Source organism: Ceratotherium simum, chromosome 13, assembly GCF_057802395.1.
Source record: "Ceratotherium simum simum isolate JZ-2026a chromosome 13, ASM5780239v1, whole genome shotgun sequence".
NCBI lineage: Eukaryota > Metazoa > Chordata > Mammalia > Perissodactyla > Rhinocerotidae > Ceratotherium > Ceratotherium simum.
In genome coordinates this window covers 43,254,450-43,542,807 of record NC_141912.1, presented here as the reverse complement: position 1 = coordinate 43,542,807, position 288,358 = coordinate 43,254,450, and the positions used below count along the sequence as shown (strand labels likewise).

The window sequence follows — 288,358 nt, the reverse complement described above, 5'->3', positions numbered from 1 at the left end:
CCCGCAGTCTTGCTGATCCTAAAGGTGCCCTCGCCCAGGGCAGCGAGGATGCCCTGACACGCTGGCCTTGGATCCCAGAGCTGAATCCCTTCTCCAGCTCCTCACTTGGCATTGAACCTCCCATTTGCTGACCCTGCTACTAAGAGCCAGCGCGTCTTCACAGATATCTCATTTAATCCTCACACCAGCCCCATGGAGTATTCTCATCCCTGTTTACAGTGGAGTAAACAGGCTCAGAAAAACGAAGTTACAACGCTGAAGGTTCTCTAGCAGGCAAGCGGTGCAGCTGGGCGTTCACTTGCAGGAGTGTGTTTACAGGACTGTGTCTCTCCAAAGCTCTTTTCACAAGGCTTTTGGGAGAATTAAATTAAGTATAAATACCCATCTGAGTGCCTGGTACACAACAGATTATTACTCTCCTCCCTTTTCACAGGCACAGGTAGGAGACAAGGTCCCTCTTAAACTGAGATGAGAATATGAGAAGGAAAATGAAGAGAAAGTTGCAGTGCTTACTAGAGAAGATTGCTGATGTTACCAGATCATTACCGATTGTCCATCTGACATATCCAGTTAGAAGACTGTAACCAGAGGCTCAAAAAGGCAGTCAGTGTGTGTGTGTGCTGAAACATCAAGTAGACATCTCCCCCAGTAATACTGACGGGGCACCTAGTCCATTATCGACTAAAAATCCTACGATGATACTTACAATAAGAAATAAAAATCACCTAAATGTTCAATGATAGAGAAATAGCTAAATAAACTAGGGTACATCTATGTGATGAAAAATGATGCAGGCCTTAAAATGTCCTCTCATTCAAAATCATTTATTGGTCTCTGTTTTATGTCAGGAATTGGGGCTGGAGATAATAAGATAAAAAAGAGATATTTCCAAAATTCAAGGAAGGAAATAGGCTCATAAACAGATAGAGTCTTGGAGTGTAACAGATGTTGTGACTGAAGTGTGCGCGCGCGCGCGCGCGTGTGTGTGTGTGTGTGTGTGTGTAGGAGTAGATAGTGGGGTCCCGGGAGAGGGGGATCATTCTTCTAGAGTTGGGGTGGGCATCAAGAAAAGTGCTTTAGAAGATGTTACTTGAACTAAGTCCTGATTATTTCTGAAGACTTTTAATGACAGGGGAAAATGTTTCAGTTATGATATTAATTGAAAAAGGATGAAAAAACGTACATGTAGTATGATCTGATGTTGTTGGAGCTACCACACCAGTTTTGGGTTGCTTAACACTGAATTTAGTTTGTGTAAGAAAGACATAAACTTTTATCTTGTGTAAACTATTGTTATTTTGGTTTTTCTGTTGCTCACTGCCAAAACTAATTCTAACCAAAACATGTACTGTATGTCCCAGGGTCCTAGCAAGAACACAGATGGGTAATTTGAAGAGAACTTAATAGAGGGATTGTTTATAAAAGTGCGGGCAGGGTATAGATAAACCACCAGGGTTGCTATAGCACCCCATGGCTGGTAAAGGTGGGGTGTTAGCACCTGAGGTCTGGAGAGGGGAGGGGAGGGAGCAGTTACAGGAACCCAGAGCCAGAGAGAGCTATGTGGAGAGGGTACCTGATAACAGCTGTGACCTTCAGTCAATGGACATAGTCAGCGTTGATTCCGAAGGACAGAAGCAGGAGGATAAATTCCCTGACTTCGCCATCCTCCCATCTTCTGATCCCTGGCTGGCGCCCTCACTGGCTGAATCCAAGTGGAGGGTGTGGGAGTCCTTCGATGTAGTTCAGCTTCCCAGGGCACTGGGCCAATGAGAGGGTGAGGTGAATCTGGAGGATCACAGGGAAGCTCCTCTTATCTTTGATCCAGATGAAAAACCCACGTCCCCAGCACAGAGGACACACAGTATCTCATCACCTATTACACCATTGGGAGGGGATGTCAATTTGGTCATACTCCCACTGAAACCTAAAATGTTAGCTACCCCCAGTGTTCTTCACATAAGTTAGCAGGGGAAAATGAGAGTTATGGGGCCTAATCTCAGAATCACAGCTGCCTGCTGTCACCCCCAAGGACACATTCTCCTTATCCTTTGCCAGCACTGTGGCTGGACAGGGTTCTTTACCTGGTGGGTCACTCAAACCTTTATTCCTATAGGGTCTGAGTCCTTGGTGGTCTTGACTTTGTTGGGTTGCTGAAGTTTTCCGTTAATTGGGACTGCTGGGCAGAGGATTATTAAGAGGCACGTCAGTGAATCCCCTGGGTTCCAGATCTAGTCCCTATTTCTATTATGAGTGGCAACCTAATTTTCTCTGGTAATTGGGATCAATCAACCTAGACATTACAGAGACCCATTTCTCTGCCTGTTGGTTCAATAGCATGGGAAATCAAAATGGCCAGGGACGACCTCAGCCTCCAAGTCATCAGTACTATGATTGTTCCATTGTGGAAGTGTTGATACTAGGATCACCAACTCCCTCAGTCCAAGGGAACGGGTAGCAAAAATTCTTCCAGTAGGTTATAGACTTCAGGTATAATAGTGAGGAGACTGCTGCTACACCTACCTCTTGGTTATGTATGATTCTGGTTATGGTTTAATTTTTTTTTATTTATTTATTTTTTCCCCCAAAGCCCCAGTAGATAGTTGTATGTCATAGCTGCACATCCTTCTAGTTGCTGTATGTGGGACGCGGCCTCAGCATGGCTGGAGAAGCAGTATGTCGGTGCGCGCGCGGGATCTGAACCCAGGCCGCCAGCAGTGGAGCGCGCGCACTTAACCACTAAGCCACGGGACCGGCCCCTGGTTATGGTTTAAAGATGACACTGCATTCTGTAGACAGCACTTCCACCTTGCAGACATGGTTTCTCAGCTTTGCTCTAACTGAGCCTTTAGCTGGCTATTCCATCCACCATTCTATCTACCATTCTATCAAGCTAGCTGCTTCTGGGTCACAGGGCTTATGGCAAGGCCAGTAAATTCCTTGGATATAAGCTCATTTGTACATATCCTTGGCTATAAATGTGTGCCCTGGTTGGGGATGTTATGTGGAGTGCCATGGTGATGGATAAGAGGTTCTATAAGTCATGAATGATGGTGTTGACAGAAGCACCGTAGGCAGAGAAGGTGAATTCATACCTGGAATATGTGTCTGCTCTCATGAGGATAAAGTACATCATTCCATGCTAGTAGGGCCCAATCAAATAAATCTACAATGAAGTGAGAATGGTGCCTAATTAAGGACTCAGCATTGGGCTGTAAGTAGGATGGACACTCAACACTGGCCATAGCCAGATTAGACTTGGAGAGGGCAAGACTATATTATTGAGCCAAAGCATAGCTTCCAACTCTGTCACCATGGGTTCACTGAGCTAGTCCTGGAGTGCCTGGGGAAAGAGGCTGACCATGGTCCACAGGACTGTTATCTTGTCCACCTGATAACCATTCTTTCCCATGCCTTATTGTGGGTACTTGTAGCTACCTTGCCTTTGGCTGTTAAGCAACACCACCTGGCCTTTACACTGCCAGGATACCGTTATTCTCACTGAGATCAGAGAATCCAGTTCCACTGATCCATCCAGCATCCCTCACTAGCATCTCCAGTCTAGAGAGGACAGCCATCAGAGCAAGTCAAGACTGCTGGTGGCCCTCACCAATGCATTTCTTTGGTAAAGGGAGTGTTTTCCAGACCCCCTTAAAATATGTGGCTAGGAGTGGGTAAGCAAGTTTCACATAATAAATCCAATCCAGCATTCCCATCTCTCTGAGATTTCAGATTCCTTCCTCTACAGTATGCCAGGGAAGTTCTGGCATTTCCAGTTTATTAACTGTAGGCTACCATTAAGTCCAGGCTTTAATTAACCAACCTAGCAGAGTATTAATGCCTCTCTCAGGTGTTTGAGCCAACACATTAAATCCCAAATCCTGGATGAGCATCCATGGCCATGAGTTTGGCCAAACTGAGCCTTACATTCTACCCTCCTGGGTCTATTTCCCTTAGAAACCTCTCCCACACATGCTTCCATGGCTCCTGCCAAGGCAGTTTGGCAAGGCCTGTAACTCTTTCCTTCTGGGCATTCTCCTCTTAGCGTGGGCTTTGTGCTTCTCCACCCAGGCTGTGCTAGGATCTAACTCATGAAGGGCCTGGGGCCAAGGTGGGAAGGGTTCCGAGGCTGATGTCCTAGGACATAGGAGCTCTACAAGAGAAGGTTGCCTCCACGACAAGAGAATTTGGGGGTTCAAAGTTCTCAGCCTCATCCGTGTTTGCCCAAATGTTCCTATCCCATCTCAGGGTCCTATCCCTTCCCCATCAATACCTTTACCTTAGCATAAGAGGCCTACAGGGCTGAGCATTTAATGAGCACTGCAACGTGGTAACCTTTACAATGACATCCCAGGCCACTCCTCAGGCATATCAGCCCTCTCTGACTATAGGAGATGAGGGACTCCTTCCAGGTGCCATCAAGGTGTCCTGATTGCTCACTCACATTTCCCAGCAGACATCGATAACTCCCAGTTCTCCTTTCCCCTCTGCATGTTCCCTGTGGCCATCAGAAGCCAAATGACTCCATGCCGTAGTGAAGAAGAGCCACAGCCATCTCATCTCCCATCTCGCCACCCCAACAATGCAGTACCCTATGCGTCATCCCATGCCACCCCCAATGATAATTTGAGTAATGGTGATACCTTTACATGCAGTGGATTACCTGGGTGCATTGCCCCCTCTGCAAAGAGGCTTCCCCTGTACTCCCTGAGTTTATGATCAATCCAATTCCAGTATCCTGTTTGAGGCTGCTCTTGGAACCCATCCCCATATTGGTGAGTATGGGCAGGAAATAGATGACACACTTATATTGGGTAATTTGAGGAGGATTCAATAAAAGGACTATTTACAGAGGTGTGGCAGGGTGAAGGGAAATCCCGAGGGACAATGCAGTACCTGGGACTATTATCAGGCCTGAAGGAGTGAGGGGAGGGAGCAATGGCAGGGCCCCAAAGCCAGAGAGCTGTGTGGAGGGACCCTGCAGCCAGTGGTGATCCTGTAGGGAGGGAAACTGGAAATCAATACCCTGACCCCCTTCCCCTCCTTTCTTCTGCTGGATGCCCCCGTTGGCCAAACCCACAAGCCAGAGGGTGAGGGAGCCTATTGCTGGTGTCTGTAGATATCAGTGTCCAGGAGGCTGGGTGGGCAAGGGTGGAGAGAGGACCTGGAGGGGCCAACAGAAGAGAGCCAGCAAAACTACCCATCTGACAAGAATATTAATAACTGCCTTTGTGGGCATCATCCACTATCCCATTTGATCTGCTGGACAATCCTGTGAGGCAGGCTCTATCACCGTTCCCGTTCCATGGATAGAAATCTGAAGCACTGATAAGTGAAATAACTCGCTTCAAGTCCCATAGCTCATAAGTGCCAGAAGTGGGATTAGGACCTGGGCTCAGTCTGGCTCCAGAATCAGGCTTGAGCCAGCCCTGCAGGCTGACAAGCTGACCATAAGAGCAGCTCACACACGTGTGCTGATAAGATCAAATACGTTTCAAAACCAGTATGATGTGTGGGCTGCTTATTTCAGTTGGCACATAACATTGTAACTGCACCAGATACGTGCTATATTATTTATGTAATAAATTATATAATCTATGTATATCATAATTATCATAATGTCTTCTGTGACTTTTTCCCTGGGTAGGCTGTGAGCCCCTTAAGGGTGGAGATTTGTATGCCGAGCATTTGCCATTGTGCACAGCTAAGGTGGGCTCTCAGTCAATGCTTGCCTTGAGTTGAATTCGATCTTTTCTCCTTGAGTTTATAACAATAGATTCAGTCAGTCAGTCAGTCAGTCATTTAGTTTACATGTTCTGAGCACCACTAGGTTTCTGAGCTGCTGGTCTAGGCACAGAGGGATATGAATGAGTAGGACTCATGATCTAATCTAAGAGACAACGTGTGGATAGTGAGATGAGCAAGGGACTGTGGGAGCGCAGAAAGAGGATCAGTTAATTCTGATGGCAATGATGGAAGGGATGGGCCCACTGAGGAGAAGCCTTTGAAGGATAAATTGAGTTTCAATAAATGAGGGAGAGGGGAGGGCATTACCTGCTGAGACAGAATTTTAAAAATCATGGATTAAAGATGTCTAATGAGTTATAAATGAGCTTAGAGGTGTTTGGAACCTATCTTTTACACTTAGAGGTTGATACTTGGCCTTGCCACCCTCTGCTGAAATGACCTCTTTGGCTTCCTGGGGTCCTAGCTGATGCAGGGAGGGGCTGTGGACGAGCTTGGACAGGAGACATCTTTGCCCCTGCCTGTGGGCTTATTCACTTTTCCTTCTGCCTCCTTGCCTTCTGCATGCACATCTGTGACAGTGCACAGGCTCAGAATGGCTGCCCACAGGGTGGGGGCCTCTGTGCCTCAAAAGGGGAGGCAGCCTGGGATGGGGAGTCAGGAGGCCCAGGTTGCAACCCTAGCCCTGTTCCTCCCTTTCACGGGCTTGGTTTACTGCTCTGTATATGAGTGTTGGGCTCAACGGTGTTTGAGGTCCCTCCTGACAATCCCTGATTCCTAGGCTCATACTGCCTCTCTTAGGGAGTTGTGCTGAGGATAAAATGAAAGAATGTGAGAGAAGAAAAATGATGACGCTGAGACAACTTCCCACTTCCCAAACACATACATGTCACTCTCCCTAAATCAGAAAATTTGGTCCTTACTGTGCCTAGAAGGACACCCAAGGTTTGTTTTGACCTCATAGGGATGTTTTCATCTTGCCCTTGGCAGGTAGGAAAGAAGGAAATGGCAGAGCAGAACACCAGAGCCCTGAGCTAGGATGTTGGGAGTGGAAGTGGGGCCAGGGCATCTGAGGAAGAAAGTGAACCTGGTGAGTTAGGGGGGAATCCTTAGGGCGAAAATTGCCCTATTACACGAGATTGCCTAGGAAACGGATGCAGGCCACAGAGAAGGATGAACTTCCTTCATTCAGTATTCTGTTAAAAACCCCGACTGGTGTACTGCAGTTCAATTCTGGCGCTAACCATCTTGAGTTAGTGCAGACCCCACAAGTTAGAGGGCATGGTCCCCAACAAGACTGCCCTAACTTCAGTTGCCAGCTGCAAGTTCAGAGGTGTCCCCAGGCTGCAGGTACTTCTGACTGACTGGGTACAAATTTGGGGGGTTTCCATGACTCCCTTCAGGCTCAATAATTCACTAGAACAATGCACAGAACTCAGGAAAGTGCTATTCTTATGATGACAATTTTATTAGAGAGGACACAAATCAGTAAGACCAGCCAAATGAAGAGGCACATAGGGCAATGCAGAGCTTCTGGGCCCTTTCCTCGTGGAATCAGGGCATGTCACCCCCCCAACACATCAATGTGTTTGCCAACTAGGAAGCCCCACTGCGCTTTGTGTCCAGAGTTTTATTGGGGTTTCGTTACTCAGGAATGGTTGATTAAATCATTGGCTGGAGACTGAACTCAATCTCTAGGCTCCCTCCCTGGACCTCACATGGCTCAAAGCCCCAACCGTCTAATCATATGGTCTGTCTTTCTGGTGTGGCCAGCCCCAGTCCTGAAACTACTCAGGGGCCACCATGAGTTACATCGTTGGCATAAACTGTTGGGCTCACCATGAATATCACTCCTAATACTTGGGCAGTTTCAAGGATTTACTGTCTCCCTCCCAGGAACCAGCGACAAAGGCCAGTCAAATTCTTTATGATGTGACATTTAGTGTGGTCAGTTTCCTCCAGATCGGCTTCTCAAGCTCCCTCCCTCCCACTTTTTTTTTTTTTTTGTGAGGAAGATCAGCCCTGAGCTAACATCCGATGCCAATCCTCCTCTTTTCTTGCTGAGGAAGATTGGCCCTGAGCCTAACATCCGTGCCCATCCTCCTCTACTTTATATGGGCACCACCACAGCATGGCTTAACAAGCGGTGCATCGGTGCGCACTTGGGATCCGAACCTGTGAACCCCCGGGACCCCACAGCAGAGCACGCACACTTAACCACTGCACCACCAGGCCGGCCCTGCCTCCAACTTTTTGCTTTGATAAGTTTCAAACCATTTAGATTAACCAGTTCTTGGCAATTTTGCCACCTTTGCTTTCTCTCTCAATCTCTCTCTCTCTCTCTCTCCTGACACATCACCCCTAAATACTTCAGCATGTATCTCCTACGAACAAGGTCAATCTCCCACATAACCAGAGCACAATGACTGCACTCAAGACATTTAACATTGATGTAACACTATCATCTAATATACATGTCACATTCAAATTTTCCCCAGGGGAAAAAGTCCTTTATAGTTGATTTTCCCCTTATCTTGGATCCAATCCAGGATCACAATTTGCATGTTTCGTATCTCCTGTCATCTGACAGAGTTCCTGTCTTTTCTTTTTCTTTCTTTCTTTGTCTTTTATGACACTGACATCTACAAAGTGTCCAGGCCAGTCATTTTGCAGAATGTCTCTCACTTTGGTTTGTCTATTTCCTCAAGATCAGATTCAGAGAGAACATTGTCAGCAGGAATACTACAGAAGAGACGCAGTATTCCTACATCTGTAGTATCCTTCTCAGTGCCTCCCATCAGGAGACACATGATGCCAGTTTGTCCTATTAATAATAATTAAACTTGGATTACTTGATTAAGATCAGGCTAGCTTTTGATAGAAACCTGAGAAATATTGGTACTGATCTTCCAAGCAGTCAGAGGGACTGCAGCACACCTGGCCTGCCTTCATCTCCTTTCATCCCTTTCGGGAACACCAAGAGCAGAGTCTGGATGGCAGGAAATGGGAAGAGTGGCCAGGCCCTGCAGTGGTGTCACTTATTCCCAGTTCTCCTGAGGCCACTGGAGATAGCTCCACAGCCATTATCTGTCTGGTGCTTCGGAGCCTGGGATGGAGATTATGCCGCCCCCCCCAAATGTCCATGCACGTGTCCCTGTACGTGCGCACTTCTGCGTGTGCATGGAAGTAGGTATGTGCGCGGTGCCTATTGTGCAAACGGGTCTTTCTGCTTGCATCAGCGTGTCGGCATGCACGTTCCGGTCGGTGTAAGCCTTCAAGTTTCTTCTAAAGCACATTCCACGTTGGAGGCTCTGGGGTGGGCTAAATTGTGTGTGTGTGTGTGTGTGTGAAGCGCTCCTGCGCGGAGCTGGTCCTGGTTCTCAATGCTCCCCACTTTCTGGGCCGGCGTGGTCTGGTCTGCGACCCCCCTTCATTTCCTCTGACGGTGGTTGCTCCCACGCCACCCGGAAGTGTTTGCCTCGCCGCAGGCCGTCTGGTTTCGCCGGCAGACATGGAGCGGCAGGGCGGTCCGCGCTGCTCCGGCAGCGCTCCCACGCCCGCGGAGTTGGCCCCGGCCTCCGTGACTCTGGCGCAGCTCCTGCAGCTGGTCCAGCAGGGCCGGCAGCTCCCGGGCCTCGAGAGGCGCCACATCGCGGCGACCCGTGGCGAGCCCACGGCGTCCCGGCTCCCGCGGAGGCCCAAGCCCTGGGAGGCCGCGGGCTCGGCCGACGCCCCCGCGCCCCCGCCCTAGACCCGAGGCCCCAGGCCCCGCGGACCCTCGGGTACGGGGAGAGGAGCCGCCTGGAGGGGCCCGGCCCCGGGGAGGCAGCGACCGCTCCTTCCTAAATGACACGCAGTGGGTTCCTGAAGCTCGAGGTCCTTTGAGCCGAGATCTGGAGAGCGTGACGGTGTCCTGTATAAACTCGGACCCTGGATACTGGCCACTCTGTTCTTCATCTTTTGTGCATTCGCCCTGACCTGTCTCAACTGGACTTAAGCCTCCTGGGAGCATCATTGGGGTTGTTTTGTATCCGTATTTCTTAACCATGATCTTCATTAAATTTTTTTTTTTTTTAAATCCTGTTTCAGTCCTTATTTGTAATTGAAACAAATGTCATACTTACTTGACTATCTGCGATGCATAAATATGTTTTCACTTTATTTTTTTTTTATAATTTTATTTATTTATTTTTTCCCCCAAAGCCCCAGTAGATAGTTGTATGTCATAGTTGCATATCCTTCTAGTTGCTGTATGTGGGACGCGGCCTCAGCATGGCCGGAGAAGCGGCGTGTTGGTGCGTGCCCGGGATCCGAACCCGGGCCGCCAGCAGCGGAGCGCGCGCACTCAACCACTAAGCCACGGGGCCGGCCCTTGTTTTCACTTTAAAAATGCTCCTTGGGACACACTAAAGGGGTCTGACCCACTGGGAAGTTTCTTAGCAATGTACGAGAACATCAGTATTTATCTCCTGATTCAGCTTATTCTGGTGGCTATGGAACTGAATACGGGATCCATTTTAGACGGCCATTCTCCAGACAGGCAGTTAGTAACAGGTTTGATGATAAAACTTGGCCCCAGAATGACTTCAAAGATACATTAAATGAACGAAATTTCAAGCATTAAAAAAAAAAATCCCAACAAACACCACAAACCTTAGAACCCTTGGCTCTGGGAACCAGCCGGGTCAGGCAAGGGGCTAGAGGCTTAGAGCAAAGGAAAAGCTCCCACGACCACCTTCTGCAGTCAGTCTCTTGGAAGAGGCCATGTGGCTCACTGCACCTATTCTTGCTTCCTGGAACTAGGTTATTTTCCCTACACCTAGAACTTATCAGGTAGATTGCTGACTGTCATGAACAACCCACATTAGCATACACTAATCTACAGATTACATAATAGGACAAGCTTTTTCTAGAAATAAAAGGGATAGTCCCACAACTTGTTCAGGAAATGGTATATCATGGTACACCAGACAGAAGTGCATAATTTTTATAGCCTGTTATTTATTTACAAACAATTCTAAGTTAAAAACTTATTTTGCTTGGGGCCGGCCCCATGGCTTAGCGGTTGGGTGCACGCCCTCCGCTGCTGGCCGCCTGGGTTCAGATCCGGCTGTACTGAGGTGGCGTCCCACATACAACAGCTGGAAGGATGTGCAACTATGACATGCAGCTATCTACTGGGGCTTTGGGGAGAAAAAGGGAAAAAAAGGAGGAGGATTGGCTATAGATGTTAACTCAGGGCCGGTCTTCCTCAGCAAAAAGAGGATTGGCACAGATGTTAGCTCAGGGCTGCAAAAAGAGGATTGGCACAGATGTTAGCTCAGGGCTGATCTGCCACACACACACACACACACACACACACCAAAACTTTGCTTAATCCTTTTAACCATCTGTGGCAGAAAGGCTAGACTTTATTTGCCCCATTTTACAAGCAAGACTGGAAATATTCCCATATTTAGTATGAGACTGATCTGGGATACAAACCCTGGGCTTCCACACTCACAACTGCTCTTTTCCCATGGCTTTTTCATACATCATTTTGAAGTAATTTGATTTCATAATGCTTTATGGTACGAGAGTTACATCTGTAACATCTATTCCTGGCAGGTTAACTCTTGAGCCAACCAACCTAATTAATTACTCATAACCTGGTACATTTTAAGGCATTATTACACCTCTAACTCAATCTCACAGCTGTTTGAGGGTCCCATGAGCCAAAACTGCAGCAAAGCTGATCTTCAGGGACAATGGTTAATATAAGCATGTTTACAAGTCTTAACCTGGGCCTGGTACACCCTCATCCAACTGCTTAGATGGCAAGTTGAGGCAATTGAATGACAGGAGCAGAAGGCAGGCTCATTTAGGGGTGGACACTGATGATAAACACAGTACAATCAGACCTCCCTTTTTAGGTGCCCAGGAGCCTGGTCTACTACGTCATTACCAGCAGAATAGAGGGCAATAGAGGGCATATTCTAGACTCCAGAAGTCTAGAATATGCAAGGAAAGGGTCTAATTAAATTGCTTGCCTGGGGCCTAAAAGACAAAATAGCGCAAATTTCATCCATGCCAAACCAAGAAAGTGGTTCATTCTTTTCTGATTTGGGTTTTAGGCAGAGGACTGATCATCAGGGAAACCAGAAAATTCCATCCTGAAGCCCAGTGGAAATAAATGGTAGGCATTTCCCCAAGTTACAGCTGGGACAGGGGCTCAGCAATCTACCACTGTGTTCTTAACATCAAACAGCCAATTAGCTCGAAGGACAAAAGCTATTTTGCTAAGCTTTGGTCTTCCACAGGACACGGAACCAGGAGACAAGCAAGGTGAGGGCCTGGCTGACCAATCCTGATAGTGCAGGACTTCCTCACATAAGGACCATGGGTTCCTGCAAAGGGTCTACAAACACCCTCAACTTTCAAGCTTTGAGTTTATTCATGCGTTCCTGGGGAAAGGGTCCTTTCCCTTCTCATACATCCAAGAATAGGTTGAAACCCCAAGCTGCAGAAAAGGACCAAGCCAGCTGCAGGCTAGGATAAGGAAACCACCAGATACACTTCGAGCCAGCGAAGTCCGAGAGCTCGCAAAGCCATCCCTGAAAAGTTAGAACACAGACTCACAGCAGAGACAACTGAGCACTATTTTTGTGCTCTTCTAATCCTATTTTAAGTTCTTTCCAAAACAAGGCCCTAGGAATCTCCAGGTTCAAGTATGCCTCTGGGCTTGGTCCACTGCTGTCTGGTATTTATTCACCAAATAAATAGATAGATAGATCTATTTATAGATAGAAAATGTGACAAAGCAGGACTGCCTCCTCTGTGGCATGAGTCCTTTGCTAACTTCAGAGGTGGCAGCGGTGGCCAACGTGGAAAATACACTGGAATTTTTCCTCGGAACTGGGCTGTGATGAGAAGTGCCTGCTAGGAACATCACTATCTTCTCCTTCCTCTCCAGTTCCTGAAGATATAGCAGAAAATAATCTTCTTTGAAGATACTGGATAATGATTCCAAAAATAAAAACAACCATGCTTCCAACGCATTGTGCTTTCAGATATTCTGAAGAAGAATAACACAACTTCATTAATACAAATTCACTGCAACTTGGCACCTAAGAGTAAAAACAGTAATAAAAAGCAATTTCAAAGAGTTGAAATTCCACAAAAGAGATGGTTTAGATTTTCAAATCCTTTTTGAAATTAGTTTTAATATTATTCTCTCCCCAATTCCAGCTAAATGACCACAATACAGTGGTTTTGTTGTTGTTGTTACTCAACAACCTCTAGCCTGTAATTCTTGGGATATACATTCCCACACCCTAACCAGGCGCTCACTGCTCCAAGCAGGTCTCCATCCACCAGCCTCCTCTCTCCCCCAAATGCCAAGTTTACTCTCCAATACTGGCAAATGCAAAAAGAATTTTTAAGTGGCAAGACATGGTCCATCAAGTCAGCCCAGCCTCACCTGGGTTTAGTTTAGCTGCCGGATGAGCTGATTGATGCGTTCACCTCGATAGCCAGGTGAGCCCACCTCCTTGAGGAAGCCCACTCTATTGTTGGTAGCGTGACGGGCCACTGAGAGGTGGAAAGGGCGCAAGAACGCTGAGATCATCTGGAAATTCTTCCCCGGGAAGGCAATTTCATGAATGAGGTCTTCCAAGCAAATGACACCAAACTTGCCTAAGAAACATAAGGTACAGATTCCTTTATTCAACATTTACCCAGTGTATACTGCAAGGCTCTTATATGCCAGAGCTGGGTACCCTGCCAGGTTCTTGGGACTCCAAGAAGACTATGACCTGGATCTCACATTGAGACCACCAGATCCTTGCTTTCTGCCCCAACTGACCCCTAATATGCAACACTCACCCAGGTGCTCCTCAATCACTGTGTTGTCTGTCAGAGGGATGGTTTTATTCTTGACCCTGGCTTGTCCACGTTTCAAGATGAGTTCCCGGACAGACTTCAGATTTGGAAATCTATGTGAGGCAGAATAAAGGACAGCCTTAGCCAGCCCCTGGCACACTGCATTACAAGGGCCACTCAGTCCTACAGCCTGGCTGAGGAGACATTCTCCCAAGTACCCCTTCTCACCAGGAAGTGCCCTGCAATCACACTGCAGCTGGGATGCTTGGGAATACACAAGTGAAGAAGGGGGTAAACAACCAGAGTGGCCCTGACTATGTAATTAGAAATTAAAACTTATGGATATAAATATTCACCAGGCAAAAACATTTATTTCCCAGGCAAAAATAAAACAAGTCCTGGCTTAGAGTCTAGGACTTTGGCCTTAGGCAACCCTCTACTCAAGAGGATGCAAGAGTTTGAAATTAGGGGCCGACCTGATGGTGTAGCGGTTAAGTGCGTGCGCTCCGCTGTGGTGGCCCGGGGTTCGGATCCCGGGCACACACGGACGCACCGCTTGTCAAGCCTTGTTGTGGCGGCGTCCCATATAAAGTGGAGGAAGATGGGCATGGATGTTAGCCCAGGACCAGTCTTCCTCAGCAAACAGAGGAGGATTGGCAGATGTTAGCTCAGGACTGATCTTCCTCACAAAAATAAAAAGTTTGAAATTAAATGCGAGCCTTGTTGGGGTTTAATGTTTGAAGGAATACTACTCTTATACAAGCACTGCCCCTAGCTCTGCTTCAAGACTCCAAGAATTTCTCTCTCCTTTACCCATCTTACTCAGCCCTAGCCTACCAACAAGCAAGCACTGCCATGGTACTGTTCACGGTACATTATCAGCAGCACTGACACCTCCTGCTGTGCCTGTCCCATGTTCCAAGGCTCTTAAGGCTGGCAGCTGATTTCTGCTGACTGTGGTCACAGCAAAATGTTCCTTTAACACGGCAACACAGGCCTTGGAAAACAGTACCCTGTGCATCCTAATGTTCTCAACATGCTCAAATACAATTTAATGTGAAACCAGACACAAAAAAAACTATACTCACCCCCAGGTCACATAAGGTTCCACTACACGCAGCATTTTTATAGTGTGAGATGTCACTTTGACAAAGACACCACTGAAAATCTTCTTTAGGCGAAGCTTTGCAATGGTATTCTGCACCAGTAAACTCACCCCATTAATCCTGAAACGGAGGAAGTCAGGCTCTATTCAGGTTATGTCAGTCCAGTGAGCACCTGTGAAATGTATGCCACTACTGGCACCCAGAGAGTAGACAGACCGTGCCTCAGAGCTCAGCTGAGTGGGAGGCAGCTATGTAAACAGACCATTTCCACGTGATGTGGAGCAATGCCTGATGCTATGGGAAAAGAGATGGTCCCTGCATTTGTGGTGTGTGCGCCTGTGTGTGGGGTGGGGCTATGTGTGTCAAGCTAAGGAAACTGAACTTGCTTCTGTGGGAGGTTAAAGCTACGGGAGATTTTAAGTAAAGACGACATGATCAGATTTCTTTTTGACAATCACTGAGGAAACCATATAAGATAGATCTGAGGGGCCGGGCCCGTGGCTTAGCGGTTAAGTGCGTGTGCTCCGCTGCTGGCAGCCTGGTTTCGGATCCCGGGCGCGCACTGACGCACTGCTTCTCCGGCCATGCTGAGGCCGTGTCCCACATACAGCAACTAGAAGAATGTGCAGCTATGACATACAACTATCTACTGGGGCTTTGGGGGAAAATAAATAAATAAATAAAATTATATAAAATCATAAGACAGATCTGAGAGTGTGACACCAGATGCAGGGAAACCCAGTTAGAAGCTAATGTGATAGTCCAGGAAAGAGATCACTGGCAGTGGTAGGAGGGCTAATAAAGAGGGTTCATAAATACTTAAAACCTACAGGTTCCTGGTTTGGGTGACTGGCTAGGAGAAACAAGAGGAGGCAGAGTTGTATGTGCAGGTAGGAATGGGTAAGGGAAGTGTCACTAAATGTGGAAAAAGCTTTATGCACTCTCCTCAGCACTGAATATGCTCCATCCCCCCACTAGACCTTGGTTCAGCTCCTAGAAAGATGCCTAGATTCCCTCACATCAGGACTCTTGGCATCTACACCTACAAAGCCTTCCCCCAACACCCTTTCATGTTTGCAGGTCTCAGCTTCAAGTGCCTGCTTTAGAGAGTGTCCTTAACCAGTGCACACACACACCCTCCACTACCAGCCCTCCAACCCCCACTTGGCCCTCACAGCACTTGGCATATTTTCATGTCTATTTGCCTAAAGTAAGTTTCCTTAACCTTCAAGACAAAAAGTATGTTGTGCTCAACTCTGAATGCCCAGCACAACTTGCCTTAGTAGCTTAAGGCCTACTATCTCCTCATCCCCTGGAGACGGGGTCTAAAGCTGAACGAATAGTTTGCCCAGCCTAACGGCATCTCGCAAGTACCCTACCTTTGGATTCGTACGACAAAGGCCAAGGAATGTTCATCTGGCACTTCCAAGGCGTGAGGTTTCACTTCCAGTCGTCTGAGGCGCACCCTGTCACGTTTTTGCCGCCAGGAATCATGTAGGAACCATTCCAGTCGCTTAAATCTGAGCTCTTTTCCTTTCTTCTGCTACAGAGAAGGCAGACCATCACCACCATTTTGTGCCTCTATTTATCTTTACTACCACAACAGTACTTCACGAATCACTATTCACAGAGCTTATTTCCTCCTGTGTTCTGCAAAGGGGAGCAAATGTCCTCTATTCTCAAATAAGGAAAAAATGAGATACCGAAATAAAGGTGGAGTTGAGAAAACTTGGGAACTACTGGGACAAGTCCTTGCTAAACAAACAAACAAAAAATCAGTTTACATGCTGTTAACCAATGTTTACCAACAAGTGTTTATGGAACCTAATTGTGTTAGGCATCATAAAGTACAAATCAAGCATGAGCTTTGTTCCTGCCTCCAAAATACTTTTACAATTTATGTATTTTTTACAAATTACGTATTTTTCTCCAAAACCATTTTGCAAATAGTAAAAATTGTTTGGCACGTTTAAAAAATAGGTATGTGTTCCTCCAGGTACACAGGTATGTCTGGTCTCTCAAATCATTCGATATGTAGCTAGAAGGAACAACTGCCATTTCACTTTTCCCTTCACAAACTTGATTCCAGAATTTTGCCTGCAGAAAGCGTTTGATAAATATTTGCTAAATGAAGGCATGAACCCTATACATGGTATAATGGAATTGATGGAGGAAGGGACTGTCCACACCAAATCCAGTTCAACCCGTGCTGGATAAACTCACCAAATACCACTTCAAATCCCTTCCTCCTGGTTCCCCAGCATTACCTTCCTCTTTTCCAAAAGTGCCTGCTTTGCCTGGGTGGCTTTGAGGGCCTGATAAGCCTTCCTCTTTTTCAGGAGATTTTCCGGAACCAAAGGGATCTTTTTTCTTTGCCTGATACAGAAAATCGAGATCAGCAACAAAGTTTAGGAAATAAATCTTCAACGAATTTCCAAACTATTTCCTGAGCTTCGGGAAACATTACTGACTTCAAATTCCTAAGGACTGAGACCCCTAACATTCACTCGTCCCCAAAGCCTTAAAAAGTCCTCACTCCCTGGGCCTCTGGTTCTCGTATACGTCAATGGAGCTTTTACTGCCACAGCCTTTATAAACACTAGTACCACTAGCAACGACATGATTCTAGCAAAACCCTGTGGGGCTGGGGTGCGTGCAGATCCATCTGCAGGGGGAACACTAAAGTCAGGCTGGGAGAACCCAACTCTGGCACTCTCCAGCCCGCTGCCTAAAAGTCAATCTTCACCCCTCCAGGGAACCGAACTCGACGGCGGCCCCCCCCTCGCCCCCCGCCCCAACCCTCTGGCTCCTCAACCCTCGCCCGACCCTCTGTAATCTGGAGCCTTTTCTATTCTCTTCCTTCAGCTCACAAGTATCTTTATCTTCCGCCACCGAGGAACAAACACCGTGGATGGCACCGGATGCTCAAGACCCCACTCCAAAGAGTCAAAGCCCCAAACTCTTACTCTTCCTCCGCCATCTTCCCGCTGCCGCGGCTCCCGCTCATGCGCAGCCCCACCACGTGGGAAAGAGAGGAACCGCTCTATGTTTACTTGACCATAGAGACGTCTAGTCTAGCTCACGGCTGGCTGACCCCGACAGTCACCGCCCTCTCAACAGCAGGGACCCGCCCAGGTTTTGCTAACCCTGATTCCTCCAAAAGTTGTACAGAGCTTCCTTCGCACTGCTTCCAAGCATTTTAGAGCCTGTGTTACCTTCAAAATCCAGCCCTTTTCATTTAAGCTATATTCTCATAAGGCTGATGCCCGGGCTATAAACAAGGAGACGCTTCCCACAATGCACCTACGACGTCCGGTGTTGGTGGGCGGCGCTCTTCCGGCTTCTGCTCCGCTGCGGCCCTCTGGAAACGGGCGCAGGGGATCTGGGGGTAGGCTTGTCACTTAGTAGCGAGCTGGGGTTGAGGCTTTGTCTCTGAAGTGTGGGTGGAGGTGTTGTGGACCATTTAGGATGGTAAGGAATGCAGCTCCGATTCTGTCTGCCCGGCTCCGTCAGTGGGTCCCTGAGCAAATTATTTAACCCTTCTGTACCTTGGTTTCCTTTACCCATAAAAAGGTGTAATAATGGACCTTACCTAATAGCGTCATGAGGATTATATGAGATAGCCCAGTAAAACGCTTAGCACAGTGTCTGACTGTAAGCAGCCAACACTATGTTAATTATTAGTGATGGACCGAAAACTAGAAATTCCTCCTTGCCATCTCAGAACCTTCCCTCATAGCTCTCACCACCTGGAATAACGCGTCCTTCTCTCCTGGTGTTCATAAAACGATGAAAAACAACTCACGTCCTGTCTTTTCTGGAAGCCTCTAGAGCAGCGCATCTCAAGCATTAAGGTGCATAGGAGTCACCTGAGGATCTTGTTAAAATGCAGATTTTTATTCAGAAGTGGTTGGGGGGGTCGAGGGTTGATACTTTGCGTTTTTAACATGCTTCAAAGTGATGCAGATGCTTCAGGTCTATAGGCTGCACTTTGACTAGCAAGGTTCTAGAGTAGTTTCTTTCCTTTCTCTGAATTCTTCTAGCACATTATTATTATATTTTTAGCATTTCTTCCCCGTGATACTAGGAGGGCGGGGATCATGCCTGCCTTGCTCATCACTGTTCCTAGGGCTCTAGCACAGGTTTCTCAATCTTGGCACTATAGGCATTTGGGGCCAGATAACTCTTTGTTAGGGGTGACTGTCATGTGCATTGTAGGATGTTTAGCAGCATCCCAGGCTTCTACTCGGTACATGCCAGTAGCACCCACACCCCCGTTGTGATAAATAAAAATGTCTCCAGGCATTGCCAAATGTCTAGCACAATACATATATCTATCCTAAGGTCTAGGGCAATGTCATTATTTGACAGTCGGCACTTATAGACTTCACCACAGACTTTCCCCTGTACTATTTTGTTTGTTGTTTTTCTAATTACGTTGGGCGCTCTGAAGGCGGGGAATTTGTGTCATGCTTCTCTGAATCTTTCACAGCACCTGTCACAACAATGGGCACCTGCAGGGGCTCGTTAACTATCTAAGCTTAAGGCGTCATATTGGTATGTGCTGTGTAACTAGTCCAACCAGAAAGTTCCATGCACGGAGCTCACTACCTGGTAAATAAATGTCAAAGGACAACACAATCTTCAGAGTCACAGACTGGCATGAGGCTCATTCTCATCCACTCTTTCAGCAGCACCTCACCATGTGTCTCTGTAAAGAGGCAAAAACAGAAGGGTCGCCCAAGTGTAAAACATCCATTAGATAGTAAACAAGGAACAAAAATAAGTCAACATTTTGTAACTTCCCTTATCTACAGATAAAGGTAGGTTCTGTGGTACTGATGGTATTAAGGAGAGGAGGAATTTCAGCGGTATTAATTTTATTTATTTATCTATTTATTCCCCCAAAGCCCCAGTAGATAGTTGTATGTCATAGCTGCACATCCTTCTAGTTGCTGTATGTGGGATGCGGCCTCAGCATGGCTGGAGAAGCGGTGCGTCGGTGCGCGCCCGGGATCCGAACCCCGGCCGCCAGCAGCGGAGCACGTGCACTCAACTGCCAAGCCACGGGGCCGGCCCTCAGCGGTATTAATACTCCTGGCTGAGAGAGACTTGGAGACCAGGAATCAGGCAAGGTTTTCTAATGCCAGCAGATGGTGCTAGGAGAGTACTTATTCTCAGGGCCAAAGCTATTCCCCCAGACTGACCCGGAGAAAGAGGTCAAGTCCTCTTCAACCCAAAATTGTTCACTAACTGAATCCATTGACCATGTGCCCTAGCACGGAACAAGATAAAGATTTTTTATGTCAAAGTGAGGTTACTGAATGAGAGCGAGGCATGGCCATTTACAGCTTCAAGAATCTTATTCTTTTTTAGCCTGTCCTCAGAGGCTTCTGTTCTCTTTTTTCTTAACCACTTCAGTTGTCCATCATTAGGGAATGGTTAAATAAATTACGGAAGACTACGCAATTATGTACAGTGAGGTAGGTCTTCACGTCCCAGAATCTCAGTGGTGGGTGTTTTTAATTTTTTGGCCTGCTGACATCCATTCCCATTTCTTAACAGAATCCCATTTCTCCTGTGGACTGGCCTCTCCCTCATCGTGCACAGCCTTGGGAGGGCAGGATATCATATCCAAATACTTGGCCTCGTAATACATAAGTTGAAGGTGTCTCTGGAAGATCTTTTCAACTTCTTCCACCTCCCATGGGAGACCCTAAACTTCTCTGGGTTTTGAATCTTTTTGTTTGTTTGTGAGGAAGACCAGCCCTGAGCTAACATCCATGCCTATCCTCCTCTTTTTGCTGAGGAAGACTGGCCCTGAGCTAACATCCATGCCAATCTTCCTCCACTTTATACAGGACGCCACCACAGCATGGCCTGACTAGCGGTGTGTTGGTGCGCGCCCAGGATCTGAACCTGGGCCGCCAGCAGTGGAGCGCCCGCACTGAACTGCTATGCCACGGGGCCAGCCCCCCCTTTTTTTTAATAGCTGTATGTCATAGTTGTACATCCTTCTAGTTGCTCTATGTGGGACGCTGCCTCAGCATGGCTTAATGAGCAGTGAGTAGGTCTGTGCCAAGGATCTGAACTGGCGGACCCTGGGCTGCCGAAGCAGAGTGTGAGAACTTAACTGCTATGCCACCGGGCCAGCCCCCTGAATCTTTTTTAAAGTTTATTTTATTTTATTTGGTGAGGAAGATTGGCCGCTGAACTAACATCCGTTGCCAATCTTCCTCTTTTTGCTGAGGAAGATTGGCCCTGAGCTAACATCTGGGCCCATCTTCCTCTACTTTATATGGGATGCCACCACACCATGGCTTAATGAGCAGCGTGTAGGTCCGTGCCCGGGATGCAAACTCTCGAACCCCAGGCCGCTGAAGCAGGGTGCGCAAACGTAACCACTATGCCACCAGGCCAGCCCCTCTGGGCTTTGAATCTTGAGCAGAGTGATGATAGAAGAAACGTAGGAGGTTTGGGGCAAGACTTTTAAGGATTTCCACCTACTAAGACCTCCTGGAGTTTCCTTGTTCCTGTCCTTCTCAAGCCTGGTGTTTCTTCAATCTTCCCTTCAGTCCTTATCCTTCCTATAAAACTCCTTTATGCTGGTTAACCAGATCTGTTTCTGTTGCTTATAACCAAAGAATCCTGACAATAATACTCCCGGACGTTTGGTTACATGTGAAAAAGCAAAATACTGAATAGGGTGTAAGAGCGGTCCCAGATTATTTTGTTATTGTTTTTGCTTTTTGGCTATAAATGTATTTGTATGTAACAATTCTGGACGGATCTACAAGAAACTTGAAACATTTTTGGGAAATGGGAGTAGGTCCTGGAACAGGAGAAAAATTTACATTTATTTTATGCCCTTTATCATATATGTATTAGTTTAAGAAAAACTAAGGTATTACTCAGGTATTACTCTCCAGGTAATTAGGTTCTTGTGATTTGCCTGTTTTAGAAACCACTTGACTATATGTTTTTAAAGACTCCTTTCAGGGGCTGGCCCTGTGCCCTAGTGGTTAAGGTCGGCGTGCTCTGCTTTGGTGGCCTAGGTTTGCAGGTTTGGATCCTGGGTGCGAACCTATACCACTCGTCAGCCATGCTGTGGCTGCAACCCACATACAAAATGGAGGAAAGATTGGCACAGATGTTAGCTCAGGGCTAATCTTCCTCAAGCAAAAAAGAGGAAAATCGGCAACAGATGTTAGCTCAGGGTGAATCTTCCTCAGCAAAAAAAGAAAATTAAAAAAGACTCCTTTCAGGACTAACATTTTGTGGTTCTCTGCGTTGACTCCAGGATTTCTTTCCTAACATATTCCACAATAAGTTATTTCAGTATTGTCCGCACTTCTGGATTATTTGTAATCCTACTCTTTTTTACTTAAGAGATAATTGAGCAGTGCCTTCCTTCTCAGTAGGGCAAAACCACCACACCCAACACAACCGAGAGGGGCCTCCATCTGTAATCTCCCATCTTCCCCAGACCTCTTTCTTGGATTATGACCTTTCTTCCGGTCAACTTCATTTTGTTTCAAGCTTTCCTTAGAGAGTGATGTGGGGTTACCAGGAAGCAGGTGGGAGAGAGATGAGTGTGAGAGCTGCCAGATAAGCCTGGGGTTGGGGAAGGCAACATGGACAACAGCTTTTGATCCTGATGAAAAACAAGCATAAGGGAGCAAAAGTGGGAAGGAAAAAGGAGAGAACAGGTGAAGGGCAGCAGACTTCTGAGGGTTGAGGATAGACACAGGAAAGCTAGGGTAGGAAAGAGCCAGTGTGCAGTAGGTAAGACCAAAGCACAACGGGAAAACCCAAACCTCTGCTAAATTATTTCAGGGATAATGGAACATTAGCTTATTGTACCTTCCACACTTCTTCAATAACACCTCATTGTACACCCTAAGAAGTGGAGGGCCAGGACAAGTCTTCCTAGTTTATAGGCAAGGGAGCTGAGGCTGAGAGTAACCTGCATGAAGGTGTCTGATTACATGTTAGATGAAGTACTGGGAACTGTTTCCAGATTCTGCTGCCAAAGGCACTGTCTGCCCACCCCATTGCACTGCTTTCTGTGACCTTCACAGAAGTGATTTTTTCCTAAGGATCTTCTTGCCTTCGCAAGTGTTTTCCAAGTACAGGCTCTAGCACATGTCTACAAAGAATATAGATTAGGGTTTCTTATAAAGGCCTTTTACCTGCAGCAATGTAGACACAGGCTATTCATATTACAGAATCCACTTTATGCTACGCATGTGCTCCTATCATTTGTGTGTATACTGAGCCAGATTTCTCCACATATTTAATATTATATTACAAAGTTCCTTTATTTTCATTCCTGCAGAAAGTATCATGCTTTTTTTCTCAAATCTAACTCAGGCAACTGTACTAAGACCCAGGGCATGGAAATATGGATTGCAGCTCTCTACGAAGTGGCAGACTGGAAGAATTTCAGCCGCCGTTTCTTCTCTCCTGAACTCCAGTCAGTTCCCAAATGTAATACAGTTATTTATGTGCTTGTTTCTGCTCCAGCCTGTGAGCTCCCCAAGAGCAGAAGTCATGCCTGAATTATCCAGTAGCTCCAGTGTCTGGCGCAGTGCCTGTTAAACTGCTCAGTGAACATTTGGCGGTTTATGCTCTCCACCCTCAGCTGGATGCCCAGAAGTCTGTCTCGGAGAGCACACACGGGCTGAAGCACAGCCAGGGCCTGGACCCAGAGCCTCACCTCTTGAGGACAGCAGAGCTAGAGCCCTGCCTGAGAGATGCTGTGTCACTGCCCCCAGACGGTGGAGGTTTCTTTCTTTTCCCTTCCCTTTCCCCCCAATAATCCACTGGCCTCTTTCTCCACATCGGGGAGTGCTGGGGCCCTTCTCTTGGAACATGGCCTCCCATACGCAGGGCTGGGGGCTTTAACCATCCTGAGAGAAGATGCCTGGTCTTTCCTCTGGGCCTGCCCCTGGGAACACAGAGACTCTGATCCTAACCAAGCAGCCAGATGATCCTTCCTTCTAACTCTTCGTTCATGGGGCACTCCTATTGCAAATGGCCTGAAGAGGGGCAAGAACGTCATGTTGGACACATATCCTTAGCAAGAAGAAGCTTGACTTCAGGGCAACGCTGCCAAAGACATTAAGGGATCCGTCCACTGACGTGATTATTCTAACTTCTGTTAGTTATATGAGAACTACTTCCTATTTCTATATCCATTACTGCAGAGTCTTGGTTTCCCTGACTGCTACTGCTTTAAGGGCGGGGGATGCAATTAAACCATAAAATAAGGAATTATAAGTATAAATTCTAAACCCCATAGAAAAATTTAAGTAGTCTTATACCCTCACCCCCAGAAGTACATTTCCCCGTAGTTTCTCTAACAAGTTGGGTAGAGTCACACATGTGAGGGCAAGAACTCAGACCAGCCTCTTGGGACTGATTTTACAGATGAGTTACAGAGGTATTTCTCAATACAGTTTGGTCAAATGTGTGAATCCAAAGAGAAACATGTCAATTCTGGAACAAGTCTTATGTAAAATAGTTTTCTTTACCTACCCCTTAGCCTTCCTGTCCTTGAAGAAACAAAATAAATACAATGATTGATGAAAACTTCCTGCCGACTGAGACTCACTTCTCTAACTTTTCAAATGGCCCCATTTTTCCTTTCTTAGTTAAGGACCCATGTGACAAGAACAGGGATGGAGGCCAGAGAGGTCCATGACTAAACTTCCTCACTGCCCAGCTTTGTTTAACTTGTAACTTGTAAATAGAACTCCCACTGAATACTTACTTACCCTTTCCTTCTGGGAAAAGCAGCCATTCCTATTTGCAAAATCAAGACAATCACAGGTGCACATTTTCCCAAATCTTTGGCTGTATTGCAATGGTTGTTTCATTTTGTAATCTCCAACTAAACATTTCCTAACCATGGATTAACAATATAGTTACTGACTGGTTTCTTTTAACAGTATTTATCCAACATAACAAAATAAACTGCAATTTGTTATACTTTTTTTTACAAAACATTTTATAAATATTTTTACAAAATGTATACAAAGCAATTTCAAGTGAGACATACTATACAAATGAAGGTATTTAAGCAAATAAAGCCCACACCACACTGACAGTGAGTGACGCGTCCTCTTTCAGTCAAGTCAGTCTGTAAGGCCTCCCTAATCTAACAAAGTTGACTAAATTCTTCAGAGCTAAAATAGTTCTTTTTCGTAATTGCCAGTTCAAAATTTGCTTTATCTTTAGGCAGTACTTAAGGACACAGAAAATCAAATGCTTAATAACAAATTCACACTTTTCACAACAACAACGGAAAAAAAAAGAAAATGATTTTTGTTACTGAGTACAGGTAGTTCTAAAACTGAACTTGGACTAATGAACCTGAACAACTGAATGTTGGCCATCCGAGGCTGAGCTCTCTTACCCTTCACCCGAGGGAGCTCGGTGTGCGAGTCATGACCCACGTGCACGTAACCTAATCGCAGGAGTAAAATACATTTTGTAATCTTCATTTGTCATTATCTAGAATTGTTCCTCCATAAAAAGTAAACTTACATACAAGGACACAAAAATTTACAAGTTTCATTTTGGTAAATTAGGCTCTCCATCTGCTAGACAAGTGTTAGGGCTTAAAAACCCTTTAAGATGGTGTATAGCAAAGCTGGGACTTGGGTAGCGGGGATGACAGGGAAGAAAGAGAGGTGACAAGTGTACAGGAAGCTTATCTTGTCTCTTAAGAATTCCACTGATTCGCAGTAATTAATGTAACTCATTAGTAGCCTATGTGAAGGCTCCCAGGTATAAAGTTCCACAATGAGAAAAATTTGATCAGGAGGGACCATCTTTAAGTCTTGCTAGGAATTAGGGGAGCATGAACTCTAAGAGAAGAAGAGCCTATGAAATCATGGGGTTCAGGACAGGGTGTTACCCCAGGGCTGCCCAAACAGAAAGTTCCAACTGGCAATACCAACTTATCTTTCTAATATGTTACAATACAGGAAAAAGGGGAAATCTGCAGCTTGGACGTTGGCACAAATAAGGAAAAAATGGTAACCCTAAAATGGCCCATATTTTCCAATTTCTATTGGCCGGGGGATGGGAGTGGGAGAAGGGACTTTGCTCTTATGAAGACTGGCTGTCTCACAGAGTTTCCTTGTGTGGTGGGACAAAGGGGCAGGGAGAGTATAGGTCTTCTGTTGCTGTGTTTTCTAGTAATCAGAAGCCTTCCTGTCCATTGCAGGCCAATCTGGAAAAGAATTGCCCAACATGATGACAATGGGGGTCATCCCCATTCTGGGGACAGCCAGAAGCAGCTCCTGGCAGGGTGTTCGAGTGGAGACCAGTGGGTGCACCTCGAAAACCAGAGAGAGAAACAGACTAAATGAGAGAGTGTGTGCACATAAGAGGGAGCGTGAGTGTGTACACACTGCAACCAAAATGACCTCTGGATCTGAACAGCTCAGACACATGCACACACGCACATGTGAGTGCGTATAAAATACCGTTATGTAGCTTACCCAATGATAGGACATCACTGATGGTTACAGTGACATTGAAAATGAAAGTAACAACAGAAATGGGAAGACCTGGGGCAGGTATACAAGAAAGGAAAACGGGGAAAGCTCCCTGAAAAGAAATATAAATAAATAAAGCAATAAGTCATGTTCACTGATATGAACACGGGCAAAATGCAAACCATGACAGGGCATGTCCTTTGGCTGTCAAGTGGGAATCCCGTGTCCCGATCTTTCCTTTCAGTGGTGGGCTGGCTGGCTACCTTTGGTTTGTCTGTGTTTTGGTAATGATTGCTGCCGGGGGTGACTACTGTTCTCAGACAACAAGAAGCATAAACAAGGCCAAAATCCCCTTAAAGTTTAAACTGAAAAATTACAACATAGTTTTCAAATGAAAGTGCTTTTGATGCTTGGCTATTTGTTGTGGGAAAGGGTGCAAAGAGAGGTTAAATGGAACAAAACCCAGCAACAAACAAAAACATACATCAAAGGTTGACTATATCCAATTATAAAATGCGAAACGCTTGTTTTTTCTCCATAGCAAACATATATATGCTTTTACATATATACATTTTATATTCCTCATGGCTCTATCCCGGCCTCCCCTGTACACTGTGCCACTTAACTGGTTTCCATTTTCCTTTATTTAGCCTGGTGAAATTACCTCAAGTCATGCTGGTGCAACCAAGAACAGAGCATTCCCTAGATGAAATTCAACACAAATAACGCTGGAAAGCATGAGGTTTTGCTCTGGAAGCATCGGAAAAGCTTTTGAACAATGAACAAGGAAGCCCTGTGAATGCCCTGCTCGTGTGCTCCCGGCTGCTCACACGGGGGCTGCAGGGGCCCCAGCAACTGACTGCTCAGAGATGGCTGAGGGGGAGAACCCTGTGGTCTCCCCTCCAACAAATAAACAAAAAAACCCAAAAGCCAAAATTTGGAGATGTGGTGGGATACTCTTTAAAAAGTAGCTTCTATCAGTCCTGTTTGATTTTCTTTAATAAGTCTGTTCTTTTCAAACGACTTATGATTGTCAGAATTTTACCCAGGGCCAAGTGTACTGTGATCTCATTCAGTTACAGTATTTTTTAAAAAAGAAAACAAATAAGCAAACAAAAAGAAATCACTATAAGCACTTTCATAACACTTGAAATGTGTAGGGCCTATCAGACTGCCTTCTAACAAGGACTGATTTTACTAAAGGATCTCCCTGTAACCATGACGAGTATTGCTCTTAAACAAAGAACGGGATTGAGATTAGAAAGAAGAACCTGTGATGAAAGATCAAGCAGGCTGGAGACAGGAGAGTTTCCATTTGCTTTTGCCAGCAAAGAATGTAACTTGTCCAGGGCGGGGTCTCAGGGGCGGGGTGGGGGAAGGACTGCGGCTATTAACACTCTAGGATACTATTTACAGCTGCTTCTAAAATGGAGTCAGTTTCGACAACGCCTTCACTGTGGTCCGGGATGAACTTTTCCAGGCAGTTTTCCTGCGAAGCCATTGGAGAAAAGTTGGGGAAGTCTAACTCAACAGAGCCACTAACCACGGGGTCACTCTGGGGCTGCCGCCCAGCCTTTTTGAGTTCCAAGATGTTCTTAAATGTTGTTTCTAAACTCTTCGTGAGCTGGAGATCTGCCTGGGGCTCGCCTGACCCTTTCATGATGTCTGTGTGTAAAACTTCATTCTTTGGGGAATTCCTCAGACTTCTGTCCTGGAAGGAATTGTTACACGTCATCTCCAAGTGAGAATCTACTAGGATACTTGAGAGTTTGCTCTCGGTACCATGATCCGGTCTGGACAAGGTTTTCCGGTGCCCTTCGGGGCCGGGAGAGCACTCGCTGCCCTTCATGGAGTCTCTCCGGCTGGTCTTCTCCTCTGACGCGCTCCGGTACTGAACCAAGCCCGCTTTGTCAAATTTCAGTGCTCTGCCGAGGCATTCAGTTTTTTTAGAAATGCTTCCTTCTGCGGAGACCACGACGTGATTAGGCACTAGATGGAACTGGTCATGATGCGTTGGCTCTGCCATGCCGGGTTTGGCTCGGTCTCTGCTTTGGGCCTTGGCTGTCAGATGGAGAGAGCTGGTTGTTTTACTGCCATGCGGGTCACTCCTGCCAAACTGCGTCTCATGAGCAGCTTTATCAAGTTTGAAGGAACAACAGAAATCAGCCTGAAAACCCTCTGGAAATGGGAACAAAAAGAACGTTAATGAACGAATGAGAGAGTAAGGACTATACAATAGTCCCTCAGTGGGCCAAGAGCACACCCATCCCACTCCAGCCCCCCACCCACCAAGTCAGTCCTTCACGTCCAGGAAGATGCCGAGGCACAACCTGAGGGGCATCCTGTAAAAGTAACCAAGGCTGTGCGGCCACAGCTTCCAGACGAGAAGCTTAAACCTCTTTGAAAAGGTAGCTGCTTGATGACAAATGGGAAAACCAGATGGGCTAAAAGCTTCCCTTTGTCTTGATCTCTGACTGTTATTTTTAATTAGTTTTTTATTAACGACTGCTTTGAAACAGTCTAAAAACTGAAATTAGATGCTAGCATCACCGTGGTCTTCCTTGGAGCAGGAGGACCTAGAATGAGGCTGTGGGGGGTGGGTGATGGCACTTCAGTCCCTCTAGACACATGTGAGGGGACCTGGCATAACTAGCTGCACTTTGCCAGGAGCACAAAACGAATGGTCAACACACACCCCAAATGATACCTGCTTGGCAGGACAGTGGGGTACAGGGGAACCAGGTCTGTGAGCAAGCACTGAACTGTGCCAGGCTTGAAGGGTCAAGGATGGCGAGAGAAACGTTAGTGAGGATTTAGGGGGCTGAGGGTACAGAGGGAGGAAGGCAGACTGCTGTTATGCAAGGGCAGAAGTGTGAACTCTGGAAGTAATGAAAGTGAAATAGAGCTTTGAGGACATGTATAAAACCACAAACGTGACTTTGTTCACCAAATCCCGAAATGTAAGATCTTGGAGATACAGCCTTGAAACCTAAAACGATGATTCCATCCCACAAACACTGGCAGTGCAGGCACAATACAGAGGAGAATGAAGCATGGCCTTGCCATGCAGCACTTGGCCTGAGGGGGCTGTGACAAAGTAGGAGGGTTTATCCACAAGCCCAGTTCACCAAAAGGCAATAGGAGATTTCAGGTTCTAAGAAAAAGGGACAGAAATATATCCTATATTATTCTCTGCCTTTTTGGAAAGAGTTGAGGATTCTCCTAGGTACATAGCAATTCTTTTGGACCCTCCCTTTAGATTGAGTGTAAGGATCATATATTCTTTTTGGAAATTTCTTGAGCCACATCAAACACAAGGGAGAGCCTTAATATTTAAGTACCAGAAAAGACGTTAGAGGAATGGAAATAAAACCACAGGAAAACAGTAGTCCAACAGGAGGGGAATGGATTGGCTAAATTATCAGATTAATGTATTAAAATTTATTAAATACTATTTTGAAGACTATAGCCACATGATAAAAACTTCAGATGTGTTAAATGGAAGAAAATTAGAATAACAAAATCCTATCTAGTATATGACATATGATTATAACTATATATAAATGACACATGCAAATGGGAACTAGAACTGGAAGAAAACCTGGAGAAATAAAAACATGTCTTTTATAGGATGGTGAAAGCATGGGTAAAATCTACATTCCATGAATTGTTATAATGTTATTTGATTTAAAATTTTTTAGAGGCTAGAAAAAAGTAAAGAGAATCTATTTTTAAAAGGCAGAATGTGGATCAAATCTAACCTGTATGCAATTGGCAGGAAACTGATGGGGTGAGAGAAAAGTACTTAAATGGAGCGTTACAATTAACTAGCTTTCGGGCAGGCACCGTGTTTTACTGATTGCCCCCCCCAACAAGGCCTTGCACATAGTAAGACGCTCAGTAATTTGCTGCGGTCTAACTGCTTCTGGGAAGGCTTCTGGCTTAATTTAGTTCTCAAAAACTAGAGAAAGATTGAGAATTTTAAGTTTAAAATAGGGAAAAAGAATCACTTAACTGAATGTAAAATTCCAGTTTGGATTTTGTGGAATATAGACTTTCTCACAGCATTCATGTACTGCTCTCAACTCTGGGTTTTTTCTCCCCAGAATTCATGTTCTACCTTCAGGTTTCGTACACAAAAGTTGGTTCAGACAGACTCTCCGAAGGCCCTTGGCCCCTGAGCCCTGGCGGTAGCTCTCCTCAACTCTCACTCTGACATTTCTTACCAGGGTCTACAAGTGCCAGACGCTTGTCCCGGGACAGAGAAGCTCTTTCCTCCTGGTTGAACATCCTATCGATCATCACCATCTCGGCAGACGGATTGATCCGCTGAAATGAGAGAGTCCGGTCATTTCAGATGCCTTTTAACAAGTGCCAACATCTCACCACGTCTTTGGAACAAATGAAGCAATCAGAAGTGACAACGTGGGGTCTAGGTTCCAGCCATGTCCCAATTAGTCACATCTGTCCTTGCCACCGAGGATGCATTTTTTTAAATTGTATTTAAAATACAATTTTAAATTGTATGTAAAATTGTATGTAAAAATACAAATAATTGTATGTAAAATTGTATGTAAAAATACATTTTTTAAATTGTATTTTTTTTGGAAAATGTAATTTACACATTGGTATAAAATTCAAAAGATGCTAAAGGGGGGGCCATCCCAGTGGCGTAGTAGTTAAGTTCACACGCTCCACTTCAGCGGCCCAGGGTTTGCAGGTTTGAATCCCGGCTGTGGAGTGACGCACCGCTCATCAAGCCGTGCTGTGGCGGCATCCCATATAAAGTAGAGGAAGATGGGCATGGATGTTAGCTCAGAGCCAATCTTCCACACACATACACACACACACACACACACACACACACACACACACACAAACTAAAGGAGATGTGAAAAGTACGCCTTCTTTCTTCATCTCCCTTGCGCACCACGTCTCCCTCCCACCCAGGGCGTCTCCCTGGAGACACCCTCATGCCTAGCAGTTGAATACACTCTGCCAGAGATGTTCTATGTACACACACAAATTTACATTTTTCTTCCTTTGTGTATTTTTGCTCATAAATCATAGCAACTATATACACTGTTCTGTACCTTTCTTCTTTCCCCCTCTGCTTAATAACATGTGGGAAATCTTTTAAGATGAACTTTTACTTCATATTCTGCTATGTTATAATTGTGTTTTTTATTAAGACTTTCCTTAAAATTATTTTTAGCTGTACAGAATCGAATCTTAAATTCTATTTCTGGGTCTTATTAAACATGAAAATTTATGGCAGATATAAGTTGACCAAATAAGTGGTCCTTTCCTCACAAATGATAAAGTTAGTCTTTTTGATATCTCAGGGTTTTGTTTTAGAAATGGTTGTCAATATAAGAACAACTATTTCAGACTTTGGAGGTACAATTTTAAATAAATATATATAAGTAAACATATATATTTAAGCAAACACACACACTTACATATTTACACTATATTGTATATGTGTATAATATAGTTCAACTAATCTCCCGAGGTACATTTTCAGAGTTGATCTCAAATTGAAAACTTGTAAGAGACCAATTTATAGATGAAAGCCTATATGATTTTAGAACTGCTTCTAAAGTGTCAGAATAGGTTTGGTCTTTCCATCATTTCCTGAGATAACTTACTCCTTTATCTAATTAACTGGTGCTTTAAAACTAATTTTAGTTTCTATTTGGGGGGATGAAAATGTCCTGGAGTTCGTGGTGATGGTCACATAACCTTGTGAATATAATAAAAACCATCAAGATGTACATTTTAAAATTAAGTGTGAATTTTATATGTTAACGGTCTTTCATTTAAAAACAAGACAAAACTAATTTTAACATTTGTCATCACCTAGTCTTTTCAGACACTGCTCTGAACAACCCGTCACTGGAAGTGCCGCCAGTCAGCCCCCATCTCTGGGTGGGGAGAGGCAGGAGACAGCAACAGAGTGTGGATGGGGGTCAGACGGTCCTCGTCTGTATCCTAGCTCTGCTAATTACTCCGCAAACTTACCAGCTGTATGATGGTGGGCCAATTACTTAACCAAAGCCAGAGTTTTCTTATTTGGAACCAGGACAACAGTAGCACTGAGCAAGTGTGGTCGACCACGTAAAGCGCAGCAAATCTGAACTGCTACTGTTATTAGCAGTAACGGTCAAACGTAAGTTTTTCTACAATTTTAAATATTTATGACTTTTAAACTATGTTGGGAAAATGTAATTCCTTGAAGTTTTTCTCTCCAAATCGGTAGCTGTGACCTGTGGAGTTTTAAAAAACAAATATGCTCGGTAGCAGAATTTTACCATGGCATCTTCCAGGAGCAGGCATCTGTACTTGTTAAGCATAGCTTGGGTCCTTTTCAGGAGCTGAGTGGCAACTGTTTCAAATTCACTGTCGACTTTAAAAAGAGAGAGAAAGAGAAAATAGTAAGAGAGTGCAAATCACCCACTAGGTCTTTTATTTCTTAGGACTGAAATGCATTCCTCTTCCATTATTCAAACATGTCTTGTCTGTGGCTATTTCCTCTTCTCAGATTAGCTCTTCCTTGGTTAAACATCATGCTTCTGCACTGCTTTCCCTCACCGTCCACCAGCATGTGATCATGGAAACTCACTTCAATACTAGCTTATTTTAACTTTAATTAGGAAACCAAAAATATAATATCTTCAACATCACTGATAAAAGAAAACCATATAACACAGACCAGCAACAAATATCAATGAACAGAGAATGATCTGCTAGTTTAGATGATCTAAGCCTCCATTTCCCTCCAACAGTATGAAAAACTAAAACAGCTGAAACAATGAAGTCCTCCTGTCTGGGCTGGGCAGACCAGTTTTATAATTTTATTTATTTATTTATTTTCCCCCCAAAGCCCCAGTAGATAGTTGTATGTCATAGTTGCACATCCTTCTAGTTGCTGTATGTGGGACGCTGCCTCAGCATGGCCAGAGAAGCGGTGCGTTGGTGCGTGCCCAGGATCTGAACCCCGGCCGCCAGCAGCGGAGCTCACATACTTCACCGCTGAGCCACGGGGCCGGCCCCCAGACCAGTTTTATGTAAAGACACAACTAGTTCATGAGATCCTGCAGGTCACAGTGCTGTGGCTCTAACCTGTGTTTGTCAGTCTCCAAAGGTCTCACATTTCCTGCTTCACTCTCCTCAGTCTTCACATCCCTGTTTATGTTGGATTTGGACCCTACTCCTTGGACCTCCCAGGGAAGCTCACAGCGGACTGACCGAGACCACTGCTCTCAGATCAGAGACCCCGGCCAGGGGGAGCAAGACTGGGGGCAGCTGAGGGAGGGATTAAAGCAGTGGAAGGGAACAGAGTCAAGGCCCGGGAATGGTGGTGGGAAGGAGAGTAGAACTAAGTGGCACAGTGGGGAGAGACAGCAGGCCCAGGCATCAGAATGGGCTGAGTTCCAGGTTGGGATAAGGGGTCCTTATCCTTAAACTTTTTTGCCAGTTTCTTGACATACAGCAATGCCCTGGACCCACTTTGGAACCTCAAAGAATGCTTTTGGGGGCTGAAGTATCTATCTAACTCATAAAACGGGTAATAACAGCTAAGGGTATGCATTCTGCCTAAATGCAAAGACTATGCCTAAATCTCTGTACAGGTACCTAGCCCAGAGCCATCCCATCTGCAGTCTAAACAATGCTTTGGATTCACTGCCCTCAAATTTGTCCATAAAATACTCTGACATTCGGGTATCCCTTCACAGAATGTTGAGAAGAATAAGTCACAACCCTAAACATAAACTTGGAAATTGAGTAAATTGGGAACAAGGTAGGTCTGGGATGAAAAACGATAACCTGGCTACCATCTGGGGGCTACGTGGCTCTCACTCTTCCGTGGGGCATCCCAAGGAGGGCTTCTCGTGTCACAGTGGTACACTGGGGTTACGGCCTGTTTACCTTTCTTCAAGTCTTCCTCCGTGGGCATGGAGCCCTGGCACACGTGGTAGGAGAGCAGCCTCTGAACCGCATCACTTAGTGACCGGAATTGACTTTTATCAGGCGTCACAGCATGGGCTTGGTCCCTCTGTAACTGCTGGAGAATGCTTTAAAAGAGAAGTTGCCAATGGCAATGTAGAGTCATGTTAAGAAATCTAATCATGATGGTTATTTGCGTGCAAAGACAATAAGACATACACAGGAGTGTTGTTATTTATAGTACAGCAGTTCTATTTTTTCTTGTTTTATACTTTGTATACACCATGGTGGGTTTTGGGTTTGGTCTAACTGTCTCTAAAGGGGACACAAACTATGACCCTGGTCTCAAAAGCATGGTGTTCCCACCAACCATTCACCTACAGGTGCTCACACAGACCTTGGCAATACATGACCACTGGCCAACTAAGCTTATGGTAACATTTCTGTTCTAAACATAAGAGTAAGTCTATCAAACTATGCTTCTCCTTAGAGACCCTCAGGCCAATCAAAGGGTATGTGGTTGCTAAAAAGACAAAGAACTACAGTCATGCGTTGCTTAATGACAGGGATACATTCTGAGAAATGCGTCATTAGGCGATTTCATCATTGTGAGAACATCACAGAGTGTACTTACACAAACCTAGATGGTGTAGCCTACTATACACCTAGGCTATACGGTACTAATCTTACAGGACCACCGTTATATATGTGGTCCGTTGTTAACTGAAACGTCATTATGTGGCACATGACTGTATCCTCCTTAGGGACAAAAGAGCAAACAGTAGGCTCAAACTACATTTGATATATTTATAGGTCATGATGGAAACAAACTATTGGGGAAGATTTTCAAAGTACGTTTTTCAAAATATAAATTATTATAACCTGACTTCTGTTGTATATTTATTGAAGGTAAGGAACCTAGAGAAATGTTCAAAATCAGTCATTTCCACAGGTAACTCACAAAGCTCCTTTAGTTAGCTGTTTTGCAGCGGGCCTCTTTTGTCCTCCCGAATGACTATCCACCTAAAGACAAAACACACCTCTTATTATTCCCTTTTGTAGAAAAATTAAGCAGAATACAGTTACACGTAAAGGTCACTATGTTTCAAATATTTTCAACTCCCTATCAAGAGTATATTCTAAGACCATAGAATTTGTCCTACTAAAAAATGAAAGCAAGTCCATAGACCAGCGTAGCACAGTCGCACTGTGTCAAGATTACAGAAAGTACTATCAGTTCCTTGGAAGGACTCAGCTCGTACCTGAATCCCCCACTCCCTCTATGAATGCAGCATGATATTTTTGAAGAAATATATTTGTGGGTACCAACTCCACGAACACCTGAAAATTCAGTAGATATTACTTAACTCATCTTCTCAGTGGTAAATAAGGGAGCAAACACTTTTGAGCTCCTGTTCCACACAGTCCAAGTGTGTGATCCAGTAGGGCATTTCCCATATCGTGTTGAGGAAACAAATACCCCTTACATCAGACCCAGAGAACTGAACCAGATCCTTCCCTGAGCATTCCAGGCAGGCCCAGACTATAACAAGTTTCATTAAACTATTAATTGGTAAGTCTGATGGAGAAGAAACTAAGGGCTTAGTAAGCTGAAAACAAAAAATGTTTTTCCTTCCTTTTTACACCAGTGGTTGGGTCAAAAGACCACAGGGACTGACTGCTTCACACACTCTTGGTTGTTACTGCAGAAAAAAAGTCTCTCAGTGTAACTAAGAGAAATAGGTCCACTTTTGATATGATAATGAGGGATATCATTCAACAGTAAACTATATTTTTTGAGTGCCTGCTATGTGTTGGCTGCTGGTATATTATTACTTCATGAGGAAATGACAGCGTTGTAATGTGAGAAATAGAATAGACACTTTCATCCTATAAACATTAACATAACGAGGCCCTGCCTGTGGTGAAGGTCTTCTGGGAGCACACTTTTTTTTTTTTGTGAGGAAGATCAGCCCTGAGCTGACATCTGTTGCCAATCCTCCTCTTTTTTTTGTGAGGAGATCAGCCCCCTGCTAACATCTGCCAATCCTCCTCTTTTTATTTTTTTCCTGAGGAAGACTGGCCCTGGGCTAACATCCATGCCCATCTTCCTCCACTTTATATGGGACGCCGCCACAGCATGGCTTGCCAAGCAGTGCGTCAGTGCGCGGCCAGGATCCAAACAGGTGAACCCGGGCTGCCGCAGCAGAGCAAGCGCACTTAACCGCTTGCGCCACTGGGCCGGCCCCCCAATCCTCCTCTTTTTGCGGAGGAAGATTGGCCCTGGGCTAACACCTGTGCCCATCTTCCTCTTTTTTATGTGGGACGCCTGCCACAGCATGGTTTGACGAGTGGTGCGTAGCTCCGTGCCCAGGATCCGAACCTGTGAACCCCAGGCTGCTGAGGCAGAGCGCGCGCACTTAACCACTACGCCATCGGGCCGGCCCATGGAGCACGATTTTGTGCTTCACTTTTGTGGGCATGCAGGGTGACTGGGCTGACTGTGCAGGCGACGCTAGGCAGCAACTACCCAGCAGAAGATGACACGACTATATTTTCTTTCAATTATGCTAAACCTTAAGAAGAAGCTATGCAAATTATCTTCTACCTGCACGGTTGGCTGGCCAGGAGATGATCCAACGACTTTTTCCTGCTGTGGTTGTGAGGTTCCTAAGGACATCGGTATGACTTTGCTTCCAGAATCCTGCCCTATTAGAATTAACACATAAGACCATGTTCAACAGAAACAGTGAATCAGGCCCATCATACAACCCTAGAGTCTAATGTATACAGATGACTGAACATTCTGAAAGATTTCTCTGTCATGGACTCTTGCTGTGAGGAAGGAGAGCAGGAAGTACATTTATCTAGAGGCAGAGCTAAGGATTATCAAAGCCTATTGAGGTAATAAACAGAAATAAATATATAAATACATAAATAAATGGTAATAAATAAAAGCCGTCAATGCTACAGTTTCAAATTATCTAAGGTCTGAGGAACAGGCCTCAAACCAGTAATCTGTCAGTATTACCGAACCCCAAGCTACTCACAACTTAAGGAAAGGGAGCCCCAAATAGGAGTGTTCACATTTTTGTCTTTTCCAGTACTTATTGAGCAGCACAGGTGTTCAAAGTTTTAGAAGAAATGGCAGAATAACCCACAATATTTTTAGTCTCAGGAAGGACTCTAAACATACATCTATAAAGCAACATGAGGATAGTTACAAAGTCATCTGTGCCATATACTAGATTTTGTTGTTTCTAAGCAGCACATTTTTTCCACATAATTTAATGTGTCAAATCATTTAAATTTGGCATTTAAAATGCCAAATCACTTAATTAGAAGTGCTTTTTTCTTTCTTAGTAGTATATAAAATAATGGTACAGATGCAACATGGAAAGGATACAGAAAGAAGGAATGATCAGAGTGGAGGTGAGACTGAGTCAGAAAGATTGCATGCAGAATGAGGGAGGTGGGAAGAGTGTCCTCTGGGTGTTGGGAGGACAGAGATGACCTGAGGGGAGCTTACTACAAAGCCTCCTGACCTGGCAGTGCAGTGCTCAAGAGCCCAGGGATCTGTGCTTGCCTCAGGCCATCTGCAGTCTTGGAAGCAGAAATGGGGGAAGTCTGATTCAAACTTTTTTTCTGAGCCTGTGAAAAATATTACCAAGATGGAAAAATTAATTTCATGACAAACAGCTTTAATAGATTACTTAAAATGCCAACCAAGCCTGTGAATGCCTATCTGGCCTTCAAGTTAGATTACAAAACAAAAGTTTTAAAACATTATTCTCGGGGCCGGCCCCGTGGCTTAGCGGTTGGGTGCGCGCGCTCCGATGCTGGCAGCCAGGGTTCGGATCCCGGGCGCGCACCGATGCACCGCTTCTCCGGCCATGCTGAGGCCGCGTCCCACGTACAGCAACTAGAAGGATGTGCAACTATGACATACAACTATCTACTGGGGCTTCGGGGGAAATAAATAAATAAATAAATAAACACATCCAGGATACATTTAAAAAAAAAAAAAAAAAACATTATTCTCCTATCACGTTGGGAGAACTGCAGCGAGTACCCTTTAACATCCATAGGCACGCCGAATTTTCTTGACGCCATTCAGTAGGGATGCTGAGTTGACACCAGACTGCTTTCTTGCTCCTGGAACTGCCGTGGTCACGGTGCTCAGATGCAAAGCCGAGCCAGGAACTCAGTTTCCATCCCTGGTAATCTTACATCACGCCTGAAAGGCTTATGACCCTGACCATCAGTTCCAGTGCGGGGTCTGCATGGACTCTGAGCACGGGTCAGGGCCCAAGCGCCAATCCCAAATCTATTGTCAACCCTCACTGTTTGCTGTGTAGATGATCTAAAGTACATGTCACCCCTGCCGTCTGGTTTGTCTCTAGTTCACATCATATCAACATCAGTTGGCATGTCATTGGGAGATATAAATTCAACTGAATATTAGTTGAATATTTAGCTGAGCAAAATATTATTAGAAAAATTAATCTGTTTAAATGTTGTGTGCTTCTTTTCTATAAATGAGGAACTGGATGAACTGGATGATGTTTAAGGATTAACAAGTTCCTTTTAGCTCTAAAAAAGATAATCTGTTATCTCTATCACACATTTAAAGTAAGATGATACAAGGCTATTAAATTACTCTCAATTTTTAATCCTGTCATTACTACTTCATAGTTCAGTAAGTTTTCAGAGTTTTTTCTTCAGTTACATATCTTGTATACCATCAGTGGATTTTTTTTTTTTTTTTGCTGAGGAAGATTAGCACTGAGCTAACATCTGTTGCCAACCTTCCTCTTTTTTTGCTTGAGTAAGATTGGCCCTGAGCTAACATCTGTGCCAATGTTCCTCCACTTTATATGTGGGTTGCTGCCACAGCATTGCTGACTAGTGGTATAGGCCCATGTCTGGGATCTGAACCTGTGAACCCCGGCTGCTAAAGCGGAGTGCACCAAACTTAACCACTACACCACGGGGCTGGCCCCTCCATCAGTGGATTTAGAGTTTAGTCTAACCATCCCCATGGAGGACTTAAACTATGAACTTGGCCTAAGTAAAATGTTCCCACCAACCATTCGTGTGGGGTGCTCACACAGACCTTGACAATGCCTGACCACTGGCCAACTAAGCTCATGTTAACACTTCTGCTCTAAACAATGAATTATCTATTCAGTACCCCTTTCTGATATAAAAATGGAGAGGGATTTGACATCATCCAAGAAAGACTGGAAGAGGTTATTACAAAGTTGGAAGTGGTCACCTTGCTCATCCTTCCATTAGCAGGTCAGACATGCTCCACTGTAGACAGACAGGCAATAAATTCTTAGTAAGAAAACCATGAGGGGAAAATCTTCTAGTTTTCATAGCATTTCCTCTAGAACACAACTCCACACTCTCCTACTATAGGGAAGCTCTTCACACGGAGGACACAGTGAGTACAGGCCTTCCTCACAAATATTTCCAGGGGATGAACACTAAGGGCCACTTTCAATAAAAAACAGATAAAGTTGGAAAAAATGTGGTTTAACAGGGCAAAGCTATATACTAGATAGGACTGGAATAACAAGATCAACAGATGAAGAGATGAATCCAAATTAATATGTTCAAATGACCAAAGTCCTTAGGGCAGCGCTGCCAAGACACACATTTTTGGAATTTCAATATGCCTAGTTCACATGAAACAGAAGAATATCATCCTTATTGCTTTAGAGCACACAATTTTTTTAATATAAAAATGGCATTACCGAGGCTAATCTGCCACCTTCTTTATCAGAAATGACCTGGAATGACTCCTAACTATCAAACAGACAAATAAAACAAATCCATGCATACATAAGTAGTAAAACTGTAAAGAAAAACAAGGAAGAGATCACCATAAAAGTCAGGAGAGGGGCTGAGGTTGGGAAGGCACAAGGAGGGGCTGGTTTCTGGGAGTAATGCAATATTCTATTTCTTGAGTGGTTACATGGATGGGTATTTGCTTTATAACTGTTACCTGCACATTTATGTTTTATGCATTTTCCTAAATGTGCTCTATTTCACAGTACAGAAGAGTAAAAGGAAAAAAATACAATAATCTAACGCCAAAGCTTGAAAATTTGCCGTCATTTGGTGGTATGAAGTACTGTCACATCTGAAAACAAGGTCACTATCTGAGGGGGCCACCTCTCGTTTGAGCACGTTTTCTGATAGTTGCAACCCAAAGTGCCTTGACTAAGACCTTCGGTGTCAATGGTACCCCCAGTACTGTGGTAATCACAGAGAAGGCAGCTGAAGGATACCAACCCAGTCTTTACCCTCTCAAAATTTACCATCCAGAAAACACCCAGGCCCACGCAAACACAATCCATCAGTGCACTATAACTATGGTGTCCAGCCTCAACTGGGCCCTCAGGCCTGTCCAGCAATCCTTCCTTTCCCCAGCCAGCTCCTCTGTGCATTTCCCACTGAACGCTGTTTCATTCTCTTCAAACCTGTAAGCCAGGTGAGAACTCATTCAACTTTCTCCCACCAAAGCTACAACCTTACTTGCATCCCCATTCATCTTTCCCCCCTCCTCTTGTTACAATGGAAGAGGCATCCCTCCTTTCTTCTACAAAGAATCCCACCAATGCTCTGGAATTCATGACCTTCTTCCCATCAACTTTGAAAAAAGCTCAAGCCTTTCTCATATCTTAAAAAAATAATTCCCTTGACCCCACATGCCCTGTAGCTAATGCCATGTCAGTTACCCTCATTGTTCTGACCGTTGTCTGCACTCATTACCACACCTTTCACTCTCTCCTTAGTCTACTGCAATCTGGCTTCTGCACCCATCATTCCATGGAAACAAGTCTCACCAAGGTCAACGACTGCCTCCTTGTTGCTAAATTTGTCAGAAACATTCCAATCCTCACCTCCACTGACTTCTCAGTGACTTCACTCTGTGGACCTCTGCTCTCCTGCCTGCAACACTCTTTTCTTAACTTCCAAAATGCTGAACCCTATTGGTTTTACTCCTCCTCTCTGGAACCTTCTGAGTCTCACTCGTGGACTCCTCTTTCTGTGTCCATCCCCTAAATCTTGAGGTACTTTGGGGTTCTCCTCTGGCTGCTTTTTCTTCTCTATTTAAACACTCTCTCTGATCCATTTCATGCACTTCCACCACCTCAATTACAATTTATATGCTGATAAATCCCATTTCAGCCCATATTTCAGTCCTATGCTTTGTTATATATAACTGTTTATCATACAACTTGGTTGTCCTACAGGTACCTCAAACTTGACAACATATTCTAAACTAAACTCATAATTTCCCTTCAAACCACAATTTCTTCCTATGTTCTATCTCAGTGAACCTGGTGTCACTGTTAGGAACCTATATGTCATCCTAATTCCTCCACTATAGCCAATCAATGGAAACTTCTATTTAACCTAATTGTCTCAAATCCACTCAATTCTTACCAGCTCTCCCGCCACTAGGCTGGTGCAGGTCTTCACTAGTTCATGCTTAGATTATGACACTGGTTCCCTAACATGGCGTGCCAGGTCTTGTATGATCTGGTCCTTGCTCATCTTTCCCACCTAAACCTTCCGCACCTCACTGACCTTGTCTTCCTTCCCCGGCAGGACCATGGTCTCTTCTCCCTCCAGGCTTTGCATTTGCTGTTTCCACTGCCCAAACAGTCTTCACTCAGGCCCCTTCTGCCTGGATAACTCTTCCTTCTCCCTTAGTAGGTCTCAGTCAGAAACCACTATCTCGGGGCCGGCCCCGTGGCTTAGCGGTTAAGTGCGCGCTCCACTGCTGGCGGCCGGGGTTTGGATCCCAGGCGCACACCAACGCACTGCTTCTCTGGCCATGCTGAGGCCGCGTCCCACATACAGCCACTAGAAGGATGTGCAACTATGACGTACAACTATCCACTGGGGCTTTGGGGAAAAAAAAGGAGGAGGATTGGCAACAGATGTTAGCTCAGAGCCGGTCTTCCTCAGCAAAAAGAGGAGGATTAGCATGGATGTTAGCTCAGGGCTGATCTTCCTCACAAAAAAAAAAAAAAAGAAAGAAAGAAACCACTACCTCAAGGAAACCTTCCCCAATCATCCCATCTGGGTTAGGGGCTCCCTTTCCGAGCCTGGCGCTCTGGACTACTTCTACCAAGCACTTAAAATACTGCGTGCGTTGTGGCTGTTGGCTCCAGCCCTGGAACAGATTGTTGTGTCCCTGGGACTTGGCCCAGGACTGGCTGTGGTAGGTACTGAAATACTGTTGAATGAATGAATCAATGAAGGAAACATTTAGCACAGTAAGTGATTACGCACCTAGTGGGCAGTACAATAAAAGTGCAGGGAAGAGATCAGCAGAGCCTGAATAAGGCTTCATTCATCTAGGGGCTCTGGTGGGGCCCTGAAGGAGAAGCATTTAGACCTGATAGGAAAGGACGTCAGTAAAGGCCTGAGGCTCACAGTGAATCTGGCCTATTGGGGAACAATGGGGGGTCAGCCTGGATGACCTGGAGGGTTTCTAACTGGAGAACCTTAACTGCCAGGCCAGGGGTTTGGACTTTCTCCTGTGGCAATGGGAAGCTCCCAGGTGATTCAGTTCAGGTCACCAAGCAAATGTTTTAGGAAGATTAATATGGTGGAAATCTGCCTTAAAGAAGAGGCCAAAGGCAGATTAATCACCCAAATAATTGTTCCAGTTGTCTAATTATGATACGTTAGGGTTAGAATGGGCTCTGGAAGTCATCTAGCCCAGTGGTTCTCTATCCTAGTTGCACTTTAGAATCACTTGGGGAGGGCCGGCCCCGTGGCTTAGCGGTTAAGTGCGTGCGCTCCGCTGCTGGCGGCCCGGGTTCGGATCCCAGGCGTGCACTGACACACCGCTTCTCCGGCCATGCTGAGGCTGTGTCCCACATACAGCAACTAGAAGGAGGTGCAGCTATGACACACAACAATCTACTGGGGCTTTGGGGGGAAAATAAATAAATAAAATCTTAAAAAAAAAAAAATCACTTGGGGAGCTTTTGAAAAATGCTGATGCTTAGAGTCCTTTCTCCAGACCATTTAAATCAGAATTTATGGAGGTGAGGCCCAGGCATCTATATTTTTAAAAAGCACCCCTGATGATTCTATGGCACAGCTAGGGTCCCACATTCTAGAGAAGAGACAAGCAGGGCTCAGAGACTTTAAGATATAAACTCAGATCACAGAACCAGGTACCGGCACAGCAGGACCTACAAGTGAGCTCTGCTTCCTAATCCAACTTTTGTTTTTCCCATTATAGTGCAGTCCCTCTTAAAGTCTAGCTCAGGGTATGCATATAGAAAAGGAGAGAAATGGGAAGCAGTATGGCATAGAGAGCTAGCAAGTAAAGTCTGCCTTTACGAGCAATTTGCCAATGCTTTCAACCTCCATCTCCTTGACTGTGAAATGGGAACAATAATGCTACTTGTAGCCCTAAGGTAAGAATTAGAAATAATATGTATAGCCTCGGCACTGTACCTGTTGTTTATAATATGATCATTATTGGAAAGAATGGATATGAGACGTTCAAAGAAGAATTTGTAGGGGGCTGGCCGCATGGCCCAGTGGTTAAGTTTGGCGCACTCCGCTTTGGCAGCCCAGGTTTGGTTCCCGGGCGTGGACCTACACCACTTGTCAGCAGCCATGCTGTGGCAGTGACCAACATACAAAATAGAGGAAGAGTGGCACAGAAGTTAGCTCAGGGTGAATCTTCCTTAGCAAAAAAAAAAAAAAAAAGAAGAAGAAGAAGAAGAAGAAGAAGAATTTGTAGGATTTGGTAACTTATTAAGGTTATAGAAGGAGAATAAAAAATAAGAACACCTAGATTTTGAAGTCTGGGTGTCTGAAAATACAGTGGTTCCACACTAAGGTAGGCAGGCTGAGCCAGAGAGGGAAGGGACTTGGGGCGGGGCAGGGCGGGGTGGAGACCTCTGCTGTGATCACTCCTGAAATCTCGCACCCAAAGCTGGTAGGTGCTGCTCTCGAGGAATTTAAAATCTACTAAATCTTTTAGTGATCTAAGGAGATTTGGACTTAAAATCATTTGTTTCCTTTTGTTTGACAGGCTAAACTCTTGTAAATCACCTCCTTTAATCACTGACTTTTGACTATTAATCCATTTATAAGAGAGTTTAAATCCTGTGAATTACTCTCTGCATTAAGGGATTTAAGTTCACAGGGCTCCTTGGAAAAATGGCTTATTCTAAGTCTGAGGAAAGACACACCAACAATATCTTGTGCCCCAAGATGCTCAAAGGAGATGGGAATATGTCAAAAGTATAGAAGTTGGCATAAACAGGCCTTCACTGACCAAATCTGGGACAATTTAAGCATCAAAAAGAATAATGAGGGCCGGCCCCGGGGCTTAGTGGTTAAGTGCATGCGCTCCACTACTGGTGGCCTGGGTTCAGATCCCAGGCGTGCACTGACACACCGCTTCTCCAGCTATGTTGAGGCCGCGTCCCACATACAGCAACTAGAAGGATGTACAACTATGACATACAACTATCTACTGGGGCTTTGGGGGGAAAAAAAAAGAAAAAACAGGAGGAGGATTGGCAATAGATGTTAGCTCAGAGCCGGTCTTCCTCAGCAAAAAGAGGAGGATTAGCATGGATGTTAGCTCAGGGCTGATCTTCCTCACAAAAAAAAAAAAAAGAATAATGAAAGCAATAGATTGCAACACATTAAATACAAAAAGAACACATGATCTTTTAGAGATATACACTAAAATATAACAGATAAACTTATATGTCTGGATTAGCTTCAAAATAATATTGGGCAGGAGGAGAGTGAGTGGGGTATGGAAGAAACAAGAACAGCCATGAGTTGGGAAGCACTGAAGCTGACTGAGCTCATTATATTAACTCTATCTGCTTTTGTCTGCATGTTTAAAATTCCCCACAATAAAAAGGTGAAGAACAGATTGGTGGTTACCAGAGGGGAAGGGGGGTGGGGGAAGGGCAATAGGGATAAAGAGGGACATTCGCACAGTGATGGATGGAAACTAGACTTTTAGTGGTGAACACGATATAGTGTATACAGAAGTCAAAATATGATGTACATCTGAAATTTATATAATGTTATAAACCAATGTCACCTCAAGAAAAAAAATTTTTTCAAATGAACGCAAAAAAAAACTATGAGTTCATAGTGTTACTCAAAGTGAGGGGGAGAAGAAGAAAAAGCTCTTCTTTACGGAAAAACCCCAGCCAATAACTGTAGATAGGATAATACAATTAGAAAACCATTTTGCAACCACCAACGTAACATTCAGGTGAGGATCATCAATGGAGTCTCAGACCACTGGGTGAGAGGCTGGGAAACAGGACAGCCACCAGCCATGTGGTCCCAAAGCACCATCCTAGAGACCATTCCTTCTCTACAAAGGGAACGGGGTACCTCTGAGTACCTTGAAGAGAAAGCTGGTGGAAGCCTCCGTAACCAAGAGATCATACTCAGAAGCACCAATAATGGGACAAACCGACATTATACGCCTTGCCAAAACCATTTGGCCTGACTCTAATCATGAGGAAACAATCAGACAACTCCACACAGAGGGCCATTCTACAAGACAACTGATCTGGGCTGCTGTAGACTAAAGAGACGTGACAATAAATGATATCAGTGCTCTGACAGGTTTCTAGAGTGAAGCATTGTCATAAAGGACACTATTGGGTCAACTGGAAGAAACTTGGTATAATAATTTCATCAAATTAATAATAAATTTCTTGGGTGTGATAGTGAGATTGTAGTTGTGTTGAAGAAGCTCCTTGTTCTTAGGAGATACCTGCTGAAATCTTTAGGGGTAATGAGTCATTATGTTTGCAACTTATTTTCAGAGAAACAAGTGTGTGTGCACGCGCGCGCGCATCCATATAGAGAGAGACAAAGAGAGAGACACGCAGGTACACAGAGATAAAGCAAATGTTGCAAAACAAACAACTGGTGAATCTAAGTGAATGCATTCATTGTACTCTTTCAACTTTTCTGTGAGTTTGCAAGTTTTCACAAAACAAAAGGTGGGGTGGGGACTTCAGTTCACTTGACAAGAAGCTGGTTACACTGGTTGCCGGCAGGCACCTGGGGGGCTGGGGGACGGGAGGAGGGAAATTTTTCACTGTAGTATACACCTTTCTGTGCCTTTTGAATTTTGAACCAAATAAATATATTATCTATACCAAAAATAAAGTTTATATTTAAAAACTTACTCCTCTCTAATATTAACCCTTTATAGTACCAAAACTTGCTGAATTAAATTTTGCCAAATAGACAAATGCTGAAGGCCCCGATAATGATATTTTTGTTCATTGCAACATTCTATAAAGTAATTTATACAGACATTTTACACAGAAATTATAAAGTGAAAGAATCGCTATAAGTGTTTCTGGATGTCCTGGGGCTTTAACACTACTTTCCAACCCATGCTGCATCCACAGCTGTGTCCTCCTTACTCCAATACACCGGATGCTTTAATTGTTCTGGAAAAGCTACAGCAGGAACACACTTGATAATGCAACCGACCTAGTTCCCAATACTCTTTGGCATTAAAAGTCACAAAAAATTACTTTGGAGCTGCCAGTGTAGGCTTCTTGTTACCTTTGGATAATTGAAACTTTTGGGAGTCAGAGAGAGAGACTTTTTTCCCCATTGAAGTATTATTTAGTATATAGTAAAAAAAAAAGAAAAAAGAAATGACCATACTGTGCAGATTATATATAATGAATTATAACAAACATAAAGCATATCAATACATACTGATATAAAATGATCCTCAAGTTATATGATTAAGTAAAAACGTCTCTGGAGTGTTGTGGAGATAAATACACGTACGTGATACTTGTGCTTTATATGTAGAGGAACCTCTGGGGGAGTAGAAAGAACCTAGAAATAGTGGTGGCTTCTGGGAGGGAAACCTGGGGACTGGCAGGAAGATTTATTTTTCACTCTGAACTATTTTGGAACTGTTTTAAATTTTTACCAATTGCACGTTTTACTTATTTTATTTTATTTATTTATTTTTTGAGGAAGACTAGCCCTGAGCTAACATCTGTTGCCAATCCTCCTCTTTTTTGCTGAGGAAGACTGGCCCTGGGCTAACATCCATGCCCATCTTCCTCTACTTTATATGGGATGCCGCCACAGCATGGCTCCATAAGTGGTGCGTATGTCGGCGCCTGGGATCCGAACCTGCAAACCCCAGGCCACCAAAGTGGAGTGCTTGAACTTAACGGCTATGCCACCGGGCCAGCCCCTTTACTTATTTTTTAAAAATATATAAATATGTTTTGATAAATGCTGTCTAGGTATCATCTCCTCTATGTAGTATAAGTTTTCAAAACCGGTAGAAAATGAGAATAATATGTAATTCTACCACCCAGAGAACTGCTGTTAACTTCCTTCTAATGAAGTTAGATGCACTAATAATGCACTTCCTTCTAATGAAGTTTCTGGGTGTTTTGTAAGCAAGAAGTTTTTCTGTTTTCTAATTCACCATATTGCTTCTCTTCATCATTTTTCTAAAAGTGAAAACAAATTGTTTAGTAAATATTTTACATTTAAATGTGCATTTTAAATATTTCACATTTATATGTGCACTTAAAATTCTTTTGTAAGCCTTTCCCCAAATCTTTAATTATTTTTCAAAAACATTTAAATGGCTACATAGTACTTCATCATATCCAATCATTCTCCTACTATTGGACATTTGGGTTTTTAGAAAACTTTTTTGCAACCAAAGAATAGAAGAGTATCTAGAGTGTGCTATATTTTGAGTAAGAAAGGAGGGGGAATAAGAAAATACATGTAACTGCTCATTTGTGTGAAAACAAACATAGGATAAACAAACTAGAAACTAACGAGATTGGTGACTATAGAGGAGGGGTGAGAACTGGCAGGAAAGGATGGAGGGGTGGGGGCAGGGGAAGGGGTGGGGAGGAGGGAGGCTGCTCCAGGTTCACTTTCTGCACAGCCCTGACTTTGGGGACCATGCTAATGGTTCACATGCTCAAAAGAAATTAAATAGATAAAATCAACAAGGATAGCAAGAAAAAAATCCTTAAATGAAATACAAACAGAAACAAAGAAGCAGAATTATACTTCAAACAAATAGCATAACCACACTGACGGAGGAAAAAAGAACTAACCCAAGAAATGTATTTTGACTATACACCTTTAGGCTAAAGACAGACCCGTAAACCAATTATGAAGTCTAATTACTAGGTTTGTTTTTCACAGAGGTATGGATTAGCAATTCTGAACTTATTTTCTATGTATTCTAGGATTGAGCAAATAAGTAAATATATTGTGGAGTTGGCTTTCTCACTGTTAGAGAAGATAGTACAAATATGGAAAAGATGGAGTCTTGAATAATGAACCCTGTGGTCTTGGATTACGAACTCATGGTTTTTAGTATAGATTGATAGATACATAAATAGTTACACAAGTTGGGTATGTGTGAATAAATATAAGTTCCAGCTGAGACAAGCTCAGTAGCAATGAATATGTAGTGCTCAGATCTTGATTTCTAGATACTGCTCTCCACAAGAAGGAATAAGGCACCTTAAAGAAATGGTTGATTCCAGGGCAGGGGCAGGGAAAGTAAAAGATGAACATGGAACATCTTGTTTTGCCTGAAATTGAAGGAAGTGCTCAAAGCGTGATGGAAACACGACAGAAGGACCAGCAGCCAATTTGGATGGGTGCCCATCGGCCATTAAATTAATTCGAACACCAAAATAAATGATTGTAACAATTTGTAACCCATTGAATAAAATAAGAATCTGAGTCTATACTGATATAAACAAACATATAAGTAAAAGGGGGAGAAGGAAAAGCTCTTCCTTAGAGTAGAATGCCAACAATTAATGTAGAACAAATGCGGAATTAGAAAATCTCTATTTGGTGACCATCGTAGTAATAGCCTATTCAGTAATTGATTTAGTCAGGAATTATCAATGGAAGCTTAAACTAGTGTGTGCAAGTTTGATGAGCAACTGGATATCTACATAGCCTCAAAGTATTTCCCAAAGAAACTTATTAAGATGTATCAGACACTGTCTTAAGCAGACACCATCTTAAGTGTTCAAAGTTAACATCACCAGTAATGAGACAAGTCCACATCGTGAGGACTCATCACTTCTGTGGCAATCCTACCACAAAACGTATGACCTGAATCTAATCATGAGGAAACATCAGAGAAACCCAAATTGAGCGACATTCTACAAAATAACTGGTTTGTACTCTTCACAAATATTGAAGTCATGAAAGACAAAGAAAAATGGAGAAACTGTTCTAGATTTAAAGGCATGAGAACAAAATTAGACAGTGATCCTGGACCATAAAAACAAAACGAAATAATTTTTTTTCTCTTTTGCTGTAAGAGACATTATTGGGAAAATTGACTAAATCTGAATACGGTTGGCAGATTAGGTGATAATATCAGAATAACGCTGATTTCTTGATTTTGATGACTGCACTATGGTTATGTAGGGCTGTATCCCTGTTTTTAGAAAATGAACACTGAAGTCCAAAGTATTTAGGGGTCAAGAGATATCACGCCTGTAATTTACTCTCAAAATTGTGTGTGTGTGTGAGAGAGAGAGACAGAGAGAGAGAAGGAGGGAGAGAGGGAGGTAGGGAGAGAAAGAAGGATAAAACAAAAGTGGTAAAAAGGTAACATTTGGGACACCTTGGTGAAGGGTATGTGAGAATTCTTTATGCTATTCTTGCAACTTTAACTTTTCTATAAGTCTGACATTATTTCAAAACACACAGACATACACAGATCTTTGATACCAAAAGTAATACCTTGAACATCATTGACCATAAATAATCTCTGTTTCCTTAGGATTCTTAGTAGAATTACTAAATCAAAGGTATACAGTTTTTAAAATATTGATGTATATGGTACAGAGAAGTTCTTAAATACTTCTAAATGTGGAGGAGAAAGGCAGTGGAAATGGAGGACTAAGAAGCGTAGACCATGGGGTAAAAGCCAGTATGAAGCTGGAACTATGGAGTGTGCTCAGAATGAGTGAGAACCAAAAGCTGGAGGAGTTCAAGGATCGGCAGATAGGGGTGAGGGTTAAAGCTGATGACATTTGAGATGCCTTTCAGAAACACAATCCTTACACGGTTTTACCCATTGCCCAAGTCATTTACCTGCACCGCGGCATGGTAAGAGCAGGTGCAGGTACTTGGTCAAATGACAGTGCCCTGGATCCCTCCTTCTATATGCCTCCCTCTGGGGCAGGCCAGTCACCCACTGTTGAGTCACACTGAGTCCCTGAGCCTTTCCGGTTGGCACCCAAGAAGCAGCCACGACTTCACCCAGTCCATAGTCACATGACCTAGTGGTTTGCTATATGATGTAATAATCTAAAATAATTTTAGATTGCCCATAATACATTCCATTAATATTGGTTCTTACTGAGTATTTGCTATTTGCCAGGGACTACGCTAAGTGCTTTATGTGGATTGTCTCATTTAATTCTTTTTTTTTTTTTTTTTTATTTATTTTTTCCCCCAAAGCCCCAGCAGATAGTTGTATGTCATAGCTGCACATCCTTCTAGTTGCTGTATGTGGGACGCGGCCTCAGCATGGCCGGAGAAGCGGTGCGTCGGTGCACGCCCGGGATCCGAACCCGGGCCGCCAGCAGCGGAGCGCGTGCACTCAACCGCTAAGCCACCGGGCCGGCCCGTCTCATTTAATTCTGCCAATAACTCCATGGGATGGTAGGATTATTACATCCTTTTCACTGATGAGGAAAATTAAGTCTAGAGAGGTAAGTTAAGGTAAGACTTGTCCATGTCATAAAACTTATATTCACATCCGTAAGTCTGACTCTAGAGTCTCCACTCTAAACCACAATGCTATGCTGGATAAAACATTTAATTAAGAAGAAAAAAGGCAACCAATCATAAGTTGAAAATTTTAAGTTAATAAATTGGGAGCCTAGGATGAAAATTATATTCTATTAAATACACATTCCATTTTTCCATTCTGTAATCATCCAAATATTCATTTGATAAAGGGAACATACCTGACAGAAGAATTGTTGCTGGGTTCCTGCTCCAGGTGTGTTACTGAAGGTGCTGGTAGATTTGGAAGAAGAAACTGGAAGACGATGAGACACACTGACCGGTACTGGAGTCCTGTTTGGCTGGGTCAGCTGATCCCCCGTAAAGTTTGATCCTGATGCCCCCGACTGAACCGCAGACCCCAGACTAGGATGGGCGGTGCTGGTTGAGCTGACGACAGGGAAACGACTAGGTCCTGCCATGCTTGTCACTGAGGGCATGGTGGTGAAGCCAGGTCTTCCTTGGGAGACGCTGCTCTGCCCAGGTGACAGGTGTAATACAGTTGGTGACGCCTGCTGCAAGGGCATCTGTCCACCAACAATCTGAGGAGAGGCATGATTGACTATTACCGGACTTCCAGAGGCGGCAAATGTCTGCCCAGACACTAACTGGACGGCCGTATTCTGGTTGTTTAGCATCTGTCCAGAATACGGTTGGTTGGTCCTGAGCATGTTGGAAGAGTTTCTGTTCAACATGACATGCTCTGAGGCCACCTGGCCAGAAATGAGCTGAGAGGGTTGAGTCGGAAGAAGTTGCCCATTTATGGTCTGGACGTGGTGTACTGAGTTGGAACTGACAGAAAGGCTTGTAGGTATGAGGAACTGACTTTGGGGTGTGTGAGGCTGGCCCATGGGAGAATGAATAACGATACTACCCCCAGCGCTGCTCACTGCCTGTGAGGTGACTGGTTTTCTTGTGTTCTGTTGGTTTACAATGTTCACTGACATGTGCGGACCAACTACTGAGCCCTGGGGTGAGCTTGCGGAGGCAAAAGAGATCCCTTGTTGAACATGGTGCTGCTGTATTCCCAAATTGTTCACATTGTATGTATTTTGCTGACCCATCTGGATAGGCTTTGGCTGGATATTAATTGGGACTTTATTTGAATTTGGTGCAAGACCCCTTTGTATGATGATGTTATGCACAGGTAAAGATGTTTGAAAATTTGTGCTGTTAAATGGAACGGTAACAGGCTGTGCTACTGGACTGGAACTGGAGTTCCCAAACAAGGAGTTGCCATTAGGAGTCTGTCTATGAACCAGAAGCCCTCCACTCACATTGGATGGAGCTTGCTGCCCGCTGCCCTTTAATATGATTTGAGATCCATCTAGGTTATTAATCGTCATCATGGAAGGCTGATTACCAAATGACCCAATTAGTTGTATTTGACCAGAACCACTAATCTGACTGCTATTAGACAAATGCTGGCTGGGAACGCTGATCCCCACATGTTGCATAAAACCATGTTGTACACCCACTGTATTGCTTGCAAACGATGCTCCAACAGGCACGTGAGTCACCCCTATAGGCTGCAGCGCCTGACCTGAGTAATTAGAAACATTAGAAGCCTGAGTAAAGGATGCTGATGAAGAAGGATGAAGCTGAGCTTGTGCAAACTGCTGGCTTGAACCTATATTGGCATCCAAATATGCCTCTTCTGCCAATGTCTGTTCAGTGATATTGGCCTCCTGCAAGGATTTCTGAAGAATGTCAAAAGGTTGGTCCTCACTGAGATCAGGAAGAGGAGAAGACTCAAGTTCATCTTCAAGAAACTGAAGGCTACTTGAAAGGGGCAGTCCATCACTGGGTCCTTCTCCAAGCTGGTTGCTTACAGCTTTGAGGGATGACTTAGGGTCAGCATTCTAAAAAAATAAGCAATATGTTACATGGCATATCCAACCATTGAAAGAGATTCTGCTCACCTTTTTCTTTTTTTTTTTTTCCTGAGGAAGATTCATCCTAAGCTAACATCTGTGCCAATCTTCCTCTATTTTGTATGTGGGACGCCATAGCATGGCTAATGAGTGGTCTAGGTCTGTGCCCGGGATCTGAACCCACGAACCTGGGCTGCCGAAGTGGAGTGCACCATGGGGCCAGCCGGCCTCACCTTATTCTAATATTTTATTTCCTTAGTAATGATATTTAACATTATTTTTGTAAGTATAAGCATTCAGTGTTCTGGTAAATTATTTTATAGAAAAATAGATATATAACAGGAACGTACTGACAACTACCTGGAGTTTAGCTTCATTTTTTGAGATATTGGCACAGATTTTATTTCTCAGGATCGCTCCCAGTCCAAGGCTCGAGTGGGACTCAGCTGAGGGCTGAGGGTGCGTGTGTACCCAGGGGACAGCCATGTCCAGTCCCTCGTTGCACTGGAATTTAAATGAGTTTGGGGAGTTCTGGGTGTTGTTCTACTAGAGGCCCAGAAGGTCTCCCAGATTCAGCCCTGTCCTTCAAGGTTTTTCCTGACTCCCCTAGTTCTAACCCCCCCCACCCCAGGCAAGACCAGTCCAGATAAAAACAAACTTCCCACATAAAATGAGTGAATGGTCACTTGATTTCTTAGAAGTAATCTGCTTACTATGATGCTTTAAAAACTACTTCTTGTCCTACTCAAAAATAAAAGTCCATCAATTTACTTATCAAGTACCCACTTGTGTGTTAGTTTTTGTCCTTAAGGAGTCCTTAAGGAATAGGCATTCCAACTAGAGAAAACAACATGGGCATATAAGGGGAATCGAACACAGTCACTGATAAATAAGATACACTCCACTGGCCAGCAGTTTGTCAGGGGACATGTCAAATTATAAAAGAAAAGATATAGACTCCACAGCCACTGAAAATACGGTGAAAACAATGCGAATGTACTTAATACTATTGAACTGTACATTTAAAATGGTTAAGATGGTAAATTTTATGTTAGATGTATTTTAACACAATTTAAAAATTTATTAAAAGGTGAAGAAAAAAATTAAAAAATAGATCATTCAAGAAGGTATTCCAACTCGCAGAACTGTAGAGATTCTCAGCCCTAGACTAATCAGGTGTCGGGGACTAGATGATGGGAAGAACTGGGCACAAAAGCCAAGACTAGTTCATTTGACCCCCAATCAATCACTGGTTGAAACGGGATAAATGCGGTTGGACTGGAAGAGCCATCTGAAAGGAGACAGGGAAAGCAACTGAAAGCAAGGAGGATATTTTTTTGCAGAGAAATATCAAGGCAACAATGGATATCTCCTGAGGGGTGATACATAGTTTAAATGTTTTTACAATGCACAAATTAACAGACCATAGGTTTAAACACCCATATTTTTCAGAGCAATTAAAATATTTCTGTATTTTAAACTATTTAAATATAAGATATTTAAATATTTCTATATTTAAAATATTTAAAAAATATTTCTATACCTGACACGATGCAATAGAAGTTCCCAATAAATACATACTGAATGAAGCAGCCTGAAAAGTTAGAATTAATACTCACGTGGAAGGGGGAGAGTTGGTAAATAAAAATCACTAATTTTGAGGGACTTTATGGGCTTAATGGCATCACATGTAGTTATTACTCGTTCAGAATGAAATTCAGAGATGCTGCTAATGGACAAGCCTTACAGGAAATCAGTGTTGTGACTGTAAAGCCATCTCTTGCGTGCAGAGGTGTCTGGTGTCATATGATCTGATATACCTCACACACACTCAAATACTTGAAAGAAGTGTGCATTCCCAAGGACTTTCTTTTTTTTTTGGTGAGGAAGATTGGCTCTGAGCTAATATCTGTTGCCAATCTTCCTCTTTTTGCTGAGGAAGACTGGCTCAGAGCTAACATCTGTGCCCATCTTCCTCTATTTTGTATAAGGGACTCTGCCACAGCATGGCTTGATGAGCAGTGCATTGGTCCGTGTCTGGGATTTGAACCTGCGAACCCCAGGCTGCTGAAGAGGACCACGCGAACTTAACCACTACACCACCAGGCGGGCCCCTCTCAAGGACTTTCTGAGTACTGTTCCATTTTATAGATGAAGAAAATAAAGGCCCTGATGATGATGATAACACCTACTGAGCACTGTACCAAGTGACTTCCATGGACCAGTCAATTAATCTTCAGCACCCTATGAGGTAGTTCTACTATTCTCCTGGTTTCATAAATAAGGGAAGTGAACCTCACAGAGATTTACTGGTACATCCAAGGTTACCTAGCTAGTAAGTGGCAGAGTAAGGATTCAAACTTGGGCAGTCTGACTCTGGACTATTATCCATGGTAGAACAAGGCAGTTGAGAAGATGAGAAGAACATAGGTTTAAACATAGTCATCTGAATATAGTCTCCAGGCAGGACTTCCCTATCCCCAGGTCAGGTTTCTTCTCTAGATGCTCCTAGAGCTTAAAAATATGGGCTCCAGAACCTGGTGGGAACCTCTCTGTGCTTTAGTTTCTTCATCTATAAAGTACAGATAATAACAGAACCTACTTCACAGAGTTATTGTGAGGATTAATGAGGTTAATTATGTTAAACTCTTAGTGCTAAGAACATTAAATGCTCGATAACTTTCAGTTATTATTATCTTTTTTTCTCGTTTAAGATGAAAATGCTTAGGGCCGGCCCCGTGGCTTAGCGGTTAAGTGCGCGCGCTCTGATGCTGGCGGCCCGGGTTCGGATCCCGGGAGCGCCCCGAGGCAACACTTCTCCGTCCAACGCGAGGCCGAGTCCCATGTACAGCAACTGGAAGGATGTGAACCTATGACGTACAACTATCTACTGGGGCTTTGGGGGGAAAAAACTGAATAAATAAAATCTTTAAAAAAAAAAAAAAAGATGAAAATGCTTAGCAAGTAACTACAATTAAGAATAATCTCTTTGGGGGCTGGCCCCGTGGCTTAGCGGTTAAGGGTGCGCGCTCCGCCACTGGCAGCCCAGGTTCAGATCCTGGGCGCGCACCGACGCACCGCTTGTCTGGCCATGCTGAGGCGGCGTCCCACATACAGCAACTAGAAGGATGTGCAACTATGACATACAACTATCTACTGGGGCTTTGGGAAGAAAAAGGGAAAAAAAGGAGGAGGATTGGCAATAGATGTTAGCTTAGGGCCGGTCTTCCTCAGTAAAAAGAGGAGGATTGGCATGGATGTTAGCTCAGGGCTGATCTTCCTCAGAAAGAAAAAAAAAAAAGATCTTAAAAAAAAAGAATAATCTCTTTAAAGCTATGTAACAAGATTCAAAACATTCTAATATGACTTTCTTAGGTTATAACATTTCTGAGTCATTTTAGAAAGAAAGTTGAAAGCTCAGGAAAATGGCAACGTAAATCTCATAGAGCTTGTCTTAATTGACTAAGTTGAAAGTAGAAAATGTCAACATAATTCAACAGACTTTCCTTCTGTGTCAACTACAAAAGACAAGACGATGATTCTTATCATGATACGAAGGCAATTAAAGCCTCTGCTCACAGGCATCAAGGAGACACAAACACTTGAACATTGTACCCAGTTTCCAATACTCACACTAGAGTTGGCGAAAATTGAATTTGAATTGGCTGCAGAGTATCCTGCATTAGTCAAGTCATCATTGCTCTGCAAAGGGATAAATTCAATAAAGTGATTACTTCAACTGTAGAGAAGAAACAAAATTTCTATCTGTTATGTTCCAAGTATTACTTACAGATTTATTACTAGGTCCATGTAGAAAATAGTTCAATGCTTGTGGGTCTCTAGAAAACAACAAAAAAGGGGAAAACAACAAATAAATACATTACCCATATTTAGGATTCATTTTTACTAGGGTAAAAAGAAAATGACATATTAGCCTGAGTAAAATTCTCTCCCTATTTTAAAACAATTATATTAGTAGTTTTTGTTTTATTCTTTATTTATTTGATGTTGTTCCATTTCCTATTATCACTCATTTCTGGCTCCCTGGATTTTTTTAGCAAATAAATTTAATGAAGGATTAATAAAGGATTACCTAATTATGACCCCTATCATATCCAAGTCTCTTTACTTGTCTCTTTATTTGCTAATCCACACAATATCTATGATAATTAATTTTTATTTTAAAAACTCAACAGTTTTAACATGCTTATTATGTTGTTTTAGTACAGCTAACCTCACACATTGGATTTACCCCGATTTTGGACCTAGCGTCTTACCCAATAAGATCAAGGAGACACGAGTCATCATCATCATCCATGACAACTATAAAGAAAAGGGAGAAGAAAGCACCATTTCAGCAAAGCAGATTAAAGCCAGCAGCATCAATGCGACATAAAAATATACTATATACTTTCCTAGATAAATAACTGTGTAATTCATGTGAGTTTTTCCTATAATTGCTTATTACTAATGGGATTTAAAAATTTTTGTGGTCATTCAAGAGATTTAAGTATTCAATTTAAATTGTTTTTACTGAACACAAATCCTTAACTTACAAGTCAAAAAGGAATCTAGACAAATCAAAGATAGTTGGCAGCAGCCCCTCACACGCAGATTCCCCAAAGGGACTATAAACCATGAACAGTAACTTCCTCACAATGTATCATGAACAAGGGGAGAAGCAATATTTTTGTTTTAGAAAAAAATCTCATGGATACAAAGGTCTTTGAATTTTGTGACTGAATGTTTCCAAACACGGTGAGCAATCTGGATTTCTCGCCATATTTTGGCCAACTTTAGGAAAACAGAAAAGCTGGTTCTCCCTACTTTTTGAGACAGAAGAGGCACCATTGCCCCAGGCAGTCCTGCTCTAGGCTTTGCCCCACAGGTCCCAGGTTCCTCCTTCGGCAGCAGCACTGCCAACTGTTCAATTCTAAACAATCTACATCCCAAGACTAGAATCTTTAAAGTAGAAAATCTCAACCAAAAATTCACCCCAGCTCTGAGCCCAAAGCTCCCCCTCTCCCCAGCCATCGACAGCATCAGGCTCAGCCAGCGAGATTACTGTGCTCTGGCTGTAACAATAACAACTGTACAAATTCCAAGAGCAGTTCTCCCCCGTTCTCCTCCCTCCCCCGAGATCCGGTAAACTTACACTAGTGATCCGACACCTGGCAACACTGCTTCGCACCCATTTTGAGCCATGCGTGGAATAATTTACATCACGGAATGCCAGGGCCAAGAGTTCTGGAGCAGTTGGAAAGGGCAGTTGTGAACGGCAGTTGGACGGAAGAATGAAATCCTGAAGAGATGCCCAGAAGAGGGACACGCCCGATGGAGGCAGAAGGGATCATTTCTACTAAATGTTTTTTTTCCGTTAAAACTGCCATCCCCTCTCCAGTTCCCCCAAACTTCCCATCCTACCGGTCACAAGGCCAAACAAATATAAAACTGACTCCTGCCACATCCTCGGGAAGGGTCTGGAGGGGGTAAGTATCCCCCGATGTGGGACCTTCCAGTTGGCGGGTGAGTTTGTTCAGTTGCTGAATGATCTGGTGATTACAATCCATTTGAGTGGAACTTCAGTGGAGAGGAGAGATGATGGGTGAGTCAGGAGGAGAAAGAATGGGAAAAGCTTTTCAAATGGTAAAGTCCATGGCTACAACTGTGAGAGGGGCGGCTGGCTAAGTGAAGTCTGCTTTCAGGATCAGATGTGGAGTTACTCAGGGCATGCCAGCAGGGCTGTACTAATACAACATGGCTTCTGAGGAGTGAAAATGGCACAGGAAGGAAAAACAGGAAAACTATGATTAAATAGATGTATAGAAATCTGTGTGAAGGGCTTCCCTGCAATCCTGGTATTTAATATGGTGCATGGCATTAGCTATAGCTCATTACTATACATGGGCTTGTCTCACAGACATCACAATCACATGGAATTAAGCAATTAGGACGTGTAAATAAGCTTATAAAGTGGATATTATTGCTTTACTTCAACACGACCATTTAAATGGAGTTCCACTGTATCCTTTGTAAATTTATTTTTTAAAGTGTCTAATAGTCTCCGGAACAAACTGATTAATAAAAATGTAAGTGAAAAATAGTCTACATCAAAAAAAATTAAAAAACAAAAACATTTTCACAACTATCCCAGCTCCCATAATTGCTTTCACCTATACCTAGCTCCTGCAGTGGACAAGATGGCCAAGGGTTAACCAACAAGCAGAGAAAGGAAGTCGGCACCAGTCACTCCACCGAGGGGTCACTGCCACTGGGACTTTCAAGCACAGAGAACATTTGCTACCCCAAAGTTCAAAGTGACAAGCTACTCCGTGAGTAGCCCACATAAAAGAACGATTTTATGATATTGGATGAAATTAAACGCCATTGTGCACCCTCCCTTACCAAACCACACAGGCTGCTCAAGCCCTTGACTTGACAGCACACTCCTTGGGGATATCCGCCCTAGTCAGTGGTGTCAGTCCTACCAGACAGGCCTCTTCCTCTAGCTCCCCTTGGGTAGAACTCTGCAAGCCTTTATAGTCAGCGGTACCCCAAGAATTCTACTTTTTAAAGGGCCACACTCTTTTCTGACTTTAAGCTGTTTCAAATTAAAATATACACTCTATGTAGCGCCAAATATAGTCATAATACAGCCCGATCCAGTAGTTCCTTTCCGCAGGAGGACAGATGGCCCACCAAAGTAAATTTACCAAAGTAAAGTTGTAGAAACTGACTACGATTCTAAAGTGGGAAGAAAACTTGAGGATCAGAAACTAATGACTCAAAAGTGAAGAATTTAGTTTTCTTTGGAAAAGTTCTCCCTTTGCTTCTGGACTCTTATTGAGGCTCTTTTCTCATTAAAGTAACAACCTTGGAATCACTAGATGGGCCTCTGGCCACAGGTGAAGTTTACAAGGCCGTGTGAGATGAGTCCCCCCTCTAAGGGAAAGTCCCTAGATCAGAGGTTAAAAACTACTTCTTGGCCCAATACACTTGAGCAAGACCCAGTCCCCTCAGTAATAGCAGCTTATGACGGCAGGATCTGTTATGGAGGGAAGGGGACTGTAGTTCTTACGGAATCCTGACAGGAACCCCAAGAGTTCAGAAATCACAGCCCCAGACACCTGACCACCACTCTCAAAAAAAATTAAACCTAATATTTAAAATTGTCCTTAATTGAGTCAACCAACACTTTGAATAATAACTTTTAATCAAGAGGACACTGTAAAAGTGACATTTCAAATCAGTGGGGAAAAGATGTTAGCCATATAGAGAAAAGACAGTGGATCCATACCTCACATCTTAGACAAAAATAAATTCTAGAAGGATCTAAGAGTTAAATGGGGGTGGGAGGAGAAGAAAGAAGAACCTTAAAGGAGTAGAATAACACATGGGAGAAATTGTGTTTTATAATCTTGGAGTAGGAAGGTCTAAGTATGTCACAAAATACAGAAGAAAAGATTGACAAATTTGATGACATAAAAATTTTAAATTCTGCATGATAAAAGAAAAAAACATAAACAAAGTCAAACACTAAAAAACCCAAAAAAATAAGTGGGAAAAATACTTCCAATTCATATAGGGCTTTTTTCCCTAATACATAAAGAGCTCCTACAAATAAGAAAAAAAAGAAATCAGCTACCCTGCAGAAAATCAAATGGTATGAATAATCAGTTCATAAAAAAAGGAAAGACATGTAGCCCCTAAACACATAAAAACAGTCTACCTCACTTAGAATAAGAGAAATATAACTTAAAATTACCATGAGATACTATTACTTGTCAGATTGACAAAGATAGAAAAGTCTGGTTAAGGACTATGCTGGTCAGGAGCTTCCAGCCCTCGGTAGTGAGAGTATAAACTCATATCACCTCCAGACAGGGCAATTTAGCAACATCTTTCAAAATTTCAAGTGCACAAATCATTTCGCCTAACAGATATTTCCAGGTATTTGTCCTGCAGATATTCTTGACATGTGTGAAATCATATGTGTATAAGAATATCCAGTGCAGCATTATTGGTTTCAGCAAAAGACTGTAAACACCTAGATGTTATGGGTATGGGGTTTCTTTATGGGGTGATGAAAATGTTCTGGAATTAAACCACTGAATTGTACACTTTAAAAGGGTGAATTTTATGGTATGTAAATTATATCTCAAAATATTTTTTCAAACCCTAGATGTCCATAATGAGAGACTTGCTAAATCAATTATGGTTCACTCACACACTCAAATACTACACAGCCATTAAAAATGAGGTAGCTTTATACAAACTGACTTGGAAAGATACATGGTCAAAGGAAAAAGGTGCAGAACAGCGTGTACATTATATTCCCAAATGTGGAGGGGCAGAGAATATACACATGTTTGTAAATGTTCAGACCCCAAAATGAAGCACACATAACCAGTAACACTAGCTGCTTCTGGGAGGGAAAGTGAGTGGCTGGAAACAGGGGAAGGTATACTCTTCACTTATAGGTCATTTTGTACCTTTTGAATGTTGTACTATATGTACGTTAAGGCCTATTTTAAAAAATAAATACAAGTAATAAAACAACAGAGGGAAAGGGCCGGCCCGGTGGGGCAGTGGTTAAATTCTCTCATTCCACTTTGGTGGCTGGCCTGAGGTTCGCCGGTTCAGATCCTGTGCGCGGACCTACTCACCACTCATCAGGCCATGCTGAGGCGGCATCCCACATAGAAGAATTAGAAGGACCTACAACTAGGATATACAACTATGTACTGGGCGCTTTCGGGAGAAAACAGAAAAAAAAAAGAGGAAGATTGGCAACAGATGTTAGCTCAGGGCCAATCTTCCTCAAAAAAAAAAAAAACAAACAACAACAACAGAAACAAAGAGGGAAGAGGGGAGACCCTTGAAACACAAGAACCTTAAGTCAGGCTCACTCTAGGTAAGCATACCAGATATCAAATACTCAGAAAATTTTAAAACAGCCTAGTGGCCTCAATAATCATCTACATTAGCTATCTTAAAAGAAATATCTTAAAGACACTTCATTTGTTTTTTTTTAATTTTATTTATTTATTTATTTTTCTCCCAAAGCCCCAGTAGATAGTTGTATGTCATAGCTGCACATCCTTCTAGTTGTTGTATGTGGGACGCAACCTCAGCATGGCCAGAGAAGTGGTACGTTGGTGCACGCCCGGGATCCCAACCCAGGCCCCCAGCAGCGGAGCACGTGCACTTAACCGCTAAGCCACAGGGCCGGCCCATTAAAGACACTTTGATTTTCACTAAGATCACACAAAGAGTTCAAAGCAGAGATATGAAGGAAGATGACAGGCTATTTAAAATTTTTTTCACATGGGAAAAAAATTTAAGCTCTCATATCAAGAAATGCATTGCTTTCAAGAACAGATATTTTACCTAAGCAAATCAATTTTACCTATTTAAGATATTCTAAGCTAGTGGCAGTAGAAGAGAACTTTTAAAGTCATAACACAGGATTTCAAATACTTTACAAATTGAAATTCGGCATGTGATTGCTTTAACACATGTTTTTGTTCTCTGTTCTTTTTCTTCTTCCTAAAACACAACATAGGGAAAATGATGACTAATAAGCCAAAATTTTAAAAGACCACCAAGAGTCAATATAATAGGCTCTCTTAACCAACATATGAAAAATTACCGACATTTGCTTTATTTGTATTAATCTGGTATAGTATCAGGACATGCCATAATTTCCGAATCATTTACAAATTCACCTCCAAAATGTGCTGAAGCGAGCAGAGGAATCATTGAGAAACTGAAGATATAATGAGCTGCAGTCACTTTTACTTTTACCCACATCATTTACCATTCCCAGGGCTGTTCACTCCTTTGAGTAAATCCAGATTTTCTGCTGGTATCATTTTCCTTCTGAAGGATTTCCTGTAATATTTTTGTAGTACAGACCTGCTGGTGATGAATTCTTTCTGCTTTTGTATGTCTTTAAAAAGTGTTTATTTTGCCTTCATTAACTATTATTATTATTTTTTCTTCAGTGAGGAAGATTCGCCGAGCTAACATCTGTTGGCAATCTTCCTCTGTTTTTGCTTGAGGAAGATTAGCCCTCAGCTAACATCTGTGCCAATCTTCCTCTATTTTGTATGTTGGATGCCTCCACAGCATGGCTGATGAGTGGAGTATGTCTGCACTCAGGATCCAAACCCGTGAACCTGGGCCACGAAAGCAGAGTGTGTGCAACTTGAACCACTCAGCCATGGAGCCGGCCCCTATTTTGCCTTCATTTTTGAAATGTATTTTCACTGGGCATATAGTTCTAGATTGAGTTTTTCTTTTCTTTCAGTTCTTTAAAGATATTGCTCACTGTTTCTTGTTTGCATTATTTCCAAAGAGAGTCTGCTGTTGTTCTTATTTTTGTCCTTTTGTACATAATAGGTCTTTTTTTCCCTCTAGACGCTTTAAAAATTTTTCTCTTTCTCACTGGTTTTAAGCAAGTTGATTATGATACCCCGTGGCATAGTTTTATTTATGCTTCTTGTGCTTGGGATTCTTTAAACTTCTAGAATCTGTAGGCTTATAGTTTTCCTCCAATTTAGAAAAATTTCAGCCATTACTTCTTCATATATTTTGTGTTCCTACCTCTCCTTTGGGGACGACAATAACAAGTAGACAATTAGGCTGCTTGAAGTTGTCCCACAGCTCACTGATGCTCTATATATCTTTTAGTCTTCTCTGGCTTTCATTTAGGATAGCTTCTATTGCTATGTCTTCAAGCACACTAATCTTTTCTTCTGCAGTGTCTAATGTACTGTTAATCCCATTCAATATATTTTTATTTTCAAACATTGTAGTTTTATTTATTATTTTTTTTTCTGAGGAAGATCAGCCCTGACCTAACATCCGTGCTAATCCTCCTCTTTTTTTTGCTGAGGAAGGCCGGCTCTGAGCTAACATCTATTGCCAATCCTCCTCCTTTTTTCCCCGCAAAGTCCCAGTAGATAGTTGTATGTCATAGTTGCACATCCTTCTAGTTGCTGTATGTGGGATGTGGCCTCAGCATGGCCGGAGAAGCAGTGCGTCGGTGCGTGCCTGGGATCCAAACCCGGGCTGCCAGTAGCGGAGCCTGCGCACTTAACCGCTAAGCCACAGGGCCGGCCCAGAAACATTGCAGTTTTAATCTCTAGAAGTTGGATCTTTGGTATATCTTCCATGTCTTTAATATGTTCAATCTTTCCTCTACCTTCTTGAACTTATGCAAAATAGTGATAACTTTTTATTTTTTGTGAGGAAGGCTGGCCATGAGCTAACATCAATTGCCAATCTTCCTCTTTTTGCTGAGGAAGATTGGCCCTGAGCTAACATCTGTGCCCATCTTCCTCTATTTTGTATATGGGATGCCTCCACAGCATGGCTTGATGAGTGGTGTGTCAGTCCATGCTCGGGATCCGAACCTGTGAACCCTGGGCTGCCAAAGTGGACTGTGCGAACTTAATCACTATGCCACTGGGCTGGCCCCTCCCCCATAATAACTTTTTAATATCCTTCTCTACTAATTCTATCATTTGTATCATTTCTGGGTCTGTTTTCATTGATTGACTTTTTCCCTCCTCATTATGGGTGGTAGTTTTCTGCTTCTTTGCATGCCTGGTAATTTCTGATTGGATGCCAGACACCGTTAATTTTACATTATTGAGTACTGGATATTTTTGTATCCCTATAGATATTTTTGAGCTTTGTCTAGGACATAATTACTTGTAAACAGTTTGATTCTCTTGACGTTTGCTTTTAAGCTTTGTTAATACTCTAGGGCTAATTTTGCCCTATACTGAGGCAATACCCTTTTGAGTACTTCACTTGATGTTCTATGAATTACAAGGATTTTTGCACTCTTGCAAGTGGGAACACAAACTATCCTCTGCCTTGTGTGAGATGCAAGTACTGTTTCCTCTAATTCTTTCGGGTGGTTCATTTCCAGGACTTGGGTAGTGTCCCCATGTGCATGTACTGATCAATTACAAGCTGAAGACTCAAGGGAGACACTCTGCACATCTCCAGAGTTTTCTCTTTGTGCAGCTCTCTCATTTCTGGTACTCTGCTCTACGAGCCTCAGCTACTTTTACCTCCCAGCTACATCAGCTCAACTCAGGAAGATTAGCAGACTCCATCAGGGCTCCCCTTCCCTGTGCTATGGCCTGGAAACTCTCCAGACAGTAAGCTGGGGCAATTACAGGGCTCACCTCATTTGTTTTCCATTTCTCAGGAGTCACTGTCTTATGCTGCCTGATATCCAATGTCTAAAAACCACTGTTTAATATATTTTATCTGATTTTTAACTTTTTACGCAGGAAGGTAAATTCAGTGCCTGTTACTCCATCTTGGCCTCATAGTCATTTTTACGGTTTTGAAAAAATCACTTTTGGAGGTAAGAACAGTTTATAGGAGTTTATTAGCATGAATTGTAGGATCAGAATATCCCAACAGAGGGAGGAAAGGAGAAAAGAAGGAAGAAAGGGAGGATAGTAAATTGTCTGCACAGGTTTCCAACGCCTCCTTTTGTTTTCCACCTTGAAGAATAGTTTAGGGAATGGGAAAAGCTGCTTCTTTCATTCCTATCTTTAATAAAGTTGTTCAGTGAGTGAAAAGAATATTCATTATTCATTTAACAAACATTTAGCACTTACTGTGTGCCAGGTACTGTGTTAATGCCTGGGAATATCAAATAACATAGTATGAGAGTGACATAAAATGTAATAAAAACTGTAAGTATCCTTAACACTTTTGTAGGACTGTAAAAGCAAGGCTGAAAAGTGAATTATTGTGTTTAAGCAAACAATTTTCCAATGAGCGTCATGATCAAAAAGTTCTATCATAAAATAGCCATTTATCCAGGGCAAGTAACTTTATGTCAATTAGGATATAAAGTACTTTCATCTTATTCATTTTACTATATTGTAATTGTATGGGCTGTTACATTTAGTAATTGCAAGACTGTGAAACCTTCTGGCATAGTTCCTGATTTTAAGGAACTCTCGTTCAGAAGAGAGACATGCAACAATTCATTACAACACAATGTGAGAAGTGCCAGAGATTTTGGCAGGGGTTCTCAAACTTCTTCAGGTGAAGTCACTGGGCTTTTATTGTGAAATAATATGACATTTTGCCAGAAAAAAGCATGACTATATTTTCACAATTATACCCATTTGCAATAAAAGGAAGCTGTCACACTCAACACTGATTGGCTCTGAGTTTTTCAGTTATTATTCAGCCAAGAACGTCATTCATTTTGTCACCAGCTAGAGCCTTCTAGCAGCAAGGAAGAGAAGGTGGAAAAGACTAAGAAATATTATTAGGAGAAAAACTTAGGAATTAAAAAATTCCTCAAAGTCAGAAAAGACAACCATTAATGTAGGCAGTATAAGACCTTGGTTCAACTCATGAAATGCAGCATTTGAAGGTCGTTAAGCTTCGTTAATTCCTACCCGGAATGAGGTGGGGGAGAAATAAACCTAATATATTAAGCAATCCAGCTAGCTAAACAACATGCTATAACACAGGGAAAAGAACCTCAGGGGTCAGGGAGAAGTCTGGCAAGGCTTTACAGAGGCTGGGGACACATGGGGGAGAACACTGAATATGGAAGTCAAAGGGCTTGTTTTGGATACTGACATTGACTAACTGTGATTACTGACAAAGCTCCAACCTCTCAGGGCCCATTTTCCCACCCCTAAATGAAGTCAATAGGCACATCAGTGATTTTTAAACTTTATTCCCTGGAGGCCTAGGATTCTCCAAGGTGTGTAGGAGCTGTCTTGGAGACCTAGCGGCTGGTGGTGGAGGCACTCTGACACGCCCACTTCTCCACTCAGCCGAATGGATTAACTCTTATTCAACTGGGGGAAAAAATTTGAAAAAATTTAACTTATCTAATTCCCAGAACTCAATGGTTTGTCATCTATTACAAAGGAATAACCATCAATGGTGGTCAGTCTGAAAATGGAAACACAGGGATCCACAGAAATCAAGACATTCCTGATTGTTTTAGCAAGCAAGAGAATAGTGATAAATACAGGGCTCATAAAATTTCCTTAAGATAAACTCCAACACAGCGATAATGATCTTAAGTTTACTGACAATAGAACCATTAACCATACAGATCAGTGTTTCTCAAACTGGGGTCTGAGGAAATAATCTTGGATGGTCTGAGTTTTCAAGTGTGAGAAACATTAACAGATTCTAGAATAGTCCGGAATACACATACTGAAAGCTTCAGGGCTGATAAAAATTCTGCTAAACATGTTTGCCAAAGGCCTCTCAAAACCTTCAATGAGAATCTTCCGACAGAAGACCTGTGTACATGTTGTCTGACTGATTAAAGATGGTCCTGGGGCAAACATCCCCCCGCCTCTCTTCTTTATCCTTCTTCAATCTAAACTGCCAATTCTGTGCCAGGCTGGGTGAAGGGGCGGGTCCCAGGTCAAAATAAAGGAGGGCATTAGAAGAGACAGCTGGTTGAATGCCAAAAGTCGGCTGAATCAAGATACAGACCCGAAGTAGTTCAAGAGAGACCCAACTCTGAAAGGAACAAGGCCCCGTAGCATCAGAGGAAGCTCTTAATTGCTCATCCTCTCACACTGCCCAGCTAGGAGTGGGAAAGAGCTATGGACATTAAGTTAAGGCTCCATTAGAGTGGGCTAAAAGACTGACTTCAAATTTAAATGTTACCAATAGGGCCGGCCCCGTGGCTTAGCGGTTAAGTGCACGCACTCCGCTACTGGCGGCCTGGGTTCGGATCCCGGGTGCGCACAGACACACCGCTTCTCCGGCCATGCTGAGGCGGCGTCCCACATACAGCAACTAGAAGGCTGTGCAACTATGACATACAGCTATCTACCGGGGCTTTGGGGAAGAAAAAGGAGGAGGATTGGCAATAGATGTTAGCTCAGAGCCAGTCTTCCTTGGCAAAAAGAGGAGGATTAGCATGGATGTTAGCTCAGGGCTGATCTTCCTCACCAAAAAAAAAATAAAAATAAATGTTACCAATAGACTATCATCTAGAACCTAATAGTATAAGACAATATTATAGGGCTACCCTCAAAAGTAGGAATATTGTCATATTCATCTTCATATCCCCAGCAAAAAGCACATACATACACAGTATAATAAATATAGAATACATATCCAGGGTTTAAATAGGCGGCAGTTGTAGGGGCTGGCCCAGTGATGTAGTGGTTAAGTTCATGTACTCCGCTTCGGCGGCCTGGGGTTCACAGGTTTGGATCCTGGGTGCAGACCTACACACTGCTCATCAAGCCATGCTGTAGCAGCATCCCACATACAAAACAGAGGAAGATTGGCAACAGATATTAGCTCAGGGCTAATCTTCCTCACCCCCAAAGAATAAGTAAATAAATATGGGACAGCTGCATTTTATGCAAAGATTGTGTTCCCAAAGACCTTGCATAATTAAAATCTCACATAATTCTAGGTTAATCCTGACAAAGAAATGTATAATTTCCTCGATTCCATCAGCATTGAAATTTTGCAATTCCTGATAAATTATAAGTGTATTACATTTTGTTAAAATTTTCTAGATATAATAATGAAATTGGGGTTCTATTTTTAAAAAGAACTCATATCTTTCAGAGATCCATACTGAAATAGGTATGAATAAATAATATGATGTCTGAGATTTGCTTTAAAATAATATGGACTGGAGTTGGTTTTTGAAAACATGGGATTCTGTCTTTCTGCACCCCCCACCAGAAATTCTGATTCATCAGGAATCTGGGGTTACCACGGGGTTTTCTCTCTGATCCCCTGAGGTTGGTCACTCTTTTCCCCCATGTTATAGCATGCACCTGGGCAAATTTCAGGCAAACTGGGGAACCTGTCCCCAACTGGAGTCAGGTGGGACCTGCAAACAAGGGCTTCTGGTTGGCTCAGAGACACAAATTGAGGCTGCCAATTCTCCAAACTCAGGGAAGAGTCCAGTTCCTTGGTAATCTGACTAAAGGAAACGCTGCAGATGAAATCTTACCTGGGGCTGCATCAGCCTAGACCACCTTCAGTATCAGTCTCTTTCCACTCTTTCCTGTCAAATAATTCCTCTATTTCTTCCTTCCTCTCTTTACTATATTTACTCATATTTACATCGGAAAGTCAGCTCCACGAGGGCAGAGGTTTGTGTCTGTTCATGGACGAAACTCAGCACCCAGCATAGCACTTGGCACATAACAGGAGCCCAGGGAATCTTTTTCCCCCCAGCTTTATTGAGATATAATTGACAAATAAAATTGCGGAAGTTTAGGTGTACAATATGATGATTTGATATATGTATATATTGTGAAATGTTTATCACAATAAAGTTAGTTACACCCATCACGTAACAAAGTTACAATTTTTTGTGTGTGTGGTGAGAACATTTCAGATTTACTCTCTTAACAAATGCAAGTATACAATACAGTATTGTTAACTACAGTCACCATGTTGTACATCAGATCCCCAAAACTTATTCATCTTAGAACTGAAAGTTTATACACTTTGACCAACATCTCCCCATTTACCCCACCCCCCAGCCCCTGGCAACCATCAATCTACTTTCTGTTTCTACAAGTTCAGCTTTTTCAGATTTCACATATAAGTGAGATCATACAGTATTTCTCTTCCTCTGTCTGACTTATTTCACTTAGCATAACGCCCTCAAGTCCATCCATGTTGTTGCAAATAGCTGAATAATATTCCATTGTGTGTGTGTGTGTGTGTATATATATATATATATATATATATATATATATACACACAACAATTTCTTTATCCATTCATCCATTAATGGACACTTAGGTTGTTTCCATGTCTTGGCTATTGTGAATAATGGGGGTGCAGATATCTCTTGGAGATAGTGATTTCATTTCCTTCGGATAGATATCTAGAAGTGGGATTGCTGGATCATATGGTAGCTCTATTTTTAATTTTTTGAGGAATTTCCATACCGTTTCCCATAGTGGCTGTAACAATTAACATTCCCCCCAACAGTGTACAAGGGTTCCCCATTGTCTGCATCCTCGCCAATACTTGTCATCTTCTGTCTTTTTGATGATAGCTGTTCTTTTTTTTTTTTTTTAATTTTTTATTTATTTTTTCCCCCAAAGCCCCAGTAGATAGTTGTATGTCATAGCTGCACATCCTTCTAGTTGCTGTACGTGGGACATGGCCTCAGCGTGGCCAGACAAGCGGTGCATCGGTGCGCGCCCGGGATCCGAACCTGGGCCGCCAGCAGCGGAGCGCGCGCACTTAACCGCTAAGCCACAGGGCCGGCCCTACGATAGCCGTTCTAACAGGTGTGAGGTGATAGCTCCTTGTGGTCAATGAGCATTTTTTTAAATGAACCTATCACCCTTTCCAACGTGTTGGCCACAAGACCTGTGACAGGATCAGGCACACCAGGGAGAGTGTGGTTATTCCCTTTTCCTTGAAACTTACTTCAGTTTTCCAAGAAAGCAGGCTTTTCTTATTTGGAGGCCAGGTTATTCCTAAGGAGAACAATCTAACCAAGAATGTACAACAGGCTCAAGTCATTTCCCACAATTCCCCTACCCTCTGTTCTAGCCAAACCGCCACTCTCCTTGCCTCCACACACAATGCACACCTTCCCAGCATCCCCCGTGTCCACCTGACAATTTCCTCACCTGAAATGCTCTTCTTCCTCTTCCCTATCTACTGAAATTCCATCCATTATTCAAAACTTAGAAACTTAGCTTGACCTCTGAATCCTTCTCTGACAACCCTGGGCTGTCTTTAGAACTCTCTACCCAGAGTTCTAAAAGCAACAACTGTGTCTTTTGACACTGATCAGACACTGCTCTGGATGATTATCTTCATTATGCCTATCTTCTGTTCCCAACTAAAGCGGAGCCCAAATTTAAGTAAAAGCAGTATAAAGTGCTGTATAAAGAGTACTGATGAGAGAGCAATTAATTCTCCTGTCTCAGAGCCAAGAAACCTTTAGACTGTGTGGTTTTCTGGTATCAGTGAACTGAAAGTACTGGCCTGTTACCATAGACACCAGCCTGATTTTGTACCTCTACCCACACCCCCCGCCCCTGTAAGGAACCCTTGGCCCTTTGCCATCTTGACCATTTGATGTCTCCAAAACTTTGTCATACCACTTTCTTAATTCTTTGGTTTTGCACTTGTCCTTCTACTTAGAAGACAAAAGACCTTCCCACCGACCTCCAAGTGGCCAACTGACAACGCCTACTTATGTTTTAAGGCTTTGAGTAAAATGATATTGGCTTTCTTTCCTTTTTTTAAAAATCTCCAAGCAAAATGAATCTTTCACTTATTTGTATCCCTAGCACACACCTGACATGTTACTAGCATCTGACACATGTATGACAAACTTCGTTTTTCTGACTCCCTCATTAGCTTGCAAGTTCCATGAGAGCTGAGTCAGTTTCTTTTTTCCTTCCTTTCTTTCTTCTTCTTCTTCTTCTTTTTTTTTTTTTTGGTGAAGAAGATTGGCTCTGAGATAACACCTGTGCCAATCTTCCCCTATTTCATATGTGGGTTGCCACCACAGCACGGCTGATGAGTGGTGTAGATCTGCACCCGAGATCCAGGCCCGCGGACCTGGGTTGCCAAAGTGGAGCACGCTGAACTTAACCACTATGCCACTGGGCCGGCCCCAAGCTGAGTCAGTTTCTTTTCATCTTTGTGTTACCAGAGTTTGCTGCAATGCCTGATACAAGTGTGCCCAATAAATGTGTTTCACTCAACTGAATTACTTTTGTAAGATTCTGGTCTCTAAAAGACTAACTTTTTCAGGGGTAATGTCAGTTTCCAAGAGTATGCAGCCAGACTACACATGGGCACTTTGTCACAATCATAAAGCACAGGATTTGGGATGCAGGGCTAGTCATCCACTGTCCAGTATCCACTGACTTATGCTGGGCCCTTATGTATTCCTGCTATGTAGAAAAAGCCATGAGAAGTCAAATGATTCCCCATCTCTGCCCCAGATCAGACGGTTCAACTTTCTGAAGCATGAGGAAATGTCAGTTTTTAAGATTCACAGGACAAAAGATGGTGTATCCTTCCATGATGATCCATTTAATATTTAATAAACCTCCTTAAAACAGGGATTTTATATACTAAACATAAATATAAAATAATTTCTTGGAGTCTCCAAATCTTTAGCACAGTAATTTATTATATTAATAATAGCTGTGTTCATTAAAAGACTCAGAAATAAAAGTCTAAGTTGAAGAGTTTCTGGCACAGCCATGTAAGGCTTTTTGAGGACACCAACACTAAACCTTACAGAAAAGAAAAAACAACTCTGCAATATAGGAAAACACAGATGCCCTGCCAAAAAATGTTTATATAATTTCTTTATTGTGTTTTATATGAGACTGAGGACATTTTAATGACTATGGAAAACAATACACAGGAAACAATTGAGAAATGATACAAAGAAGTGCTGCTATCCTGATTGCTATGAAATATTAAGCAAAATTAAGTTGACAATATCTTTGTGATAATTCACAATACTTTAGTACATAGAATGATATATATTTTAAAAATGAATTTTCTTCAGTTACACTAATAAATTTCAATTAAAGAAATCTTGTGTTATACTTCCAAAGTTGAATTTCTGTTTTAATCATTGATAGCCACTTTTTTTTTTTTTAACACATTTGTAAGCTTTTCTTTACTTTCTTTAATACACTGGAACTACCTGTTTCTTTTTTTTTGTGTGAAGAAGTTCAGCCCTGAGCTAACATCCATGCCAATCCTCCTCTTTTTGCTGAGGAAGACTGGCCCCGAGCTAATATCTATTGTCAATCCTCGTCCTTTTTTTCCCTTTTTCTCCCCAAAGCCCCAGTAGATAGTTGTATGTCATAGTTGCACATCCTTCTAGTTGCTGGATGTGGGACATGGCCTCAGCATGGCCGGACAAGTGGCGCATCAGTGCGCGCCCGGGATCTGAACCTGGGCCGCGAGCAGCAGAGCACGAGCACTTAACCGCTAAGTCAGGGGGCCGGTCGCCCATTGATAGCCACATTTATTACTTTCTTCCACTAAAAAATAATTGATCACATAGAGAATCAGTTCCAATGACAACTGATTTAGGCAGCAAAAGGAAGCAATGCCAACACTGAAACTAACCACTCATAAAGATGAACCTGGTCATGTGTCAACAGACCAAGACATTAGCAAAAATCTCAGGAATAGGAATTAAAAACTAGAAGAGCCAAAAGTAAGTCTTACTTACATTCTCTCCATAAAAACAAACTACCTGAATATTAAACAGAAAGTGTTTTGACACTTTTTTGATTTCTAGTTTCCTTCAGAAAAATATACTATCTTTTATTAAATGAAATGGAGATCTATCTGAGTCTTTGTGTTTTTCCTAATAGAAAGGGAATTTCTTTTATTTTTTTGCTGGGAAAGATTCGCCCTGAGCTAACATCTGTTGCCAATCTTCCTCCTCTTTTTTTTCTCTGTCCCCAAAGCCCCAGCACCTAGTTGTATATTCCAGTCGCAAGTCCTTCTAGTTCTTCCGTGTGAGCCGCCAGCACAGCATGGCTACTGACAGACGAGTGGTGTGGTTCCATCCCCGGGAACCAAAACTGACCTGTGAAGTGGAGAACACCGAACTTTAACCACTAGGCCATCAGAGATGGCTCAAAAGGGGATTTCTTTTAGAAAACATTTTAAATAAAGTAAAAGCAAAAATCCTACCAATGTGACTTTTTCTACTTTTAAAAACAATGGCTATCATTGTACGATGCCAGTCATAAATAGTAAAAAGGATTGCTGTTTGCATACCCATCCCACAAAATTTACTAAAACACAGCAGGGTAATAATAAAGCTATTAAAATCAAAACTGCCTAACTGTTCTCTGTATTTCCTCAAATATAACAGGACACTATTGCTCTGCATTAGTATGATTTGTATGTTATTGTCTCTATGTATGGAACTGCTTTAAAAATACTTTGAAATAGCTGTAATTATAAATAAAACATATTGTTCTTTTATCAAGCATTAGTATTAGCAATTTGGTTAAAGTTATTATGCAAACTCTTGACTCTCATTGCTCTCTGTCAATGAGTAACATTCAAAATATTTTGGTTTTATAGTATGTTCCAAGAAAAACAAGCCCTATAAAAACAACTAACAGTATTAATAAACAAAATTCCATCTTACAAAGTCAATGATGTTACCAAGGAAGAGATGCTAAGTATTCTCTTTTATAAAGCAGACTCAAAAGGAAGATGTGTGGACAAAATCAATTTTTAAGGAGGAGAAAATGAGAGGGAACTTTTTAAGCTTAAAAATGATTCAAGAAAGAATATGAACAAATACATATGTAGCATATACTCCAAGCAAGATTTCACAGTTTCTACAAAGATTTTGAAACTGAATTAATCTCACCTTTCTAAACTCCATTTAAGAGATATAAGCTAGTATGAAATCTTTTACAAACCCTAAGAAATGCCATGTGAGATGAAATTTATATTTGTAGTTATTTTTATCTAAAGATCATCAGACATAGTTTCAGTTGGGGAAGATGAAAAAGTTCTGGAGAAGGACAGTGATGATGGTTGCACAACAATGTGAATGTACTTAATGCCACAGACCTGTAATTAAAAATGGTTAAAATGGTAAATTTATGTTATGTATATTTTACCACAATAAAAAAATCAAATCACAAAAATAAAAAAAATCTTTCTATTTCTGGAAAAGCATTTTCTTCCTCCAAGCTGGCAGCTCCAGGACAGATGCTCATTGAAGGGAGATGAGGGACCCAAGGTTCATCAGTTAAAATTGACCCCAGCAAGCAACGGGATGAAAGAGGTTGAGGCAGATCACCCCATAACTACTGAGAGGCACCAGATGCGGCTGTAGGAAGAAACCCCACTAAGGAAGGAGGAGCGTTCTTAGCCCTTTCTGCCCCTTCTGGCTGTCTGGTGAAGCCTATGGATCCTTTCTCAGAGTAATATTTTAAGATGCATAACGTATGTGGGATTTTTAAAAATATAGTTATAAAAATATTAAAACTGTAATATAGTTATATATATGTGATTTTTCATCAATGCATTAATCAGATTTAGTGATGAGTCTTATAACTACTATCATTTGGAAGATAGTACTTTTTCAAGGTATCTGCAAGTGTAATGCGATAAAAAATATTTCTACTGGCGACAAATTCCCAGGCACTGTTAATACTACTGTGGTTTGTGGCCTTCATTCACAGTTTTAGGAAATGATAAATTTCAATTGGAGGCTAGTGAAAATAACCCGTGATTTTTTTCATGTTGAAGTTCATGGGCCCCTTCCCCCAAATCTATCCACAGATCCTTTAGAGGTCAGTCCATGGAGCCCTTGCCCTGCTGCGTCCAGGGCAGTGGTTCAACACGTGAAATGAATAAACTCAATCCACTAATAAACATAATGGGATTCTAAACATCTGCATATAAGCCACAACATATTTTTACACTCGCAAAGCACACAATGGTCATTTCTACACACTGTTTTGATGTCCTTTTTTGCTAGGCAAAGATGCTGCAGGTGCTGCCAAATGCAAGGACGGTAGCAGCAAGCTGTCGATTTCAACAGTGCAGAAAGGACACCCTTCAGTACCATCACGGTTATTAGAGAATTCCCTGAGTGAGCAAGGTCAAGCAAGCTAATTTTCTGTAAACTTAGTAGAGAGCAACAGAAGTACATTTTATAATTTGAAAAGCCTGAGACTGCAGTGGAAAAGCCATCAAAGTTCTCAACCTTGGACCAGAGTGAGGTACAAAGACAGATTTCACCAGATAAACATGCAACCGTCTTTTCTGCAAAGCTTAGTCAAAATTCTCATCTTCATTCTCCCAAACATCCAGAGTGGAAAATAGTCACATAAATCACATATTTTCCTATTTTCTAGTTTTCATATGAATGTTTGGAGTTGAATAGACATCTAAATTAACACCTTTTCCTAGATTCACTTCTGGGCTATTCTGCAATAGATTATAGAACCCTCATATAAGAGAGTCAAGTAACTTAAAAACAGCCTCCAAATGGTCTAAGAATAAAACACTAAATTTCTTTTTTAAGGCCAACTCAGCGTGATTTTTTTTTTTTTTACTTAAAACGACACCATTCTGAAGATGGCAGTCAGATGTGCCAGAACTGAAATGGTGTTAGGGGAAACTGGATAACTGATTTAGAACCCAGTCTCATCATCTGAGAGATTGGTGCCTACAACATAACCCTTTTCTTTAGGAAAGAGAAAAAGATTTTCCATTTAGTTTGACCGTATCTTATATCACTTCTGGGTCATTCAAAATAGGACAGACCCATAGTTCTATTATCACTGTTATTCAGTATCATCCTTTTGGACAAATTAGAATAATTTTCTCTTGTTTCATTATGTCTCATAGTCTTGCCTTAAGAACACCTTATTTCCCTCTCTAAATATTCTTAGATTTTACCCCACTTAGTAAAATTATTTTTCTATGAAGGTTTGTCATTATTTAACTTTTTCTTAAACTTCTAATGATAGCTTGCAATTTTTGTTAGTGATTCTCTTAACATTAATGTTATAATTTTTCTTTAAGAAAGCACATTAAAATAGCATGATATATTAAGCAGTACTGATATAATTTATCATACTAACGATAATGAGGACTTGATTCAATGATTATTTATTTATTAAGCCTGTGCTGGAGGGGCAGTGTAAAGGATTAAAGAAACACAAAAAGAACACACAAGTATATAATATGTCCCAGCTTTCAAGTAGCTGATAATCATATTGAAGAGGCAAGATACCTGTATCTGAAATAATTTTCCAAACTGCAGAAATCACTATCAATATGCATGAAAAGAAACATACACTAGTATGGATATTTACAGTAACATTAAACCCCTTTAACTATTAATTGATACACCAAGCCCCATCAGGTGATAAAAACTGGAACAGCAGCTAACATTTACTAAGTGCCTTCCCTCTGCCAGGCACTTCATACAGTTCTAATCCTTCTAACACAATCCTGCCAGGTATGTATTATTACCCCTATTTTTACAGAGAAGTAAGACACTTGCCCAACATTGCACAGTTTGTAAGTAGCGTGAGAGAGGTTTGAACTCAAATTTTTAATTCCCAAGCCCACGATGCTTCTCATCTCTGTGAATGGAAACGTGATTGTTGGAATGTTTGGTTTCTGTAAACGTTTCCCAGGCCAAAAGACAGCAACTAAGAATCTTAAAACACTTTCTCCCACAGCCAAAAACCTCACTACTCTATCAATTAAAATTCTGAAATTTTAAATCAACTGAATATAAGGTATTTTGCTGAGAAAAGTGAAGCATATTGTTTTAAATCTATCACTATAAAAAGGTGTGTGTAAGTAGGGAGAACTATCTATTGGCACTGGCTGGTAGGAAGGAGCTTTGTGAACACTGTGGGTGAGAGCAGCATTTCATAGTCTTTTCCACGTACGACTACGGGGAAAGGAGTCCTTTAAACAGAGAAGGACGGCAGAGGTTCCATAACCAAATAACTTTGGGAAATGCTACATATAATACACCCTTCTTGGTAATTCACAATGCATATTAGACCTCCTGCTTTTTAAAACGCATTGTTTGGGCCGACCCGTGGCTTAGCAGTTAAGTGCTCGTGCTCTTCTCCTGGCGGGTTTGGATCCGGGGCGCACACCGACGCACTGCTTCTCCGGCCATGCTGAGGCCGCGTCCCACATACAGCAACTAGAAGGATGTGCAGCTATGACATACAACTATCTACCGGGCAAAAGATAGTTGGGGGGAAAAAATAAATAAATAAAATTATAAAAAAAAAGAAAAGAAAAGCAAGTTAACTATTTGCTAAAAGGAAACTAAATCTGACACTGAGCGCTTCTGAATCAGGTATGCCTCACCACTGGCTCCCAGACCCACTTTTATAAACAAGGAAACCAAGACTTGCTGGAGGCCAGTGGTTCTCAATCACCTGGAAGCTTGTTAAAAATGCAGATTCTCAGGCCCAATCCCAGACCTACTGGATCAGGAACTCGGGGAGGGTAAACTTGATGCACACTCAAGTTTGAGAACCACTAGATCAACAGAGAACTGGTATTTAAACCCAGTCTAACTCCAAAAGCTATGCAGTTTTTAGAAGTTTTTTTTTGGGGGGGGTGGAGAGCTGGGAATTTGTGTGTGTGTTGTAATGAAATACATATAAAATCTACTATCTTAATCTTTTTTTTTCTTTTGTGAGGCAGATTAGCCCTGAGCTAACATCCGCTGCCAACCCCCTCTTTTTGCTGAGGAAGATTGGCCCTGAACTAACATCTGTGCCCATCTTCCTCTACTTTATATGTGGGATGCCTGCCGCAGCATGGCTTGATAAGCGGCATATAGGTCCGTGCCGGGGATCCGAACCTGTGAACCTCAGGCCAACGAAGCAGAGTGCCTGAACTTAACCACTACGCCACCGGGCCGGCGCCAATCTCAACCATTTTTAAGTGTACAGTTTGGTAGTATTAAGTACACTCACATTGTTGTGCAACCATCACCACCATCCATCTCCAGAAGTCTTTTCATCTTGCAAAACTGAAACCCTGTTCCCACTAAACACTCACTTCCCCTCCCTTCCCCCCAGCTCTAGGCAACCACCATTCTACTTTCTGTCTCCATGAATCTGACTACTCTAGGTACCTTAAATAAGTGTAATCTAGAAGTGGAAGCTAGTTTCACCCAACACCTCCAATGGCAGAAAGGTTGGAAAGTAAAGAAATTGATAAAGAAGAAAATGAAGATCACTTAATCTTCCACTCCCTAGAGGTGACTGCTATGAACTGAATTGTGTCCCCTCCAAACTCATATGTTGAAACTCTAACCCTGAATGTGACTGTATTTGGAGACAGGGTCTTTAGGAGGTAATTAAGGTTAAACAAGGTCACAAGGGTAGCGCCCTAATCTCGACAGGGCTGGTGCTCTTATAAGGAGAGGAATAGACACCAGAGCTCACGTGAGAACACAGTGAGAAGGCGGCTGTCTGCAAACCAAGAAGAGGCTCTTCCCCAGTGACCAAACTGGCAGGCACCCCAATCTAGGACTGCCCAGCCTCCATAACTGTGAGAAAATAAATGTCTGTTGTGTAAGCCACCCAGTCTGTGGTATTCTGTTATGGCAGCCCAACTGACTAATACCTTGGAACATGCTTCTACAGTGTTTTCTTTAGTATATTTTTATTTTTTAAGGTTTTTTTTTTATACTTAAATGAAATCAAAGCCCATATGACTTTTTTCACTTTCCTAGCATTTTCTAAACCTGTGTTCTGCAGAACAGTGTTCAGCAGTACGTTAATTTTTGGAAACTGGATTTTATTTTATTTTTCCTCCCCAAAGCCCCAGTGCATGGTTGTATATCCTAGTTGTAAGTCCTTCTTGTTCTTCTACGTGAGCCGCCACAACATGGCAACTGACAGACGGGTGGCGTGCTTCCACGACCGGGAAACAAACCCGGGCCGCCAAAGTGGTGAGTGCTGAACTTTAACCACTAGGCCATCAGGGCTGGCTCTGGAAACTGGATTTTAAAGTGACATCAGGTTTCTGCTGCTAAATTTCTCAGTTTTTTCAGCACAGAACTGGTAATATCAAGAAGGGAGTCTGTTAGATTTGATCTCTAAACATTTGGGGGGAAAACTCTGCATTAGATCCCCTGCTGTTCTGATAAAAGTATACAGCTGGACAACTAACAGGAATTGCAAGGGGGCAATGCCCAGTCTTGGAAGGAAATACTGGCTAACAAGAATAATTCACTTTAGATAAAAAGTTCATTGCATTTTCTAAAGGAGCCATTCATTCACTGTTAGCAGACTAGTCCAATTAAACACTGCTTTAATACTACTTTTTTATAATACTAATAATTACAAAAAGCAGCGATAGCTGACACCCAAATGGGTCAGGCACTTTGTTAACCCTTATATGCATGATCTCACTTAACCCTTACGAACTCCCTCTGACAGGGACATCCTCAATCCAGAGGAAGACACCGAGGCACTCCCTCAGAGAGGTTATGTAACTTACTCAAGCCAGAACAGAAAAGATCAAGGGTTGGAACTCAGACCTGTCTGATTCTAAAGCGATTTTTAACTACAACGCTTCTTTCTTTTTAAGTCAAATCACTGCCTTGCTTGAAAACCTTCATGATTTTTTAATATGTAAAGAAAAATTTCAAACACTTTGGCCTTGCATTGAGTGCATTTCACAAACTGATCCCAATGTCCCTTCCCAGCCTTCCTTTTTTTCCCCCCCTCTCCTGTTTTACAAACGTCTCACTCCATCCAAAGAAGTTTCCTTACTATCTTGCCCCTCTGTTACACTCCTCATCTAATTTAGTTTTTTCTGACGCAAATTCCTCTGCTTATGCCATCTTCTCTGGTCAACAAATTCCTTTAGGCTCTAGTTCAAATTCCATTTCCTATACATAACTGTTGACTGCTCATTCTCTTATGCCCCACACCCCATCCATCAAGAAATCCCATTGGCTATACTTTCAAAATAGATCCAGAATCCAACCACGTACCACCTCCACTGCCGTCTCCCTAGTCCAAGCCATCATCATCTCCCATCTGGTCTCTCTGCTTTCACTCTTTTACCCCCCAACAACCTATGCTCAACCCAACCTCCTGAGTAATCCCTTTAAAACATAAACCAAAACCCTCCACTGAATCCCCATCTTCCTCATTGTAGAAACCAAAATCCTTTTCTATGCTCAACTGTGAATACCCACAATGCCCTAGACGACTGCCCTCCCTGCAGCCCAACCTCTGTGATCTCCTCTGATTCCAGCCCTTGCTGACTTGCCATGCCCTGAACTCACCAGGCATGCTCATGTCTCAGGCCCTTTGCACCGGCTGCTCTCTGCCTGGAATGCTGCTCCTTCAGATTGCCCCTTACTTCCTTCAAGACTCTGCTCAGATGATCATGACCTACCAGGACCACCTTCCCACCCCCTGCACCACATCTTCCTTATCTGGCTTTATTTTCCCCCATAAGCTACCACAGTTTATCTAGGTTTACTGTCTGTCTTCTCATGAGACCAGGCCCTTGGTCTTTTGTTCACTGAGGCATCCTGGAGCCTAGAAAGACACCTGGCACACATCAGGTGCTCAATAATATTTGCTGAATGAATGGATGGATGCTCTCACACACCTCATGGGCTCTCACTTGTACCACTCATTTGGCACTTTGCTGTGTATGTTTCTGTGTGCACCTATTATCCATCTAGCTAGATTATATGTTCCTGTACCCTCCAAGTGCCCTGTACAAAATCAGCATTTAATAAGTAGTTGATGAAATATCAGTGCAGTAGCTTTTTCTTTCAGAGTAGATAGTTACAGTAATAATCTTTCAAAATAAGACATTCTATTTAGAAAAGAAACATTCTGGAAAGTAGTATAAGAAAAAAATTAAAATATTTAATTTTAAATTAATCTTAAAAGGACGGAAAATACTTTAAAAGTGTGTGTATATATATATAAAGCATACATATTATACCAAATCCATGCCGTGCTCTGGAAAGAAAATATTTGCTTTATGACTTTCATAGCATCTTATATCCTGAAGACATTCTGGAGAGTCAAGCTCAAGGTAATGCTTTGATAGTGTAAGGTAATTTGAAACACAGAACATCTTTTAAATAATAATTATGAGTTGAGAATTTATGTAATATGTGACAAAAATAAAACGTTAATGTCAAATAGGTATTATGTCACATTTTTGATATAATGATAGCAGAAAGTTCTAGCTGGGGAGCATCTAACTGCAATGAAGAAAATGCGTTCTACAAAACAATTTATCTAAATTGATATTATACACGTATTTATAGAAACATATCTCTCTATATTGTTCATTTTGTACCGTATATCCAATGTGTATATTTTTGAAAAACAGTTTAAACAACTTTCTAACATTTGATGCAGATCTTTCCAGTCACCTTGACAGTAGCACATCCACAATTCTCTCTGTGAGTATTGGTGGGGAAGATCTGTAAACAGATCCCTGTACGACTTATGGCAATTTCTTAATTGATTATATGTCTTTTTTTTTTTTGGTGAGGAAGATTGACCCTGAGCTAACATCTGTTGCCAATCCTCCTCTTTTTGCTGAGGAGGATTAGCCCTGAGCTAACATCTTTGCCCATCTTCCTCTATTTTGTATATGGGACGCCACCACAGAATGGCTTGATGAGTGGTGTGTAGGTCCATGCCCGGGATCCGAACCAGCCAACCCCAGGCTGCCGAAGCAGAGCATGCGAACTTAACCACTACGCCACTGGATTGGCCCTTATATGTCTAATTTAACCTTAAAATTTTAACATGACAGTGCAAATAAAAAAAGAATGTACAGTAATATATTAGTACTCATAAAATATCGTAGAAAAAGATTAACAAATTTTTTCTGGTACCCATTAGGTGTTTTACATGGCACAATGTCCATTTTACGTTTCTAGGTAAGTTAAGTTCCCCCCTACTCCTCTTTTTCAAACAACATGGTTACCCAAATTTCATTTTTCTTTGTATTATTCTCTTTGGACATTTACTTTCAGATTGTTTACTACATAATATCAGCTGTAACAGAAAATAATTCTAAGTATATCACGTGACATACCAAGTTAGACTTATAAAGAGACACAAGTAAAACAGTTTTAAAATCTGAAAATAAAAAAAGGCATCTTGAGGTCTATGGATAGAAGCAGCTTCAAATACATCCAGCTGTAAATATTCATCTTTAAGTGTGATCACACCTAGAGAGAAGGGGCTGGACTTTCATGGATCTCTCCAAAGCTAAGCTTCTCACAGATCCTGAGAATCAGAATACAAATAGGAAGTAAGAATAAACCGACGTATTTCTAAATATATTTGTTTGCACTTCTAGGAAATATCAGAGTTAAAAGAAATCTAAATATAGCACCATTCATTTTTATTTTAAATCCTAGAAGAAATACTTTCAAATCAAAAATAACTTTTACTCTCAGTAATCAGGAGAAAAAAAATCTGATTTTTTTGTGGGTAAGAATCTCTGTACATGGAAAGGGTTACTTCTAAATTTAAAGACATTTCTCCACATTTAAAAAAAACTACTAGTATTCTAGTTCCCAGGTTAAGTCCAGTTTAGAAAACTAAAATTTGCTCTAGAAAATTTCTTTGACATTAATTCTGTGTGTAATATCTTTGTTTGCCAAACACAAATATAAAGATTTTAAATTTAATCTCTCAAAATGGCATCTGGGTTTCTCCAGCTCTACTATTTATTGAGAAATGATTACTGAAAAGAATTATAAACCACTCTAAGTTATTTTATATTTATAAAACTTTCATGTATATTACACTAAAACTAAGCTTATTCAACAATACGGCTTTTTTTTTTTTATTCAGGGAAAATGCTTAGGCATTTAAAAATTATTGCTAGAAATCCACTGATGGAGGTGGCCCTAACACTGTAAAATATTTTCTGAGCACTAAATATCAATTCTAAAATAAAAACCAAGAAACCAGATTAATTGATTTATCTTTTAAAAAATTACAATAAAAGGAGTCATATCTGAAATACACTGCAAGTCACTTTTAAAGATGGCTGATTTTAATACATACAACAGAGGTCTCAATACTCCTTAGCTATGTTCAAAATATTTACAGTCTACATAACAAATCTGAAATTCTTTCCCACATTACACTTACCACAAGATTTTGAAATTCTTTATCTCCCCAAATTAGGTTTACCACTAATAAGTAGTGAGGGGTTGTTCTCACTGGGCGAGGAGGAAAATTCAAGTTAGTTCTTGCAGCCCTGCATGAAGAACTCATGCACCACCTCAAACTGTTCAGTGAGTAACATTCTGTCAAAAGCTGTGGGTCAGCTCCAGTGAACTCAAGAATCCACAGTGAGAATGCTTCATGATCTTTCATTACTGCTGCCTATCAGGGCTAAGCTTTCTTGTATAGTCAAAAGAAAAAAATAATTCCTTTTGACATGTTACCTTACTGACTACAACTTAGTAAATGTGCCTTATACTCAACCTACAGTATGGCCTCTTTAAAAGAATGTTTCTTTAAAGCGAATCACACTTTGTACATTTTAAAGACTTTCTCCCTAAATCTGTACTATCTGTGCTTACATTGACAACATTCCAAGCAAGGGGTCAACTTGAGCTGCACCATATCACGTTTAAGGTCCTAAACGTTCTCTTTTCCAAGAACGTTTAAGTGGAAGATATAATTCATAATTCCTGATTGCTACCAGATATAGAGCGAAAATGGTCCCCATGTTTGATTTACCATACTATGCAAATAAAAAGTGAATTATCTGCAGAATAACTGCTTTGACCTAAAATTTGACTACCAGCACGAGATTCTGTTTTTTTGGTCACATTTTTTATTAATAAAAACACTACATTCCCCTGTTCCTTTTGTTAAAACAAAGGTCATCCAATTTTAATTTTAAGACCTCAAAATGTTTAACTACTAGGCAGTCATTTGTAGATTAAATTTATACCTGGGCTTAATACCAATGGCAAAATGTGTGATGCACAGATCTGCCTCATATATTCCAATCCCAGCTCTGCCCCTTAGTAACGTAACCTTGGGGAAGTTATTTATGCTTTCTAACTCACAGTTTCATCATCTATAAAAGTGGAGACAAAACCTACCTACAGGGTTGTGAGAATTTAATATTAAACACTCATCAGGGCCTGAAACAATGTTAAGATTTAACAAATATTATTCTCCCCTAGCCCCCATATTCTCTTCCTTGTGAAAATGTTTCAATTACAGGTCAGGACACAAAGTTTAATTTCTGATGACACACGAAGCGTCCTGGATTTTGGTGAACTGAAATAAGCCATTTCTAGAAAGGCAGCACTTCTCATACCTCATTCCCTCACATCCAGGGTTTTTATTTCAGCTAACCTAAGTGTTTAATGTGTTTGCAAGATAGCCAAAGAACCCACAAAACCAGGAAATGTTCAATTTTACAACTTTATTAAAGAAATTTAATTAAACAAATCACAACTATATAAATTAAAGTTGATAGGGTTAAGGGGAACCTGGGTTTAAGGTCTGGTACAGTGAGGTCTCAGGATCTTTCCAAAATGGAAGCACATATGAGGTAAGGAAAAATTAAATCAAAGCCTCCAGCTGCTGCTCCCCAAGACCTCTTCCTTCCACTTTCCCATACAACTTATGCTGACAGCCCCTGAGCTCTCCTGAACCCCACTACAAGTGGGTACCACATCCTGGGCTCTGTCTCCATTCAGCGAGGTACCACTTAGAACAGTTCCACTTTAGGCCTCTGCCATTCCTTTCTTGTCAGCTCTCCCACTTCTCCACGCTCATTTAACTACCCACCCTTTCTGCCAGCCCCCTCACCCACTGCATTTTCCACTTTTACTATAGAACATTATTCATCACAAGAGAACCACGCCATGCAGATGTTACCTAATTCATGTTGCCTCTTCACAGCTAAGTACCATTTCTTTTATCCATTTTCCCCCACATCTGATACATTCCACAAATTTACTCCTCTCTCCTTAAACTCAAACCCTTTTCCCTCTGCCCTTGACAAATGACCTTGCTATCTTCTCAGTGAAGACCACAGACACCTATTTTGGATCCTATCATCTACTCCGCACCCCTTTTCTCTAATGTCACTTTACTGTAACTTATTCTGTAGGCAATTTGGGGAACAGAGGAACCTCATGAAAAGGTGAATGACAGCAGATTCAGGAAAGAATGGAGAAAGGGAGGTCAAGGGTGCTATATACTTCCACTTTGTACTGTTTGAATCTTTAAAAAATGATTTTTCCAATACTTATTTCTCTCTCTCCCCACCCTGTAATCTGATTTTTCTCAACACCTGCAGAGATCAGAATGTCAAACGCTAACGACAGCCACATCCAATGGTCTTCCAGATTCTTTTTCTCACAGATCCCTCTAATATAAGGCATCACTAATCTCTACCTATCTCAGAAAACTGTTTTTCCCCCTTTGGTTCCCATCATTCTACTCTACCTGGGTTCTCTAAGTACCGAGTGAGCAAATGTTCACTGAGTGCCCAGCTTGTTGTAAACGCTATGCTAAGCCTTAGAATAAATCAGCGAACAGGGAAACAAATAACACAAGACTCCTGGGTCCACTCCAGAATCTGTGTCTGTAGGTGACTGTTATGCATACTCAAGTTTGGGACCCTGATAAGAGAGGATACTCTCTTTAGTCTCAGTAATTTGAGATTTTTTTCCCTAAAACTGCTTTCTTTCACAGAAAATACAGTACTTTGCAAACAGTCCAAGGCAGTGTGCAAATAAACCTGTGCCTGCCACAAATGTTTACATGTTAAAAGTGTTAATTCATTTTTTTTATTATGGTAAAATACACGTAAGATTTACCATTTTTAAGTGTATAGTTCAGTGGCATTAAGTGCATTCACATTGTTGCCAACTGTCGCCACTATCCAGGTCCAGACCTTTTCATCACCCCAAATTGAAACTCTGTACCCATTAATTGATTTTTAACTAAGAATGATTTTCAGGGTCCCCACCCCCATTATCTTCTCTTGCTTTCCTACTCAGCTAACATTCCAAGGTTCATCACTGCAATCAGCCCCTCGAAATCACCCTTAATTCCCTAGCTCTGTCATATCTGGGGTGCCAAACTCCAATCTTGGTTGAACCAATCAGCTGCCCGCTCTTTGCTTCCCTTGTAACAGCTGAATGTTGCTGGCAGAAAACCACACAACTAACTTGGTTCATTGGCTTCACCTTATATTCATGACCCCAAGCCACAGCCAGGCATTCAGCAATGCCCAGCAATCCTACCTGCTGTCCAAAGTGAGGTGTCCTTCTCACCTCAAACCATCCACACTCCTTCTTCCTCTACTTTAAGTTGCCGGCCTTGCCTCAGACTTCACTGAGAAACAGAAGCCATCAGAAGGTAAAGCCCCATATTCCACCTCCAACTCCTAAACCTCCCGTGCCCATAGTCTCTGCCTTCTCTCCTGCTAAACGGCAAGTCTTCTTGCTCCCACCAAAGGCAAACCCTCTTCTTGTGTTTTGAATTCCTTCTCACCTTCTCAAGAATTCTGCTCCTGTGGTAGTCTGATCTCTCTTCTGCATTAGTCTCTCCCTCTCTATTAAATATTCTTATTAGCCTATTTGAAAATGCTCTTCTATTTCCCATCATTTTTTTAAAAAGCTCTTCTTTGACCCCACCTCTCTCCCCAACCACTGCTGTGCTGTTTCTCTCCTCACTTGACAGCAAAACTTCCCCAACAAGCAGTCTAAATTCACTTCCCTTCTCATTCTCTCAATGCATTGCAATCTGGCTTCCATCCCCATATGCCACTGAGTACTTGTCAAAACAGCCACCTCCATGTTGCCAAACCCAAACGGACACTTCTCCATCATTGTTTAACTTCTCAGCAGCATGTGGCAGAGGAGACCATTCCTTCTTTCTTGAAAAGGATAACTCACTCACTCTCCCACTTCAATGGCTGAACTTGCTCAGTCCCTCTCACCTAACCTTTCGCCACTGGAAGTGTTTTAGGGCTTGATCTTAAGGCTTCTATGATCACAACTGATCTCAACCAGTTCCATGACATACCATCTGTATGCTAGTGACTCCCAAAAGTTATGTCCACTCCTCTCAGCTCAACTTGAATATTCACTGCCTACTTGACTTTCCACTTGGGATGTCTCACAAGTATTTCAAAAACATAACAGGTTCCACACAGAACTCTTGTTATCCACCCCTCCCTACCTGTTCCTTTTCCAGTCTTCTCCATCCAGCAAATGGCACCATCAGCCACCCAAAGCTTAGGCCAGAAAACTGAAGGCATCCTTGATTCCTCCCTTCTCCCTCCACAGCCAGCCCACTAAGCAAATACTTGATTCCACCTCCAAAACATATCTGAAGCCCACCATCTACTCTACTGCATCTCCACTGTCACTGTACTTGCCTAAGACACCACCAGTCTTGAGCTGATTATTGCAATAGCCTCCTAACTGCCTGCTTCCTCTCTCACTCCACACAGCAGCCATGATCTTTAAGAAGAAAAACATATCACTGCCCTAATTAAAGCCCTTCAGAAAAGTTGTCATTTTCATTAAAATAAAATCCCAAACCCCCTGAACGGCCTCATACAAGACGCCCTGCAGGATCCCTCCAACTCCACTCATTCCCTTCTCCTGCTGCTCTCTGTTCTCACACCCACGTCTTTCTGGGCCCTTCAGGTCTTTGCACTTGTCCCCAGGCCAGGAATCTCTGGCAGCTTTTCACAGGGCTAGCACAAGCTCATGTTTCAAGTCTCAGCACAAATGTCACCTCTTCAAAGGGCCGCTTTGACTCTCTAGCCAAAACAGTCACTCCCCACAACACACTCTTAGATCCGCCAGCTTATTAACTTCTGATAATTTTTCTTAATCTGTAATTATCTTGATTATGTATGTTGACATTTCCTGTCTCCCCCACCACATGTAAATTCCATGAGGCAGAGATCTTGTCTGTCCTGAATTCCACTAAAGGCTACTTTAAAATAAGGAAGCTACTCTCTCCCTCTAAGCAGGTTTATTTTAGATTTCCCTTCCTTTCAGCTTTATTGGATTTTAGTCAAAGAATATAATTACTTTGGCATTTACCATGAAAAACAAGGGCAGAAAAACCACACAGGACAGTCAAAGGCTAGAACTCCACCCGCCCACTGGTCTAGACGGGACACAGACTGCACACAGTCAACAGCTGCTCCTCAGGAAAACGTTCAAATGTGGAAGGAAAGAGAAATGCGGACATATGCAAAGATAATATAATTTAGACATCTGCATCAAAAATCAAAGTTTTCAACCATTCCTCCTAGCAACTACTAAACAGCGATTTGAGAATGAAGAAAGGAAAGCACAAAATAAGTAAAGCATGCGGTGCTTGCTCCAGAGAAGGTAATGATTTCATCACTGACTAGGTTCTCTCACTTTGGTCCAGGTCAGCTACTCATCACCAGCTCTGGCTGCTTCTTCCTGACCTTCCGTGTCCTTATGCATACTCTGTTCTTATTCGGTCTCAAATTTAGAATAACTTCCCCCATCGTACTTCCCAAAACCCAGAAGAAATTTTCACAATTGCAAATTCAGAGAACTCTTTCTTCCAAGGATTTATCTCTAAGTTTTTGTTTCAGGATCTTTTCTACCTTATTTCTAATTTCTGTATCTAACCTAGATTCAATTCTATTTTTGCTGCACAGCTGTCTTGACTAAACTAGATGGCCCAGCTAGATACAGAAACCTGTATGTTATATAGCTTCTGGGTGGATTAAGATGAGATACTTTTGAAAATGTAAGGAGATTTTAAAGTCTTAGGACACTTAAGCCTCCTTTCTTTAAGAAAATGGTTTCAATATTTGATAAATGGCAGCTAGAGGATAAAAATAAAAATGAGAATGACGTGAGCAATAAAACTGTGCTGAAACTCAAAATATGGACCTCACATCTCAAGTTCCAATTCAAAAAAGAGCCAGCAGCACAGTGCAAAGTGTAATACAGTGATTTTCCAAATGTGATCTGTGTCACAATGGAATCACTTGGAGAGTTTCGGAATAACCCAGACTCCTACATATTCAGATTTAGGGGGGTCCTGGGTGGGCCAGAATTTCAAAATGGAGAGTTAGGGGTATCAAGAAGCTGAAAATCAGAAGCTTAAAACTGAGATTGCCTAACACATTAGACCTTTTGAAAAAATCTCAACTGGCCCTAACAAATAATGGAAGAAGAAGTGATATTACAAATCTATATTTAAAAACATCTCCCCAGTTGATTCTAATGATCAGATTTGGAAACCATAGTTGTAGAGACAAGAACACCACTTTTGGGATCCAACATCAATTCTACCGCTTACAACTGCAAGACCTTGAACAATTCATCTATCTTGGTGAACATTAGCTACTTCCCTGGTAAACAGATGATAAAATCAATATTGCAGGGCTGATATGATAAATAACCAGGAATTAAATAAAGCACCTAGCACAGTTCCTGGCATACAGCAGTGTTCAATATATGGTAGGTCTTATTAAAGGGTATAAAACTTCCACTATATATATTGTATTTATAAACACAAGGACAGCACTACAGGTGCCACTATGTTACTTTTATCCATTAGAAATTAACTATTTACTTTCCATCTCTGCGGACTCCTAGAGAGATCAGAGCCTTAGACATTTTTCCTCCTCCCAATAGTCTTTTCAGTAACAATTGAAAACAAAGTTAAAACCTACACACATCTCTTAATACAGAGCTACTACAGGACAGATAAACATTTATATGGCTGCTTTTAAGGAAACATTTTCGTGAGTTGGGGAACTGAGAAGCTGTATATTGATAAACAGATGATGTAAAACACAGTGCAGGTTTTTTTAGGAAGGGAAAATCTTGGAGTCTTTCAAAGCGAGTTTAATTTTTAGATCAGAGTTCTAAGTACCTGTTTTAATTTACTACCATTTGGAATAGTAATACGAAAGCCAATAAGTTTCAAATCACTGGAACACATCACCTTGCCGCAATCGGAAAACTACATAAACTTCTCTCCAGGGTTGTTTTAAGATACAACCAACTAAAAGATAAAAACGTAGGGCACCGACAGAGAACGATGCCACTGGAAGCCAGACACGGTCCTCAACTCTCTTCTGCAATTCTGTAACCCGGTTAGACTCTACTTTCAAAATTAACTGGAAGAGGATGAAGGAAAAGCCCCAGCCCTGCCCCCAGTCGGGCCAGGGGAGACAAAGCCGTCCAGCTTCAGGCCGTAGGGGAGACGACGGGAACCCCTCACTCCCAATTTAGACCGGAGGGGCATGCGGGCTCAGGGAGGGAACCCGTCAGCCGCCAGGCCCGACCCCAGCCCACTGCTTCCCTCCAACACGAGCGGTAACCAGGAGCAAGACGCCGCCGGCCCGGCCCCCGCCCGCTCCGAGCCGGCGGCCTCGGCTTTTGGGTCTGGGGGCACGGGAAGGCCAGGGCCGCGCGGCCCCGGCCCCATTTGCAGAAGCCGGCGCCCGGGCCGCCGGAGCACCCGCGAAGGGCGCTGCCCGCGCCGCCAGAGAAGATGGCGCCCGCCGAGCAACTGCGCCACCAGGCCTGGCGGCGGGCCAGGCCCCGCGCCATCTTAGCGCCTTCCAGCCGCCCCCCCACCCTGGACCCCGCGTTCGGGGCGGCCCGGGGGGCGCGAACCGCGTCGGGCCCGCGCGCTCTCGGCCGAAACAGAGCCGGCACCGCCCCGCTTCTCTCCGGCCGGCCGCGCGGGTCCGCAGGGGGCGCCAGGCCGGGCCGGGGTCCTCCGCGCGGCGCCAGGGCTCGTCCGGGCCCGGCCGCGGGTCCTCGGCGGTGCTTCGGGCCGGGCAGCGAGGCGGCGGGCCGGGGGGCGGGCCGGGGCGGGCGGCCCCGAGCTCTCGCCGGCGCGGCCGCCCGCAGCAGCGGCGGGCAGGAGGAAGCCGGGATGGAACACACACCCGGCCGCCGCCGCCTCCCTCCCCACCACTCCCCTCCCCCGCCCGAGACGCGGGGTCCATTTTGCCGAGAAGAAAGAAAACGCGATTCACACCCAAGAGCTTCGGGGACAGAAGAGACACGAGGGGGGAAAACCGAGGGGAGGAGATTGGAAAAGCTTCTTTTTCTTCCGCGCCCGCCGTCACTCGGGCCCTCCCTGCCCCCTGCTCGCGGCCCCGCCGAGCCCCGCTCCCTCCTTCCCGGCTCCCGGCGGCTCCGGGGGGCGGAAAACACACTCGCCGGCGCACACAACTAATTTTAAACCGGCTCAATCAATGAGTCATTAAAAGGCTTCCCTCCCCTCTCCTCCCCACCACCAACCGCCACGCCACCCCCCTTCCCAGGCTCTCCCTCTCCCTGCTCCAGAAATTTGCATCCGCGGAAAAGGAAAAGAAAAAAAAAAAAAAAAAAACGACAGGCGCCGGGGCCCCGACCCCGCCGAGGCGCCCCCGGCCCGGCCCCGCCGCCCCCCGCCCGCCCGCGACACTGAACTTGGTCTTCCCGGGGCCCGGGCGGCGCTGGGAAAGGCATAAACACTCGATTCCCCTTTTCTCCGTGTCCATTAAACATCCACCCACCACCACCATCACCCACCCACAAACCCACCCCCCCCCCCAAAAAAAAACACAGCCTTAGCCAATAGCTCTCTGGGCTGAAACCTAATATCCTGGTTTTGGCAAGTCGGTGTTTAATTTGCTCCTCTTTCTTTTCTGTCTGTCTGGAGATAGATCTCCAGCCCCCCTCCCTCGCTTTTCCCCTCCCCGAAGGAAAGAGGCAGAGGAAGGAGGTTGTGTGTTTCTTTTTTTTTCTCCTTGAAATTTTTATCACAAAATTATAATACACTCAAAGGGAAACTCACCGTCATGAAAAAGCAGTGCCTTGTCAACGGGGTTTCTGCGCCATCGCACCAGGGGCGGCGGCGGCGGCGGCGGCGGGCGCGGGGCGCGGGGCGCGGGCGCGGGAGCTCCCGGCCGAGCGGCGCCGGCCACACGCGCTCCGCTCTCTCTCTCGCTCACCCCCGCGCCGGGCGGCGGGCGCCCGCTCCCCGCGCCCGCCCGGCCTTCATGCTCTGCGCCCGGGCACACCGCTCGCCTGCTCGTCTACCTCCAAACTTCGGTTCTCGCCTAGCAAAAAATGTGGAGATTAGGAATTTTTTAATTAAAAAAAATTTTTTTTTTTAAATCGAGCTCCAAAGCTGTTAATTCCTGTTTCCTTTGAGATTCTTTTTTAACTTCATAAATATCTTGGTTTATTCAAGAAACAGGTTTATTTTTTATTTATTTATTTATTTTTTTAAGATCTACAAGATGCGTGCCATTCTCCGCAGGCGCCCTGCACACACACACACACACACACACACACTCACACACACACACACACTCCAGTTTTAGCTCGACGGGGGTGGGGGGTGTTTAAAAACAAAAAACACAAAACACAGTATTTGTTTAGAACTCTAATTAGAACAAGCCCCAGTAAATACTTTTTTGCATATGCTTTAAAAAAAAACTAAAACATCACTTTTAACTTAGTTATTTGTCAAATAACTGATTCATTCGAACTTTTAAATGTACTAAGCTTCCTTGCAACACCCTCTCTTTCCATTCCAAAGTGCTGTAAATCTTATCTGTGAAATCTGTATGTCAACATTAAAAGAAAACAAAAAACAACTTTAGTGGTCAAGATGAAGGTGAGCTAAGTCACTCTCAAAACATCCAATTCCTATTGCCTTCTCTTTATGTAGATATCCTTTATCCCCACATTTGTGGAATTTTCATTACATGATCCCCGGTCTTAAAAAGGGAGCTACCCAACCTTTTAACACTCTTTGGTCCAAGTATAATTACCACGCGTTTTAAATCTCAAATCTCAAATTGTTGAGATGTCTCCATAAACCATCTAGCACCCAGAGTGTTTAAATAAGTGTTAATTATGATAGTGTCGATTGGAAGTGGGTGCCTTTGTGATCTTGCTTAATTACATTTACTTTTCCTGTAAACGCCCACAAAAATATAGTAGGGGTTTTGTTGTTGTCTTTTATTTTAAACAAACATCAAAGATATGTAAAAGATGAATTGTACAAGCATGTGATTCAGATTTTTAAAAAATACATATGTAAGCCCCAGAAATGTTCTATAATTATTTTAAATTAGTTTGTAATACATATAGCAATGGAGCTTCTGTTGATAAGCAGAATGTTCATATCCATGTCTCCCAGATATTTGGTGAGTTCTAAAGAAAATGATCCCTAGATTTAAATTAAGTGAAATTGTTTAGTTTCTATATCCCCTTAGCATTAAAAAACATAATGGTAGTGCACCTTGCTTACTTTTATAAGGATACTGTAACTATACTATATTGCACAAAATAAATGTCAAGGTTGGTATACAATGTTGTCATATTCAAGATAGAAGATCTTTTAAAAAAACAAACCATATCTTGTTCTAGTAAGTGCCACTCTGTCATTCACAATGTATGCTTTGTATTTAGAAGGTGCCCTAAAAATACACTCAGTGATTTAGTATCACATAGTATCACTGATGTGTTTTCTCAAAAGAAGTTGTGCTTCACATTCAGCCAAGGCCTTCCTGAAACAGTAGGCTTCGCATAAATTAGCATATTTCTCTACGCTTGACAGTTGGACCAACCAGTTTTCTAATTGGCTTGGGAAATTTTTTAACATGTTTTAAAGTGCCTTTGGATTGGCTAGAATTTAATTATAATACCCATTTCGAAGTCTTACATTTCAAAAGAGTCCATGGATTATTCATTGCAATTAGGGCCCACCAAGCAAGTTTTACAGCTGTTGCTCCACAGCTCCCATGAAATATTAATGGATTTCAGAAAGTTATTCTCCAAAATCAGCCAGAACCCCAAAGGAACACAGATCTGACTTTAAAAGATCACCTTACAAAACTGAATTTATATACTCATAAAGAGTGGAGGGCAGGGCTAGCCTCGCGGCTCAATTGGTTAAGTGCGCGAGCTCCACTGCGGCGGCCCGGGGTTCGCCGGTTCGGATCCCGGGCTCGCACCGACGCACCGCTTGGCAAGCCATGCTGTGGTGGCATCCTATATAAAGTGGAGGAAGATGGGCATGGATGTTAGTCCAGGGCCAGTCTTCCTCAACAAAAAGAGGAGGATTGGGGCCGGCCCCGTGGCTTGGTGGTTAAGTGCTTGTGCTCTGCTGCTGGCGGCCCGGGTTCGGATCCCGGGCGCACACTGACGCACCACTTCTCCGGCCATGCTGAGGCCGCATCCCACATACAGCAACTAGAAGAATGTGCAGCTATGACATACAACTAACTACTGTGGCTTTGGGGGGAAAAAATAAAATAAATAAAATCTTTAAAAAAAAAAAAAAAAAAAAAGAGGAGGATTGGCAGATGTTAGCTCAGGGCTGATCTTCCTCACACACACATAAAAAACAAAAATACAAGAGTATAGGGCATTGCAGGCTTTTTAAAGAATGCCCAAATTTAAGAGCATTGACATTTATTGCGTGTCTACTAAGTGCCACCAGACATTATTCTAGATACTTTATTATTATATTATACATTATTGCATGAGTCTTCACACAAGCCCATAGAATAATGTTTAATTATGCTGATTTTGCAGATGAGGCTCCCAATGGTTTCAGTAATTTGCCTGGGGTCATCAGTCTAATAAGGGCTGGTGGGGGGACCCAGGCCTGGTTGACTCTAAAACTCACCCTCTCTTCAAGTCCTGAAAAGGATCTTGGGAACAAGCAGTCCTTGCTGCTTCAGTATAAACAGAGTTTAGTGGTGTGGCATAGGCAGAGGGGACAACTCTCTAATTAGGGAAGACCTACTTTGAGAATGTCAGTGGTCAAATCTAATTTTAAATTTGGGGGGGTTGCAAATACTGGGACAGCAGTGGGGAGAATCTCAGATTCACCAGGCACCACCAATATTGAAATCATTTAATAATACCACAAAACAAAAACAACTTCTTAATTTTTTTCCCATGTGATTAAAAAACAGTGTTTTAAATAAGGGATATGCCTTTATATGTAAATTTTTAAATTATGGTTTATATAGACAGGATTTTGGTATGTGAATGTAAGATTAGGAAACTTTTTAAGAGGCAAGTTCTTAAAATGGCTTGACTCTATGCAAATAACTTTAATTGTATTGCCTACAATTTAATTATGTACAATTAAATGGCCATTCCTATGATTCCCATCTGTGTATGTGACCTAGAAAGGAGGGCAACTGGGCACAGAAAAAAAAAAAAGAGGATGTAATTATAAGTGAAATGTTCTAGCATGTGTTTGGCCTTCAAATAAACAGGCCCAAAGTCCACATAACAATTAAAAGTGAAAATGTTTCTGTTTTTTATATTCTCCCTCCAAATGTTCCCCTTGGTTGGCTGGCCATTCTCGGAGGGGGAGAATGCAAATGCTGGGGATTAAGTGGTGATCCGCATGACCAGAAGTGTCCCGATCACAGAAGCACCAAAATAACCAGGTGAGTTAGTAAGTGCTCTATATAGTGTTCGTGAAATAAAAATTTAAAAATTGTCAACATGCATAAATAAGGTGCATACCTTTATTTATACCTGTAGAGGTGCTTCTATTCTGGGGCTTAATTGCACTGGCTCTGTATTCAGACTGACCTGGGTTCAAATTCCATTTTTGTCACAGAGCAGGTGTGTGGCTCCGGGCAAGTCACTTCACCCCTCAGAGCCTCAACTTCCTCATCTATAAGACGAGGATAATTATAGTACTCATGTCTGAAAGTTATTTTAAGGATTCAGGAACTAGTGCCTGTAAAATGTGTAGCATGGTGCCTGAGACATAATGAGAGGTCAATACATTTAGATAATATTATATTGCCTTCCTTTAGTTATGTGTCAGGTTGAACCATGGGAAATCTTCCCATGTAAATTCCTGATGGCAAGCTCATACGATTAAACTTAATATATCTCTCTTATGTTCCCTCCTGGATAGGGAGCTCCTCAGGGCTTTCTATTCTCCAAGGCCTAGCAGAGTACTTTGTATATAGTTAGCTCACAATCAATACTTGTGGGATAAAGGAAAAACAGCCCAGTCCACAAGATGTATAAGAACACAAGAAATGAGTGTATCTCTACCTAGAGACTTACATATTAAGGGAATACGGTAAGTCTCCCGGAACCACATAAAACCACTGCCCAATTGATCACAGGCAGTATAGCCTAATGGTTTAGAGTTCTCCCCACAACCCCCATCAGTTAAAGCTTTATCATTGCCACTTTTTAGCCCTGTGATCTTGGCCTACTTTTTTAACTTCTCTCACTCTGTTTCCTCATCTGTAAGATGAAAGTAACAATACCTCTATCTCAGGTTGGTGGAGGGAGAGGAGAGTTAAATGATGTTAGGTATACAAAACCCTTGCTTTAGTGCCTGTATATAGTAAATATTCAATAGTAGTTCCCATTATTGTTGTGGTTGTTAATGCTATTATTAGAAGTAATGTAGAATTGTTTTCAAAGCAATGGTAAACAAGCAATTTATTGGAGTAATTACAAATGTTGTCAATACCTTGCCTGAATTATTATTTTATTTGATACATGAATATAAACACTTTAAATCATCTTTGTAGAGACTAAGGCTAGTCTAGTCATGACATATTTCAAGCTGGTTATTTTCCTTGACAGACTTAAAAAAAATCTGAACTCCTACAAGCTTCTAGTACAAGGATAAGGAGTACAGCAGAACTGTTATTAAAAAAAGAGACATTCGGCACTCCCACTGGCCTTGCTGTCTTACACATCTAGCCTGTTTCCCCACAGAGTGTGTGAGGGGGAGGACAGTCATCAGGTTAGGAGGGCACCACGTGCTGCTGGAAAGCATGGCTGGGACGTCCCTCCCCAGCTCCCAGGGCTCTCTGGTGCTCTGCCCGAGCTCCTAACGTCTCCTGAACAGAGCATTCCTTCCACTCTGCCGTGCCCAGGAGGGTGGTGGATTGTAGAGGCAGTAGAAGAAGGCTCTCATAGGCTTTAGGGTGCTACTTTAAGCATCCTTGGAATTTGGCGAGAAAGTCAGCCTCTAAGATAGGAAACCCATATAAAGGGGCTTGCTGAATGTCAGTGTCTTTTCTGAAAATGAAACTATTAACAAGTAAGACACCTGAAGAAGGAACTATCCCTAAAAGATGACTTGTAAATACAAGTTGAAGACAAAGAAATAAGTAGATACTAAGCAGGCACCAAGATATATCCTCTACACTGAAGGAAAAAAACTGAGGGAGTAGAGACACTGCATAACCCCCATAAGTATTTCGATCACTAAAGAGCCATGTTCTTATTTGAGTGCAGGAAAGTTAATCAGGCATTTTTGGAGCTCACGTGAAATACCCCTCAGACCATACAATTCTCTCTTTCCTAAATCTGCTAAATACTAGTTCCATTTCCCAGATATTCTGATGCTATCAGGGTGACACCCTGAGCAAAGGTACCCAAAAAGGTTGACACATCTCCCTCACTGTAAATCGTACTAATCAACTAGCAGTTGGGTGTATGTATCAGTCCCTTGTGAGTTAGAGTAACTGGAATCAAGTCAAAGACAATCAAGAGTGTGTTTAGAGATGGGCGATCAGAGCAAAGGACAGGTACGCTCTTGAGGTCCAGCTCACATGGGACATGGTGAAAACCTGATGAATGATTCCTGCCCCACCATGGGCACAAATCAAAACTCAAGTAATCATCTCTCCTTCCAAATCTGATCTTCTCTCTAGTCTCTGTGTTCACAGACCAATTCCCCAGATATTTTAGGATCGGCCCTGATTCCTTCTCGCTCTCTCACTTCCCTTAACCCATGCAACCCATCTCCAAAATCTCCCTCAAATCCAGCCCCTCTCCACCACTGTCTTCACTGGAATTCAGGTCCTCATCTCTTCCCTGCCTCCCAATTTTACTTCTCTCCAATCAATCTTCTATTTAAATTACTACAAAAATTACCTTCTTAAGACCCAGAGTTGGTTCTGACACACCTCCCTCAGCACCTCATTGCCCAGGGAAGCTTATTAGAAATACAGATTCCCAAGGTTTCATCACCAGAGAAGTGGAATTTCTGGGGAGAGCTGAGGCCCGACATTTGTACTTTCAAGTGGTTCATTAATTAGCTCCACCTGCCTCCCAAGGCGCATTTCCAGCTGCTCCTCTCCCAGTACCCTGTGTTCCAATCATGGAAAACATCCTGTCCCTGAACAAACTCATCCCGATTTGGGCATTTCCTTTTCCCTCTGCCTGGAATGTCCTTCTTCCTCTGGGGCAAGTCCACCATTCTCCAAAGTCCAGCTCAAATGCCACCTCCTCTGGGAAGCCTTCTTCCATCCCCTACATCATGGCTTTCAAACATCTTTTCCTGAGACTCAATCCTAAGAAACAGACTTCACATTGCAATGCAATAGATAAACAAATAACTGACAAAGTTTTCCGATAACATAAACTTACTATGGAGGATGCAACTTAATATATTTCATTCTACTCTCTCATTTTTTAAAGTGCTGTTAGCCAGCTTGTAAATAGATTTCATAATCCACTAATGGAGGCAACCCTCATTTGAAAAATACTGCTTAAAGTGAATAAATGACTCCCTTCTCTGCATGTGATACATAACTTCTATTATACTATTTATTACACTTTAATTACCTATTTACAGTCTGTCCTCACCCCCCACTTCCGTCCCCCAAATATGCACACACCACAACCAAGTCAGCATACACTTGGGCAGTTAGTTACACAGCCGTTGACAAATGCAGAAATAAGAATATTGGAGAAGGAATCATTTAATTGCTTTTGCTCAAGTCGAATTTTTTTTTTTTTTCTTTTCTGGTTACGGTTCACAGCATAGTCTCTCAGCGACTCCCAAGAGGCTGGGCCTGGGAATCATATTAGCTTCAACCCTTAAGTTAACAGCAATTTTAAAAAACAGCTGTTGTATTTCAGTACAATTTAACCAAGGTGTAAATTCTTCCTCCTCTCAAAAATAAAAACCGCGTACAGGCAATACCAACCAGAAAATATTTTGTCGGGTTGCTAGCTTGCCAAGATAGTGCAAATGTGGGCAAACAAATCTCTTACTTAGATACTTAGAAGCAAATAGTCAGAAACCTCAAAACCCTCCTTCCGTACCACTTCAGAAAGGAAACCCCCCCACCCCCCGCAGGGCGGGTGTAGATAGTACAGGGGCCTTTCTCTCTGTGCTGCCTAAAGCTCCATCTCTCACTAGGCTGTCCCCATCAACACAAACAAATGAAAAAAGTAGAAAGAAACCAAAAGAAACCAGAGCAGCTAAAAGGAACCGCGGTAATGAATGCGGGCGCCAAGTTCCGGTGCAAATTGTACCTGCGATGGATGCGCGGGCGACACAGCGGCCCACAGGGGGAGGGATCCTTTTTCTGCAGCACGTGGCTCCATCGACAGGAAACCTGCCTGTGACACCCGCCAACTCTGCACACCGCTCATTTGCAGCATCGTCATTTGTGTGATGCTGATTTGCTCTGTGTTCTCGTAAACGTACGTACGTGGAGACATTCACTGAAAATATATTGTGGGCTTGGGGGAGCTGGCCCGAGGACTGGCTGGAAGTGGAGGAGGGACAGTCACCAAGTATCAGAGACATGCTCTGGGGGCCAGAGGAGGGAGCAGGCAATTCTGTCCAAAGAGAGAGGGGAAAAGGAGATACTTTAAAGCTGGGTTTTAAAGGATGAGTAAGAGTTCTCCAAAGAATGTGGGGAAAGAGAGGAGAGAAAGGCTGCTGCTTTCCACACTGCAGGTCATAATGCAATAGGTTGTGAAATTATGAGATTGTGACCAGCTTTCATCAGAAATGAAATAGCCTAGAATAGAAAACATCTGAATATATCACAGGTAATGAAGGTGTAAACTCTTTTGTGAAATTTGTTTCCATTACAAATGCGTCTATGTACACATGTACTGGTTTGTGATATAAAGTGTCTCTCTTACTGTGGTGGTGATTAAAATATTTTCAAACACAACAAAACAAAACATCTAGGCAAAAAGGGGACCCACTTGAGGATGGTTAAATGAGACTGCTATGAACAGATTTGAATTTCAGGAGAATAGGTGTGGCGGCAGTGTGAAAGATGAGTGGACAGAGGTGAGGGCTCAGAGGACTCATGGTGGTATGTTTTTGTAAGGCTTCCCCATATTAGACAGCAAGCTCCTCCAGGACAGAAACTCTGGGTCACGTAGCTCTCAATTCTTGGCACCTGCCACACAAGCAGGCACTAAATAAATGTTTGTTGACTGAGCATGGTAACTAATCTTCAAGATGACTCCCCATGAGCCTCACCCCGTGATGTTCTCACCTTTGTGTACCCCCTCCCACACTATGCCAGAGTTGGTCTGTGTGAGCAAGAGAATAAGGCAGAAGTGGGCTGGCCCCGTGGCTTAGCGGTTAAGTGCGCGCGCTCCGCTGCTGGCGGCCTGGGTTCGGATCCCCGGGCGCACACCGACGCACCGCTTCTCCGGCCATGCTCAGGCCGTGTCCCACATACAGCAACTAGAAGGATGTGCAACTATGACATACAACTATCTCCTGGGGCTTTGGGGGAAAATAAATAAATAAATAAAAATTATAAAAAAAAAAAGAATAAGGCAGAAGTGATTGTCACTTCTTAGGTTAGGTCATAAACAGCTGCAGCTTCCATCTTAGGTGTTTTCTCTGCATCACGCATTCTGGGGGAAGCCAGCTGCCACGTCCTAAGGACCTTCAGTCTATGGAGAGACCCACAGGGTGAGGGACTGAGGTCTCCAGCCAATGGTCAGTGAGGAATCGAGGCTTTCTCCCTGTCGTGCAGCAGATCATCCCCCAGCCTACCCTTCAGCTGACCGCAGCCCCAGGGGACAGCTTGACCACAATCTCACAAGAGACCCTGAGGCAGAAGCTCCCAGCTAAGCTATGCCTGGGTTCCTGACCCACATACTGGTGATATAATAAATGCTTTTGTTTTAAGCTGCTAAGTTTTGGGGTACTTTCTTATACAGCTACAGACAACTAATACACTGAGTTATTCATGACGTCTAGAAGAGTTGAACAATAATACCAGTATACTAGAGTTGCCCATTGTTTACTACCAGGTTGTTTTTTCTCAAAGAATCCGTCACATCACATCTTCAGCCTTAGTAGATTAGGGAAAGGTCCCTGACCCAACCTGGACCAACTGGATCCTCTCATCTGGTATTAGTACCAGATGAGACTGGTACTCAGGAACTGGGTCAGCTGTGGGGAGCAGACTATAAAGCTGGAAAGACTAGGGGTCAAGGCCACCATTTTGGAGCACTTATAATGGGGTCCAAATAAGGTGGTGGGAACAGAAAGGCCAGTGTGTCAGGGAAAAGAAGATTCTTACCAGGTGTGGAGGGAGGAAGAGGGGAGGAGAAAGTGCTTGATGGTATTCTAAGCCCCTTGAGGCCTGGCTGCCTTTCTAGCATTTGGGTTGGAAGATTCTCCTTCCTTATAATTATTCCCCATTTTACTTGCTCATCTATGAGTGAGTTCCCTTTCTTGCAACCAAAGATCCTCGAATACGCCGCGGGACAGCTTCTCTCTGGCGCTGGCCAGGGGAGCAGTTCCTCCTGCTCTGGCAGGCCAAGTATTTCTCTAGAGAAGAATAACTTGCCGGAGACTAAGCTTTATTATTATTGCTGTGCAAAAACTGCTATAGATTGAGTACAAGGTCCTTTCAGACCATCCAACTCCTTTTGCCTTAACTCCATTTTCACCAAGTAATCCTTTGATTATTAATGTGCTTCAATTTAAAAAGTTGTGTTCCAGCCAGCTGACCTAATCATTCCAGTGGTTGGGTAGGTTCATGCCCATTATAAATCCACAGACTGGCTTTCGAGGACAAATCATTCTTGAGTAACCTCCATTTCATTTCCACTGCCCTCGGTCAAGCCCTGTCGTTTATCCAACGAACCGTTTCAATAGCCTCCCGACGGCACCTCCCCTGCTCCAATCCATTCTCTTCACAACTTCTCTTCCTAAAACACACGTGATGCCTCGCTCCCTGCTCAGGGCCCTCTGATGGGTCCCCAGTGCCTTCGGAATGACTGACGGCTCCAGCCCCATCTTCCACCACACCCCTCTTGCTCCTCCTGAGTACTCCCCACTCTTGTCCTTGGCACTACTCCAAGCTCCTCAGTACAACTGGTGCCTACCCTGCTCTGCTCATGTTTGTCCCATTGCCCGGCATTCCTTTCCTCTGGGAACCTCCCCTGCCTGCCCACTCTCCCCTCACTCCTCTCTTTGCCCCTCTTCCTTCTTTCCTTTGTACTTCCAGAGAACTTCCTCCCTCCTTTATAACACACACTGCAGTTGGCTAGACTTATAATTAGTTGCCTTCTTGTCTGTCCCTGGATTGTGAGCCTCAACGAGACGAGGACTATGCTTTGTTTATTTTTATACCTCCCCTCAGCCCAGGGCTCACTACAGCATCTTGCACCAATTGGTTAAACTAACATTTATGGCGTGTTTACCATATCAAGGCGCCCGGCTGGTGCTGGAAGTACCAGACGCTCAACAAATGGTCACTGACTCTATTACACTCAGTTGGGGTGGCCCGAACAAGTTTCCCCTGGACCTAATGACATTCAGGTGAGGTGCCTACCGAGCCTCTGCATGTGCAGAGCTGAGAGAGCAGTTAGCCTCCCAGTGACATCCAGAGTGCAGATGTCATCAATGAATGAATGAATCACAGCCTAACTTTTTTTTTTTAATAAAAAGTGAGGCACAATTTTTCATATCCTGATAAACTAAGACGCCTCTCCCCTTTTCCTCTCTTTCCCCCTCTTTCTACAGTTGCAATTATGACACACAGGCAACATTAGAGAATGCCAGTTGTAGGTCAGCAACTACTGGAGAATGGGGATGGGGGTGGACCCCCACAGTTATCTAGTTTATGTTTTAGAAGAAGGGCATGTGGGTCAAACCAAAAGTGACTTGACTATAGTTCCTTCAAAAGAGTCAGTGTCTACATGTGAAGGCAGAAGCAGAATCTGGTCGTGATTTGCCCACTGACAGTCCATCCCTGTTGTGTCCCCACTCTTCCTCTCCCACCCAGAGTCGTGGGATGGCCTCAGCTCTGGGCAAACCTGAGACAGCGCAGCATCCTAAAGAGCGTAACCACTCAGATAATATCAGGGAACTTCACAGTCAGTCCTAACGCAATTGATCAAGAAGTATCAGGACTAATAAGCAAAAAACAAACAAAACAACACGTTTTCTCCTCTTTTTAAATAAAAGTGAAGATTTCTGCACACTAAGTTTCTATTTCCAGAGGCTATATAATAAATGAATACTGCCTCAAATCAATGCTCACCCCACAGGTCCTAAAAAGGCAGCAAAGCATATGGCACAGACCCGGGACAGCCTCTGGAGCCACCCACGGAGAGCTCCAGGAGCCGCCAACCTGTAGCACCTGTGGCGGCTTTGGCTTGCTGGGGAATCACACCTTGTCAAGAGGCTCTTTCTCGGCACCATCTTCACACCTCAAGTCTCACTCAAGCTTCACCTTTCACAGCATGGTCATTCTTCAGACAGAAACAAACTTTTTTATTACTTTAAGGAGTTATGCTCTTAAGATAAAGAATAAAAAACAGCATGCTCTGTAGAAATGCAGATGGAAGGCAGGGGGCATGGCTCACTCCTGAGCTAAATGACTGTCCCCCAACCCCGGGCCTCCCCTCCTAGGATGTACTCAGATTTGTGCCTCAGCAAATTTCAAATTACGACATGTCATGGACCACTGGATCCCTCCCAGGGAGGAGGATGCACAACCATTAAAGCCACAAATGCCTTAGACCACAGCCCCTGTTCCACAGTCACATTCCTAAATCTGTGCGCCCTTGCTCCCTCGTCCAGATCGGCATCTTTCACTTTTTATAAGCCAACTTACATTATTCTTACAAACGAAAGGAGAAAGAATCTGAAGCACAAATAGGTTCCCACCTGACAAGGCATTTTGCGGGAACTGGCTCAGCATCCATATTTCTTTACTGCTATCATGTCATAATGACACACAAAAAATCCTTTTATCCATGCCAATGAACACTTTTGAGCCCCATAATGTACAAGACATCATTCACAAAACCATTTTTTCAGACTTTCTTGACCATAACCTATAAAAAGAAATACACTTTTTATCTCACAAGTCATGTATATCTATCTATATATATATAATAAAACCTTTTTATGAAACACAATGCACTCTGACATCTTATATTCTATTTTATTTCTTTTACCATTTTGTTTAAGGCAGACCGCCATCTACTAAATGGATTACATGACCTCATTGGGTTGAAACCTGTGGTTTGAAAACACTAGTTTATAGTATTTCACAGAAAAATGGTATCCCATAGCAAATAATGAAATCCTACCGAAAGAAGAGAACCTTAAAACTTCTAGGCAGAAGAGTTGAAGAGGAATAATTTTTTTGCTTCTCATGTAATTTTCAACTGCCAGGATTCTTAAAAAGCATTTGGTCTCCATGAATGACCATTTATACAAAAGCCTTTAATTGTCTCAAAACCTTGTGGGTCACTATTCCTCTCCCACTGAAGAAGAAAGAAACTGAGGCAGAAAAGGTACCCCCTCTTCTGTATTAAAAACTCACACCTGATTGGGAATTAAAATTTAGCTGTGTCTTTTAAAGAATCTTAAAATTGTTGATGCTTCAAATTATCACCCTCCTATCAAGGTTACCGTGAGATGAAATGAGATACTATAAGGGAAGTTCCTGGTGGCTCCTGCTATCATTTAGGTTCTTGGGTTATCTTTTCCTGGACATGCCTGGTCTCTGTGTGACCTGGGCGCTCATTCACTCCCTGAGCACCTGCCCTGTTGGGCAACAGAGGACAGGGCATCCCTCAAGGAGTTTACTGGCTCCATCGCTAAGAATAAATATTACAAACGAGGATTCTAGTGTGCCTGGGCTGAGGGTTTCATTTATTCCTCCAACAGATAATTATTGTGAGCCTTCCATGCCAGGCATGATGCCATGTGCTGGGATTATGGGGTATAAAAAATAGTAGACACAACCACAGCCCTCATGGAGCCTACAGTCAAATAAGAGCTTAGTATTTGTGAAAATACTGAACATTCCATTAATATTACATAACATATGGCGGTTCTACACTCCCTTATGTAAAGTGAGGTAATATTAGATCATTGGTTCCCAAAACTGAAGATTTCACGGATAGAAAGGCTTTCATAAAAGAGATACCAAAAAACAGTGGGGGCCAGCCCAGTGGCATAGTGATTAGGTTCACATGCTCTGCTTCAGTGTACCGGGGTTCGCAGGTTTGCATCCTGGGCGCGGATCTGCGCACCGCTTGTCAAGCCATGCTGTGGCAGGCATCCCACATATAAAATAGAAGAAGATGGGCCCGGATGTTAGCCCAGGGCCAGTCTTCCTCGGCAAAAAGAGCAGGATTGGCAACAGATGTCAGCTCAGGGCTAATCTTCCTCACACACACACAAAAAGGATATGATCTCACAATACAGTTTTTTAAACTGAATGAATGAAGTGTCATAAGAAAATCGCTACATAGCTTATTTTTTCCTTTTATTCTAAGCCAGTTTTTGTCCTGGTATTAAAGGACCCCTCAGGGCTCACCCACGCTGACTTTCTAGGATTCTTCAGTTTTCTTTTGCAGCACTACTTACACGTAAATTCTGCCCAGATAGCCCCCAGAATTGCACAAAGGCCAGAGACATGTTCCTAGGAGAATCATTAAAGGGTCCTTTCTAAGAAAGTCATAGTACACACAGCAAATTCCGCCTCCACCACTGCCCTTGAGGACTGGGAAGTGCAAAGGGACGAAGGTCTCCGTGTCTGGAAGGTAGAAAGGAACCTGGCAATTGCTGAGGGTCTACTACAGCCTGGCCAATACATGCTACTTTTCCACGCATTACTTTATCTGACATCACAACCGCCCCAGGAGAAATATATCTTTCTTTATCCTCACTTTATAGTTGGAGGAAACTGAGCTCAGAAAGGTTAAGTATCGTGTCCAGTGTCACACAGCTAGTAATCAGAATTTAAACTCAGATCTGTCCACTCGCTGCCACCACCACGACTCACAGAGGGGAAGGGACATGAGGGAAAGAACAGACGCAGACAAGTTGTAAGAGATTTATGTGCCTTTTGACATGAAAGGCATTTGAAACTATATTCAAAAGACAATTTAGAATGCTGACTACATATATATCACTCTATCTTACAGTCAACAGCTTAGGCAACTCTTTAACTAGGCCTCTTTCCTGATCAGCTCAGCAAATACCCTGCCCTCCGCCCCTGGACTCCTTCCATCCCTACCCTAGAAACGAGAACAGCAAGCCCCCGGCCCACTTCTGATCACAGTCCTAGGAGAGGTCTTGCTTCTGGCCCAACTCTTCATCCATTAACTCATCTATTTAACAAGCATTTATTGTGCACCTCCTGTGTACCAGGCACTGTGCTAGGCATACAATGTGGAATAAAACACATCCGCACTTGGAGGAGCCCAAGCTGAAGAACAGACATCTGTAAATAGATACTGACTGCACAGCCTGATAAACTCACCCAGAGCCAATGGAGGGGAGAATCCAGATAGGCTTCCTGGAGGGGGAGACGTGTACAACAGGTCTTGTAGGAGGCAAGTGCCCTGTCGCGTAAAGAAGATAAAGCATAGGATCACAGGCAGTGTAACAAGGGAGCAAGCAAGCAACAGGTCCCAAATGGACCCACCAGCTCTCTCTCCAAACCTGCTCCTCTGGCTCATTATTGTCTTAGGCACCAAAGTCACCATGGCCCCAGCTCCTGAAGCCAGAACCTTCCACAACTCTTCACTCTTTTGTATCCCTTACTTCTAATTAATCACCGAGTCCTATCTAGCCTCCTTCTCAATCTCTCTCTGACATTTTCCCCTCTTCTCTACCCTCACTCCCATCACCGCAGTGCAGTACCACCATTTCTCCTTGGCTCCCGCAACAGCCTCCAAACTGACATCAGTTTACTTTTGCTGCATGTGAATCCATCCCACACACAGCATCCAGATGGATCCTTTGTTAAAGGAAAAAAAGGGGGGAGGGGGATCTCATTACCCTGCTTAAATCCTTCACTAGCTCCCAGAGCTTTCAAGATTAAGCCCAAACTTCCTAACGGAGATTTACGAGACCCTTGGTGGTCCGACCTCTGCTCACCTCTCTAACTCCATCTCTGATCCCCACTTCCAGCTTCAGTGTGCTTCAGTTCTTCTAGCACGGGGGCCTTCCAACCCTGGCTGCCCATTAGAACCACGTGGGGAGATTTAAAAAATACCAGTGCCAAGGTCCCCCTCCCAGAGATTCTTTTTTTTTTTTTTGTGAGGAAGATCAGCCCTGAGCTAACATCCATGCCAATCCTCCTCTTTTTGCTGAGGAAGACCAGCCCTGAGCTAACATCTATTGCCAATCCTCCTCTTTTCCCCCTTTTTCTCCCCAAAGCCCCAGTAGATAGTTGTATGTCATAGTTGCACATCCTTCTAGTTGCTGTATGTGGGACGCCGCCTCAGCATGGTCGAACAAGAGGTGCGTAGATGCGTGCCCGGGATCCGAACCCGGGCCGCCAGTAGCAGAGCATGCGCACTTAACCGCTAAGCCACGGGGCCGGCCCCCCAGAGATTCTGATTGAATTACTCAAGGGAAGTCCCGGGCATCAGGATGTTGTCAGGTCCCCCAGGTGATACGAATGTGCCGCCAGGGTTGAGAACACTGCTCTAGTCTAACACAGCTTTTTCTCATGTCCAGGTCTGCTGCACAGGCCCTGTCTCTGTTGTTGGAGGCACTGGAGCTATCCTGGCTTCCTGGCCACGAAGCCAGGGACTTCTTGTCTGTCTTGTTTGCTGTTGTATTTCCAGCACCTAGAACAGTGCCTGGAACACAGATGGTGCTCCGTGAATGTTTGTAGAAAGAAATGAGTGATGACTCTGCTTTCTCCCTTCACCTGGTTAGATCTCACTCATTCTTTAGGACCCAGCTTAGATTTCTTAAAAGAAACCCCCTTCCCCGATTTACCTAGTCTGGGTTAGGTTACCCTGTGTGATCTTAGCACCAGAGATTCCCTCATTATAGTGTATATCACACTATACTGTAATTGTCTGTATCCCTCACTTAGCCTGTAAGCTCTGAGGGAGCCTTGTCTATGTTCATCAATATATCTCCATCACTGAGCAAAGTGCCTAGCATACAGTCGGTGCTGACTAAATAAGTGCAGCATGAATACAGTCATGAGCCGCATAATAACTTTTTGGTCAACAATGGACCACATATACGACACAGGACATCTTATGATCCGGTAAGATTAGTACAGTACAGCCTAGGTCTGTTGTAGGCTATACCATCTGAGCTTGTGTGAGTATACTCTATGATGTTAACACAACGAAGAAATCACCTAATGACGCATTTCTTAGAACATATCCCCATCGTTAAGCGACACATGACTGTAAATGGAAGTGAACGAGCATGGTCTGTTGGTGATGCAGCAGAATGTGGTGTGGCTGGAGTAAAGGCAATGGGGAGATGAGGTACACTGGGACAGGTTGTGAAGGGCCTGGTATCCACACTAAGGAATCTGGAACAGAATTAGACGATAGGGTGTCAGCAGAAGTTTTAAGTGACATGATCAGCTTGGATTTTTGGGCAATAACTGGCTGCGACATGGAAGACTGAGGGAATTCAGGGAAGCACAGGGGTAGAGAAGCAGATGGGAGTCTATAGCAGCAGCCCAGGGAGGAGAAGATGAGAAGGAGGCCAAGGCATGAAGAGAGGGACCAGACCTGAGAGAGAGAAAGAGAGAGAACAGTACTTGCAGACTAGGTGGGCCACTGAGGAAGAGTGAGGCGCAGAGGATGACTCTGATTTCCTGCTTGGAAGACTAGGGATGTGGCATCGGGAGCATAGTCAGACAGTGGTGGTAAAAGCTTGGACCTAGGAACCAGATGGCCTCAATTCAAACCCCAGCTCTACCACTTACTAGTTCTCTGTCCTGAGGAAATCACCATCTCCTCTTCAGTTCTTCATCTGTTAGCTGGCGATAATAGCAGTAGCTACATCACAGGGATGGTGTGAAGACTGAATGAGGGAACACATGCAAATGTGTGGCCATTGCCCGGCACGCAGTAAATGCCATATAAGAGTGAGCAAAACTATCTACATACAGCATCGTGGATTATCTGCCAAGATGGCTGCCAGCAATTCCTTCCATTTCTTTAAGCGCCTGCTGCTCCACCCATCAGAGGTGGAGTCTGTTTCTCCTCTCTTGAATCTGGGCTTTGCTTTGACCAAATGAAAGCGCTAGAAGTGACATTGTACCAAGTCCAGCCCAAGCCTTAAGAGGCCTGGCGGCATGTGCTTTTGCCCCTTTGGAAGCGAACCACCACCTAAAGCATGAGCTTGACTACTGAATGCTCAGCGACCAAGTGTGAGAGAGCGGCCACGTGGAAGAGAAGCGAGGTGCACCAGTGACGGCCAGCACCAAGGCCCCAGGTGTCTGGGTGAGGCTGTCTTGGAGGCTTCAGTCCCAGCTGAGCCCACAGAACTGTGAGAAATAATAAATTATCGCTGTTTTAAGCCAGTAAGTTTTGGGGTGGTTGTTACACAGCAATAAATGACTGAAACTTATGTACAGAAGAAGAAGGACATCACTGGGGCAATAAGGGCTTCATTTTAGGCCATCTATTTAAGGTGAGGTATTTTGGATAGAAGATAGTTACATGGATAGTAAATAGTTACATGGAAATATCTAGAAAACTGTAGGAAGTTCAGCTTTGGGCTCAGGGGAGAGGTGGAGGGAGGAGATAGGGATTGGAGAGTTATCAGCACATGGACAGGACTTGGTGCCCTGGGAGAAGGCAAGCTTGCCAAAGGAGGTAAGAGAAACAAGAAAAGGGGTAGAACTGTGGCCTCCCGGATATTCAAGGGGTGGGTGGAGAGAAGTCTGTGAAGGAGACAAGCAGCAGTGATCAGGGAGGGATAGAGAACTAAGACAGAACCAGGGAGCTGTACTTTGAGGAGGGGTAATCGAGTGCCTAGAGCAATGGCTCTGAAAGTTAGGAGAGGATGGGGAGAGGGCGATGTCAGTTTCAAATAAAGAGGCAGAGGCTGAAGCCATGTGACAAGGGGCTAAGGGGGAAGTGATAATTGAGAAACTGGACACAGCTAATGTAGATTACTTTTTAAAAAGTCTGTTATTAAAACCAAACTCATAGAAACAGAGTAGATTGGTGGTTGCCAGGGCCTGGGGGGTGGGGGATGGGTGAAGGTGGTCAAAGGGTACAGACTTCCAGTTGTAAGATGAGTAAGTTCTGGGGATGTAACGTACAGCCTGGTGACTATAGTTAATAATACTGTATTGTATACCTGAAAGTTGCTAAGAGAGTAGATCTTAAAAGTTCTCAACATACACACGCACACACAAAAGGTAGCTATGTGAAGTAAGGGACATATTAACTAACCTTACTATTATTGTGGTAATCACGTCGCAATATATACATATATCAAATCATCATGTTGTATATCTTTTTTTTTCTTTTGCTGAGGAAGATTTGCCCTGAGCTAACATCTGTTATCAATCCTCCTCTTTTTGCTTGAGGATTGGCCCTGAGCTAACATCTGTGCCAATCTTCCTTTATTTTGTATGTGGGTCACCGCCACAGCATGGCTGACGAGTGGTGTAGGTCCGCAACCGGGGTCTGAACCCGCGAACCTGGGCCGCTGAAGTGGAGTGCGCTGAACTGAACCTCTAGGCCACAGGGCTGGCCCCACGTTGTATATCTTAGACTCATACAATGTTATATGTCAACTATGCCTCAATAAAGCTGGGGAAAAAATAAAGCTAATTACCTCCCCCTCCAAAAAAAATCTTTTTTAAATAGAATAAAACAAAAAGTCTGTTGTTAAGAAAAGGAAGAAAGTTAGAGCATTCACTTGGGTGGACGATAGGACAAAGGGAAAATTGTTTTGAGGAAACTTACTTGCTGAGAGGAGATGCCAAAGAAGAGAGACATGAGAGATGCCCAAGGAAGAGAGGATGACTGGCAGCTGGAGGTCTTAGGAAATGGGGGGAAGGGACAGGGGACTCAGGTAGCAAGCTTTGCTTTGGTGAGAAGGGAAAGAGACAAAGAGGTGGATCTTCACAGACAAGTTATACGTGAGATGGAGGCAGGTGAGGTTCATATCTGGTGGGCTCTTTCTCTGTGAAGACTAGGTAAGGTCATCTGTTGCAGGCAGTGCGGGTCTTGGGAAGGGTGATGTAAGTTTCTGAAGAGTTTTGTAGGAAACGTGTGAGGGGCTACAGGAGTCAAGCCTCCAGACTCTTCTGGAGAAGCCGCCTGATGGAGATTCCCTGCCTTCTGAGGGTCACGCTCTCAATACCAGCTTCTCTCCTCTGCTCTGCCCCAAACCCCATCTCCTTCCCCTAAGCTGGTCTCCAGCTTAGACTGCCCGGCTGGGAGGTTCTCATTCATTCCCTCAGTCATTCTCCAAGTACGTGCTGAACATCCGCACCACCCAGCCCCATTTCTCTGGGCAACGTACTCTCCCTATTCCCACAGGGCTTTCAAACCTGCCCCACACTTTTCAGACACCCTGACCCCTTTCCTCCCACACCGAGCAGAGGACCTCACTGCTACTCTATAGAGGACACAGAAACCATCAGACACATCTGCCAACGACTAGACGTACAAAATACCTACAGCTGCACCCTCGCCTGCTGATGCAGCATTTTAAAACTGCAGTTTAATTTAGGGAGTCTTGATCAGCATTTTTTAATGCAATAAATAGAACAGAAAATAGTATCTATTGCACATAGTAAGAGATTTACTGTTTCTTAAAACTTCTGTTTCAATTATGACGCATCTATTACTATGGATTGAGGCCAAAAAGTTCGTGTATGTTAGAAAACTTTCATAATAAAAAGTTAACACTGCAATGGAGAAGCTGTCCCCCCTTGTATTTACCGCTAATCCTTGCAGCTGTGTTTTGGGTCCCCCCCCGCCCCCTGCTACCCCCTCCTCCAGCCTTTTCAGGACAGTTATATTACAGACCTTGTTTTTCTCTGTAAAAAAACAAAAACACCTCACTGGCCTCCTCCCATCCCCCACTCACTCCCTCTTCTCCTTCACAGTCCAGCCTCTCCAAAGAGTGATCTGTATTTGTCATCAGCTCCATTACCAGACTCCCACCCCTTCGTCTCACCCCTGCAGTCTGCCTCCTGCCCACATCCCTCCCCTGACACAGCTCTCCATAGTGTCACCAGTGACCCCATGAGCCCACACATCTAGAAGACACTTTTCAGCGTTCACTCCACTTCTCCTTGCTAATTCCTACATGTCTTTCCAGCCTCCGCTCCGTGGGGACGGAGGCCTTCACTGGCATCCCCAACAAGGTCAAACCTCCCCTCGAGGCACTCACTGTTCCTGTTTCCGTCATAATAGCTGTCAGTTGTCACTGTTACAATTTTACATTTGTTCAATCATTTGCTCAGATCAGGCCTCCTCAAGGAGGAAAGGAACTATGTCTGTCTTTATTCACCTTGGCAGCCTAAGAGTCTCCCTGGCTCAATGCTGGGCACAATAAATGCTTAATAAACTGATGCTAGATAAATAAACAGTGCCAGCCTCTGTGCTAGGCATTAGGTGTACAATGATGAAAAAAAGTTCCAGAAAGTGAAGGGTGCTGAGAGTGAGGAAAGCCAGGGCAAAGATGGAAGGAAGGGGCTGCCCCGTCCTGCCTCCCAGACCAGTGTGGAGCCTTTTCAAGAACAGCACGTGCGGGCCAGCCCTGTGGCGTAGTGGTTAAGTGAGCGCGCTCTGCTGCTGGCAGCCCGGGTTCAGACCCCGGGAGCGCCCCGATGTACCACTTGTCAGGCCATGCTGTGGCAGCGTCCCACATAAAGTGGAGGAAGATGGGCACAGATGTTAGCCCAGGGCCAGTCTTCCTCAGCGGAAAAAAAAAAAAGAGGAGGATTGGCATGGATGTTAGCTCAGGGCTGATCTTCCTTACCAAAAAAAGAAAAAGAACAGCACATGCCTTCACAGCTGTCATCTTTCACTGTCTTTGTGTCCGAAATGTCAGCGACCAAGTTAGGAGAATTTGCCTAACATTTGCTACTTGACATGTGGAGCTCTTTAATGAGCGCTTTATATCCACTATATTCAATGTTTGCTGAAAGATGAACAGGTGACACCTCCTTCTGGCATCGAGCTACTAGAAAACAGGTCCTGGATCTGTTTTATTTGCCTCGTTGCAGCTGGCATCTCCCACTTGCACAGGGTCCCTGATAAATATTATAGAACAGCTTTATTCTTTGCTGTCTAACCACACCCAAAGACTGTTTTATTTTGCTTAAACGCTTTAGAAACTTGGTTATTGATTTCTTGTGGCATATCACTACACAAATATTCACTCTACATTAAAAGATCAAATAAATACGACAAATACTCAAAATCTAACAAACACAGTATGGCGACACAACTAGCAAAATCCCGACTATGGGACACTCTAGTGAACAAATGATTGGGTTTTTTCAACAAAATAATTGAGAGACAGAGAGGAAGGATTTAAAAGTGATTTAAGGGTCACATTAACTAGATACATTGCATGGAACTTGTTAGGATCCTTATTCAAATAAAATAACTTTAAAAAAAGGAGGTTACAGCCTGGTGGCGCAAGAGGTTAAGTGCACGTGCTCCACTGTGGCGGCCCAGGGTCCTCAAGTTCAGATCCCCAGGGCACACCGACGCACTGCTTGTCAAGCCATGCTGTAGCGGCGTGCCATATAAAGTAGAGGAAGATGGGCACGGATGTTCCCCCAGGGCCAATCTTCCTCAGCAAAAAGAGGAGGATTGGCAACAGATGTTAGCTCAGGGCTAATCTTCCTCCAAAAAAAAAAAAAAAAAAAAGGAGGTTATAGGGGCTGCCCCGGGGTAGCGGTTAAGCGCTTGCACTCCGCTGCAGCGCCCGGGATTCGGATCCTTCAGCTCCCAGGTGTGCAGCAACACACCACTTGTCCAGCCATGCTGTGGCGGCGTTCCATATAGAGGAAGATGGGCACAGATGTTAGCCCAGGGCCAGTCTTCCTTAGCAAAAAGAGTAGGATTGGTGACAGATGTTAGCTCAGGGCTAACCCTCCTCACACACACACACAAAATAGAAGTTACAGGATAATCAGAGAAATGTGAATATAGATTGGAACTCTGACGATATTAAGGAAATATCACCACTTTTTTGGAGTGGGGTGATGGTACTGCGGTTATGCTTTAAAAGGGTAGTCCTAGTCTTTTTGAGATACATATTGAGATATTTACAGATTGTAAAGTATCAAATAATATAATGTCCGAGATTTGCTACAAATTAATCAGAGTGAGGTGGGGTGGGGAAGTGGCTAAGGATTTAGAAGCAAGAAGGTCCTCAGTTGGTAATTGTTGCATCTGAGTGATGGTACACGCAACACTTCTCTCCACTTTACTATGTCTGAAATTTTCAAAAACCTAAAAAGTAAATCTAACAAACAAATAGAACCACAGAGGAACTAAATTCTTGTTAAATAATTTTTAAAGTCTGTAACACCTTAGAATTCTTTCACTTTTCAAGATGTCTAAAAGAGAGTAGTACTTGGATTCACAAGCCCTTGAAGGTATCTTTGAAAGAAGGATTCACAACTCATGGGCTGCTTGCTTTTTGCCACATTTCTGTTGTAATGTGTCACCCTCTTTCCTTCCATCAGAACAGGCACTTACCTCTGAAGAGCTGGGATCCACGTCAAGGATGTACACTGAATCGACTGCCCTCAAACGTCAGAAAGAAGTCGCAAACACAGTCTGGCAATGCCAGAGGTTTCGCAGCTTTCCTACTGCTGTTGAACTCAGAAACGTAGCTTTATATGCATGTCTTGACTACCTGTCTCGGCTTGCAGTTGTGCTGGGGCTGGCTTGACAAGACTGTCAAGCCAATGTCTCATGATGACCACTCCACTGACCCCTGTCTATTCCCACTCCAGCCTCACATCAGTCTTTGAAACTGCCTCCAACACACTGGGTCAGCAGAGTGACCTGTCCATTTTTGTTCTTTACTGATTCTTTCTCATAAAAGTTTGAACTAGCCAACTTAAAATATTCGGAAACTTCTGAAGTCTGTGGGACTCTATGCCAAAACCTGTTGTTGGGCAGAAATGAAGTTCTTGAAAGAGTTTAATAACATTCAATTCCACCTCTGATACAGACAACACTAAGCACCACCCATAGATCACTATGGCTAATATAGAAATTCTGCCTCACCCAGCTGCAACTCCCAAGTCCAATACACCTTGTTTGGCTACAAACTTTTCTAATTTGGGTGGGACTGATTCAATTGCCAAAAAACGTAAGGGAGGTAAGTCAGGCTTTTTTTCCCTAGCAAAATAAATCTTCTCTAAGTCTTGCTCTGTTAAATGCACTGTTCATAAAATACAGCAGCTACTGCATTCCTTCGTATGACTTAGACAAGATAACCAGCTGTACGTACTTCATTCACCAGCCTCAGAACCACACCTCACAAAAAACAAAAAGCCTCATCTATCGCCCATGAAACAAAGCGAACGAAAATGAAGAATACATACTACAAGCCTAAGCACAGGCATTTTTCAGCTTCCCCGTTTCCATCGGGTGCACGAACACACACACACAAGACCCCCCACCCCCGCGCAGAATTTGCCAAACGGTGTGACCTGTGCTGACTTTCTGGGGAGAAATACGTGAATTTATGTGTTTTGTTTTCTTTTGTTTTTTGTTTTAAATGGGAAGGAAAGGAGGAGAGTGGGGCGTAAAAAACTGGAAATAAGCCTTAATTGTCTCGTTTCCTCCCATCTTTCTCTGCATCGAAATGCACGTATATCAGTGAAATTTCAAGCCACAGTTTCGTGGGCAGTTAAATACCCCAACCGAAAACGGTGGAGGCTGGGAACTGGGGGAGGAGATAAAGGTGAAACCGAAGACTGGAGGGCGGGCCGGGCCCCGGCGCCCCGCGCCGCCCGGGCGCCCCGAGCACGCGAGGTCGCCGCGCCGGCCGCCGGCCGCGTCCCGGTTCGCGCCCGGCCCGCTGCCCTGGGTTCTGCTAGTGCCTGCGCCGTCTTGACTGCCCACTCACACCTCCGGCTGGTCCCGACTTTAGGCTGGGCTCATTCACTTCCGGTGACAGATTCCCTCCCACCTCCTCTAGAAATAATGTAACATTTCCCCCCTCGCCTTCCTAAAGACCGACGGCCCCACGGAGAGCCGCAGAGCCCGGGCTGGGCTCTCACCCCGCGCGGCCAGCGGCGCCCAGCTGCAGAGGGAGTGACCGCGAAGGGGGGGTGACCGTGGGAGGAAGAGGAAGGGGGTGTGGAATCTCACCCTCCCCCCGCCTCCACCCCTGCGACTGCAGCAATTGGCCAAAAAAATAGTAATCTGTTTCTAGACTCCCCCTGGGCCCCCTGAACCCAGTTGCAGTGAGGAACCCAGGCTCTCCCATCCCGGTGCCCCTCGCCTTTTCCTGTCCCCGTAACTGCCTGCGGGGATCCAGGAGCCCCAGGCCACGCCGAACTGCAGCGGCTGGGGGGGAGGGGGCGGGTAGGATGAGAATTTGGGGGCGGCAAGAATGGGTTGGGGGAAGGGGTGGCGGAAGGGAAAAGAAAAAAACAGAGGCATGCAAGCGGCTCCCTAGCCAGCTGTTCCAGCTGCCGCTTCCTCGGGCGCGGGCCGGGCGGTGCAATATTCCCCCCCTCCATCTTTCTCACCACTACCTGTCCCCCTACCCACACGCACACTTTCCCCCCACCAGTAGCAGATCTCTGGCCTGTAAGGGGGTAGTAGGGAGGAGCTGGGGGGGAGGGGGAGGCCTGCGAGTTTCTAACCTTGTTCTTATAAACAAACCCACATGTGCAGCTGCCGCTGCTGCAACTCACCCCACAATCCCGGATATAAGTCCTGCCCCTTTAAGAGGAAAAAAAGCTTCCCCCGCCTGCCTCCCACCCCACCCATCCACAAGGACCTTTGTCTCCCCACCCCCCTTGTCAGTCAGCCCCGCCCCATGTCCCCGCCCCCTCCGACGCCAAGGGACCAATGGGCGAAGGAATAGGGCCGGGGGTCCGACGTCAGCGTGGCCGGCCAATCACAGGACTCGTTGGTGGGAGGCCTCACGGAGGGCGCGCCCCGAGGAAGGAAGGCAGGAGCGAGGAAGCTGGAAGTCAAGATGGAGCGTGGTGGTTGCTCTACGGTGGGTGTGGGGAACGGAGACATGGGGTCCCAGCGGGACCGGAGCCTGGTGCCCGAGCGGCTTCAGAGGCGAGAACAAGAGCGGCAGCTGGAGGTGGAAAGACGGAAGCAGAAGCGGCAGGACCAGGAGGTGGAGGAGGAGACGAGCGACTTTTTCGCCGCCGCCTTCGCTCGGGAGCGGGCGGCCGTGGAAGAGCTTCTGGAGGGCGGGGAGTCCGTCGAGCGGCTGGAGGAGGCGGCCGCTCGGCTCCAGGGGCTGCAGAAACTTGTCAATGACTCGGTGTTGTTCCTGACCGCCTACGACCTGCGGCAGGGACAAGAGGTGCTGGCGCGGCTGCAGGCGGCCCTGGGCGAGCGGCGCCAGGAGCTACAGCCCAAGAAGCGTTTTGCTTTCAAGAGCCGGAGGAAGGATGCTGCTTCGGCTGCCAAAGTAGACGCGGCTCCCGGCGCCCTGGCGGCGAAAGACATCCTGGCCTCCCCGCCTCCTTTGAAGGAGGAGGGAGGCTTCGGCTCCAGCTACGTCTGCGGCTTCTCCAACCTGGAGTCCCAAGTCTTGGAGAAGAGAGCGGAGGAACTGCACCAGCGCGACGTCCTTTTGACCGAACTGAGCAACTGCACGATCAAACTGTATGGCAATCCCAACACACTGCGGCTGACCAAGGCCCGCCGCTGCACGGTGCTCTGCGGCCCGGTGTCCACCTCCGTGTTCCTGGAGGACTGCAGTGAGTGCGTGCTGGCCGTGGCCTGCCAGCAGCTCCGCGTACACACTACGAGAGACACCCGCATCTTCCTGCAGGTGACCAGCAGGGCCATCGTCGAGGACTGCAACGGGATCCAGTTCGCTCCTTACGCCTGGAGCTACCCGGGGATCGACAAGGACTTCGAGGGCTCTGGTTTAGATAGGAGCAAAAATAACTGGAAAGACGTTGACGATTTCAACTGGCTGTGCCGGGATGAGGCCTCCCCGAACTGGAGTATTCTTCCAGAAGAAGAGCGAATGGTCCAGTGGGACTAAGCAATTGTCACTCGGTTCTTCACTCCTACCAAATACTTCCCATGTGGGACTGACTCCAGCTAATGGGACCCCAAAGTTTACTTATTGTAGTATTTTAAGACTTGAGATTGTGATAGGCTCCTACTGTGATTTCCATTAAATTATGACAGATGTGACACTTGAAAGCATTTGTGTTATTTTGGTAATGTCTAGGAGCTTTTATTTGACTATGATAGTTCAAAGCAATAAGGGAAAAGAGTGTGGCTATGTGCTGGTTTATAATGATTTGTCGTATTAAAAACTTATTTCATGATAAAGTAGGCCTTCAATAAATATTTGACTAATAAATGAATTCAGTAGGGTTCTAGTAGGAACCAGTTAATTGGAAGTATGGTATCAAATCTATGCAAAGTACCGTTAACTAAGAGCTTTTTTGAATTGAAGGTTTGACTTCCAAGGTGTTTATCAGCAGGGTCCTGGAAGGACTCCTCTTTGGTCTTCAGCTACACATTAGCTTAGGCTTCTAGAATCCAGCTACTTAGCGACCCCAGGAGGCTCATGAGTCTTACCACTGTAAAGCAAAAATAATTATAGTTAACAGTTTTAAGTCCTTAAAATCTTATGAGGTAGGTTCTGTTAGCACCATTTTTCAAGTGAGGAAACAGATGAGTAAGTTGCCCAAGGTCACACAGGTCGAGGGATGGACTGGGTTTTGTAACCCGGTAGTCTGGCTCCAGAGCCCACCTTCTTAACCCCTACAAGATAGTGATTTTGAATAGTGTTCGTTGAGTTGGAAAGAAAGCTTCCAAAATCATTAGAGAGAGCAAATTGCTTTTCTTAAATTCTCGGGTGTAATTTTGCTACGTGTCTTCATATGAAAAGAATTGGGACAAACATCTAACTGTCTTAATTTTTCTACTCTCATTTTGCTATAATTCAGTATTGTTAACAAATTTGGCTTTTTGCTCTATACACTACCATCCAGTTTTCTTAAATGGAAAGTTGTAAGTTTCAAAAAGTTTTTTTTTTTTTTTTTGTGAGGAAGATCAGCCCTGAGCTAACATCCATGCTAATCCTCCTCTTTTTGCTGAGGAAGACTGGCCCTGAGCTAACATCTATTGCCAATCCTCCTCCTTTTTTTTCCCCCAAAGCCCCAGTAGATAGTTGTGTGTCATAGTTGCACATCCTTCTAGTTGCTGTATGTGGGACGCGGCCTCAGCATGGCTGGAGAAGCGGTGCGTTGGTGTGCGCCCGGGATCCGAACCCCAGGCCACCAGTAGCAGAGCGTGCGCACTTAACCGCTAAGCCATGGGGCCGGCCCTCAAAAAGGTTTTTTGGGTCTAGTGGCCTTGTAACTATAGGCATACTTATTATTTAATAATTACCACAAGTATTAAGATGCTTGAAGTATCTTAATTGTCTATATATTTAATATTTGTATGTTCTATCTTGTTCCAAAAAAAGGATTTAAAGTGGCTTCTAGGATATGTGAAATGTAACAAGGTAACAGAAACAAATGAGAAGGAGTAACAAGGGTAGAATCACAAATGGGAGGCAGAAATGAGGCCAATAAAAAATGTTGCCTGCCTAGCTCTATTCCTTATCTGGGGGGTGAATCCAGGTTTTTTTTCCCTTCAACTATTAGCTGACTTGAAAAAGGATCCTAATCAATTTCACAATTTGCAACATCCACAAAGAAGAGAAAAAAAAGTAAGTTGCTTAGGAGAATTAATCCTGATAATAGAAAGAGACAACATGTAATGAAATTCTCAACCATATCGTCACATTAGAAACTATGACCCGTATCCTAAGGCGATGCCCCTAAAGACTGATTGGACACCCAGGGCACTTCAGGAAAAACCATGCTTGTGGCACTACTAGACTTGCAATTCATTTTTGTGGACTGATCATTTTTACAGGAAAGTTAACCAGTCACATCTAAAAAATACAGTCTCTTGAACCTTCTGCAAGCCTGCAGTTTGTTATAGATAATAAAATCTCAAAATCCTGGCAGTTTGAACCGTAGTTAATGCTTACTAATCTCAGCAGAGCTTTCCTTGCTGCTCAGCGAGCCTGTCCCTGCCTTCCTGAATTATGTCAACTATCCCAGACCCTTTTCTACTAAAACACAAATTTACGCCTGCCATAACTCACCTGACAAGTTACAAGCCATCCAACTAGCACCCCCTTAACATCCCTCAGTGTTTGAAAAGATGTCCATCTTCACTGGTGTTCTTCCTTCCTAGAGGCGGATCTCCTCCCCAGGGCGACCTCTTCCACTTGTGCACATCCCCTCCTACCTCCTAGGGATCTTGCTCCCTTTCCACTGGCCTTTATCTTCCTCTTTCAAAACACCAGATCCTGAGATCCTCCACTCTACATCTCACTGAATGATGCTCCAGCTCCTTCCCTGTGTGCTCAGCCATGTTAAAAGAGTGGCTGTGTCCATCTACATCTACATTTACCCGCATTTTAAGTCTTTGTAATTTTACCTCTTCTCTGCTGTGACTGCTCTTTGGTGGTATCAGTGTCCTAATCAAATCTAATAGCTTCCTTCCCTACCCCATTCTTATCCTTTTTACTCTAGGTGCGGTTTACTATCTTATCCTTGAAGTTTTCTCTTTCTTTGACCACCATAGCCTTGCTCTACCCTGTTTCTCTTATAACGGCTTCTTTCCATTCATTGGGATTCTGGTGACTTATAGCCCTTAAATATGAGTGATGCCCGAAGTTTTGCCTTTAGCTTCTTTGTACTTGTTCTCTCCAGAACTTTAACTCCCAACCTGCGTGCCCAGTCCCAAGTCTGCACCCCCAGCCTCCACCCTTAGTGCACTCACCTGCCTTTCAAATTCCATAGACCCTTAAAATCTCCGTTTTCACTCTTTCCTCCCTAAGTTCTGTATTTCTTTTAATGATGTCACTCTTCTCCAGACACTCAATGCTTACCAGGGCCAAGCAGGTAAAGGCGATGAGCAAGGATGGGAGTAAGGCAATAGGGAGTGGGGGACCAGGGGACTCTGCGGACAGATTCAAACATTCGTAAAACATTGTACAAGCCAAGCAAACTTTTCTGCAGTCTGCACCTGTCCCTAAGCTGGGACATCAGACTTCCAAGTCATGGCTGTTCTATCCTGTCCTCTCAAGTTTTCCTGCCATTTCAGCAACTTAGACCTTATCATGTTTTCCCTAAACTTAAGCTGCAATAGATTTTTTTTTACCAAAAAAAAAAGGGACAAAACAAAACAGACCTATATTCAAGTCACATCCCTGAGTTAAAAGCATTGATTAAAGTCATATTAGTTTTTATTAAGCAAATCCAATGATAATGGCCATTACATTGGGGGCATATTGTACCAATAAGTGTAATGACCACACATTTTCATTAAAATCAACTCTTGAAAAGTAATAAAATTGTACATTAGTCAAGCAATTAGAGTTTATTAAACTTCATTTATGATCAGCTATGTTAAATATAATTTAGTATAGCATTATGAGTATTGTATAATTATAAAGTATCACTCCAGAGTCTCAACCCCAAAAGAATAAGAAAAATGGCCAATTTACTTATAAGTTCTAATGCTAAAGTTCTGATTGCAATGCAAGAGTTATTATTGCAAAAATAGTTTTAATTGTCTTAGGCAGAAATGAACAAAAACAGCAAGCTGTAAAGATTCAACTTTCTTTGGCTAATGTTACATGATATTCAATGTTTTAGAAACATCATGGCAATTACTCTAGTACCACAGAAATTGGACAACTAAATTGCATTTAATTCAAAAGTCTCACCACCAACTCAAAAACTTAGTCACACTATTTGACTATTCTCTTATAAAGAAAATAAATTGGCTATTGCAATTAAGATAGAGTCAATTATTCACCCAGCTTTAAGTTTCAAGAAGGGCGGGGCAATATGACACAGAAAGCCATGTTCAATTCAACTGAACAAATATTTGAGCATCTATGCACCTGTTCAGTGTTGGGCGCTAAGAGTATAATGGTAAACAAGGTGAGCATGTGCTCTTCCTTTATGGAGGGTACAGTCTAGACAAAGATCACACAAATGAAAGATCAGTCACAATAGAGAAATTCCGAGAGTTTCGATAGGGTAGAGCCTTATAATAACCTCTCCAATTTGGAAGGGACCTTAAGTAAGGCATCTAGATCAACCACCAATCCAGGGTTTGAATGCCCTGCATGACATCCCTGCCCACTACCTACTCGGATCAGCAGCAGTCACAGAAGGACATAGTTACAATTCAGAGGCCTGTCTTCCAGTTTTTCAGATACTATGCTTACTCTGAACTTTAAGAACTGACACTGCCAAGCAAGACAATTCAAGGCCATTGACTCACTGGTAAAGAAGCTCAACGCTCGGTTCAGGCACTCAAATACTTTATTATAGAAAATTTTTTTTTTTGGTTGAATACCTCTCAGTTGTGTTATTTCACCAAGAAAGCTATACATCGTCTGATTTTTAGAACTGATATCAAGGTAGAGGTTTGATTCTAAGATGACAGTGCAACGGGCTTTTTAAATATAGATAATTCATGCACAGGTACAAAAAGATTGGAATAAAAAGTAAATCTCCCTCCTTCCTTTGATCCTAGCCATTCAGTTCTCTTTAGAGAGCAACCAACCTTTACCTGTTTCCTTTATTCTTCTGGTCTACGCGTTGACAAACTTATGTGCAAAGTATCCTTCTATCCTCCCACCCAAATAGAAGCATAGTATATAGACTCTTAGGCACCTTGCCTTTGCCATTGACAATATACTGTAGATCTTCCCCTATAAGTACCTATAGAGTCATCTCATTCTCTTTAACTGCTGCATAGTATTCCGTTGTATGGAATGTGCCACACTTATGTAAGCAGTCTCTAACTGACGGACATTTAGGTTGTTACAATATTTAGCCATTAGAAAAATGCTATGATGAATATCCTCATACACAAATTATTTAGCATATATGCAATATTATCCATAGGCTAAGTACCTAGAAGTGGAATTAATGAATTAATAGGCTATGAACATTTATATTGATACATATTTTCAAATTGCCTTCCAAAGAGGTTTATCAATTTACACACTCACCAGCAATGTCTGAGAGTGCTGTTTCTCCCATCCTTATCGACATACTGTGCTATCAAATTTTTGGATCTTTGCCAATCTGATAGTTACAAAGTGTTATCTTTCTGTATTAGTAATTGTAATTGTCTCTTAACTTGTCTCCCCATCTCCAATTTCTAAACCATTTGGCATGCAGCTACTGAATTAGTTTTCTTAAAGCATGTCACTCTTGATCTAAAACCCGCTGAGGTTCCCATTGCCTGCTGGACTCCCTGGCCTGCAAGACAAGCCCCTCCACCATCTGCTGTCAGCCTACTGTTCCTACATGATGTTTTACTGTTTCATCACACACACTTCATGCTCCAACTAGTCTGAACTAATACCCATTAATCAAACACACTGTATCAGTCAGGGACCTGGCAGGAAACAGATGGCACACTCCAAATGGATAATTTGAGAAGAGCTTAATACAGAAGCTATTTACAAAGCCGTGGGCAGAGTTTAGGAAAAGCAGTAAGAGACGGTGCAATACCTGTTATCACTCCTACCGCTGCAGGGACAAAACTGTTACCTGAACCCAGAGAGAGAAAGCGCTACCTGACAGGAGCTGTGGCCTGTGGTAGAGGGATGCAGCCAATCCATTGTGACCTGGCAAGGGGAGATCCAGGGGAATCAAAAAACGCCACTCTCTTCTGTTGGTCCCTTCCATTGGCTGAACCCAATTGGAAATTTTAGGGCAAAGAAGTCTGTTGGTGCAGTCCACAAAGCAGGGTGGAAAAAAACAAAGAATGGATTTGGAGGAGCAAATGGAAGACATTCAGTACAGATACGTTCTGCCACACTTCCTGGCCTTTTCTCAAGCAGTTCCCACACATGTACACTTGCGAAAATTTTGCACAAGTCAAATGTCACCTCCTTTGGGAAGTCTTCTGGGATTTCCCTCAATCTCTTTGAAAATGAAGCATGATACTTTGAGACAATAAGAGCAAGAAAGAAAAACGAATGAGCTAGTCTTTGAGGTCAAGTTGCACGTTCTCCAGTAGGCACAATATTTGAGGAAAAGAAAAAGATTTGAACAAAGTAAAGTGTGAGCCAATTCAGTCAACATTCCCGTGATGGCAAAACTTGACAATGCGTGGCAGCACGATTAGATATAGAGAATCCAGTATGCCTTTGAGTCAAGGAATGATTTCAGCAAAGTCATTGTCTCTTTTGAAAAGTTTAAGAAAAGATGAGACATCACAGGAAAAACTTCTCAGAAAGACCAAAGAATGACCTCTACAGGAAAAGAACAGGGGAAGCTTCTAGAGCGCACATAAAAGTACCAAAGACTTAAACAAAAGTCTGCTGTAATCTTTGACGAAGAAATGAGAGAAAGAGGAGAGGGGGAGGGGCATTTATGTACGTCTCCTCAGTTATGGAAATTTCCAGGAAAGGCGACCAGAATGTTGAATGACTTTTAAGGTCTTTGAGCAATGAGAATGCTTATGGACATTTACCAAGAAAACTTCACTGAAGCCATGGTTTAAGAAACCTTAGCAAACTCAGCTCGTGCACAAAATTCCCCCAAAAGAACACTGACAACTTAGCTATTTGACTGTGTACATACTTAGTGTTCGTTATGTATTGGTATTTTATTTTATTTTCATTTCTCTTCATCTTCAATTTTCGTATTTTTATGGTAGGAAATGTGTTTCCTGCATTGGAAACTCCATCTCTAACATCGCATCCCTATGAAATATGTTACACTTGACGTGGTTTGTTTGTGACTGATGATAAGGAACCAATTAACTTGCTCAGTCCAGCAGCACCTACATGACTGGGATATGGCCCCAGGGGCTTAATAAAAAGTGCTGCTTGTGATTAGTCTTATCAGTAATTTTCTTCTAATAGCACTGTCTATTATTTAAATAATAATAGTCTAAGAGAAGGGGCCACTGACCACCCACGTCTCTTGGACTTTTTATTGTGCCCCAGCTGACTTTCGATTGCTGGTGTTTGGTGCCTGAGGGTTCTGGTCCCCAGAACTGTTGGGAGCCATACTGCTATCCTTGTGTGGCAGCCGGAAGAGCTGGAGACCTGCTCCCTGGGAGCAGCCCTCAATAAATGCTGGTCAGGAGCTGGTGAAGAAACACCTGGACTCCCTCATGGCAGATGGGTGACTCTGGGGTGTTTCCCCTCGGGATCCCCACCCCCCTGCCCACCCCCGGGGGGAAGCTGACTTAATAGCACATTCCTCATTGGCTCCCTTCCTTCCTGTATCACTGCCTCACTGCCCTACTGGTGTCACTTGAACTTCCCAAATTAACTACTTTCACTCAAATCCTCGTCTTACTCGACCTTTTTTTTTCCATATTGTACCTTTAAGGAGCCTTTTTAGACATTTTTTTCCCCCTAATCACTCCCCTGCCTATGAAATTTTAAGACCACAAGTAGACTGTATATTTGTTTATGTGCCGTGCTGTATTATTTATTATGTATATTTGTGCTTTACCCATTAAAAGTAAGATTTTTTGCCCTTAAGATGCTTATATTAGAAAAGAAGAAAGTCTAAAGATTAAGGAGCTAAGCACCTAGCTTAAGAAGTTAGAGAAAGAATAACAGAAGTAGAAGAAAGGAAATTATACAGAGAAGAGCAAAAAGCAATGACATAAACATAGAGAGACTGAAAAAAACCACAAACTGAGTCTTTGAAAAGACTAATAAAACAAACCAAGCTTTGGCCAGCTGATCAAGAAAAAAAGAGAGAAGGCAATATAAACAATGAAAGGAATAAAGGGACCTTACCACTGACGCTGCAGATGTTAGAAAGATGGTGAGGGGATACCAGGAAGAATTTTCTGCCAATAAACTTGAATACCTAGATGAAATGAATAAATTTTTAGAAAAATACCATTTACCACAGAAGAAATAGAAAATCTGAACAGTTCTATAACTATGAAATAATTGAAGCCATAATTGAAACCTTCCCACAAAGAAAACCTCAGCCTCATGTGGTTTTGACAGTAAATTCTATCAAACGTGCAAGGAAGAAATATCATTCTTACACAAACTCTTCCAGAATATAAAGAAAGAAGGAATTTACCTCAATTCATTGTATGAGGCTAGCATAACCTTGACAGACAAGGATTTTATGAGAAAGGAAAATTATAGGCCAATCTAACTCAAATATATATGTGAAGATCCTAAAATTACATTAGTAGACCAAATCCAGAAGTATATAAGAAGATCATATACCAGGGTTTATTCTAGGGAAACCAGGCTAGTCTGATTTTAGAAAAATGACTGATTTAATTTATCACATTATTTAATTTAATCTCAAGATATTAAGAGAAAAATCCACCTGATTATTTTAATAGAGGTAGAATAAGCCTTCTATAAAATTCAGCATCTATTCATGAGAACATGCTTCTGGCAAAGTACAAATAGAAGGGAACTTCTTTAACTTGTTAAGGGTATCTGCAAAAAACAGACAGCAACCATGGCACTTAATGGTGGATCATTTAGAAGTTAAGATCAAGATCAAAACAAGGATCCCTGTTATCATCATGTCCATTCAAATTGTACTGAAGATCTTAGCTGGTGCAGTAAGACTAAAAAGTAATTTAGAAATTATAAGGATTTTAAAGGATGTAACAAAAGTTACTATTTGTGGATTATATGATTATAAGCACAAAAACTCCAAAATAATCTACAGAGAAATTATTAGTGGTAATGAGAGCATTACATTTTTATACATTAGTTATAAACAGCCAAGATATTCTCTCTTTTTTTTTTTTTTGTTGAGGAAGATTGGCCCTGAGCTAACATCCATTGCCAATCCTCCTCTTTTTTTTCTGGCTGAGGAAGATTGGCCTTGGGCTAACATCTGTGTTCATCCTCCTCTACTTTATACGGGACGCCGCTACAGCATGGCTTGACAAGTGGTGCGTTGGTCCGCATCCGGGGTTCCTAACCTGCAAACCCTGGGCCACCAAAGCAGAGGGCGCGAACTTAACTGCTGTGCCACTGGCCCAGACCCAACCAACCAAAATATTCTTGATGATAAAGAAAAAGGTATGTCTGTTGCTCTTTATCAGATATGAAGACTTATTTAATTAAAATAGTATGATAATAGTACAGGAATAAATAAAATGACTAAAGGGACAGAATAGAGAACTCCAAAATAGATCCATGCATGTATGGAAAACTTATGACTGGGCAGTTCAGACTATTCAATAAATGGTGTGCTGGGATTATCCATATGGAAGAAAATTAAATCATATCCCTTCATCACACTACACACAAAAATCTATTCTGGAAACATTACAATCTTAAAGAGAGAAAAACTACAAATCTTTTAGAAGGCAATGGAAGATAGTATCTTTCTATGTATGGGAGAAGGAATAATTTCTTAAATAAGCACTAACCATAAAGGAAAAGATTGGAAAATTCTACTAAGAAGTTATGGGGGCTGGCCCAATGGCGCAAGTGGTTGGGTGTGCGTGCTCCACTGCGGTGGCCTGGAGTTTGCCAGTTCAGATCCCGGGCGCGCACCAATGCACTTCTTGGCGGGCCATGCTGTGGCGGTGTCCCATGTAAACTGGAGGAAGATGGGCATGGATGTTGGCCCAGGGCCAGTCTTCCTCAGCAAAAAAAAACAGGAGAATTGGCAGATGTTGGCACAGGGCTGATCTTCCTCACACACACACAAAAAAAGAACTTACGATCTTCAAAAGATGCCATAAAGAAACTGAAAAGTCAAGTCACAAATTGGGAGAAAATAATTGTAATGCATATAAATTCCAAAGAAATATTATATAGAAAATATAAGAAATTTCCACAAATCAATCAGAAAAACACCAACAACCCAAATAGTCAATAACAAGAATTGGAGAGTCAATAGTAAGAGTTGGAGAGAATGTGGATCATATATTCCTTGCTAGTGGAAGTAGAAATTGGCCTGACCGCCTGAGAAAACTATTTGGCATTTCCCCGTAAAGGCAGAGATTCACATACTCTACTTCCCAGCAGTTCTCTGCTTAGGGTTATACCCCAGAGAAACTTCTGCTTAGCAGGACACATGCACAAAATGTTGAGAGTAGCTCTGTTCATAAAAGCAACACTAGAAATTATTTTTAAAAACCCACTAGAGAGCCAGCCCTGATGGCCTAGTGGTTCAAGTTCGGTGCTCTCACCGCTTTGGCAGCCTGGGTTTGGTTCCCGGTCGCGGAACCACACCACCTGTCTGTCAGTTGCCGTACTGTGGTGGTGGCTCACATAGAAGAACTAGAAGGACTTACAACTGGGATATACAACTATGTACTGGGGCTTTCGGGAGACAAAAAAAAGAGGAAGATTGGCAACAGATGTTGGCTCAGGGCGACTCTTTCCCAGCAAAAGACAAAAAAAAAACTACTAGAAATCACCCATATATCCACTGACGAGAGACTGGATCACGTGTGGTATGATCTCTATAAGAAACTGAACCGTAGCTATATGCAGCAACATGTATGAATCTTAAAATATAATACTGAGGGAAAAAAAGATCCTGAAGACTATACATAGTATGACACAATTTCCTAAATCTCAAAAACAAGCAAAAATATGTATGTAGGGAAACACGACATGATTTTTAGATCAAAGGTATTCAGAATAATGGCTACATCTTGAGCAGGAGGGAAGGTGTATTAGTCAGCTCGTACTGCTGTAACAAGATACCACAGACTGTGTGCTTAACAACAGAAACTTATCTTCTCACAATTGTAGAGGCTAGAAGCCCAAGATCAAGGTGCGGCCGACTTGGTTTCTGGTGAGAGCTCTCCTCCTGGCTGGCAGGCTCTCTTCCTGCTCTGGCCTCACAGGCCTTTCCTCAGTGCCTGTGTTCGGAGAAAGACCTCTGGTCTCCCTTCCTTTCTTTCTTTCTTTTTTTTTTTTGTGTGAGGAAGATCAGCCCTGAGCTAACATCTATGCTAATCCTCCTGCTTTTGCTGAGGAAGACCGGCTCTGAGCTAACGTCTATTGCCAATCCTTCTCCTTTTGTTCCCCCAAAGCCCCAGTAGATAGTTGCATGTCATAGTTGCACATCCTTCCAGCCGCTGTATGTGGGACGCGGCCTCAGCATGGCCGGAGAAGCGGTGCATCGGTGCACGCCCGGGATCTGAACCCGGGCCGCCAGCAGCAGGGCGCGCACACTTAACCGCTAAGCCACGGGGCCGGCCCTCTCTTCCTTTCTTATAAGGAAACCAGTCCTATTGGATTAGAGCCCCATCCTTATGACTCCTTTTAACCTTAACTACCTCCTTATAGGCCCTATCACCAACTCCAGTCATATCGGGAGTTAGAGCTTCCACAGTTCAGTCTCCAGCAGGGGGGAATGTGATGGGAAGAATCCCATATGTAGATGCAAATTATCTGTGATACTCAAGTTGGGTGATGAATGAGTAATTTATTATTGTGATTTATAACATATATGTTACATATATTTTTGTTTCAAAAATTATATTTAAAGATAAAAATTAATGAACTATAGCTGTATATGTTAATGTCAATGAAATCCAAATTAAAAATTCAATGCTGATAGATCAAGCTGTACATTTATGATACGTGGGCTTTTCTATATGTATAAAAGTTTTAAAAGCAACATTTGGGTGAAAAAAGCCAGAGCAAAAAAGAATACTTTTCATATGGCTATGTCGAGTTCAAAATCATGCAAAACTAAACAATATATTGTTTAAGCATACACGCATAGGTGGTAACACTAAAGGAAATCAAGAAAAGGATAAATACCAAACCGAGGTCACCTCTGTGAATAGAGAAGGAGCGGCCCCCAGGTCGCTTCACGGGTACTGGTGATATTCTATTTCCTAGGCTGGGAGAGGGAATATAGATGTTCATTTGACCATTATTCTTTACTCTCTTTATGTATGATATATTTAACAGGAAAAAGGAAAGAAAAGAAGGAAGGAAGGAAGGAAAGAAGGAAGGAAGGAAGGAGGAAGAAAGGAGTAGAGGGCAAAGGGAAGTCAAGATGACAATCAAGGAAGAGAGGTTAAGGAAACAAAAGTCAGTGAATTATTTAACTAGCCAGCCTGTGCCTCATTTTCCCTTGGGTGGGAGGTCCAGAGAGATGATCTCTTGGGTTCTCCCACTTTTTTTTTTTTTAAATTGTATAATTTCATTATTTTTATTCCATTATTATAATAGCATTAAAGGAATTTCTAAAGAAGAAAAACAAACCACCCCTAATTCCATTAACCTATTCTATTATGTTTATAATAGATTTAGAGCATCTAGACTCACATCCATTGGTCCAGTGGAGGAGGGAGCCAGCTTTCCCCCATCCTCCACTAGGTTCATTACTCCTTCCTCTGCAGTCCACTTTTCTCTGCTTGTTCCTCGCCATATCCTACTTTGCTTCATACTTGAAAGGTTTGTTCGGACATTTCTGATGTGTCTGTTCTTTCTCTTTTACCTTTCTAGGTAACAGTATCCTCAGGGATTGCATGTAGCCTGAGAGGTGAAATCCCTCTTTTCCAAATACTAAAGCCATTCTATTTCTGGCCACCAGGGGGCATCCACAGACTTGCCACAGGCTCGACTCTGCCCCTCCTCACGGTATACACTTCTGGGTCATTGCAGGAGAAAGAGGTCCTTGGCTAATCGGGTTATCCCTGTAGAGCTATTTTTAAATTTTTGTTTCTGGTTCCACATCAAATCTTTCTTCCTCTCCTTCCCTCTGATTTTCTCTTGTCCGCATGCGTGCTCCTAAAGAGGTTCTCTGAGACAGTTTCACAGTCATCCATGTCCCTTTTCTCTCAGGACAGTCGTCTTCAGATTTTGCATGTATGAGGTATAAATCTGGTCATGCTTCTGGTTGTCTGAACATCCTCTCTTGGGGAAAAAAAAGTCTCCAGAAACAGCAGCATGTTCTTTTCAATGTCTCTGATAAAGAGTTGAAATCCTTTGAAGGTCCAAAGCTATTTAGAAGCCAAGTCTTGGCTGTTAGAAGAGTGATCACCTTGGGTAATATTGTTTTTGACCCAAACTGTGGTGTGACAATAAAATAACAAGACTTATTTTCCCATATGGCTTAAAACTTGGCCTGGGAGATCAGTCCCAGACTGGAGTCCAAACTTGGGTTGAGCAATGGAATAAATGTATTGTTCTAAGGTGACTATGCCGGAGGGAAAAGATTCATATTTCAGTGCTTTGTTCTCACACCTCCTCTATCTGTGGAGAAATATTCCTTTGATTTTACCTAGTGATTTGGAGATCTTAAAGAGGACTGTATGGGTGGTGAATCTAGTGGAACCAATGCATGTAAGGAAAGAAAGGAGATTTCAGGCTGGAGATTCGATCCACTTCCTGCCTTGAGCTCATGGGTCTCTTATTCTAATCATGAAGACTTCTTTGGTATTACGTGGACATGAGTTTGAGGACAAGATTGTTTTGTTCTTAAAACTCCTTGTGCTTATGCACAAGCTGTTCTGAAGAGTGGAATTGTTGGAGCATTGGGAATGTGCATTTTAAATTTTAATAGAGAGAGAGAAATTATTCTCCTAAAAAGCTGTAAAAATTCAGTCTAAAGAAAACAACCAACCAAATTAAAAAGTGGGCAAAAGTGCTGAACAGACACCTCACCAAAGAAGACATACAGATGGCAAATAAGCAGATGAAAAGGTGCTCCACATCACGTTATTAAGGAAATGCAAATTAAAAGAACAGTGAGATACTGCTACACACCTATTAGAATGGCTAAAATCCAGAACACTGACACCACCAGTGCTACTGAGGGTGTGGGGCAACAGGAACGCTCATTCATTGCTGGTGGGAATGCAAAATGGTACAGATAATTTGGCAGTGTCTTACAAAGCTAAACATAGTCTTACCATATGATCCTGCAGTTGTGCTCCTAGGTATTTACCCAACTGAGTTGAAAACTTATGTCCACAAAAAAACCTGCATATGTGTGTTTATAGCAGGCTTATTTATAATTGCCAAACATCGGAAGCAACCAAGATGCCCTTTAATAGGTGAATGGATATACAAACAGTGGTACATTCATATAATGGAGTATTTATTATTCAGCGAGAAATAGAAACGAGCTATCAAGCCACAAAAAGATATGGAGGACCATTCAGTGCATATTGCTAAGGGAAAGAAACCAGTCTGAAAAGGCTACATACTGTATGATTCCAACTATATGACATTCTGGAAAAGACAAAACTATAGAGACAGTGGTTGCCCGGGGTTGGGCAGAGAGAGGAGGAGGAACGAACATGTGGAACACAGGGATTATTGGAGCAGTGAAACTATTGTGTATGATACTGCCTGATATGATAATGGTGGACACGTGACTTTATGGCTTTGGCAAAACCCATAGAACTGTACAACACAAAGAGTTAACCCAAATGTAAACTATGGGCTTTAATTAATAATAATAGTAATGTATCAATATTGGTTCATCAATTGCAACAAATGTACCACACCAGTGCAAGATAGTAATTATAGGGAAAACTGGCTGGGGAAGAGAGTATATGGGAACTCTGTACTTTCTGTTCAACTTTTTTGTAAACCTAAAACTGCTTTAAGAAATAAAGTTTAGGGCCAGCCCCGTGGCTTTGCGGTTGAGTGCGCGCGCTCCGCTGCTGGCAGCCCGGGTTCAGGTCCTGGGCGCGCACCAACGCGCTGCTTCTCAGGCCATGCTGAGGCCGCGTCCCACATACAGCAACTGGAAGGATGTGCAACTATGACATACAACTATCTACTGGGGCTTTGGGGGAAAAAAAAAAAAGAAGGAGGATTGGCAATGGATGTTAGCTCAGAGCCGCTCTACCTCAGCAAAAAGGGGAGGATTAGCACGGATGTTAGCTCAGGGCTGATCTCACCAAAAAAAACCCCACAAAAACAAAAACAAAAAAAAGAAATAAAGTTTATTAATGAAAAAAATAATAATAAATTTACTGACTCATCAAGAGTATACATCTCCATTTCTACTATCTTTGTTTACGCTGTTTGGTGACAGAATTTTGACAGAGGTTCAGTCTGATGGATCAAGTTTGGTCTTTTATTATTGTTTGAATTTGCATTTCCCTGCATTCTACTCAGATTGAACACCTTTTCCAGATTGTTGGAGTTCCCAAGTTCCTTTATTATAAATCGCCTGTTCCTATCTTTTGCCTGTTTTTCCAGTTGGTCATTGACCTTTTGATTATGGAATAGTGGGAGTTTAAAAGTTTATTGCGTTAATACTTTTTTTATGTGTTGCAAATGTTTTCTCACAATCTGTCATTTCTTTTCCAACTTGGATAATGATGTCTTTTGTCCACAGGAAACTTTAAATTTTGAAGGAGTTCGGCCTGGAAGCGTGCTTCTGGGAAGACCCGTGATTTGAGCCAGGGCTCCAGGTACAGCCCAGCCCTCTGGCCATCGTTGCTTCTTCTGCTCCTGATTCTCCATGCCCAACCCAGAGCTCTCTGCTCCAGTGTCTCCCTGGAGGCTCCTTGGGCGTGTTTGGAAACTGGCTGGCTTTATCTAATGGGATAAACCCAGCTAAAGAGATTAACAAGATGTCTTGTGGATCCCACTTTTAATCTGCAGCGTTCAGGCTGTCCCTTCTTGGCTGGGAAGGGAGCTGCAGAAACGACACTGAGGACTGGCCCCTACATGAGCGGCGACTCCGAGGCCCCTGCTACCACTACTGAGATAACGGGGGTCCCAGGCTAGGAGGCTCAACATGGGCAGCTCCCAGAGCAGCTCCCTGCAGTTTGGGCCATCTGCACCCTTCCCAAGGCCCTGAGTCTTCAGCCCCTGGGTTCACTGAGGTCAGAAGTGGGAGCTGTGCTGTGGGAGGCTGCCCGGACTGCACCCTGCAAGCATGGCGCTGCTGAAAGTCAAATTTGACCAGAAGAAGCGGGTCAAACTGGCCCAAGGGCTCTGGCTGATGAACTGGCTCTCCGTGTTGGCCGGCATCGTCATCTTCAGCCTGGGGCTGTTCCTGAAGATTGAACTCCGGAAGAGGAGCGAAGTGATGGATAATTCAGAGAGCCATTTTGTGCCCAACTCCTTGATAGGGGTGGGGGTGCTGTCCTGCGTCTTCAACTCTCTGGCTGGCAAGATCTGCTATGACGCCCTGGACCCTGCCAAGTATGCCAAGTGGAAGCCCTGGCTGAAGTCATACCTGGCCATCTGTGTCCTCTTCAGCATTGTCCTCTTCCTGGTGGCCCTCTGCTGCTTCCTAATGCAGGGCTCCCTGGAGAGCACCCTGGCCCACGGGCTCAAGAATGGCATGAAGTACTACCGGGACACAGACACCCCCGGCAGGTGTTTCATGAAGAAGACCATCGACATGCTGCAGATAGAGTTCAAATGTTGTGGCAACAATGGCTTTCGGGACTGGTTTGAGATTCAGTGGATCAGCAACCGCTACCTGGACTTTTCCTCCAAAGAAGTCAAAGAGTGAGTGGCCCCTAGTCCCAGAGTCAGAGCTATATGGGGACACGAAGGCCCAGAGCCTTTTCCTCCCGATTGGGCGCTCTGTGTGCACAACTTATCACCGTGTAGGTGAGGCTGTACCCGATTGGAACATATGGAATTGCTAATAGTCTTACATTTTTGACCTAGAAAGATGGCAACTTCATATGGTTCAACCTAATGTTTGGCTAAGGAGGGAGGAAGGTGTTAAGTTATATAAGCTGTTTGGATAGGAGTCCCCAGGGAGGAAGACTCAGCCAGGAGTGTGTCTGCTCCACACAGCAGGGATGGGCATTCATAGATCACATACGCTGAGACGTTATTTGGCTATTTGTCTCATTCATTCAAAGTAGATGGAGTCAATCCCAGAAGTTTAAATTTCCTGGTTAGTTCCCTTGTTTTCCAACCTTTCCACCCTGAGCATCCACTCTCAAAGTGTTTGTCCTCGGGTATGGTGGGAGGAGCAGAGATGAGGCAGTCAGGAGGTCTAGGCTGTAATTATGGCTCTGTTGTTACTTAGCTTGTGACCTTGGGTAAGTCACTCGCCACCCTAGGCCCTCGTTTGCCCATCTTTTAAATGAAGACACTGGAATACACAATCTTGGAGGTCACCTTTCAGCTCTGTCTAAAGCCTGGCATACAGCAGGTGCTCATTAAATGCCTGCTGGTGTTTACTTCTTAAATCGTGATAGTGCAACACGATAAATGTTTCTAAAGTATTCTTGGCATGTGTGAGAAGAAAATCCTGAGGGAGGATGTGGGGAGGTGTTGGTGAGAAAGAGAATCTCATCCTTTGTGCTAGAATAACAGCATGTGTGCTGACTCCAGCACGCGGATCTGCCCAACAGACCCAGCATCATGGATCTTGAGTCATTTTCCAGGGAAAGGCAGCCTGCCCTGAGCTAGCAGCTCTCCTTCACCCCATCTTTCTGTCCAACTCTACCCATTCCCTGGCTGAGGCACGGGGCTCAGTTGTCCATGGGGTTGGTTTCCTCTGAGTAAGGCTGGCGAGGCCAAGGGGACTTGCACGCAGACCGTTGGGCACACTGGCAGCAGGGCATGGTTGAAGCCCAGACAACACCAGTGAACCCCAGATGGCTAGCTTAGCTGCATCGCAGATGGAAGGGAAGTCAGACTGAAGGTCACTGCTTGGGATTTTATTTTCTCTGTGGGTGGGGATTAGTGCTACAAATCCCTCATCAAGGAGAGGCTCGTAAACCGCTCTGCCCTTCCTAGGTGACAGGTCTGCAGGGACAGCACAAGGTGGCATGATTTATATAAGTTGCCCCAGGAGGGTGTGGAGCCAGAGGGACAAGCAGAATTCCTGGGGATGAGGGCAGGGGACAAGCTGATGGTAGAACCAGGCTTTGTGAGCAGATGAAAAGGGGTTTTTCATTTTTCCCTCTGTCATTTTTCTTGACTGTCTTCTGCACAGAGTCAGTCCTTGGAGAGATGCAAAGTCTCTCTGTAATCCCCAAATCCCCTTTTATCCCAGAGTGGAGAGATTCCACAGGTTGTTCCACTCCCAATGGTCATTGTATCCAAATTTTCAGGCAAACATTAAGCTTGATCAAAACTACCTCAATGCCCCAACCAGCTTGTTGGTGCGAAACTATCCTAACTCCATTGACTTGGAAAAAAGTTTTCTTTGTTGCACAAAAATTATGGTGACAACATTAAGAGAAACAAAAACAAGAAAAGAAATTTAAGCCAGATTCTCACTCACAATTGATCAATGTTTGATTTTTCCACGTTCAGTCTAGTCTTGTTAACATTTACATAATAACATAATGTAACTGGTCTTAATACAATTGAGTGCCCCATTTTGTAATTTGATAGTATAACATTTGCATAATGTTCAAAACGATTGATGTACACCCAAAATTTATATAATGTTATAAACCAATGTTACCACAATAAAAAAAACCACGATTGTTTTAGCTTTATTGAGATATAATTAACAAAGAACATTGTGTAAGTTTAAGGTGTACAATATGGTGATTTCATACACTCATATATTGCAGAATAATTACCCCCATAGCATTACCTAACACCTGCATCACATCATATAATTATGATTTCTTTTTGTGATGAGAACATTTAAGGTCTACCGCTTAGCAACTTTCAAGAATATGATACATATAGTCACCATGCTGTACATTAGATCCCCAGAATTTATTCATTTTATAACTGGAAGTTTGTACCCTTTCACCAACATCTCCCCTTTTCTTCCACCCCCAATCCCCTGGCAACCACCATTCTAGTCTGTTTCCATGCATTCGGCTTTTTTAGATTCCACATATAAGTGAGAACAGACAGTATTTGTCTGAAAGGATCATGTTTAATGGTTGCGTAATATTCCGCTGGGCGAATGGACACACTTAGGCAGGGATTTAGGTTGTTCTTAGTTACTTATATTATAAATAACACTGGAGGGGACAGCTTTGAGGCTTTTGCTTCTCTCTGTCTCTGTCTGTTTCTGTCTCACTTCCCTTAGGCTACATTTCCAGAGACATTGTATCTGTTGGCTTTAACTTTTCATAAAGCCGGTCTCAAGACACGACTGTAGAACTGGAATGCCTTTCTCCTTTCCAAAACCTCCAGTAATGTCACGCTCCTGTGCTCCTGAGGGTACAGCCTGGTAGGGTCACCTTTGCGGAGAGAGGACCACATCATCATTTCCCACAAACTTTTGAATTAATGATCAGTGGACAACACCTGTGAGTGAAGTGAGGCTTCTGGGGCTGTGTCCTGAAAACTGGATTCGCCTGAGGGCCAGCGCTACACTGCCCTTATCTGCTGGTGGAAAGAATGAGCAACGAAATCAGAGAGAATGTGGAGTAGCACTTTCTCCCTCACCACCAGGGAGACTAAAATTTTTTTCTGTTCACATCTTGACTGCTTCATTTAGGAGGATTATTAAGTTTCCCTGACAAAGCTGGCTCCCCAAAATCCTCCCCTGAAAAATAAAAAGTGTACATATATATGTACGTATATATATATATATATATATTTTTTTTTTTGAGATGTCAAGCACTGAGAAGTGATAAGCATTTACCTTCTGGCTTTTCTCAGCGGCACCCTCAGGGCTAGGAGTCTGAGGCAATAGAGGCACAGAGAAGCAGGGGTGGGTGCCAACAGGAGGGCAGGGCGAGGGAGCAGCGTTATCTTTCACCAAGATCTTTTTAAAAGGAATTCTCCTTTTCCCCTTTTTCTTTTCCCCACCAAATTTGGATGAGCCAGCAAAAAGACTGGGGTTAGCCTCCCTCCTTGACCCTGAGGACTCTGGGAGGCGATTCCAGAAGCAGTGAGCTGGTCAGAAGGGGGGCTGCCTGGAGAAAATGCACGAGGATCCTCCAGTGACACCAGTACTGGGCGTGGGCAGCGTCTGGTGCCCATGATTTCTGGTCATGTCTGCAGGCTCTGCCCCTGGAGCATCTCTTTCCATTCTGTACGAGGTACCCCTCACCAGACTGGGCTAGAGAAAGCTGAGGGACTCACCCTCCAGGATTTCCAGTACAGCTCCTGAGAGGGCTATCCCAAGTATCCCTCCCTGGGTCCCCTAGGAAACGGAGCATAGAGCTCATGGCCTCAGCAAGCATGGAGGGGTGGCTGGTTTCTGGAGATTTCTCAGGGGAATCTTTAAGATCAAGGGCTGTTTCCTGAAGGCTCCTGATCTAAACAATGAGATGAGGTGGGAATAATTCAAGATTTTTACAAGCTTTTTGGCCCCCTGTCCCAGGCAAGTAGCCTAGGGGCCATACCCCATCCCCTTCACTATGTTGCCAGGTTGTTTGGGATGGAAAAAGGCCCTCATTTATTCTGCACAAAACCCCTCCTGGGAGGTGGGGTTGTATTTTTTTGAGGTGTTGTCAATGTTTATTGTATAGATGAGAGATCTGAGCCTCAGAGAGGTTAAGGGACATTCCTAAGATCTCACAGCAAGAAGGGGGGTAGATTTTTTAAAAATCAACTTTATTGAGCTATAATTCACATACCATACAATTCACCTATCTGATGTGGACAATTCAGTGGTTTTTGGTCTATTCACAGAGTTGTGTAACCAATACCGCCGTCAGTTTTAGACCATTTTCTTCACTTCACAGAGAAATCCTGTACCTTTTAGCTCTCACTCCCTGGCCTCCCGTAACCCTGCCCTAAGGAACCACTAATCCGCTCTGTCTCTGTGGGCTTCCCTCTCGTGGACCTCTCATGTGAATGGAATCACATAATATTTGTCCTTTTGTGACTGGCTTCTTTCACGCAGCATAATGTCTTAGAAGTTCTTCCACATTGCCATGTGTGTCAGAACTTCATTCCTTCTGACGGACGAATACTATCCCATCGTGTGGAGTGCCGGGTTTTAATTCTGCTCCTGCCACTCTACTGTGCTGCTTCCCAGCAATGTTCAAGTGCATCTGGTACAGACTTGGTGCTAAACGAATGCCTGTTCCCTGCCATCCCAAACCTGGAATTCTCCAGACCCCTTTGGGCACAGAGTGGGGCGGTGCTTCATCGTCCTCTCTCTTCCCGTCTTTCTCTGTCTTCTTGTTCTTCACCTCCTCCTCCAGAGGGACAGTGGAAGGTGTGGGCAGAGACACCATGCAGCTTGAAAAACATCTGTGGATTGTGATTGGACTCCAGTCCTTCTGTGCCAGGGTCTCAGATAATCACGAGGTGGCCCCCCAGGAACCAGAACCACCACGCAGGCTCCTTGGGGCCTGTGGCAAATGGGGCGGTCCCTGTGCTCTAACCTCGTGCATCTGTGTTTACCTGCTCACTCCCTCCCCAGCCTGGTGGTCCTGCAAGGATTGGGGGTGGAGGGAGACACACTCTGTAATAATTGGGGGAGGCCCTCAGAGGGAGGAGCCAGGTCCAGGAATGCTGCCTCCCTCAGCGACTCTTCAGAGCAAGGCATCAAAAGATAGATTTGAAGTTCTCAACCAGTGTTTCTCTCATTTTTTTGCATTTTCAACTTTTATTATGGAAAATTTCCAGTATTCACAAAAGTAGAGAGATTATAATGCATTCCCAGGTCCCCATCTCCTAGCCTCAACAAATATAAACATTTCTCCTTTGTTGTTTCGTCTGTACTACACTCCTGGACACACACATTTTTCCTGAGTATCTTAAGCAAATCCCGGGCATCATTTCCTCTCACCTGTAAATACTTTAGGAGGCGTTTCTAACTATAGGGAAGGCTTGTTTGTTTTTTTTTGCCTTTTTGTTTTGGTTTAACATAAGCACAACATTAATCATGCCCAACAAAACTAACAATAATATCATCTAATACACAGTCAGCATTCTCAGCATTCAATTCTCTGATTGTCTCATAATGTTTTTTTTTTTTTTTTTTTTTTTTTAAGATTTTATTTATTTTATTTTTCCCCCCAAAGCCCCAGTGGATAGTTGTGTGTCGCAGCTGCACATCCTTCTAGTTGTTGTATGTGGGACTCGGCCTCAGGATGAACGGAGAAGTGGTGCCTCGATGCGCACCCGGGATCCGAACCCGGGCCACCAGCATCGCAGCGCACGCACTTAACCACCAAGCCACAGGGCCGGCCCAGTCTCATAATGTTTTACGGTTGGTTTGTTCAAGTCAGGATCCAAACCAAGTCCACGCTTTGCATTTGGTTGGTTGGTCTCCTAAGTCTCTTTTACTCTATGAGAGTCACCTTTTTCATGCCATGTGTGTCTTGGAGGAAGGGGGCCATTTATTCTGCAGACTTCCCCACATTCTGGAGTTGGGCAGATGCATCCAAGTGGTGTCATCTTCCTTGTTCTCCTGTCCCTGTATTTCCCATAAACCGGTAGTCACGGCTGAGGTGTGGCTGGATTCAGGTTCAGTTTTGGCAAGAACACTTTCCTGGGGGCCACTGTGTGCAGCTTACTGCATCGCACCAGGAGGGACACGAGATCTTCAGCCAGTTTATAACAATTCCTTTAAAATCTCCTCCTGTTTTCAGGATGAGCAGAGCTTCAGTGTCCTGGAGTGAGAGGCAGAACATGAAGGAGCTCGGAGATCTTGGCACTAGGAACTGTCAGCCAGGAAGGCCTGGCCTGGAGCCCTCAGTCTGAGGGAGGAGCTGGTACCAAGTTCTCTCACTTTACTGTCCTTCCCAGGGAACCCACGGGCTACAGGCACCTGCTCGCTCTTCCTGAACAATTTATAGATGTCTCAAGAAGGCTAGACTTTGGCTGGGAGCTCCCTGAGGGTGGGGCTGTGTCTCCTCCCCTCAGACTGGGGCTCCCCGAGGACGGGGCTGTGTCTCCCCTCAGACTGGGGCTCCCCGAGGACGGGGCTGTGTCTCCCCTCAGACTGGGGCTCCCTGAGGACGGGGCTGTGTCTCCTCCTTCTTGTCCTCCCTCACCACCTGCAGTACTTTATGTGCAGTGACTACTCAAAAAAGAAATCTTTAAACAATACTAACATCGCACTTGCTGTATACCAGGTGCTCTATGTGTATTATCCCATTTCATCTCCACCACAGCCCTGTCAGGTACTCATATTGTCATTCCTCAGATGAGAAAACTGATGCTGACAGAGGTCAGGCGAGTTGCCGGGGTTCCACAGGTGTCATGCAGCCAGCATTCCCGTTGGGGATGACCCATCATCAGTTGTACTCCTGCCTCCCTCCACTCCCCTCCTCTTCTCATTTCCATATGACTTTCCTTATTGATTTATTCATTCACCTACTAAATTATGTTAGTTTTCCCAGGAAAAGCCTGACATGATGATTTTCCCGTCATGTGTGGCTTGGCTACAGGAGAGTGGGCTAGAACGCAGGCCTTATCATAATCAAGACCCTTACAAGCCTTGGTGAGCCCTGAGCAGAGCGAGATTTGTAGGATGGGAAATACTCTGATATAAATAGCCAGCTCACCGCCTAAGGAGCTCTCCTCTGCTGGGCTTTGTCTTAAGAGGGTGAGTGGGGCCTTAATCTGTGGTTGGAACCAGGGCAAGCACTGGGTAAACAAGATGATGCTTCTGGGGGTGGGGGAGGGAGGGCTGGTTCCAGACATGTGGGACCCCAAGAGGTCCCAGGCTGGGGCCCAGGGAAGCCCCAACTTTCACCAAGCCAGGCCTGCCTCTCCCAGGCTGACCTGGGCCCTGTCCTGATGGAGTTCCTAGTCTGAGAGGGGGAGACACAGCCCTGCCTTAGGGAGCCCCAGTCGGGGGGGAGACACAGCCCTGCCTCAAGGAGCCCCAGTCTGAGGGCAGACCCAGCCCTGGCTCAGGGAGCCCCAGTCTGAGGGGAGACACACCCCTGCCCTCAGGGAGCCCCAGTCTGAGGGGAGACACAGCCCTGCTCTCAGGGAGCCCCAGTCTGAGGGGAGACACAGCCCTGCCTCAGGGAGCCCCAGTGCTTGAGGGGAGACACAGCCCTGCCCTGTGGAGACCAGCAGGGTGGCTTCTCCACTGGGGGTCAGCAAGGTGATGTGGGATGACGGCGGCTCTCCAGCCTGCAGACTGAGGGCAGCTCAGAGCGTCTGCTGGCCTCAGCCCACACAACTGAGGCCTGGCCCTCGCTTCAGATACACATGGAGTGTGTATGAGGCAGGTCTGCAGGCTTTACCGCAGCTTAGGGACACCTGGAGAGTGCATAAGGAGAGATGATGGTGGACAGGAAAGGGCTGCTGGGACAGGGAACAGGAGAGAGAACTCACAGTTTCCTAGGAAGTTTAACTAGAAAGGCCAACAGGCAGGAACAACCTGAGAGACTCTGAGGAAACTCTGAGGGGAAGAGTGGGCAACTGCTGTGGGCTGGTCCTTGACTTCCTGTGTGGCTTTGGGTGAGGCCCTGCCCTGCTCTGGGCCCCACTTCCTCTTCTGCAGAACAATCTCGTGATTTGCAAGGTCCCTCCAAGATGGCCCTGAGTGGAGAGGAGCCAGCATTCTCTGTGGGCCTGGTCAAGTGCATTCCTTCCATTGCCTCATTTGGACCTCCCCAGAGCCCTGGACAGGGGGATGTGGTTATCCCCACCTCACACAGGTCCAGAGAGTGAAGTTTCATGGCTCACAAATGCAGATTTGGGGCTCAACGTGTGGCTCTCTCCTCTACCCACCCCTCTCCACAGGGACACTGGGAATGGCCCAGGTAGGATATGGTGCTGGCGGGAGCAGGCTCGAGGGACAGCCTGCAGGCCAGGAAGAGGGATGAACAGCATTCGAGTGTGGAGACCCCCAGCCTTGAAGAGGTGGGCTGGGGTTGGTCTTGGGATGGGAGACCAGTATCTGCTCAATTGGGCTGGGGCTGCTGGCCCCTGAAGAGGGAGCGGGAGCCCCACGCTGAAGGCCCCTCTGCTTCAGTCCTCCCACCCAGGACTCCCCCAGCCGGCACTGACCCAGGGCCCCACGGCCGGGTGCCGAGCTAGGGGCTGGGGAGGCGGGGGAGAGCTGAGCAAGACGTGATTTCTGCTCCCACTGCGCTCATGGTGCTGTCGGTTGGGCTCAAGCAAGAACCTCGATGGTGGGCTGTGTCCCTCGGCTGACAAACGACTAACAGCCCTGCCGCGCTCACAGCTTCGCCACAGCTAGTAGAGCCTGGGCCACCCACTTGCAAGTGACTATTTCCCAGCAGTGTCGTGTGGTCTGTTTCATTGTCACAGACACTCCAGAGGGCACACAGAGCGCAGGTGCGGCTTCTTGCTCTGCTGCCTCGCCTAGCCTCAGTCAGGAGCCCACGTGTACTGAGCACTTATCAGGTACCAGCCACCCTGCTAAGCCTTCTTACCTGTATCCCTTCACGTGATCCTGTCAAACCCATTTACAGAGGAGGAAGCTGAGGCCAGACAGGGTAAGGAACTTGTCCAGAGGGATGAACAGGAGTGAACTCAGGCGGTCCTGCTCTTTTCACTGTACCCGGCCGCCTGTGCACCCAGGGTCACCTGTTCTCTGGGCAGCGGGTCCTGTCCATGAAGCAGAGGTCAGGGGCTGCAGGGTGTGTGGAAATACAGTCACCATAACCCAGGCAAGGATTGTTCTGGAACCAAGGAGGCCACCATGTGCAGAGCCTTCCTAAAGGCTTAATCACACTGGGCAAATCAACAGCCAGTTCACTGAGAAGGAACCACAAATGGCTTGTAAACATCGAAAGATCCTCAACTTCACTCATAATGAGAAAAATGGAAATTAAAACAACCCTGAGATGCCATTTTTCATCTATCAGGTTGGCAAAGATCAAAAATCAGAGCCGTGTGCGTGGGGCTGTCGGGGGCAGGCTCTCTTGTGCATGGCTGGTGTGGGCCTGATTGTACAGCCCCTGAGGGGGGAAATACGGCAGGGGTCTGGTGCAATCGCAGATGGACCCGCCCTTTGATGCAGGGATGCCTCTTCTAGAAATGTACCCTCTAGATATAGTCACAATACACAAAATGACCCATGTCCACATTCGTATTAACAGGAGACTGGGAAAAACCCAAAAGTCCATCAGTAGTGAACTGGATAGTACCCCAGGGACCATCTGCACAACGGAAGTACCATGCAGCTCATTAGAACCCTGGAGAACATTCTCCACTGACACACATAAAAAGGTCTCTAAGATAAGAGAAAAAAGAAAGGTTTAGGGACCGGCCCCGTGGCTTAGCGGTTAAGTGCGCGCGCTCCGCTGCCAGCGGCCCGGGTTCAGATCCCGGGTGCACACCGATGCACTGCTTCTCCGGCCATGCTGAGGCCGCGTCCCACATACAGCAACTAGAAGGATGTGCAGCTATGACATACAACTATCTACTGGGGCTTTGGGGGGGAAAATAAATAAATAAATAAATAAATAAAAATTAAAAAAAAAAAAAAGAAAGGTTTAAGACACTGTGTATATAATATTACCATTTAGTAAAAAGAAAAAACAGCAGGAAGAATAAGAACATCTGCAGAATCTGTGTTTGCTTGTCCCTACATGAAGCCTCTCTGGAAGAACAGACAGAGCTGGCCACAGTGGGGGGACCTGGAGGCCAAGGGACAAGAATGAGCAGGAGATATTTTATATTAAAGAGATTTTATTTAGGGGGTTGGCCTGGTGGCATAGTGGTTAAGTTCACGTGCTCCGCTTTCCTGGCCTAGGGGTTTGCGGGTTCAGATCCCAGGCGTGGACTTACACACCACTCATCAAGCCATGCTGTGGCGGTGTCCCACATATAAAGTGGAGGAAGACTGGCACAGGTGTTAGCTTAAGGCCACTCTTCCTCAAGCAAAAAGAGGAAGATTGGCAACAGATGTTACCCTAGGGTTACTCTTCCTCACCAAAAAAAAAAAAAACAAACGAGAGAGATTTTATTTAGAAGCCAAACAAGGACATCTTTTTCTAAAGTATAGCTAGCACTTCAATGAACATTGTTAAAAACAATTTCTATTTTAAACAATTCCATGCTTTCTATTCTTGTGCTGTAAAAGTCTGCTGCTATTATGTAATGCATTGTTCACGTGCAACTTAAAAAAAATCTTTCTTACTCAAGAGTGTGCACAAGGTCAAGTGTGCAAATCTTAAGTGTGTAGCTTGATGAATTCTGACACATAAAGACACTTGGTTAACCACGCTCAGGTCAGGTAGAACATACCCAGCCTGGCTGACAGGGAGGGGGAGACTTTTCACTGTAAAGATGTCTGCCCCTTTTGAATTCTGAACCCAAGTGAACGTACGGTGTGCTCTAACCAAATACACACACAAATACAGAAATGCAGAAGTTGCGCAGGCCACACCCTTCACATGAGTAGGGAGTTCCCTCCTGGCTGGGGGCAGAGTTCACAGTGAACAGAGAGCAAGCCGAGGGCAAGGACTGTGCCTGCCTTGAGTCTCATCCCCTGCTGCTGCACAGGCCCTGGGCCAGAGCAGGCCTTCTGGAAACAACCGTTGACCAGAACTGATCTGCCAGAAGGGCCCTTGGTCCCCAATGACCTGTAAGGGGGAGATGAGGTTGGAGGGGGGATGGGGGCTAAAGTCTGATGGTCACGAATGCTAGGCAGAGCCTCGGCTCATGGTCACGGACTGCCCTGCCGCTCCTCCTGGTTCAGCCCGCCATAGTTCCAAGAAATCGCTGCATGCCAGGACCAGGCAGCACACCGAGTGGTTGGATAAATCTCTATATTCTCTATGTGCTTGCTTCTTGGTTTACCATATGCCTCAACCCTCTAGAACATAAGCTCTGGGAAGGCAGGGGCCTCGGCTCTCTGGGGTCACTGCTCTGTCTTCAGCACCTAGAGCAGATGGCACATAGTAGGTGCAGAGCAAATATTATTGAATGAGTGAGTGAATGAAAGAATGAATATTCTAGCTTTACAGAGGTGGGGGATGGAAGGAACTGGCGCATGGTGACAAGTCTGAGAAGCCGGGCTCGAGCTGTCTGTTTCTCCTCCAGTCGCATCAAGAGCAACGTGGACGGGCGGTACCTGGTGGATGGCGTCCCCTTCAGCTGCTGCAACCCCAGCTCGCCGCGGCCCTGCATCCAGTACCAGCTCACCAACAACTCGGCACACTACAGCTACGACCACCAGACAGAGGAGCTCAACCTGTGGGTGCGCGGCTGCAGGGCCGCCCTGCTGGGCTACTACAGCAGCCTGATGAACTCCATGGGCGCCTTCACGCTCCTCGTCTGGCTCTTTGAGGTAGGCCCAGGCCAGCGAGGGGCAGGGGAAGAGGGAGCCGCCTGCCCCATTTGGATTTAATGGGGCGCTGCCTCTCTCCTGGGAACCAGCCCTCCACCAGGCTGAGAGTCAGGCAGTCCTAGGGGTGGGGGGCAGGCTCTCTCTTGTGCATGGCTGGTGGGGGTGTGAACCCCAGCACTCCACTTTTTTTGTTTGTTTCTGTCCTACCACTTAAAAAATAATTTATTGAGGTGAAATTCACAGAACATAAAATTAACCATTTTAAAGTAAACAATTCCGTGGCATTTAGTACATTCACAATATTGTACAACCACCATCTCTATCTAGTCCCAAAACACTTCCATCATCCCCAAAGAAAACCTCATACCCATTAAGCAGTCACTCTCTATCCCCCCTTCCCCCCAGCCCCTGGCAACCTCCAATCTGTGTTCTGTCTTTGTGGATTTATCTATCCTGGACATTTCATATAAAGGAAATCATACAACATGTGACCTTTTGTGTCTGCTTCTTTCACTTTGCATGTTTTAGAGGTTTGTCCTGTGCCTCCACTTTTTGAGTCCGAGGTCTTGGGAAATCATTTAACCTCCCTGTTATATGGGGCTGACAGCACTTAGCTTTGGGACTCTTGGGAGGCAATGGGATAATAGGTACATTGAGGTGTTCAGTGAGTGGGAGCTATTTGGATTTGTGCTTCTCTAGAGGTGTCGATGCCATTTATCTGTTACTCTAATTATTTGTGGGTTCATCTCACCTCATCTGTAAGGCTTAATTCCTCTCTGTAGCTACAGGGCGTGGAATGTAGCAAGTCTTCATTCATTCATTTATTGAAGAGACCACATTTCTTAAACACCTACCAAGTGCTGGGCGCTGTCCTGGGTGCTGAACAAGAGCACATGTTAGTGAGTGTAAACGAAGGTGGCACAGAGGGAGGTTCAGGGGCTCCTGCTTTAAGCTGGCAGCAGAAAATCCAGACTCCAAAATCCAAACGTACAAAACCAGAAACATTAGGTAGGGAAACTCTGTCCATCAGAGAAGATTCACTGAAAGGTTCCTTTAAGTAAATCCATAGAATTTCCATAGCTCCCTTAGGGCTATGGAAATTCACACATAGTTGTGCCTCGGTGAGACACACCACGTCTAACATCATATCCCGCTTGAGGGACTGTATTGCCTGCGGGTGGGGGAGGGAAGGTGGGCTTCCTTTAATGTGGAGGCAAACACAAGCATATTCATGACGATTTATCGGTCGTTGACTCCTTGAAGCAGGGTCTTGGGAACGAGCAGACAGAATGAGGAGAAAAGCTTACTGCTAGAAGGTTAGAAGGTCACGTCCCCTGAAAACCCATGAAAAGAAGACTGAAAGGGTAACAGAAGCCTGGGAAAATGGGGTTCCAGTGGCTGCCTCTCAGTTTACCCACCTTTCCAGGAATCGAGTAACCGCACAAGATGAGAAGCAGCTCACTGAGAACAGGGAGTTTCAATGTCCCTGACTTTTACTTGAGGCCTTTAGTGGACAGAGCTCTGTGATGGGCACGAGGGTGGCTCAGCAAGTGATAGGATTCTGCCCTAAGCCTTGCCCTCCTGGCCTTCACAATCCATTTGGGAGATGGCATCTAACTCATGAACCAAAGGGAGGACCATTACCATGTACAAAACTCACAGTGCAGCAGCGGGCCTCCTTCAGGAAAGCGGGAGGGGATCAGAGCGGGTGCACGCACACCAGGAGGACTTCCTGGTAAAGGTGAGTTTTTCCACTGTAAAAGTATTTTATTAAACTTTCTGTCAACAATCACAATAACAAAAACCTAAAACTATTAATTACAATTATCATCTACTACGTAATTATAAAATTCTCACAGAGCATTCATTCAACAGACGTTTACTGAGGCCCTACCACACTGGGGGCTGTTCTAGGGGCTGGGATACTAACAAACAAGATGGATAAGGGCCACCCCTGCCCTCAGGGGTGGACGTTCTCTATTAGCAGGACTAGTCCTCTCAGAGTTTGCTATACCACAAAAGGAGAAATATAAGAGAGCAAACCAGGAATTCGTGTAGAAACAAGTGGCTAACACAATACATCATTAGAAAAGTGAAAACAATACTTACCACGCTAATAACCAACGACAGCTGACACTTCTGTTCCTCCTTACTGTGTGCCAGGTACCACGCTCCACACGTACTGAAGTGTCGCAGCACGCACATGAGGCAGGCGACACTTCATCTGAAGATCTGCAAACCAGATGGGTAAACTGAGGTTTCCTAGTCACATGGCTGGCTACGTGCCAGGGCTGGGGTTTGAACCCAGGCATTTTGGCACCAGAGTCTGCCAACTGTGCCACTGCTAGTGAGCAGATCCAAACAAACACCCACTCGTCCCCACGCTAATCAAAATAACTGGGGTAGAGGGAAATCACTGATCATCGTTTGCAGAGAAGGAGGTGACTTTTAAATTCTGTCCAGCATAGTTACTGAACATCGATGTATGTGCAACGTGCTAAACGGGGGCGGGAGGGGGGGAAGCACAGGGAGAAGGAGCCCAGGACAAATGCCTGGGGGACCGTTAAGACCAGAGAGGAAGGGGAGGGAGAATGAGCAGCAGGGACACTCACTGAGGGCTCGCTGAGTTAATGGGTCAATGTGGAGAGGAACTCATTCTAGGCAGAGAAAAGCCTGGGGTTTGGGCGGGGTGCAAAGAAGCCCAGGGTGGCCTGACTGGGAGGAGAAGGGGGCCGGAGAGGAGGCTGGAGAAGAGCCAGGTATCTTGAGCACACAGGCCAGCTGGGGTGGGCAGGCCCTCACCAACCCAGACTCAACAGAGCCACCTCATTTGAAGGGCACCCAGGGCCAAAAGGCTGGTGGCTCCCACGGTTTCCCGATAGCCCCATCCCCCAGCTACTTCTCTCAGCGCTCCTCTAAGTCTCCTCTCCCCCCACCAGGTGACCATCACGGTTGGGCTGCGCTACCTGCACACGGCGCTGGAAGGCTTGTCCAACCCCGAAGACCCTGAGTGCGAGAGTGAGGGCTGGCTTCTGGAAAAGAGCGTGCCGGAGACCTGGAAGGCCTTTCTGGAGAGCTTGAAAAAGCTGGGCAAGAGTAACCAGGTGGAAGCCGAGGGCGCAGACGCAGGCCAGGCCCCAGAGGCCGGCTGATGGCCCCAGAGACCCTCCCCTCCTGGACACTGAGTAGTGGACTCCAAGAAATGTGGATGCCCCCCCCCACCCCGTCCAACCTGAATCTCGCCCAAGGAGGGCGGCCATCTTACAGAGACTCTTCTTGATGGTGGGATTTAAAGTTCTGAGTCCCTAAAAGCATTCGGCAAACATTTGTTGAACGACCGACTCAAAATGTGAGTGAACGAGCCCCGGATCAGGCCCACTGCCCTAGGACATGCCCTCATGGTGGATTCAGGGGGGCCTCAGCGGATAACTCGTCACAGCACACGAATTCAGTTCCATCCTGAGGCTACTGGCCACACCTGAGGGCTACTCCCCTTTGACGAATTTGCCATTATGAGCTCCACGTTGCTTCATTCTATATCCAAAGCGTCACTTGGTGCATAAGCACAGGAGTGTGAAAAAGGTACCGGCTGTGTTGTCACTTTTTTCAAATGCCAAGATTGAAAGGTCAGCCCTTTTATTTGTTTAACTGCAAATAACTGGGGACAGTTATACTTTTCTGAGAGTAATGGGCTTTTCAAAGCACTGAGGGCTTAAACGAGGAATTCTTCAATCATGGGGCAAGAGAACTGAAAGACAGGGAATTATTTTCCCCCAACAAAAACACAGTGAATGGCCTGCTTTTGTGTCACATTCACATGCCCTCAGTCACTTTAGCCAGGAGTGAGCCGTGGGCTGAGGAAGTCAGGTTGTTGGCTTGGAGTTCCAGCAACATCGCAACCTTAAAGGGCCAGGTGAGCTCCTTCGGCTTGTCTGTGGAAGCACTGGATTAGATGGCTGCCCTTCTGTGCAAGAGGAGCAACAATCAGACACAAGTCCACCCTTTGGAGACCAGGCATCCCTTCTTGGTGGGCCCAGGGACACCCACACAGGTTGCTGTGACAGCCCCCGTGGACAGCAGCAATCGTCTACAGCAAAGAGGAAGGCAAGGAGTCCTCTGGGAGCTTCTTCCTGTTTCTTTCCCCAGGTACCCATCCTGCAAACCAATATTTCCGGAATGTGTCTGCATTAAAGAAGATTCTTTGAGAGAGCCCATCTTCTCGAGCTAGCAACTGAAGGAAGACCTTTTAGAGGAAGGCGAGAATGATTTCACTGCTGTCCTAAGAGTTTTCAGTGTGGAGAAAATAAGACTTCTGGTGCTGCCTGGGGTATGTTCTGGGGCTCTAATTCTCCCAGACTTAAGACCAGATCAAAGATGTCTGGACACTCTGCCAGACTTTGGTCCCAGGTTTAATCTAATCAGACTTCTGACTCTCCTTGAGATCAAGGAATGATCCACACTGAAAATGCTGAGGGAGGGCCGGCCCCGTGGCTTAGCGGTTAAGTGTGCGCGCTCCGCTACTGGCGGCCCGGGTTCGGATCCCGGGCGCGCACCGACGCACCGCTTCTCCGGCCACAATGAGGTCGCGTCCCACATACAGCAACTAGAAGGATGTGCAGCTATGACATACAACTATCTACTGGAGCTTTGGGGCAAAAATAAATAAATAAATAAAAGAAAAAAAAAAAAGAAAATGCTGAGGGAATCAGCCCCCTCTGACTTGGTTCCCGGCGCTCTCCCGTCAGGAGTGCTGAGAACCGTCATGAACATGCTGCTCTGGCCCACATGTGTTTGCTGTTGACAGCTGTACAATAGACATTAAAAATTACATGGTATGAAAATCGCTTTTGTTAAATGCCTGTCTCAGCCTATTCAACACTATGTATCACAGGGTCCCCAACTCTAGCTAATATTTGTTAAACAAAACGAAACTGGACACTAACAGGAAGCATTGTTAATGATGAGAGTGGCCGTTTCGCCAGCATGGGTGTCACCTCTCTCCCTCTTGCTATCTCTCATCTGCAAGAAGTGACTACTAGGTTATCCAAACAATCTCAACATTTGCTTGAGTTTGGACCAGAGCTGAATGTATTTAATATTTTAATATGTGGAATCTTAATTTAGTGATTTAAGCAAAAAATTCCAAACCATTTTTTTTCTGCTCTGATCAAAACATATTTCTGCAAACAGGGAAATATGTCTCCAAGAGGCCAGGTTTATAGGGCAGATGTAAGCAATCTCAGAATCTGAGAGCTGTTGGGAGGACCAAGGGCAAATTGATCCTATGATAAATACCACCAGTTGGTTCTGAGCAGACGTCGGGTGAGCCACATCTTAACAGGTCTTCTCAGGTAGCCAGGTAGTTGCCAGAGAAAACTGGCCCATTTCTTTTGGCCGTCTACCAGTGCCCAGCAAGGCTCAGGTTCTTCCTTGTGTCTAACATCAGTCTTCCCTTGGGATGGTGTAGATTCACTTCTCACAAGAGACTCAGCCAGTTTTTAAAGTCCTGACAGCCTAGCCCTGGGGTAGGGTGAGAGGTAAAGACAGTGCCTTAGAACTTTTATTTTTAAAACACTCCATAGTGAAATAGGTAATAGCTGCTTATTCTGAACATTTAGGAAGACAAGTGTCCTAGAAATTGTGGCCTCAGTTCTAGAACCCACAGCTTCTTGCAACACTTTCAAGCCCAGGACTGAGACACCAACAAATAAACCCCGAGTAACCTCAATACGGGTTAACAAGATTAGGGGCTTGCTATGCACGCTCCCCTGCCCCTGCTTGTCCAGTCACCTGTAACGCTAGGCCAGCAGGTTTGAAGCTTAGCTGGGGGCGGGGGGAGGGGACCAAGACCAATTAGGGCCTCTGACCTGCTACCAGATAAAAAGGTGGCTCCTGATGGCAGTGCAGCCAGCCAGCAGCACTGTGTTTTAGGAACAGGAATGTGGGGGAACACTACGCAAGTCCAGGGAGAGAGGGCATGCCTTCCCAGTCCTCAGTGGACATGAGATTGGCTTGAAGGGAGGAAACATCAGTCCTTAACTTCTAATGGCATTATATCTTGTCCTCCAAAACAGAGGATGAGTATAAACAGCCAAGTTAAAGAGAATGTTGTGCAAGGATAGTGTAGATTAAGATATAAGAGACAAGTCTTAGTTATTTACCCAAGGGGAATGAAAACTAAGGTCCATACAAAAAACTGTACATTCATTTTTGTAGTGGCTTTATTCATAATCACCAAAAATTGCCCAAATGTCCCTTACCTGGTGACTGCATAAACATCTGCACAATGGAATGACTCCACAAACAAAAGGAACACGGATGACTCTCACATGCTTGAGTCTTCTTCTGTTGTTTTTTTTGTTGTTGTTTTTTTTTCTTTTTTTTTTTTTTTTTGGTGAGGAAGATCGGCCCTGAGCTAACATCTGCCAATCCTCCTCTTTTTGCTGAGGAAGATTGGCCCTGGGCTAACATCTGTGCCCGTCTTCCTCCACTTTATATGGGACGCTGCAACAGCATGGCTTGATAAGCAGTGCGTCGACGCGCGCCTGGGATCCAAACCAGTGAACCCCAGGCTGCCGCAGCGGAGCGTGTGCACTTAACTGCTTACATCACCGGGCTGGCCTACTTGAGTCTTCCTAGTGAGAGAAGCCAGACTCAAAAGGCTACATGTATGTTTACAGAACATTCTGGAAGAGGCAAGACAAAGGGACAGAAAAAGATTAGTGGTTGCCAGGGGTCAGGATGGGGGAGAGACGGTGACCATAAAGGGGCATAAGGGAACTTCTTGGGGTGGAGTTGTTTTTGTTTCTTTTTTTGCTGAGGAAGATTTGCCCTGAGCTAACATCTGTGGCCAATCTTCCTCTATTTTGTATGTGGGTCCCCACCACAGCATGGCTGATAAGTGGTGTAGGTCTGCACCTGGGATCTGAACCAGCAAACCTGGGCCGCTGAAGTGGAGTGTGCCAAACTTAACCACTATGCCACCAAGCTGGCCCTCTATTTCTGGATTGTGGTGGTTGTTAAACAAATGTACGCATTTGTCAAAAGCATAAAACTGTCCACTAAAAGGGTGAATTTTACTATTCATAAAGTAAACCTCAATAGACTCTATTTAAAAAAAAAAAATGGGAGGGACAGAGCGAGGAGTGTGTCAGAGGGGCTTAGGGAGTCCTGCATGACATTAGGACCAGGGAAAGGAGTAAGCCGGGAGCAGCATTATGACCAGGAGACAGGGAAAGCACAAGAAAAACCTTGCTTTTTTAGTTTGGTGCTTTCTTTTTAAGAGGATTTTGAAAAGCACAGCAGAGTTCTCATAGGCAATGACTCCCCTGCAAATACAGGATGTAGCTTCCTTCCTACATGTGACTCTCATAAGCAGAGACTGTCTGCAGAGCGTGTAAGAACAAGGACCTGGAGATCACCAGGTAAGGATGAGCAAGGAGAGTTTAACCCTGGACACAGGTCTTGGAGCTGGGGGAGACGTTGAGTGCCCTGATCTCTCAGTGATTTGAGGTCCATAATGGCTCAGAAAGGTCACAAGCTGTCAAAGCCAATGATTATGAAATTTAATCAGCTGAAATGATGATCAAGCTTTCTCTGGGAAGGTCACGACGGTTTGGCTAACAGCCATAATTGACACTAATAATATAAGCATCTTAAATTTCAAGCTAATACAGATGTCCCACTTTATTTGTGGCAAGGTGACATGGGGAACACTTCCATAGCATTTAATTTTGTGAAACAAAACAGAAAGAAAATATAGGCAGATCCAAAGTAATGTCAACACCTAAAGCATTTATTTGGATATCTTTAAAGTTTTTACATATGATACATTCCAAATTTTACAAGTTGTCCACAGATATTAAAGTTATAGCCAATTTATTTAACAGATGATTTTCCCTGATATAGAAAGCATGTTATATAAACATTTCTACAATAAACATAATACATGCAGAACAAATCATAAAACTAAGATGATTCGTTAGGTAGGGAAGACAATCAGCTTAATGACGCACACACCAGAAGATAAAATGGTGCGTGTGTTGCTATTTCATGTAAATTCATCTTCTCTCAGACTCCCTGACATTCTCAGAGAATGGAATCCAGGGACACCCTCTGCTAACAACAAACTTCTGTGAAGTCAGTCCCGAAAGCGGGGGTATAGTCATGATGTGGTGAAAATGTTCATAATTCATTTACAGAGGGAAATACCCGGTCTTATCATTTTAAATTGAAGCTTGATGAACATATGGAGAAAAGTCAAAAGAAGCTGGACTTAAAAGCTAAAGGAATGGGGACGTGACAAAGGCCAAAATAAACATTAAAATCATTATGCCATCCACAGCCCAGACCACCAGATCTCATGAACGGAAGAAAGGTCAGAAAAAGGGGACGAGCACTGGGTTCTAATCTGGATTTTCTTCCTACTGGGTGAGAAACACCTCCTCTCAGATGGGTGACCCAGTCCCAGCAAGGGTAATGACATCCTTCCAGACGAGAAGGTTCTTTCACACACTGCCTTGGAGAGGAAGCAGTGAACGTGGCTTCTGCATCCTCACTGATTTTAGCCTGAAGTTGGATATCTGACCTTCCTCTTGGGTATACTGCAGAGTGTGCAAAGCTGAGTGGAACGGAACTTTTCGATGAAGTTCAAAGAAAACTGAGGGAAATGGTTACTTGCATTGGCTAAAAAAAATACAAGAGCCTCTTATTATTCATTTGTCCCTTAGCCTCACCTTAGAGAGGCTCTGAATTTATTCCTCCACTAAACCTGTCATCACTCTGTGTCTATTCAAGCTCTCAGCACATGATATCAAACGAGAGTGGCTGTGCAGTATGTAATAGTTATAAACTCTTTTACTAAGCGGCTATCATTCTAGGAAGGCACCTCTTAGTAAGAATAATAATGTTTAAAAATAATAAAAAGCCTGGGCACACAGCTTGTCCCAGCAATGTATTAAGTGACCAGCAGGCAAACAGCAATTCATCTATTCCAGGAAATGCTGGAAGGGGTGGAGGTAGGGGAACATTAAAACACTGAGTTCTTACTTTTATCGCTAGTGTTGGATTCTAGATGCACACACTCTCAATTTAGTCTTAGAAATAAGAGAATATATAATCTGAAAAATTAGCATACTCTTTAAGTTTTCAAAAAGCCCTTTAAAATGAGATTTTTTTCTCTCAAAGTCAAAAGTCTTGCCAAAAAAAGGGAAAAAAAAAATCCAACCTTCTACAGCCCTGAAAACCACCCAGCGTACGAAGAAACCACCTCCTCCTCTTCCTCCTACAGGCTCCTCCCGCAAAAGTGCCCCCAACCCTCTCAAGGCTGATGGAGAGAAGGGAACGCCACTTTCAAAATCCACTGCTTTGCTCTTAGAGGTAGGGTCCCGTCAGCAGGGGGGACATGACCCAGTCCTCGTGTTGAGAGTCACTGAGAGGGACCAGAGAGTGTGACCCCAATGGAGCACGGAGACTTCGTTTCCTGCCGCTGTCGAATCAGCTTCAGGCCTGGAGCCCCTGTGATCAGCAATGGAACATGGCTCAGACTACTGGGTTCAGTCAAACAGTCAGACGCCCACAGAGGGGCTGTGCCCAGCACAGGAAGGGAAGCTCCTTGCTGGATCCTAAAACTCAAGATGTTGCGTTGAGGGACGCAGCAAACAGTGCAAGAAAATCTGCTGATGGAAGATGATTTTCTTCAGTCCCTGGAGCCAGAAACTATAAAAATAAAACTGGGAAGAAGAGCTCAAATAAACAAGTTACTTCCAAAATCAGTAGAACTTATTTCCTATTCTCTTTCTGGAAAAGCCAGCTGGATTACAAAAATCAAGTTGATGTGTTTGGTTGTGAAGTATTATAAATGTTGCCAGTCAATGCCAACCAGTGTCTGATTTGCTTCCTGTGCATGTCCAATTTCCTCCGTGATACTGTGCTGGTGCCAGAGCTTCTGAATCTTCTTAAATCGCTCTTTGCACAAATGTAAAGGATTTCCTCGTCTAGAAAGAAGACACAGGTCACTCAGGGTGCATTCTGTTTATTCATCTATTATGCTCCAACCTTTGCTGATTTAGGAAAAGTTACAAGTTACTGGTTTTAGATCCTCTGCAAAATTTCTGTGTGGCAGGTGGCTGTGGCTATTAATATGTTAGCTCTGAAGGTTTTCTAGGACAAGCTGCAAGGGAATAAGTGCTGAAAAGAAGAGGAAAGTGAGCACCGGCTACACTTACCCAGACTGGGGTGAGGGAATAGGAGGTGGGGTTGAGCAGGAGGGTCCAGGTTGAGAGGCTAAAACTACCCATTCAGTGTCCATTTTGTTGGTAAAATGTAAACAAGAAGGAAGGGGGCAGGGGAGAGGATAAAAGGAGAATCACAGGGGTAAAACTTCCTCAGAGTGCTGTCTTTCAGCCACCAAGTCTAAGCAAAGCAGCCGAATGTGAATAACTTTCAAGTCTAATTTAACCGAAGTGCAGGTTTTGGTGAGTTCACAGCTGGGGCCTCTGCTTCCGATTCAGAGCGCACAGGTCCTCTCCCTCACTAGCCAGGGCTCCTCCTCCTGCAAGTCCACACTCCTCAGAGCAGCCGGAAGAACCATGACCAGGTGGCCTATGCTGTAACCTTGCAGTCAAGCGCCTGGGGAAGCCCATCCACTTATCTTGCCTCAGTTTCCAGGCCTTCTACTTCTGCTCCTCAAGACTGGACGGTTATATCTAGGTTAAGATTTTACCTCCTCTGGGCAAAAAGAGAGGGTCTAAGAGAAGTTCTTTAATAGTGCTTGAGGGAACTGCTGTTAGCATTTTGCTTATGATATAACAGAAGCTACCAGAGTAGAAGTGATTAAGCCTCAAATACGGTTGTATTACTCTATATGCACTAAATCTTTGTCCCCCAGATTCCTAGGTAATAAGCACATCTCTTATCAATTAAGATTTGCTCTTTTACATCACTTGGAGAACACTGGGTCTTTCCCACACAAAGCCGGACAAGTTACAAAGGGCTATACCTGCACTGCTCTGAGGCTGTGGACGCCACGTGGCAATTCAACCAGTTCTCTGGCGTGATAAATGGAAAAGCTGCACTCTGTCCTATTCTTTCCCCTTAGCTATCTTGATGGCCCTCATGACATTCTGAGGGCTGGGAAAGGGAACGCCAAACCAGGCAGCCAGGGTGCCCTCCTTGGAGAAGTCCACAGGTAACAGGCACCTCTGCCGGAACAGAAGCCATGCAGCCCCCTGGGCTGTTAGCCTCAGGACCACACGGCTCAACATGTTCACCACGGACTGAAGGCTCTGGAGGCCCAGTCAGCCAACCCAGCCTCCCAGGAGGGACCCTTACCTGAGTCCCTGGTCAGTCTCCCCATAGTCATCAAGGTAAGGAGGAGAATAAAAACAGCCTTTGGTTTTGCCAGCTAAAAACAGCACCTGACATTCCCGGACTCTGTAGAGAGATCATTTATACATTATACATTAGTAACCAAGGTTTGGATTTAGTTCCAAATGGACTGAAATCTTTTAAAAATAAACAAAACCAGTGTTGGAAGAGAAGAAACGGCATTTACAGCAGAGACACTTAACAAAGTATTAACACATCTGCCCAAGTTTTCAAGATAACTAAAATGATTTACTGTAAATCAATACAGTGAGGGAGAGGGACATTTCAGATTAGAAATCGACGGCTCATACAGTCACGCATTGCTTCATGACAGGGATATGTGCTGAGAAAAGTGTCCTCAGGCAATTTCATCATTGTGCGAACATCAGAGAGTGTACTTACAGAAACCTAGACGGTGTAGCCTACTGCACACCTGGGCTAAATGGTCCTAGTCTTACGGGACCACCGCTGTATATGTGGTCTGTGGTTGACCAAAACGTCGTTACGCAGCACATGACTGCAGCAGCATTTAAAAAATTGTTAAGTATATTCTAAACATAATATAGTTACTGATATTTTAGCCACTATTATGGAGAAATTATTCATTTAAAAAATGGTACACAAATATCATGTATTAGGTTTACTTGAAACACAAAGCAACACTGTGCATGACCAAAAGAATTCTGAAATACGCTGGACAGGGAAAATGCTACTTTTACATTTCTCCTAAAGGCTATTTAAAAATGTGTCTCTTGATCCCTTTGAGAGGTTTGCTTGACTTTTTTTGGTATTAATAATTCAGCTCAATCCAACATTTATCAAGAACCTATCATATACAAGAAATTGCCAGGCACGGGGGGATACTAAGATATGGATATAATCTATGCACCAGAGGAGCTCAAACACGTCACTTCTCTCCTTCAAACCCTGAAATGGCTTCCATCTCACTCAGAGATGTCACCAGGACATACCAGGCCCCATGATTCTCTCCTCTGCACACACCATCTAGCAACACCAGCCTCCTTGCTGTTTCTTGAACATGGCAGGCATATTCCCCAGCAATTTTGCACTTGCTGCTCCCTGTCTAGAATGTTCTCCCCTCTTCTTTAGGTCTTTATTCAAGTCACCTTCTCGGGGAATGTTCCCTGCTTCCCAGTCTAAAATTAAACTCCCTAGCTGCCATCTCATATGCCCCTCCCTGCTTTATTTTTTCTCCTGTGTGTATCACTTTCTAAAATCTTATCAGTCTTGTTTATTGTCTATCTCCCTCACTAGAAAATGAACTCCATGAAGGCAGAGATTTTTGCCTGCTTGATTGACTAGTGCATTCTCAATGCCCAGTGCAGAGTAGTCACTACTAAGTATCTGTTGTACGTTGTTGAATATACACAACTATATCCATCCGTGATATGTAGGAATCCAAAACCATGAGGGTACAACAAACTGAGTAATTCTGACTGGATTTGGGTAGAAAATAAAGGACTATTGGAAGTTTCACATCAGAATGAGGCACAAAGAAAGTAGAACAGAACTGTCATGGGCATGACAATAATGATGATAATGGAAGAACCAGCACAGAGTTAGCATGAGCCAAACATGAGCTGTCAGGACACAAGGCTCCCCACATTCCTCAAATGAATAAAACACATGAGAAGAACAGTCTCAAAATCGTCTGCGGTGTAGTAGTTTCTTGCGCCACCCCTCAACAGGCATATACCGCAGCAGATCCAAATCTAAAAAGCTCCCCCCAGGGCCTTACCTCAGGAAGAGGCCCACCCCAGAACCACAAGAGTAGGTGTGAGCTGTGCAGGCTCCCACATCCTCCCCTTCCAGTTCAGTCTGACAGCAGTAGCTCTGGGAGCACAGCAGAGTTCCACACACAAGGCACAGGGTCGGCGCTCTGCTCTTATCACCACCTGATCTGGGGCACCTTCACGGGACAAAAAAAAGCACAAGTTATTGCTCTAAAAAAGAGCGGCTGAAGAGCTGATGGTGGTAAAACCACCCTGAAAAAAAAAACTTGCAACATCAAGTAGAGCTGAAGATGCATGTATCCTATGGCCCAGGCAAATTCATTTCTGGAACATCTCACACATGTACACAAACACTATGTAGTGGAAACACTCAAGCAACAATCGGAGGAAAGATAAATAAAATCATCAATAGGACAAAGAGTACATAAATTCTGCTATGTCATGTAATGAAATACTATACAACAGTGAAAACCGATGAATTAAAGTTATATATGTCAGGGGACCGCCTGGAGGCATAGCGGTTAAGTGCGCATACTCTGCTCGGCGGCCCGGGGTTCGCAGGTTCGGACCCCGGGCGCGCACCGATGCACCGCTTGTCAAGCCATGCTGTGGCGGCGTCCCATATAAAGTAGAGGAAGATGGGCACGGATGTTAGCCCAGGGCCAATCTCCTCAGCAAAAAAAGAGGAGGACTGACATCGGATGTTAGCTCAGGGCTAATCTTCCTCACACACACACACAAAAAGTTACATATGTCAAATGTATAAACAAATCTTACAAACAATGCTGAGTGAAAAAAACTGTAGAATATGTACAGTACAATGCCATTTGAAAGCTTAAAACATGCAAAATAATAATATATGCTGTTTAGGAATATAAACACTTGTAGTTAACATGTAAATAAATGCCTAGGGGGCCGGCCCCGTGGCTTAGTGGTTAAGTGTGCGCGCTCCGCTGCTGGCGGCTCGGGTTCGGATCCCGGGCGCGCACCGAAGAACTGCTTCTCTGGCCATGCTGAGGCCGCGTCCCACATACAGCAACTAGAAGGCTGTGCAACTATGACATACAACTATCTACTGGGGCTTTGGGGGGAAAAAAAAAATGCCTAGGAATGCTCAGTGCTCTGTTTAGAATAGTGGATCTCTGCAGGGAAAGGAGTATGCACTAGGGAAGACATACACAGGCAGCTCCAACTGTTTAGGTAATGTTTAATTATTTACACTACTGATTCATTCCTTATGCTGTTTGTATATCAAATATTTAATAATGTATTAAAAATTACTAAAGGCTCATATTACTTTAAAGTGTAAACTGTTATTTAGATAACCTCTAATGAATCAAACTTGTCCCCCAGCACCCCTGTTCCCCTATCTTATTCTGAAATATGGTGGAATAATGCTTTTACAAGTTAGGTAGTGTAAAGTACCACTGAGGTTACAATTTCTCCACCCAAACAAAACAGAACAACAACAAAATCCCTTAAATTCTGTGCAAAGAGGCGAGTGTCTCCAGTGGTAGGAAACACTTAATACCCTAATATTGAAACTTACGAGAAATTAGATGCTTGATTAATGAGGCTGCTGTAATCCTCTGGAAGGTCTATTAATTTGTTAGATTTTCTTGGATACCTAAACAAACAAACAAACAAAAAATACACAAGAAAAAATAGTTAAAATGAGGTTATATAATGACGACAGGGTAACTCTTAGTCAAAACAAATACAGGAAGACTGAATCTGAGTATCTGGGTGCTACCATGGTGGCACAAGGAGCCACATTAGAAATTAAAAAGGTACTCTTACATAACACAGGGCCTAAGGGTTTACATTTGTACTTGAAGAGCTCAAAATAAATTATCAGGACAGTAGACAGTACTTACTATCTGGCCCATTTCAGTGAAAATTTGGTAGCTCTGGGAAGAAGGGGAGGGGCAGAGGAGGATATCCACCCCTGGGCTCCTACCGAAACAATACAGTAATGGAGAGCCCAACCATAGAACTTGGGATAGAGAAGACAGAAAAGATATGCTTATCAGGGGTGAGCTTACGGCAGAAATGAGTTAGAGGAGAGAAGGCAGTAAACGAACAGACAAACTTTCTTTAAATTAGAGATACCAGGCCATGTTGATTCTGTGACAAGTTAATCCAGATAAAATTTAGATCCATATTCAACTGGTATTTGAGGCCCCACTCTCGGTGCTCACATCTGCCCAGCATGGGCCTCATGGTACAGCTGTTCTTTGCTTTCCCTACTGCAGAGACAGGAGTGGACTGAAACCAAGGGGGAGGTACTTAGACAGCAGTTCTTCTACCAGAATCACTTGCAGGGGATTTCAGAGGGATCTACATGCTAGGAGCCCAACTTCAGATCAATTAGATTTTGTAGGTAGGGCCCTGAGTATTTTTAAAAAGTTTCCAAAGTAATTCAGGCATATACCTCAAGTTGAGAACTACTGTTCCACGTAATGAGTTTTCTGACTGCAGGGCTGAGCCATATGAAACTGGTGATATTTAGCCATTTTTGACTTATAAAAACTGGAATTTCATATGGTTCAACCTAATAAAATTGGGGTGACATCATCTCTGGTTTTGGGACAGGTGTGTATACACTCAAAGAAATAGGGGCTATCCTGGTGGCATAGCAGTTAAGTTTGCGCGCTCCGCAGGTTCAGATCCCAGGCACGGACCCAAGCACTGCTTGTCAAGCCATGCTGTGGCAGTGTCCCATATAAAGTAGAGGAAGATGGGCACACATGTTAGCTCAGGGCCAATCTTCCTCAGCAAAAAGAGGAGGAGTGGCAACAGATCTTAGCTCAGGGCTAATCTTCCTCACAAAAAAAAAAAAAAAAGAAAGAAAAAAAATCAAAGAAATAGAACACATAATCTCCTCTACCCTTCTGATTTTTATGGATGATGTATGCAACAGAACCAAGGAGATATTAACACATGAAATACATCTGTTATCATCTGGTATAGCATACTTTACTACAGAATCAGAATAGAGCTAATGTCAAAAGGAATGAAGAAAAAATAAAAAAAAAAATGATTGGCCGTGATTTGATAATTACTGACACTGAGTGACAGGTATGTAGAGCCTTATTATGCTATTCTTTATACTTTATAGTTTTCATAATTCTGAGTCTTTTACAAACTCTCATCATTAGACTAAGAAAAAAAAGCACGAAGGCAAGACATCCTTCCTCTTGGAATCACTGGAGGCTTGGGAGGTCAGATTTGAAGGAAGGGCCTGCTTCCTCCCCACCTCCCGCCCCTCAACCAAGTCTTCGACGATCTTTAACTTACCGTATAGCATCTCTTTCACCTTCTAGATATCTTTTAACTTCAATGTTATGACACCAACTTTAATGTAAATGGGGAGAAAAAACAAAACATTTTTTACTTTTGAAAGGCTAGAACTAGAATTTTTTCCTCTCTTGATCCAATTAAGAAAAAACAATCTTCCTGGCTTAATATGATATATTTACCTCAATGAAAGAAGCTCGGAGGAATACTCTATTTTGCCTGCCTTTTAAAATCAGAGAATGTAACCTGTGATTTTCTAAAAGCAAGAATGCTTAGTACATTAAAATTTGCAATTACATACACTATTACTCCACTAATTTGGACACTCTGGAAAAACTAGTCTGAATTAATGAAAAGCTCTTATCTGGAGCTAGAACACTCATATTAAAACAATTTTTTATTGTGGTAAAATATACATAAATTTTACTATTTTAACCCTTTTTAAGTGTACACTTTTGTGGCATTAAGTACATTCACATTGTTGGGCAACCATCACCACCATCTAACTCCAGAACTCTTTCAAATTTCCCAAATGAAATTCTGTACCACCTTTTTATTTTCTGTCTCTATAAATTTGACTACTCTAGGTACCTCATATAAGTGGAAACATACAATATTTATTCTTTTGTGACTGGCTTATTTCACTTAGCATGTCTTCAAGGTTATTCCACATTGCAGCATGTGTCAGAATTTCCTGCCTTTATGGCTGAATAATATCCCACTGTATGTATATACCACATTTTGTTTATCTATTCATCTGTTGATAGAAATTTGGGTTGTTTCTACTTTTTAGCTATTGTGAATAATGCTGCTATGAACATGGGTGTACAAGTATCTATGAGCGTCCCTGCTTTCAATACTTTTGCAATATATACCTAAAAGTGCAAGTGCTGGATGATATGGCAATTCTATGTTTAACTTTTTGAGGAACCGCTATACTATTTTCCAGAGGGGCTATACCATTTTCTTTTCCTACCAGCAATGCACATGGATTTCAATTTCTCGACATCCTCACAAACGGGTGTTATTATTGTCTGCTTTTTTGATTACAGCTATCCTAATGGGTGTGAAGTTGTATCTCATTGTGGTTTTTATCTGCATTTCCCTAAAAACTAGTGATGTTGAGCATGTTTTCATGTGCTTATTGGCCCTTAGTATTATCTTCTTTGGAGAAAAAGTCTTTTGCTCATTTTTTAAATAGGTTATTTGCTTTTTTGTTGTTGAGATGTAGGAATTCTGGCTACATATACATTTTCTGGATATTAATTCTTTATCAGATATATGATTTGCAACTATTTTCTCCCATTCTGTGGGTAAAACAGTCAAATTTTAATCTTAGTCACTAACTTGAAATGATTGACAGGTCGATTTCTCTAGACTTTAATTTTATCAAATATAAAGCGAGGGTACTGGACTAGATAACCCTTAAGATTTCTTTCAGTTCCATAAATCTATGGAACAGAGTCCTAGACAAGTAAGTTAATATGGGGAAATAAAAATTTCTACCACTACTCTCCTTCCAAGCAAATCTGCTTATGCTATTCACTAGCTTAGGAAAAATCTTACCACAAAGGCAAATCCTTAACTAAGAAGGCCTAATCATTATAGTTTGAATTACACAGATAGAATTCCGACAGGCTCACTCTCTGAGAATTTTGTAATATATGTAATAAACTGAAATTTGTTTCTGTATAACTATTCAATATAATGAAGAAAAGTGTATAATCATTACCTTTCAATCAGTAATTTTGTTATCTCACTATTTTCTTGAAAAAGGCAAATGAGGTTGGTTGGCAGGGACAGATAGTTACATAAATGTTCAAAATGGCTTGCTCCAGAAACTGCAAATGGAGAAGAAAAGAATAATGTACATAACAACTAAGAGTAGATCCTGTATGAGAATAAGCAATAGCAGAGCTTAAAAAAAAAAAAGCACAATGAAAGAGTTCACATTTGCTAGGTATATGACTCGTAGGAAGTTAACAAGATGGCACCAGAAGGGGATCCACAGAAAATGATATAATGGAGAGTAGAGTCAGGCAACTCCTATACCAAGCTGGTCACAGTTTCTTGGTGTCTCAGTTTTACCACTTGCAAAACTATTTCATGGCGTTATTTGTGAACATTAAATGACAAAAATAACATGGGTGCTCTGGAAAAGTATAAAGCAGTACACAAATATAAGATGATTTTATCACAAAAGATAGATTTAAACACCAACTGTAATCATCACTGTAAATGATCAGGATGTCTAAACTATATTCTATATGGTGCCTGGGCAACTAGCTGAATGGAGATGCCAGTCAACAAACTTTCAGAGAGCACCATGACATGCAGGGCCCCCATCTGTGCCAGGCACTATGAGATAAAGAGATACAGTGAACTTTTTTTTTTTTTTTAACTTTTTTTTTTTTTGTGAGGGAGATCAGGCCTGAGCTAACATCCGTGCTAATCCTCCTCTTTTTTTGCTGAGGAAGACCGGCTCTGAGCTGACATCTATTGCCAATCCTCCTCTTTTTTTTTCCCCAAAGCCCCCCAGTAGATAGTTGTACGTCATAGTTGTACATCCTTCTAGTTGCTGTATGTGGGACGTGGCCCCAGCATGGCCGGAGAAGCGGTGCGTCGGTGCACGCCCGGGATCCGAACCCGGGCCGCCAGTAGCAGAGCGCGCGCACTTAACTGCTAAGCCACCGGGCCGGCCCGATACAGTGAACTTGAAGTCTACCTTTATACTACTTTCATGAAAGGAGTCAAAACTGAACATAGAAAATAACTGTGAAATAGCAAATGAATTCCACATTAAAATCAGATTTATGTGCAATTATGGGCATTCTGAACTTTAATGCTACAAGTTTCAAGTTAAAAAACACTTGAAATTGTCAGTTTTCACTTTTCAAAATTAGAACCCAGTTTACGAATAATATATAATTGAACATTTTAACACTGGAAAGCAAAACTAGTATATTTTTGTACATGTAAATAGTACATTTACTGAGATCTGAATAAAATCAGATGGATACATAAATATGCATTTTTATTCTATAATTCTGGACATCACCACAGTCAATTAGCTATGTTCTAAACTTTTAATCAGTTTTCATTTTTGCAAGTTGCTTTAATTCTAAACTGCTGGAGTGCAAGACTACATACATTTCCTATCTTTTCAAAGAAATTAGAAATTACCTTGAATTTCAGGTGGGGAAGGAACTCCATTTAAGTAATGAAAAAACAAAGCAGAACACTTCAGGAAAGGCATGATTCCAGCTCTGACATTCTTCCACAGATGCCAGCCGGAGGGTATTTCTTTCAAGGCACTAAAAAAGAGAAAAGTGATAACTGAGAAATCTAATAAGAAAAGGTCATTCTAGTTATAGCACCAAGTGTGAAAACAGAGACAACTGCTATTTGGAATTGATGGTACACAGGCTTAAAAGGAGTGGGTAGCCCTGATTATTACAGGATGTTAGGTATAAATGGTGCTACAGCCTCCAAGGCTGTTATTAAAGTTTATAAAAGTAATATAGCTACAGAAAGAGAAAATTTGGAAAATAAAAAACTACCCATCATCCTAGAACTTTTTATCAGCAGGTATTATTCTGGCAAACCATTTTCATACTAATTTGTCTTAACAGTTGTAACCGTAACATATGAAATTTAAAATTAACAAGTTTTTCAGATCATAAATCATAATTTTTATTGCAACTGTAATATTTTAGATCACATCAATCATAACCTACACCAAATTATTCCCCTGCAAGCAAACACTTGGATTGCTTTAAATTCTTTGCTAACATAAGTAATATCAGAGTGTACATCTTTATGCCTATAGATTTTTCTTTACGTTGAATTATTTTGTTGGTGTAGATTCTTAGAAATAGGGTAACTTAGTCAAAGAACAAGCATTGTGGTTCTTGACTTATACTGTTAAAAAGCTAAGTGAAACTGTTGTACCAAATCCCAATGACTCCAACAATAGGTGAAGTTCTAATAATTTCACTGCACTCCTGTCAGTCTTGGATATTACTTTAAAAATGTATTACGCCAATTTAATTTTGCATTTTTAAATTCCTAGTGAGACAACATATGTTTTAGAATAGCACTTTCCAAAGTAAGTTCCATGTTTCCACTAGTCTGTGCCAGATCCTCTGAGCAAAAGAAGGATTTCAGGGCTAAATAAATGTGGGAAGCTCTGCACGTTACTCCTCTCTCAGAGATTTCCAATCACGTCAGTATATAAAAGTCCAGGAGTTCTGCACATCACTCCCCCATCTTCTTTTTTAAACATGTCAAGAGATGGCAATTTCCCTTATTTAACAAATGAATTCCTTTTTCTTGCTATCACCTACTAATATTTGGGGAACTGCCTCTCATGTAAAGATTACGATCTCACCTTCCTGCACATTGGTGAAGTGTTTTATACAAAGCAAGAACTGCTAATTCTTCTTCACCAGCAAGATTTTCTTGATCCATGCCATTCTCTTCTGAAAGATAAGGCAATATTAGTACTCTGTATTTGCCTATTAAGAGGATTGATGAGCACATCAATTTAAGCACTCAAATATACAGATTATGTGTGATACACTCACATATAATCACATATAATTTTCAGATTTGAAAATACTCCCACAAAACACACAGAATTTAGTCCCCCAGTGTGAGCACAGTATCGATCTCCACCATAACAAGGAGCCAGCAGGCTCTGGGAGAGGAAGCCAATGTGCTTGAGGGGGCCAGGCAGCAGGCTGTGAGTAAAATCCGCTAAATATACAGCCTATGGTACTCACATATTACTAAACTTATGAAATACAAAATAAATAAAAACATTCACATTGCTAGGGGATTTTAATAGGATAAAGGAATTTGTTTCAAAACTCTTCACGAGGATAAACAGAAAAAACAGAAAAAGTAGCCTAATTATAATTTATATATTATTCTCATCCGAGTACCTTTTTTTCTAATACCTTTTTTTTTTAAACTGAGAAAACTCAAGTACTTCTTTCAAGGAGCTGACAAAAAGGAGTTACCTGTGCACGAGGTAAGTAAGAGCTGGATGATGTGCGCCATGGTAACCAGACGGAGAATGTGAAGGTCTCCGGTGCTGAGGCTGGTCCCTGAGAAATCCTGACACTGCAGCGCAGGGAACGCGAGCACCAAGCCCACCTAGACACCAAACACAGAACATCAGACAGACTGCCTTCCTCTCACAGCGAGACACATGGCCATTTTCTTCATATGATCCCCTTCAGAGATCAGCCCCTTCCCTTAAGAAATCTTTGTTCTTAAAGGGTGCACATGTTAGAAATTCCCTAGGATTGGCTAAATGAAGTTACTTAAGAGCTATAGGTGTCCTGATGGGCACTATCATTTATCCAGTGATTCCTCTATACATGGCTTATTATTGATAAAAAGATCCCTGAAATCTTTCTAGGGAGTGAGCAGTGGAAAAACCATGGATTTTGGACCCAGAAAGATCTAGATATAAATCCCAGCTCTTCTTATGAGCTTTCTAGACAAGTTGAAACCTCTGAGCCTCAGTTTCCCTGTTGGTAAACTAGAAATAATATACACATGTTTTTAATATCTAAGTAGTAAGGATGTAAGGACTAAATGAGAATGTATGGAGCTGGCCCCGTGGCCCAGCGGTTAAGTGCGTGCGCTCCGCTGCTGGCGGCCCGGGTTCCGATCCCGGGCACGCACTGACGCACCGCTTCTCCGGCCATGCTGAGGCCGTGTCCCACATACAGCAACTAGAAGGATGTGCAGCTATGACATACAACTATTTACTGGGGCTTTGGGGGGAAATAAATAAATAAATAAAATTAAAAAAAAAAAAAAAAAAAAAAGAGAATGTATGTGAAAGCAGTCAGGCACATAATAAAAGCCAGCCCTCGTGTTGCCTCCTGCTGCCTGAACGGTGGTGCTGGTGGTGGTGGTTTCCACAGGAGCAATGGGAACAATGACAATGGCTAACGTTTACTAGGGACACATTGGTCTAAGCTCTTTATATCGATTATCCTATCGAACTCGAACACAATCATTTGAGGTAGGTACCCACCAACTTAAAGGTACAGAATCTGATGCCCAGAGATTTAGGGCACTGCACTTGGGGCTACTGTGTGTGGTGGTGCACTCAGTGTCCTGTGTCAGGGGACCCAGTTGAGGTGGGGCCAAAGTTCAGCCACCCACTGCTTGGCCAGTGGTGTGTCCTGGCCCCAGACTGCACCTGCTCGGAAGACATACCTTTCCCTAAATCACACAAAGGGGCTGTCTGTTGCAAAGTAGTGTGACCACAGCGCTGTATCTGCCCCAAAGCTCTGTATGGGTCAGCAGCAGCCCTGACATTACTAGTGTTATTTTCACTTCTTTGTAGATAAAAAGTATAGAGAGGTTAAATTACGGACCCCAGTCACAAAGCAAAGTAAGAGAGACAGGATTAGATACCCACGTCAAGCCTCAACTAGATTCCTTAACATTTTCTTTTTGAGGCTCCTTGGAAAAGAATGACAATCGGAAGTGGTAAGAAAAATTCATGGTAACTCCTCCTGTCTGCCTCTACATTACTCGCCAAGTCCAAGATAAAGTTATATAGTAACATAAAGAGAATTTCAAACATAAATTACAAGATACCCACCAATAAATGAAACATGTCAATATCCAATATGCATGGAAGGTCTCCATGGCTGTCATCAGGCACCAATGCTAAATATTTAAAGAAAAATACATTAGCACATTTCATATGCCAACATAAGTACTAAATTACTTTTAAAGTGCATTTAATCTAGTTTAAATTTATCTTTTTGCAAGATATATATGAATTTATAAGCTAGAACTTGTACCTAAGACAAAAAATTTCACCAAAATATTTCTTTCATAATGGAGAGAAGTTGTACCACTAAAAACAAAATTACAGAAGATGAGAAATTACCATAACACATAGGGTACACGCATTAATACTCACATGCGAAAAGTTTACAAAAGTGTCCCTGCACCACTGCAAGTGACGCCACTGTCCAATGCGCTGCAGCAAATCTTGTTAGTGACCTGAGACAGTCATCCTGAAATGAAGAGATTGACACAATTAACAAAGAAGGCAGCATACGAAGAATTCTCTCCTTTCAGGAATGCCAGTTCAAAGCATAGCCAGTTGAAGTAAAGCTGGATGCACAATAAAAATCTCTCTAGATGGTGTGGAACTGAATATATGACATCTTTAATGTCATGTCTCTAACATGGAGTAAACGGAGTGGGAAATATCTAACCATAGGCTGAACAAACCAAAGCTATCTCCTTGCCACCATGCTGCTGATTCTCTATGGGAAAGAAAATGACACACGCATCAAGACAGACAGCCAAGAATAGAGACTTCCAAGAACGTGAGGCAGTATTTCTTTATATTTATTCTAAAGAGATACTCTAAAATGTGGGGAACACTCCAAATATCAGGGAAACTATGTGCAAGAAGATGGTTGTACAAATCAGGGTGTCTGCAGCCGTCAACAACTGTTATGGGGACTACGTAGCAACAACCAAGAAACTCTTGGTGTAAAGTGAAAAATAGAAGGAATGAAACTACAAGTAAACACCAATTATAATCAAGTATAAACATGCTAATGAAAAAAGAAAGACGGATGATAAGTTGATGAGTCTTTTTCTTCCTCCTTAATTCGCTATTTCCCAAATTTTCTGTAATGTTGTTTGGTTCAATAGATATTGAGGGCCTACTATACACTAGTCTTGGTTTTGAAGATCTTAAAATGAAAATTCACCCCTCCTCTTCTGCTCTCAAGGAGCTCACAGCCCTGGGGGTGGGAAGGGGAAGAAGAGGGGGCAGGAGACAAATGAAAGAGGCAGTATCACAGATGAGGGATATCCCACTCATAGGACACAACTCAGAGGTGTCCCAGGGAAGGCAAAGCTTGAAGAGCATCTTAAAGAGGAGGAGTCTGCTTAGGGCACTCTCACAGAGGCAAAGGCCTGGGAACAGGGATTTGGAAATCAGCAATGATTCTGCAAGCCTGGACCATGGATATGGGGACTGGCAGGAGGTGATAATGGAGACATAGGGTAGGAAGTTTAAGAGATATGATCAGAGGAACTCCTCTGATAATGTATTAGAAAAGAGTGAGATTCAGAGTAGACACTGCTACAAAAATCTAGGCAAGAAATGATAGGAGGCTGAACCAAACAAGCAGAAGTAGGAATGGAAAGAACGGGATAAATATGCAAGAGAGGAATTCAGTAAACTGCTGACCAACTGGATATGAACATTCAGACCAAATGATGCATCCAATAGGACTTCCAAGTTTCTAGCTTGGTCACCTGGATGGACAGTGATGACACACAATAAGACAGGGAATATATGAAGAAAAATTAATTTGGATTGTTCAATTTGAGGTGCCTTTAGAAGATCCAGGTGAAAAAAATAAAGCAGGCAATGAGATAATAGATCTAGTTTGGAGATGTACAAGTGGGAATCATTTGAATATAAATAAAATCAGAGGCATACATGGGGCTGACCAGGGAAGAGTATCAGATGATTGAGGGTCATGGGCCGAATTCTGGGGATTTAAAACAACATTTACAGGATGGAGGAGGGAGAGCAGACTGAGAAGGAGCCTCCAGAGAGGTGGGGAGAAAACAAGGAATGTCACAAAAATCAAGAGAGAAAATGAGTTTCCGAAGAAAGTAGTTAGAATTAAATAAAATGTCAAATAAGGGCTGAAAAATGCCCAGCCACAATGATAATTAGGAGATCATTTGGTGAACTTGGTAAGAGCTGTTTCCAAAAAGCAAACAAGTGTCAGGGGTGGAAGCCAAATTGCAGGGAGTGGAGAAGTGAAGGGTTAACAAGAAATTGAAGCCAGAGTATACATTATTGTTTAAAGAAGTCTTGCTGTGGATAAAATTTCTCTCTCTCTCAATATGAAACAAAATTAAAAATGGCAGGTGCTATTTCTTTATCTGTACTTAAACACTTTTTCATCACACAGTGAAATAAATAAAATGAAATATGCTTTAAAATGGCTTGGTCATAAAAAGGAAGGAAAAAGCTAAGGTGACAGACGGAAGAAAGATAACACTTAGGGCAAATCTTTCTCTATTTTGTATGTGGGCTGCCACCTCAGCGTGGCCAACAAGTGGCGTATGTCTGTGACCGGGATCCGAACCTGCGAACCTGTGCTGCCAAAGCGAAGCACACCGAACTCAACCACTACGCCATGGGGCCAGCCCCTGACCTATATTTTTAAACTGGTTTTCATTTCTTGGTTAGGCTGTAAGAACCACATCAGTGGTTCTCAATCCTGGATCCTGGGAAGCTCTTAAAAAATCTTAATGTCAGGGGCCCATCTCCAGAGACTCTGATTTAACTGACCTGTGGTAGGGCCAAGGCCTTTTTTAAGGCCTTCAGGTGATTTTACATGAATAAAATTACATGATTTTGCTCTTAAAGGCCCTTTTATGATAATTAGCTTGAACAGCAGGTGGTATATGACACTATCTGCACAGTAAAAATTAGCAAGCTTTGACTGTATACTCCTTCTTCATTCTTCTAGGCATTAAATGTATTGTTTTTACATTAATTTGTACTTATTTACATGTTGCTTATAAAAGGTAGTCAAATGTGGCAGAGGATGTGTTCTGTTTTATATTTCCAATTGTAGCATTAAAAATTCAAACACAGGGGCCAGCCCCATGGCCTTAATTAAGTTTAGTGTGCTCTGTTTTGGCGGCCTGGGTTTGGTTCCCAGGCATGGACCTACACCACTCGTCGGTGGCCATGCTGTGGTGGTGACCCACATACAAAATAGAGGAAGACTGGCACAGATGTTAGCTCAAGGTGAATCTTCCTCAAGCAAAAAGAGCAAGATTGACAACGGATGTTAGCTCAGGGTGAATCTTCTTCAGCAAAAAAAAAAATTCAAGAACAAGCACTCTGTTTTCAGTTTTTTTCCATTTTTCCATGTGTTTAACCAAGAGCCCTGGAAGAAAAGAGCTGAAGTTTATTTAAAATAAAAATCATTAAAAATTAAACCACAAACATCACTCCTTCACTATTGTTACAAAAAATGGGTTTTACTATGAAAGGACTGAACCTTGCTTAAATAACCATTTCAAGGTTTTTAAGATTAAAAAAAGCAGAACCACCAAATTCCCATTCCACCATTCTGTGAATTGAGTAAACTGATAACTTACCAGTCTGCAAGGCAAAGGACCAAACAATGGCTTATCTTCATCACTTAAAATTCTTTCTGCAGGTTAAAAATGGTTTAGAGTTTAAATTTCATGTTATGTATATTTTATCACAATTAAAAAAAAGGAAAAACTTCTTTCTGCAAAAAGCACAATATTGTCAGGTTTTGAAATATTTAAGTCATTTCACAAGATTTAACTTCGGATGTAAAGTAAAAATGAAAACACATTCATTCAACTGACAAGAAGATATAAGCACCACCAAAATGAGTTCTCTGTTGCTATGATTAATTTATAAACTGCCAATCTAATATTTAGTCAGTATAATACATTTTCTGCTTCAAAGTCTTTATATTATTTCTTCATATTGTTGCCCACTTTAAACAGCTTATTTAAATACAGGCTTCTACACATAATTCATGTCAATGAATGCTTGTGACTTAGAGAGACACAACTCTGAATCTCTTACCTATGCTCTGGATGGTGTAGGCACAGCTACCCCAACACATTATGGGCACACGGGGATCCTCTTCATTGGGATGAACCTTTAGTCCCACTTTATAAGTAGCAGTTCCAAATGTTTTTAGCATTTCTTTTATGCTCTCAGAATAAGGGTTCCTGAAGTAAACACGCATAGGATTAGCTCAAGACAATGTACTCACATCAATCAAATGGTGCAGTTTCGTAACATTTGCTACGTTGGAACTGAACCACTTCAACTATCTAAAGATAGTTATATGCAAAGGGAAAGTAAAGATATGCAAGCTGTCCCTGCCTGAGAGGAGTTATGCTCTATTTAGGTTGGCAGGGATGAGGACCAAGGCTGAAAACAAGGTATTAGGTAAAAGTCTATATACTGAACTGTGGGACCCTTGACCTCTTTCCCTATCTTGAAAACAACGGCAATGTATACCTACTGCCACAGATTTTAGTTTCTCCAGTGAAGAATACTCAGGGGAAAGATGTTTTACACATTGACACCTGGGGGTCCCAAGAAAAAGACTGGTGGAGGCCTGATCACCTCACTGTGAGTCTCACAGGTCAGCAAGCCCCAACTTGCTCACCAGGTATCCAGGGAGCTTCTTAGTGAACGACTCTTGAATAGTCACCCAAGGACCAATAAACATTTAAGGAAAGAATCAAACATCAAAGAGATGAACCAAAACAAACAAGCAGAAAAAAAGAACTCACAGAAAATGGAGACAGTATAGAAAGCAGGAAGCTTCAAGAAAATTAGAAGATCAGACCAAGAGATCCAACAGAGAGCTAACAGCAGAACTACCTCAAAAAACAGAAAAACCAAGAGGAGAAAATTATCTAAGAAACAATATAAAAAATTCTCAGAACTGAAGGACATGAATCTTCAAATTCAAAGAGTCCATTGAAAACGTAGCAAACTGAATGAAGAAAAGATTCACACACCAAGGAATATCACAGAGAAATTTCAGAACACAGAGGGTTAAAGAGAAGATCCCAACAGTTTCCAGAAGTAATAAAGTTACAAAGGAACAGGAATCAGAATGGTGTTCTTAACGAATGCCAGAAGTTAGTAAAACACTATCTTCAAAATCTAGATGAAAAATTACTTCTAATCTATAATTCTACACCTAAACCATCAATCAGGCATATGGATACAAAAACATATTTTCAGACATGAAAATTTAACACTCAGGGACCCTTTCATAGGAATCCGCTGAAAGATGCACCTGTGCAAAATGAGGGAGCAAATTAAGAAAGAGGAGGATATGAGATCCAGGGAAATAAGAGGAGCGTGGCCAGAGAAGTCTCAGGGTGACAGCTGTGCCCTGTCCTGCTTGCTGCGGGATGACAGAGGCTGTGGGCGTGTGGGAGGAGGGTTCCAGGATAGAAGATCATCTAAGGGGTCTGAGCACTTAGAAAAGCTATTGCTAGGCATCTGACAGATCTAGTGCATCATTTAGGGGAAAAAAAGTAATACATACATAGAAAACCAAGTACATGAAAAAAACAAGGTAATTATTAGCCACAGGAAAGACAAAATAGTACAAGAAGGAACATATAATTATAACACCTAACTTATATCAGTAGAAACAATTATAACATAAAAACTGCCAACTGATTCAACCAAAAACTGTGAAATAACTCTATTGGGAGACTGGTGAGGAGCAGTGGATACGGTAGAGGTAAGAGCTGAATCCTAAACTGCCAGTCAGTCAATAGAAAGATATTGTTTCCAAACGATAAATCAAGACACAGTCAACTAAGCATTTTAACCAGAAATATGGGAGTAAATTGCAGAAGAAAGAAACAAAATGACAGGACTGGGGATGACAAGGGCAAACGTGGGAGGCAGAGGACTGAAGTTTTTTCTTTTTAAGCCTTTTGGTACTTTTTTTATTGAGTTACTTAGTACACGCCAGGCACAGCTTCCAGGTGGCTTTAAATGTATTCAGTTACTTTATTCTCATAACACTTATGAGGTAGATACTAGCATCCTCACTTTACAGATGAGAAAACTGAAGTATAGAGAGGTCAAGCAATTTGCATAAAGTCACACAGCTAGTAAGCAGTGTTGCTGGGAACCGAACCAAGCAGTCTAGCTCTAGCATCTATGCTATAATTTACTTAATTGGCTATGGGGTAAAACAGGGGTGAAAATATTCTGGCTTTGATCCTGGGTTACTAAGAGGTTGGTAGGGCCATAAATAGAAGTACAGAAGTCAGAAGGAAAGCATGGGATCTGGTGGGGGAGCTGAGCAGTTTGGATTTAGATGTACTGATGAGGGGTTGTCAAGGAGACCCAGATATGCAGTAGGGAATTAGCAATGCAGCCTCCAAGAGGCTGGTGAGAGTTAAACATGCCACACAGTTCTTAGGTTTTTATCAATACACCCACAATAAATATCATGATGTAATGCTTAAATCTCAGAATTCAAGATCAATATCCTATAGTATTTTGCTCCCTAGCTTGACAAATCATTTTTACTAACTGCTAACTTACACTTTTCATTTCAAGTGGGCCATATTTAAAAGGAATAAAATAATACACTCACTTAGGACGAAAATCAGGCCTAAACCCTTCAGGGAGCTGAAATTCATCTATATTTTCTGAGTTCTTTGAAGAGGCAGTATCTACAGAAACAAACATTTTATATTATTATTCACCAGTCACAATATTTCTATAAATTTCAGTCATAAGTTTTATTCTAAATATAGGTCAAAGAAATTTAAAAAAAACAGGAAAAAATTCCCATTAATAAAAACTGACATAACATGCATTCAAAGCATGAGAAGTATGGGGCCAGCCCGGTGGCACAGTGGTTGGGTTTGTGTACTCTGCTTCGGCGGTCTGGGGTTTGCGGGTTCGGATCCCGGGCACAGACCTATGCACCGCTTATCAAGCCACGCTGTGGCGGTGTGACACATACAAAATGGAGGAAGATTGGCACAGATGTTAGCTTAGCGACAATCTTCCTCAAGCAAAAAGAGGAAGATTGGCAACAGATGTTAACTCAGGGTCAATCTTCCTCATCAAAAAAAAAAAGCATGAGAAATACTATTCCTCTAATAGACCAGGGCACCTTCTTCAGCCACCTTTGCTTTTCCTAATAGTACAGCCACTAGAACACAGCTAGGGAAGGCAAGAAAAGAAAGAGTAGGCTATCTGGTTTTTATAAAGACCAATGATATAAATTCTGCTCAGACTGCTTTCCCCCAAGGTCGTAAGTGCAGTGCATGTCTATGAAACTTGGGAAGCCTTCAGTAATGCCAACAAAGTGAGTTAGCCCACCAAGAACTAAACCTAGCTCTTCAATACTCATTTATATCCCCTTCACCCCCAGAAGCTCTTCAATAAAACGGGGGACTAAGTGAGAAGTACTTATTATAAACTTCAAATGAGCTTGTGTGTTTTCAAGGAATGAGTACTGTAGTAAAGTCAAACTCAGTTCATTAAGACAAAGAAAACTAGAATAAGTCGAATTTTAAAATGAGAAGTTCACTTTTAAAATAGTCTTAATTTCTTCCCGAACTACATTTTCCAACAATCTCAGACTTTAGGGAAAAATGAAAGCTGGTTATCAGAACTTACTAGGAGTACTTTCTTCTTTCCTAAGAACCTGTAACGCTTTTATTTGCTGAGATATTGTTCTAATCCACAGAGTCAGATTTGGTTGGTCTGAAAAATTTGACCTGCTAGAAAAGATTATAGAGAGTGTTTAGTTTTCTGTTGTTGCTTAGTTTAAAATACAAAAAAACTCCTTAAATGATCACAGGCATAATATTTTAAACACACTTCAAATATTAAAAAAAAAAAAAAAAAGCTGGGGGAAAATCTGTTGCCTTTTAAAAAATAAGAATAGATATTTGCCAATGGAAATGAAAATGTATTATTTGTCACTATGATGCCAATAACATTATTTGCCAAAAATTTAACTTTTTTTGGTACTGGAATTTGCTAGTATTTCTAAAATATCATAATCACCACACCACCAGTAATATTTGAGTGTTTATTATGTGACAAGCATTTAGTAAAGTATTGTACAGTATTAAGTTTAATCCCCTCCAAATTCTTGTGAAATAGGTTATATTACTGTCCCCATTTTACTGAGGAAACTGAGGTTTAGGGCTCTAGAACTTGACTAAGGCCGTATAAGGGACAGATCTGGCATTCATGCCCAGCTATATCAGACACCAAAGCCCGTGTTCTTCATGACTACGTCATAATTGACTCTCACGGGTGAAACACAAAACCTGAACCACAAAAGTGATGGGTGAAATCCAACAAAGGAGATTTCCCTTTGTATATGCAGTGAATCCTTAATCTAACAATGATTACTTTCTTTATCAGTTCAAGTGCAGATGTAGGTCAGCACCAGGGTACTCTTTTATGATTATAAAGCTTTTAAACTTTATGATTAAATAGCATTTTAAGAACATTTTGTGGTAGCATAAACTAAGACACCATAGTTTGAATTTCTAAAATTGAAGAGAAAAAAACTGACTTTGCTTTGAATTGAATCAAAATAGTAGCACAGAAATTAATAGACAACTCATATTCATAAAACTTAAATTAGTATTTGTGCATATAAGGTAGATACCATAATTCTGAACTAAGAAATGAACATAGATTTGAACAGCAGACAGTATCAAATTCACATTTGAAATGAGTATGTCCAATACTCCTACTAACTAGAAGCATTCTAAAAATTATGAAATCATAAAAATTTTCCATTTTAAATACACCAACAGATTTTCATTTTTTTGCTCAATTCCTGAAGCTAGTGTTGGCTAGTAAACTGCAAAAAATTATATTTAATTGTTAGAATATTCAATAAAGTCACTTTGAACTGCCCTATCATTTACTAAGCATCTCCTGAAAAGTATGAGAAATATTTAAAGTAGGGTCCTAGAAATAAAGAAGACAGTTTTTATGAACACACAGGAATTTTATATCTTCTATAGTGTTTATGGGTGATGAAGAAACTGTTAAATTTTGGCCTGTTCCTTTCTAAAAACCAAAATCATATTTCACAGGTCTGCTAGAAGAAATGACTAAATAAAAAGTTTGCAAAGTATCTAGAAAACATTATGCAATTACCTAGAGTGATATTTCCCCCTCTGGTTTACTATTTCATTACCTTCAAAGGAAACTATTGCTTTCATATGAAGGTTTTGTGACCCAAAACTTACTTGTTAAAAATATTTCTTGGAGGAAGCAGAAGAGGAATAACAGTATTACTCAAGCATTCACAAAGGGGACAAAGGAATTCTCCATTTTCTACATCATAGCTTGTATGTAAGCGTAATCTCTGTTGCCTTCGCTGTTCTTTAGCTTGAACGGAATCAAAATACCTTTACAATTAGAGAACATGAGGTATCAAAAACAACGGTAACTTTTTTCAATTGAGAGCCACAAGCTTCAACATCTTAAATAATTTGTTTCCACAAACAATCCAAAAATTAAAATCTTAAAATGAACTGAATTATTTTTAACACTGGTACTTTAATTTTTGAGTTATTTTAATTATCAAAAGGGGTTAAGAGTTCTAAAACATTAAAGTTAAAAAAAAGACTGTAGTACAAATAAGCATTCACCAAACAGCAAATTTCTTGGTCCCAGCGCTGTCTGGTTACTTCCCCAGGGCTGGTGGCTACTTGCCAGAGGAAGTTCATGATAATTCAATGAGCACAGTGCTAGAACAACAGTATTGATTTGTTGGTTTTGCAGACGCATAGAAAGCACCAAAGTAGAACAAATTCAAGGTTATCCCATTTTAGCTTAGGGAGCTACGACAATCTCAAGAAGTGACAAGGCAAGTACCAACACGTTCAGAATCCAGAGTTGTTCACCTTGGAAAGATATTACTCTTCTAGGATTTATCCCACTGTAAAAATCTTTTTTTTCATCCAGTCCGTTAGCTAATACAGATGCCCACATTAAAAGATATGAAGTTTCTAAGTCACTCCTTTACATGTATGACAAAGCAAATAAATTTTAATTGTTATTTATTAGGTAGTGATATGGAGTTTTTTCTTCAACATCTTTAGTTCTTTCTCCTTTTTTCTAGAATGAAATTTCCTTTATTTAAAAATTCAATTTTGAGTCTTTGGATAAGCTTCTCTTGACTAATATTAAGAATATAAATTACCTTTGCCAACAATGGGCATGCATAACGTGCCCACAGCTACCAGTGTGTGTTCCGCAAGACAGATCAGGGTGCATGAATAATGGATCATATTTTTCTGCATTACAAAACAAACAAACAAAAAACAAAACAAAACAAAAAACCAAGCATTTAATTTTCCTATAACAAATGTGCAACTTCAAAGTGTGAAATCCTTGATAAGGGCTTGTACACTTGAAATGCTAGTTTATTCCTTTCGTTGGCGATATCAACAATTTATGCAAGACCCTGGATTATTTAGAAAGCAAGACCCTCTAGTTTTCATCACCCTGAGCAAATGAAATATCCTTGACTTGTTAACAGAAATCGGAATTCCATATTTAAGTACATCTAATCTTTTGAACATTTCACACTTTCAGGGCACTGAGAGACTCCCAGTCCCTCCAAAAGCCCTGAGCTTGGTAAAAGGGATGTTCTTCATGGCGCTGCTTTTAACACTTCAGCGCAGCCGGCTCACAATGATCTCTAACAAAAAAGATGTTACGGCAGCCGTGGGGCGCTCCCTAGAGGAGATCCTGCCTAAAGACACTCACGCAGAGAGCAGCCACAATCAGAGTGCCAGAGCCAAGGCGGCGGCAAAATACCCAGGACAGCAGCCCAGACCAGAGGCGAAAAGGGAATTCAGGCAGAGTTGTCTGTGCTGGTGCTTTTTATTTTCAAAGGAGATGACAAATGAAGACAAACATAAGATGTGTGACTGTCTTCTTTTGGAACTTTTTGAATTCTCTATATAAATTAGTATAATATTAGAAATTCTGTAACATTCTAGAAAGAATTACTGAAGTTTAAATTTGCTGTTTATACTAGAACCGTGCAAATGCCACAGCATAAAGAAAATCTTTTAAGATATAAATCGTGAAAGCATGTGAAAAATCTGCTTACAGCCAGCCAAAATTTTTTCTTCACGAAATAACAAATTAAATAAAATTGGTGACCTTATCTTTGGCCTGGAGTGAAATTTATAAATTGCCTAGTTCAAAAGACCATTTTTTAAGATGAAGCAGACCAATCTTTCTTAACCAGGGGCTTGACAGCCACACTGTGAAAATTTTCCTTACAGAGAAAAGGCAAGAGGAACTGCATTACAGCCCAACTTCTCCCTTTGCTCAGACCTGCTTCCTTCCCCTCTGTTCCACAGAAGGGGATCCCAGGTTCTCCCTAACAAACGGCTGCGTGGTAATCTCCATCTCAAGAATCTGCTTTCTGGGGAACCCTATCTGTGATATTATCACTACTCTAAATCTGGCCCAAGGATTGCTTCTCACATAGGTAACTGACACAACTGTTCTCGAGAGATTCCACTTTGGATCCATCCATGAAGCAAAATTATTATTATTGTTATTTCAGTGTGTCAATTGATTATTAGGACTTTCCAAACATGTTGAAGAATCGGAAAGACTGTTAAGCACCAAAGTATGTTAATGCTATATCACAAAGAAAGGCTGTCCTTTGAATCCCTGCTATTCACCAGCTGTGGAATTCAGGAATGATGCTTAACATTCTGGAGCGTTTCTACATCTGTCACGTGGGGAATTACTGCCTAATTTACCTGCCTAAGACACCACCAAGCCTACAGAGTTATGAGGTTAATAAAATTGCTGTTTATCACCAAACACACTAAATGGCAGTCATTATTAACAGAAAGGAGAGGATGCGGCTGGACTTACCCGGATCCTGAATAAATTTACTTCTGTTTTTTGATAATACAGTTGATCTTTGAACAAATGCTGCCAGGACCATTGCCTTGCTTTCCACGTTCACCTCTTGCTCCTCTTGACACAATATACAGGTAACAAATTGTCTCTGTTCAGGGACCTGAGTTTGTGCTGGGCCCAATGCTGTAAGTGTCATATCTGAAACCACAGGGCTGCAATAAAAAGGTTATGAGTGTAATTAATGAGCCTAAGAAGTTTTCATATAATCATAAAAGAGTAGACTCCAGGTATGTACATATTCAACACATATGATTTTGATGACTTGAATTGCCAGAAGTCTTTCATATGTATCAAAATCATCTTTTTTAATCCCCACAGCAATCCAATATGTAACACAGAAGCCAGACACTCAGTTAACTCAGCCTAGTGTACTCATTCTTTTATGAATGTCAAGGGTCTTCTGTATAACATATCATTGTAAGTATACGCATGAATTATCTTACCTATAGTCAAAGATACTCGTAAACATACACTACTAAGCTCAGATTTCTAAGATTAATTCCTCTAACTGGAGGCCACAAAATTTACCCATCTACTCTTCTAAATTATTTTGGATTAAAAGTGTACTTACAAGGAAAAAAAAGCAACATCTTTTCCCAGTTGAGAACCATTGGTGAAGAGATTAAACAATTTTGATTATGGGGCCAGGCCTGGTTGCCTGGGTTCGGTTCCCAGGCACGGACCTACACCACTTGTCTGTCAGTGGCCACGCTATGGTGGCAGCTCACATACAAAAAGAGGAAGACTGGCAGCAGATGTTAGTTCAGGGTGAATCTTCCCCAGCAAAAAAAAAACCACTTTTGATTATTTCTTACCTATTATCAAGAACAGCAGAGGTAGAGGCATCCAGTTCTAAAGTCTGCTGAAAGAGTTCTTTGTTCTCATCAATAAAGTGCCGCTGCATCTCAGACATCTGGGCCATGATCTTTTCTCTGCGCAGTCTGGCAATCTCAGCTTTTCTCTTCCTCTCAGCTTTGTCTTTGTCTCTTGAATTCTGAAATTACACTCCATTTAATTAGACCATTAGATGCTAAATGCACATTTTTCCCTGAAGCATAAATATCTTTAATTGTAAATACTAACTAAAAACTATTCTACAATCCCACTCATCTGAACAAGAGAAAAGATTTCTTAATCAACCTAACATGATTAAAAAAAAAAAAGCAGACCAAAAAAATTGCTACAACAAATAAACATAAATAGTGACACATTTCTTGGAATTTACATTTTTGTGAATAATATCAACTATCAACTTAGTGCACATAAATTTAATTGTTTATAGTGAACTTGCTACAATTTTTCAGTATTACCACACTTGACTTCTTATACCTCTTCCATTATGGTTCCTTGTGTCTCAGCCACAGGACTGGGGGATGAACTCTCCCTTAGCTTCTTAATAGCATTAAAAGTCTACAAAAAAAAGTATCATTTATTCTGAAGCCATGGAACATTATCAAAATTTAAAGATAACAAATACTTAATGTTTCTCACAAAAAGCAGAGTGATGCAGGAAATTTTACCTTTAATATCCACCTAATCATATCTTTGTGGACTTCTAGGTACGGAGCATTCTGTAGTGTTTCCAGCATAGCTAGTATGCTAGGAGAGTTGTTTGGTGCTTCACCAGGTTCTAAGGTGAAAAAAATAAAAAGCACAATAACAACAGCTAACATTTCATAGCGCTTATTACTAAGCACAAGAAGATAAGTGAAGTTGCTTATAACATCGTTTGCCCATCATTTCATTACAGTTCTACTTATGAGAGATTTTTAATACTTCTCGAGAATGTGACATATTTGTACTTTACAAACAAGTTGTTAACAACTAGAATGCTTTAATCATTCAAAACTGATGTCTTATACCAAATGACTGTTTTAACATAGCCTCCAGCAAAATTAAGAACCCAGCTAAAAGGTCTACCTGAGATTTTACAAGTCTAAGAAAATGAATTAGGATTACAGGGGTGCATGTGTGTATAAATATATCTATTTGTTTTGACCTTTTTTTAATAAAACCTAGATTCAAAATAAATTTCTTCCTCTATGAATTCTTTCCTTATTTGAGGAAAAGATATAAAAGTCAAGTCCATAATCTTGAGTATATTTAATCCAATATTAGCTAATTTAGTTTTATAGTCAGAAATGTCTAATTATTGATTTTATTGATTTAAGTGCTGCCATTCTGGCAAAATGTTCCTCTTTCCTAAGAGGGGAAGAGAATGAACTATGTGATCTTTAACATTCTTCCAGATGTAAAATTTTGTGGCTATGGATTAGGGATCTGACTCTAATAAGTGTTTTAATGCTATAAAATGTTTAATGAGAAATATGAGGAATGGCCAGAGAAAACGACTGCTGAAAGAGAAAAGAAAGAATGAGAAAGAAAAAAAGAAAGAAAAGGAAGAAAGAAAGAGAAAGTAAAGAGAACCTGAGATTGCACACTGATGAGTGAATGACATTAAGGAGTTTTCTGTGTGCTCATCCTAACATAAAAGCACTGGAGAGAAGGAAGGCAAAAGACACAACGTTAATCTATAGAAAGAAATACTGGCAGCTAAAGAGTAGGGAAAGGCTGGCACTCCCTTCCCTGGACGAGGGCAGAAAGGGAAAAATAGAATTCTAGCAGCGAACAGGATTATTCCTCCCACCCCCCAGGAGAACCTAGCACTCTCTTAGTCATTATGTCTTAGGAAGAAATGGCAGAGAACATGACACTGTACAAAGTTATAGAAATAATCCCTTGCAGTCAAGGAATTCATAAACTCCTACTATACTACCATAAATTCATTTAAACCCCTCAGCAAATGGTTGATGGCAGGTCTGGGGCAGGAAAAGTACAAGATTGAGCCTAGGACATCTTTTGTGCCAAAAAGCAAGCTGGTGCTCAGACACTAATGGGGTTGGGTCAAAAGGACACAGAAGCCCACTGAACAGACTCCCACTGACCAAACTGGCACAGTTCGAGCATCAAAGGGAATACTGATTATAACTGACTATAACACACTGAATAAATGAAAACTCACAAGTAATATTTAAAAAAAAAAAAAAAGAAAAAAACTCTAAGCAAACAAAAAGGATTCACAGTTGCCACCACTGCAGGTAACTATTAGTCTAACTGCTTATTCTGAAAATTAATAAAGTAAAAGCCTTTCTTTAGAGGTGAAATATTATGGTGTCTAAAACAAATGGTTCAAAAAAGTATGCAAATATAGCAAAATACTAACTAGTGAATCTAGGTGGTACACACACAGATGTTTACTGTACAACTCTTTCAACTTGTCTATAAGTCAAAAATTTTTAATAATAAAAAGCTAGAAAAAACATCTCTCTGGCCTTCTAAAAAAGGTCACATCACTTTATATGAAATAATCTCATCCCCTATAGCTAGTTTTCTTATTTTCAATATGTTTTTATAACAGCAACAATTTAAAAATGAAATTCTGGGGGCTGGCCCCGTGGCATAGCAGTTAAGTTCGCGTGCTCCGCTTTGGCGGCCCAGGGATTCACTGGTTCAATCCCGGGCGCGGACCGATGCATCACTTGTTAAGCCATGCTGTGGCGGCGTCCCAACACAGCAAAGGAAGAGGAAGGTGGGCTTGGATGTTAGCCCAGGGCGGATCTTCCTGGGCAAAAAGAGGAGGATTGGCAACAGATGTTAGCTCAGGGCTAATCGTCCTCACGAAAAAAAAAAAAAAAAAAAGACATTCTGATGGTATACTTTGTGTTTTTAAAAGCGTGTCCTAGGGTTTAGATATATGTGCTATGCTAATTTCAGACTAAGGACTTTTCATTATTTTTTTCTGTTTATGAATTATATAATTTGTGTATTTTAAGTATGTGTAGGCCTTAAGTACTTTTACAAAAATCTATGAAGATCTGACACAGTACCTTTAATACACAGATGCATACATATAGCCTCAGAAATTTGGATTCAATATAACCTATTTAGAACCTAGATGATCAAAGAAGTTACATTACATATTTAAAATCATCGCTATCTTGAGTAAGTTTAGGAAAAGGTGCACACGTACTCGACATCTTCTGGGTGAAGGTAAATGTTACCACAGGCTCTTCCACCACGTTCTCCAAATGCTGTTTTTCTTCCTGTAGCGCCATGCCAACTAAATGTAACACCTCAAATACAAAATGTTTTGTATCTTTTAATAAAACAAAAATCAAGTAGATATTTTCATAAGAAATAACAGACAAGAATTTACTATTGAAAAAAGATAAATCAAACAGACTAAGTACCATAAAAAACAATTCGAAATACTAATTTTTATTAAATTCAAATTTTAAAGTTCATTTTCTAATAAAGAATTCTCAGCAAAGAAACAAAAATTTCTATTTCAGCTAGGAAGAAAACAATTGCAAATTCTTAGGGTAACTTAAAATTACTACCAGCAATTCGTATAATGTATAATTTTCAGTTTTATTCTGTCCCTACACTACAGTCTTAAAAAAATTTCCTAAGAATCAGTGGCCAAGCCAAATAATTAGAACTGAAAGCACCTATCATGTAATTATGTAGTCTCTAATACTACCTAGCTCAATTTCTTTTTTTTTTTTTTGTGAGGAAGATCAGCCTTGAGCTAACATCTATTGCCAATCCTCCTCCGTTTTTTTCCCTTTTTCTCCCCAAAGCCCCAGTAGATAGTTGTATGTCATAGTTGCACATCCTTCTAGTTGCTGTATGTGGGACGCCACCTCAGCATGACCGGACAAGTGGTGTGTCGGTGCGCGCCCGGGATCTGAACCCGGGCTGCCAGTAGTGGAGTGCTCGCACTTAACCGCTAAGCCATGCGGCCAGCCCCAATTTCTCTTTCTAAGGACTGAAATTCTTAATCATCTCAGGAAGAGACATACTTTTGTCTCTAATGCCACATTTCATAAAGATTTCATAGTTCTTCAGTATATCTCACAAAAATTCCTTACCAAACTTCTAAGGAAATATATGACTACACTGAATCCATTTGCATTTTTATTGCTCTTATCCTACTCCCCAATTTTTGAAGGAGATATGTGTGTGGTGTCTCTCTATCTTTCCCTACACACAGGTCTACTGTGGTTGTCAGAGACTTGGAAGAACTAGGTTAGCCTGAGTGACATAAAGCCAAATGTACACATAAGGTAAATACTGTTCACTCTTTTTTTCTCCATCATTTCCCACAAATCTTTTGCTCATATAATACAGATGGTCTCTAGTATACCACAGCTCATGTTTTTACATTTTAAGTGTATGTTTATAAATGGGGGTGGTGGTGTAACTACGCACATTTCTTAGCCAATGAGATACTTAAGCCTGCTGAGACAATGGAAAGAATAGTAGTTTTGGAAAAAGGCTCGCCTTCATTTGAATCCCGGCTTCACTGTTTTCTAGCTGCATGCCTTCAGGGAATTCCTCTGAGCCTAATTTCATCATCTTTAAAATAGAAAAAAAGGGGCTGGCCCAGTGGTATAGTGGTTAAGTTCCTGCGCTCTGCTTCAGCAGCCCGGGGATCAGGGGTTCGGATCCCAGCTCTGGACCTACACGCCGCTCATCAAGACATGCTGTGGTGGCATCCCATATGCAAAGTGGAGGAGGATGGGACAGATGTTAGCTCAGGGCCAATCTTCCTCACACACACACACACACACACACACACAAAAGGCCACCCTCTAGACTTTGAGGATTACAAATATTGTACGTAAAGGTGCCTAGCACAGAATAAAGCACAGAGTAGGCTACTTCTATTAATTGAATAATTATTATTATGTTACTTACTAGTTGATCAACATGGACAAGTTAACTGAATCTCACTGAAACTTGACTTCATCTATACAATGGAAAAAGTTGTATCTACTCATAGGGGTGTTGTGTGAATTCAATGAGACAGTAATTTAAGAATGACTTATACTGAAGCTATAAAGTAAAATACAAACAAGGTTCTGGACTTGCAACTTATTAGCTATAGGACCATAAGTCTCTGAGTTTCAATTTCTTCAACTGCAAAATACGAATACTGATGAACTCACAGGTTATTTTAGAGAATTAAATGAAAAACATATGTCAAAGATAACACGCTATACAAATATCAGAGTACTGCATAAACAAAGATATATCAGGACCAATCAATGAGAGGCAGGGAGTTGGCCAAAAGGACCAAGACAATCACAACCATATGGTATAAAAAAACCCACCAGGCTCTCATTTTCATTGTCAGACACAAAAGCAGTAACAATATACACTATTTCAAATTAAGGTGACACTACATTTTGTCTTAAGTTTTCTGTGTACAGATACTGACAAGAATATTTTGGCTTTTACTACAAAACCAGTAAGATATAAATAATAAATGTCTTCAAACCTACCCTTTGCAGCATGGACTCAGACCAGGCATATCCATTATGTTCTGCAGCCCACTGCAGTATTGTTCTCATGATGCACAACATGACATCTGACTGCAAAATGTTAACCAGACTTGCAAACAGAGGGCAGAATGGAGGCAAAACTGGAGGTGGAAGTGCTGAAAACAAAGTTATTGGTTTCTTTTGTAGAACATGCTTAAAAAAATAAAAACAAAACTATCTCTTTATTAGATACCTTTTTTTTTTTGCTGAGGAAGATTCGCCCTGAGCTAACATGTGTCACCAACACTCCTCCTTTTCCTTGAGGAAGATTCGCCCTGAGCTAACGTATTAGATACTTTTGATAGTCTTCACTCAAAGAATATTCATTACCACACATCTTGAAGCTATACTTTACCTTCTTAAGGTCAGTCAAATGCATAAAAACAGCTACATAAATAGCAGCACAAAGGAAAGCCTTTCTTTTCCCTAGAAATGTCTTAGGATCTGAGATAAAACCATTAACCCAGAGGTGACTCACTACAGACTATTTCTATATTAGCATATCTTTAGTCCTCTGAATGTTCACTCGGAAGATTGTATTTAAATCTTCCACTTCATCAAGCATAATCATCATGGTCAACAGAAAACAATGTTTAACAAGTAAAAGAGACTGGCATGAGATTTTTGGAAAGATTAAAAATACCTGTATCTTCTTTATTTTGTCTTTTTAATTTCCGTTGAGCTTCCTCTGCCTAACAAAAAAGAAAGTAATTTAGACAGGATATTAGTAATACAAAACAACCTAATATCCAAAACTAGTGACATAAATTCATCTTTGTCATGTCATATTATCTTCTGATTTTAGAAGATTTTTTATTCTCAGTTTTGTAGTTCCCTCCAAGTTGATATATCAAGGTTATTATTTTTTTCCCCACTAAAAGAATCCCCCAAATGGGTTCTTTCTTGCTTTAAAATGCAGGGGAAACATGTACAAAAAAACCAAAACCTTTTTAGGTTTGAGCTCTATGAGATGCATCAAAAACTAAACAAAAGCTTCCTGTTTAAGTTTTTTTAAATGCTATTTACTGAAAAAGTATTTTAAGAGAATACTGCAAAAAAGCAAAATTTAGCTAAGAATGATCAGGAAAATTCCATAAGTCACTATGGAAAAGCATAATGTTAAGTAGTAGCAATTCTGAAATGAGTGTAAAATGAGTTAACTGATTATAATACAGGTTGACGATTTGTCTTTAAAAGCCAATAAGATACGCACAATTATATATGTGTGTGTATGTACATAATCATATAGATCTCATATACGTACACACAAAACATTAAGGAGAAAACCCAAAATGTTAGGTAGTGGTATTATAGGTAATCTATACTTTTTTCTTTATATCTTTTTATATTTTCAAATTTCCTAGAACAAAAATGTATCCTTTCTCAATCTGAGAAAAGCAGTAAAAATTGTTAAGGAAAGAAAAAATCAAACCCCAACTCTCTCCCAGTACACTTTCAATTTTCCCAATTACCTTGGACTGTTCTGCCCTTGAAAAGTGATAGAAATACAAATTGAACTCTTTGGCACACTCTGGTTTCAGTTCGTACATGCCTCGTCCTGTCAATCCAGGCTTCCTATGGAAAAAAAGGTCCTTAAAATATTATTACTAAAGTCATATACTAATTCATGAGACAGTCTTAGATAACAGAATAAGAAAGCAGAGCTCTTATATACTGCTGGTAAGTCTAAGCTGGTACTATTTTCTGTGGGTTAATTTGGCAATCTACACCCAAAGCTTCACGTGCATTCATTTTATCTAGCATGTCCACTGTGAATTTGTTATCCTAACTGCACAAGTGAATGTGATGGTCACTGTAGTGGCAACAATTCAAAGGTTAACAACAGAAAATAGGTTACACACATTACGACACCTCCAAACAGTTGAACATCATTAAAAGTGATGTTAATTTCTATATTTTGACATGTAAAGACGTCTGTGACAAGTTGAAACCAAATGGAAAAAAGTAGGTACAATTTTAGGGTTCAGAGAATCTTTTCTATAGTTTTTCCTGTATTTTCTCTAAAAGCACGTATTGTCTTTATAATCAAGAAAAATAAAGACGTTGCCATTGGGGTAGGGAGCAAGGAATAAGCAGGATTAAGAAACTGTCTCAACAACCTTAAAGGGATAAACTAGTTTACCGACTGGGCAACACACTGGACACTAGAGAAGGCAGCATTCATTGACTATCCCACAACTTAGACGACATATTCAAAGGGAAACAAAGCAATTTTAAGAAAGCTCAGTGCATTTACTAGATCACCTGCTCAGGTTAATTTCAATTATCTGAAACTATCAGCTATGAACACCTATTCTGAATACAATGAAAACCCTCATAAAGCTACTTTTAGTTGCCAAGCGCAGGGCTAGATCATAAAAGTGAAATGTCAGTGAGAAATCTAGGTCAGAATTAATATCTGAATGTTTGTCACTCTCTGAAAGCAACAAGTTCATTCTCAGTTCCATCAAAGGAAACACTCTAAGAAAAATGAATGTATGAAAAAAATTAGAAGTAAACTCACTTGAAATGGGCAACTGCTTCAATTACACTCTCCATGCCAGTCTCCTTGTTCTCCTAAAGGTACAGGAAACAAATAAGTGTGTTTCATGTTAATAGCAACATCTGCTAGCACTCTGAGCACTGTGCTTTTATCTCATTAAGACTCACACAGCCAATCTACCAAGTGGATATACTATTATCCTGATTTTTACAGATGAGGATTCCACAGTAAACACAATGATTGATACACAATTAGAGAAACTTATTTGGTAAGCTAACGTTCATTCAGATTGATATAATTAAAAACAAGTCACTACCATATGGAATCAAGGTGACAGCTTTCAAAAGGCATTAAATGAAAACACAAAGTATACATAATTTTTAACACAAACAAAACTTATGTAAGATATTCGTACACAACTTTTAACACAAACAAAATTTATGTAAGATATTTGTAACATTTTGTGAAATAGTTACACTAATTTCTTATCTATTTTTATTAAAACAGCATTTCCCACATCATATCCCATTCATGACAAAATGTTAATAGGAATTCTATGAATAAAGAATTCACTGGTCAAAAACGACTTTGTACAAGGCATATATCACTTTTAAACGGCTGTTTTAAATTTTATTCTTCCTTATTCTAAAGTCTAAGTGAAACACCAATTGCTTCCTCATCTAACAACTCAGCATTCATTTCCTGCATTCAAAAGTACAAGTAATTTTTATCCTGACTAGATATTTAGTGATATTAAGAAATTACTAATTATTGTTTTTTCAGGTGTAATAATGACACATGGATAGATTTTTCTAAAAGCCTTTGATCTTTTAGATGAGTTTCTCAACCTTGGCACTACAGACATATTTGGACCAGATAATTCTTTGTTGTGGGGATCTGTCCTGCGCACTGTAGGATGTTTAGCAGCATCCCTGGCCTCTGCTCACTGGATGCCAGTAGCACCACACACCCTGCCCTGAGTAGTGCAAATGTCCCTGGAGGGCAAAATTCTCCCTGGTTGAGAACCCCTGTTTTAGATATATACAATTCTACTTATAGATAAAGTGGTAAACCTGGTATTCTCTACAAAATAATCCAGTGGGGGTGAAGGGATTAGTGGTTGGAGTATAGATAAAACAAGATTGGTAGTCTGCTGATCTGGTGATGTGTTCACTATACTATGTTTTCCATTTCTACAGATATGTTTGAAATTTTTCATGATACAAAGTTTAAAAGAAGTATTACTATGCAACAAATATAGGTTTAAGTCCAAGAAGAATCAACATTAAGGTTGAAAGTTTTGATCTATGTTTCAAATTTGGGAAAACATTTTGAAAAGCTTCAATGAAAATAAAGTCCTTTCCAAATACATGTGTTGGGTTTCTGAAAAGCCCCATGGCTGAAAAACAGGCGGCTGAGGAACTTAAGGTCCTGGGAGGAAAAACAGTTACAATTAACCTATGAATGTCCATGTGAATACTATTTTACATTCACTAAAATGAAAGGGATGGCTCACTAAGTAGAGTCTTTGGGTGCTTCAGAAGGGAAAAGCTCTGGAAAACTTTGGTTTACTCAACACAGCAGAGTAGGTATTTCTCACCCTCACTTCCTCAAGATACTAGGTTATAAAGCATTATCTCAGCCCAAGGCAACTTTGTACTAAAGACCCTATAACAACCCCTCACGAATGGATATATAAATTCAGTTCTAAGGACCACGTTTACTTTTATTCAGAGTCCTTATCTCTTTCAAGGCTTCACTGTAAAAGATTCTATTCCTATGCTGCCTTTCACTCCCAGTCCCCAGTATTCTCTTTTTCTAATTCTTTCTTTTTTTTTTTTTGAGGAAGATCAGCCCTGAGCTAACATCCATGCTAATCCTCCTCTTTTTGCTAAGGAAGACCGGCTCTGAGCTAACATCTATTGCCAATCCTCCTCCTTTTTTTTTCCCCCCAAAGTCCCAGTAGATAGTTGTATGTCATAGTTGCACATCCTTCTAGTTGCTGTATGTGGGACACGGCCTCAGCATGGCCGGACAAGCGGTGTGTTGGTGTGCGCCCGGGATCTGAACCCGGGCCGCCAGTAGCAGAGTGCACGCACTTAACCGCTAAGCCACAGGGTTGGCCCTCTAATTATTTCTAATAAGAGTGACCAGAATTATACATGTCCTAGAACTGTAGTTTTTACAACTGTGGAAAAGATATATAGAAGTAAAACTATATGTGCACACTAGACTGATAGGTAGGGAAGGATTTCTATAATTTCCTTTTTCAAAATATAGGTACTTACATCTTCAGGTAAAGACTTTACCAATTCACTGTGAGCCATAGGTTTGATGCTCAACTGATGGACAATCTCTCGCTTAATTTCATCTGTAGCATTTACCTGTCCAACTCCAGGACTAAATCTCTCTCCTGTCAACAACGACAAAGTATATATACACGTATTTAACATAATCACAACACTTACGTGATATATACTTATAATTCATGCAGCACAATTATTTTTCTTTCTGTGGAATGGGAGAGCAACGACAGGTCTGGCAACAAGCTAGAGTGAAAGCAGCTCCCAACCATGCTGTTGAGTCTCAGACATGACAAGTGAGTGCAGGCTTTAGGCAGCGCAGAGCGAAGCTCTGGGATCAGAAGGTGGGAAGGCATGAGATGTAGTCAAGAACTGGTACGGCAGTAGTTGGACCAGTAGCCTAGGAAACTGCTTTCAGACCATCTGCCACATGGTGGCAGGGAAGCAGAGCCTTCTTTTGTCCTTCTATCTAGTGGCAAATAAGATATCCCTCCTGACAGTAGCTAGGATTCTCTGCTTTATGGACTACAGAGAGTCTGAAACAGCAGGGGAGGTGGGAGAAGGTAAAGGATAAAAGAATAGGAAAGATGGAAGCGGCAGGACTGAAAGTATAAGCAATAGGAAAAGAAATCTGCATCCATGAGCCATAGGTCTCCATCAACTTGGAATTATTATATCTGACGTCAAGACACTTTTGCACCACAAAACCATGGAGGGAAACATAGCTAAGACAGAAAGTAACAGTAGAGAGCTCCTAAATATCCTATTCTTGCTTGCTAAATTCTCCCGTTCCCCTTCTTTTCCCCCCAAAACAAAGAGTCTTCCAGTTTATTCTGCTTCAGCAGTTGTACTCTCTCTTCTTTCCAGAGCACCAGAGTGCAGTTACTCTCAACATTACAGTAACCAGAGGGGAGAAAAAGATGGATACTGGAATCTCCTTCTCCTGAAACTGAGTAACCTCTCAAACAAAAGAAACATAGTTCAGAAATTCTGAACTATTTGCTACCACAAAAGTCAATATAATTTACAAATGTCTCAAACAATCCAAACTTACCTACAAGCATTATAATGAGGTATAGCATTTCTTCTATTAGAGTGTTGTTTTGCTGAACTACATCCTGTAACAAGTGGGGGGACATAAAGTTCAGAGATAAGAATATGAATACTGTATCATCTCAGATGATTAACATAACCAAAAATAATGAAAGATGCTTCTTTAATAATGTGTTGTAGTCTCATAAAACATGCTCTTACCTTATGGGTAATCTCAGAACTAAATCTTTTCCCATAGTCTGGAGTACTGAAAATCTGATAAAGTTCAAAGCGGCTGAGCATTATCATCAGGAAATGATTTGGATCCATCATGGAGACACCTGTCTTTTTTTTTTTTTAATGTTTGAGATAAAGGAAAAGAAGAAGGTCAGAAGGGCTACTAAACACGTAGTGAGAGAGATTTTGGTTTGCACAAGAGAAAGCAGCTACTTGTTCACCAATCCCAATAAAAGATGGAAACCCATTTAGCCCCAATCCCTACTCGTGGTAGCTACAAGTGTGGACAGGACTCTAAGCTGGTAAAACAAAACAAAGCATAAACCAAAACAAAAAAACCCCCCTAAACCCACACATCAGAATAGAATGGATTCTATGTTCTCTTTCTTTTTAATGCTTTGCATTAATCATATCCCTGTGAATTCAGTTCCTTAGTTTTATTTCAGGGTTCTCCTATCACTGTCTGGTGTATGGACTCAGAGAAATGTGGTATAGCAAGTAAGCTTCTAGTAGTTTTTATATACAGCATATTAAACTTTCAACAAGAACTCTCAAACTAATTTTTGGTGATAAACACTATACTAACTGAAGTGACAAGTTTTGAACATTAATTTTAATTCCCCTTTAATTCCATTTGTATAAATTCTAAATCAACTTAGATTTCAATTTATTTCAAATCAATAATTTTTTTTTTTTTTTGAAATTTACATTTCATAACTTTTTCTGTAATTTCTAAATCCATTCAGCAATAATATGGAAAAATGACTATGTGACAAGCATTGTGCTATGCATAATGGACGAAAAAGGGAACAAATAACAGTTGCCATGGTTTAGTGGAGGGGATGAAAAACAAATAGACAACCACAATCCAGAGTCATGAATGCTATGGTGGGAGAAGCCCCATGCTACGGGCCCTCCCCAAAGGGATACTTAGCCACGTTTTAGTGTGGCAGGGAAGGCTTCCTGGAGAAAGTGACACTAAAGTAAACACAAAGACATGTAGGAAAATAAGTTACTAGGTAAATGGAAAAGGAAGGAGGTGGGGTGGGTAATCTAGGCAGCAAAAGAAATAAATGTGCATAGTTTAAGACTTAAGAGAGAACATGGCAAATCAGGGAATTTTACCATAGTTAAGTATCACAGGTCTTGAAAATCAGTTTAAGGGGTTTGGGTTTTTAACCAGAGGACAATGAAGAAAGAATGACTTTCAGGTTTCTGACTCTAAGAACTGTATAGATTGTTGAACAATTCACCAGGTAGGGAACCCAAGACAGGAAGAAGGTATGGAGGAAATAGGAGTTATTTTGAATATGCTAAATCTGAGATGTGACCAGGAAAACTAGGTGGAAATATTCTATAGGCTGTTAGCCATGAGTGTGGAGCTTAGTAGAGAGGGCTAGACTGGAGTTAAAGATTTGGGACTGATCATAAGTGACTGGGTTCTGTGGAAATAACAAGAAGAGAAACACTCCCCTCAACCTTTAAGTTTAATGCTTTTAATTAATTACCTGAAGCATTACTATATCCTTGTCAAACATTTCACGTCTGCACTTCACATTATGGTAGTAATAAATCTAAAAAAGATAATTATATTGGGTAAATAGGTTTTTATTTTGCAGCTCCTTCCTCTCCCCACTCCCCAAAAGAACACAGGGGTTTTGTGCAAGTGTGTGTAATCCACACACGCATGCACGCGCACACACACACACACACAATGTGGTTTCCTCTTAGTAGAGATTAATTAATAAGAAATTTTCAGATTATAGTGGTTACTCCATGGTTCACATTTTGCAGCCAACTTTCTGGGTCTCCTGAAGAAGTTGCTTCAATAAGTTTTACAGCTACCAAAAATGGGGGAAGAATCCTATACGAAGCTGTGGTGAGGTTTAAAAACTAAAACCTCAATTTCAGAGTTATACTAACAGACTTCTACCTTTTAACCCAACTTAAGTAGATGAAATCTGGATTTTTACTATTATGTTTTTTTAATATCCAATTTTGTTCTAAAAATGATTTCAAGCGAAAATCAAAAAAATTAAGTTCATTTCTACTTTTGATATTGTTTCTTATAAAATATGCATAAAAGTTCTGAGAAACTTTTTGATTTAACATTATATTTATTTTCTAAAACAATTTTCATATGGATACTCAACTTTCAATGATGAAGTACATCGAAAATTACAACCTGCATAGAAGCCAAGGAATGGACTGAAAACTCTCCATAGAATTAAAAAACTTACCTGGTTTACTAAAGAAAACCCATTTCTTCTCCACATTCCTGCATGTACTTGGGCACATAAAACAAGACACCTAAGAGGGTGTTCTATCAACATAGGTGGGCTAAGTTCACTCTGTATATATAAAAAAAACACAAAAATCTCAACTTCATAAAGAAGATTGGTTGACAGAGATAGAAGCTTCACATAAAACACAAGTTAACATTATTTTAAGGTATGTTTGTGTGAGGGTTAATTTTATCTGTCAACTTGGGTAGGCTATGGTACCCCAGTTTTTGATTAACACCAGTCTAGACATTGCTGTGAATGTATTTCGTAGATGTGATTAATATTTAAATCAGTAGACTTTGAGTAAAGCAGATTACTCTCTATAATGTGTGTGGGCCCCATCCAATTAGTTGAAGGGCTTAAGAGAAAAGACTGAGGCCCCTTGAGAATGAAGAAATTCTGCTTCCAGATTGCCTTTGGACTTTAGATTGCAATGCCAACTCTTCCTTGAGTCTCCAGCCTGCCAGGCTGCCCTGCAGGCATATTTCAGACTTGCCAGGCCCCATCACTGCATGAGCCAATTCCTTATGATAAATCAATCACTGCCTGTCTCTTTCTTTCTCCACTCATACATGCATATGCACACATACACATGCACAGATACACACACACATATACACACACACTCTCTCTCGGTTCTGTTTCTCTGGAGAACCTTGACTAATAAAGTTTGTTTCAAAGTGATTTCAAACACAGGGAACATAATAAATAGGCATTTACTTTTAAATGTCAGTAGTACTTACTAGAGGTAGGAGCTCTGGAAATTTATATGCCACTTCACTTTTGCTTAATAATACATGCAAACCTGTATGGAAGAACGAATAAAAAGGTATTTCTTTAAGTGAAAATCATTTAGGAAAAAAACTCCTAAAGATTCACTCAACTTTATAGCTAACTTCTCTTTCTCTTTGGGAACCTATCATGTTACAAATTAAGATAAAATGAATTGCATCCATAAATGAAGCTTTTGTATCGTTATTCTCATGAACCTCTGTATCAAAGGCACACTTAGAACTAGAGTCTTAATTACACATACCAACACACACTGATGACATTCTATAGAAGTACATGGTAGATATAGAAACATAGCAAAAGCAGCTATATAACTATCAAAGCAATTTACATATGTTATGCCAACTTTAAGAGTCATATTTCACTGGGCCATGAAGTTTGTTCCCATTTAAAGCATAGTAGTGAGAGACCCTTCTGGCAACTGAACAGAGAAACTGGCCCTGCGATTTGCAGTATGCACCAACCCTGACCTCAGAACTTCCAGTTTAGGATCAAAGTGTCTTTGGTTACTAACTGCAAAGGGCTCTTTTATAGCTCAACCTTAGTTAATTCTGCTAACTAATCATCCTGTTTATGTTGTTGTCTAAACAGAGAATGCTTTTTACAGTCTTATCAATAGCTGTTGGCCACGTGGTCAAGCCTTTGAGGCTTTTCTCATCCTAGAAGATCTGCAATACGAATCCCATTCTAATAACTTGTACTCAACATCTGCCACTCAAGCTCCATTAGCACACACTCCAGGTTGTTCTTGAACTGCTTTGTGTATATTTACTTAGCTCTCCAATTAGACTATAAGCATTCAGGCCAAGGTTTGTCAAATACAGTGAGATAGAATGCTCAAAAATGGTCACTGAGACGATTTGAGGGAGGTAAAGACCTACGCAGAAATTAGTACATTTTCAGAGTATTGACTATTTTCCCTATTTTCAGCATCAGCTTCTACCCGTAAAGCCAGATTTTAAAGGCAGAAAAGATCGGCAGCTGACTTAGAAACAGGACCCACTTCCCTGCATTCTAGTTGAATACTCTTTCACAGCGCCATGCCGCACTTCCCTACGCTGAGGATCAACAGTTCAGTATGTTGAAAGCACTTACAAAACCAAAACTGGGCCTGAACAAGTTACAGGACTAAGAGACTTCCTACAATCACAATTTTATTCTAGGTACTTATTTATTGTTCTATTTGTTGTACCATTGATATTCAGATGTTTAGGTTATCTTAAACCACCACGATTTCAAGAAAAATTCAAAAGATTGTTGGGATGCTAGAGTCTATCAGCAGGATAATGTGATAAAGCTCAGAACAATGAAAAAATGCCTACAGAAATGAAAGAGGGATCATTACTACTGATTCCATGGACATTAAAAGGATAATAAAGGAATACTATGAACAACTCTGTCTACAAATTTGATAACTTAGATGAAATGGACCAATTTCTTTTTTTTTTTAATTTTTTTTTGTGTGTGAGGAAGATCAGCCCTGAGCTAACATCCATGCTGATCCTCTTTTTGTTTTTTTTTTGCTGAGGAAGACTGGCCCTGAGCTAACATCTATTGCCAATCCTCCTCCTTTTTTTTTCCTTTTTTCTCCCCAAAGCCCCAGTAGATAGTTGTATGTGATAGTTGCACATCCTTCTAGTTGCTGTATGTGGGATGCTGCCTCAGTATGGCCCGACAAGTGGTACATCGGGGCGCGCCCGGGATCCGAACCTGGGCCGCCAGCAGTGGAGCCCGCGCACTTAACCGCTAAGCCACGGGGCCGGCCCCAGACCAATTTCTTGAAAAACACAAACTACCAAAACTCACCCAAGGAGAAACAGATAACCAGAACTGGCTTATGTCTACTAAAGAAATTGAATCAATAATTAATAACCTTTCAAAAAGGAAAGTATCAGGTCCATATGGTCTCACTGGTGAATTCTACCAAACATTTGGGAAGCTGTACTGAAATGAGTCTGCAGAGATGGCCAACTGCATATTCAAAGTTTTTGGCTGCTGCAAGGTGGAAGCTTCAAATATTCTACCAAGTATAAATGGCTTGTAAGTCAAGTACTTATGGTTCAAAAAACTATCACCCCGAGGCTGGCACCATGGCGTAGTAGTTAAGTTTGGTGTGCTCCACTTCAGAGGCCCGGGTTCGCAGGTTCGGATCCTGGGCGTGGACCTACACTACTCGTCAGCCATGCTGCGGAGGTGACCCACATATAAAATAGAGGAAGATGGGCACAGATGTAAGCTCAGGACTAATCTTCCTCAAGCAAAAAAAAAAAAACAGGAGGAAGATTGGCAACAGGTGTTAGCTCAGGGTGACTCTTCGTCACCAAAAAAAACAAAGAAAAAAAACCTATCACCCCAATCTGGGACTCACTCTTGACCTGCTGCTTAAAAACGTTATCAATAAATGAGTAAGAAACAGCTTAGAGGGAAAGAAAATCTAAAGTGGTTTCAATTTATTAGCAATCACTTAAGTGACAGACTGATTTGAGTTGTTAACAACACAGACTTTAAAGCTGGGTTGAGTTAAACAACAAAAAGTGGTATCTGCAGTTAAGAAGTCTGAAGAGGCACTATGGTACAGTCATTATAAACATGGCTTCTGATGCCGAACTACCTCAAAACTCCTACTCTGACTCTGTCTTGCTGTGTGACACTAATAAGCAAGCCATCTCTGTGTCTCAGTCTTCCCATCTGTGAAGCGAACTTAATAACATCTACTTCATAGGCTGATGTGATGATTAAATAAGTTAATGCATGTAAAACTCTTAGAACAATGCACAGTAAGTATTCAACAAATATTAACCACAAGCAACAATTTAAAAGATAATTTCAGGCTTCTTGTTTGGGGAGAAATGCTTTACCTGCGAGTAAGCGAGAAACTGGGAGGTGAATGCTAACTTTTTCTTGGGAAACACAGTATCTGATAGTTTCCACTGAATGTCCGCAAATGCTTAATGTGATTGGCTGTTCACCATCAGTAAAACCACCATGACACTGCATCAATACAGCAAGGCATTTCTTGTAAGCTTCAATTAACACTTTTTCCTAAAAAAGAGGGTTTTCTGTTAAGTTACTCAAAAGGTTGGGTTTCCACAACATTGAATAAGCATCTCAAATTTAACGATGAATAAGTACCTCAAATATCACCATGGGCAAAAACAAACTCAATCTTCCCTCCCCAACTTGGTCCCTCTTCCAGTGCCCCATTCTCAGTGAATAACATCTCTATACAGCTGCGGAAATCTAGAAGTTATTCCATTACCCTCCTTTCCCTCATTCCCCAGTGTTTGATCTATTACCAAGCTGGCAATTTCATTTCCTAAATTTCTCTCAAACCTGGCCACTGATTATTTCCAGTGACTCAAAGGAAAGCCGACCATCTCTCTATTAAATTCCCTGCTTCTACTCTTGCCCCCATCCATTCATTCTCCACGCAGAATAAGTTTTAAAAACATGTAAATTGGATCATGTCACTTTTCTGCTTGGTAGTCTCTAATGGTGTCCCATTTCAATTAGAATAAAAGCCAAACTTCTTTCTATGGCCTCCAAGGTCCTGCAAAATCAGGCCTCTGTCCACTTCTCTCCTTTCAACCTCTGTGCTCAACCAGAGCCTTCTCACAGCTCCTAGGACAACCACAGTCCTTCTCATCACAGAGCATGATGCAGCTGTCCCTGAGTCAGGGATATCCTTTACTCTTTGATCAGTTAGCTCTGACCCATAAGTTCAGATCTCATGGAAGCCTTCTCTGACCTCCTAACTTACACAGGCTCTCATCTAGACTTTATAGCCAAAGGAAGGCCAAAATAATTTTAAGACACAAGACAAATGTGCCAATAGTAAAACTTTATTTTTGGATAAATTTATAAACTATTCTTTTTATATGATCAAAATCTAGATGAGATTATGGAAAAAATGAAGGTGATAACATAAGACAAGAGAGAGTATGGATTATTTCTCCTCTATTTTCCAAGGTTTTTCTAAGGCTTCAGAATTTTAACTTTTATTGAATTTATAGGTAAAAGAGGAAAATATGTTGTCTTATGAACTAAGTACCACCACTATCCTCTCTAAATCTCCTCAAAATTTACTTAGGAATCTGTTTATTCCCTGCTCCTCCATTTAAAATCTCCTATCCCCTACCCCGAGAAGAAACTCACGTCTAAAGCACACCAGTCTTGCATCATTGAAATGACATGTGTTAATTTCATTTGTAGCGTGAAGGCTGCTTCCCACTCTGGTTCCATTTCAATATGCTGTCCTACTTGACGTGTAATTGGATCCATTCCCTTACAGGAAGAGAAAAGATTTTAAATGAATTAAAATTATATTTGTTCTCTTACATGGAAACTTAAATAATATAGAAGAAATATATATTGATTACAAAAACATATAAAGTAAAAGTTTTAATAGGAAGCTTCAAGTAGTATGAGAAGTCCAACTTCTTAAATTGCATGTTTATATAACATTCTCTAAAATATAAATTAAAAAATCCCAGTAAAGTATAGAACAAATTATTTCAGAGGCAATCTTCTACAAGTTTTAGACACTAAAACGTATACTTCACTGCAACAATCCTTTAAATTTCTTTTTAGCTCTATCATCTATAGAAGAAATTTGACAGGCCTTAAAAATGTTACTGAATTTACAAGTATATTTTATAATATACTAGAATAAAGCTTTTATATTTATTCCTATCTGCAACTAAAAGTTTTCATAGAGACTGAAAGAAAGCAAAACAAGAAAAAGATAAACAGCTTTTAATACAAAAAAATATCACTTTTTAAAACCTAGCCTAACTACCCTGGTGTGTCAGAACTGATTAAATGATAGAAACTATAGGATACCTCGAGTATCCAAAATGACCAAAATAGATATTGTTTCTACAGATACAAGAAAAAACACAGAAGTATTATAATAAAACACCCATGAACCAACACAGGAACTTGAATATTTTCTAAAAACGACAGGTCAACTTTGCTTACGCCTTTCTTAAGAAAGCCAGGTGGCTACTAAAAGAATCATAACGGTACTGCTCAGATTTTTTAAGACATCATCTATCTTCTTATAGTTAAAAGTGGTTAAATATACCAGTTGGTTTCTGCTTCTAGATTCTATTTTGTTTATAGGGGTGTTTCCAAAAGAGAATTAAATAGAGGAGGAAAAGTTTTATACTGTATTATATAAATATCACATCAAGGAGAAAAAAAGAAATATGGAAACACTGAAAAACAATAAACATTATAGCTTCTTAAATAAGTAACTTGATAATACTCCCATGTAAGCATATTAAAAAAAATAAACTTGCAATCTCTAAAGAAAGAACACTAATAGTAACCAAAAAAATAACCCAATACAAAAGAACAGTAGATGCCAGAACTTTTGCTGGGATCTCACTTGTTCTACACTTTTCTAAGGGTTTCCAATTAAAGAGGAGCTTCTTGGTCCAAATTGTAACCATCCAAATTATTCTTTTGGAAATGTGCCCAAAATGAAAAAAAAATGCATACACAGAAAGGTGTTCAGTTCAATAATCAGGAACAACAACAACAAAAAGATGCAACAAAAAGAAAAAGGAAAGTGAGTGTTTCCCTTTTATACACACACCTGCATACATTTGAGTAATTCCAAAAAGGCATCAAATCCTTCTAGGAACTTCTGCCTCAGGTCATCTGACCATTCCGTTGGTTTGCTAATTAACACATACCTGAAAAGGTAAAAATAGGAAAGAATATAAGGGTAAACACTGACATTTTATAAGTTGCAACCGGTTTGATTATTAAATAAAAGCTTACTTGAGATCTAAAATAAGGCTCTGAACTCTCCTAAACTTGAAGGCTTGTAAAGCAGTATATCGTTCAAACTGAAATCTGCCCTGGGCATCTCGATCTCTCAAATGATCCATAAAAGTCTTAATGATAATGGTCATCAGGTTTTCCTCTGTGATGAGCATCCGAGCCTAGAACAGAGTGTATCAGAAAACATGGTAATCAAAACTATTTACTAGGAAGCTAAAAAAAGTCACCAACACTGGTTACCTCTTTCAGTTTAAACCTTTTTCAACACAATCATATCATATCATAAATGCATTACTGTGTATTTCTAAATAATAATTACATACTCCAATTGCCACCTGTATGAAGTAACAATTATATCAAGGAAAAAGATGCCAGAATGTTAGAAGACAGATCCAAGGCTCATTATTTAAAGACAGTTCAGGGTGGAGGGTCTGAACCGGGCTGCAAATTTTCCTTCCTTAACTGACACATTTAGATACCTATAATGGTATGGTATAATTATTCTAGGATCCAGAGGTTTGTATCACAGATTCTGTAGAAGTCAGTATGAAACCATATTTCCTCTTAATCTCTTTAGTTGAGATTTATTTTTTGTTTTGCTTCTTTGTATAGATATACATATCTATGTATTTTTGAATAAGCAAATACATTTAAATAATGCAAAAAACAATAGGTAAAAATTAAGTCTCAGCTCCTGAGGTCCCCCTTGCAAAGGCAATCTCAGCAGTTTTCTTGCATATTCTTCCAGAGATTGTGTATGTGTGTATAATATATTCGTATATGTATATATATACACACACACATACATTTATAATACATGGATTAAGTGTTAATAAGTAGATATAAGTATGGATATGTATAATTATATCTATCTTTCCCCTCAAAGGATAGCATATTACAAACTCTGTTCTGCACTTTGATTTTCCACTTGATATATTTTAGAGATTATCCCATATCGGTTCATATAAATTCCCTCATTCTTTTTAAATATCACCAGGTAGTCTTTTCTATCATACTTTATTTAGCCAGGCCCTTCCTGGTGAGACATTTGGGTTTTTTTCCAGTCTTGTGCTATTTATTTCAAAAGATGCTGCAACAAATATCAACTGTGTACAATTGCAAGGATATTTATAGAATAATTTCTTAGAAATGGAATTACTGGGTTAAAGTGTATGTACATTTTAAATTTTGACTTATGTCACCAAACTGTCCCCTCAAAGAAGCTTATCGATTTACACATCCATCTACAATGTGTGCCCTTCCCCTCATGCCCTCAATAACACAATGCAACTTCAAACATTTTGATCTTTGCCACTCTGATGGTTTTAATTTGCATATCTCACTATGAATGAAGTTGAACATTATTTCAACAATGTGCATTTCCTTTTCTGCTCCATAGTGAAGTCAGAAGGTCTAATATTACTTTGAATACTGCATTATTACTCTGATATAAAAGATCACAGATTTTCCCCCACTTTTTAACCTAACTAGGTTCCAGGGTATTACTGGAGCTGGGTGACTACTTAACCAGGTCTCACATTAGTCAATATCAGGTAATTAGTAATATAGAAAGTTGCATAAAAAGTAGGACAAAAAAATGCAGAAGACAGAAGTCTAAGAATACAGTAAAGTTGTATTCTAATATAGATGTTAAGTTCTAAGGTCATCAGATAAGGAGAAAATCTATATAGTGAAATATACCTTTGAAAAATTCTTAAATCATCATCATATGGCCAGGATTCAGGCCTCAAGAAGCTCAAAAGTCAACAGGATTCACGTCTATTAATATTCCTGGACAGAGAAGACTAAGGTCATGTTTGAAGGAGGGTAGGTGTTGACAGGTTAAGTAAAAGGACTTCCTTTTTGTTTTTGTTTGCTATATTAGTTGACTTTGAGGAAGTTAAGTGAGTATGATGCAATTTCACTGACATAGGAAAAAACTCTGTAGAGCCTGTTTACAAGACTTATGACAGGTAGTAAAAGGAAGTTTGGTGGAGAGACAACTTAATATTGGTGGAATGGAAATCTCACCAGCCAAGAGACTTACTAGCATTTTCAGTTTAAGATGAATTTGTTAAAAGAGATAGTTCATCCACTGCACAGTTTTAGATTGGATTCTAATTGTCTTTCCTGGGTGCCAAATAAAAAACTCAACAGGATGGCCCATTAGAAATGTCCCACTAAAAGAAGTAAAAGAGGGGAGTTGTTCAGGCATTTCTACTTCTACAGAATTTCTTTTTTTTTTTTTAATTTTATTTATTTATTTATTTTCCCCCAAAGCCCCAGTAGATAGTTGTATGTGATAGCTGCACATCCTTCTAGTTGCTGTACGTGGGACACGGCCTCAGCATGGCCGGAGAAGCGGTGCGCTCGTGCGCGCCCGGGATCCGAACCCGGGCCACCAGCAGCAGAGTGCGAGCACCCAACCGCTAAGCCAGCCAGCCAGCCCGGCATTTCTACCTCTAAAAAGATAACTAGAGAAAGTATAATTTCTAAGGTTAAAACAGAAAAGAAGGATAAAAAACCTTAAGTGCTTGGCTTTATCATCTCATGCCCAGATGGTTGCTAACTTTTCAAGGTAAATATCTAACATTTTTATTCAACATTAAATATCTAACATTATTATATAGTTCTAGTACTTATCACTCACCCTAAAAAATTACTTGATTTTCATGCCTAAAATTCACTTTGCTTTAAAAAACATTACTGCTGGGGCCGGCCCTGTGGCTTAGCCGTTAAGTGCGTGTGCTCCACTACTGGCCGCCTGGGGTTTGGATCCCGGGCGCGCACTGACACACTGCTTGTCGGGCCATGCTGAGGCCGCGTCCCACATACAGCAACTAGAAGGATGTGCAACTATGACATACAACTATCTACTGGGACTTTGGGGAAAAAAAGGAGGAGGATTGGCAATACATGTTAGCTCAGGGCCGGTCTTCCTCAGCAAAAAGAGGAGGACTGGCATGGATGTTAGCTCAGGGCTAATCTTCCTCACAAAACAAAACAAAAAAACCCATTACTGCTACTTATTTTAATTACAGTTTTTATTCATTTTATGTAATTGATGTTCAATTTTGTATTTCAAGGCTCATTATCTATCTAACAGCATATTCAAAATGGGCAAAATCCCCCCTAAGACTGTGAAAAACTTCATCGAGTAATAATGGCCTGCGCACACACTTTTAGTTAAACATGATAGAGCATACAGGGATAATGCTGACTATAAATGAGGGCACATTTAATAAAATAAATTAGAACAAGTAAGATGCTCTAATCACTTGAATTATTAGTACCTGTTCTTGACCAAACTATTTAAAAATAAAGACTGAGCTGACTGCAAAGTAATAAATGGGATTCTATCACTGCTCTAAAACATTTCACTAATATCTAGGGCAAGTGATTTTAACCAGGGATGTACATAAGAATTACTAATGGTGCTTTTTCAAGAAACTAGACATGTATTCTTTTGCTTCCAGTCATGATGGAATAGCTTGAGGCTGACCAACACTTTCATCAAGAACAACTAGAAAAGTTCAATTAAAAAACCAAAGTTTGAAATCATTAGAGAACTGCTGGGGCAACAAGGATTGGAAGGGATAAACGTGGAAACGGGGAAGGGCCCAGGGAGGTGAGCCAACATTCTGCAGCTGCTCTTCCTTCAGCATCTGAGTCTTCTGGGAGCCGGGCAAGATGGGATTGAAGATCCCAGGAGAGTCTGACAGGGCTGCTAATAACAGGGAGAAAAACCTGCTGAGAGTTTAGCTGTCCCAAGGTGTTGGAAAGGCCAGAATTCCAGTAAGAACAGAAAGGCGGGAACTGAGTCCAACTTTCTTCCAGTTTTCCCCGTAAGACATTTGCAAAATTCTAAAGCTATGCAGGATAGAAATCTAAGAAGAGCAGAAAGCCTAGAAAAGCAATGCAGTGACGTGGCAGTCTTACCCAGCTGAGGAAACAAGACTAGAGTTCAAGGCCCTAGAGAGGGAGGAACTCGAGTGAATACTCCAGACTCTAAACTGGGAACCCCTGCAGGGTCCCGTCCCCGAGGTGAGGATGAATCAGAAGTGAGACAGAGTCTTGCCAAAACAACCCAGAGCCATGTCAATTCCTGACTGGACTACAGTGATCAGCCTCACTCTATTTGCCTAACAACATTTTAGGGGAATCTTCTTGGGAGAAAGATATCATGCAGCGTCTACGATTTTTTAATAAGCAGTGTTCTACCAGAAGGCAATGAGAAAGAGAAAATGGGGCAGAAACCACATTTGAAGAGAGAATGGCAAAATTTGTGAAATTGAGAAAGGCATAGCCTAGAGAGTTGATATCTATAAACTCTGATATCTATAAATAGAAAGAAAACTACACCTAGCTTATCATAGTAAAACTGCTGAAACCTAAAACAAATGTCAGTCAAGTTATTAGGCATTCCAAATGATGGGAAATCAAAAGGGGTAAAATACCAAAAAAATCAAACAATAGAAACAGAATACAGATGATTCAAATAATGGCAATGACTTTAAAATAACTACGATTTACATGTTCAGGAAATTGAGGAAAAGATGGAGAATTTCACCAGACTAGAATCTCTATTAAAAAAAAAAATGAACTTTTGCTTCATGGTTCAAGGAAGATGGAGCAGATGTACTTTTCTCTAGTTTTCCCACTAAGTACAATGAAAAACTCTAGACATTATATGCAAAAGAAACCCTAGAAGACTCTGAAAGGTAGAGAGAAAAAGGCAGACTGGCTAGGGATCTCACAACCCAAGGAACGACATGGTGGAGAGTTCTCTGAGTTTTTATCACCTCATATATCACAAACATGGGAGCTGAAGAAGCTGGCAACCTGGAAATGCCAATGGGCACAGATTAAAAAAAAAAAAAAAATTGCAATAAAAGCCTGCTCTCTCTAGCTACAGGAAAGGAGTAACCTAGCAGGACAGAAAACTTTCAGACAGTAACCCCTCCACTCTACCTAATCACCACAAAAAAAAAACTGTGGCTCCATCCCCACCTACACAAGCAAAGGCCAAGAGGGGAGCCTAGATTTCCACTCCTGAGAGGCTGAAACATGGTGCTTGACTACAATAAGTCCAGGATGCACGCTATAGCCTCTAGGGCAGTGCTACTCAAAGTATGGTCCATAGACCAGCATCTGGCAAACTGCTTGTTGCCAGTTGTGCGAAGTTTGCACAAGAAGGTAAATCAACTATTTACAACAGTTTAGTTCAGCTGACATTTCTTTTTCATAGCAAGATTTTTGCTGAGAGCAGCAGTATGTTGATTCACATTTTGGTACAAACTGTTTTTCTTGTCATAACTGACACTTTGAGTAAAACTGCTGTAGAGTGATCCTTAAAAGAGTATTAAGTGAATGTACAACTAACAAGTTAACAAAGGGGGGAAATGAAATAATAAAAGAAGGCAAGAAAAGAGAGAAAAAGAAACAAAATTGGTGGGTCAAACAAAAAAATGGTAAGGTAGTAAATATAAAACTAAATGTATCAGTAATTACACTAAATGAGCAGTAATCTGATTAAATTAGGAGTGCCAGATTGGATAAACAACAAAACCCAAATACGTTTTTTTATATAAGTGATACAATTTAAATTCAAGGGTAAAGAAAAGTTACAGATATAACAATGAAAAAGATATACTACGCCAACACTAAACAAAAAAACCAGTTGTTGCTACAATATCAGAGAAATTAGACTTCTGTCAGAAGTATTATTTGAGATGAAAAGAGTTAATTCATAATGATAAAAGAGTCAATCTAGGTAGTACAACAATTCTAAATTTGTATGCATTCAATCACATAGCTTTAAGACATATAAAGCAAAACTGAGAGAATTAAAAGGAGAAAGACAAATCAACAATCATTGTGGGAGATTATAACATGCTTCAACAGCTGACAGAACAAAAATTAGTAAGCTTATAAAAGACTTACACAATGAAAATTAGCAAACTTGACCTCAGTTTGCACTTAGGTCATATAAGCACACCCAATAATGAGAGAATATACACTATTTTCAAGTCCATATTGAACATTTACCAAAACTGAAAACATTCTGGGCAAAAAGCAAGGCCCAACAATTCCAAAGGACTGAAATCAGTGTGTTCTCTGACCGCAGTGAAATTAAGCTAGAAATTCATAACAAAATGATTAGGAAATGCCCAAATGTTTTGAAATTTAGCAATATATTTCTAAGAAGTATAATCACAAAGAAGAAAAAAATGGGTCAAAGGAACTTAGTTTTTTAAACTGAATAATGAAAAAATGACATAAATTTGTGGGATGCGGCTAAAATTATTCTTAGATGGAAACTTAAGCCTTAAATGCACTGATCAGAAAAGAAAGGCTGAAAGTTAAAGATCTAAATATCTACTTCAAGAAATTACAAAAAGAATGACAGTCACCTTGTGGTGAATAAAAGCAGAAATCTTTTCCATTCCTGATCTCAGGGGAAAAGCTTTTAATATTTCACTATTAAGTACAATGTTTGCTTTGGGTTTTTACTTTTTATTTTGTTTTTAGGTGCTCTATCAGATTAAAGAAGTTCTCTTTCATTCCTAGTTTGCTATGAAGTATTTTTTGTTTGTTTTAAATCATGAATGTTTAATTTTCATGAATACAGGGAAAGTATTTGATATTTTTTCTCCTTTTTGTCTGTTAACAAGGTGCATTATGCCAGTTATTTATTTTTTTCCAAATGTTATACTACTCCTGCATTAAGAAAAAAAGCCAAACTTGGTGGTGGTGTATTATCCTTTTTCTATTATTGCTTGATTCAATTTGTGCAACCTCATTTGTGAGAGAGATTAGATGGTAATTTTCTTATAATTACCTTGTTGGATTTTGGTATGAAGATTATAGAGGACTCAATTAAATTGGCAAGTATATTCTTTCTCTGGTGTCTGGAAAAATTTATGTAAGACAGGTGTTATTTCTTTCTTAAGTAGCTGGAAGAATTCCCTAGTGTAGCCATTCGAGTCTGGGGATTTCTTTGTGAGAAGATTTTTATACCAATTAAAATTTTCTATTTCTTTTTCTCTTTTATTAAACTGTGTTTTTTCTTAGGAATTTGTTTATTTCCTCCAAATTTCCAATTATATTGATTTAAGTTGGTCCTAATATTGTCTCATTTTCCAAATCTGTAAGATCTTTAATATCTATACTATCTTTAAGATCTGTAAGATCTATAGTTTTTTGTAGTCCTTTTTAAATTTAAATTTTTCTATTTTTCTTATTAGTCTTTATACAAATCTGTCCCCTTTTTTTGGTCTTTTCAGAGAACCAACTTTTGGTTGTGTTGATTTTTCTCTTTTGTATATTTACTTAATTTTGTTAATTTCTGCTCTTTATTTTTTCCCTTTTTCTACTTTTTAGTCAAAAGATGTAAGTCCTCCCAATGGCATTTGAGGTATGGCACTGCCTACTCCCACCTTTACTCCTATCCCCAAACTCAATGACCTCATTGACCATTCCCTTCGTCACTCACTCTAGCAACACTTGCCTGTTTTGGGTTCTTTCTTCCAAAATGCCAGGTGCATGTTCATCTCAGAACTTCTGCCCTTGCTGTTCCCTCTGCCCAGGAGGCTCTCTGTCAGTCAGTCACATCACTCTCTCTCTCTCACCGCCCTCAGGTCTCTGTTCCGACACCACCTCTGAGAGGCCTTCTCTGATAATCTTGTAGAAAATATGATCCCTCCACAACTGTCACTCTCTTTAATCTCCTTTTCTACTTCATAGCACTTATCAACATTTGATTTATAATAAATAGTAGGCAACTGTGTTTCTGCCTCTCTCCAATTAGACTATAAATTCCACAGGAACTGGGACTTCTGTCTGTTTTGTTTACTGTTGTATTTATCCCCAGAGCCCAAAACAATGTCCAGTTAATAAAGGTGCTAAAAAAATATGTTTTGAATAAATGAATACATATACTATTTGTCTAGTGTTTCTAACTAAAGGAATTGGACAAGAAACAAAAATAAAAAGTTGAAATATCAGAAATAAAAATTCTTATTTGCAGATTAATAGAAATTCCAAGGAATCAACACAAAATATTAGAAGAAATAATAGGAGGACCAGACAGATACAAGATAGATATATAAAAGTCAGCAGTTTTCCTACATACTAGCCATAGTCAGATTAAAAATGTGAATAATTTACTATAGCATCAAAAATATAAAACATATAAACTTAATTTAAAAATGTGTAAGACCCATAACAAGAGAACTATGAAGCTCTTACTAAGAACATAAAATAACACAAATAAATGAGGACAAATTACGTGCCTGGATAGGGATACTCAATATTGCCAAGTTATTGGCAAAAAAGTTCTTCCCAAATTATCTATAAGTATCTTTTCAGTCAAAATCCTAATGTGGGTTTTTTTTTTTTAAGAAATTGACAAACTGCTTTTAGTTCATCTTAAAAAAAAAAAAAAGGCCTAAGAATAATTAAGAAATTTGTGGAAAAGAATAACAAAAAGAAATTTAGATCTATAAGATATTAAAATGGAATATTAAGCTAAAATTATTAAAACTGGGTGCTGGCACAGAAATGGACAAAAAGATCAATGAAGGAGGGAAACACAGATTTGAATGCACAGGGGATCATCTCAGAGGCTTCTCAAACTCATCCCTGACCAAACTGGAAGCATCACTTTCCCTCTTCACAAACCCTACTCACTCTCCAAAACTCCCTGTGCAAGTAGCACAAATTCCACTCGGTTCCAAGTCAGAAACTCTAGAATCATCTTTATACTTTTCTCTCAAACTCAACAACCAATCACTCACCAAACCCAATATCCCTCAAACCCAACATCTGGCCAGTTCTGTAGATTTTACTACCTAAATATCTCTCACAAGTCTTATATCCACGGCTACAGTCCCAGTTCAAGTTACTATCAATTCTTGTCTGGATCATTGCATTAGCTTCTAATTAGGTTACTCACACTCATTTTTGCCCCCCTGCCAATTTGTCCTCCAAATTAAAAACAGCATAATATTTTAAAAATCACAAAGGTGATGACATAAGTGCCACTTAAAACTCTTCAATGCCTTTCCACACTCCTAAAAATCAACGTTGTTAATTTGGCCTATAACAATATCTCATTAACGGGTAAACAGACTTCAGATAGCTTCAACTGTACTAGAATATGTCCTTGAATATAAAAGTAACCTGGGGGAAAAAGTCATTAAAAGAAAAAAACAGGAAAATACATCTTATTAGTAAAATAACTGTAGAGTAATCTTAAATCTATACAATTTGGCCCCTGCCGACATTTCTGGTCTCATTTCACTCCATGTTCAAGGATCTCAACCATACTGGCTTTCTTTCTATTCCCTGTATAGGAATTTTCCTACTTCAGGACTTTCTCAAGTTCTAGTCCCTATGCATGGACTTCCTTCCATGACCCCGCATAAAGGTACCTTCCTTAGAGAATCCCTCTCTGAACTGTGGGAAAAGGTCAGCTCTCTCTATATTATTCTCTCTCAAAACAACCAAATTTTCCAGAGTTTTCATTACAATTTTAATTAACCATTTACGTGAGCCTTTCCCACTACTGTAAGTTTCACGAGGCAGGGACCACATCTGTTGTTGTTCACCACTGCATTCCCCAAACCTAGAACTGCCCAATAAACAACAGGTGCTCAATAAATTTTTGTTAAACGAATTAAATACAAATTTTAATTATTAAATAATACTAAAACATAGTGATGCCTTCCGGAGCAACCAGTGAAACTTAGTATAAGAGCACCCAATCATCGTGATTCAAATGCCTTAGCTACCCCTTTCTTATTAGGGGGAAGGAAGCTTCTCAAAATGTGAGATTATGTACAATATGCTGTCTGTTTCTAATGGATAAATTTGTTAAACCAATCAGCTTAATTTTAACTCATCAGTTCAAAACCTCAGGGAAGTACTACCAGAAAGTACAGATTAAGTTTAAATGACTTTTTCCTTCTAGATTACATATGTTCTAATACGGTTGAAGGTATATGAAGTCTGATCATCCATTAATGAAACTTCATTCTATTCAGGAATATACAGTTTTAGTTCTCTATTATTTTAAGGCTTTACTTCTGTTAATGGAAAACAAGAAAGTTCTTCTTAGTCTTTCAGTACTTACAAGTGAAGGAACCGTGAATATCTGAACCGAGAGGTCTGCGATTGAAAACTCTCTGTCGTGGTCATCTGTCACATAATCACTCTGCAAACGCTCATAGTTCTATTAAGAAGGCAAAAAAAGGCAAGGAGTGCCAGCTATCAGTCACAAAGAAAAGGCAAGCACTACTCACCAGAGTAGGTGCGGTGAAGAACTGGACAGACAGAGCAGTCACGGACACTGCTCGCTCGTGATCATCCTCCATAAAATCTCTCTGCAACTGCTGGTAATTCTAAACAACAAGGGGGAGATTCACCTCTAATCCACAATGACCAAATGTTCAAGGATTATAATGAAAAGTCAGTGCTGGAGGAGTCAATAAGGTAACACTGCTATGAGAATGATAACTGGAATGATTTCTACCAATTAAATTTTGTATAAATATTGATTCACCATACAGTCTTCTCAAGCATAATGAGTTCAAATAGGAATGAGAGCTACTAAACGGCTGGGATGTTACTGCACACTGGTGGGGCTAAACCACAGCAGCTTTACACTGTCTCTGATGAAACCAGACTTTTACTACTTTTAGATGCATATCAGAATCACCTGATGGCTCTTTCAAAGTATACACGCTTGGACTCCAATCTTAGTGAACATGCTTCAGCAGGTTTGAGAACAGAGCACAAACACATGTATTGTGAAAGAGCTCCCCAAGTGATTCTTTCATGATTCCTAAAAATTAGGAATTAATTCACTTCATTAATTCAAGTGAATAAAAAAAAATAAGCAGTTAGCTTAATCACACGCTGCTAAAAGGGAAAAGAACATAATTCAACGATATCAACAACCTAGAGTTCATGATTCTTAAATCACCTCCCTATATACTGATACCGTGTCTAGTATTTTGGCCGTAGGCACCTCTGTCGTAGACACCTTTGCCGCAAACATTTTTACTGCATAACTAATTGGCCGTAGGCAATTCTGCTATAAAAGATATTCGGTTTGAGTTTGGTTTCAACTGGAAAATATGGTGATAAAACTTACTAGAAGTGTGAAATAAGAGAGTGTAAAGTCAGACTGCATACTCTACTAGAAAATGATAACCCATTAGTTTGCAAATCCTTTAGTGAGCACAGTCATGTCTCCCATCCATCAAAACCAAGTTCATCAAGCTATGGCAGATATAAAAGAGGCGGCTACTAATTCACAACAGTCTTCGAGAGCAATAATTATCGATTCTTTAGCTAATTTAGATACAGGAGCTTGTTCTCTAATGCTGTCTTTACCAAATTTATCACACAATATTAGAAGTTGGAGGCAAAAAGAAGAATAAAGCTCCTCCCACACCTTGCAAAAAAAGAAACTGTTATATGATTTCTAATGAGTATAAGTTTCTTGAAAATTTTCTGATATTTGATAGTGGAGAACATGATGTGGACAAAATTTTGGTATCTGGCACAGAATCTGGCTAAGATGATATGGTGAAATATAAGGAGTGGGCATATGACAGAACATTTAAATGTAGTCCAGTTTGTACTACATGTTTCATATGTCCTTTTTAATGTCCCTCTTTTTTTTTTTTGCTATGTTTTACAGAAAAATTGCCTTTTGGCCAATTAGCTATGCAGCGAAAAAGTTTGAGGCAAAAATGCTTTCGGCAAAGACGTCTGTAGCAAAGATGCTTACTGGGAAATCACCTACAACCCATTTATACATGGGTCATTTCAACTACCATTATCTTTTCCTTATACGAATTTTAATAGGAATAATACTGTAATTCACAATGGCATAGGTTTAAATTCTTCAATTATCATTTCATATCATACACACTGCTCAGATGGATATTCATATTATCATGGCAGGTGATGAACAGGAAAAGCCTCACTGCTAGAACTTTATTGTATTGATAAGAGAGAAAAAGATCCTTTATGAAGTTTCTTAGAATTTAAAATCAACACACTGACATATTACTATTAGTTGCTTTCCAAAGCCTGGATATAATCATGGGCTATAGTTACTCTGAACATAACCTATTTTGTTAATCTTCAAAACTGGGAAACTACTTACCTTTGCAAATCGAACAGCAAACAGTTTCTTGTATTTCAAATCCATAAGTAGACTGCTCATGAACAACTGATGATACACACTCCTAGCACCTTTTACAAAAAACACAGATGTAAGTTAAGGATATACCAAATAAGCTAAAAATTACATTTCCAAAGTTTTTATATGATTAGTTGCATTTTAAGTCTCAAGAGCAAAACTCTACACGTTCCTCAGTATAAAATACCGGCACTCTGCTTCTTGAAATGTCAGTTTTTCTAAATATAGTTTTCTAACAAAACATAAAGGTTATTTAATTTGGGTCATGGACTGCAAAAAAATTTTTTTCCCCAAAGAATAAGACTACATGTGCTGGGCCGGCCCCGTGGCTTAGCGGTTGAGTGCGTGCGCTCCGCTGCCGGCGGCCCGGGTTCGGATCCCGGGCGCGCACCAAGGCACCACTCCTCCAGCCATGCTGAGGCCGCGTCCCACATACAGCAACTAGAAGGATGTGCAGCTATGACAGACAACTATGTACTGGGGCTTTGGGGGAAAAATAAATAAATAAAATCTTTAAAAAAAAAAAAAAAAGACTACATGTGCTAATTCTAAAAACCATAAATATATTTATTAAATACTTTCCCAAATGAAAAAAAACTTTAACATCCCAATTACCTACGTAGGTTCCCCTATACCTTAAAAGTAGGTAAGAGATTCACCTTTCCACAATTTGGAATCATTCAGCATCAATCTATCCACTAGAGAAGAGTTTTCACCATCCGGCCCTTCTTGTAAACCAACTTGACATAAAATTCGGCGAAGGCCATCTTAAAACAGGAAGAAAAGTAGTTACGAAATAGTAACTTGAAATATTAAAATAAAATGACATTTTAGTAGAAATGTTCAAATGGATCTATAGACTTTTACAAAAGGTCAAATGTATTCAGAAAAAGTAAACATATTAACTATTTTATTAGCATTTTCACAAAAAGAAAAATTCCAAATCTTGCATTATATACCAACTCGCATTCCATAATACCAAAACATATGCCTATTAGAAAGGCAATGATCTCTTATGCTGTAAAGAATTTAAAGAGTAAAGCATCCAAAAACTACAGACATAAACATTGTTCTTTAAGCACCTATGCTAATTAAACCAGATTGTAGTAAAATTGTTAGACATCCCCTGATAACTGAAGGTAGGCATACTACTATTTAAAAGAAAGAACACATGACCTCTGGACTATAATATGTACCAGTCCATTTCATTAATGTTATGTAAAATATTCCTCATTCGCTGAACAAAAATTCACTGTGTACCTAACACTATGTGAGAGGTCCTAAAAGACAAATTCCTACATCTTCTAAATGCTAAACTTAAAAAGTTCTTCAAATATTAATATAAGCATTAACATAACCAAAACTTCAATACCTTTTGTTTCATACTTTATAATTAAAATCACCATTTTTAGTCTTCTATAAGCACGCAAAATAGTCAGGAAAAAATGGAGTAATTTTTAAATTCAATAATAAAAGTCATGAAATAGAAATTATTTACAAGGCTAAAGAGAAAACCTTATATATATTAAATATTAAATAATAGATGATAAGGTCTTTAAATTATTGATGGTAAATATCTCAAAGAAAATTTTCAGCAGAAAATTGCTTCCATGATACTATTCATTAATACTGTAGCACCATACTTGGCATTCAGGTATCCAATGGAAAACATCAAAACTAAAAAAAAACGAGGATAAGAAAAATAATTGGAAAGACATTTAAAAGGCAAACAAACGTTCTCCTAAATTTCCAGAGCTCCATATTTTCACCTGTCAGTTCACAGTATGGCAATGCCCTTTCTAATAGCCTTTCAATACAAATGTTTTAGAATTTTTCTTTATAGTAAACATTGTAACGTCATGCCTGAAGAACAGTATGACAGATAGCTTGGATCTATTCCTATTTTACTCTTTAGTGTTATACACCAAATTTGTATTTTTGGCCTCGGACACGAGGGTTCTTACTTCTGCCACCATCACATTAAAAAGATTATCTAATTTGTAGACTGTGGAAAAACAAAAAACCAAATACAAATCAGTAACTTCCAATTTGCAACTTTTCAGAGTTGCAAGATATTAGTACCAAAAGTTGTAGGAGTCAAAACAAAGATATCAACATTAGTGTTTTATCCTTTAAACTGCTAATCATTTAGGTGTCATTTACAGTAGCATTTTCCAGCTTGCTCAGTGGAAGAGTCCCACAGGATGCTCCGTTAAAAAAAAAAAGGTTCTTTTATCAACCTTGTGAGATTTAGACCTCATTAGCATATTAAAGTCATTTATAATTGTTTAACCCAATGTTTCCTGAATTTATTTGAACACAGAATCTTTTGTATGCATATAAAAGAATCCCATGGATCAAAATTTGGGAAACACAGGTTTTTCTGTGCATAAAGATATTCTGAGATGGTATTTTAAAATGTGAAATTAAAGCAAGAAATTATTCCACTTGACAATTTTTCCAGAACAGTTTTGCAAGGACATTTGAGCTCATTTTTAAGTCACTTAGCACAAACTTTTATGAACCTACCTGAATATCCAATAATGTTTCCCAGCCAAGACAAAACTTTCAAACCAAAATTCTGATGTGCGACAATAGACGAATGCATAACTTGAACTTTGAGTGGCTTTGTCTGTCTACTGGTATTTCTCTTAAAAAGAAATGGCAAGATGAGAAAACAAACTTAAGAAAGGCTATTTTATAGAAAATTAATATTTTTATTTAATATAACTACACTATCATCATTATAGGGGAGTTTTTCATGTATGTAAGAAAAATACCACTTGGCTTGCCTTACTAAGATCCCAATTTTCTAAAAGGAACTTACAATTCTTAGGAAAAGGTAAGAAGTTAAAGGTTATGAGTAACCTGAATCTTTGGTCCTATATTTGAAAATCTGCCCCAACAATTATAAATTATTTAAATGCTTAAATTTGCTTTATGTCTTTAAACTAATTTCTTGATGCAATCACACATTTATTTAAATAATTCAGTTCATTGCACAGATGTGATCATGTTATCAATACTTTTAAAGAACTGTAGTAAAATAAACATAAAAATTTCCAACTTAACTATTTTTAAGTGTACAGTTCAGTAGTGTTAAGTACATTCACATTGTTGTGTAACCAACCTCTAGAACTCTCTTCATCTTACAAAACTGAATCTCTATATCTATCAAACACTCTAGGTACATCATACAAGGGGAATTATACAGTATTTATCTTTTTGTGACTGGCTTATTTCACTTAGCATAAGGTCCTCAAGGTTCATCCATGTTATAGCATGTATCAGATTTCCTTCCTTTTAAAGGCTGAATAATATTCTATTGTATGTATATAGATTTTGTTTAGCCATTCATCCACTGATAGACACTTGAGTTGCTACCTTTTGTCTACTGTGAATGATGCTGCTATGAACATGTGTCAACACCTGTGATTTTCTATTATGTTTTTGTTGTTTTGTTTATAATAGCCATCCTAATGGGTTGAGGTGGTATCTCATTGTGGTTTTTATTTCCATTTCTCTAATGATTAGTAATGTTGAGTATGTTTTCTTGTGCTTAGTGGCAATCTGTATATCTTCTTTGGAGAAATGTCTATTTAAGGCTATCAAAACTTTTTCCTTAAAATATTTTTCCCCCTTTTCATTTTTTGTTTGTATTATCTTTCTACCCCCCACTTCATTCCATCTCCATAACCCACATTAACACAGTACATCTTTGCATATTTTCTTCATCTATATATAGTATACATATACATATTATTATAAAGATTTTTATTTGATTTACAAAAATGGAATACTATACATACTCTTGCGCATCTCTGCGTTAACTGATTTTTTTTGGTTAATGACTCATAATATTCTGTGGTGTGGATTTATTCCAACATCCTCTAGAGAAGGGCATTCATAGTCCCTTTGTTTTCAGTCTTCTGTGACTACAAAAAAAGCAGTACTGAATATCTTTGTACACACACTTACTGGTACTTATAGTTCTATGGGATAAATTCCTAGGAGAGGTAAAACTTTAATAGATGCTACTAGATTGTTTTCCAAAGATGCTGTGCTGCAGCAATTTATTTTTACGTGAGTATTCCTAATCTCTGCCAGCAAGATATTTTATCACTCTAATTTCTCCATTCTGATGGGTATGAAATCTCCCTGTCATTTTACAGATTACTAGTGAGTCTGAGTCTCTTTTCATATATATTGACTGCCTAGATTTTCTGTTGTGATTGCCTTTTCATATCCTAGCCCATTTTTCTATTTTGTTGTTTGTACCCTACTTGATAATCTATAAGTGCTGTTTATCATAAACATTAAATATCTATCCTCGGTGTTAGAAATGTTTCTAAATCTACTTTGTGTCTACCTACTTTGTTTGTTTGGAATATTTTGCTATGTGAGTTTTTTATGTAGCCAAAAATGTTTCTTTTCTAACTCTAATGGTTCTAGTCTTGGTTAAGAAGCTCTCCTCCTCCCTTAGAATGTACTTGTAGTTTCCTAGATTTTCCTCATACTAGTATCTATTTTTGGACTTTCTATTCTATATTATGAATATATCTATGCCAATACCACCAGAGATTACAAATACTAATTTTTTAAAAAAGGAAAAATTGAAATGCTACTACTGAACATATAAGAAGTTACGAAGCAACAAATGTAAAGGAAAAAGAAAAAACCCTTTCCTTTACCTGGATTCATCTATTGTAAACATTTTATCCTAATTGCTTTATCATTTGCACATTACCTTTCTCTCTCCACACACAAATAGATACACACGTGCACTTTTTAAATAAAAGAACCACTGAGGGTAAGTTATATGCATCATGCATCATGTCCCCTTATCCCTAAGTACTTCAGTATGTATTTCCTAAGAATGGGAATATTCTTTAACACAACCACAGTATAGTTTCTGATGCATTATTAAAGTGAATATTCCAGTTATCAAGGAATAATTTCTTAAATAAGACACAAAATGTACATATCATAAAGAAAAAGATATATCCGCTACACTAAAATTTAAAGCTTTTGCTCAATGAGAGGCACCACAAACAAACTTAAAATACAGTCACGTACTGCATAACAACGTTTTGGTCAACAATGGACTGCATATACGACGGTGGTCTCCTAAGATTAGTACCATATAGCCTAGGTGTGTAGTGGGCTATACCATCTAGGTTTGTGTAAGTACACTCTATGAGATTTGCACAATGACAAAGTCACCTAACGACGCATTTCTCAGAACTTATCCCTGCCACTAAGTGACGCATGACTGTAAGTCACATATTGAGAAGAAATATTTGGAACAAAAGGTCAGGATTCAGGTTATGTCAAGAACTGCTACAAACGAGTAAGAAAAAGACAACCTAACAGAAAGAAACAGGTAGAGGGTATGAACAGGAAATTCACAGAAAAGAAAACTTAAGTGACCAATACAATAAATATGAAATAAGATGCTTTGTAATCAAGGCAATGCAAATTTGATGAGATGCTATTCATACACATCAGATTGGCAAAAATTTTAAAACTGGACAATATATAGTTCTGACAAAGCTGTGGAGAAATGGGAACTCTCATATACCGCTGGTGGGAATATATATTGGTACCACCATTGTGGAGACTAACTTGGCAAAATCTAGTAAAGCTGAAAACGCTCATACCCTAATAACTCAGAAATTCCATTTCTTGGTATACACTCTAGAGAAACTTTTGCATCTATGAACAAGGGGACAAAAGAACGTCCATAGCAGGACTGTTAGTATAGCAAAAAATTAGAAATATCCTAATTGTCCATCAACAGAAGAATGGAAAAATTATGGTACAATCATCAATGGAATACTTTATAGGTGCATGTATCAACACAGATAAATCTAGAAACAACCCTGAAATGAAAAGGCAAATTGCACAATAATACATTCAGTATGAATCTTATCATATAATGTTTAAAAGCCTCCAAATCAATACATATGATGTTGACAGATATTTAATAGATGAAGTATAAAGGCATGCATGAGAATGAACAAATGAATTAATGAAAGTAGTTATCTCTAGGGAAGAAGAAAGGGGAATGGGATTAAGAAGGGATAATACAGGGGCCTCTATACTATTTATTTAAAATAAGCATGAAGAAAATGATGTATAATGTGGGCACACAGGTGTTCACTGTGTTATCTCTATTTTTATTTGTATATTTAAAATATTTCAAAACATAAAATTATTTCTCAAAAAGGACACTTGCATAAAATGCAGTTACATGGAATAGTTAAAAATAATAAATTCTAACTTTTTAAAATAAATTTAAATGTGGGAACAGTTTTCTTTTAGAGAAATAATACAGTACATGCTATTAGGATATGCAGCATACCTTCCTATAAGGTATCAAGAAACAACCCTTGAATTCTAATCTTGGTGCTAAAGGCCAGTTTAATTCTTAAAAAGTAATGCGAAACCCTATCAAAAACAAATCAAAACACAAAAAATTTTCTAAGATGTCTCTGATGGACATAGGAAGACAGAAGATATATATCTCATCTACATATTCATTTTCTAAATAAATCTTACACAGCTTAAAATTCATAAAGGCAGAAGAATGTTGGCTTTACATTCATAAAAGCAGAAAAATGTGTTCATAAATGCCAAAATACGGAACTGGTTTTACACTAATAAAAAATAATAGTGTAGGCATGTTTTAAAATTACTTACCACAATTACTGATTTTGCTTGCTCACAATACTGGAAGTCTCCACATCGAACTGACCTACGTCCCTGTAAATAAAGATATTTAAAATTTACCTGTAAAAATATTATATTCAGTATTAACAACTTTTGAACCAGTAAACAAACATATTTGAGCATACAACAACTCTGGTCAATTTTTAACATTTACAATGTTCATTCTATGCACTGATAAAAAGTAAATTAAAATATTTTCCTTCAAAACTATCCTAACATTATCAAGCTATTAGTAAGTATATCTCCTTGAACAACATAACATTTGTTCTTCTAGGCTGCTGTAATTTCTATTTTCATAACTGATTATTTCTAATTACTGGGTAGAATGAAGGCAACTGTATCTGCATGGTCTCCTGAACTTTCTATTTGACAATAGGTTACGATTATACCCAATATATATTTGGGCCAATATGCAAATGATATTAAAAAAATAGCCTAGATATATATATACCTCTAACTCAATTTTCTAGGATAACTTATCTGTAGTAAAAGTTTAATTTATTATATGACATCAATATAATGAAATTACTTACATCTCGATCTACTGTAGTTGCAAAACCAATAGCTTCTTTTTGTGTACAGTTAACAGCTTTTTGAAGAGTATAAATAACTTGTTCATAGGTATGAACTTCATCATTAAATAGCATGCAATAGTAGGTGTCACTCTTCTCTCTATGGGATAAAACATTAATTACATATTATATATTTGCATATTATCTTGCTCCAGGCTGATATTATTAAGAGTATACTTTGTTCTAGGGAATGTGCTAGGTACTGGGTACATATCTGTAACGAAGTCATCCAAGGTCCCCATGCTCTATGACACTACTGTCTGGTGGGGAAAATAAATATCGAACATATAATTCTATGTGAACTGTCTTTTATCAAGAAGAGTAGTAGAGGGCCGGCCCAGTGGCATAGTGGTTAAGTTCGAATGCTCCGCTTTGGCAGCCCAGGGTTCGCAGGTTCGGATCCCGGGTGCAAACCTATGCACTGCTCGTCAACCCATGCTGTGGCAGGCATCCCACATAAAATAGAGGAAGATGGGCACAGATACTAGCTCAGGGCCAATATTCCTCAGCAAAAAGAGGAGGATTGGCAATAGATGTTAGCTCAGGGCTAATCTTTCTCACCAAAACAAAAAAAAAAAAGAAGAGCAGAACGCTAGAGCAGGGTAAAATGGGTCTTAGAATGCAGGGAACTGCCAGAGAAGTAATCTGAAGAGATTACAGAGATCCGAAGTCAGAACTGGCTATCAGTGGTTCTCAGTTGGGGGCATTTCTCCTCTACCCCTCACAGATGACCATTTGGCAACGTCTAGAGACATTTTTGGTTGTCATGACTGGGGGAGGAGTGCATCTATGGGTGAGGGCCAGGGATGCTGCTAAATATTCTATAATCCACCAGGTAGTCCCCATAATAAAGAATTAATCTGGCCCTAAATGCCAACAGTGCCAAGGTTGAGAAACCCTGGTTCAGAGGAAGGTGAAAGCAAAGGCCCTGAGGTGGCAACGGTAAATAGTGGGAGCTGGATCACAGGGAGGAAGGATGAGATTAGTCTGGAGAGAGACAGAAATCTTTTTTTTTTTTTTTTTGGTGAGGAGATCAGCCCTGTGCTAACAGCCGCCAATCCTCCTCTTTTTTTGCTAAGGAAGACCGGCCCTGGGCTAACATCCATGCCCATCTTCCTCGACTTTATATGGGACGGCGCCACAGCGTGGCTTGCCAAGCAGTGCGTCGCTGCGTGCCCGGGATCCGAACCGGCGAACCCCGCGCCGCTGCAGTGGAGTGTGCGCACTTAACCGCTTGCGCCACCAGGCCGGCCCCGAGAGGCAGAAATCTTGAAGACTTTATAATGGATTTTTGATTTTGCTATCCTAAGGGCAATCAAGGATTTAAAATAGGAGATATGGTCAGATGTGCCTTAAAGTTCACTTTGGCTACAGTGTGGAGAACAAATTGTGAGGGACAAGAGCGGATATGGCAGTCCAGTTACGGAGGCCATGTTGCCCAAGGATGAAATTAATGTAATTTGCACTAGGATAGTAGTAATGGAGATGAACAGAAGTAGAGCAATTTGATAGAGGGAGAGCCAGCTGGACTTGAAATCTAAACAGATACGGGTACTTCAGGTTTCTGGGGAGATGGAATGTCATTTACTAAGAGGGGAAAACATTACAAGAGAAGCAAGTCAGATTCTTTTTCCTTCTATGCTGGTGGCCCTGAACTGCAACGGAAGAAAAAAATAAAAACAAAACTCTATTCTCTAGGTTCTAAATTTGGATCTTAGATCAATGGTTCCCAACTTGAAGTACATGAAGATAAAGTCATGAGATGAGGGACTAAAGTCATTTTCAATATTTCCAAAAAGGTAAAGTAACACCTCATTTTATTAAAAAACACTTAACCCTCAACCTCATTCAGATTCTTACTCCAACTTGTATTCAACCTTAACTATGAATGTAACTCCAACAAGCTTGGTTAGAATTAAAAGTGAAAGAAGGGCCAGCCCAGTGGCACAGTGATTACGTTTGTGCGCTCCGCTTCGGTGGCCCAGGGTTTGCGGGTTTGGATCCCAGGCATGCCCCTAGACACTGGTCATCAAGCCATGCTGTGGTGGTGTCCCACATATAAAATAGAGGAAGACTGGCACAGATGTTAGCTCAGGGACAATCTTCCTCACCAAAAAAAAAGTGAAAGAGCAGGTTGCTTGAGGCAAGCACCCTCGCGCAGAAAAGTAAGCCCCTAACCTTAATACAGCTATGGCAGGACCCAGCTCTCTGGTCACAAGTTTGTGACCTCTTCAATAATCTAAGTACAAATGGTAAAAATGTTAGATGTACACTAAAAGAAGCAAAGTGTGGAATAAATGTTATAAAAATTTAGAATCAAAATGGTTAAAATTGAGTTTGAGCACTTGTCAACCCAGAAAACTCACTTATATCAAAGAGCTCACTGCCTAACTATATCTGATAGACAAAACAAAAAGAATAACTTAACAGTTTTATCACACAAACAAGAGAAAACTTGCCTGTGCTTGAAACCAGTGATAGAGCCTTGACATGGCTTAAATATGGCTATAAACCAACTACACCAACCAACTAACAGGGAGAAACCTCAACCAATCAAGTGGATCACACATATTTAAAAACCATAAAATCAAGCTTATTGTTCTGCTGAAAACTAATTATGAAAAAAAAAAAGATTATGTTCTATCCTAGCTGTATTAAAGTTAATTTGAGGAATAAGAATCAAAACGGTTAAAACTGAGTATGAGCAAATACAAAGGATAAATTGGTTGTACTTACACCATCTCTAAATCTGCTGGCAATTCACTTTCTTTTTCCCAGGTTAATATATCTACTGCATATCGAAACATAACAGTAAAAATGGCATAACTTCTTGCTATCACATCTTCTGATAAATGCACAAGAGGATCCTGAAAGAAAGAACAGGGGAAAAAAAATCAACCACGTTAAACGCACATGAATTCTCCTGTTTCCCAATCTGCCTCTACCCCTTACAATACTACTGCCAAAAGCTGATGATCTTCCAGCTTCAGCTTCTCTTCAGTTTGATCCTATACATTACCTCCCACCAAACCAAGCTTCCTGAACCTTTTTGTTCATAATAATCCCAATTACTGAATCAATTGAACCGAAATATTCAACGGCACTCCAATGCCTATTAAATCTAAAAATTTTAGAATGGCATTCCAGAATCTTTAAAACCTAACATCAAACCATCTTCATAGCTTCATATCCTACCAATGCCCAATTTCCAGAGTAAACAATGGAATGTCATCTAAGGACAAGCAATATTTAGTTTTATAGGTATACAGGAAAGCATGATTTTGAGGATTCTAAAAGGGAGAAGTCAACGAGGCCAGAAAACTGCTCCTTGATGTTCCAAGAACCACTCATTTCTCCACTCTCTCTCAGCAGGGCAAGATGTGTGTACATGTAACACAGAACTTCGCACATTAGGCTTAACAGTGAATAAGTCACTAAATTTCTAGGTTAATGTAAAAAGGAAGTACTATAAACATACATTAAGTGTATCATGGTGTCTTTCAGTCAAGGCTGGCAAAATGTTTTACACAACCTTTAATCAATGCTTTATCTTAGATCTAAACACATTATTTAGCTTAATGGCTAAAGAGTGTTATATTCATTTCTCAAATAAGAAAACCACTATGTTCCAACATCATGGAATGGGAATTAGCACATTCTTGTAAATATACATAAGGATCTAGAACATTTTTGTATATCTTCACCAAAGATAAGCCTAGTGGAACTGATATAAAACAAACAGAGAAGGTAAATAAAAAGAATGGAGGAAAAAGGACAAAGATTCTGAAAGAAGAGATGGGTCAAGGGCTTGAAGAATGTAAGAAAAAGTAAAAAAAGTAAGAAAAAGATTTTTCAAAATCTTATAGCACTTTTTACCTACAACTCTTCTCAATAGACTGCTTTATATGTCTCATCAAAATAATTTTTTTTATCCTACTAGCAAGGTTTACTACTATTTCTCATGGAGACTTTAGAAGTTGTTAACATAGTGAAACCACCCGTACAAAGAAGGAACTAGAATTGGTATCTCTGGGGATTCATAAAACAGTGGGTAATAATAATAATATAAACCTCAAAATAGAAAGTAGAAGCAAAACTCAGTTTTCTTGTTGATACTATCTCACTATTTAGTCATTCCATTTCTTACACTTATGTCCCATAATACAAGACATTTAGAGGACTGAAGAATTACGATAAATAGGATTTATAAGAATTAAATGGTCCTGGGACAGAAACAATTGAGAATCCAAGCCTGTAGTGCCCAAATTCTGTTCTGCAAAATCCCATGGCCTGGTAGAGATGTTTCCTATTTGAATTACACATCAGTTTAAAAATATATAATTATTTATATATGAAAATTTTTTTTTTAATTTTATTATTATTTTTTTTGCTGAGGAAGATTCTCCCTGAGCTAACACCCATTGCCAATCTTCCTCTTTTTTTGCTTGAGAAAGATTGTCCCTGAGCTAACATCTGTGCCAATCTTCCTCTATTGTGTATGGGGCATGCCTCCACAGCATGGCTGATGAGTGGAGTAGGTCCATGCCCGGGAACTGAACTCTGAACCCAGGCCGCCAAAGTGGAGTGCACGGAACTGGTAACCACTCAGCCATGGGGCCGGCCCTCAATTATCTATATTTTTTAAACGGTAATATAAAAATACACTGTAAAATATGTTACATTACATATTGGGGATCACCAACAAGTAATTCTGTTGTTACAGAATTAACTCCATTTGGGGCAGGTCTAGGAATACAGATTCTTCTGCCATCTTTCTACATATGTGTTAACTTCTTGAAAAATGGTCACTGATTAAGAAAGAATTATTACTGCAGTGCAGAGATACTAGGTTGTGCAAGTCTAGTCATATGTACAATGGTAAATTAAATGCTAGGAAAGACCTGCTCAAAGTGCTCTTATCACAGCATAAGTCAGTTGGAATGAGGAAAAAAACAACCATCTTATCCTATGTTGTATTATCAATTATGACTCATAATTGTAATTCTCTGATTACATTTATGTTAGAGAATGCAAGCCTTTGTCAGTGAGTCAACTGTGATTTCCTCTTCTTTCAAACTAGAAGAACGCAGAGCACACTGTGAAAAAGGTTATCTGTGGTTATCTTAGAGGGCAGTGGGAATTATGGAGAACTTTAATCTTTTATGCGACATACTTTTATAATGTTTGAATTTTTAAAATGTAAGCATGTGTTACAATAAAGATTTTAACTGTTGTCATATACAAACAAGATATGAATAAGGATTTTCTCCATACTGCCTGCAATATTGTGATTTATAAGAAATATATATTTGGTCATTCAGACAACCAAAATATATTTCCCATATACTGTATATGTGGTCTGCGTCTATAGTTCCTGGCTCACAGCTCCCAAAACCCTTGGAATTTCTTGTTTATGTTAATGAAGGTGACTTTTGGACCCCACCCAAAGGTGGGGGCTGGTTGCCAGGAGAACCAGCCATGTGATCAGAGGACTGCAACTTTCAGTCCAGGGGAGGAGGGGGATTGAGGTTGAATCAATTGCCAATGGCCAACGACTGAGTCAATCATGACTACTAATGAAGCCTCAATAAAAACCCAAAAGGACAGCTTGTTGGCCCTTTTATGGGAGACTTTTCACACTGGGGAACCAGGATGCTTCCAAGTGCCACCGTTCCGGACCCCAAGATCCACAAAGCCGGAAGCTCCTTTGTTTGGGACCTCACCCTATGTATCTCTTCATCTGGATGTTGATTCGTATCCTTTAATATCCTTTGCAATAAATCAGTAACCCAGTGAGTAAACAGGTTTTTTTGAGTTCTGTGAGCCTTTCTAGCAAATTAATGGAACTTGAGCTGGAGTGGGTGGTGGGAACCTGCAATATGTAGCTGGTCAGTCAGAAGCACCTGAGCTTGAGACTGGCGCCTGAAGTGGAGGGCGGTCTCGTGGGACTGTGCCCTTTACCTGTGGAATCTGATTCTATCTCTGGGTAAATAATGTCAGAATTGAGCTGAATTCTCGGACACCCTGCTGGCATTCAAGAACTGCTTGTCGGAAGCCTCTACACACACGTTGGAATTGGGTCCAGGAATCCTTTTGCACTGCCCAACTAAAACTAGAAATAAACTAGAAACCAAACAGTCATCAAAACAACCTCATTTATTTCATGAATTGACTTCTAACAAGTAAATAAGATACATTTCGACTTATAAAAAATAAATTCATTAATAATACCACTTTTATCTATTTTATTATTGTGATTTTTTAATTAGAACTTTACTTAAAAACAATTCCCCTGCTAAAAATGTTTTTAAAAACCAGCACAGTGCACCATCAAACAGTTCGTTACTGGAGTCTATACTACTTAGGTTTAAAGCCCAGCGCCAGCACTTACTGTGTGGGACACGTTGGGCAAGTTTCTCAGTCTCTAAAACTCAAGCTTCTGCAGTTATAAAATATTGGTAACAGTAGTATTTATCTTCCAGGGCTGTTCTGAGAATTAAATGAGATAAACCAAGTACAGAACTTAGCATAATATTTACTGATTAATAATCACTAATCTGCATTCAAATGAGATGAGAACAGCATTGCTAAGTGAAAATTTCAGATAAAAAAAATCTTCACTGAGGTTGTTCATTCATTTAATATTTGTTACTGAATTAAATTTCATCCCAAAAGGGATTTACAGTAACTTAAGAATATAACCTTAAGTTTTATTTTTTAAAAAGCTTTTATTACATCCAGTGTAATAAAATAGTATTAAAAAATAGATGTACAAAGCAGGAAAAATGAAAATAAAGGTAGGAAGATAAATTGAAGTCAAGATAACATCTGTTTATAAATGCAGATCATATAAATTTCCATACAGCTACGACAGACAGGCTCTGTTTCCCAGAAGCCTCAACAAAAGAAAACACAATCAGTTATCAGGCTCACACCAAGAGAAACATATTTCCTAATGCAGAGACCTAAGAGAAATTCTTATGGTTCACATGAAGATCAACAAAGGAGACACTATATATAGTATATATATAGTATATGGCACTAGGAGAGGTACCATCCCACCAGCCTCCCTACTCACCCCCATGCCCGAAGGCCCATGTGGAAACCTGGTTGGGCATTTATTGTTGTTATAGTGATGGCAGATGCTATTGCCGTTTAATGAGTTGGAATCAGGTATAATAAACACAATGCTTATGACAGTGTATACTTGGGGTCAGCAAACCTTCTGTAAAGAGTCAGCAAGTATTTTAGTTTTTGCAGGCTATAGGGTCTCTGTTGTAGCTACTCAATTTTGCTGTTGTAGCAGAAAAGCAGCTATACAATACATAAACAATTAAGCGTGGCTGTGTTGCAATAAAATTTTATTTATGGACACTGAAATTTGAACTTCACATAATATTCACACGGCACAAAATACTTTTTCCAATTATTTAAAAATATAGGTGGTCGGCCCGGTGGCATAGCAGTTAAGTTCACACATTCTGCTTTGGTGGCCGGGGTTCGCCACTTCGGATCCTGGGTGCGGACCTACTCACTGCTTATCAAGCCATGCTGAGGGGGCATTCCACACAGAAGAAGTAGAAGGACCTACAACTAGGATATACAACTGTGTACTGAGGCTTTTTTTTTTTTTTTTAATTTATTTTTTTCCCCCAAAGCCCCAGTAGATAGTTGTATGTCATAGCTGCACATCCTTCTAGTTACTGTATGTGGGACGCGGCCTCAGCATGGCCGGAGAAGCCGTGCGTCGGTGCGCGCCCGGGATCCGAACCCGGGCCGCCAGCAGTGGAGCGCACGCACTTAACCACTAAGTCACGGGGCCGGCCCTGTACTGAGGCTTTGGGGAGAAAAGGAAAAAGAGAAAGATTGGCAACAGATGTTACTCAGGGCCAATATTCCTAAAAAAAAAAAAGTACTGAAATGTATGTAAAACAGCAGCAGCTACTGAAATGATATAAACGGTAAAATAAATAAATAAAAATATAAAAACCATTCTTAGCTTATGGTGGTGCCAGTAACGGGTTGCAGACAAGATCTGGCCATAGTTTGCTGACGCCCATCCTACACAATGAAGAAATGCCCAACCCCAAGTGCCAAGAGTTAAGAAGACCTGTGGAACTTCTAAACACTATCCCTACACAAGTATATTATCAAGTTTTTCCGAACTTTTTCTTAAGATGCAGGCTAAATGTATAATAAAAAAAATTACGTTCAAAAATAAAAACAATTCTATAACAGACTGAAAAAGTACATCTCTCTTCCATTTCAAGCATAAAATATAGAAAACCTAGAAATATACATGAATTTAGTGAGTGGAGACCAGGTATGCTAAACACAATGCTATCTTTTTAATATCTTATAGTCTCATCCTTGAAGACTTCATTTCTCTTAACTGAATTCTCAAATAGGAATTAAATGACAGAGTCCGGAAGTTTCATTCTCTGTCAAGTTGCTGGAGTATATATTCTCCAGGCAGGACCATATAATTTCAGTCAGGCAGGTAATCTTGCTGGCACCTTCTTAAAATTGAGGAAATTAACCAAAGTTTGCACTATTTGATAGCTATCCCACTAATGTATGAGGATAAAGCCCACAGAGTAACTGCAGGCAGATTCATGATTTTTCTTAGAAAACTATTTTAAGTCTACATTAAAACAAGGATAAAAAGGTACTAGAAGTCCTAAAGTTTTTCTTTTTAAATAATTTATTGAGGTGAAACTGACAGGACACAAAATTAACCATTTTATTTATTTTTTTTATAATTTTATTTATTTATTTATTTTTCCCCCCAAAGCCCCAGTAGATAGTTGTATGTCATAGCTGCACATCCTTCTAGTTGCTGTATATGGGACACGGCCTCAGCATGGCCGGAGAAGCAATGCGTCGGTGCGCGCCCGGGATCTGAACCCGGGCCGCCAGCAGCGGAGCGCACGCACTTAACCGCTAAGCCACGGGGCCGGCCCAAAATTAACCATTTTAAAGTGAACAACTTGGTGGTATTTCCTGCATTCATAACGCTGTACCACTACCACCTCTGTATAGTTCCAAAAACATTTCTATCACTTCCAAGTAAAACCCCTTACCCATTAAGCAGTTTTCTCCCATTCTCCCCTTTCCTTGTCCCTAGCAACCACCAGTCTGTGTTCTGTCTCTACAGATTGATCTATTCTGTATATTTCATATAAATGGAATCATACTTTCCATTTCCACACTTTTTGAGCTTTTGTGTCTGGCTTCTTTCACTCAGCATAATATTCTGAAGGTTCGTCCACGCTGTAGCACATAATTAGTACTTCATTCCTTTTTATGGCTGAGTAATATTATATTGTATGTATAGACCACAATTTGTTTATCCATTCATCCACTGATACACATTTTGGCTGTTTCCACCTTTTGGCTTTTGTGAATGATGCTGCTACGAACACCCATGTGCACATACTTATTTGAATACAGTCATGTGCCACATAACGAAGTTTCGGTCAACAACAGACTGCATGTACAGTGGTGGTCCCATAAGATTAGTACCATATAGCCTAGGTGTGTAGTAGGTTATACCATCTAGGTTTGTGTAAGTACACTCTATGATGTTCGCACAATGATGAAATCATCTAACGATGAGTTTCTCAGAACGTCGATAAGCGACACATGACTACTTATTTTCAATTCTTTTGGAGAATTTTGGAAATTTTGGAAAATAAGAATTTTCAATTCTTTCCACCTATGAGTGGAATTATAGGCTTATATGGCAATTCTATGTTTTAACATTTTGAGGAACAGCCAAACTGTCTTCCACAGCGCTGAATCATTTTGCATTCCCACTAGCAATGTACAAGGGTTCCAATGTCTCTACATCCTTGCCAACACTTAGTTTCCATTTTTTTCGATTACAGCCACCACACTGGGTATGAAGTGGTATCTCCTTGTGATTTTGATTTGTACTTCCCTAATGACTACTGAGGTTGAGCATGTTTTCATGTGTTTGCTGGTATTCTGTATCATCTTTTTTGGAGAAATGTCTATTCAAGTCCTTTGCCTATTTTTAATTGGGTTGTTTGTCTTTTTATTGAATTGTAAGATATATATCCTGGATACCAGACCCTTATTAGATACATGATTTGCAAATATTTTCTTCCATAGTCCTAAAGTTTTATATTAAGCTTTCAATTTTTTTTAAAGCACAATTCTTTTTTTCAAATATATCTTTGCCTTGTATTTTTATGTATGGAAGTCCAATCCAATATTTAAAAAAAATAAAAATGGAGCTGCTTCCATAGAAGTGGAGAAATCTGAAACCCTGACCACTTGGTGTCTCTCTGCAGCAAATCCTAGAACACCTGCACAAAGCAAATGAAACACAAACAAAATATGTTTTCCATTGCATCAAATCATTCTGCACAAATTTTGATCTGTCCACAACACAGCAGAATACAATCTAAAAGACACTGTCTTACACCATAAAGTCTTGGTCATTCTGTTAAAATATTTGAGACCTGTAAGGTATGTGTACCAGGAAGGACTATTAATGTCCAATTGCCTCAAATCTTTATCAGATCTACCAACAATGCAGTAGTACTTTGAATGTACCCACCTCTCTGCCATTTAAAAACAAAATCTGAAATAAGGATCTCGAATCAAACACCAAATTGTCACAAACAGCAGCAGAGATCCAAGTATTTATTTACTGTGAGTCCACTATATCATTATAAGTATTACTTAGAGAAAAATAATACAGGATCAACAATAATTTTAAAAGGCACATATTCACACCTGGAGTGAGTACAATTTGTACTGAGCTGTGCCACATATCCAATGACATTTATTTACCAGGAGATGATGTTTAGGATTGGCTGCCATGTATGGCTCTAGAAGAGAAAGGTATCTGGCCTACAAAGTTTTAGTCACTACAGAAATCAACTAAATTAACTGGTCTACACAAATAGGAAAAATAATCCCTTCAATAATAAACGAGGACTTAAAAAAACCTCATATACGCTTAAAATAAAACAAAATCTCAAACAAATAAGTCCAAATTAAACTAAATTTCCAGAACTTCAAGTGTGTACTACTAGCAATGGCATGGCATCCATAAAACACAAAGAACTTTCAAAGTATACTTGGTCATTGTTAACAGTGACAGGCCTATTTTGCTTATCAATTTCTCGTATTATATCCTAATTTCTATGTCTGAAAATAATTCAAACTCATGGCTAAAATAGTAGTTCCTTAAAAACAACTTTGTGAAAACGTTTTTACCTCTTCTTCCTCAATTTCAGAGGTGTTAAGTTCATGTTTTTGACAGTAAGGACCCTCTTTCCAAGCTTCAGTATCACCACAGTCACAGAAACCTCCACCTCCTGATGTTGTCATCTTGAAAAAAAATTGTAAAGTATCTTGTCAATAAGTATTTACGGAGGGCTATCAGATTATAAATAAGAATATCAAGCACTAAGGAAATAACATTGCTAAAGTGTTTAATTTCTTTGGAGGGATAAAATTAAATAAAATGTCAAACCTCTCAATGTAAAACAAAGCTTTTTTAAAAATAAGCCTATTGGCTAATTTAAGTGATTTCAAAATAAAATAAGCTGCTTTGTAGTGTCTAGTAAACTACAGATATTTTAAAGAGGTAAAATACATCCACCTACAAGGCTTCCTTAATTAGGAAAATCACGAAGGTTTTTCTGCTGGGTTTTGGCTAAATTGGTATAATGCTGGTATCTATGCTACCAGGTTACAGTGCTAATATAACAGATTCAAGAGTCATAAAGATCCCTACAGCTGCTGTCCCCTAGGCAAGTCTAACAAGAGTCCTGCAGCTGCATTAGAGAAAGTGACCAAGAAAAACTATAGAAACAGTTTATTTTTCTTTTCTAACACTCTCTAAATAGCATTCTTTGAAAAGGAAAGCAGCTTCGGAAATACAAAAGTGGACCGTATGGTCATAAATACTTTTCACCACCTGCGGAGTTAAAGAATTATTCATACTTCCTTTTTTTTTTAAAGATTTTATTTATTTATTTATTTTCCCCCCAAAGCCCCAGTAGATTGTGGTATGTCATAGCTGCACATCCTTCTAGTTGCTGTATGTGGGACGCGGCCTCAGCATGGCCGGAGAAGCGGTGCGTCAGTGCGCGCCCGGGATCCGAACCCGGGCCGCCAGCAGCGGAACACGCGCACTTAACCGCTAAGCCACGGGGCCGGCCCTATACTTCCTTAAGATACGGCAATGATTCAAGGAATCTGGCAAGACAGAACCTATCATTTAATAATTGGTACACTGAAAATTCTGCTTTTTAAAAATACTGTGTGAGAGAGTTTAGCAATGGGTATTAGATGCAAATTTTAAAGTTAGCCCTACTATATTTTGCCCACAGAAAGTATTTGCGTGTGTTCTATATCACAATATTATTAATGTAAATCCACAAATGACAGTTATTCCCAGGGGCTGCAAAGATATATGCCAAGAAACATGGGCAGGCAGCCTATTGCTTTTATGCTTGTTCTGGTCACCAAAGGTAAGTAGAACAGCTCAAAGGAAACTGGGATTTTCTTATTGATTTATGAAAACAAAGAGAACATACAAAAATACCCGAGTCCAATTTTGTAGCTGTTTTAGTCCATTAATATCACTGTTATTATTATTAATTTATTTTATGTTTTAGTCCATTATTATCAATACTTGGGTAGAGGGCACAAAAACAAACAGGTGGAAAAGTCCTGAACCAACAGGGCTCCTGAATTAATAAGAAGATTGCAATATTCCTTATCTACCATTTTATTTGAGATTAGGGTAAAAAGTTCTAGCTACTAACAGTTCCCTAATTTCTGAATGTTCAATTTCCAGTAGAGGAACCAGGACAGGCTTAGCAATAATCTGTCTGTGCCTGTATCCCTGACTTAAAAAGCAAACATACCTGATTTTTAGAAAAGTACTGACTGCATTACAGCAGTAAAAAAATAATAAAATTGGGGGGCCATCCTGGTGGCGTAGTGGTTAAGTTCACACGCTCCACTTCCACAGCCCAGGGTTCGCAGGTTGGATCCCGGGCATGGACCTATGCACCACTTACCAAGCCATGCTGTGGCAGGCGTCCCACATATAATGTAGAGGAAGATGGCCACCGATGTTAGCGCAGGGCCAATCTTCCTCAGCAAAAAAGAGGAGGATTGGCAACAGATGTTCGCTCAGGGTTAATCTTCCTCACACACACAAATAATAATAATAAACTTGGTGGGTCTTATGTTCTGGAGTTGGGCCTTCTTCTACATTGTAGTAAATGCCTCTTAAATATCAAGAAATGACAAATCTTCTGTAGAAGATGACCAATAGATAGAGCATTTCTTAACTGTATAATCCTGTCACTTTCCTTACTCATTTTCTCACACATCCTCCCTTCTGAACCTCCCTCACACTTTTAACTCTCAGCTTTATCTTCTAATTTTTCATAACCCTCTTGGTAAGCATTGAATTATGAAGATAATAAATATTATAAAAAATGGGAAACCAACTAGTTGAAAACCAACATGCGGGAGCTGATAATATGTGTTGTCTTTCTTAAACCATGTGTTCCAAGAAGTCTGGATTCATAACTCATTTCTATACTGCCATCATAGGTTTAATGGTGTTTAAATAACACAATTCTTAAATCACTCTCCCCCATTTTGGTGTTAAATTTTGGAATTTTAAAAAGGCAGAAAAGTATCTAGTATAAAATTCAATATTGGGTATAGTTATTATCTGGACATTACTAACCCTATATCGATGGTCTCTGTGAATACTTCCCAAAAAGCACTCCATGCATAAAACACAAGTTGGATCAACTGCACAGTCTCTGTAAAGTTAAAGGGAAAAAAAAAAAAAAATCAGAGTGTCATAAAATAACTGTATATTTCACAACATAATATTTCAAATTGGAATCCATCCTAGAAGAGCCAGAACAGTCAAGTGCCTTGCTGTTAGAAGGAAGGAAATATTATTCCCAAGGATCTGTAAGATTTTTGATCAGTGAAGTCAGCTTAAGAACCTGCTTCTCATACTGGATGTGTACTTGGGAGTCTTTGAAGGCATATTATTACTAGAATGGTACTTTCCCCCAAAGATTTGGGGATTTTATATTTTATAAAGGTATTTAATATAGATTTTAAATTAAAACACACAGACGTATATGTAATAGATTTAAAATTTTATGACTTCTTAAGATATATCTTGAGATTTCAAATAACTTCCTCCAAACAGGTGTTTCAGGCCAAGGGTCTTCAAAGTGGTACATACGTATGTACCCCCCAGAAAGGCAAGATGTCTAACTAGGACACAAGTAGCCATTAGAACTTGTATTTGTATTTACACTTTAACTAATTTAAAAGGGAAATGAAACATTCTTAAGTGTTCAATATACAGATTGACATGGGTCTCCTCACTTGGTCTGTATGTCTGATGATCACATAACACATATGGTTCATAAGATATCCTGATGGGAGAGTACAAGTTCCAATAGGTGGAGGGGTTGACAGCGGTGCCCTCAGTTGTTTCATCTGCTTTCATCAAACTGCCAGTTAGATACATTTATAGATCATATCTTAAATAAAAGAATCTCTAAAACTCCATGCAATGAGATGGGGAGTCATGAAAATGTTTAAATTTCCCCTTATCCTCATTCTTGTTTCCTCAGAGGCAACCACTCTACTGTGCTTCTTGTGTGTCCTTTTATTTTATATATTCTTGCAGAATGTTTTTGAGTGCATGTATTTTTAATGTATGCAAATCTTTCTGTGTTATATATCTTATTCTGTTCTTTACTTTTTCAATTTGGTAACATGATCCATTCATTTTGTATGGGTGCATCTCATTTGCTGTTTCTAATCGCTATAATGTGCCACGACATGTATCCAAAACGTTTCATCTCTCTACTATCCCTGCGCTGGACACCTGGATTACTTCCAATACCTTTCTACCACAAGTAATGCTGCAATGAACATCCCTGTAAATGTTCTCTTATGGACCTGCTTGAGACTTTCTTTGGCATATAAACTCAAGAGCAGAATTGTTGAATTACGTACATGCAAAGTTCTTATTCTGAGTGCCATGCTACTGTCCAGAGTGGCTACATATCCCCCAACAGTGTGTAAGGATTTTTAGTCCTGCATCTTCATCAGCACTTAGTTTTATCTAGTTTTCTAATATGTGCCACCTTGACATATAAAAAATGATATCTTTCTGTTTTAATTTGCATTTCCCTGAGTGCTAATAAGTTTGAGCAACTCTTCACATGCTTACTGCTTTTTGGGGTTTCCTTTTCTATAAATTTCCCTTTTATATCCTTTGCCCATTTTTCTGCTGGGATTGCTTTCTTTATCTTATTTGCAGGAGTTCCCTGTATAATCTAGTCTAGATGTTATTAATCACTTGACAGTATTAAACATTGCAAATATTGTCTTCCATTTGTCACTTGTGTATTAATTTTGCCCATGGGGTCCTTTGTTGAATAAAACTCCCTATTTTGATTCAACTAAATTTATACACACACACACAGACACACACACACACACACAATTGGTTTTGTGCTTTGAGGTTTTAAGAAGTTCTTTCCCCAACCCCACAAAAATATTTTTCATTCTCTTCTATTAAGCTTTTGGTTTTAATTTCCACATTTAGGTGTTTAATCCATCTGAAGCCTATCTTTGTATATGATGTAGAACAGAGATACAGTTTTCTCTCTCTCTTTTTTTTTTTTGGTGAGGAAGATTGGCCCTGAGCTAACACCTGTGCCTATCTTCCTCTATTTTGTATGTGGGACGCTGCCACAGCATGGCTTGATGAGCAGTGTGCAGGTCTGCACCTGGGATTCGAACCCTTGAACCCGGGCCGCCGAAGGGGAACGTGCCAAACTTAACCACTACACCACCGGGCCGGTCCCAGAGATACAGTTTTACTTCATACATAATGAGGTACTGTTTTTCCCAACATTATCTACTAAACAATCTAACTTTTACCTATTAATTGTGGTGTCACCTTTATAATATATTAGAGTTCCCACATATCCTTGGGTCTCTGTCTAAGCTCTCTAATAGGTGTGAATGATCTATTTGTTCATTCTTATACCACACCACACTTTATTACTATGACTTAGTGGTATGTCTTAATATCTGGTAGGGTAAGTTCCTGTTTATTCTCCTCTTTAAGGTGGACTTAGCTATTTGCAAACTTATTTATTCTTCCACATATCATTTAGGACAAGTCGATGGAGTGCCTCAAAAATATCCAGCTAAAAACTTGACAGAAATTACTTGGAATTTATTGATAAACTTCAGGAGTAATAACATTCTTTTTTATTTTTAATTTATTTATTTTGCCTTATTTTATTTATTTATTTTGTGTGTGTTTGAGGAAGACCAGCCCTGAGCTAACATCTGCCAATCCTCCTCTTTTTGCTGAGGAACACTGGCCCTGGGCTAACATCCATGCCCATCTTCCTCTACTTTACATGGGATGCTGCCACAGCATGGCTTGACAAGCGTGCGTTGGTGCACGCTCAGGATCCAAACCGGCGAACCCCGGGCCGCCGCAGCAGAGTGCGCGCACTTAACAGCCTGCGCCACCGGCCGGCCCCTGGAGTAATAACATTCTTATAAGAGTAAATTGTCATGTCCATGATTATTTCATGTGTCTCGTATTGACATTTTAAAGTTTTCTTCATATGAGTCCGTTGTATTCTTGATTAGATTAATATCTAGGTATTTACAGGTTTTGTTTTAACCATACATATCTTTTTTTAAATTTCATTTTCTAATTGGTTAAGGATGATGAAAAAAAATAGTGCTGATTTTTAGTCTCTTGATGAACTCAAAGTAGCTGTAATAGTCTGTTGATTCATTTTGTTTTTTTCCCCAGAGTAAATGAGTATACGGTCTGTACATAATGACAATTTTATCTTTTTCCTTACAACATTTACACCTTTTATTTATTCTTCTTCCCTTACACTGTTGACCAGGACCTTCAGTAGTATGTTAAATAGTAACAGTAATAGTAGGCATCTTTGTCTTGCTTTAGATATTAAAGTAAACATATCTAAAGGTTCTCTGTTACATATTATGTTCACCGTAGATTTACAAGTAAGTGCCCTTGTAGGAAGAATCAAGCGTTTATCTTGCCTTTCCTATATAAACTGTACCTCAGAGTAATCAAAGGATTGATGAGAAACTGCGTTTCTTTTATAGAAGACTAGCTAATAAAGGAAGAAGAAATGATAAGTTAGAATATCATCATTTTGCTACCCCCAATGAAATGACGTAGGCAGCAAGCATCAGTGACTGCTAAAACATAAAAAGGCTAATGGAGACCTTTAGAAGGGTTGCATCTGCCAGGTACCTAAACCCACTGATCAATCTTAACAAAACAAAAGCACCCAAGCATCATGTGCCTCTTGATATGAAGAATTAAGAAGGTACACATCAATAATTATGAAGTTATTATTTCCCCTCCCACACACTCCACATAACAGAATTTAGTCAAGCCTAACTACCTGTTCAGAGGAACTACAGGGAATAAAGAAACACGTTAAGCAACACCATGAAGACACAATCAGCCAAACCTAGAATGTGGAAAATTCCATAGGACAAATGACATGGTTCCTTAGTAACATAAATGGGGGGAAAAAAAAGAAAAGAAAGAGGGAGCTATTATAGATTAAAAGAAAAATGAGGAATAACAGCCAAATACAATGTGTAAACTTTGAATCCACATTTATGAGTCAACCTGGACAATTTCAATTCTGGCTAGATATTAGATAATATTAAGGAATTAGTGTTAATTTTTTAGCATGTTAACAGTTGTAGAGAAAAAAACTACGTATCAACTATTGATAAAAGGCATACTGTCAAATTTGCTTCAAAATAATCTGGTAGGGCAGGAAAAAAGAGCGTGTGTGTGTTTTAATCACACAGATTAAAAACAGTTGCCATATACTGGTAATTGCTGAAGCTGAAGTAATGAGTACACGTCAGGTCTATTATATCATTCACCCTACTTTTATGATGTTTGAAAATGTCCATAAAGTTTCTAAAACTCCAATACACAGATACTCACATAAAATTCCCTTATATATACTTGGTCTGCTAAGAATTTATATCATAAGCAATTACTGAAATTTATAAAATGCTTTTCTGAGTCAAATCAGAAAACCATATTTTTCTTCTGTCAACTATTAAAATGGTGAATTACATTAATAATTGTTTTATTTTATTTATTTATTTATTTATTTTTCCCCCCAAAGCCCCAGTAGATAATTGTATGTCATAGCTGCACATCCTTCTAGTTGCTGCATGTGGGACGCAGCCTCAGCATAGCCGGAGAAGCGGTGCATCAGTGCGCGCCCGGGATCCGAACCCAGGCCGCCAGCAGCAGAGCGCATGCACTTAACCGCCAAGCCACGGGGCCGGCCCAATAATTGTTTTAAAGATGAACTATCTTTGGATTCCTGAACTGAACTCTATTTGCTCATGATGCATCACTCTTTTAGTATATTCTTGAATTCAGACAGCTAATATTTTATTTAGGATCCTTTCATCTACATTAATAAAGGGAAATGGCTTTATAATGTCTCCTCTAGAATTTATCAGGGTTTGAAATCAAGATTATACTTGGCAGTTTTCACTTTCTCCATTTTCTGTAGTAACTCGTAAGAAAGGAATTAATTCCTTCAAAATTTAGAACTCATCTATACAGTCATCCAGATATGGGATTTTGGGGAGGGAAGATCTTTGATTACCACTCCACCACTCCAATATTTTTCATACTGTATTCAAGTTGCTTATCATTTTTCCACGAATTTATCCATGTCATCTAAGTTTTCAAATTTTTTAGAATTTACTTGTTCATAATTCTCATATCTCAGAGGTTGCCAAACTTTCTTGGCTCATGGCATCTCCAGTGTCTCAACAGTTTTTTTCAGGGCACCCCCAGATCAAAAGAAACTGTTAACCGTTCTGTGTACTAGATAGTTAGGCTCAAACAACTTAGTAGCACTGCACGATATCTCAAATCTTAGATCAGAGTGGACATTGCCACCTTCTTTCCTCTTCCACAAGGTATTTGCTTTTTTTTTGTGAGGAAGATCAGCTCTGAGCTAACATCTATCCCAATCCTCCTCTTTTTGCTGAGAAAGACTGGCCCTGGGCTAACATCTGTGCCCATCTTCCTCCACTTTATATGGGACGCAGCATGGCCCGACAAGCGGTGAATCGGTGCCCGCCCGGGATCCCAACCCGGACTGCCAGCAGCAGAGCACGCGCACTTAACCGCTGTGCCACGGGGCCAGCCCCAGTATTTGCTTTTTAATCACAGTAACACAGAGGACCCAGCTTCTCAAGATATGATGTCATCAAAAGGAATGCAGTGAGTATACATCTCAATTTTCATTTTGAATTCTATGTACTTGCATCTTCTCTTTTTCTTATTCAGTCTTGCCAGAAAATTGGCTTAATTCCAAAGAGTCAGTATCTCAACTTTTCACTCTTGTTTCATTTTCTGACCTGTTTATTTCCTTTCTTTTTCCTTTGAATGTGCTCAATTATTCTTTTTCTAACTTCTTGAACTGTTCATCTTGTTTATTTTTATATTTACTTTTTATTTTTGAAATAATTTTACTTACAGAAAAGGTGCAAAACTAATAGAGTTCCTTTATATCCTTACCAAGCTTTCCCCAATGTTAACCATAGTAAGAGGAAATTAACATCGGCACAAGATAAACTACAGACCTTATTCAAATATCGTCAATTTCCTCACTAAGGTCCTTTTTTCTCTTCCAGGATCCAATACAGGATCCCACATTGCATTAGGTGTCACGTATCCTTAGTCTCCCCCAATGTGTGACAGTTCCTCAGTCTTTTCCTGACTTTCATCACCACAACCCTTTTGAAGGTACTAGTCAGTTATTTTGTAGATGTCCCAATTTGGATTTGTTTGATGTTTTCATGATTAGAATGAGTTACGCATTTTTGGCAGATTACCAGAGAAGTGATGCTATATCCTTCTCCGTGCGTTGTAACGGGGGCACATGATGCTGATTTGATACGTCTTATTACTGGTAATATTAACTTGGCTCACTTCATTAAGACGATGTCTGCCAGGTTTCCTTGCTGTAAAGTTGCTAATGTTCCTTTTGTAATTAAATATATTTGGGGAGACACTTTGTGACTATGCAATATCCTATTTCTCCTCAGACTTTCATCCACTAGTTTTAGCATTCACCAGTGGATCTTGCCTACAATTATTACTGTGTTATTTGCCTAATGGTGATTTTCTATTTACCTCATTCCTGTTTTATTTATTAATTGGAACTCTTCAGTATGGGAAAGCTACTGAAAACATTCCTTCCCCCTCATTTATTTGTTCAAATATTTGGCTATATCAACATGGACTCATGGATACTTATTTATTCTACAGGTTATAATTTAATACTATCATTTATTTTATTGCTTAAATTGTTTTAGCTGTGGCCATTGGGAGCTCTTTCAAGTTGGCTCCAGTGTCTTTTCAAAATGCTCCCTCCTTTTTGAGCACTTTCTTACCGTCTGGTAACACAAGATGTTCCAGGCTTATTTTATATTTTCCCTGTCCCAGCCCTGGAATCAATAATTTCTCTCTGGAGCCCTGATTCCTTTCACTGGACAACAGTACTTAGAAACCAATTTTTAAACTTTCTTTTTTCTTGGCAAATACAGTAGTCCCCCCTTATCTGCAGGGGATACGTTTCAAGACCCCCAGCGGATAGCTGAAACGGCAGATTGTACCAAATTCTATGCCGAATCTGACACCGAGACAGTCAATCTGATAACCAAGAGGGCTACTTAGGGACTAATGGGCGGTAGCGTATACAGCATGGATATGCTGGACAAAGGGATAATTCACGCTCCGATCGGGACAGTGCGAGATTTCATCACGTTACTCAGAACAGTGTGCAATTTAAAACTTATGAACTGTTTATTTCTGGAATTTTCCATTGAATATTTTTAGACTGTGGGTGACCATGCGTAACTGAAACCATGGATAAGGGAGGACTACTGAATTTTAAAGGTCTATATTTCCTTCTAAATACTCAGTTAAAAAAAAATGTTTTTATTATTCAGTTCTGTTTCTAAATTTCCGCAGTGATTTTCTTTAACAATGTCAGCAATGCTAGTTTCCAAACATAAAATTTATTTAACCTACACTTTTGTTGTTCCCAATTTTATTGCATTAAAGATAGTGGGAGGGGCTGGCCCTGTGGCTTAGCGGTTAAGTGCGCGCGCTCCGCTACTGGCGGCCCGGGTTCGGATCTGGGGAGCACACTGACGCACCGCTTCTCTGGCCATGCTGAGGCCACGTCCCACATACAGCAACTAGAAGGATGTGCAACTATGACATACAACTATTACTGGGGCTATGGGGGGAAAAAAAGGAGGACTGGCAACAGATGTTAGCTCCGAGCCGGTCTTCCTCAGCAAAAAGAGGAGGATTAGCATGGATGTTAGCTCAGGGCTGATCTTCCTCACAAAAAAAAAAAAAAAAAAAGTGGGAGAACAATCTGTATGGCCTGGAGCCTCGAGAATTAACTGAGGTTTCCTTTAATGTCAAATATACAGATCATTTTTTTAAAAATTGAGATATAATTCACATATTATAAGATTCACCTTTTCAAAGTGTACAACTCAGTGGTTCTTAGTATATCTACAAGGTTGTGCAACCAAAACCAACCAGAACATTTTGAGAAATGTCTATTCAAATTCTTTCCCCATTTTTTAATTGGGATGTCTTTTTGTGTCTGTTATTTTTTGTACTCTACAAATAGAGTAGAAAAAATAACTCTATTTGTCAGATACGAAATCTGCTATTCTAGCTTTCTTCTGTATCATACTTTTTGCCTAGTATATTTTTCTCCACTGTTTCTATTCCTATTTTTAATGACTTTCTCTTTTCCTTTGCCTCTCATAGACAAACTTCTTGGATTTTTAAACATCAATCTGAGAGCCACTGTCTTTAAATTTTTATGTAATTATAAAGAAAAGCAAAGCCAGAGCCTTGTCCTCTAGGACCCCATCATTTAACAGAAAAGATAAACGTGTACAGTTACAGTACCAGCTGTGAAACTGCCAGACTAAAGGCCTGTCAGGTTGGTGAAAGCATATGACGATCCCTGAGATCTCAGGGCTTTGTCGAAAGCAGGCAGCTCCACACTTGCTTGATCACACAACCCTTTTATTAAAATGTCTAGAGCATGCACTATGTACCTATATGTAAATATATTCAAATTATTATATATATTCATTAGCTTTACATATATTTAGTAAGTTATATATATATATGCACTGCTGTACTAATTAAAGTCTCTTTATTACAGTACTGTGTAACTAGAGTCCCAGGAGTAGAAAAAACAAGGTAGAAAAGATATTTAAGGAAATAATAACCTATACTTCCCAAATTTGGTTAAAGACATCAACTTACAGATCCAAGGAACTCCAAGAGGATAAATACAAAGAACATACAGCTAGGCATATCATAGTCAAACTGCTAAACTCCAAAAACAAAGTGAAAATTTTAGTGAAATTGTGAAAGTGAAAAATCTTAAAGGCAGCTAGGGAAAACCAATATATTTCATACAAAGGAACACAGATATGCTAATTAAAGCTGACATCACCAGAAACAACAGAGGTAAGAAGACAATGGAACAAGATCTTTAAAATGTTGAAAAGTAAAAAAAGTATCAACCCAGAATTCTATACTCAGGAAAATATCCTTAAAAAGATGCGTGCAGACTTCTAGTTTCTAGTCCAGCATGTAAGAAGTTTGGAGGCTGCTACTCCATCCTAACAACAAATAAAACGCTGAACAAACTGAAAAATCAACACCTCTTCTTAGATGTACAAGAGAAGTAAGGTCAAAGGGCAAACTGCTACCCCCAAAATTGGAGAGACCAACAGACAAATACAGAAAATCACAACTTATGAGGGCAGAAACCCACGAGCACAAACCTCCACAGGAACCAGGGCTGATGTAGGGAAACCTGAACTGTAATTGATGAATTGCTGGAGGCTCAGTGTGGACAAGTTTTGAGATTAAAAACTTCAGGGGGATCCAGTCATTGGGGGTCTCCACACTTTAGTGAGTTTTATTTCTTGGAGTTCTACTAGGTTCTCACAGTGATTATTAGAGAAAAATCCTCTGATGCTTTTAGCAGGGGAAGAAGAAAAGGAACCATTTTGAAATATGCCAGAGTATTCTCTTTTTCTTAACAAAGTTGGCCCTCAGAAGAAACTATTTAATCAAAGCCTAACCTGCTGGGGTTTTATCAGAGATCAGAGTCTCACTGACCTAGAAAAGGGAAATATGCAATGCCAGCCCACTCTACCCATCCTGTCCTATCTAAAGGGAGTTGGGAGGCGTTAAGAAGCAAACATGAAGCTCACAGTCCAGAGGCACAGGCTCACTAAAAGACTGAAACCTAATCATAGGACTACAGAATGCTTTTCCTCCCCTACGCCTTACCAACACATTACTAAAGGCCTATTTATAGGAGTTCCTTTTACCCAGTCTATCATATGCCTGGCTATCAAGATAAAATTATAAGACATACTAAAGGGCAAAAAATACAGTTTGAAGAGCAGAGCAAGCATCAAAAGCAGACTCAGATAGTGCAAGAATGTTGGAATTATCAGACCTGGAATTCAAAATAACTACGATTAATAGGCTATATTCATGCTCTACTGGATACGGCAGACAGCACAGAAGAAGAGATGGGCAATGTAGGCAGAGATAGATATCCTAAGAAAGAACCAAAAAAGAAATACTAGAAATCAAAAACCTTGTAAGAGAAACAAAGAATGTCTTTGATGGGCTTATTAGTAGACTGGACATGGCTGAGGAAAGAATCTCTGAGCTTGAGGATATCTCAATAGAAAGCTCTAAAATTGAAAAGCAAACAGAAAAAAGACTGGAAGAAAAACAGAACAGAATATCCATGGACTGTGGGACAACTACAAAAGGTGTAACATGTGTGTAATGGGAATACCAGGAAGAGAAGAAAGAGAGGAAGGAACAGAAGAAATATTTGAAACAATAATTACTGAGAATTTCCCTAAATTAATGTCAGACACCAAACTACAGATCCAGGAAGCTCAGAGAACACCAAGTGGGATAAAAGCCAAAAAAAAACTATACCTAGGCATATTATTTTTAAAATATAGAAAATCAAAGAAAAAGAAAAAATCCTGAAAGAAGCCAGAGGAGAAAAACACCTTTCCTACAGATGAGCAAAGATAAGAATTACATCTGACTTCTCCTCAGAAATCACGCTAGCAAGAGGACAGTGGAGTGAAAGACAATGTGTTGAAAGAAAAAAAACAAACCTAGGGGCCAGCCCGGTGGTACAGAGGTTAAGTGTGCGTGCTCTGCTTCAGCAGTCCAAGGGTTTGCAGGTTCGGAACCCCGGGCGTGCACCGACGCACCGCTTGTCAAGCCATGCTGTGGCAGCATCCCATATAAAGCAGAGGAAGATGGACATGGATATTAACCCAGGGCCAGTCTACCTTGGCAAAAAGAGGACTGGCATCGGATGTTAGCTCAGGGCTGATCTTCCTCACAAAAAAAAAACCAACAAAAAAAACCTATAAACCTAGAACTCTATACCTATAAAATCATCCTTCAAAAGCAGAGAAAGAAGAACTTTCTCAGACAAAGTGGACTTAGATTAGTTGTAAATATATACTGCAAAATCTAGGGCAAATATTGAAAAAAGTAAAAACAAGTATAACTGATATGCTAGGAAGAGTAGCTGTATTAGCATCTGATAAAAGAGACCTTGAGACAAGGAATATTACCAGAATTAATAAAGGACACTGACATTTCATAATGATAAAAGGGTCAATACATCAGGAAGTCATAGCAATTATAAACATCTACATATGTGGCTTAATAAAAGAGCTTGTAGATACACAAAACATAAACTGATGCAACGAAAAGTAAACAAATTCACAGTCACTTTTGAAGATTTTAATGCCCCTTTCTCAGTAACTGATAGAACAACTAGTCATAAAACTCAGTAAGTATATAGAAGACCTGAATGGCACTATCAACTACCATGTCCTAATTGTCCTAAATGATATTATAGAATATTACATCCAACAACTACAGAATCCATCTTTTCAAGTGCATATGGAAGGGACAAGCCTGACAATGGTGCTGAGTCATAAAACAAGTCTCAATAAATTTCAAGATGGAAATCTTACATTGTGTTAGAAATCAGTTACAATATGACATCTAGAAAAGCTGCAGTAATCAAGATAATGTGGTTATTGACATAAGAATAGCCTTATCGGTGAATGGAACAGACTACAGAGTGTTCTGAAATAGACCCACACTTACATGGTCAAATGGTTTTTGATAAGGTACCAAAGCAATTCAATGGGGGAAAGGAACAAATGGTTCTAGAACAACTGGATATCCGTATGTTATACATAAATGAAGCTCAACCCCTACGTCAAGCCACATAAAAAAATTAGTTTGAGACAGATCACAGACCCAGACATAAAATCTAAAATTTCAAAGTTTATAGAAGAAAACACTGAGAATATCTTTGCCACCTCAGAGAAGGCAAACATTTCTTAAACACAGGAAACAATCATCATAAAAGAAAAAAATTCGTAAGTTGAATTTTATCAAAATAAAAACTTCCGTCATCAAAAGATACCATACAGGGGACAGCCCTGTGACCTAGTGGTTAAGTTCTGCATGCTCTGCTTCAGCAGCCTGGGTTCAGTTCCCGTGTGTGGACCTACACCACTCATTGGCAGCCATGCTGTGGCGGTGACCCACAAACAAAATAGAGGAAGACTGGCCCAGATGTTAGCTCAGGGTGAATCTTCCTTAGCAAAAACAACAACAACAACAAAAAAAAAACAAAACACCATACAAGCAAGTCACAGTCTGGGAGAAAATATTCACAAAATATGTCTGACAAAGGACTTGTATCCAGAATATATAAAGAGCTCCAAAACTCAGTAATAAAAAGACAAACAATCCAATAAAAAATGCACAAAAGATTTGAACAAAAACTTCAGAAGTTAGATGAATGAACAATGAGCACATGTAAAATTACCCCAACATCATCAGTCATCAGGGAAAATTAAAACTATAATGAGATACCATTACACAGAATATCTAAAATTAAAAAGACTGACAATATCAAATGCTGGTGAGGATATGGAGCAAGTGGAACTTTCATACATTACTGGTGGGAACGAAAAACCATTTTGGAAAAAGTTTTGACAGTTTCTTATTAAGTTCAACATATACCTGCTCTTTGACCCAGCAATTTCACTTCTGTGGATTTATCCATAAAAAATTAAACGTATGGGGCCGGCCCTGTAGCTTGGCGGTTAAGTGTGCGCGCTCCGCTACTGGCGGCCCAGGTTCAGATCCTGGGCGCGCACCGACGCACCGCTTCTCCGGCCGTGCTGAGGCCCTGTCCCACATACAGCAACTAGAAAGATGTGCAACTATGATGTACGGCTATCTGCTGGGGGGCTTTGGGGGAAAAAGGGGAGGAGGATTAGGCAGTGGATGTTAGTTCAGGGCCGGTCTTCCTCGGCAAAAAGAGGAGGATTAGCATGGATGTGAGCACAGGGCTGATCTTCCTCACAAAAAAAAAAAAAAAAAAAATTAAATGTATGCCCAGAAAAAGACTTATTTACAATTGGTCATAGCCAGCAACTACTGTATCAGCTAAGAGTGTTCACTGTATTAGATTATAGTCTAGAAAGACCTATCTTAACAGGTGTCTGAATATTCCTAAAATGTGTCATAAAAAGCTGAAGATTTTTAATAGCGCAAGACTTATGTTATTTGGTATATTAAACACATAGAAGTATGGTTAAGTACAGAATAATAATGCGTAATACTTTAATATGTTGCATTTAAATAATGTTGGCATAAGCTGATATGATTTATGAAATTACCGTTTTTCTTCCCCCTAAATTTTTAAAATTTCCACTGAAAAAACAGAATGACTTGTTTAAAAAAAAAAGGTCACAGAAGCTTTACTCATAATAGTCTCAAACTGGAAACAACCCAAATGTTCATCAACAGGACAGCGGATTATGGGTAATTACAGTACATTCATACAATGGACTAGTACTCAGCAATAAAAATGGAACCAATTTCTAATAATCATAACATCATGGATGAATCTGATAGACATTATGCTAAGTAAAAGAAGTCAGGCACAAAAGAGTACGATTTCATTTTCACGAAGTTCTAGAACAGGCAAAACTAATCTAATGTAAAAATATCAGAATAGTGGTTACCCAGGGGCTGGAGCTGTCAACAGGGAAATTTCTTCAGATGGAAATGTTCTATATCTTGACAGGATGTGAGTTACATGAGGTTAACTATTGTCAAAGGTATATAAACAAGATTTGTACCTTTTGAAATATGTAAATTTTCCCTTAAAAAAAAAAAAACACTCAAATAGGGTACCAATAGGAAAATTCTGGTAATATAAATCTTTATTTTGTGAGGAAGATCAGCCCTGAGCTAACAACCATGCTAATCCCCCTCTTTTTGCTGACAAAGACCGGCTCTGAGCTAATATCTACTGCCAGTCCTCCTCCCTTTTCTCCCCAAAGCCCAGTAGATAGTTGTATGTCATAGTTGCACATCCTTCTAGTTGCTGTATGTGGGATGCGGCCTCAGCATGGCCAGAGAAGCAGTGCATCGGTGCGCGCCTCAGATCCAAACCCGGGCCGCCAGTAGCGGAGCGCGCGCACTTAACCGCTAAGCCATGGGGCCGGCCCTGGTAATATAAATCTGAATTTCCTTACCTGAAAGGATTACCCCAAAGTAGTCTATCCAAAGTTCTACTATTTCCTAACATCTAGACAAAGTCTAGATGCACCAAACTGGTGCAGAACAAATAAAAATGATCACAAATCTCCAAATCAAGAATATAACACTTATTTTAGACAACTACAGGAATTTAAACTATCTAGGAGATATCAACTACCCACTCCCTGTCATTTTCCTAGGTCAGAGAGGGCAGTGTAGACGAGAGAAATTCCAACACATTGAAGGCCACAAAGACAACAGACAACACTGAGTTTCTACTTCGAGGTATTTACTTTGAAAAATGCTGAAATGTATAAACAGAGACGTGTACAAATACATACAGGGTGTTCTTTGCCCCATGGTTTGCTATAGGAAAAAAACCCCTAGAAATTTTCCATTTCTAATTTCATTAATAGGGCAATTAAATAAACGATGGCCTGTCTTTATACTATGGAAACACAGCAGTTAAAAGAATGACATAGATTTATATATACTGACAGGGAAAGATCTCCAAGACAAACTGTTAAACGAAAAAAAGTCACAATTACAATATATATAGTATAATTTCATTCATGTAGCACATCCATAGTTAAACTAATATTTTATTTAAATATTTTAAATAAATATTTAAAAATTTTTATATATATAAAATTTTAAAACTAAAACAGCATTGACTTCAATCTCTGGACTATTCATGTTAAAAAGAAACAGTCTTAAAATAGAACTCTGCTAAAAAGAGTTCAAGTTTTTTAAAAAGCAAGAAACTGAACAAACAACTCTTCTTACTGGAAATAAGTGGTGCTTCCATATTAGAGCTTTATACTTCCAGACAGAAAAGGAATGAAACTATGTTTACCCGTCTGCTTGAGATATTACTCCTGGCTCAGTAACTTATCTGAAGACTAAGTATTTAGTTTAAAAAAATCTTACATATATAAATATTTTATAGTTCCCTAAGTGTTTTTATATACATCACACCTCATTTTATCCTAACCGCTCTGTGAGGGAGGAAAAATAACCCATAAAACCCTAAGAAATCATTGAAGAGACTTCTAATGCTCATCCACATCCGAGTTTGCATCTCTTTCAGACACAGGAGAATTACACTTTGCTGCCCTGTTTTGCAGTTGGACCTTCTGACTAGTTCTAGCTAAAGGGATGTGGGGGGCATGATCATCATTTCTGAGCCAGAGCAATTTATTTGCTGGGCAAGACCCTCCAGCTCTACTCTTCTCTTGCTGTGTGAACCCTAAAAGCATTGTGCTAAGTTTACGGAGATAACACGGTGTGACATGACTACCTAGAGCAGAAGAACCCTCCACTCATCACCCCACTGATCTGAAATGGTCACACAGTCTGAGTAATAAATATATTTTAGGTATTTAAAGTCTCTGAGATTGCAGGGTTATTTGTTATTTTTAGCATAACCTCATCTATCATTACTGACAGAGTTTAAAAAACAATTAAACCTGAGCAAAATCGTTTGATAGTTTATGATAAAGCATCATAAAGTACTACCTGGAAACATAAGCTAAGAATATTTCCAATTGATGGCAGTATAACTCCCCAATTCCCAACTTCTGGTTATCTATAACATTCAAGGAATAAGTTTTTAAATGTTAAAAAAGAATGTTCTCAATTTAACTATACAAAGAAAACAATGGAACTAAACCTAACTTCTCTACATCTAACTGAAGTGTTATACTTAAATTAAAATGTAAACCATACACTAAAGTATGTTTCACATTCTACTCATCTTTTACTTTTTTTTTCTTGAGGAAGATTGGCCCCGCGCTAACATCTGTTACCAATCTTCCTCTTTTTCTTTTTTCTCCCCAAAGCCCCAGTACATAGTTGTAGAGTTATAGCTCTTCTATGTGGGACATCGCCTCAGTATGGTTTGATGAGCAGTGAGTAGGTCCGTGCCCAGGAACTGAACTCTGGGCTGCCGAAGCAGAAGGCTCAAACTTAATTGCTTATATCCCTGGGCTGGCCCGTTTTGCTTTTCTCAATGGTTACGAAACGCCAAAATATACAGTTATAATAAAAATCAACACTAAGATTACTGCCTCTAATAACAACCATCTTTATTTAGACAATAACAAGTGCTAAGTTTGACCACACTTTTTCCTAACAGAGAACTAAGTACAGATAAATATCATAAAAATTAGCCCACTCTCTGAAAACACAGATAGCTTTTTCTGACATTCCAGAGGCTTCAGCAAGATAATTTATGACCTAGATAATTTTAGAAACTATGAACAAATAACTCTCTACAGAAAAACTAACCTAATTCCCTTCACAAATCCCTGAGTACTCACATAAAAGGCTATTCAACAGCTTTTTTTCTAGTTAAAGAAAACCTCCACTCTACAGATGTAAGTTACCTTTATCTTGAAGGGTCTAGTTTAGAAACTCCCCAAGAATTCCAATAACCATATTTCATCTTTCCAGTGTTAGACTCCATGTCATTTTACCAGGGCACTGGGTTTCACGAGAACACCTACTTTTAACGTGAAACATACATCCCCAAGACACCAGCATGGCCATTTACTAAGAGTTTACTACATACGAAGTGCTGAAGAAAGCACCACACAAAGAATCTCATTTACCTTCTCAACAACTATGTAATAAAAGAATTTGGCTGGCCTTTCTCCTGGGGTTCTTGGAGGTAATCTCTAAATCCTTGGAATTTCCCATGTGATAGGAGTGTCTTTGTTATTCATACTGCCCCCCCCACTTGATAGTTTATGCTAATGAGATGACTCAGTGGGGGGTGGGGCTTTCAGCCACATAAAATTAGCCCAACCTCTGGGAATGGAAGTGGGGCTGGATATTGTGTCATGTGGGCAATGATTCAATCAATCATGCCTATATAATGAAACCCCGATAAAAACTCTGGACACCAAAGCTTGGGTGAGCTTCCCTGGTTGGCAACGCTCTGTGTGTACTGCATTAATGCGCCAGGAGGATAACAGGTCCCTGTGGACAAAAGAAGCCTTGCATTCGGAAATCTTGCCCTATGTATCTCTCTCTTTGGCTGGTTTTGATTTGCATCCTTTTGCTCTGATAAAACTGTAATCAGAGGCATAGCATTTTCCTGAGGTCTGTGAGTCATTTTAGTGAATTATCCAACCTAAGGTAGTCTGTAGAGATGCCTGAAATTTGTAGCCAGCTGATCAGAATTGAGGGTGGCTCTAGGGATCCCCACATTTACAGCTGTATCTTGGACAGTCTTGTGGAGGACTGTGCCCTTAACCTTAATCTGGAGTTGGGCCAACTTCAGGTAACAACAAAATTGAGAAATATCCTTTAAGAGTCTGGCCCAAACTTGGGCCCTAGTGGGCCCTTTATATATTAAATTCCTCTTCCCTACCTCAGGCTACTTGTCTGTCCAAGTGCAGGTCACCAGATAGTACTTTCTTTCTTCCATAGTTCAGGGAAGTGGCCAATCTGCCTCTTCTTTCTGGCTGCCACAGCCTATCCTCTTCTTTCTCGTTTCTTCTCCCCATAGGCTGGGTAAAAGACAGATTTTCCAATCTTTCCAGTCATACCCATAGCAGTTCCTCCCCTACCCTGCCTCGCTGCCTCCAACTAGCACATTACCTCCTTTTCATTTTCTAACAGTTTTTACTACTGGTCACTAAAAGGAAATGAATGCATGCAACCTTTGACCCAGAAATTCTACTTCTAGGAATGTATCCTGTGGATATACTTCTACATGTGCACAAAGACACAAATGAAGACATTAAATGCAGTATTATTTATAATACCAGAAACAACCTAAATATCTATGAATAGAAGGCTCGTATGTAAAGGATAGAACATTCACACAATAGAATAATAATCAGCCATTAAAAAAGATAAGACAAAGTCAGTTCTCTCTCTCTATAATGTTACATAACAATCTCAAGGATAAATTTTAAATGAAAGAAGCAAGGTGAGAACAGTTTCTGTGGTATGCTAGTGTTTACTGAAAAAAGTATAAATGTTGCATATGCATAGAATATCCGGAAGAATACACAAAACACTAATAACAGTGGTCACTTCTGGATAAGGGAACAGGGGAATTATGGGATGAGGAGGGGAGGGTATTTTTCATAGCATACACTTTTGTACTTTTGAAAGATATAACCAAATGCATGTTTTGCCTATTAGATTAGTTTTTTCAAGTCAATTTTTAAAAAGCAGTTGGTAAGGCGGTTCTTTGTGTTCTCTGTCCTTGATAAATGTCCCTTGGGACTCTCTTTAGATGATGTCATGAAAATGAAAATTCTCTCCTCACACCATGAGGCATTTCCTCCTACCCATGGTGTCTTTCTTTTCACTGAATATATAAATTCTGTAAATATTCAGTTAGAATATCCAGAATAGGTATGAACGGATTAACCTATACCTCCAGATTCTAGTGAAATAAATTTATATCCCAGAGAAACTCCAGACTGACATATCCAAGCTCAAACTCCACCACATGTAATACAGGAAAAATCTACTGAGATCGTCTCTGACTCGGTTTCAACACAAATCCTTTAGGCACACTTAATCCTCAAATACAGGCAAATAGCTTTTCAGTGCACCATTTTCATTGAGGAAATAAATATATTCTTCCTCCCGCCATCCCACCTCCCCTCTTCCAAACTCCCAAAAGCCTATTCCACGATCACTGCTGAAAACAAGATTCTTCTTACTTCCTCTTCTTCTAGTAACGGAAGATCCCAAGACTCTGTCAATCTAATCAAGGTCTCCCTATAAAGCATTCAAACTTGCACCCAACCTCTTCTCCTCTGGGATGGACCCACACACAGACTCACATGGGATTCCTGGGACTAACAAAATTCCTGAATACTGTTACCTATGGTTCAAAGATAAAATGAGATGGCAATAAGTTCACAAGACAGATTAATGTACTGTGTACCTGTAGCACCAGCTGCCCTATTAATTACCTGGTTGGGTACAAGAGTGAATATCTGAAGTTGTATTCAGAATAGGAAGGATTTCCGGTACATAATCTTGAGTAACATCCTAGAAAGTAGCTGGTTTACAATAAATACAATATTGCCACTGGACAAGTATGGAAATATGCAACAAATAAGAATACCCAAGCAATTTAACTAAAGAAGGAAGAGCAAAATAGCATCTACAAACTGTCCTCTGTACTCTTAACAATGTAACAGACATTTGCTCAACAAATACTTGCTGAGCACCTAATACGTATGAGGCACTATTACATGTGCCAAACATTTGCAAGTTGGAAACAGTAGCTTATAGACCAGTCTAACTGGGGATACTGAGGGAGAAAAGGTTCAGGCCAAGTCACAATTCTGAGTCACCAAAAGCTCTTTCTCCAGCCCAAAGATGATTTTTATTTAATATTCTTTGCATGTACTTTGTGGTACAGAAGACAGTATTTGCAACGCAACTTGATTTTTCGCCTGGTAACCAGAGTGCTACTGTGTAGTAGTTCTCAAATTTCCAAGTTTCAGGGACCAGCAGAATAACAACAACAAAAAAAGGCTGCTAATTTTTTTTTCTAAGAACATTAAAAAACAAAACAGAACTACCTAACTAATTGTCTTTGTTTCATATACTAATATTTTAACAACAAGGGACAGCTCTCAGAATTTAGGAACTAAACAAATTTAGCTACAAGAAAAATTCAGTATGTTTTTCCCAATTATTTCCTCATTTTACTGAGTATGACTGAAAAATTCATAAGAGACCAATATTTGAGAATCAAAGAAAGGTAAAATGAAAAAGACAGGGACTTTAGAGTCAGAGCACCCTGGTTTCAATTTTTATGACTGCAGGTAAGTCACTTAACAACTCTGAGCCTCAGTTTCCTCAGAGATATTATCTCAGAGGTTTATATAGAAGGATCAAACATGATTACATATAAAGAGCTTAGCATTAAGTCTGGCGCCTAGAAGGTGCTCAACAAACATAAGCGACTTTCACTGTTAAAATAAATTTTGGGACTCCCACTCTGGTTATGACAGAATAACTGGTACTGAACTAGCCCTCCCACTGTACACAACCATAAAACCAGATGAATACATGAGGCAACTATTTCCAGGCATTGAACAGGCAGCACCAGATTGCAATAACTAAGAGAAGGGAAATTCATGAGGTGAGCCCCATGACGGCCCTGCCTCTCACCAAGGGGGTAAATTCCCACCTATGGCACCACAGGTAGGGTCTAAGCAGAGCAGGAAGGTCCTGCTGAGCTTGGATCAGAGTTTGGGGCAGGTAAAACAGCTGGAAGCTGTGGGTCAGGGCACCAGAAGGGTGGACTGTGTGCAGGATGGGAGGGGCTGGGAAGGGGCAGAAGTCTATGTGGGGGTCGCCAGTGAATCAGTTCTTGGCTGAGTGTTGCGCTGCAGATGCACAGGGCGACACTCTCCAAGTTTTCTGGAGAGTGGCTGCTATGAAATTGAGAGTGCCACAGAGATACCTGAAGTGTGGCAAGCAGTGCTAGAGGACTCTGGAGTTCCGGTAAGGCAGATATCCAACTGAGCTACCAGACAGGCCAGGACTTGGATTAAAGACTGTGCATCTTAAAGTAAGACTTCTGCCCCAACAAGGGGTGGAAGGAAGGCCATCATGGCCCAACACAGGGTGTGGAGCTCAAATGGGATAAGAAGGGCAATTACACAGAGCTGGGTGTTAGTGGCAACAGCAGTACAAGAATGGTTGCATACAGGGGAATGATCAAACAAGTAAATACTTTAAGATAATGAGAATCAGGTCCGTCAGAGAAAGGAATTACAAATATACGAAGGGAGAAAATGAGAAAGAATCCTGTGGTGTTGGATTGGAACTGCAGAGATCATTGTAAATGCACAGTTTTCGATGTCTCTTTCAATAGGAATCGAGAGAGATAACAGAATACAGATCCACTGAGAGGGCGTGGGATTAGTGACCTAGCAACAAGGACACCTACTACCTTAATTCTAAACACTAATCTTTACTAAAAAGGAAACCAAGCTCCTTGGAGAAACAGTTGATTTCAGGGCTAGGGGAGGGAAAAGTCCAAGATGTGCCCAAAACATCTTGTGTCAGAAAGAAAAAGGAAGTGCTCAAAGAATGATGGGGACATAAAAAAGAACAGCTTGAAGGGCCTCCACTGGTCAAATCTACAACAATTTGAGCGCATGAATAATAGGACTCCATGAATACATACTAATATAAATAAATGAATAAATTGAACATTTGATAAGAAACAAGATATTTAACAGTCTCAAAGTACCTCCCCACAAAATACTTATTGATTACAGAGAGAAAAAGAGCAATTTTACAATGGAGAAGTCTTGCAGACATCCCCTTAAACAAGTGATCAAAGTTAACATCATCAGTTATTTTTTTTTTAAAGATTTTATTTATTTATTTATTTCCCCCCCAAAGCCCCAGTAGATAGTTGTATGTCATAGCTGCACATCCTTCTAGTTGCTGTATGTGGGACGCGGCCTCAGCATGGCCGGAGAAGCAGTGCGTAGGTGCACGCTCAGGATCCGAACCCGGGCCACAAGTAGCGGAGCGTGCGCACTTAACCGCTAAGCCACGGGGCCGTCCCACATCATCAGATATTGAACAAATCAAAATCATATGCTACTGGATAGGGTACAATGAGAATATGTGATTTTTGTGATATTTCTGTGAAAGATGCAACCTGACTCTAATCACGAAGTGTATCAGACAAACCCAAATTGACAGACGTTTACAAAATAACTGGCCAGTAATCTTCAAAAGTGTCAAGTTCACGCAAGTCAAAGAAAAACCGAGGAAACATTCCAGATTGAAGATTAAAAGACACGACATACAAAAGCATGCTTTGGAACAGGATCCTTTTTACAAAGAACATTACTAGAACAACTGGATCTCGATTTCCTCATCTGTAAATCATTGAGGTTAAACTAGATCTATTGCTCTAAACATCAATAAAGGACTCAAAGAGGTTTTTGTAAAGACAAACAAAAAACTAGATCGAACAGTCTTTGATAAAAAGATCTCTCTTGGTATTCTAACAGAGGCCTTAACCAAAATTAAGCTTATAATAAATTTAAGTCTTACAGGAGAAAGTCTTATGGAAAAAAATGTTACACAATGCCTCTATCAACAGTACATTCACACAATGGAATATTACCTAGCTATATCAGCTGATATGGACAGATGTCAATATTTTGTTAAATAGAGAAAGGAAAATTTAGCCCAGTATACATAACGTATCCCCTTTCATATGTACGTTTAAGATAGCCATATATATGGGCCTATATAGGCATAGAAAATTTTTGGAACGATAGAGAAGAAAATGTTAACAATGATTAGTTCTGAGAAATAGGAATAGACAGCCATAAAGGAGACAGGGCACTTTCCTCTCCATCTTCTACCCTTGTATATCCAATTCTCAACAAGAAATTTTTTTTTTTTTTTTTTTTTTATAATTTTATTTTTTCCCCCAAAGCCCCAGTAGATAGTTGTCGTAGCTGCACATCCTTCTAGTTGCTGTATGTGGGATGCGGCCTCAGCATGGCCGGAGAAGCGGTGCCTCGGTGCACGCCCGGGATCCGAACCCGGGCCGCCAGTAGCGGAGCACACGCACTTAACCGCTAAGCCATGGGGCCGGCCCTCAACAAGAAATTTTTAAAAAAAGTAAAGTCATGCTAGTAGCAATAGTACATATAGCCCCCAGATCACGATTTCTAACTACCATTTCCAACGAAGAGGAAACTCCCCGCAGAAATAGCTGATTCCACGCATCAGTCAGAGAAGTACAAAGGGAACTGTGGACATCTTGTGCCAGAAAGCAAAAAAGCACTCAAAAACTAACGAAGGCGTGTGAAAAAGATAAAGAAGCTAGTGTGATGGGGCTCTCACCTGGTAAATGTGGGATAATCTGAACATTAAAAAGAATCACTATAACTAAAAAACTATCAAGAAAAGCAAGGAAGTGATTAATACAAGAGTCAAGGTAGCAGTTAATTATGGGGGAGGAAGAAAGCACACAGTGGGTTTCTGGGATGCTGGTGATGTTCTATTTCTTGACCTGGAAAATAATAACAGGTATGTTTGTTTTGTAATTATTTTAAACCATATATATTTGTTGTGTAGACTTTAATATATATATTTCATAATTTAAAACAAAAATATAAGATTTCCAGAAAAAAACGTGTCAAGTAAAAACAAGAGCCTTTTAGAAAGAAAATTACAATACTTTACCTGCAAGAGTATGTAGGTTCTCCTACTTTAAAAACACGACCACAAAGATGAGAAGGTTTGTTTGCTTGTTCAAGTTTTGGAAATCCAAACTCAGAATCTTCACCACAAATGTACCATTCCATTGGTCCCAACAAAACATGCTGTGCCACCATGTCTTCTTTCTGTGGACAAGGGTTGGGACTCCTGCAGTAGATTTTGGGTACATAGTGGGCTAAATGCTGGTATACTTCTCTAGTGAGGTCAGTTGCTTGCAGCCATTTCTTTAAAAAAAGAAAAAAGAAAAAATAGTTTTAAACAATGTCAATAAGCTTCTAATTTGAATAAACCTACTCTATTTTCTTTTAGGTACAAAAATAATGATAAAAGAGTCTTAAAAATTATTTTGTTGACCACACTCATCACTGTACATCTTCTTTCCAAAAAGGGTAAAATTCATTTAGAACCTTATTAAAATGCCAAGTATGTAGAATTCTACTTTAAGTGAAAGTAAAGTTAAAGTGAAATGAGACCCTCTCCTCAAAATGACTTATATAGGCATTACGGGAAAAGGACCAAAACAAATCATCATATAAGACCCTAGCCACTGAGCCCATCTGACCTCCTTTCGAATGCTTTGCTCCAATGATATTCTTTTTTTGTTTGTTTGTTTATTGCAGTAACATTGGTTTATGACATTGTAAAAATTTCAGGTGTACATCACTGTACTTCTATTTCTGCATAGATTACATCATGTTCACCACCAAAATACTAATTACAGCCCATCACCACACACATGTACCGAATTATCCCTTTCACCCTCCTCCCTCCCCCCTTCCCCTCTGGTAACCACCAATCCAATGATATTCTGAGTGTGATTTGGATTCTCTTGTCAGTGCGCAGACAGGGGGAGCATGCAGTGAACGTCAACTGCCAATACACTAGTTGTATTTCTGATAAATAAATGAGATGAGATACCAGTCTCTTATGAATGTCAGTCCACAAGTGACTTTGTTCTATCAATTATGCCTTCTTGCCCTGATCAGCCTCTCTATAAAAGCCCTTTCTCCTTTGCTCTCTCTGCTAAAAATGAACAAAAAGCCACTTTTCTCTGTCCCCAAACTTTTACGTCCAACTACCTGTGATAATCATACTTAGATAGCTAATTGATACTGTGATATTGTGATCTATAATGAGAAACACACGCACATATATATATATATATTTTTTTTTTTCTGTGAGGAAGATCAGCCCTGAGCTAACATCCATGCCAATCCTCCTCTTTCTGCTGAGGAAGACCGGCCCTGAGCTAACATCTATTGCCAGTCCTCCTCCTTTTTCTCCCCAAAGCCCCAGTAGGTAATTGTATGTCATAGTTGCACATCCTTTTAGTTGCTTTATGTGGGATGCCGCCTCAGCACGGCTGGACAAGCGGTGCGTCGGTGCATGCCCGGGATCGAACCCCGGCCATCAGCAACGGAGCGCGTGCACTCAACCGCTAAGCCATGGGGCCGGCCCCTATAATAAGAAACATATATTTGGTCTTCTTCCCATTCCTGGCACTGAGCTCCGAAAACTAATGAAATTTCCTAAGTGATAAGGGAGATAAAGGTAAAAGGAGTGTCTTTTGTTATTCATAACAAGCCCCTTTCAACCAGACCTGAGTTGAAGTTAATGAGAGGACTTTTGGAAAGCTCCGAAGGATGGGGAGCTGGTGGCCAGGGGAGCCAAGCTCCTGATTAGAAGGTTGGAACTTACAGCCTCCACCCCCAATCTTGGGGGAGAGGGGCTGGAGGTTGAGTAATCACTAATATCCAATGATTTAATCAATCATGCCTGTTTAAGGAAGCCTCTATAAAAATCCCTAAATGTCAGGGTTCAGAGAGCTTCTGGGTTGGTGAACACAGAGGTGCTGAAGTGCCCAGAGAGGGCATGGAAGCTCAGCATCCCTTGCCACACAGCACCTCTTCCCATATACCTTGCTCTATACATTCTTCCATCTAGCTGTTCCCGAGTTGTATCATTTGATAATAAACCAGTAATCTAGTAAATAAACCTGTTTCCCTGAGTTCTGTGAGCCGTTCTAGCAAATTATTGAACCTGAAGATGGGGTCATGGGAATCCCCAATTTGTTGCCAAGTCAGACAGAAGTTGTCGGTACCCCGAGGACTCACTGCTTGTGACTGATATCTGAAGTGGTGAGAGGGGCAGTCTTGTGGGACTGAGCCCTTAATCTGTGGGATCTGATGCTAACTCCAGGTGTGTAGTGTCAGAATTGAATTGAATTGTAGGACACTCAGCTGGTATCTGCAGAGAACTAGAGAATTGCTTTGTGTGGGGAACCCACCTCCACATTTGGCTTCCAAAAGTATTGGTGTACTCGAGTGTAGAGAGAACAAAAAAAATCAGTTTGTCCTTTCAGATACCAACTCAGTATGTCCAAAACTGAACTCATGATCCCCTCTACACAAAACCCTGCTATTAACCCATTTCTCTATTTTAGATACCAGCATCCACCCAAGTATCCAAACTAGAAAAACCTGAAAATCTTCCTTCTTTCTCATCCCAACATCCAATTAATCATCATGTCTTGTCTATTAGGCTTCCTAAATATCTGTTGAATCTATCCATTTCTTTCTCTCCATCTCCACCGGCACTACCTCCACTATCCCAGTCCAAATCCCCCACTCCCATTTTTCACCAGGATTAGTGCAATAATGTCTTAACTGGTGATCCCCACTAGTCCTGTTCCTCTACAGGCCACTTTCCAACCTCACTAACAGAGAGATTCTTGCAAAATGCCATTCTGATCATGTCATTCAGCTTCCTCTTGTATTTACGACCAAGTCACGTCCCCTGACATAGCTTACAAGGTCCTTTGCCTTGTACCGTACTCTCCAGTCTCCTCCTCCTGACCTGTACTGCTTGCTCCTCCCTCTCTGCTTTACAAGGCTATTTTCTACTCATTCTTCAGATCTCAGTTTCTGTTTCACTTTCTCCAAGATGCCTTCTTAGCCCATTCCTCACCCCCATCTCCCATTCCTATATTCCCCAGGTCTGAAAGAGAACCTGGTCCCAGAGGGCATTTAGTAAAATCTGTTAACTGAATAACTATAAATATGTTGATACCACTTACTGTCACATAACATTGTTACTGAAGAAAGATGCTCCATGTGGCTTTAATGAAAACAGAGATAAAGTAGATCCAGGCCTGTAGTCTCTAAAAATCAAACCAAATAAGGCCTAGATAAGGCATCCTTCAAACGGCCTCCTTTCTTTTCCCTTTTCATTTCTTTAAGTCTTGAGTCTTTTCCCTGTATTCTGTCATTTACCCTTGCCCCCCTGCCAATTCTGCCTATATGTTTATTTGTCCTCCATACTGCTTTGTGTAATTATAACTCATTGTGGCTTTAAACCAAGTAAAAATTTAAAATCAGAAAACATGAAATGACTCACTCTACAAAAATGCAGTTAACTGACCTGCTAACTCATAGGTCCAATACTTACCTATGGATTACTACCTAAATTTCAAATTACATCCTTGTTAAAAAAGAGTTTATGTTCAAGTGATGTCTAACACCATAAGACAACAGTATCAGGACTTCACTTCAACTGCTACTTTTGTACAATCTTCAGCCCACTTCCTTCCTTCTAAAAGTAACATAGATTTTAAATATTCATGAGGCGGTATATATTAACTTTCTAGTCAATTTTACATTTTCAGAAAACTTCTACTAAAAATGTAAAAATCTTATTCATAAGTTAAGGGACTGGACGGAAGCTTATAACCAAAAACAATAAAATGTCTTCACCTCTAAAGTGAAACTATCTTTTCCAATGTTACTATGTTTGTTGTGTTTTGATTTATGCAAGTAGGAAAGAAACTAAATTACTCTTAAAACAATTTATTGGGAGACAATCCCACAGGTTTAAGGATTCTCTCCCTTCAGAGAAGTGTCTCTAAATTAAAATTATACACACATACACACAGTTTGCTAATTATAAAAAGGAGAGGTAAGAAAAAAAGTAGTCATTAGTAAAAGGCAAAGAGTCATTAACCAACAAGCCAACTAGAAACTAATTCTTTGAACTAAAAACCACTTTTTTGGCCACATCCAAGGGTAAATGTTCGGTTTTTCACCCCCTGTCAGCAAACTCTACTTCAAAATATAAATGAAGGTGGTCAAATTACCCTAAGCAATTTACTGTTCATGGCCGAAAAATTAAGCATTAAGATTCAACACCTCCATGATCCTAGAAAGTTATGCTTCAGGTAATTTTAATTTACAACACATTTAAAGGTTTTATTTTAAAAGAAATTTTTGTTTTCCTTGTATTCTAGGTTCCCAGTTCTCTTAAAACTTCACTTTTGCAGAATTTTAATCCAGGGAGAATAAAAGATAATGCATTCTAAAAGAAATTATGTTGTCTTGTGGCTCCAACAACACTGACAGGTCTAACCTGTTCATAGATTTCTTAAACAAAAAATTCAAAAACTAATATCAGCTTCTGATTTAAAAAAAAAGGAGCTACCTTATATAAACTATATTATTAGTAAAACAATCATTTCATTCTAAATATCATTTATCATATAGTATTATAAATTATTAACAAGACAGTTCAAGAAAGGTAGGCAATATACTCCAAATTCAAAACCACCTAACAGATTTGGGATCTATTACAGACATTTTAACTTCATTAAGTTTAAACACAATATTTAAGCAAAGTATCTTTACATGAGAATTCTATACCAGAGATATGATTTAGTGATTGCCAACAGTACAGATTAAAAGAAAAAAGTAGTGAAGAGAAAATGAGCAGGAAGAAAAAATTTCTGGCTGCTTTTCAGAACATTGGCTCACATATTTCTCAAAAGAATAAAATCTATAGCTTTTCCTATTAGTTCTCACTAACATACGCTAACTGTAACTTTCTTCAATACGAAAAGCTGAGATTTCTAATTTGGTTACATGTTAATTTGTCCTGATTTTGGACACTTGTGGCTGTCACACCAATGCACACAACAGAGTAATAAGCACTATCTTCTTAGAAGTCCTCCATAAGGGAAGTAAAGTAACTGTCAATTCATTTCATTAAAGTGAACATATTATGACAATGTTTCCAGGAGCTTTCCCGTTTTGAACTCTAAATTTAAGCCTTAGGATAGAGAGCAAGTACAACAAACACAAAAATGAAAGAATCCCTAGAGGTGAGCCTTTTATTACACTAATTATTATTCTATACCCAATTAAAATTGTATCCATTAATGATATTTGATTTCGCTTTTGAGCAAGGATAACCAACATGTAAGTTAATTACAAAACAACATTTGCCAGTGCTGAAATGGAGTTTGGGGGACTAGATTAAGAAAAATTTTAAACAAATCATATTAAGAGTTCTAGAAATGAAGTAAAAGCATTCATAAATCAAAATAACATGGAACTCAATAACAAAAGACAAAAACATCCAATTTAAAAATAGGCAAAAGATCTGAATTGACACTTCCAAAGAAGATATACAAATAGCCAACATGCTCATGAAAAGATGTTCAACATCGAGTCATGACGGAAATACAAATCAAAACTACAATGAGATACCACATCACACCCAATAGAATGGCTATAATCAAAAAGACAGGGGCCGGCCCCATGGCCTAGTGGTTAAGTTTGGCGAGCTCTACTTCAGTGGCCTGGGTTTGGTTCCCAGGCACGAACTTACACCACTTGTCGGCAGCCACGCTGTGGCAGGGACCCACATACAAAACAGAGAAAGACTGGCACAGATGTTAGCTCAGGGCGAATCTTCCTCAAGCAAAAAGTGGAAGACTGGCAACAGATATTAGCTCAGGCAGAATCTTCCTCAGCAAAAAAAAAAAAAAGACAGACAACAACAAGTGTTAGTGAAGATGTAGAGAAATCCACTGGAATCCTCACATACTGATCGTTGGAATGTAAAATGACGCAGCCACTTTGGAAAACAGTTTAGTGATTTCTCAAAACATTAACCACAGAATTACCATATGGCCCAGAAATTCCACTCCTGGGTGTATGTCATATATGCCTAAGAGAAATGAAAACATATGTCCCCACAAAAAACTGTACACAAACGTTCATAGCAGTATAATTCATAATATCCAAAAAGTGGAAACAACCCAAATGTCCACCAACTGATGAAAGGATAAATAAAATATGATATATATCCATACAATGGAATACCATTTGGCAATAAAAAGGAATGAAGTATTGATACATGCTACCACATGGAAGAACCTCGAAGACATTATGCTAAGTGAAAGAAGCCAGTCACAAAAGACAAGATATTGTATAATTCCATTTATATGAAATTTCCAGAACAGGCAAATCTATGGAGACAGAAAGATTAGTAGTTGCCTAGAGTTTGGAAGGTTAAGGGAAAATGAGGAGTGACTGCTAATGGGTACAGGATTTATTTTCCGGGTGATGAAAATGTTCTAAAATTGATTGTGATGATAACTGAACAATTCTGCGAAATACTAAAAACCACTGAATAGAACTGCACGATATGTGAATTATATATAAAAAAACTGTTAAAAATTTTTAAGCAAAAATAACCAATACAGACATAAAACTACATAAATCTTCTATAATGAATATGTATTTCTTTTATACTTGGGGGAAAACAATCTATGTACTTCTTAAACCAAAATCATCCATTGGAACATACTATAATCCAATCCATGGAGCATGAAATGCAGATAGACTGGAAAAGTGTTGGGAAAGTCAACTTGTGGAATCAATTCTACTGAGAAAACTGAGAAGAGAGGGCCACTTTAACATGCTAAACTTACAAGTATTGAAGAGAGCGCTTAAATGCTTTTATTTGTGAGGCATACTAGTTAAAGAATAGATGGGATCTCAAAAAGTCCTTCCTCCTTATAACTGAAATAAGAAAAGCAGTGTGTAAACAAAGTGTGGGAAAGATGACACTAGTGCTTATTAAGGACTTTTAAATGGATGTGATCCCAACAAATTACCAGTGACAGAGGTCAAAGGGCCGCAATAACTGCTTTCTTTACTTGTTTACCCTTTCTAAAATTTACTTTTGAGAAAACTTGACCTATTCATTTTAATTTGTGATCAAGGGCTGTGCTGGAGCCTAAGCTGAAAGAACAGTTTTAACTGTTATGCTGTTTTAACTAAATCCAGACAATAAACCCCTCACAAAGTAAGGCCAGGTTACACAGCCAGAAGATTCCTATATATTAATATTAGTTTGCATTTTCTCTAAGAAATTTTGTTGCCCTTCAGACATTTTTTTCATCTTATTGTTCAGAAAGCCACTTAAAAGTAAACAGAGCAAAAGTAAAATGTAGCTCAGATTGTGATCTTCACAAACTCAAATTAAGTCCAAATCAATAAATTCTGATTGCATTTCCCTTAATTTCTCCCAGTGCATCTGCTTGAGAATTGCACTGCACAAGAACTAAGAGCGTTGGTCTCCAGCACCGGTTGTATAACTGGTTTCCTCAGGAACCTCAACAAGTTGGAGAAGCTCTCATCACTTGAAGCTTGTACTATCAGAACTGGAAAAACAGAGCACGTAGCCTGTATCACGGGGCCAAGAGACAAAATTCGGTGGGAGAAAAAAAATTACTTTGAGGCAAATAACAGATTGGATGTTAAAATGGATGTTGATAGGGTGACATGGATACACAATAGCTGCCAGTACTATCATTTTCCTGTTTCCTTGTAACACTGCTTTCATTTTCTTTTTCAAATCTCTGATAAATGAAAGGCAGATGGGGGCTAAAAAAAACTTGGGCTGTTGCAATATTAAGCAGAAAGTAAATAAAAACAGACCTAGACTAAACAAGTTGGTTTAAAAAACAAACCAACAAGCAAAGACACATCATTCAACAACATACTTTAAACTTTTCACCTCTGCTTCTTTCATTTATTTCTACTCTGACTTTAGTGTCCTCATCAATTCATCCAAAATAACTCCTCACTGATCAAGTGCCCCACAGTGCACTTGTGTTCAGTGCCCTGTGGTGACACACTAAAATTGTGTTCGGAACATTCAGATTGTTGACTTTTGTTCAAAGGTCATTCCCTTCCTAGTAGCTTTTTAAATTGGAGGCCTCTAAAGGCCCAAGTTGTTTTGGTCCATTCATAATCATTCTGGACAATCTGTTCCAAGGGGTGTTCCCTGTCCTTCTCGAGGAAAGATGCCACCGAGTTTATTAAATCAATCATTTTACAACTTTGCTACCCATACGAGCATTCTACTCATAAAACAGTTTCAGTGCAATACTGGGTTTGAATGGTTTAAGTTTGGGGCATAACTGCTCCCACTTATGCTGTGACCGAACCTGACATTATTAGCTTCTATTTGTTGAAAGCGGCTCTTTCAAAGTTATATAACGTTTGCTCTCCATCCAACTATCCCCAACTCCTAGAAAAATTATTTTTTTAATCTCCCAGCTTCCACGACTACTTTCTCACACTCAGTAAACATGTCGAGACACCACTTTCCGCATATTCATCAGCGCTGTCGACTGACCAAATCGGTGCAAAAACGCACTGAAGGGGGGAAGAGGGAGAACAGTGTCGTCTGCAGCCTTCGGTGCCTCGGGCAGTCCCAGAAACAAAGTAGGGAGTCTGTTAAGGTAGCATGTTTCGGTGGAGGAGGCAATGCTTCACTTATCTCAGAAAAAGGAGTCAGGAGAATAAAGTAGGGCGATTACACCCAAAAAACAAGAAAACGTCTGTCCCTCCCCTCTCCCAAGGGCTGTCAAAAAGGGGAAAGGCCCTTGTGTTGGGGACTTAACGGGAGTGTCGGGGAAGAAGGGCTAATGGAAGAGCTGTGGGTTCTCCCGGGCAGAAAGGGAGTGTAGAGATGGCTGGTGCACAGAGCAGCTCGGAGGGCTCTGTGAGGATAAAGAGGGCAGGGGACGGGCCGGATCGGTGGCCTCCCGGGCCATGAGGCAGAGAGCCCGGCCGCTACGGGATTTCCAGGAGTCGCTTCCTCCCCCGGGGCGCCGCCAGCGAGGGCCGGACGTCCTCGCCCGGGTCCCGACACTCACCCCCGCGGTCTCCTCGGCCGAACATTCCAGCAAACTCCGGTCGATGGCCTGCATCTCGAGCTCCAGCTCCGACGCCATCTTCTCTCCTCCTCCTCCCCAGCGCTGACGCCGCTACCGCCGCCCCGAGGGCCGCGGCCTCGCCACAGCCCCGGCGGCCGAGACCGCCACCCCTGCCCCAGGCAGTCGGTCCGCAGTCGTCCAGGCGGCTGCAGGTGGAGAAGACGGAGAGTAGCGTGAGCGGAGCCGGACAGGAGGGACGGCGGCCTCCTGCGCTCCCTACCGGCTCAGCGCCCAAGAGTCAAGTCACTGCCCCGTCCCTGCCCCGGGGAAGGACACAGAGGGCCCCTGGCCTGGCACTCTCGCTCGCTACTACCGCGTCCCGCACCGGGAAAGGGGCAATAACACCCAAGAGAGGAAGCCGGGCATTCTGGGAACTGTAGTCGTCCTTGACACTGCCGGGAAGAAGGTGGGGCTCTTATAGGGTGCCCCACGACGGCATTGTGGGAGTTGTAGTCCATCTCTTAATAAGGGAACAGGCAAAGGGCAGATAAGCGGGCGGGGCTTTTTTTGCACAACTAGAATCCTGGGAAGAGACTAGTGGAAAGAATCGCCCACCTGGGAAGAGGCAGAAGAGCAAGATATTGTGGGAACTGTAGTTTTATTTTCCCAATCCCGTTTGTTCATTTTTGTATCCCCAGATCCCAGAACAGTGCCGGGCAAGTGGTAGACAATCAAGCACTTGTCAAAGCTTGGCATATGAGCTTGCCACTCAAACACTTGTCAAAGGAACGAATGAATTACATTCTATTCCTATAGTTCTATGGCCCTGTCATCCACCATTCCCTCATCCGTTAGATTAGTAACCGAGGTGAACATAATCCAGGTTTTTAAAGGTTTTAAAATATGTTTAAATGCTGTTAAAGAAAACATTTCTAAGTGATTTAGTTATGACCACTTAACAAAATTGATTACAAATCTTGCTGCAAAGGAAAAGGAGTCTAGCAAGCCAATTCAAAGATTTACTCCTGATAGGGACATTTTATAGAAAGATAATCATTGTTAGATTAGATACAAAAGAAAATTATGTTTGGTTAGAGGTAATTAGGCTCTTGACTGACAATTGGGTGAGTGGGTTTCTTAGAACAAGTCTTCAATTCCCTTAGAGTTTATCAGAAAATTGCTTACACAGTTTACCAAGCATGCTACTTTATTCCCAGAGGGAGATTGTGAATCATGTGAGGCGAAAAAAAACACAAAACCAGTTCTGACCCAATCCAGGTTTGGGACATGTTTTTGTTGTTGTTACTGTTGTTAACAATACAGATGGTCCCTGACTTACAATGGTTCGATTTATACTTTTTCTACTTTGCTGATACTGTCAAAGGGATATGCATTCAGTGGAAACTGAAATTATACTTCAAATTTGAATTTTGATCTTGTCCCAGGCTAGCCATATGCTGGTTGATACTCTCTCGTGATGCTGGGCAACGGCGGTGAGCAGCAGCTCCCAGTCAGCCACGCAATCACGATGGTGAACAACCGATACACTTACAACCATTCTGTACCCATACAACCATTCTGTTTTTCACTTTCAGTACAGTGTACAGTATTCAATCAATTACATGAGCTATTCAACACTTTATTATAAAATAGGCTCTGCGTTAGATGGTTTTGCCCAGCTGTTGGCTAATGTTAGTGTTCTGAGCACATTTAAGGTAGACCAGGTAGACGATTAAGCTATGATGTTGGGTAGGTTAGAGGTATTAAATGCATTTTTGACTTACGATATTTTCAATTTACAATGGGTTTGTAGTTGAGGAAGATCTGTACTATAATATTAACAAAGTTGTTTTTTTGTGTGTGTGTGAGGAAGATCAGCCCTGAGCTAACATCCGTGCTAATCCTCCTCTTTTTGCTGAGGAAGACCAGCTCTGAGCTAACATCTATTGCCAATCCTCCTCCTTTTTTTTTCCCCCAAAGCCCCAGTAGATAGCTGTATGTCATAGTTGCACATCCTTCTAGTTGCTGTATGCGGGACATGGCCTCAGCATGGCCGAAGAAGCAGTGCGTCGGTGCGCGCCCAGGATCCGAACCCCAGCAGCCAGTAACAGAGTGGGTGCACTTAACCACTAAGCCACAGGACTGGCCCCAAAGTATTTTTTAAGGAAATAAAAATTACCCATAACCTCACAGTCCGTATAAGCCTTATTACTTTTAAAAATAAAAGTAACATATGTATAAGATTAGAAATTCAAGCTCACTAGGAATATTTTTCAAAGGAAAAATGAAAACTACCCCTCTTACTCCAAGTCCTTCTTCCCAAAGAAAATCATTTTTAATACTTTGTTATGATTCTATCCAGAAAAAAATGTATGCATGTATCTGCATAGATATCTAGAATGAGATATCTTGAAATGTTCTTCTACATGTTGCTTTCTTCTTTGCCCGACTTCCTTCCACTGATGCACTCCCTAGTCAGAGTCAACCTGGAAGAAAATCAGGATTGTTACCACCTAGAAGCAAAGATAATGCCTCTTTAAGGGTCCTAACATAGAATTAAAGCCATTAAAATAGATTGTAAAGAAAATTTCTGCTCTTAACATTATTATCTTCTTCCTTCTATTACTTTTGGGTTGATTTTAACGTTCTTTTTCTAAATTCTTGAGTTGGATGTTTGCTATTAATCTTTCTCTTTTTTTCAATATGTACATGTAGGGCAGTGGTTCTCAAACTGGCGCATCCATCAGAATCACCTGGAGGTCTTGATAAAATACAGATTTCTGGACCCCACCCTCAGAATTTCTGATTCAATATGTTTTGGCCGGAGACTGAAAATTGCATTTCTGTTAAGTTCCTGGGTCATTCTGCTGACCTGGGGGCTACCTTTAAGACTCACGGATTTATCAAGGCAATACATTTCCATTACATATTGCTTTAACCACATTCCACAAATTTTGGTATGTAGTGTTTTCATTATTTCATTATTTATTATTTTCATTTATTTTATTAGTTATAATTCATTTCTAAATATCTTCTAATTTTATTATGATTTCTTCTTTGATCCATGTAGTATGTTTTAAAATTTTCAAATGTGTATGACATTATTTTCTTTTGTCATATCCTATTGTGGGCAGAGAACATGGTCTATACTATATAGATTCTTGGTACTTGGTGACATTTGCTTTGTGAACTGGGGTCCATGGTCAAATAACTCTTCAAACCCTTTATTTCTTCAAATATTACCTTTCTTGCATTCTCTCTATTTCCTCCTTCTGGAACTTCTGTTTGACTTCCTTTTCTATTCTCCATGACTTTTCATCTCTTTTTCATTTTTCCAGCTTTTAACTTTCTGTACTGCATTCTGAATATATCTTCTAGTGTGCAAATTCTCTCTTCAGCTGTGTCTAATCTGATATTTCACTATCTACTGACTTTTTATTTTCAATGACTTCATTTCTCATTACTAGAAATTATATTTAATTCACTTACAAAGATTTCTGTTCTCCTTTCATAATGTCTTCTTATTTATTTATGGTTCTAAATCTTTGTTTTATATCTTTAATACTTTTAAATATCCTTATTCAGTAGTGTTCAATAGGTTGTTGTACTTATAAAGATCTTGAGAATCTAATTTTACTTTCTGTGTGTGTGCTAATCCTCATTTAAATGATTGTTTGCTTTGTGCTTTGTAATTATGAATTTTGAGATCATCTTTACTTAGCATTAGCTATGGGAATCTTGAGAGGCCTGTGTTAAGAGCATGTACTTTCAAAATAGTTTTCCATTTGCTTCTGCAAGGTGAGGCATTCTAGGAACATCTTATACTCAGGACCAGGCATTCTAGGAGTATCATATACCCAGGACCAATTTTTTGGGTCAGTTTCTTGGCTTGGGGGTTCCCTAATAGTATTAATTCAATTGTGTGCCATTGTCTCTGTTTGTAAATTCTTAAAGGAGAGTTATTTTCCTACCCAGAGTCAAGGTTAAAAGCTTCCTTGTCATTTCCCTCTGCCAGTCAGTGAGTTTTTTTCTAGTCTATCCTTTCACTGATGTTACATTCCTTTGAAAGCCTTGGCTTTATGTGGAGATCTCAGTTTCAATTCATGTTTCTTGGACCCATGGTCTTGTCTTATGTCTTCATGTGGGCATTAAAACTTAAGCCCCAATTTCCAGTTAGACATAGCATATTGAATACCTCATGACAGCAAAGAGGAAAAAGGAAAGACAGAATAGGAGTGGAGATGACAGCACCAAAATTTTGGAAAGTGGAAAGCAAATGGACGAGAAGTAACTGACTTAGCAATCAGAGAATGCTGAAACCTAAGCCAGCAGTACCGCCACCCAGAAACAATCTTATTCATATGCAGAACTCTGAGAGACTTAGAAATTTGAAGCACCATGTTACTCTGAAAGTGGACAAAGATGATGCTAAAAGCAAGAATATTTTTGAAAGTCTGTATAGCAAGAAGTTAGATCACCCCATCTCCCACCTTGAAAGAAGACTGGAGGTTTATCCTCTAGAGAGGCACACCTGAGGGTCTTTGGACTGGGAGACACCAGGCACAGCTAAGTACAGGGACACTGTATTGAATACTAGGGTGTTAATTCAAGTCTATACACCCAATAGGTTGACTCCAGTGCATTCCCCACCACCCCCCCCAGCTCTGAAAACACCAGTGGCTGGCTTATACCTCCGTTCCATGCAGAAGTTTGAGAGAATCTTCTCCAGAGAGACTGATCAGCTCAAAAGAAAGAAAATCTGGCAGAGGAGTGGGACCCTATATTAGACTGCTGGGGCTGCCATAACACAATACCACAGACTACATGGCTTAAATAACAGAAATTTATTTTCTCACACTTCTGGAGTCTGGAAGTCCAAGATCAAAGTGCCAGCAGGGTTGGTTTCTGGTGAAGCCTCTCTCTTGGCTTGCAGACAACTAACCTCTGGCTGTGTCCTCCCATGGCCTTTCCTCTGTGTGTGTGTGGAGAGATAGAGGTCTCTGGTGTCTCTTCCTCTTCTTATAAAGATACCAGTCATATTCATAAGGGCTTAAGGTCCTACCTTTATGACCTCATTTAACTTTAATTACCTCCTTAAGCACTCTATCTCCAAATTTAGTCACATTGGGTGTTAGGGCTTCAACTTATGAATTTTGGGGAGAGGAACACAATTTAGTCCGTAAGAGACCCCAAGAAAATGGTACAGTCAGGTCACCTCATCCATGTGCAATGAAATTTCAATTATCTTTTTTTTGTGTGTGTGTGAGGAAGATCAGCCCTGAGCTAACATCCATGCCAATCCTCCTCTTTTTGCTGAGGAAGACTGGCCCTGAGCTAACATCTATTGCCAATCCTCCTCCTTTTTTTCCCCTTTTTCTCCCCAAGGCCCCAGTAGATAATTGTACGTCATAGTTGCACATCCTTCTAGTTGCTGTATGTGGGATGCCGCCTTAGCATGGCTGGAGAGGTGGTGTGTCGGTGCGCGCCGGGATCTGAACCCAGGCTGCCAGTAGCGGAGCGCGCGCACTTAACCGCTAAGCCACCTGGCGGCCCCTCCAATTATCTTTTTAGTGACCCATTCTTAAATATGAGCAGATTAGCAATTGTGCACAGATATTTGAGCAAAGTCTGTAAAAGAGAGACTAAAAAATATGAGAAAGGAGGAAACAGAAACAAGTCAGAGAGTTGAAAGGAACTTATAGAAACGTTATTGGAATTCTTCGGGAGAAGAGAAGATTTTACACCCATGAAAGAAGAACAGGAGACTGGGGAAAAGACACATTCAGGACAAAAAAAAACGCTCTTAGAAATTTAAAATATAAAAAGGCTGAATAATAGGAGTTCTAGAAAGAGAGAACAACAACAACAAAAGTGGATAAGTATAAATTATCCTGGAAAATTTTCAAGAAAATTTCCAGGAACTGAAAGACATGAGATTCTAGACTGAGGGATCCCAACCAGTGCCTAGAACAATTGTTTTAAATGTAGTGACGTCATGGCAAATCATCAGGAAATTTTAGAACATCAGGAACAAAGAGAGAATCCGACAAACTTCTAGAAAGAAAAAACCCAAAGGCTCAAGAATCAGAGTAGCACTGGATGTGTCAATCTTTAAAATATACATTTAAGATAATAGTTATTATATATTTATCCAACATTTCTAGGTATTTGTGTTGGGAGTGGTGGTGGTTTAGGTAATAAAGTTTGTCATATAGCCAGAATAACTAAAGTGTGAGTTCAGTGAAGGCAGGGACCCTGTTTTTATGCACGTAGTCATGTTCTAGAACAGTATCTGGAACATATTAGGTGCTCAATAAATATTTATTAAATGCATGAATGAACCAGAAATCCACATTGAGTTTTTGACCTAAAATGCTTCATTATTTTTCATGGCTGCATAGTATTCCATGATATGAATGCATCATAATGTATTTAACCTTATTGATGAACTCATTGACTCTTTGTGTGATTAAAATAATATTGAATGAAATTCCTTCTTCCTATAGATTGGCAAACTCTCTTTAACTATAGCCAAAAGACAAATTCCTGCAGGAGAATTTACTAGATCAAAAAGAATAATGTAACTAGTGAATAGGCCAAAGGAGCAAAATGAGTCTCAGAGTGGACAGGACTGTGACAAAGGCCCATTTGGGAGGCTACCTATCACTCCCAGGCACCCAGGGCCTTCTCTCTGCTCAGGGCTTTCCACTGGGCCTAGATATGACCCTAAACTCGAAATCTTCACCTGATCTCCTATTTCTCCCCCTACAAAAGTAACCAATCTATGTGCCATTCCTTCAGAGCCTAACCTAGTGCCATTTCTATTTATCTATTCAACTATAAATTAGTTGAGTAATTAATTCAACAAATATTTTATTGACCTCCAAGTGCCAATTCTTATTACTAGGGATATACATCAGTGAATACAACAGGCAAGGTTACTGCTTTCAAGGAACTTGTATTTTAGTGGGAGAAATAGGCAATAAAAAAGTAAGCAAATAAATACATTGTATCATTTCAGATATTGACAAATGTTAGAAGAAAATAAATAGAAAATTTATGAATGGTGAAGGTGAAGATGGCCAGAAGGAACAGTAAGTAGGTTGGTCAGGGAGACACATCTGAGGAGGAGAGAACTGAGCTGAGCCTGAGTGAAAAGAAAGAGCTAGTCACATGAAGATCTGGGACAAAATCATTCTAGATAGAGGAAATAGCGAGTGTGAAGGCCCTAAGGCAGAAAGAGACTTGGAATGAATCAAGAACAATAAGAAAGCTACAGCTTTAGGGCAAAAAGTTTTCAGATAAACTAATAAATGCTATACTCACTAGTAATAGTAACAGGTATATTATTCCTATTGTTTACTAAAACCCTTTCAGATATGTGTTATTATTTTCAGTTACAGTGTGATGAAACTGAGGCTCATAAAGATAAGGCAACTTGCCCAAGGTCACAGTGGTATATTGATTACAGTTTTATGGCCCTCATTCATGGCCTTCCTGTACCTACTCTCTTTGCAATGTGACTCTGCCAGTCTTTGAGTGGAGTCTACTTTCCCATCCTTTGACTCTGGGCTGGCCTTGTGACTCGCTTTAGAGAACAGAATGTTGTGGAAGCGACAGTATACCAGTTTCAAGCCTAGATCCCTAGATGTGGTCTTGTACACTTCTACCCTCTCTCGGACCTCTCCTTTCCGCGTGAGAACAAGTTAGGGCTGGTCTGCTGGAGGATGGGAGAACATATGGAGCAGAATGGAGGTACATGGATTAACAAACAGCCAACTCCCGGAAGCAGAGCCGCCTAGCTGACCTGTGGGTACCTGGGGGAGTCCAGGGAGACCAGGAGAACTGGCCTAAATTGCTGACCTGCAGAATTGTGAACTGATTATTGTTTCAAGCCTCTGAGTTTGGAGGTGGTTTTATATGCACAAATAGCTAATCAATTCAGTCGCATAGTTAGATTAGTAGCAGAGTCGGCATTTGAACTCAGGTCTCTCCAACTCCAAGACTCATATTCTTTCCATGCCATCTTGCTCCCCCTATGTACCCATTTTTAGGGAAATTAATTATTTTTTTCATAATTAAAATAACCAACCTCATGTATCATAGGCCAAAACCCAGTCTCCCTTTTCCTTGACAGATCCTAAAATAATTAATTGGCCCTTCTTAAAAGCCATAGGTGAAAGATTGAGAACTTTTGTCCTTGAATTGTTTCAAAAGACTAAACTGAGATCTTCTATCTTAGGAGGGTCACACCAAGACAGGTCCACCTATGGTTAAGTCTGTGGATACACGCTCTGCTTTTCTTGGGGACAAGGTTTTCTGCCTCCCTCTTTCATACTGAGGTAATGAATGGTGATGACAGCCAACTGCAACTTTTTTGTCTTGTTTAGTGTAGAGAGTAGGTTTCCTCTAGTCTCTACTAGGAATGTTATAAAGCAGCTGGTATATAAAAGGTCCTCAGGAAAAAAAAAATGTCCTCAGGCAATAAAAAAGTAAACAAATGAAAACGTTATATAAACAAACAAATAGAGATTTTGACGAATATCTCGTATTTTCTGTATCTATTGTCACTGATGTAAATTATCTCCTGGGAACGGAATGCTGGGAATCTTGTGATTTTCTGTTCTCTAAAGTCAGCTTACCAAGGCCATCTTTTTTCCAGATGTGGGAAGGATTGTCACGTGGCAATGTGATACTGTGAGGCAGAATTGTCCAACCAGCAATTCCATCCCCTCCCCCGTGATTTCTGTCCATTGGGTATGGAGGGGTGTGACCAAGACTCCCTCCTTGACCTACCTCTAGTCAGGCTCCTCTGAGCCTCTTTCCGACTAGGCTTTGGGTGCCGTCCTTGGCTGGCTTATTCTAGTTTTAGCAAGAATCCTGCTGAGTCAGTTTAGCAAGAATCTCCTACCCTTGGTGTGATCACCTTGATATTTGATCAAATTCCCCATCCCCCATCCTTGACATCTTATCACCCTGGCCTGCCTTCAGCAACAATCCTGTTGAGTTGATCCAGCAAGACTCCCCCTAGTCTTGATGTTTCCTCTTAGTAGCTTTCCATCCACTGACCCCACCTGCTCCTTGGCTATAAATCTCTATTTGTCCTTGTTATATTCAGAGTTGAACCCGACCTCTCTCCGCTACTGCAAAATCTCACTGTAGTACCCCCTTTTGAATAAAGTCTTCCTTACCATCTTTAACAAGGCTCATGAATATTTTTTTCTTTGACAGGTGCAATATACTCTTTAAAGCATGTAAATTATTGCACATGGTCATTATATGAGGCCAAATGAAAGAAAGGATCTGGTGTCTGTCTGGCTTTGCCAAGGCATTAGTAAACTAATGACACCCAGCCTGAAAAGGACAAGGGCTTAACGCTGCCAGGCATGGGTACTATTATACCAGCCTCTCAGAAACCACCATTCACAAGTTTAGTTACTGTGGCAAATGCTGTGGTTTGGCTTGCAGAGTCAATTTCATCTCCAGGTATGCTTTCATGCACTACAAAGTGTGGTAAGCTAAACACTACATACCCACCCTCCTTTGCAACTAGGGTTCTGGAAACAAGTTAAATTCCACCGATTACATGTGCTCTGATGAGATTTAGACGTTGGAAATCAGTTGGACGCTATTTTTCTGTTCCTATGGCTGTTCGGATATCAAGCGTCGTCGTGGAGATGTTGAGTTGATGGAGATGATCTACAGCAGGATCCAGTCTACAGTTTCTGGAGTGTTAATAGGCAATTATTGTGACAGTGGCAGCAACTTCCAGATTCTTGAGTTGCAGCTGTGGAGGTGTGTTCTTTAATTCAGTAATTCCACAGTCACTCTCCTGGATGCTCATCCTAAAACTGCTCTTCTACCCCTTCTACTAACTTGTGAGCATCTACTTTCTTCTATCAAATACCTATTTACTTAAAAAACCTGCATAGTGGTTTCTATTTTTTGCAACTAGACTTTAATGCGTAGTTACTGTGATGGTTAATTTTACATGTTAACTTGGCTGGGCTATGGTGCCCACTTGTTTGGTCAAACACTAGGATAGATATTGCTGTGAAAGTATTTTGCAGATTTGATTAACATTTACAGTCAGTTGACTTGAAGTATAAAGGAGATTGCCCTCGATAATATTGGTGGACCTCATCCAATCAGTTGAAGGCTGTAAGAGCAAAAACTGAGGTTTCCTGGAGAATAAGAAATTCTGCTTCAAGACTGTAACAGAAATCCTGCCTGAGTTTCCAGCCTGTTGACCTGCCCCACATTTTTTGGACTTGCTAGCCCCCACAATCACGAGAGCTAATTCCTTACAATAAATCTCTCTGATTATATATGTTGGTTGTATTTCTCTGGAGAACCCTAACTAATACAATTATTAATTAGCAAATATACATCTGCCTTGTTGTTGTGTTCATTTGATTAATTCTATGGCTTTTCCATTTTGTATCAAAGTTTTTTAATTAAAATTTTATTTTTTAAATAGCTAATGTGGGCCGGCCCCGTGGCTTAGCGGTTAAGTGTGCACGCTCCGCTGCTGGCGGCCCGGGTTCGGATCCCGGGCGCGCACCGACGCACCGCTTCTCTGGCCATGCTGAGGCCGCGTCCCACATACAGCAACTAGAAGGATGTGCAACTATGACATACAACTCTCTACTGGGGCTTTGGGGGAAAAAATAAATAAATAAAATTAAAAAAAAATAGCTAATGTTTTCACATGGTCTGCAATGTTAAAAGTATGAAAGGGTATAGTAATGAAAAGTAAGTCACCTCCCTACCCCTTCCATGAGCCATCAAACTCCGTCTCCTGGAAACAGCTACTGTTTCTATTGTGTGTTCTCCTAGAGAATTTCTGTACAATACAAGTATATTTTTTATGCCAATGGTAGCATGTAGTCACATTTTCTGCCTTTTGCTTTTTCATTTAGGAGATTCTGTCATATCAGTGTACAGAGAGTTGCCTCATTTTAAAAATAGGCTACCTAGTATTCCAATGGATTTACTTTCCTTTATTTAACAATCTTTTATTGATGATGTTTAAATTCTTTCCAATCTTTGTTCTTACAGATCATACTGCAATAAATAACCTTGTAAAAATGTCATTATGCACATATGTGAGGGTATGTGTGGGACAGATAAAATGTTAGAGCTAGAATCCTCAAATTACAGGATATGGGTGTTTTTTAATTTTTAATTTTTGTCAAAATTGTTCACGTGCAAATTTCAAGAGCTATATAGTTCTACAAAGTTTGTTTAAAAAGAGAGAAAAAAAAGTAGAGCAATCCCTAGTCTCTTTCCCCCCATTTCTATCTTCTCACAGGCAGTCACTTTGAATTATTTTAGCTGCTTCCATATCTCAAAATATGCCTGCTGGCCTGCCCCACATTTGTATTACTTCTTGATTTTTTTTCCATTTAAGGCATCATTTATGCACTTCCTGTTATGAAAGATGAGGATTTCACTCTCTTTCAGCCCCTGCCCCCACCACATACAGATATCCTTCCTCTTCCTCCTAATATAGTTTTGTTGTCCTTTAGACAGGTAAATTTTCAGAGTTTACATTATTATGCCAATAAAAGTTATTTATAGCTGAGCCACACAGTAAATTATGATGACTTTTCTCCTCCTGAGCAACTTTTTGTTTTCCATGGATTAATAATTGTCTTATTCTTTTCATTTCCATAGTTTTCTCTGAACACACCAGAATGTGCAACCTCCAATTCTCCACCAATCGTCTGAATCTCTCATACTGAGACACAGCCAGTTGTCTATAAATTTTACCTTGTAGAAATCTCTCCTGGGGTTTTCTGACCTCATCCAAATGGACTGGTTGCCCCATTAGCCTAAAGCCCCCAGTGGGTTTCCCAGGAAGCAGGTGAAGCCTAAGCCCCAGGAGCCCTCGTTCGCCTTAGCAATGTGTCCACAGTCATGAGCTTTGCAAAATTTGCACAGTGAGATAATCTAACTGTGATTGGCTAAACTCACCGTCCCTTTCCGTCTGTTACACTTTCTCTCACATGGCAGTTTTGAGATCCGACCAAGGGGAAGTAAGTTGGAGAACCATTTAGTTTAGATTTAGTTGGACTTATTTACGGAGTTTGCAGTCACATCTGTATAAAGTTAGGTTATTGCCAGCCGTCCCAGTAAGAATTGCTTCAGGAACGTTCCTACCTCCCGCTGTGCTAACTCACCCTGGGTTGTAAAATGAAGGTGCAGGGTCAGAGGTTATAACAAGACATGAACACATCCTGTGGTGCCTGGCAGCAGAAGTCGGTGAGCAGGGGTGGAGAAACTAGGTCTAGATGTAAGGAGCCAGAAGCCACTCTGTGGAAAAATATTTTCCATTCATCAGATGTAGAAAATTGTAAGTAATGTAATGGATTCAGTTCTCAGCAACTCAGTTTTCTCCTATCAGGAATATACTGGATAATGCAACACATACAATTAAAATTACAATTAATGCACTGTACAGTTTTTCTTTTTTGGTGGGAAACATAAGTAGAATTTATCAGAACTCTGCTTAAACCTGTAGCAATATTATAAACAGTACTATGTAAATGTAAAGTCGCTATTTTATACATCTCTACTGTCAATAATGAAATCAAATTTTAATTAGCCATGCTCAAGAAAAGACTGAATTATCTCCCTATTCTCTCCAGAGAAAAATATCATAAACGCATTGTCATATGAAGAGATGATTGAAAAGTATACAGCCTACACTTAAGATTTTTACATTTCATTGTGTATAAACTTTACCTCAAATGAAAAAAAGGCGGGAATTGTGAAAAATATTAATATCTTATTAATGATATGCATATTGAAGTAGTTGGTAGGAGATGTACTGACATCTGCAATTTGCTCTATCTGAAAGGCATCAAAAAAATAAGATGAACTGATGGATAGTTAGAGGAAGGGATAGATGGATAGATTTGTGATAGAGTAAGTATAGTAAAACATTATACATAGAATTTAGGTGGTAATTATATGATGTTTATTGTAAAGTTCTTGTAACTTTTCTTTATTTTTGATTTTAAAATCTTTTTTTTTTTTTTTTTTTTGTGAGCAAGATTGGCCCTGGGCTAACATTTATGCCAATCTTCCTCTATTTTGTATATGGGACTCCACCACAGCATGGCTTGATGAGCAGCGTGTAGGTCTGCTCCAGGGATCTGAACCCGCAAACCCCGGCCACCAAAGCAGAGTGCGCGAAGTTAACCACCACACCACTGGGCTGGCCCCTTTGTAACTTTTCTATAGGTTTTAAATTTTTGATAATAAACTGTTGGGAGGAAAATTATGCAGCTGAAAAAATATAGAGGGAAAAAGTATTCGAGACATGGATCAAGCAGTCAACTCATAAAAACATTCTATTTTTCTGGATTTTGTGATGTTTGTGGTATTTGTCAGCTTTTTAAAATTTGTAACTTGTTATGATTTCTTTTCTCATTCTACACAAATATGCATTTTCATACCAATTTTGTATCTTATTTTCTTAAAGAGGATCCCCAAATTGTATAAGCTTTAGGCTCTACAAGCCTCGATCCACTGCTGCCTGGTACACAGCCAACATTTTGAAATCTCTTTTCACTTTCTCTTTGAAATCTCCAGTCTCCAATGTCTTTAAGATTCCCTTCATCCCTCCTGTGTTGAAGCTCCTGCTTACTGGATCCTATGTCTTCTTATCGTCTTCATTCTTGGATTCACCCTCATTTTGGTGGAGCATGTATTCCAGTAGCTTCCTAAGAAAGGTTGCATGAGAAATTCATTTTTGAGACCTTGCAATTACAAAATTATTTTACTCTCTCACTTGATTGGTGGTTTGCCTGAGTATAGAATTGTAGGTAGGAAAAAGTTTTCCTCCAGAATTTTGAAGACAGTTCCCAGTTGTCTTCTATCTTCCAATATTTTTATTGAGAAATCTAAAGCCATTCTGATTTCTGATTCTTTATTTATCTGTATTTCCATCTTGGGAAACCTAAAGGATCTTCTTTTTTTTCCCTAGAGTTCTGAAATTTCGCAATGATGCGACTTGATGTGGGTCAGCTTCCATTCATTGCTGCTGAGCACTAAGGGGGCTCTTTTAATATGAAAACTCTTGTCCTTAAGGTCTAGGAAATTTTAAAGGATGAGTTTTTAAAAATAATATTCTCCCCTATTTTTCTCTTTTCTTTCTTCCTGGAACTCCTGGGCTAGTCTTCTATTTCTCTTCTTTTCTCTTCTATTTCCATCTCTTTGTCTCTTTGCTTTTCTTTCTGGGAGATTTCCTGAACTTTATCTTCAATCCTTTTTGTGTGTGTGTGTGTGTGTGTGTGTGAAGAAGATTAGCCCTGAGCTAACATCTGATGCCAATCCTCCTCTTTTTGCTGAGGAAGATTGGCTCTGGGCTAACATCCATGCCCATCTTCCTCTACTTTATATACGGGACACCTGCCACAGCATGGCTTGATAAGCAGTGCGCAGATCCCCACGCGGGATCCGAACCTGTGAACCCCAGGCTGCCGAAGCGGAGCCCGCGAACTTAACCACTACGCCACCCAGCCGGCCCCTTCAATCTTTTAAATAAATTTTTCATTCCATCTTTCCACTGTTAATTTCTAGGAACTCAGTTTTATTCATTACTAATCTCTCTTTTTTCCCCCCTTTTATTTTATTTTTTTCTGCATGTTTTTTTTTTATTGTGAAATTTTTGTTGCACATTATTGTTTGCCAGTCACCATATAAATGCATCCCTCCACCCCTTGTGCCCACCCCCCACCCCCTAGCCCCTGGTAACCACCAAACAGTTCTATCTGTCCGTGTGTTGGTTTATCTTCCACATATGAGTGAAATCATGCACTGTTTGTCTTTCTGTTTCTGGCGTATTTCACTTAACATAATACCCTTCAGGTCCATCCATCTTGTTGCAAATGGGATGATTTTGTCTTTTTTTACAGCTGAATAGTACTCCATGGTATATATATATATACCACATCTTCTTTATTCAATCATCAGTCAATGGACACTTGGGTTGCTTCCATGTCTTGGCTATAGTGAATAACGCTGCAATGAACATAGGGGTGCATAAGCCTCTTTGGATTGTTGATTTCAGGTTCGTTGGGTAGATACCCGGTGGTGGGATAGCTGGATCATAAGGTATTTCTATGTTTAATTTTTTGAGGAATCTCCATACTGTTTTCCATAGAGGCTGCACCAGTTTGCATTCCCACCAGCAGTGGATTAGGGTTCCCATTTCTCCACAGCCTCTCCAGCATTTGTTGCTTTTTGTCTTGGTGATTATAGCCATTCTAATGGTGTAAGATGATATCTTAGTGTTGTTTTGATTTGCATTTCCCTGATGATTAGTGATGTTGAGCATCTTTTCATGTGCCTATTGGCCATCTGTTTTTGAGAAGTGTGTTCATTTCCTTTGCCCATTTTTTGATTGAGTTGTTTGTTTTTTTGGTTATTTAGTTGTGTGAGTTCTTTATATATTATGGAGATTAATCCCAAGTCAGATATATGGTTTGCAAATATTTTTTCCCAGCTGGTGGGTTCCCTATTCATTTTGATCCTGGTTTCATTTGCTTTGTAGAGGCTCACAAGTGGTGAAGTCCCACTTGTTTATTTTTTCTTTTGTTTCCCTTGTCTGAGTAGACATGGAATTCAAAAAGATCCCTTTATGGCTGACGACGAGTAGTGTACTACCTGTATTTTCCTCGAGGAGTTTTATAGTTTCAGGTCTCATCTTCAGGTCTTTGATCCATTTTGAGTTAATTTTTGTGTATGGCAAAAGAAGATGGTCTACTTTCATTCTTTTGCAAGTGGCTGTCCAGTTTTCCCAGCACCATTTATTGAAGAGACTTTCCTTTCTCCACTGTATGTCCTTAGCTCCTTTGTCAAAGATTAGCTGCCCATAGATATGAGGTTTTATTTCTGGCTTTCAATTCTGGTCCATTGATCTATGTGTCTGTTTTTGTACCAGTACCATGCTGTTTTAATTACTATCACTTTGTAGTATGTTTTGAAGTCAGGGATTGTGATGCCTCCAGCCTTGTTCTTTTTCAGGATTGCTTTAGCTATACGGGGTTTTTTGTTGCCCCATATGAATGCTAGTATTCTTTGTTCTATTTCTGTGAAGAATGTCCTTGGGATTCTGATTGGGATTGCATTGAATCTGTAGATTGCTTGAGGTAGTATGGACATTTTAACAATGTTTGTTCTTCCAATCCAAGTGCATGGAATATTTTTCCATTTCTTTATGTCATCATTGATTTCACTCAGTAATGTCTTATAGTTTTCATTGTATAGGTCTTTCACTTCCTTGGTTAAATTTACTCCTAGATGTTTTATTCTTTTTGTTGCAATTGTAAATGGGATTGTCTTCTTGAGTTCTCTTTCTGTTAGTTCGTTGTTGGTATATAGAAATGCAACTGATTTCTGTAAGTTAATTTTGTACACTGCCACTTGGCTGTAGTTGTTGACTATTTCTAATAGTTTTCCAATGGATTCTTTGGGGTTTTCTATATATAAGATCATGTCATCTGCAAACAGTGAGAGTTTCACTTCTTTGTTGCCTATTTGGATTCCTTTTATTCCTTTTTCTTGCCTAATTGCTCTGGCCAGAACCTCCAGTACTGTGTTGAATAAGAGTGGTGACTGTGGGCACCCTTGTCTTGTCCCTGTTTTCAGAGGGATGGCTTTCAGTTTTTCCCCATTGAGTATGATGTTGGCTGTGGGTTGGTCATATATGGCCCCTATTATGTTAAGGTACTTTCCTTCTATACCCATTTTGTTGAGAGTTTTTATCATAAATGGATGTTGGATCTTGTCAAAAGCCTTCTCTGCATCTATTGAGATGATCATGTGGTTTTTATTCCTCTTTTTGTTAATATGGTGTATCACATTGATTGATTTGTGGAGGTTGAAGCATCCCTGTGTCCCTGGTATAAATCCCACTTGATATGGTGTATGATCTTTTTAATGTATTGCTGTATTCAGTTTGCCAATATTTTGTTGAGGATTTTTGCATCTATGTTCATCAAGCATATTGGTTTGTAGTTTTCCTTCTTAGTATTGTCTTTGCCTGGCTTTGGTCTCAGGGTTATGTTGGCCTCGTAGAATGTATTGGGAAGTGTTTCATCTTCCTCTATTTTTTGGAATAGTTTGAGAAGGATAGGTATTAAGTCTTCTTTGAATGTTTGGTAAAATTCTCCAGAGAAGCCATCTGGTCCTGGACTTTTACTTTTTGGGAGGTTTTTGATTACTGTTTCAATCTCTTTACTTGTGATTGGTCTATTCAGGTTCTCTATTTCTTCTTGATTCAGTTTTGGGAGGTTGTATGAGTCTAGGAATTTATCCATTTCTTCTAGATTGTCCAATTTGTTGGCATATAGTTTTTCATAGTATTCTCTTATAATCTTTTGTATTTCTGTGGTATCTGTTGTAATTTCTCCTTTTTCATTTCTAATTTTATTTATTTGAGCCTTCTCTCTTTTTCTTGGTGAGTTTGGCTAAGGGTTTGTCAATTTTGTTTATCATCTCGAAGAACCAGCTCTTTGTTTCATTGATCCTTTCTACTGTTTTTTTTTAATTTCAATTTCATTTATTTCTGCTCTAATTTTTATTATTTCCCTCCTTCCACTGACTTTAGGCTTTGTTTGTTCTCCTTTTTCTAATTCTGTTAGGCGTAGCTTGAGATTGCTTATTTGGGCTTTTTCTTATTTGTTAAGGTGGACCTGTATTGCTATGAGTTTCCCTCTCAGGACCGCTTTTGCTGCATCCCATATGAGGTGGTATGGTGTATTTTCATTTTCATTTCTCTCCAGATATGCTTTGCTTTCTCCTTTAATTTCATCAATGATCCATTGGTTGTTTAGTAGCATGTTGTTGAGTCTCCACATCTTTGTCACTTTCCCAGTTTTTTCCTTGTAGTTGATTTCTAACTTCATGGCATTGTGGTCTGAAAAGATGCTTGTTATGATTTCAATCTTCTTAAATTTATATAAGCATGCCTTGTTTCCCAACATATGGTCTATTCTTGAGAATGTTCCATGCGCACTTGAGAAAAATGTGTAATCTGCTGTGTTTGGATGGAGTGCTCTGTATATGTCTATTAAGTCCATCTCATCTCGTTTTTCATTTAGGTCCATTATTTCCTTATTTATTTGCTGTCTGGATGATCTGCCCATTGATGAGAGTAGGGTGTTAAGATCCCCTACTACTGTTGTGTTGTTGTTAATATCTCCTTTTAGGTTTGTCAATAGTTGTTTTATGTACCTTGGTGCTCCTGTATTGGGTGCATATATATTTAAAAGTGATATGTCTTCTTGGTGGAGTGTCCCTTTTATCATTATATATTGCCCCTCTTTGTCTCTCACTACCTGTTTTATCTTGAAGTCAACTTTGTCTGATATAAGTATGGCAACACCTGCTTTCTTTTGTTTGCCATTAGCTTGGAGTATTGTCTTCCATCCTTTCACTCTGAGCCTGTGTTTGTCTTTAGAGCTCAGATGTGTGTCCTGGAGGCAGCATATTGTTGGGTCTTGTTTTTTAATCCATCCCACCACTCTGTGTCTTTTGATTGGAGAGTTCAGTCCATTTACATTTAGGGTAATTATTGATATATGGGGGCTTGTTGTTGTTATTTTGCACTTTTTCCAGTTCTTTTGCATTTCTTTTGTTTCTCATCCCGTGTGTTTCGGATTACCAATTTAGTTTGGTAGTTCTGTATGGCAGTTCTCTTAGTTTTATCTTTCTTTATCGTGTGTGAGTCTGTTCTGATTATTTGGTTAGTGGTTACCATGAGGTTTGTATAAAAAATCTCCTGGATGTGATAGTCCATTTTTTGATGGCTTCTTATTCCCTTAGACTAAGTCGATTCAATCCCTTTCCTCTTCCCCTTCTAAGTTGTTGTTGTCACATCTTATTCCTTCTTGTGTTGTGAGTTCGTGTTTAACATGATGAGGTTATATTTATGCTTGGTGCTTACCTTCCCTTGATCTTTAGTTTTATATCTAAGTGTTTGCTAATATATTTTGATAGAGGACTGCAATTTTTCTGGTTTTGTCGACCTATTTTCTTCCTTGTTCAAAACTTTGAATCCCCTTTCTCTTTTTTTCCTCAGTGATGAGGGCCTTCTTGAGCACTTCTTGTAGTGGGGATCTTGTGGCAATGAACTCCCTTAGCTTTTGTTTATCTGGGATAGTTATTATTTCTCCATCATATCTGAAGTATATTTTTGCTGGATAGAGTATTCTTGGCTGAAAGTTTTTGTCCTTCAGAATTTTGAATATATTGTTCCACTCTCTCCTAGTATGTAAAGTTTCTGTCGAGAAATCTGATAGGCAATCCTTTGTATGTTATTTTTTTTTTTGTCTAGCTGCCCTTAATATTTTTTGTCATTGACTTTTGCCAGCTTTACTACTATATGCCTTGGTGAGGGTCTTTTCGTGTTGATATATTTAGGAGATCTATTTATTTCATTCACTGGTATTTCCAGCTCCTTCTCCAGGTTTGGGAAGTTCTCAGATATTATTTCTTTGAACAAGTTCTCTGTTCCTTTTTCCCGCTCTTCTCCCTC

The 288,358-nt window shown here is 41.0% G+C and overlaps 6 protein-coding genes across 14 annotated transcripts; 3 read left to right on the top strand and 3 right to left on the bottom strand.

Moving 5' to 3' along the window:
• The first annotated feature begins 9,084 nt into the window (after positions 1-9,084).
• Positions 9,085-9,820, top strand: PEX39 (peroxisomal biogenesis factor 39). Its single transcript, XM_087438604.1, has one exon. The coding sequence runs from the start codon at positions 9,254-9,256 to the stop codon at positions 9,491-9,493; it is 240 nt and encodes a 79-aa protein (XP_087294730.1). The 5' UTR covers positions 9,085-9,253; the 3' UTR covers positions 9,494-9,820.
• A 1,299-nt stretch (positions 9,821-11,119) lies between these two features.
• RPL7L1 (ribosomal protein L7 like 1) lies at positions 11,120-17,883 on the bottom strand. 3 transcript variants are annotated; one of them, XM_014782699.2, is made up of 7 exons: positions 17,675-17,883; positions 16,976-17,084; positions 16,088-16,248; positions 14,691-14,828; positions 13,606-13,715; positions 13,202-13,416; positions 11,120-12,796 (listed from the first exon to the last, which is right to left on the bottom strand). In XM_014782699.2, the coding sequence occupies exons 1-6, from the start codon at positions 17,713-17,715 to the stop codon at positions 13,208-13,210; spliced, it is 768 nt and encodes a 255-aa protein (XP_014638185.1). In that variant the 5' UTR covers positions 17,716-17,883; the 3' UTR covers positions 11,120-12,796; positions 13,202-13,207. The 3 variants fall into 3 exon arrangements, with proteins under 3 accessions (XP_014638185.1, XP_087294729.1, XP_004424198.1); XM_087438603.1 differs by having other exon boundaries at positions 11,120-12,848; positions 16,088-16,251; positions 17,675-17,881; XM_004424141.3 differs by having other exon boundaries at positions 16,088-16,251; positions 17,675-17,879.
• A 6,601-nt stretch (positions 17,884-24,484) lies between these two features.
• On the bottom strand, positions 24,485-116,175 carry BICRAL (BICRA like chromatin remodeling complex associated protein). Of its 2 annotated transcripts, none has more exons than XM_014782700.2 (13): positions 115,253-116,175; positions 92,325-92,589; positions 57,201-57,246; positions 56,714-56,762; positions 56,557-56,625; positions 51,232-52,911; positions 37,714-37,819; positions 36,777-36,877; positions 35,130-35,191; positions 34,151-34,296; positions 32,533-32,627; positions 30,445-30,547; positions 24,485-28,396 (listed from the first exon to the last, which is right to left on the bottom strand). In XM_014782700.2, the coding sequence occupies exons 3-13, from the start codon at positions 57,239-57,241 to the stop codon at positions 27,609-27,611; spliced, it is 3,240 nt and encodes a 1,079-aa protein (XP_014638186.1). In that variant the 5' UTR covers positions 57,242-57,246; positions 92,325-92,589; positions 115,253-116,175; the 3' UTR covers positions 24,485-27,608. The 2 variants fall into 2 exon arrangements, with proteins under 2 accessions (XP_014638186.1, XP_087294728.1); XM_087438602.1 differs by lacking the exon at positions 115,253-116,175 and adding an exon at positions 107,059-107,202.
• Positions 116,176-117,679: 1,504 nt separating this feature from the next.
• On the top strand, positions 117,680-118,912 carry TBCC (tubulin folding cofactor C). Its single transcript, XM_004424144.3, has one exon. The coding sequence runs from the start codon at positions 117,720-117,722 to the stop codon at positions 118,755-118,757; it is 1,038 nt and encodes a 345-aa protein (XP_004424201.1). The 5' UTR covers positions 117,680-117,719; the 3' UTR covers positions 118,758-118,912.
• Positions 118,913-134,387: 15,475 nt separating this feature from the next.
• Positions 134,388-151,693, top strand: PRPH2 (peripherin 2). The gene is made up of 3 exons (XM_004424145.2): positions 134,388-135,239; positions 146,607-146,853; positions 149,793-151,693. The coding sequence occupies exons 1-3, from the start codon at positions 134,659-134,661 to the stop codon at positions 150,003-150,005; spliced, it is 1,041 nt and encodes a 346-aa protein (XP_004424202.1). The 5' UTR covers positions 134,388-134,658; the 3' UTR covers positions 150,006-151,693.
• Positions 151,694-154,627: 2,934 nt separating this feature from the next.
• Positions 154,628-269,186, bottom strand: UBR2 (ubiquitin protein ligase E3 component n-recognin 2). Of its 6 annotated transcripts, none has more exons than XM_004424146.3 (47): positions 268,807-269,186; positions 259,767-260,026; positions 236,454-236,532; positions 233,954-234,067; positions 225,437-225,567; positions 222,662-222,800; positions 222,099-222,161; positions 217,926-218,046; positions 216,056-216,163; positions 215,361-215,449; positions 213,484-213,582; positions 203,177-203,340; positions 202,989-203,088; positions 201,542-201,670; positions 200,245-200,428; positions 197,338-197,399; positions 196,550-196,660; positions 195,818-195,883; positions 194,295-194,417; positions 194,095-194,158; positions 193,026-193,150; positions 190,759-190,811; positions 189,707-189,809; positions 188,878-188,926; positions 188,196-188,350; positions 185,876-185,978; positions 183,366-183,475; positions 183,175-183,255; positions 182,661-182,839; positions 181,798-181,997; positions 180,095-180,188; positions 179,136-179,297; positions 177,535-177,638; positions 176,498-176,576; positions 173,935-174,083; positions 173,469-173,524; positions 170,233-170,329; positions 169,906-169,973; positions 168,299-168,434; positions 167,665-167,755; positions 166,458-166,588; positions 165,007-165,115; positions 163,275-163,331; positions 161,524-161,601; positions 159,980-160,150; positions 158,185-158,286; positions 154,628-156,848 (listed from the first exon to the last, which is right to left on the bottom strand). In XM_004424146.3, the coding sequence occupies exons 1-47, from the start codon at positions 268,882-268,884 to the stop codon at positions 156,707-156,709; spliced, it is 5,268 nt and encodes a 1,755-aa protein (XP_004424203.1). In that variant the 5' UTR covers positions 268,885-269,186; the 3' UTR covers positions 154,628-156,706. The 6 variants fall into 6 exon arrangements, 5 of the variants coding, with proteins under 5 accessions (XP_004424203.1, XP_014638193.1, XP_014638187.2 ...); XM_014782707.2 differs by lacking the exon at positions 213,484-213,582 and adding an exon at positions 213,315-213,413; XM_014782701.2 differs by lacking the exon at positions 213,484-213,582 and adding an exon at positions 213,315-213,413 and having other exon boundaries at positions 177,535-177,635.
• Between the last annotated feature and the right edge of the window lie 19,172 nt (positions 269,187-288,358).

Excerpts from the sequence above, each read along its gene's own strand:
- PEX39 (XM_087438604.1), top strand. The coding sequence starts at position 9,254 with ATGGAGCGGCAGGGCGGTCCGCGCTGCTCCGGCAGCGCTCCCACGCCC.
- RPL7L1 (XM_087438603.1), bottom strand. The coding sequence starts at position 17,715 with ATGAGCGGGAGCCGCGGCAGCGGGAAGATGGCGGAGGAAGA. Across the intron at positions 16,252-16,975 it reads CACTTTTGGAAAAGAGGAAG|CAGAAGAAAGGAAAAGAGCT; the intron begins GTAATGCTGGGG and ends CCTTCTCTGTAG. Across the intron at positions 13,417-13,605 it reads AGTGATTGAGGAGCACCTGG|GCAAGTTTGGTGTCATTTGC; the intron begins GTGAGTGTTGCA and ends TATGTTTCTTAG.
- BICRAL (XM_014782700.2), bottom strand. The coding sequence starts at position 57,241 with ATGGATGATGATGATGACTCGTGTCTCCTTGATCTTATTGG. Across the intron at positions 52,912-56,556 it reads CAATTTTCGCCAACTCTAGT|AATGCTGACCCTAAGTCATC; the intron begins GTGAGTATTGGA and ends TTATTTTTTTAG. Across the intron at positions 30,548-32,532 it reads TGCTCCTGGAAGATGCCATG|CGGATCAATCCGTCTGCCGA; the intron begins GTAAAATTCTGC and ends CTCTCATTTCAG.
- TBCC (XM_004424144.3), top strand. The coding sequence starts at position 117,720 with ATGGAGCGTGGTGGTTGCTCTACGGTGGGTGTGGGGAACGGAGACATG.
- PRPH2 (XM_004424145.2), top strand. The coding sequence starts at position 134,659 with ATGGCGCTGCTGAAAGTCAAATTTGACCAGAAGAAGCGGGTCAAACTG. Across the intron at positions 135,240-146,606 it reads TCCTCCAAAGAAGTCAAAGA|TCGCATCAAGAGCAACGTGG; the intron begins GTGAGTGGCCCC and ends TTTCTCCTCCAG. Across the intron at positions 146,854-149,792 it reads TCCTCGTCTGGCTCTTTGAG|GTGACCATCACGGTTGGGCT; the intron begins GTAGGCCCAGGC and ends TCCCCCCACCAG.
- UBR2 (XM_004424146.3), bottom strand. The coding sequence starts at position 268,884 with ATGGCGTCGGAGCTGGAGCTCGAGATGCAGGCCATCGACCGGAGTTTG. Across the intron at positions 225,568-233,953 it reads CTGAAATTGAGGAAGAAGAG|GATCCTCTTGTGCATTTATC; the intron begins GTAAAAACGTTT and ends TCTTTCTTTCAG. Across the intron at positions 166,589-167,664 it reads CTTCACCAATGTGCAGGAAG|TGCCTTGAAAGAAATACCCT; the intron begins GTGAGATCGTAA and ends TCTCTTTTTTAG.